The following is a 271626-nucleotide window of genomic DNA, read 5'->3' as shown; positions in this document are numbered from 1 at the left end:
TTTTTGGCTATATGTAAATGTAATGTATGCATTAGCAATATATGTATTAAACTGTGTGTGTTTTTTGCAATGGGATGACAAATTGATCTATATTGATGTAGTGAGTTGGTACTGTAACATCCTGGGCTGTGAAATTCCTTCTCATTGGCTAATCTGCTTCAAACAGGAGGCACAGTATCCAGCCTTCTTCCAACATAGCACACGCTCTTCTGTGGCACTACATGAGGGTACACAAGGTGAACACAGATGCTTGAGGCTAGTTGTCACATCCCATTAACAGAAGGATGTTTAGTCAACATACAATGTGAACGTGATTTCCCTAGCTTTTTTATGGTGGTTTGTGCATCTAATTCAAACCTACCTCAACTTACAACATTTTTGTGAATCATCCAAAAATATATTTCAGTTGTTTTTTTTTGTTCCTGTTCGTAATCACATGCCACATGAGAGAAGGCAACAAAATAATTCATCACATTTATCACAAATATGCACTTACATCACAAAAACAAATTAACAACCAATTTTTTTTTTTAGCATGGTAGCATAGCACTTTAATTCAGAGAATAAAAATTTTTGAGAATCCTTTTTAGAATTCTTTGGTAGCAGAAATGATGATTCCTATAAGCAATTTGTTTTCCGCAACAAAAATGGCAATACAATCACACTACCACCTTCTGTAGATGATGTTCTTATTATGCAATGCTGTTTTATCTTGGCTCAAGACATAAGAACACATATTCTCCAAAAACCTTTCGCTTTGACTCTTTCTTAGAATATTATCCCAAAAGTCTTGGCCATCATCCAAATGATTTTTAGTAAAAAGAGCTTTGTTGTTCTTCTTGGTAAGCAGTGGTTTCTTAGGTTGAGTAATGAAACTGAGAAAGCCTGAGAAACCTTTTTCAGAGATCGTTTGAAGCCCTTGGTGAAATTTGACAGGTTGGCCTCTTCTGGGAATAATCTTCTGCATTTAGTGGTCACACTGTGGTTTAGATGAGTCAAAGAACCTTAGAAAAATGCTTTGTAAATATTTCTGAACTGTACTTTATTTTTCTCAGCTGTTCTGGAATGTTGTTTGATTGTGGTATTGTGTTGAACCTTTGTGGCGATGACCTGTTACTGATGAAATGGTTCAATATGTGCTATTTTAACTCTACGTGACAGGTTACAGTCAATTCCCACTGTGTTAATCTCCCAAATCCAATTACAAACTCTAACCTGCCTGTTAAATCTTTTAATGGCTTGTTGGATTACAAAATGAGGAAACTGTATCAATAATGCAGGTTTCAGCTGCACTGGCTTACAGTGAATGTGAAACTGAAGCATATTTGAGCTTGTTAATACTGTCCCTGTTATACAAAGGACAGCATAAAGATCTCTGTGGCCACTTACAGGTGCCAAGTTAGTTTTATTTTTTATTCTTGGCTAAAGAAGAGCAGCAATTGCCATTTTAAAAGAACAAGAGTTTAGGTGCAGCTTTTAAAAAGACCTGAACTTTGGTAAACACCACAACACCACCGCAGAGCTAAAGCATCTGTCTGTGGTACAGCTGTACTCAACAAGTCCACTCCTGTTAGAGTATTTATTATTTCCACACATGTAAACAGGAAATTTGGAAAAAATCGTCTGCTTTCCCACTGAGGTGGATCTACAAAGGGCAGAATCCTAGCCCAGCAATGTTGTTATTGTCTGAGTTGTGAATGTACCAGCTGTGGCAATTGACCTACTTCCATAACTCTAGGATTATAAGACTGCAAGTTGAGAATATTAATTACAATAAGAGGCAGTTTGATCTTCAATACAAAGTGTGTTTTCGCTCAGGGCATAGTATCATGTGTAATTTTGAACTTTCATCCCATGGAAACTCTTACGGCCATAAACTATATATCTTTTTTCCTCTTTAACAGACGCGATTAAAGGACACTAGAAGCTTATGATGTTCGCTGGATCAGAAGGGCCTATGAAGGGGCTGTTTGAGAGACATTTAGGCATTTGGGGTTGTAAGGTATTTGCATAGATCCTACTTGTGAGAAGGTGTAATGTTGGGCCAAAGTCAAAGGAAATGGGGTTATAGTGAGGTCATTTCTCCTTTTGAGTCTCTTTCCTCTGAAATGTGGACCATAACTGACACAAACCTAAATGGTACTCATTTTTACAAATCTCGAACGCGGAATTGCGGAGGAAGTTCATTTAAGCTGACTTAACCAGTACAAACACAAGACATAAATGCATGACTTCAGTTATGTCCCTCTGTTCTTGATAGCTTCTACAACTATGGGAGGATTTAAACCTAAGAATGAGATTTTGTGATCACATATAAGCAGCTCTGTCCATTTTCACGTTAAACAAACAAACAACTTTTTACAATACACATCTTTTTATATTTTGCAATTTCTTTTTTTTTTACTAAGTGCAAGCGCGAGCATCTCAAGGCACAGTACAAGCATCAAACTGTTCTAGAACTACAAACAGAAACATTCACACAAAAGCATAATAAATGACCATATACTTATGAACATATTGTTACATAACCATAACAGTAATACAAGCATACAGAGCAAGAAGGAGGAGGAGGGAAAAAAACATATAAACATGCAAAACAATATTTCATAATTTCTTACTACAGTACATTCTACAACAGTCCTCTCAGTCTAATGCACACATAAATGTTCCTTTCTTCTGTAAATTAAACCTTTACAGTGGTCTGTCAAAAAGCCATGACACTTCACAGAAGGATCAAGCAGCAGTAAATAAGTGAAAAATATTAAGAAGACTTTTTGGAAGATATCAAAATTCAACATTTTAGTCAAAGTCAAAATGTCAACATTTTAGAACATAAACAACTTTATAGATCAACCAGACTTTGTCTATAACTATCATCTGCTCTTCTGACAGCTCAAAATTGTGTTTGGGTCACACTTCAACTAAGACTAAGATTTAAAGACTTCATCATTGATTAGAGCTTCTCATCCATTTCAACATTTCTTCAATTCAATCTAATCATTTACTTACTCACTCAGGCATAACGCAAATCCAACAAACAGACGAGAACATCGTATCTTCTTTCCAGTACATTGATCTGGAGCTAATTGGAATTCTTTGGCAGGAAATTCAATTTCAGATTAGCTGTCTGGTAGCTGGAAAGAAATTAAGCCCCTTCTATCAAAAATCACAGAGTTCGAAAAATCCATTATAGGACTTCCTGTTTCAGAGATTTTGAGTTAGCAGCACTTGAACTCGTGCCAGTAACACCATGCTGATAAATCTTACAGATAAACCACCTCTCTCATTTTCACCCAAACCCACACTGAATCCTACCTGAGAGCTGTACTTTTCATTAAGAATCTGTCTAGTGCTACCACAGAAATATTCAATATAAAAACACTCTGACTGATGAGTTTACAGAAAAGACAGCAACGGGAAACAAACAGGATATCATTGATCCCACTCTGGTTTAAGAGGATTCACTTGTTTTGTAGTAGTCTGTATTCACATAAATGCGAACTCTGCCGCTCTTGATGCACTTGCCCATGAACAGGCTCTGTGTATCAGATTCAGCAAGTGTTTCATCTTGTTGCAGAGCACTTCCTGACTTATTTGGACATCAGTTACTTGTCAGTGACCTGCCCTAAACAACAAGTGTCTTGTTTGGATTTGGCTTCAGTGATACGCAGTTAACCACATGCCTTGAAAATATTCACAGAACTCTTGTGAGACCTGCACTTGCTTGAGCCAGTATTCTGGCCTGTGCATTTTAACACCATACCAGGAGTGAAAAGAGCATTTTGATTTTGAAGAAATATATGCTGCTTCATACAGTCCCCAAAGAATTTTGACAGATGTTTGTGGTTAAAATATCACATAATTTTTATGAGACCAAATACTGTCAAATACATATTTTATGACCCTGTGGCATAAAAAATTAAGTTTGCATGCAGTAAACCTAGTATACTGGGTCCTCTTTACTGCTTTCTTAAACTTGAAAACTAATCATGTTTATTACTAAACAAAAAGATGGATTTAGAACAGCATGAGGGTGAGCATGCTTGCTTTTGAGTGAATTATGACTTTAACCAACTTTAATGTAAACTTTGGAAAGTATTATAAAAGTTACAAAAGTACAAATTGCAAAAGTTTTACAAAGTTTTTTTGGTCAAACTTTTCTTTCCCCCTAATAATTTAAGAACAACATCTTTCAGGCAGTGATGAATCTCTAAAGCTCACACTTGCGTTGCATTTAACACTCATGCAAGGATTATTTTTAGAGTTGAAAATGAGCTCTACGGGCTCTCTTGGAACGGTATGTCTAGCAGCATGAGATTCACAATTCTCAAAAACCAAAAAAGCTTCTACATGAGTCTAAGGCATCGAGTAAAGAGGAAGCAAACAGAGACTCTGCTGTCTGCTGTCTCAGCAAACAAACACACATGCCAGCTAAAACTATACAAACACACCCTCCACACCAAGACTCTGTTTGTCTGTTACCATCAAAGAAAATGCATTTATACAAGCTCACTCACCTTGCTTTTCAAACAACTGTCCATTGACAATGGGTGGACCCACTTTCCATATTCTTGCATACTACCATGGAGAGGAATGATGCAAACAAATGTTTTAAAATACCGAAAGTCTTTCTGAACCGCATTGCTTACAGCTTCCACCCAAACCATTTAGTACAGATGCATGAGGGAAAAAATCATCGTTTTTTCCTCACAATTTGTTTTTTATATAGATTTTTTCTAAAACAGATGCTTTTTTTTCCACCATACTTCATTTTTCTTTTTCTTTTTGAATATAATTGCAGCATTTTCCTTAAACAAGCAAAACCTTTGCATACTTATGAAGGCCATGGATGAACAGAGTGTACTGTCTCTTGGCACAGAAGTTGTAAAGGCTTTCTCTTCAAAGCAGATTAATTTTTTTTAAGGCATTAGGATCAGAGCTTTGAATGCAGGAATGCTTCAGAAGTTGGGATCTTATTTCATTGCTTTTAAACATTAAAAAAAATCTTTGCTTGTTGAGATTAATGAAACATTTTTTGACTTGACATTGGATTATTTATACTTAAGTGGCACATTGGACTTTTCCCATATCATTGATGATATATCTACGTTCTTTTGCAAATCTCTAGCAGTCACCTTAATGATCACATTTTCTACTAGCCAGAGCTTCAAAGTGACAGCAGAAAGTCTAAAATCCATAGCAGCTTTCATTGGCCAAGGACTGATCAAAAGGACATCTCGCCGACAGGCAAAAGTGACAAATCACAGTTTATTTCAGCATCACATTCAGAGGCGTGAAAATATAAAGTCGATGTCCCTATATGATGACAGACCAGTGTGCAGTTTAATCAAGAAAGTCATGCAAGATTCCTGCAAAAATGGTGCAACAAAGGTGCGGTGAACTTCACATACCTTTGAAAATCAAGTGCTTAGTTTAAGCTTTCATTGTCACAGTTGTAAACACAATGGCTTTCTTAAGGGGCTTTGTCATAACCACTACTTTGTTTCACGAGAATAAAAGAATCCTGTAGAATGATGATAGATCCTGTAGATCAGATGATGACTTTAAAGTGTTTCTCATTTTGTGTGCCTTATGCGTCGATGGTCTATGAGCATGTGTGAGCATGAGAATAGGCTGGCATAGACACTAATTGGGAGTATTATTGTAAAAATGTTCAGGATTTTTTTTTCTACTGTGCCATCGTAGGAAAAATGCCATAAAAGCTTCTCCATCTCACAGCTGAAGAAGTAATAACATGATACTTATTAGCAGATAAAGCGAAAAGGAACTTCCAGACCAAACACAAAGGTGTTGGTGTTTCTTGCTGGCACAGCTACAACCTCCAGCAGACATGACTTCTGTGAAAAGCTTTGATCACGGTTTTTCCAAATGTCCCTGCTGATGGAACAATGTCATGGCACTGTAACTTAATGTCTGAGACTCGTTTAGTTGTCTATGAATCAAGGCATTGTACTCAAGATTTCAACAAAAGACCCCAGCGTGGTTATGAGTTATATATTCATGGAACAATTTCATTTGGATAAATTTTATTTCAGTTAAGGGTCAAATCACACAAAATAGTAATAGCGTGCGTAATTCATCTGAAAAAAGGTTCCACATTGTTTAGCCTAAACTTTCAGATATCACACTGTGAATATTTGTCCCAAAAATGACACTTTTATGCTTTTATTTACTGTCAGCTTTGATGGATGTGGGTCAGGGGGTGACAGCACATAAAACAAATAATATCTCTTAAGTATTAGAAGTTATTTTTACATCCAAAAGTAGTTTTCATCAACTTTTCATCCATCTCATCATTTATGAACAACATAATCAACATGTCTGACAATACATTTCCTGAATTTACTTTTAATAACTTCTTTGGTAGGATGGATGCACTGAATGTGTGAAAATAACACCTGATATCTAAAGGTCTGTTCTTATCTTTTAAACCAGAAGCAACAGGAAAGATGGTAACCTAATGAATATAACAGACTTACAACAAATTTCAATGAGATACTAAGGCAAACTCTGATCAAGGACTATTTTTCTGGTCAGCTCAGTTTACATATAATCCAAAAAAAAGGTGCGTCTCAAATTTCCCTCAACCCAAATGAACATCTCACCTTCCAGATGCACGGACAATTCACAAACTTCAAAGACATGAGTGGGAGAATCTGTTGGCTTGTGGCGTAAAGACCGGGTCAAGAGCCCAAGCAAATATTTCTCTAAAGTTTTGCCTCCACTGTTTAAACTCCCGAATAGATGGATCACCGAATAAAGCAATTCATTTAGAATTATTGGAAGCCACCCACGTGCTGGCCACAAAGTTTTTCCCTCTGTCCTGCACTGAAGACGTCAGGCTTATTTACTGTACGTCCTGCCAGAAGTTTGAGTTGCAAAGCACTAGTTAACTGATGATACATCTCAGTTTACAGAGAAGCTGGTGTGTTAGATTCGAGCTCCTGCTGTATGTTTGCCATCAGTGCGGTGCTGATGTAGTTCCCCTCCAGGCTGAGGTTCTCGAGGGAATGTTTCCCTCCAGAGCGAAGAGCCTCCAGGAGATAATGTCCTCCAACTTCGCCGAAACCATTATTGTCCAAGTCTGCCTTCCTCAGGGTCTTATTTGATCTCAGTGCCTCAGCAAACAGCTTGATACCATTGTCCCCGAGGTTGCTTTCATCTAAGATGATGTGTGTCAGCGTAGTGTTCACTTTCAGGCTTTCAAACAAGACTGTCCAAGCCTCTGTGTCTGAACATGATGTCTGTGCCAGGCCCAGATACTGAAGGTGGGAATGATACCTCATAAAAGTGGCCAGCACCCTCAGGCCGTCACTGCCAATGCCGTTTCCACCTAGGTCTAACTCTTTGATCACGATGCTTACTGGAGAGAAGTGGATTGTTTCAGAGTTTCCACGCAGTGTTGCTGTTTTGTCTTGAAGTTCAGCCAATCCACTAAGCAGTGTCTGCACTCCAAGATCGCCAAGTTGGTTTCCAAACAATCTACCAAAGAAAGAAAAAAAACCTTCATTATTCACAATGATTTATAACAACCTTCAAGAGTTTCTTTATTTGAGCAGTTTTGAAAAGTCAGCTTATTTTTGGACATATTTAGAAGGTCTTGCATGAAACGTACAGTAGTTCTTTGATCTGCGGTTTGGCTTGCACAAGGTCTAGTAAAACATTGACTCCAGGGGGTCCGATTTGGTTCAGATTAAGGTTAATCACTGTGACTTCAGATGGGCTTCTCTTGAGCGCCGTTGCCAAACTCCTCAGCAGTTCATCAGTTAGACCTGTGTTTCTCAATATTAGTTGATCCACTTCATCAGAATTGCTCAGGACTTCTCTCATGGCATCCATCTGAAGTAAAGACAGCAGATTCTACTAATAATATATTTTTACAAAAATGATCAGTCTTTGTATTTCTGGAACCTGTAAATGTCAATAAATGCATCAGTTTCCCCATTTAAAAATATAATTTGCATGTATTTATTACTATGGTACTCTTAAATCCTTCTTACACTCAGAAAGCCACTGAAATTACACTCAAAGACCAGGACTAGCTGTTTTATTAAATATTGTGGTTTTCTGCTCATTCAATTTCCTATCTTGATTTCTAAAACTGAATTATTGGAATATTAACTTAATCCAGCATATTATCTCTGAATTTGCTGACTGTGAAAACTGTATATTGTAGAGAAACTGTAAGATACTGTAAAGATATAGGAATGTTTGAGTGAAGCCAGACTGATGTAGTGTGACCGTTTTCTCTCTGGGTGTGAAATCATGCAATGTCCTTTGCTTAACTGTGCAGAACAGAAGCAGAGCCCAGTAAGACAGTAGTTTTAGCATTTAATTTTTAGAGTTAAGATTACTTGTTTTTGTAAATCTTGCTCCTCAGATGTAGCATCCCCTGGACCTTCAGAAAAAAGTAGGGAGAATATCTTAACACATGACTTTTTACGTACACTGTACACACACACACACACACATACACACACAGGAGATATTGATGATAAATCAATGTCACATACTGTAAAGCTGGATCTTATCACTTATACCAACCTTGGTTATTAGTTTTAGGCTTCCTTGCTCCTGTAAAACTGCTGTCACTTTCCTCACTAAGTTCTACTTCTGATGCCGAGCTATTGGCACTGATTCCTGAAGTGATCCGCTCTTTGATTTTGTTCCTCTCAAACTCTGGAAGATGACACAAAATACATATCTGTTTCACTATTCATCATATGTCTAATCTTGATAACATCACAATTTGGGTTTGAGAAATGTGAAAAAAATGTAATATCTAATATTCCTAAGTCTATATATTGCTGCTAATACATCGACTGGTACCCTTAATAAAAAATGCTTTTTTGTTTGTTTTTTTACATTTAATTGTATTTCAACTGCTGCCAGACTTATTTAATATGAACAATCTTATCTCTTGGATTGTGTCCATCAAATTCCAAATATTATTTTTTATTTTATTTTTATAAATAAATTGCTTTTTATTTATAATGTACAAGTTTCAAATAAAAATAAAAAAATAAGCTAAATTACTTTTTACTATGTTCACTGTGTTTGTAAGAACCTATGTTTTACTATGTAGATATATAATAAAAAATTGTAGTCAATAATCTTACATTCTATATTGCCGTTAACTATAAATACAAATGTATTCATTATTGTGCTAACTTTTGCCATACAGCAAAGCACAGAGTCTTCTGATCGTAAATATATAAAAAAATTTAAGTTCTGATGCTGCAAAAGTAATCTTTCTTTGTGGTCCTTGTCCCAAGTCAAGAAGCCCATAGATACAGTAGAGTAATATGAGACCAATTCTCATTGCCTTAAAACTTCACACACTAACCTTAGTATATGTTTCAATTAGAAACTAATTTTTGCCATAACCTTTATGATAAAATGATTGACTCCCACTAAATCAGGCTAAAAGACTCAGGGGAAACCCTGTCTGTGAGCAATGAGCCGCAGTTCTTGACTCACTGTTTACTTTGAACCACCTCTGTTGGTCTAGGCCTGACTCCAGACCTGTGCTCATTTCAACACATTCTTCATAGAAGTCCCTCAGTCTTCCCCTGTTGCTGCTTTTTCCATTCGATTTCGAAGCATCCATCGTTTTCTCGCCGTCGCGCTTAGTCAAGGTTTTTCCTTCCTGCAATGAATCTTGAGAAATGCAACTGTCCTGATAGTGCTGTCTATAAAATAAAATACAACCTAGTGATTTACAACAGAGCTTTCTTGAGACGACTTCAAAGTTTTACATTGCGTTGGCAAGCGACTCCATCCAACGACCTTGTCTGCTCACAGGCACAATAAAGAGTGAGGAATCACATCGATGGAAAAGATTTGAACTCACCTGCCACTTTAATTTTATTTTTGGTCACTGAATTCTTTTTTTCCACCGCATGTTCTTTTGCTGATGTTTGCAGTTGTTCTCTGGTGTTGGAAGGTGGTTTGTTTTCCTTTTTATTCGCTTGCGATTCTTCGAAACCTTTGCCCTCTCCTTGCTGGCTGCGTGGTCGTTGAAGGCGTTTGTGACGTTTTCTTTCTTTTGCGCTGCCATTCGCGTCTTCACTGTCTGTTGATAAAGCACCTCCATCTTTAGAGAGCTTTCTGGAGTTCTGCACTGACCTTTCCATTCCAAGAGGGACGAACAAAGGGGAAGAAGGGCACGACTCCATAACACCTGCACAGAAGGCATGATTACGGTGAGGCATTGGGGAAATAATCGTTATTTCGAAGAATGTCAGCCGGAAAGTCTAACAGCAGTCGCATTAACACAAACCTTCATTAGGATTGATGGCTTGTTGCAGGGCTGGAGCTGGACTATTGATCGCTGGGGTGCCAATACCGTGCCTTGAATTCACACATCTGAAAAAAGACCAAATGTTTACAGTGGCGATCCATTTGATCTTGTGAAGAAACCTTTAAATCTTATCTGGATGTCATCATATCTCACTTGAAGCAGGGTTTTCCTCCGTTTAGACGGGTCAGCCTGAAGCAGCTGCTGCGGCCTTGCTGAAACCCAGGGGTGTATCTATACTCGCAGCAGGAACTGATCCTGGCTGCTATGATTCCATTCACAAAGATGGTAGCGCTGAAGGGGAAGCCCAGGTGCCTCTGGGATGTGAACTGAAATTGCTCTTTTGGGAAAAAGTATTGTATTATTTATTTAACATGTTTTATTGATTGAGTGATTGATTTGTTCAATATTTTATTTATTCATTTATTTATTCAGCATTTTATTTATTTTAACATTTGATTTATTTGAACTTTAAAATGTATTTAAGTACATTATTTATTTGACCTTCTCTGTCTTATTTTAAAACTGTTTTATTTATGTGTTGTTTTAGTAATAGTAATAGTAAAACAGATCTATTACTCAAATTTACACAAAAATTAAAATGCAGAATGCTTTAATATCTATTATTTAATATCTAATTTATTTTATTAGCTTTAAATTGAATAAAATTGATGGTATAATCATCTGCATTTCGTTTAAAATCTTAAATAACTGTAATTTTGTGCTTAATGCTATATTGTAGCATTATGTCTACTGTTTTTTATTTACAATTATACTGATAATATTTTGTATTTACACTCTACTCAGCACAATACAAATGCTGATTATATTGTACATAATGTTGAAATACACACTGCTTTCTTTATTTCTGTATTTATTTTATCTTTTTCCTTTTGTTATAACAGTTACTTGCTAATTTTGTGTGGCCAGACTTTAAGTTTGTTTAAAATGAGCATTATATACAAAGCTATTTAAAAGAGAATACTGGCAGAAGGTCGCAAGCAGTGTAGCAGGATAATGAGCTTTACCTCCAGGTTGAACAAATCCTTTAAACACACAGATGTTCTCTCCTCCACAGATCTGTTGAAGCACTTTCATCTCATCCTGAGTGCTGCCAGGAAGCCCCTGCCCCAGGTATGTCATTGTCACAGTCACATTTGACTTCTTGGACTCTTTCTGTGCTTTGAGGTAACTCTAGAAGACAGACGTCAAATATTCTTCACATGCAACTCTTTCAGGAACCGTTTAGGTGACGAAGAAGGCACATCTCTAACAAATACGGCAGTGAAGATGCTCTAAAACACTTCTGAAACGCTCACAGAGACTATCAGTCATAGAGACCAACTGAAACTTATAACTCAACACTCAACAGACTGGTTCAAAGCTTCGGCATAATCTGTCAACAGAGTCAGAGCCCGCTCGCCTGCTTGCTGCCGAAGTCAGGAGCTCTCTGTGAGTTGATAGAGGAGGTGGAGCCGCGGCGTCTGCTGGTGCTGAGATAAGGACATGAGTGACTGAGTCTGGCCCTTGCTGTCTGCAGGTTTGACATTGGTCCTGTGATAGCAGGAAGGTACAAGTCACTCAACCGTCCTCTGATCGCTGGCCGGCTTGACTTGTTGGCCTGCACAGATTAAAGCAAAGAATTTCAACATGAGAGGAATTCTTTAGTTCGCTTGTTACTTGTCAAAGAAATTCCACTGTCAGTGTGAATCCCAACATGCAAGTTCTGTATCTGTTACGTTACTTCATAGATTTCCACAGCGTTGTTTCCATCCAGCAGAATGAGGCTGCCTTTACGCGTGAAAACACTATCTAGAGAATTGTGCCATTTGGGAGTCAGCGGCCTCTCTCCTCTCCGACCCCGAGGACGAGTCTGCTGTCAGATACAAAAGCAGAGAGTTTTGAAAGATTAATTATGCCTAAGATTATTGTTTATAGTTGTAAGAATTAATGAAAATATCCTAAATGATTTTTTTCAGAAGCATGATTGTACATACATACATACACACACACACACACACACACACACACACACAATCATTTCTCAAAATATACACCTGGGTCTGCAGATGTGTTTCTGGGACACTTTCTGATAAGCAAATGAGCGTAATTTTTCATTCTGTGTATCCACACTTCATGGTTGGTAATAAAGTAAGCATTTCATAAGAAGAGCATAACAAATTAGCTCCAGCTCCTTGTGCTCCTAGCTCCAGTGAGATGCACGTAACGCAGGCTTAAAATAGCTCTGTTTCACTTTTCCGCATTTAAAACTTTTATGAAAGTTTCTACAAAAGCCTGTGGCACCAGCAAATCTAAAAAAGTGACATAACTGCTTCTTCTGGTGTATCAGAGGCACTTTGAATTGTTTTAATCAAACACAGAGAAAGGTTTTATTACTCAGATGTTGTTTTTGTGAGGCCAAGGAAAAATGTTTATTTGTTTATTTGCCATTTAGGATATCTTACACAATAGCTGAAATCGTTTCATCACTTACGTCTTTGAATCCTTTGACGGGCAGGTCTTGAAGGGCACTCTGACTGTGCCTGCGCATGGGCTTCGTGGAATCTTTCTGATATGTTTCCATCCTTGCTCTCTCTTAAACGCAAATAAGGGTAATTTCATGCATTTCATACGATAAGATGCATGAGTCTTGAGCGCTTTCAACAGGTGCTCAGTGGCAGATGGCAGGAAAACAGCCAAGGCACGGACACACGATTAAATAATGCATGAACACCTAGAATGCCCGATGAAAACCGTACGTGTGTTTTAGAGAGATAACAGTCATCTGCCTAGAAGGACACTTAAATCTAGTTTGTAACTGTTGATTCACTTATGGAACTGCATACTGCTGTTGATACATATTACTTAAGATTCTTGATCATTTGAAAAGCACTGTATGGAGTTTTGATAAAACAACATTAGATTTGAAGATTTGTATGGAAAGTAAGCAACAGTCATCCATCTCAAAATAAATGTATTGATAAAGCGTATTTATTTAGATCATAAAACACATATAATTTAAGACATCTATGATCAAGTAAGGCTAGTAAACTTACCAGGCTTTTCTTCACAGCTTCGTCTGGGTAAAGCAGCAGTCTTGTGGCTCTGTCGTCAAGGAGTCATCTGATACCTGGATGGCTTTGACGCCCAGCTCTTACACTCTACACTAGCGTCTCATGCATGTTTAATAGGCCGTCTTCAACAAGGGCCATATGCAGAACAGAGAGGAAGGTGTGCTGCATTTAGTTTAGCATGTGGTGGCGATAAAACAACCAAAAAAGTCACATAAACGGCATTTATTTCAGCCAAACGCATGGTGTAGAGGCATCTGTGACTGTTTTAATCAAATGCAAATGAAAATGTTATTGCTCAAATGTTTTTTGATGCTGAGGAAACTTGGAATTGAATTCTCAGTAACATTTTATTTAGCTGATTTTTTTATGAAATTCCCGAGGATACACAAATGAGGCAACTGTTGGCATATATTAATAGTATCAAACAATATTGTCAACTGATGTGACACTTTTTATCACAGAATAAAGCAGAAAACACATGTTATAGTTTCAACAATATAACTATATGAAATTGGCCCCGCATTACTGCTTGAGAGTACCCTCCGGCTTACAAAATAGTGCTCTGCAATGTTCACATACTACAATCAGAATGGATAGTGTGCTCAGTGGACTACTTTTAGATGCAAATAAAACATCAGATAATACAAAGAACATCTTGAATTTATCTCTTTGAATTTAAATCTAGATTTATTCAGACTGTCCCAAAAACTCTGAACACATATTAAAATAAAAAAAAATATTAAAATAAAAATGGATGTAGATAAATGGAGTAAAAAGTTACAATTTCTGCCTGATTAAATATTTTAGAGTTATTAATCGAAAATTCATTCAAAAATTCATTATAAAATAAGGTTTTATTCATTCACATTACTTTTCCAGTTCTAGAGGTCACACTTTAAAAAAGAATAGTATTCCTCATATACTCAGATTTTTCTGCACAACTGGGTCCTACTGGGAAAAATAAAAACAGTTGTTGAGATTGTAGAAGACATATCATGTTTTTTAGTTGTTTTGGCTCATTTTATTGCTTGTTTTGCATACTTTATGTCAATTTGAGGCCATTTTAGAGGTCTGCTAAGGCCCCCTATTGGGTCCAGAGTCCTTTGTTTGAGAAGCTGTAAAAAGCTGTTGTTTGTAAGTCCATATTAAAATCTATGATTTTGAAATGTGAATATGAGCAGATATGTGCCCAGCTTAAGGCATTGGCGAGATAGGAAAAAAAGACATGTGATATTACTCTGAGGATTTTTTTATTTATTTACTTCTCAGGGAGAAAAATCTAGGAAAAGCAAAAGGCTCTATTTTGATTTTAATAAAATGTCTTGTAAATGTAATAACGTCTCAGTCAGAAGTGATGTCTGTTATCTAACGTCAACATTTGAAAAAAGCTATTTTTGTTTGTTTGTAAGAAAACTCTTTTAAAGCTATTCGTCTGTTTTCTTTTCTATCAGTGCTGTGTTTCTGTACAGTCACCGCAGGCCCTCATGTAGTCGCTGTGGATGGAACTGAATGGATCTGCTCTATTAGCTTCGGAGAGCCTCTGGATCGGGCAGCTGCTGGCTCCCCGCTGCGCTCGTTATGTCCATAAACAGGCCAGAGTTTCTTGTTGAGCTTGGCAGATCTCGCCTCGCTCCCTGCCAGTCCCACTAAAGCAAGACGTCAGTCAGTGAAGGAGCTGGACGTTCTTGCCTTACAATGAGAAATTATGCATTTTGGTTTGCATTTTCTTTCAGAGCGTAGAGTGTCTAGATTTCCTTTTTCGCTTTGAGTGAAGAAACGTCTTGGAGCTGTCAGAGTGAGCGTCAGGAGGATTTGCCGCTATCAGAACATTCACATGTGGTAGTCATTTTGTTTGGAGCACCATCAGACAGACAGAAGAGTGTTGGCCGACGGTGATGGCGATGATCTGTGCTTCTCGTTTGTTTGGAAATATAGCAATAACAAATGTAACCACTAGAGTCTGCTAGAGAATCAACTCTCTGCGCTGAGGGCCATTACTGGCTTTTCTGCTAATTTTCCTGGCCTGAACGTGCTGTATCGCATTTTCATTTCTGCCTAGGGAATGAAATTAGATCTGTTTAATGGGAACATCTTCAAAACAGGAAGAGCTCAAAGGTTTAAATCATGTGCTGTCCAGTCTGTGGTTGTATCTGGGTTTTTTTGGCTGTTGTTTTTTTTTGTTTTTTTTAGATGCTGAACTAACACTAAAAACCTGTTCGTAAAGCGAAGCAGCTCTTGGAACTGACAGATTTTGACTAATATGTGTTTTTGTAAATTGCCAGTATGCATGTGATGGAGATCTCAGCAGAGAGCGCAGTGAGGAAAGCGAGGACCTGGCTGCCCTTCAGGCGCTCATGTCTCCTGCTGCTCACAACACATGGCACACAGCTTACCTTTCTCTCAGAGAAAAGAGGTGATGAGTTATTCACGTGTTCTGAGCTGAAATGCGTTCACGTTTTTCTTTTTTTTTAAAACTGAAGTGTCTGATGGGTCATGACATGGCTAGTGTTTCCAAAATTTTTTGGCCTCTCCAATTCCCTCTCGTTTCATCAGTTCAGTTTAAGTACCCCTTCACTGACACTAAACCGAAAATGTGTTTCTTTGAACTCCTATTCTACTGGATATCATTTGGTTATTGTGACTATGATTAATATGACCATCGTAACAAAAAAACAGATACAGTGGTTTCCACTTAAGCTAAAGTAGTCTAACAAATATCGAATCTGTTTGTGTGTGTGTGTGTGTGTGTGTGTGTGTGTGTGTGTGTGTGTGTGTGTGTGTGTGTGTGTGTGTGTGTGTGTGTGTGTGTGTGTTTTATATCTGCATTTACACTGATGTTGTTTTGGCTGGCTGAGAAAACAGTCCACCTTAGATGCTTTACTAACAATAAGCAACTTTGCAAGTTACAGTTAGTACAGTATTACTAGGCTGCCTGTTTAATATCTTCTAACACTTTATTTTGATGGGTCCAAAACATAAAATACTAAATATGAGTATATGTCAACTTATTCTACTGACCCTAAACCTACCCTAACAGCCTACTCTGAGACTTGTAGTTGCAAATTAATACGAATTAGTTGACATGTAGTTACAAAGTTGCATGTAGAATGTCTAAAGTTGTTGTGTTTTGTTTGGAAAGTGCTGCCTAATTTTTTATTTATTGCACTGTGCATGCAATAGTGCCTAAATATGCCTTTTTATTTATAAAACAGTTCTGTTTATACCCAAATTGCCTTCTACACCCTTATTCACTATTAATTTCTTTACTCCTCAAATACAATCCACTTGTGAATGACTGAATGAAAATGAGTTAGTGTCTTCTTTTTTTTGTGTTTTCCTTTGGAGAAATGAAAATGAATGATGCTGCCTCTTAGATTGTGAATAAATAAATAAATATGGTGACAAAAGCTGGATGTGCTACTTAGCAAACTTCTAGTTGACACTGTCCTAGCTAACTGGCAAGCTCCAGCTCCAGTAGCAGCTAAATATGTTCTATTGAAATCTGTCCTGAGGAATTGCTGTATAAACCTTAACAGTTAACTTCTATGGACACCATCTGCTACGTTATAGGCATTCTCCAGCACTTGAGTGCACTGTGAAAGGGTATAGAGGGCAGTTATGGAGGCAGCCTGCCAACAACGCTGTTAATGGACAATAGGTTGGGAAGGATTCAGATAAAGTCTGCAGTCTCACTCTTACACAGTGGAGCAATTGCTTTGTTACTGCAGGGTCCATGATCCAGTTTCATTGCCACCAGATTTAAAAAATGGAACATAACACTGATCTAATTGTTATATTGTTCTCAGTGACTGCTTTAAGTGTAAATGTCACCTTTCATGGATTTTGTAAAAGTGTAATGTTATTAAGTGTGTTTCCATCTTGATGATTTTACAGGGCAGTTACTGGTTAAACCCATTCGTTTGGAATATCAGAACAGGAGCATTGTATCTGTATGTCAAAGGGATACAATAAGTGTGAGATATCCACAGATGGACAGCAGCAAAAAGTCCAATTATGTGTTTTTTTATTTTAATGTAAATTATGCCTTTGATGTTACTTCACAACTAAAATGCATGTAACTGACAGTTTTCTTTAATACATAGATCTTTTTAAAGAATTGCATGACATATGGGCTGTTTATTAGTATTTATAAAGCGCATATTGTATATTACAAAGCATATTATTTATTATTATATTTTAGATCCCTTAACTCGCATAGCATAACTATTAGACCAGCTATCAATAATAAGCAACATATTTAAGTTTACTGTGGGAAATATTTAAGTTAATAGTGACTATGTGTTTCCTAATCTAAAGTGTCGCCAAACATTCTAACATTTTTAGAGATCTCAGGAGGCAGACCTACTTCCAGAAAATAATTTAGGTCATCAAGGTTTATTTTGGCTGACTAAAATATCCTGGTATTCAAGTTGTACTTTGGGGAGCCGGCCTGGGCTTTCAAGGACATGATCATAATCATAAGTAAAATGACAGACCAAAATGGACATTATGAGGTGAAGGTTTCTCTTTTCCCATAATATCATTTAAGATGGAGCAGGATAGGACTGCCGTCATGCACATTTGTCCCATGTGACTGGGCAAGCCTTTGCTGGTCGTCATATGTAAGAGAAGCTGTTCTGTTTTTGCTCAGTATAGATAGTTGCATAAATGAAAGTGGATTATATTGCGTTTACTACCTCATAAAAGATTATGTAACACATTTCTTTCTGTTTCACAAAAGGGTCTTTGTGATGAAAAAAGGTTCTTCAGATTAAAAAAAGGTAAGAAAAAGGTGAATTTAACTGAATGGTTCTTTTTGTGGAAGCCAAAATGATTCTTCTATGGCCAGGGCTGTCCAAACTCGGTCCTGGAGGGCCGGTGTCCTGCAGAGTTTAGCTCTTTTTTATTGCATTATAGTAGCAAAAACTGTCACTTTTTTTGTTCTGTTTTATTTTCATTTAGGCTGAAACTGACTTGAAACTACTGATTTTTATCTGTTCTTCAGTTGGCTTGATGATGGCCTTTTGATTATACTAATAAATTCAGGCACTCAACAACACTCACCAGTTGGTCTATTTGACAGATTGACTGTGAAAATAGCTGCTTGTTGACATTTCCAGCCTCAGGTCTTCTGGAAGGGCCAGCTGATGATTAACGTCTGGTTGACTTGATGGATGCTTGTATGAATCACTCTGTTATTATGACTCATGTGATCTCACAGACTAGCCCCCGTTTCTTGATACGGTCACTGCCTACTTCCAGTTATATTGGTTTGTTTATATCTGGTACTGTCACAACTGAATGTTTCAGCCTATGCTGGCAAGTCATTATGGTCTGCTTGCTTTATAGGGTGCGTTTATATAAATTGGGGGTATATTTTGAAAGCATCTGAATGTTTTTTTATGCATTTATGCAAAAAGATTTCATCTGCTTGCAACAAGAATGTGAAATTATTACCAGCGTCTCTATAACATACATTCAACAACAATAATAAAGAAAATGTGGGCCCTATTACTGCTGCCCAGGAGGTAAAAATCCTACTGCAGGGTCTTTTGGCATGTGTTAATGTTATCATCTGGCCTGAGCTGTGAGAGACTGAGACAGCTGCTGAGGTCTTCGGCATTGCCAGCAGCGCTTCGGTATTTTAGACGTCCTGCATGCTTCAGTATGGTGTGTCGTTGTCCCGCTAGGATAAACTTCATTAGTGAGAACATACAGTATCTCACGTAAAGATGCAGTGCTCTGGCATATGCTGCTGTGAGATGCTACATCACAGTCATTTTTAGTGTGCTGCTGTGCAGTTAATAAGGTGTTCCTGGTGGTCAGAGAAAAGCTCGAATCCTCACGTTTTGCCCGATGTGCTGATGTTTAAACCAAGTGTTATTGCATCATGTTACTTTTATATCCAAGAAGTTAGAAATTAACATTAAAGGGATAGTTCACCCAAAAATGAAAATTCGGTCATTTTATTACTCATCCTCATGTTGTTACAAAGACATTTATTTATCTTCAGAACATAAATTAAGATATTTTCTGACCCTGCATAGACATTCAAGTATTCAAAAAGTATTCCTGTAGCTTTATAATTTTATTATGAATGAACCACTGATGTCACATGGTTTATTTTAACAATGTTTTGTGCCTGGGCAGTACAAGGTAGTTACTTTGTTGTCCATGAAGGGTCAGAAAGCTTTCAGATTTCATTAAAAATATCTTAATTCGTGTTCAGAAGATGAGGTTTTGAACAGCATGAGGGTAAGTAATGACTATATATATACAGTATATATAAAACCTTGATTGATGTGTGAACAATAGTGTGGAACAACGTAAGTGCATTTAAGTGACATAAATATCTAATAAGTAGAATTATTATTAGTAGTAGCATTATTTACATTGTTGGGTGAACTAATACTCACATCGAAACAGTAATGGTTCCCTTGAGAATTTTTTGCTCAGCCAGCAAAAATATTTCCAATTGAACTTGTTGCCAGGCACTTGTTGCCACCTGTTGCTGAATCAAAAAACCCTACCATTAATGCACAGACTGGCAGCTTGTCTGGAACGTGTAAACACAGAAAAGAAAATTGATACAAACTGTGAAAAGCCCCCAGTGCTGTTAGACTGCATATTAAATTTGAGGACCGTAACTAATTGCTTTTTGACGATAAACAAATTTAATCCTTTAGAACCGAGGATGATGATTTCATAATTTGGCTTGACCTTTAGCAAATGAAGATTAGCAGGTGCTAATAGTCTGATCAGGGCTGAACCAAAATATGAAAGGCGACAACCTCTGCTGTCAAAAGAGGATTATATTAACTCTCTATTAACACTCCTATAAAAGAACAACATGAGCTCTCATTTTGCAGTAACAAGATGACATTTCTCCTGCTTCTTTGGAATTGCTCCTTCATGCGGTCTTCTTCATGAAAGAACACAAACCTTTTGTTCTTAAACCTGTTCTGAACCTTAACTCCTGCTGTGTTCAAAATTGAGGATAACTCATCCAGTCTGGTTTTAAATTGTCCTGACATTCTGTGTCTTATATAAGACCGTCTTTGCTTTTATTTATCTCTTAAGCCACCCCCTAGTGAGTGCTTCCAATGGATGCACATTTGTTTTTGAGATGTCTCCTAAACGTACATCAAATGCACACACTGTGTAAAAGAAAGCGGTACATTCAGTTACATCAAATCTTTCCAAACATATAAATGGTAAATAAGACACAGTCAGGAAATCGCATGTCACTCATTTGCCAGCCAATTTGACAATTTGTAGACATAGTTATTTTTGGAATAAAGGCATTATGTTGTTATTTGACTGCTTTGAATAATGGCATTACATTAGGTTTTCATAAACACATATATATATACTGTATTATATATTATTATATATATATTATTATTAGCAAAAAGAGATAACTGTCACATAATTTTAAACATCATGTTTTTTTATTATGCTATCATGTTTTTATTGTGTTTTATTGTGTTAGTTAGCTGTATTCTTCTGTAATTTTTTATTCTAATCAAAATAACTCAACTGCGGTTTGATTGAGATTGGAATGCACAATTAAAAAACTATATATGTTAATCCAAACAATATACCCCCACACACACAGCCACGTATATTTTATGATAGCCATTTGGAGCTTACACTCTGGTGACTCACTTGATCATGACGAAAATGACTTTGTGGGAAAAACATTCAAACTGTATACATTAAATATCCTGATGGATTCATTTCCATAGTAATAGATTTTTAGCGCAGTGATGGCTGCTGTGTTAGAACCTGTGAGATTTCAGCAATCAACAAGCAACATACAAATGATACAAAGAATATGCAAATATACAGCTGCCTCGTGTGTTGTAGTACTGTGTGGTTGGGGAATCTGGTTATGCAATTCAATAGGCCATGAATTATAAACACTACAGGCCATGTTCTCAGTCCTGGTTGTAAATCAGTTGATTTATATTAGCAATATCACAAATGAGCAACACTATCGCAAGGCTTTTCTTGTTCTGTGTTTGTCATCTGATACGTGGTTGCATTTTTTGTAACTCTCTGTTTGGACTAACAGAGACAATCTTTGTGATATACATCACAAAATATAACAGTTAGGATTGTCAGCATAGAACTGAAGGAACTGTGCAGGATCTGTCTGCAGTAAAAGTGCACATAAACATGTTGTGATGCTGTCAGAACAAAAAGTGACAAATCAACAAATGGCCCAAGGCACAACAAAACAGTGACAATAAATGTCAGCACTGTGCTGTGATTTTGCAAACACTTTATTCTTGGACACCGAACTATGCTAGAAAGCCATCATTTTGGAAGGATATATATGTGACATGTGAGTTGAAAGGAGAAATTATGTTAATTAACTCTTGATTTGCACCGTTGGATGATATATTAGTTGAGGTTGAACCGAGGTTTGAAACTCTTTAATTATTTACAGTAGAATGTTACAGGAAGACTTTAATAAATAAGTATAATAAGATATTAGAATAAAAGCTTTAATTAACCCTCAACATAATGAAACATATGACATAAGAAATGAAAACCAGTATTATCAGAGTGATATTAGCGATTCTAAACTTTATATCATGTATTGTGATCTGCGTTTAACTGATTTAACTATAAATAAATTGTATTGCTTTAGTAATTCATTTATCTCTGTATATTATATCTAAATAGAAATTGAAAGCGATTTTGTATGACAGATGTTTGAATGGTATTACAAAAAAAACTTGGTTGTGTAGTTAATTCCTCATCACATCCATGACATGTTCAATGTTATTCATTACCAGTAAAGATTTTTTTTCCCATTACATTCTAATAAGTGATTCTTTATATTCCCGGCACACTCTCCGGAATGTAGTGCATTCCATATGACATACATATGCTTGAGATTTTTATGGTTACAGACTGCTTAATCACACTGCAAATGGGATATGTATCTCTAGGATTTCTCCAGCTCATCCAAAGGCCAAAACATCATCTGTAGGGGCAAGAAAAGGACACCATCAATTCAAAACAACTATGTATATCAACATATCTGCACGTTGCCTCAATAGACAACAGACCACAGCCACATCCACTACCTCACAGTAGTCAGCGAACAGAAACACAGAATGCATGAGGATACTCAGTGGGCAAGGGTTTTCTTTTTTATTTTAATTACTTCTCTTAATGAAAGCTGTTCTTGGTTATGTAAAAGGGCAATTGAGATATTTCTCATGTGGTTGTCTCTCTGTCTAGTGCTGATTTAAATCTTTAAATGAAGAAAAAGATTCCTCTGACAGTGATCGAAAGTACGCTCACGACCATTATATTGTTGTTATGTTGTATTTGAATGATAAACTCATTTAGGAATCTTTATAATTAGCAAAGTGAAACAAAATGAAAACACTGTAACATGGGGTGTTTTTACCCGTCAGGGCAGAAAAGCACCCAAGGGAGTCTCTGTCCTCTCAGCTCTCACATGACCTGTGTCCCTTCATCCAGTCGCTCTCCACAAAAGCAGCTAATGGACACAATGTTAATTGGTCAGGATCACTAGATTTCTTCAGTCTTTCTATTCTGTTTTGTTGTTGGTAGCTGATACATTGCTATATCCTAGTATTAAGATAGCATTATGTCTTTCCAAACCAGAACATCACAAAAGAACATACTATATATGGTCGATATAACCTAACAATTTTGGTGTCCATTGATCTTCAAGAAGAAAAAGAAGAATAAAAGCACTGAGACATTTCTTAAAGCACTTTACCTTTTAAAAATATCTCATCTGCCACACAAGAAAGAAAGTAACATTTTTGGGATGTCATGAAGTTGGTTAAATGATCACGTAAGTTTCATTTTGGAGTGAACTGTCCCTTCTATCCATTTTGAAAGAGACAATAACGTTCAAAACCGTTCGAAAGACACCATTGCTGGTGATAAGCCAGCCACATAAAAAAAAAATTCTCATTTATTACACATTGTGCCAACAGCCACTGGCTCACATTCAAGCACTATCTGTGAGGTTCAAAAGTCTGAGGCTGTCTGGAATATATAAAATAATAATATTAAAAAATATATAAATACAGTCAACAACTGAAAAATCTATGTAAAAAATAATCAAATCAAATAAGCCAGTTTGTGATCATCTTGTTTCTGAGTATTGGAACATAGTTGCCCTAAATAAGTTCTTTTGTTGATTATATTTATAAAAGCAATGAGATAACGCACTTCTTGTTTTGTAATAACCTCTTTCTCCATTTTTTTATTTCTTTTTTTTGATCCAGCTGGTGGTTGGACCCCAAAATCTGCATCATGTGGAACGGTTTGATCCTTTCTATAATGAATGGAGAACAATGGCACCGATGTTGAAGCGTTGTGGAGATGTATCTTTCTGCTCATTGGGTGCTTGATCTTTACTGCAGGTGGATGTGATGACATCAACTAGAGTAAGACTATGATGTGAAAGTATTCTGTAAAAGTTAATGCCTAAATAAAAGCCCAGTTATTTTGATCTTTTTGCTGATCTGGGCCCATCAAGAGCACACCGTAAAGGGCAAAATAATTATTAACATTGAGATTTTGTAAATAAAGAAGGTCAGTGCACTAGGAGCTCTCTTCAGCCCGTAAATATCTCCATCGTGATGCAAATGTGACAAAAAGACAAATGTGCTGATTATTATACTCCATAACACAGGTGTGAAGGTGAAGTATTTTTACTCTTTGATATATCATGACCTATTTTAGGTCAGTCTCATAAATCTAATTACCTATTGCATTGTAATGTAGTTTGAACTCAAGCCGACCTTCAGAGAGTATTGTCATTGAACGCATATGATACGTTTTGTTTCACTCATATTCTGTCACTTTTCATTAAGGAAACAATGAAGCACTGCAAAATATGCGAACAGTCTAATCTGTTCAAGCATAATTGATTAGATTCTTAGATCTTTCTGGTTTGCATTTGCTACAATTGTGTTTGTGTGTGTGTGTGTGTACTGGCATTTGTGGTTTATGAGGACACAAATGTGTATACTAGTACCACGTAAACATGGTTTATGTGGACACTTCCTTTGTCCATGTAAAACGAAAGCATTAAACAGTGTTTTATGAAATTGTATGTATAAAATAAAGTACAGTATAAAAACCATTACGCCTATGGAGAGCCCCGTAAATCACACATGCAAGTATGTGGAGCAGCGAGGTGGCATCCCTCGGCAGCCCCCGCAGTGGTGTGTGTGTGTGTGTGTGTGTGTGTGTGTGAGCAGGAAGAGAATGCAGTGAGGACACTGTCCTGACATATGGAGACTGGTTCCAATTAGTAACCTGAAATCAAAAGCTGAGAGCACGTGACACCTTATATAGTTCTCTTAGCAGTTCCCCCATACACACACATGCATTACAGTCTCTGTAAAAACATACACAAACATTATTAAAATGTTTTAACAATACTTAATTCCCCAGCAACCACACAGGCACACCAGACCGATCAATTTTTTTCCAACTGTGCATTTGGCTTGATGAGTGAGTGATCAAATTATGTGATAATGACATCCTGCACGTCTCTTTAATAAATATCCTCTTCCTCCATCTCACAGCACAGCAGCTCTGGAGACAGATTCGTTTAGCAGATACAATACACTCCATTTGTATTAGAAATCATCATTTTACTGATATAATTCAGGCTGTATATGATGATTACTTTTTCCTTTTTTCGTTATAAGCTTTTGCCATTTGATCTTTTTAGCTAAGACCTGATGTCGCAGCAAAACATAGACGTAATGTCCCTTCCTTCTCTACAATCTGACTCGTCTTACTCTCATAGAAAATGATTAAACTTCCGCATGGCGTTCTGGTTCCTCTTCTGTTATGAGCCCAGCATGGATGTGTGGAGCAGCGAGGTGGCATCCCTCGGCAGCCCCCGCAGTGGTGTGTGTGTGTGTGTGTGTGTGGAGGAGATGGATGGGTTCATGTTTGCCCTTGGGGGAAGTGATGGAGCAGGCTGTACCAACATCGTAGAGAGGTACTTTACACATGCTGCATATAGACATGTGTCAGGTAACAGCTAATGACTGTTAGGCAACATACCATAACAAGACAGTGATATAAACTGTGTAGACAAAAAACAGTTTTATATATTTGTAAAACTACAATTGGTGAAATGTGTCTGAAATTTTATTCAGGTTTGATCCTGTGTTAAACACTTGGACTGAGATGGCTTCAATGCATCAGAAATATCACAAATACAGTGTTGTACCGGGTGAGCTATGAAGCAAGTTTACTTCATCAGCAAATCATACACATTGAGCTGGATATGTGCTGCAAACATCAAAATGTATTCATTTCCAAATCATGTAATATGGTAAAACTATTTTGAGGTCTTAGAACTGTGAAAGTATTCTGTTCATCGATAATCTGCTCTGTAAGCATTTTTGTGTGTTTGTGTGTGAAGAGTAATAAAAGCAAGTGCAAAAATGCAGTCTTCAGTGGTTCTTCGGAGGGGTTAAGATGTATGTATGTAGCACAGTTATTGTGTAAAGAACTGATTGCATTGTTCTTCAGTGGTTCTTTGGGGTGGTAAAGGTGCTATATAGCACTACTGCTGTATAAAGTAGTCATTAGGTTTTTTTTTACTGTGTTTGCACTTGGATGGGATTAAAAACATGACACACATTCCAAATATGGGTTGCCTACAACTCATTTTATTATATCTGACTTTATTATATCTCAAATTTGTAGGTTTTATGTGCCAATAATGTGCTTAAAGGGATAGTTCGCCCAAAAACTCAACCCTAGGGCATCCAATGGGTAGTTTACTTTTTTCTTAAGTAAAACACAAAGATTTTAACTCAAAGTTAAAACTGCAGTCTGTCAGTCATATAATGGAAAGAGGTTACAATTATCATCTACAAGACAGCTGAAGTAAGAGTTATTATGTTACCTCATATCATATTTAGAAATCACCTGTTTAAAAAAACCTGTTAAACCTGTTTATTTCTTCTTGTTGCATTATTTTGTATGTGTATAAAACAACAATTCAGCCTAAAATTATGATGCTGTACATATATATTCCCTGGCATGTAAGCACTCATTTTATATGCTGTTAAATAAATACATTTAAATGTTTTGAAAGTTTGATGTATTTTGTTTCTCAGTAAGCATTTAATACAGGAATTTGATGCTTTGAAGATGCAGTTAGGTAAGAACTGGTTATTTATCATTTATGTTATGTAAAAGCATAATTTAGAAGCGTACTTGCTCATCTATGGTAGTCATATATGGTACATCTAATGGTGCTGTGTAGCACATATTGACAAATGGGCTTTTATGCTTCTTATGTTTAATAATATGTGCTATATAGTTCCAAAAGAGATCCCCCTATAATAACAAGCCAAAGAACCACAGCAATAAACTGCTTTATGTCATCTTTTATGACTTTATAGCACCATCTGACAATACTCAGTGCTAAAAAGCACTAAACTTGGTTCCCCTATGATTACGAGCAAAAGAACCATTTTTAGTGCTATAAATCAAATTTTTGAGTGTTTGTTTTTGGAATTTAGTAAAAATGCATAATTTAAGTAAAATCCTCTTAAATTTCCACCTTGCAATATTGCCAAAGGTCCCCATATAAGCTCCCATTGAAGGTTTTTAGAAATGTACCTTTGCATCTATAAATAATTAAGTCTTTTTTATTGTTTGAAAAACCATATTATTCTGTCTTCTGTCATTTAGTGTGAGGGGAAATGGCAGGGAGAAGAGATAAGAATGGGATTGGGAAATGTCACCAACTGCGTTTGAACTTGCATCACCCTCATGGGAAGCAGTGCGCTAACATCTAGACCACAGCTCTCACGGTTACTTATTAAACAACTTTTCATCTTTTAAAGAAAAACAATTTAATGCCGCCATTCTCCACTTAATAAAAACAGGCCGGAGTATGTTAATGTTTTTATGTTAGTAGTGATCCGAAAGCCCCTGCTGAAAGCTCGCAGACACTCACACAAACATAGAAAAAGTGGTCAGAGCCATAAATATATTTCGAGGGGATGGGGCAAATATAAGTACTACACTTGAATGTATTAATGCCTATTTCTGTCTGTGAGAAGTGAGGGTTAAGAGAACTCTCACAGCCCTTTTCTGGATGTTTACTTATCAGTGCACTTGAGCAATGCTTACAGCCTTTTCAGGGGAAAGGAAAAAAAAAAACATTTACATAAAATAAATGTAAATCCTGTACAGACCCAAAATAAAGTAGATTCGTTGGATTAGATATGAATTACTACAGCAGCATTGTCTTCATCTTTATATATATATATATATATATATATATATATATATATATATATATATATATATATATATAATAATGAAAATACAATTCTACACCAGTAGTACATTTGCCAAATACTATGATGTTGTGCACAATATTGCATACTCACAGTAAACTGTTTTATTCAAAATGTCAATGAATGAAACCACAGCCATATTGTTATGACATTCAATAACCAAATATATTTTCCTTTCTTGTAATGCTTCGATAAGTAACTTTCATTAGAGTGCTAGTAGAGTGTTATTAGGCTGATATGGTTAGGGTTAGATTAAGCTGACATGTTCTTGAAAAACTACCTACAGTAAGCTGACATGTCTGTTGGGAGCTCATCATAATAAAGAGTTTGCAGATATTAATCAGACAGTCTACTTATACTCTAGTGAAAAATTAGCTGCCATGCAAGTGCACAGTTACTTATTGTCAACAGAATGTTCATAAGGGACCATCCAAATAAAGTGTTACCAAAAAAATTACTTTAGTAAATTGAAAATAATTAACTCGCATGTTGTTTCAACGGGATATGACTTCCTGTTTTTCAAAGAATGGAAATAGATATCTAACAAAATGTTAAAGTTGCTTTTTTACATACAAGCAAAGAATGGTCACTTTTACTAAGTGGTTTGGACATTGTGCAAAAGACATGATCCTTTTTACTTGAAATTCCTGTTAGCTGAAAGTTTCTCAAAAAAAAAAAAAAATACAATCAGTCAATCATAAAAAATTTAAAAAGTTAAAATATATAACTTTATAATAAAATATATAACTATAATAATTTCTAAATTGAAAGTGTTTTAGATGACTATTTTAGATGCATGGAACAAGCTTTTCTTTCAATTGAATAAAGAGTTGTACTGTCATTATAAAACTCTCCTTTCATTCTGTGAAGTGTACTGCCACTCAGATTTTTACTGCATGATAAATACAGTATGAGCAGCACTGCAGAGCAGTTTGTGTAATGTTTATCCAGAAATGAATAAATATTATTTCTGCTGTTTAAAACAAATAAAGAAAGAATAGTCTAATTATGTGCAAACAGTGGGAATCTCTTCATTTGTGCAGTACGTGCATTTAAAAAAAGTTCATGTACACACTACATTCAGATTCATAAATTGGAATGAATCAGTCTGACTGAAATAAAATTATGTAAACAGCCAATGTAGAGTAAACTAATATGTGGAAAGGATATTTTGTGTTTTACAAAAGTAAGTCTTACAGGTTTGTAAGAACATGATTCTGTAAATGTGTTTAAATTAGCACGCTTTTGAATGGCAAGTATGCATGACAGATCCGACGGTACTTTCCTGACCAGCTGAACGCTTTAACGCCCTGGAAGGAACGCCAGAGAGCAGCCAGGCAGAGCAGCGTGGCAGAGAGGTCAAACCTGACCGCCAGAAGTGGACCCCTGTCAAACCGATGAGGCACAAACGCTTTCAAGTGAGCATGTTCTCGCAGCAACCTGTTTTCTATTCTCCATCGCCTATTGACATTTTAGCGCACGCCTATTGACTTCTTTGACTTTCATCCTGAAGTACAGCACAGCAACAGCTGACACTTTATTGACAATCTTGCCTCCTGGCTGACAGAGAAAAAATGAGGTTACAAGTTCTTAGTGTTTTCTTCCATCTCCTGTCGTGTTTGCGGTTTGGAGGTTTCCCTGACTGTGTTTGGTGGGACACCGCTGGCAGTAGGAGGCTCAGATGGGATATCAACTCTTACATCAATTGAGGCTCATAACCCTGACTCAAACACCTGGAGGTGTGAACTATACTCTTACATATCCATCAAGTCTACTCTTCTCTTTCTTAGACAACGTTTCTTCTCTTTCCTCTCTTGACAGATACTTTGGGTGAATGAAGACTAAACACCCAGGCAGTAGAGCTGTCTTGCAAAAAACACACTGAATTTGTGCTTTATTTGCCAAACTCTTAGTGCTTTTTAAGGGAGATGTATCTGATAGATCTGTGACTTTAATAAAATGAGTTATAGTAGTTTTATGACTGGTGGAGCTAATATGTTACGTTAGAAGTGAGTAATGAAAATACGAAAGTATAAAATAATTTAACATCAACCATCCATTACATTATACGAGTCTCCCTGGGAAGGATTTATTTACAGCCTGGCATGGAAAGTGCATACTTATTGAAAGTGCCTTGTTATGGACACTTACTAATGGACAGTCCCCCTGGAGCAATCTGGAGTTACAAGCATTGGTCAATGGCACTGTAATGAAAGCAGATTCTGCTGCTTCTTCATTTCACCTCTTTCAGATTAGAAACCTCAGGCCTTTGGATTTTCCATCCCAGACATCCAAAGTCTTCCTTATGCAATAACTAGACACAACTCTTAACAAAGCACAAAGCTTTTAAACACGAGACTGTGAAAGATCTCCATATCGCAGTCATTTTTGTTCACAAATGTGTATTTTTCTCCCAAGCTTTATTTATCTGAATGTCATTCAAAAACACACAAGGTGGTTCATAGAGAATGGAACATATCTTTGATATTTTGGGGAATTTAAGTAAAACATGATTGCATCAGACAGTACAAACCTTTAGGAGACTTATTTTAAAAATTAGGATATGTCAAAGACAGATAATCACTTCCATCAATAACCAATATTCAGGAAGACATCTGGTTATCTTGTGAGAATAGAAAAGAATAGATTTCTAGGTCAATTAGAGCAACCTCACAAAAATCCACAATATCTGAATGAATGAATGGATATTTAAAGTCCATGAGCATTTCTCTTGCATCAGGTTTAATATCCTTTTTACTTTAACGATAAGGACATTGGCTTATTTTATTTGTATTACCTTAATAATTTAGCATTGACACAAAGGAATGCATTTCTTTCAATAAATTCTCAGTGAATGTCAAAATGTGATGTCAATCAGTGTAAATAGAATCCATTGAGTTTGCACTTAGTCTAAATAGCACCTATGCTAAGAAAACATGCTATTTTCACTTAGCGTGAAGAGCATCTAGTCGCTCACAATTTTTTTTGTGGGTTTGTTGGTAAAAGATTTACCACTATTGTCATACGTTTAATAATAGCAAAAGTTTTTTATGGTATGGTTTTATGGGAAAGAGAACGAGTTCCTTGCCTTTGTATATGACTGAAATTAAACCAGCCAATAAAATTAATTGCACCTAAAAATGAGTGACCTAATCAAGGTTTTTATTTTTACTGGTTAGCAGTTCGCTGTAAGAAAGAGCGTATCGTTAAATGCTGGACGTCGACGCGATGCGTTTATGGCGCACGGCTTCATTTTATTCGGATTGCACGCGCGCGGTCGTGTCCGTGTAGTCGAGGATTTCAGGTGGTCCAGGAGATGGCGATGTAAGCTTTGAAGGAGAGAGAAGAGGGGCTGCGAGGACGACTTAGTGGCTTTACCTAACAGATGCAGAGGTGACAGCGTCTCAAACATTTCCCCGCCGCTCCACAGCTCTTCTGACGCGCAGCAGTTGCCGCTTTCTTCTCTTCTGACAAGGGTCCTCTGGGCTCGCCGGATACACCGAGACGGAACACGTGAATTCAACGAGGACAACAGATCATGATTCTTTAATTAATCGCCAACATCACCTCGTCTCATGGATGCAAAGTTGAATCGCACGCGACACACAGAAACAGAGATGTTTGAGGCGCCCAGCGGCGCTCTTCTGTAAGAGGAGGGTTTAATCAGGGTCGTTATCCGCCCCTTTATTGCAAGTGTCCATGGAGGACGGATCTATCTGGAGGACATTACCGTCGGAAGTCCTTCACGGACACTTCGCAGTGGCTTCTGTTAAAAATGTGCGGCGTTTGGGTCGCCAGTAACACGGTTATTTACAATGATGGGACCGCGCAGCCAGTCTCAGGCAGGTGAGAACATCATGTCATGTCACGAACGACTAATTCGTGTTCGTCTTTACTACTTTTTACATTTAGCATTTTGTTTCGTGAAGATGGCTTTGCTTTTGGGCACGAGCGCTGGAGATTTGCTAGTGGAAATAATGCATTACCAGCAAACACATCTGATTTATGATTTAGAATTAGAAGTATATTTTTTTAAATTTCCAATTTATTTGATTTATTTAATGTAACAAATCCAAAAAACATTATAAAAAAAAGTGTAAAAATGTAGTTGTCACTTTGGGTATCAAGTCGAGCTCAAGAAATATTGAGTTAATAAATATTGAGTTTGCTTTTGCTGTTGTTAAATTATTATTATTGTTATTGATGGTTGTATTAATAATATAATTTTTTTTGCTAATTATAAAGTGTTGGTTTTATATTCAAGTATTTTTTATTTAATGCTGTTTGTCTTTTTTGTTAATGAGTGGTGTAATTTATTTAATGAGCTATGCATTTCTCATTATTACTCTTGTTCAAGGAGTGAGTAATTATCCAAACATTTTTATTCAATATGTTTCCTTTGAATATTTTGCTGGATACTCTGCATAGCTCCACCAAATGGTTGAATCTGGTGTCTAATTGCGAATGTTGGTTAAGAAAATGAATGATTATTGGTTTAACACTTAAGGAGCTATTTGCACCTGATCTGTCATGTATTTAGATTAATTAAATGTTCAGTTATTATAAAAAATTTTATATGTATAGCATTGTTATGAGTTTTTTTTTTTTTTTACATTTTATTTAAAAAGCCAATGAATTGAGATGTTGCTTTTGACTACTGTACATATTATTGGTTCCTTGTCGAACATTCATACTGTGTCTGCGAGTGCACACAGATGTATTTTTTTGTATCAATGCCATTTTCCCCCTGAGGTGTGCCCATTTTTTATATCCTGAACAGAGTTCTTTTTATTAGCGTCTGAGCACTGTATAACCCTTGAGCAAAGGCGCATTTTAGTCTGAGTTTCATGCACTGTATTTCATTGTACCCCTTGGCCAACCAAATCACCCTCCACCCACTCATCAGCGATTTGCACACTAATGCAGTCGCTCACTACTGTCATTACACACTCATGCATCCCTGAGAGCGCTAATAGAAACCATACAGGGAACATTCTAGACGATGTGACAAGAATGACATAAAAGGTGAACGTCAGTATGTGGATTTTAGTTTTTCGGGTGTAATTATGGCCAAGGGTACTGGTGAACTATCTGAAAGATGCCTTGTTATTGGATAACCGTTATATAGAGGCAGTTAAAGCTTTCTAGCTTAGAAGTTATTCATCTAGTTACAGGACAGATGAGTAAGCCTAGAGTAATGCATTCTTTCGGTAACCCCGCATTAGCCAATGGCATCGTGGATTCATTTTATATGCTTATATTTTTATATGCTTACATTATTGGTGTTTTTCATGACCATACTGTTTAGCAGCAATCCTTCCCCTCTCTCTCCATGTTATCAGAGCCAAGCATGACTCCGCCACGACGCTCATCCACTGCTGCTGACAGGTAAACCAAATCTCCCAAACATACAAAGTTGTAAATAAAAGATTATTGAAGTACATTTTACAGTTACTTGCAGTTTACGAAATTTTCTAGAATGAAACTAGTTTCCACAACCAACAGTGTAGATGTATAATTATGCAAATTGTGTCCAAACTACAAGTGTGTCCTACAAGTGCTTAGCTGCAGTCCTGACACAGTTTATGAATAATATATATTTTGTGTAAACATGCATAATGTATGTTATGTGATTGTATTTACTGTAAGATTTACGTCTGTTTCTTCAGGTTGCCTACGGAGACTGTTCAGAGGAATAACAGCAGTAATACTGGCGTTATTCTGGACATTTCCACCCTGAAAATGGCAGATGTGGACTCTGAGGTCCCTCCTCTACCTCCACGATACCGCTTTCGAGATCTGCTGCTCGGGGATCAGTCTTTTCAGAATGATGACAGGTAACGTCTTCATACGTCTTCATAAAACTATCTTATATGACCTCTAAAGTCTTAAAAATTAAGGGTGCTTATTGACAACTATGATACCGTGAGCACCCATGAAACCTTTCCATTCTGTAAAAGATTCTTTATATCTTTAGATTATTTTAAAAAGTGTTTTTAAGGAATTTTCTTAGAGCATACAATCTGCCTTTGTTGATGTAAGCCAAAGTGAATATATTAAGCTTCAAAGATCTGAACAACTATTTCAAATCATCGACTGTTATTATGTGAGAAATGCCTTTAATGAGAAGAAAAAGTGCACATTTAAATTATAAATGTAATTAATTTGTGACTTAAGTTAAACTAGAAAGGAATTAATAAAATAAATATTGTTTCAATCAATCTTTGCTTCCACATGCAGCACATTTTTGTCACTTGACAAAACATTTATTTCATTGTAGAAACGAGACCACGTTTCAGAATTTGTTTCATAATTAACATTTCAGAGCAAGCATGCAATCAGTGGATGGGAACTAATTGTTATATAATATCATATTTAAAGTGCAGCCTGTCAGTTGTGTATGTGCATGTGATGTGTTTGTTTTGTGTTTGATTTATGGAGATATATATCATATGTGTACACTGTATACGTAAGCATTGTCCTTGTGTAAGAACAAGATGAAATGTGAGCGTTGGGTTGTAGGGAGCTGTCCTTCGCTGTGGTGCTGAAGTTAAATAGAGGCTGAAATGCAGGACTGGAAATGTTTTTTCTTGCGTCTTGCTCAATGACTCAACGCTTTGTGTTGGATTCAAGGCCGTGACATACAGTACATTCAAGACCGCCTTAGTATAGGAGAGCCATTGTAGCATATTTAAATAGCTCTGAGCTGTTGTCTCCGATCATGCATAAAGAAAAAAAAACTGCGGTGAAATTCAGGGCAACCTTTCGAGAAAACTTTATCATCCTTGGGCTTTGAGTGTGATTTCTATTTCTGTGTAAGCTTACACGAGAAAAACAAGATTTCTGCATCATTAAGGTAACAATAACAAGCATCATGGCTGCTCTTGGTTTTCTTTGCGTATCCCTTATAGCCACAGTATTGGTTTTCCCACTGAAATATGCCCTGTGTTACCCCGCTGCGGTGTAATCTGTTTGTTTGGAATCCATCTGCTTTTGTTCTTCTGTTACTCTTCTTTTCTGTTGCATATTTCTGCTGGCCAAAGCAGGTAGTCACAAGATTTACTGGTTTGGTTTATTTGCCTTGCAACTATTGCGCACTATTATTTGAGCCCTCTCTGGCAGGTTGTAAGTGGTCCATATATCTCAGGGGAGTCTGCTAACCTTCAAACTTTTTCCTTTCTAAGTTTGTCTTTTTCAGGCCAGGCCAAGCCAGGCCAATTTAACGAGGACACTACATTATTTATCTTCACACTAAATCTCAACTGTGACTCAAGCTCCTTTAGACAGGAAGCACACGGAAAGCAATGTCCTGCTGTGTGTGTTTGCTGTAATGATGGGCTCATTCTTTCTCTGATGGCTTCTTTCCCTAACATGTCCCCTGTGAAGATATACCTGATTTTACCCTCGACAAATTGCCACGGTTGTAGAAGCAATAAAAAAGGTAAATGCATAGCTCAAGAGGATTGGTAAAACATTGTTTCAAAGAATAGCATATAGTTGAAATGTTTAAATGCATCATTGCTGAATAAAACAATTCAGTTGAGTAATTCAATTAAAGGTATATAATTATTAATTATGCCAATAGCCCTTTGTTTTATGAACTTACCTGGAATGTAGTCAGGTATTTGCAAATAATGACCGAAAATAGCCATTGTCATTCTGGAAACCTGTATCTTGTTTCGTGTCTCTGCGGTCTCTACAAGTACAATTCAGTTGAATAATTCATTACAGTGTTCTTGATTTGGTAAGTAGGTATAATGTAAATGTAAAAAAATTATAATTTTGGCAGAATGACAGTCAGTACATTATTCCCTGCTTAATTAAATTTCTCTCTGCCAGCTGTCATTTCGTTATTACGAGGTGCAAGGGACAGAAATGCAACTAGTAGGCAGGAATATGATAAAGTCACACTAAAATGTTCTACACTGCATTTCAGGTCTGTGCAAAAGAGCAATTTTGATCATTAGAGATTACTGCGTGTGTGCGCTTGAGTCAAAGGCTAATGCTTTGGTGTGGCGTGAAGTCGGGAATCTCCACATGCTGCTGTCATTTCAATTATGATTATGTGTGTGGGAATGTGTGCTTGTGTCTGTTACGAACACAGAGATTGAAGGCTGTTTGAGCGTGTACTGTATGTGTGTGCTTGTATGTCCTGTGATTATCTCTAAGGTTATCCAGAGGTCCTGTGCTTCAACTTTTCATTTCGTTATTCTCTCTTTTCAGTTGCATCACTTTTCCATTCATTTCAGCTTCTGTTCATCCCATTTTTTTACTGTTTATGTGTGTATATATGTGCTTATACACTGTGTGGGAGTTGAAGAGGACCGAGGACATTTTTCTCAGGCCAGAATGACAGTACAATGCATCAGCAGTGGTTTGTCAGCCTCATCAGACAGTCAGAGGTGACTTTGTTTCAGCCAATCACATCAATTTTGCCCTTTTTGTAGTTACGTCAGTGAAAGCTATTGCATCCTCATCACGGCATTATTCTGGGCTTAACAATCTCCACACAAAAATACAGATGTCTTTATGTCTGTAAATTGGTGATTTCAAAGTGTGTGACACATTAAAATTGTGAAGTAAAAAAGCAGAAATGGATTGAAACATACTCTAGTAACCTTCCAAAGATTTCAATATGGAGAGAACTTAATGGTGGTGTGTGGGTAAAAATGTATTTATACAAGTTTAAAATTAAACGTGTGTGTGTTTTCAAAAGCAATAACTGTTTGTCTATCAGTCAGACATTATGTCGGTATAAATATATTGCCGTATATAATCTATATTGATCTTTAGGAATGATGTAATCAGTCTGGAGGCTTTTAAATGACGTCAATCGGGCTGCGTGAGTGTGGAGGTGTTTTTCCAATGTGCTAATCTGGGTTTGTGCTGTCACGAGTATGAAAGGTGAAGGTGCTCTAGGGCTGTTCTTCAGCTGTTCCTCCTGTGATGCAGTCTAGACTAAAGGCCAAAGTAGCCTCTGCATCACGGTGAGTGGGCGAATGCAATTTATTGTCAGAATATCCGTCTTTTACAACAGCCACTGGCTGCGCCAAGCCGAAGTTTATCCTCGCGTGAATCATATGTTTAACTTTGCATTCCCAGAATTCTTCTCAGCGTGGCAAATTTACATTGATTTCCTGACAATAAAGTCACAGTCACTTAGGAAAGAGAGTTTGAGTTGTGGATCCGTTTGCAGTTTTATTTAAAAGGAGACAAGCCCCCCCCAAAAAACAGATACAATGATACACAATGAAGCCATTTTCATTTAGATGTTGTCGATTTCACAAACAATTACGAAGAAATGGCAACTGAGTCGTGCATTGATTTTAGACGTGCCATTTTGAAGAAGAAAAAATGATTTTATTGTATTTTGAACAACTGCATTTTGTCATTAAACGGATAAAGCCGTAATAATACTTGATGGGGAAAAAACTTTTGTTACAAATGCAATCATTTCTTTGGAGTGTTTTCTAAAGAATCCGTTCTGATATGTCGACATTAGCCTTCCCGAATAAAAGATTGTGGCAGAGCTGCCGATGCGACCTTTGGCTTGACAATTGCGGTGAATTAGACGACATTGTTGAAGCCCTGGCTGTCGAAAGTGATAAGCTGGTTTAATGAAGGTGGCAAAAGAGAGAGCCGGAGCGAGAGAACACGTGGGTATGTGCGTGTCACGCTGCTCAGCGAGTGTGAAGAGATGTCTCAGAGGTTAGCCGTGAGAGCCATTCAGCGGAGGGGGAGACATGCTGCTTAGTGGAGGTGGAGATTTCAATCCTCTCATTAGAGCCCGAGTAATTTCCCCAAGACCAGAAAATAAAACAGCTTGCATTTAATCTCATATTATGCTGCCGTCTCATATTACACAGTGCTGACAGGTGATTTTATGCTCGTTTTAATCTAGTTTCTCTTAAATCGGTTTGTCAGATTAGAGTTCAGACGTGCAAAAAGCAAATAAGCAGCATCGAAACGACAAAAAAGAAAAGAAAAACAGCAACAAATGACGCCATTTTGTCAAATTGTTTCACATGTCAAGTTGTGTAAATGTGACTGGATATAAATTTAATTTAGTTCACCTAAAAATGAAAGTTCAGTCATTCTGTCAAATCAATAAAAGTGTTTTCCCCCCTTTAGGAACATAAAATATGTTTTTTTTTTAGATATGTAAATACGTACCATTTGCTGCTGTCATTTCTTCACAATAAATAATGATAACGCATTTGTTTTCTGAAACAGATGAAAGTGTTGTACATATCACTTGCAGTTCATAAATGAAACATCTAAAAGGTTAATGTTCTATAGCATTTGATAATGTACCACCTACACTACAGCTAAGCAATGGATCTAACAAAAGCAAACGTGAGATGGAAATGCATTAGCTGAAGCATCCCGTGCTGATTGTGTTTGAGGTTTTTTGTCAAATTTTGTGCTTCAAGTACGGTGTTGTATCAGGTGAGCTACCGAACATTTACAATGTCATAAAAACCATACATACGTAACTGGTATTGCAAGTAATGTATTAGTACAACCCATGCACCACTGTAAAATTGTTTTAAGGTCATGATATATAGTGTTGTGCAAGTCTTAAGTCATATTGAAAGTCTTTTAATCATTTTAGTCATTTTTTTGTGTTTATGTAGCTAAACAATAGGCATATGTTTTCATGAGGCAATGTGGCAAACAACACAAACATTTTTCAACAGGCAAAAGAAGGAAGTCAATCGTACTTGTTTGGAATAATGAGGGTGGAAAAAAGATGACAGAGTTTTCATTTTTGGGTGAACTATCCCTTTAAGGGTAATATGCACATCACATTTTATGACCATGAATAAACAGTGTTATGGTCACAGAGTGTGTGTTGTGACCATGACAACTTATATTAGTGAGAACCACTGTGATACCCGTTATCTGAGTTTAAACAGGCTGTCTGCCTTGTTTACCATTTGAATTGCCTGCAAAGAGTGTGCTCCGTGTAACAGTGAGGCTAAATCCTTCTCTGATTGTGTTCACTTGAAATTGGTGGTCCTTTTTAAAAAAAGATGCAAAGGATGACAATACAATATCATCCCCCTGATTAATTATTCGGTCCCCCTTACTGAAAATGGCAGCCTATTAAGAGATTAGCCAATAAATCTCATAGGTATTTTTGGAATATTGAGATGATTGCATAGCAATTACATGGAGACAGTTCTCTGCTAAATAACATTCAGTAATAACACGGTTGTTTAATTTTCATTTTATGCTCAATTTTTGTTTTCTTTCATTCTCCTGGAGGGTTTGTTGAATAAAAAATAAATCTTAGAGTGAATTCTCTGGTTATGATATTAGACTCTTGTACTTGTTTTAAATGCCAAAAAAAACATGTTTCCATTTTCAAATGAATATTTATTTTAAAAAGTTACAAATAGTTATTATTTAATTTCGTTCATTTTTGTAATAATAATAATAATAATAATAATAATAATATATTAAAAATATTTTACATTTTAGTTTACATTTTATTTGCAACAATATTTTTTATTTTCTATCACACAGCTGTCTCTTTTAAATCTCAATTATTCATGCTTTTCCTTTTGTAGTGTCCCACTTAGATGCTCAGTTGTCTTGTGAAATGTGCCGTGAAATCTCACAATTACAGGCAGCAATGGTTCCTCTCATTTAGATGTCTTTTGGACTGTCTTTGTCTTTCCGTCTCTGCTTCCCTTTACTAAAGCACAAAAACATGGAACTTGTGTTGCGCGCAGAGCCACGTTCTGAATCATCCATCTGTAAAATCCATCGGCTTTATCTGCCTCATTCTCCCACCAGACTCTCAGACAAGAGCATCTTGCACATGCTGTATCAAGACTGGATAAGGATGTCATATTACGCCTGAAGGCATGAAGAATCCAGTACTTTGTGGAATATAATATCTGTAGAAGAGCATTAAAGGCAGTGCAGCATGCGTTGTTTCTCACACGCGTGTTCGCTGTTGTTTTGGCTGATGCCGTGCTGACTGAACCCAGTGGGGCTCTCGCACTGTTTCAGGCAGCTGCTGAAGAAATCTGGAGCTCTCAGCTCTGTGCTAATGTGTAGTGACGTGAAATCATCTCTACACTCAAGACTTCCATCTGCTGTTCTGAACGGGGAAATGGTTTAGTGATTAGTGGTCTGTACTGATAGATGCTGTGCTGGGAATTCTCTGACTGTGGTGTTCGTTTTTGAACATTTGTTTGCTTGATTTCAGATATTTTGTGCTTAACAGCAGAAAAAAAATAATCCACCAGTGTTTTACCACAGGCATAAGATAAGCCACCACACTTCATACCCAGTCATATGTTTTCTAATTAACCCTTCATCAAAGTACGGGTTTAATTAGTTGAGTCATTTCTTTACAATGTAAATGAGTAGTCATTACCTTAAGGGGCTCTTTGATAAACTTTAGCTTGTTCAGTCAAATTACAAACAATGCCTGGTTATGTACATCACATCTAATTCAAACTAATTTTATATATCCACTGTACTTTCAATTTTCACAATTCCAAATCATTTAAGTTTATGATTGAAAACGTACATAAATAAGTCTTAATTACACACCAATGTGCTTTATTAGTGCTTTCTTACACTAATCCCATACCTTATAATATTATCTAAAACAAATATGAATTGTTATTTATTATATTCTATTTTTATATTTCAATGGAAGAAAGCGGTCACCAAAACGTTTTGGTTGCTTCGCATTTGGCTTCAGCAGAAAAAAGAAAGTTTGTGGTTGAAGGTGATGGTGAAGGTGACAGCATTGAAATTTTTGGGTGAACTATCCTATTAATATCAATGCATCATCAGAGACACAAACAGTGCGATGTAGCTAGGATTAAGAAAAAATGTATGTATATATATATATATATATATATATATATATATATATATATATATATATATATATATATATATATATGTATGTGTGTGTGTGAGAGAGAGAGAGAGAGAGAGAGAGAGAGAGGTCGTTAGAGTTAAATCTGTACTGTGTTATTTTTGCTGTTGTTTGTTTTTTTGTACTTAAGTGCAATCAATTTTGGTTGAAAAAATGAGAATTGTGTAAGAGAACTGTGATCTCAATTCCTATGGAGAAAAAAAAATTGTACTTCACATTTTAGCACTCTTCCAAGCTTGGTAATTCTGTTATTTTGAAGTTATTATTTCAAAGCTCCATAAATCGCTTATATCTGCTGAATCTTAACCCATATGCCTCCGGGGGAGTTAACACGACAAATCAATTTATTTATTTTTTACATTACAACTCAAATCACTGACTTCTGGCAACAGCCATATGCGCCTGTGAGAGAGTTGAGTTGTCATGACACCGGCTTCTTGGCTGACCTCTGACTCCACAATATTCTCTTCTGAGCTCACATCATATGACGAGTCAGAAGTCAGCAAAGGAGGGCAAAAATCCACTTTCTCTGTCTCTCTCTCCTTTAATGGCTGAATTTTCGGGGGCATTGGATGCAAAATTCACAAGTTGTTTGAATATAAATGTTTTTCCCCTGAGATTCCTCTCAGAATGACACAGATAGCATGCTAGTGAGAGAGATTCAAGGCTAAAGTTTAATATGCTCGACACTCCATGAAAGAGAGAGGCGGGGTTAGCAGAGCTCATTAGCATTTAAAGCAACACGGACTAGAATGGCTTGCTGAAAACAGCTGATTTTGACCGGGCCAAGAAGGCATTTTTACACTGCCATTGAGAAATTGTAACCAAAGTATATTATAGACTTTTTATTAAGACCTTAAAAAATCATCAACTTGTGGAAAATGGGTATCTGGTGACCCCTTTAAGGTATTTTAGTATGTTATTGTGTGAAAATATTTCTTGTCTTATGGCACATAACCAGTTGAAAATACATAGTGAAATACATTTCTCACAAATTGTGTAGTTTATTTGGCTATAACTAACCCTGGACCAAAAAAGTAGCATGGGTATATTTGTATCAATAGCAAAAAATAGATTGTATTAGACAAAAAATCTATTTTTCTTTTATGCCAAAAATCATTAGGATACTATGTAATGTTCATATTCCATGAAGATATTTAGTAAATTTCTTACTGTAAATATATAATGAAGATTTTCTTAATATTTAGATTTTAATTTCAGTTGATTCATAAATCCTAATTAAAAAAAAAAATAGGAGAATTAGGAGAAAAACATTTGAAATTAATACTTTTTTATGTTTACAGTTTAGCTTCTTATTTTTGGTTTATGTTTATATTTTTCATGATATAGCACTAGTGTATATATAACACTGTAACTTGATTAGTTAATTTATTTTTAAAAAAGAAAGAAAGAAAAGTTGGTTGTTGACGTGACTGTTTAGCAGATTCAGATTTCACTGAGATTTCTCCTCACGCCTCCTGAGCTCATAAAAATCAATAATTCTCTGACAGTAACAATAAGACTGTCTCAGGGAGGCCCGGGAAAGAGGAGTACTTCTCTTCCTCTGACCACAGGGTGTCACTGTGATGTTTCACTGGTGGAATCCCCCTGTCTGCTGTTCTCATAATCTACTGTTACATAATCATCCTCAGCGCAGAGACTGAGAAGAGAACTGAGATTCCCACTCAGCCAGTGGGCCGTTCTCTCTATTCGTGAAGATTTAATGCTTACAGCGTCGTGTTGATGTTTGCTTTCTTGCGCATGTGCTGTTATCTTTTATATAAAAGGTGTTTGGTCCCTAGAGACACATTACACAGTAAGCAAGCATGAACGGTTTCTTAAGGGTGAATGCTAACTTTTGGCCAGCAGGCCTACACATATTGAGCAAAAAAGGACAATGTAATTGAAACGTGTCTCTCTTTGTCAGTTTACCAGTGTGATCAGTAAACCCCACAACAGCTATACAAATAAGCATGGCTTGACTTGAGGAGAGGTGTGATATTATATTTCTAGACACTTTTGCTTACAATTTTCACTTGGCAAACCATATGGGATAAAATCCCATCGACTTTACACCCTTGCAGTGTCCTAGCAACCACCCAGTCACTATAGCAACCACATAGCATCGCACTGACAACCACCCAGAATAGTGAGCAACTGCATAGCAACACCCAGGTGATCAGCAACTACACAGAGCACCCGAGCAGACACAATGTGTTAAAACAACCACACAGAACAATGTAGCAAAGGCATAACAACAGTCCGAAGACCAGACCAGCAACTTCACAAAACAAGCGATGCCTTAGCAGTAAGCAAGCAGCAAGGTGCTAACAACCCCCAGGACGCTTTAGCAACTGCATAGCAACCGTCCAAAATACTGCACCCTGGTGGCAAGTTGCATAATCATTTTCTTCAGAATTTTTTAAATATTTAGTCCAATCTGCCTATGATTTGCTGTACCATGTTGGCAGAAGCTGTTTGAACTAACTCTGCCCACCAATTGTCAACAGTACAAAAGACGTTTCTCAACCGCCCCTTGTACTGGTGTAAATGGTAAAGCTCTTGCCATAGTGTTTTTGACATGATCGTCCCAAGTTCGAATCCACATTTTGCTGAACCCTTTCTTTTCCATTTTTAAATCCTATCGCATCAGAAAGTCAATTAATTTCAATAAAAACGTAAATAATCAAAGTTGAAAATAAAGTATCAGATAGAGTAAGAGTAGAATTGGCAAGGCCCCAGTAAGACAGCATCCGTTTTATAATTTTTATTAAAATTATTATTTACACTCAATACCTTATTATTGTATACTGTTTTATGTATTACAATACTGAGGTGCAGATAATTGGCACTATTTATAATAAGTAGTATGTTATGAAAAGCAGAAGATCCTGCTATTTTAACATTGCATGTGCTTTAAATTGTATTATAACTATATCTGCACGTCATTAGCCAATATTATTCACGCAATTAATTTAATCTGAATCCTTTAACTTTCTATTAAGTTATATAGACCTATTTTTATTGGATTGAATTTGTTTAAAAAGCTATTTCTTTGTGTCCTCACTTTTTATTAAATATTTCCAAATGCTGATAATAATGCTGCAGATTTTTTTTATGCATATCACATACAGCCCATTATCTTCACCTTTCATCTCTCCATTGAAAGGCTGTATTATTCAGCATTATTAAAACGTGCGGGTCAGCTTGATGTCTTGGTTTTGATGTGGTAATGTGATTCGGTTCAGGCAGACTTGTGAGCGGGACTTGCGCAGTTGAGGCTGTAGGCTGGAGAATCTTCATACCCTATTGAGCGCTGAAGACTCCACGCGCCTCAGTCCTTCAGTCGTGAGAGAGCGCGATTATCCTCAACGCGCGTCCGGGAGCAGGTGTATTTACGGATGCGAGGTAAAGTGAAGCATGAGCCCGCGCTGACAGCCCCCCGTCCATCTCTGCTGGCGGCAACTTGTGAGCCGGAAGAATGGCAGGTGCCAAAAGAACCGAGTCGCCGTCCGAAATCGACCCGGACGCGAAGACCGAAGCCAGGAAATCCTTCGAGCACATTTGGCTCAATTCGGGGGTGCCGGTTCGGACGATGGGTTCTTTTGAGAGCGATGCTGGCCAAAGGTACCGCAGTCCCGTTTCAAGCAGCATGCGTGCGTGTGTGTGTGTGTGTGTGTGTGTGTGTAAACACTGTTTGATCACAAAACTGCAGCATCCTCCAGCACGCGCCACATTCACAGAGAATAACTCAAAACTGACGCGCTAATGGCGACGCTGGGTGAAACGATCATGAAATATTTCGTGTTTTAGTGGAGCTTGCATGTTTCGTTCAAGAGGTCTTGAGTGCATGAAATCAGTGTTGTGTAAAATCCACAATCACTGGCACTGCACACCAATACGATCTAATACAGGACTGTCAGGTCTGCCTGATAATGCTGTGGCACAAATATTACATAAACGCACCTAAAACGTTTATAATTTAGTACGACTGACAGGAGGGTGCTGCATGTCTTTTTTTTTCCGTAAGTCTTTTATCTTTACTCATGCACTCATTTAATAGGTCTTTATTACATAAAGAAATAAAACTCAGATAGTTGTGGATATTGATTTGACGCTGTAATAATGCAAACTGCCAGCATTCTTCTTTTTTGAGCAATTCAGAAAGCTTGACTTGTAGAAACCTCTACTAATTCGGTGTCGAATACTCATTTGACAATCAAATATGATGCTTTGTGCAAATCGCTTTGTTCCCTTTTAAACAAACTACTTTTAAAGTGCTGGTGAACTAGTAAACGGATGTATTTTCATTTTCACATTTGCTCTGTGTGGCCTTTGTATCATGCTCATGCGTGTATTTATTTGATCAGTACATCTCAGCGGTTCGTTTTGAATGCATGTTTTATGACAGATGAGTTTACCTGTATTAGTGAGTTAATAATACAACCCCGTGGTCATGCCATTCGGATGTGATTGTTGACTAAAGCCAAACAGGCACCTGTAAAGCGTACTATCACTTATTATGAGGTGGTGTAAACCAATATCAGTCTATATGCAAAATCACATGAAATATGATTATTTCATCGTGGTTTGGTTAGGCACACCCAGCTCTTATCTCACTCTAAAGCAGTTCTTTCAGTGCGAGTTGAAGCTCTATGGTCCTAATGCAGCTTCCTGCAGAGTTGGTTTCATATCTGTTCAATGATGTCCTCTAATGTAATCCACTCAAACTGACCATTCAGCCTATTGCCCTATTGTGTACTGCGATAATGGTGCACAAAGGCACTCGTGTTTGCAGTTGAGCTGAATATGGGAGATTCGCAAAGGGAGAGGTCCAGAGTTGTGCAAAAAGGCCAAAATAATTTTTTATAAGGAGCATAGAGCGAGAAATGGATTACGTTTATACTATGGATTTTGTTTTTACAGTTATTTTTCAATTTCAAAGTGCACTGTAATGGTATTTTTATGTTGTTGTTTTTTTATATGGTCCAAGTATGAAATATTTAAATATATGCATTTTCTAAATTTCATGTAAATCCTATCGGCAGAATTGTTTGGCTGAGATAACGTTTGTAAGTGTTTAGGAAATTTTCCTGCTGCAGTAAAGTTCTCTTTTAGACCTTAGTTCTTGTAGTATATTTGCAAAACTCTTTAAATCATGGAGATGGAGGCTTTTAATTTCAGACGTCTGTCATGATGTCTAACCCCATAAACCTGTGAACCCCTGAAGGTAAAAGGTTTTGGTGACCAGCAGTGTTTAATTAACATTTATTGGCTGTATAAATAAAATATGATGTTGATGTAACATCTTGTCCTCCTGGGCTTTAAAGAAGGAAATATGTCAATCCCTGTCTCTCTATTGATCTGCCTGGTGGATGCCTTAACAACAATTTATAATAGACAAGTCTATCTTGCCATTAGTTGCCAAGAGCAGGCTATAAATAGCGCTCAAGCTTACACAAGGATAAATAAGAATCTTAATGAATCTTTCATACCGTCATCATGTCCAGTAATTGCAGTAAGGAAGAAAGCAATTTTTAAAAAACAACAATGATAAATTATAATTGAAAAATGCAGTGTGCCATTTAAAATTTCAACATCATTTGTTGCTTTAAATTACACATCACACAAATTCATTTGGATATATATTTGCACTATGAAAAGATTTAGAACTTTTTATTTACATGTGACGTTATTGTCTTTGGCTTGAAAATTGGTTTATAATATTTTAATAATATTAATAAAAATATATTTATAGGACCGTTACGCCCCTTTTCACAATAAAAAATAGTCTCTGATGTCCCCAGAATGCGTTTGTAAAGTTTTAACTGTAAATATCCTACATTTTTATAGTTTGTTAAAACTGCCACTTTTAAGGGTATGAGCAAAAAACACTAAATGTGTGTCTTTCCCTTTAATGCATTGGTCTTAAACTCTGCACATTTTTGCTCCAACCCTAATCAAACGCACGCGATCCAGCTAATAAAGGTCTTTAGGATCACTGGAAACATCCAAGAAGGTGTGATTTGAAGCTGGTTAGAGCTAAACCGTGCAGAGCTGCGTTTGAGACCAATGCTTTAATGCAAATGATCTGGTGCTTCAGGGAAGAGCGCTTTAAGAGCTCAGTCTTCAGCAATACCAGTGCTAGCCTTTGCAATAAACACTCCACGCTATTAGCACACGTCTGTTATCTTTACAGAAAATGCGCTCGGTTTAAAAGTCAGTCATCTGATTGTACTGTGCATAAAAACATGCACTTTATGAATTACATGGACAGGAGCACGGCCTGATAAAAAATAACTCATGCCCCACTTGTGATTATGATCTCGACTAATTCCAGCGGTCGAGTTCACGTTGCGTTTATATGCAATTTTAACTCCCACCTTCCTATTTATGATCATTCCGTCAGCCTCTGAACGCAGCATTTGTGAAAACAGACAGACAATAGTAGCTTTAGCAACATTAGCCTTACAGAGTAAGGCAATTTGTAAAACTAAAACATGACACTTACTTATTCTGGAGGTGTAGCTACATCACGAACAGTTGGCACTGCTCCATCCTTCAGGAGCAACTTTTGCGCAAAACATGCTTTATACCGACTCTCATACACAAAGCGGTGCAAGGTAAAATGATTTGCACAAGCACGAATTTCGGGGGAGGAATGTGATTTAGTTAATGGACTTTGTCTTCAGATTTCAGGATTAAATAGAGAGAGCCATGTAGATTCGTACATCCAGCGACAGTACACTTTCAACGGTTGGGAAACCGTTTACTGTCTAAAATTCTCTTTTCGTTTTTTCAACCAACATTTATTTCACTCAAGTAAAAAAAAAAAAAACAAAAAGACAGTACAGTACATTTAAAAAAGTGCTGGAGTAATTTGTCTTTCCTTTATTTTAGACAGCTTAAAGTGAAACGTAAGAGCTTTTCACATAAGTTGTTGAACAAAAAATGACATTTTGAGGAACATAACCTGTCAACATTTTGAGGTTTCAGGGAGAAACCTCTCCCGTGTTTTTTTTGTGACTCTTGAGATGATTGTAGAGATGAGTGGCAAGGCAAGGCAAGGCAAGGCAAGTTTATTTATATAGCACATTTCATACACAATGGTAATTCAAAGTGCTTTACAAGAGAGGAAAATAAAATAATTACAAGATTTAAATAACAATAAAAGAAATTAAAATAAAATAAAAACACTGATTTAAGATAAATTGAATTTAAAGCAAAAAGAGATTGATTTAAAACAGTTTAAAATAAAAGAAGCAAACAGTTCGGACGCAGCACAGTGCTCATTCTGTAAATGCACAACTAAACAGATGAGTTTTGAGTCTGGATTTAAAAGTGATCTCTTCAGGAAGCTGGTTCCAGATGCGAGCAGCATAATAACTAAAAGCAGATTCTCCTTGTTTGGTGTGAACCTTTGGTATTTCTAACTGACTTGATCCTAGTGATCTGAGTGGTCTGTTAGGTGTATAAATAGTGATCATATCTGCAATGTATTTAGGTCCTAGTCCATTGAGTAATTTATAAACGAGTAAAAGTGCTTTAAAATCAATTCTAAATGTCACTGGAAGCCAGTGTAAGGACCTGAGGACTGGTGTGATGTGCTCTGATTTTCTGGTTTTCGAGTCAGGATCCTGGCAGCAGCGTTCTGGATGAGCTGCAGCTGTCTGATGGTCTTTTTGGGAAGGCCAGTGAGGAGACCATTACAATAGTCCACCCTGCTGGTGATGAAGGCATGGACTAGTTTCTCCAGGTCTTGCCTGGGCACAAAGCATCTGATTCTTGCAATATTTTTTAGGTGATAGTACACTGATTTAGTCACTGCTTTGACATGACAGCTGAAACTAAGGTCGGTCTCTAGAATCACACCAAGATTCTTGACTTGCCTTTTGGTTGTTTGACAGTGCTACATCCTTGATAACAATGGACGAAAGCTGTAAACCCTTACTGATGAGTAAATCTAGCGTGTGCCCATGGTGATGTGTAGGTCCATGCACATGCTGAATCAGCTCAAAAGTGTTTAAAACAGTTCCAAATACTTTTGTAGTTTTGATTTCTGCATTTTCTATGTGGATATTAAAATCCCCTGCAATCACAAAACAGTCAAACTCTGAACAAATCATTGATAACAATTCTGTAAACTCTTCAACAAAGGCTGGAGAGTATTTTGGAGGCCCGTAAATAATGATAAACAGGATGCGTGGAGCACCTTTCAACACAATCCCTAGATATTCAAATGACAAGTACTGACCAAATGACACTTGTCTGCACTGAAAGACATCTTTAAAGAGAGCAGTAACCCCACCCCCTCTCTTGTCAACTCTGCAAACATTCATATAAGTGAAGTTGGGAGGGGCTGTTTCATTGAGCACTGTTGCACTGCAGCTTTCTTCAAGCCATGTTTCATTTAGAAACATAAAATCCAGATTGTTTGTAATTATTAAATCATTGATCACAAATGATTTGTTTTTTAGTGATCGAACATTTAATAATGCTAGTACTTTTTGTTTCTATAGCAGTCTGAGTTTGTTGTCTAATAGGCCGCAGATTAGATTTGTCAGCTGTACGGCTTGAGAAGGCCTTAGACTTTCTATCCTGTGATAAGACGGAGATAGTGAGAGACACACTGGCTTCCCGCTTGTTTTCTAAACATCCCTGAAAGTTTTTGCTGTAGTCGCGGGGACCCGAAACACATCACTGAGAGCTGTTATCAGTTGTTTTTGCTTTACCAGCTGCAGATGGAGGAGGGATGGCCTGGCGTTGTCGCAGCGGCCGAAGAGCTCTCGCTGGAGGAGGGCGAGCTGGGCCCAGCGGCCTTGGAGGTGGTGGTGCCCGCCGTTTTGGAGTTGATAACTGGGGGCTCGCAGCAAAGGAGTGGGAGAGTCTGGTTTTAGCGTACACCAATTCCTCCATTTTTTGTGAGAAGCTGAGAAGTGGCGATGCTGGAGAGAGGGATAATGTCTCTGGTAAACAGAGCATTGGTGTTTCCGGTGGCAGAATTATGCTGTCCTGGCTTCCCTGGCTGATTACCAAAGAGTCGTCCTTCGGCTCTGAGTCCTGGAGCCGTTGTTGTGCGTCACATTGTGTCTGTGGTGGGCTCTGCAGGCAGGGCTCAACCGTGATAGTGTCCACAAACAGTGCTTGTTGTGGCTCTGTGGTGTTTTCAGTGTCCTTGTGGGATGTGTCGACCAGATGATGACTCTGAGGCTGATATGAAGTCCTGTCGTCATCCATACTTTGTCCAGGTGTGTGTGTGCCATTCATGTTGAGTGGACTGGCACACTTTGCTGATGGATGACGGAGTGAAAAATAGATGTTGTCCTTTAACACTCTCGCACCAAGTTTGTTTGGGTGAAGGCCATCCAGTTTAATCAGTTGTCTGTGTCCCCAGAACAGATTGAAGTTGTCGATGAAGTTGACTCCTTTTTGACTGCAGGTTTTTTGTAGCCAAGTATTCAGTCCAAGCAACCGTGAAAACATGTTTGTTACTCTTGCTGGGAGTGGTCCACTGATGAACGACTGAACTTCAACTCTTTGAAGTGTTTCGATAAGTTCACTGAAGTCCCTCTTCAGGAGTTCTGACTGCTCCTTACGAATGTCATTCTTCCCCACATGGATGATGATTCGTTTGGCAGTCTTGTGCTTCATTAGAACGTTCTGAAGTCCATTGTTTACATCAGAGACGGTCGCTTGAGGAAAGTAGCATGTAGTTGTCGTTCTGCTCCTGACGTTTCTGATAATGGAGTCTCCGACTATCAGAGTTCTGGGCTCGGCTGCTCTGTGATCTGAACGCCGCCGCTGAGTGGTGTTACCTTACCTGGTGCTGCAATGATGACAAAGCACTGTTTACAAATTATGACTTTAGGTTTAAATGTGGCCAATAAGAAAGAGGAGAAAGGTGTTAGAGATTTATGATTGATTTGTGAATTAATAGTGTTTTGTTATTGGGGGAGTGTGGCCAACAACCAATAACGTGTGGATGCGGTATGATCTGAATGCAGATAAATACACAGAAGTGAACTGCATATGAACGCAGCATGAAAGCTTGGAATAAGAATCATTTAGAAATTAGATTGTGTTTATGTATGAATCGAGATCGTGATTTTTATTTTTATTTTTTTCAATTAATCATGCACACACACTGCCAGCACACATTTATGTTCAAACAACATAAAAGTGAATTTTGCATAATAGGTCTCTTTTAAATGTTAAAAAGGGTGGTTTATAAAGATATCGGCCATGTTGTGACCAGCAGAGAAGATATTCAGTTAACCAAAAATAAATACATGTATTTACATTAAATGTCATGTATTTAATGGGTTTTTTTAGTAATGCAAATTTGCATTAAATTTTGCCTAATGCTGGTGTTCCTTCCACTGTGGTAGGTTAGTGTATTCTGTAGCACATGTGAAATAGTACATATGTAGTTTGTGAAAATACCATATAATTCAGCATGTAAAAATAAAAAGGTATATTGCATTCAGTGATGACATATAGTCATGACTCTTATGAATGTCCCTATAGTTCCAAGGACAGTAATGGTAATTATAATAATTTTAAAAAGTTTTAATAATAGTTCTAATTCTAAATAATGTTGGAATCACTTTTAGAGCTTTAGCTGACGTAGGAGGGGAAAAAAATTGACAGCCAATTAAAAAGCAATTTAAAGAGCTCAGTCATTTAAAGCGGCAGAATAAACAGAACGTTATTTTCCACTGGTGTGGACATTGGCAGTTATCATTATCTTTAGAGATACAGTTCTTAGTGTGAAAAAACCTTAATATGGTAAAAAAACTTTTTATGTATAAACATAAAAATACTCAGCTGCTTTAACTCAAAACCTTGTTTTGCAAAGAATTTTACTTGATAGTAACTATGAAAACAAATATTTTCACTTATAACTGAAAAAGGCACGTTTTTGACACACTTTGTAGTTGGCTTTATTCAGATCCTCAACACACATCATGGTCTTGAAATTTCTAATAAATTTCAAGTGTGTCATAAGCCCTGTTCAGAAGGTAGCTGTTTCTCATGTGGATGTAAGAAACTTTTAGTATTTTATGGGTCGCACACCAGCACATGCCGCATATTTTTTGTCTAATAGTAGTCTAATAGTAAATAGGATATTATTTTCTCATTATTAAATCAAATGTGAATTTATTCTTATTCCAAGCATTTACTGTTGATAATCGAGCCACATGGGCAGCACGCTCTCAGGCTCATAGGATCACTAAACTTGCTCCTTCACCATGATTAAATCACGAGTTTGTGTTTCACGATTCTTAACATCCCAAATATTTAAGAAAAAAACATCTGAATGACCTACATTGACATTGATTTCAAAGCTACTTTTAGACCACTTTGTGACTTGTTTTGATTATACCCGAAGGACATTTCTCTGAGCACTTAGTGAAGACCACAAAGAGTGAAACTGTTTGTGTGATCAGCTCTCCTTGAAGCTCTATTTGCAATGAAGGCACATTTTTGCGCTGTTGTATTTTTCATAAATTCTTAGCAAGCTGCAAACGAGAGATCATGTGTCAATCAAAATTCATTGGGTTTGTCCAAAAAAACAACACTAGAGCAGCCTGCTTCATTTTAGTTTGACAGTTTGACATATACCGTATCACATTTTCTCATATTGAATCTGCACACTGAGTCACCAATTTTTTGGGAAATAAGTGTAGTACCCAGTGTATTGTGAGCCGGAACATGAGGAGATCGACACAGTTGCATACAATGAAAATGTAAATGAATCATCTGCGATTGTGCTTTATTTTGTCAAAGGCTCTCTTTCTGAGCTTTGCCTGGATCAGCTTTGAAGAAGAGCTAGAGCTTCAGAGCAGCTCGCAGCGAGAGTGAAATGTTTCTGAGGGTGCTGGGAAATGCTGTGGTGCAGTGCAGGGTTTGTATTTGTACTGTATGTAGGTGTAACATTAGACAAGCGAAAAATCATCCAGTCCGACAGCAGGGACTCAACAGACTCAAATCAGAAATGGGCATCATGTTCCTTACTTATACACTCTATTTCATCAGCCTAGAAATTTTGTTTTGCGAGTAGGTAGATATACTAAACCGGTGGTTATATTTTAGGTATTTCTGTCATTTTGACAAAGCTGCTTTTTTTCAGATTATTTTTTATTAACAGAAAGTGGATATATCCATGTATTTAATAGTTTAAAATTGTGACAAAGTTGTTATTCCAGAAGTTTCATTAATTGTATGTTCTACAGTAAAAAGTAATACTTATAGAGGGGGCAAACAGAAATATGATTGATTTGGTACCTTGATTTAATTTTTTAACATTTTAATTTTAGATTCTATTAATATATTGTATTCTTATGTATTTTACATATAGTCTGGTTCTATCTCATGTACATTTTCTTATGTTTGCATAACCAATAAAACTTACAATACAGACACGGAAAATTTTAATAATTTACTCTAAAGCATAACTTTCTCAATTACTGAAGGTTTATTGTACTTGATAGAAAAAAAGTTAATTTATGTGAACTTTATAACTGATTATATTGAACCCAACTTAAATTAAATTAGAGCAGATTTAAACTTCTCAGCTTTGGGCTGTTGTAACTGTCCATTACATTTGCCAATCAAATATATATTTAGAAGTGATAGTTGACTTATTAGCTCAAAAATGTAGAGTTCATAAAATTAAGGTTGAACCACTGATGCTACTGATTATTATTTTTAGCAGTGTCTTTACTACCTTTCTGGGCCTTGAACATGGTTATTTTGTTGATGTCTATAGAGGGACAGAAAGCTTTTAAAGAAACGAAAATAACTTTATTCAATACATTTTCTCCTCCTCCTGCCACCTGCATTGTTGTTTATATTTAGAGGAGAGCAAGTATACTCTGACAGCAATGATAGCACGCCACCTCAGACGCGATAAAGAGGAGAAGAATTGTTGAATAAAGTCAAGTTGAGCCTGAGATGTCACTATTTTACTGAAGTCCCTGCTACACTTCTGGACCTAAGTGCATTTCAGTTGTGTTGAGTTGTGCTGTCTGTGGAGCGTCAGAAAACTAATTTGTGTTCTGGAAATGAATAAAGGTCTTACAGGTTTGAGGATGAGTAATTATTGACAGAATTTTCATTTTTGGTCGAACTATCCCTTCAAAGCCACAGCCCTGCAGAGTTTAGCTTCAAACCTAATGACATGTTCCAGCTAATCAAATCCTTCAAGCTTAGCCTATTTAAAAAACTACAGGGTTGGAACTAAACCTTACAGGTCCGTGGCCCTCCATGCTATTATAAAAAAAAGCTACAATGTTTTGTAGCATCATAACGTAGAAACATTACTATACAAATATATTGGTAAATATGTTTCATTTCTATTGCTTTCCAATTTTGTGACACACGGTTGTGGTTGTAGATACAGGCACACGATGAAGGAGTATATGTAGACATACTTTAATGAACATTAATCCAAAACAATGACCAATAGAAAGGGAACTGAAACAGGAGACAAACAAAACCTGAACAGTATGAATGTACTAGTATCTAAATGTCACGTTTATGTCTGTGATGTGATATTGTATGTTTCAGTTTCTATTCAAACATACTAAAAAGTATGTGTTTAGGTATGATTTGTAATCAGTTCTGCAGAAAGGTTCCAGCTGTAATATTAAGCCACGTTATACTGTAAAAAAAGGTTTTAGCCTGAATTTAAATTGCTCTGTTCAAACCGTTCCAAAGAGCTTGCCAGAATTTGGAAAACATGACAGAAATCATCCAGTATCTAATTTTACTTTTATCAAAGCATACATTTTGTGACACTTTGGAACAGTGTTAGATGTGCTATTTGGATAATGGTTGTGTGAAGCTTTATAAAGCTGCCCCAGATGATATTGTGGTAACTTTGAACACAAGTGTTTTTAGTGCTAAAAAAAGCTTGAAAATCTGCCACCTGGCCAGACTCACAGCAATCAGTATAATGGGAGTGCGTTTGTCGGGACGGGGGTGGGATTCATCCTCTCAGCTTTTGGAAGACTGCATTGCATTGTACTACTGTATGCGTGTCTCTGTCGCTTATTTTGTCCGGTCATTTGGTTACTATACGATTTTCTGGAGATGTAAGTGGGAGCAGATCCCTGTAGAATAAAAAAGCGGTCGTTTGAAGACTAAAGTTCTGACAGCTTCTTGGATGGAGCAACTGCGAAAGGTTTTTCAGCCAATTATTTGGTCTCAGGGATCCATACATCAGAGTCTGCTGCTTTAACTGTCTTTGCTCATTTGCCGCTTTGATGAATGTGAACTTAGAACAGATGTTTCACTCCATTTCCAACCCATTAAAGGGATAGTTTGGAGTAAAATTGTCTTGTCATTCACTTACCCTAATGTAGTTCTAGTCCTCTGTGACGTCTGTGGAACTCAAAAGGTCACTGATTGCATTTTTCTATGTTATAAAAGTGAATAAGCACTGGGATGGCCAAGCCCAAAATTACAGAATGTCATTAAATGCTTGGATTATAGCATGTCATGTCATGTAGACCACTTATGATACTTAATTGAATGTGTAAATGGATTGAATGTCTAAAAATCGTTTTTTCTTTTTTCTTTTTGAAGCTTCAGCTTCTGACCCTATTGACCGTTGTTTCGTGGAAAGGAGAAGGAGCCGCCAGTGCATTATAAAGAATTCTCTCTTCAGTAAAAAGGTCGAGAGATTCCACTCATGATTTTATAAACTGCATCTGTGATTGGATGCCTTTTTAAATAGTTATAAAGTCATTCTAAATGTATTGATCTGAGATAGCATTTAAGCTCCAGTCACCTGCACAGTCCATTAGACAGCTCTCTTGAATACTCTATTTTAATCGGTCGAGGCATTTATTTGCCACAGAACAGCCTCTCGTTTAATATTTTCTCTATTTTGAACCATTCTCTGTAAACTCTACTGATGGTTGTACGTGACAATACAAGTAGATGAGAAGTTTATGAAATACTCAAGAGCAGCCTGTCTGACACCAACAAGCATGCCACATTTAAAGTCACTTCAATCACCTTTCTTTCCCATTCTGATGCTTAGTTTGAACTTTAGCAGATCATCTGGACCATGTCTGCATGCTGCCATGTGAGATATTATTAGATTAGATATTTGTATTAACAAGTAGACCGTCAAAGGCAAAATAATTATATGCTAAAAAACTATAAGTTGTTTAACAGTAATTTCTCATATACGGTTTAAAAAAAAAACTAATGAATTGATTGGAACATTTTATGTAACTTTATAGTAAAAAAGTGCACTTAAAGTTTCTTGTCATTTACAGATTCTAAAGTAAATTGGTAGATCTACATTATAGCAGTAAATTAAATACTTTAATTTTATACTTTTTTTTGCAAGTTTAAGTAAAAATAAATAATACAAAATGATGCTACCATATTTATGGTAAAATTCCAGCAACTACAGCTGGTTTTTACTGTACATTTTATGTTGTATATAGTTGTTGCGTTATCTTTTATGTTCTTAACTTTTTGCATTTGTGCATTATACAGTAGAGCTAGAAAATTACACTGACAATATCAGCAGAGCACTTATTGTACATTACTGGAATAGAGCAAATACGTTTATATAGATTGATTGAGTAAAAGATACAGTGGTGAGGAAGTGTACAATGAGTAATTGAATAACTGCTGTCATGTCATTGCGCTTAACTATGTAGCTCGATGATAAAGATATTATTAAGTGTAGGATAAAAGGTTCTTGAATTTGTGATTAATAAGTACACAGTTAATGCAGAAGTTGTCGTCCCATGAGAAAACGTTCACTGCAGTCTTTTGAAATTTGGGGTTATTCAGGGTTATGGGCTCCTGCTTTTGGACTCTTAATATAAATTTCCACCAGCAAAATTGATCAGCTACACTGTATTGTTTGTGTCAGTGAGAATGAACCCTTCACAGCCCTGTGGATGTTGCTCTGAAATACTGCACTGCTGGCCACACCACATAAAGGGAATATTTAATGCAATGCATTCACAGAGAATATTTAGCCCATAAATTCTGCGAGAATATGCAGTTCGTATTCCTTGCACATTTCCTTTGCTTGGTATAAGATGCCGCTTACTGTTTTACGGTTGTGCACATTAATATTTGGTGCAATGTGATTGTACATCAGTACAAGCTGTTTTGTGATAACGCAGTCATCATCTAATCGTCATGCAGTCCACTTCATGCTCATACATTGTTTCAACTAAATGGCCACACAGAGCAACATGAAATCTCCGTTCTCCTGTGGTTTGCAGCCAGACTATGGATCCGGCTCAGAGCTCGAAGCTTTCAAATGTCATACACTAAACACATTGTAAAAATGCAGCATGTCACAGCAAAATCACAAAGCTGTGTGTCAAACATTCTGTGACAGTGCTCTTCACAAAGACTGTGGTTAACCCAGATTTTTCCTGCACTTTTTTGCATGTTTGTATTTTGCATGTCTTTTATTGAAAACTCTCTCCCCTTCTGTGTTGCCCATGTCTGCTCTGTCCAGGTACACAGAGGAGTACAGTATGGATTCAACTAATGCACAGTAAGTCGAAGCGTGGCGAGTGAAATCTGTCTTGTTAGGTGTCGTCGTCTCTGTTTAGACTGGACACACACTATTGATCTATTTAGTTCATTTACACAAACAAGACTGTGATAAAGGCTAATAAAAGCTTTCCTGTACATACAAGGAACGTACAAACAATATATCCTGTGTATAAAAAAACTACTGTCATTAATTTCACTATAATTTACATTTTTGACATGGACAAACTCAGTCAATATTAAAGATATAAAGGTTACTTTTTCACAAAATTTTTTCAACAATACTTTAGGTGGTTTTTTACAGACACATTGTTGATACGTAGATTTCTCTACGTTCCTTTTCAGTCGGTCACTCCGAGTCACGTCGGATGACCGACGAATTGGGATCTCGCTTCGAGAGACCAATCTACTTCGAGTGTATCTAAACGAGCCAATTGAAGATTGGCATGCGCTAATCGCATCCAGCTGCCGCTGATCACAGCGCGTGTATAAATAAGCAGCGGGTGCAGCGCATATTCAGCTTTTCGCTTCGGAGCCGAGCGTGACTGTTCCGCTCCAAAGACGATCTACGAGTGTTGGAGTACGGCGTTTCAGCGGAGGTCGTTTTCCTGCGTCGAGTGGATTGCCACAATCAGGCTGCACTACCCCCCTGTTTGTGTGCAAAACGGCTATCCCCTGTTGCCGCAGCACTAAAAGAGCATTCGCGGGTGCGTCTTTTTAAAGACGACGTTACGTCTGGCAAACTCGACGCGTCTTGGAAGACAGCGTGGGTCTTGCTTCAGACGACGTACACCCGTGTGTTTCTGGATGCGGTTGTTACCTGGTGTTAGGTGATGGTCACAATCGTTGCCTCGTGTGCCTGGGCTGAGCATGCTGAGGTGGCGGTTGTGGATGAATCATTTCCTCGCGGGGAGATGGTCATCTCGGAGTGATGGGCGGGCTCTGTCGCCTTGAAAAAAGGAGGCGGAGCTTGTGTTTGCTCGACTTGGTTCTCATTCTGGCTGCAGACAGGTGGGCTCCATTTCGTTGTGACACAAAGCTTAAACTCTGCAACCAGTGGAGCTGCAAAGGGGCAGTCTGGACCCTCACGTGGGGTATCAGCTGTACCCTCTTGGGCTCCCCCTGATGATCAGAAGTCAATCGCTGCATCGGAAGGTGAGCCAGACATTTCTGGAAGTGAAGATCCGGTTGCTCTGCGTCTACCAGGCGTTGAATGTACTGGATACAGATCTAGAAATGGTGGCTATGCTTGCCCAGGCCGCCGAGGTGATCGGGATCAAGTGGAAACCTCCACTGCTTCCCGGGCCCTCGAGGCTGGACGATTGGTATTTAAGGGTGGCTTGCGCTGGTTCTCAGGGCCCCACCCTGGTACCTTTCTTCCCGGAAGTGCATGAGGAGCTTACTGGGATGTGGAAAGCACCTTTCACTGCCAGAAACTGCCCCAGTGGCTCCTCCTCCTTCACCACCCTTGACAGCGGCACAGCCAGGAGTTACGGTGATCGCCCCCAGTGGAGCGGTCAGTTGGGATGCAGCTGTGTCCCAATGCCGCTTTCCGCTTAGTGCGGTGATCCTGTGCTCCCTCTCCGGGCCTGCAGGTACTCGTCGGCTCTGAACGGCAGTGCCTTGTGCGGCCTGTGGACAAGCTGCGTCTGCAGTACACGCTTTGGCGTTGTTGCAGGTTCATCAGGCCAAGGCACTGAAGGATCTGCACAGGGGTGGTCATGACCCGGAAGTTCTGAAAGAACTCTGTATCGTGATGGACCTCGCGCCACGCGGCGGCGAAGGTCACAACGCGGTCTCTGGGTTGTGCGATGGCCACTACGGTGGTCCAGAAACGCCATCTGTGGCTGTGTCTGGTCGACATGCGCGAGGTAGACAAGACACGTTCCTTGAATGCCCCCATGACCCAGACCGGCCACTTCGGCGACGCAGTGGAGAACTTTGCCCAGCAGTTCTCCGCTGCCCAGAAGCAGACTGAGGTAAGAAACATCCTGCCTCGGCGTGCAGCTGCTGCCTTCACCCAGCCGCCGACGGCCCACCTCAGCCAGCTTGTCGCCGAGGGTGCCCCCTGCTGCCGCCACCGCTCCCGTGCAGTCAACGCAGCAGCCCCCATCTAGGCAGCACCGTGGAGCTGGCAGCAGGGCAGCCACCCAGCCTGTCCAGGCTCCTGCCAAACCTGGAGGAAAGCGCAGGTGCAAGCAGATCCGGGGATGGAGGGAGCTGCTCTAACGGGCAGAGAATGTTGCCGCTACCTAAAACCTCGACAAGGGCGGTTTCCTCTGTCTCTGGGTCCCCAGGGAGAGCGAGGAGTTGAGCGGGCCAGTTCCGCGCCACTCGCGCTCTCCTTGGGCTAATATGCAGCAGTGGGAAGACTGGGAGGACGAACCAACGGCCTACCCGCCTCACTTCTGCGGGGATGCAGGTAAGAGTTGCGCACACACTCAGACCCCGCTTCGGACCGGCCACGAGACGCCCGAGCCGGGTCCCTGCACTCCCCCTCGCTGCCCCATCGCCTGCACGTCTGTGGTTCCGCTCGAGCCGCTAGTTCGGTCTCTGGATGCCTGGTTGAATCTTCCCAGGCTATCCCGGTGGCTCCTGCGAACCCTTCGACTTCGGCTATATGATTCAGTTCATCCGGCGTCCCCCCAAGTTCAGTGGGATCCGCTATATGTCAGTGAACAATGCGCGTGCCCCTGTCTTGTGGGCGGAGATTGCTGTCCTTCTAGTGAAGGCACGATAAAGCCGCTTCCTCCAGCCGATATGAGGTCGGGGCTTACAGCCCATACTTCATAGTGCCCAAGAAAGGCGGTGGGTTATGACCAATCTTGGATCTGTGAATCCTGAATCGAGCACTCCCGTTCAGGATGTTGACACAGAAACGCCTATTCAGTGCGTCCGTCCCCAGGATTGGTTGCAGCGATCGACCTGAAGGACACGTACTTTCATGTGTCGATTCTTCCGTGCCACAGGCCATTCCTGAGGTTCGCGTTCGAAGGTCGAGCATATCAGTACAAGTCCTACCCTTCGGGCTCTCCCTGTCGCCACGCGTCTTCATGCAAGTCGCGGAAGCAGCCCTTGCTCCACTGAGAGAGTAAGGCGTTCGCATTCTCAACCAACTGGATGACTGGCTCAGTCCCGGGCTCAGTTGTGCGAACACAGGGATCTGGTGCTACAGCACCTCAGCCAGTTGGGGTTCAGGTCAACCAGGAGAAGAGCAAACTCTGTCCAACGCAGAGGATCTCTTTTCTTGGGATGGAGCTGGATTCGATCGATCAGATGGCACACCTCACAGAGGAGCGTGCCAATTCGGTGTTGAACTGCTTGAATATGTTCAAGAGCAGGACGGCGGTCCCACTGAAATATTTTCAGAGGCTCCTGGGGCATATGGCAGCCGCGGCCACAGTGATGCCGCTGGGACTACTCCATATGAGACCGCTTCAACATTGGCTACACGATCGAGTCCCGAGGTGGGCGTGGCAAAGTGGCACTCACCGGGTTCAAATAACACCGGCCTGCCGCCAAACCTTCTCCCCGTGGTCAGACCTCTCGTTCCTTCGGGCCGGAGTGCCCCTGGAGCAGGTCTCCAGGTATGCTGTGGTTTCACGGATGCCTCCACCACCGGCTGAGGGGCCACGTAAAACGGGCATGCAGTGTCAGGGGTTTGGACGGGCCCTCAACTGCAATGGCACATCAACTGCCTAAAGTTGCTGGCAGTACATCTCGTCCTAGGCAGTCTCAAGAACTGCCTTCGAGGCCAGCATGTACTAGTCCGCACAGACAACATACTGACCGTTGCGTACATCAACCAACAAGGTGGTCTACGCTCCGTCGTATGTCGCAACTAGCCCACCACCTCCTCCTCCTTTGGAGTCGGAAGTTCTGAGGTCGCTTCTCGCCATTCACATTCCAGGAGTGTGCAACCAGGCAGCCGACGAGCTGTCGCGAGCTGCACTACCCGGAGAATGGAGACTCCATCCCCGGGCGGATCAGCTGATTTGGGAACGTTCCGAGCCACTCAGGTAGACCTGTTTGCCTCTCCAGAGACTTCCCATTGCCCACTGGCACACAGCTGGCTGCGGGGCCTTTGCAAGTATGTATTTCCCCAGTGAGCCTTCTTGTACAGACACTGTGCAAGGTCAGGGAGGACAAGGAGCAGGTCTTGCTAGTAGCACCCTACTGGTGAAGACTTGGTTCCCAGAACTTGTGCTCCTCGCGACAGCCCCTCCTTGGCCGATCCCTCTGAGGAAGGATCTTCTGACTCAGAGACGGGGCACCCCTTGGCACCCGCGTCCAGACCTCTGGAAACTACATGTCTGGTCCCTGGATGGGATGCGGAGGCTCTAGGTGACCTACCTCAAGGGGTAGTTGACACCATTTCTTCGGCTAGAGTGCCGTCCACGAGACAGGCCTATGCCTTGAAGTAGAGCCTGTTCGTCGAGTGGTGTTCTTCTCAGGGTGAAGACCCCCGGAATTGCCCTATCAGTCGTGCTTATCTTCTTGCAGCAAGGGTTGGAGCGAAGGCTGTCTCCCTCCACCCTTAAAATCTAGGTGGCTGCAATCGCTGCAAATCATGACCCCATAGATGGGAGGTCTGTGGGTAAGCATGGCCGGATTATCAGGTTCCTGAGGGAAGCCAGGAGGTTGAATCCTCCACGGCTCCCAACAGTACCCTCTTGGGACCTGTCTGTAGTGCTGACAGCACTGCAGTAGGTTCCGTTGGACCCTTGCCAGCAGTTGTGCTAAAGTTCTTTTATCTATGAAGACGTTGCTCCTGCTCGCATTGGCCTCCATCAAGAGGGTAGGGGACCTGCAGGCTTTTTCGGTCGACGATTCGTGCCTACAGTTTGGGCTCGCGGATTCCCAGGTAACACTGAGGCCACGGCCCGGCTACGTGCCCAAGGTTCCCACTACCCCCTTCAGAGACCAGGTGGTGAACCTTCAAGCGCTGCCCCTGGAGGAGGCAGACCCAGCCCTGACGTTGCTTGTCCCGTCCGAGCACTAAGATGCTACGTTGACCGGACACAAAGCTTCATGACCTCAGTCCAGCTCTCGTTGTCACAGAGGCCGGCAGAAGGGGAGTGCCGCCTCCAAGCAGAGGATGGCTCACTGGATAGTGGACGCCATTACCCTAGCCTACCAAGCACAGGGTATGCCCTGCCCCCCCCCTCAGGTTGCGGGCACACTCAGCAAGTGTTGCATCGTCCTGGGCAGTGGCCTGTGGCACCTCGCTGACAGATTTGTAGAGCTGCGGGCTGGGCGACCCCGAACACGATTGCTAGATTCTATAGCCTACGTGTGGAACCGGTATCCTCCTGTGTTCTCACCTCAAACGGGTAGAAGCACTGAGAGGCCCGGTTTCGGGTCGGCTTGATAACCGCTCCAGAGCGTCCATACAGTAGACCCTGTCGAGCTCCTCCATTCCCCTCGGCAGCCAGATGTTGCGGAGCGTCCGGCGCCAGGCCCTCTCGATGAATCCGTGAGAACCGGTGAGGGCTGGGAGCCATGTAAAGTACCCCAAGAGGACTTTATGTGTGTATTTCCACGGCATAGCCTTAGAGCCCCGTGTTTCCCCGGCAGACCTTCTGCCCGTCTAAGAGGGTTCAATCACCTCCAATTTTCCATATGCAAACTGAAATACTGTCCATATGCGTATTCGTTCCGAGACCTCCTACGGGAAGGCTGGACTTCCGCAACGTCCTGTTCACTAGAACGTGGGACGTTTCCCAGTGTTCCAGTCTTACGAATGGGTAGTGTTACAAAAGTAGCTGGCTTCTTGTGGTTGAGCCCCGGCCTACGCCGATAGACTGAGGGGGCTTGTGGGCTCCCACAGGACACTGGAAGAGGCAGCGTCCATGGCGTTTTGGTAGGATCCCAATTCGTCGGTCATCCGACGTGACTCGGAGTGACCGACTGAAAGGGAACGTCTCGGTTACGTATGTAACCCTCGTTCCCTGAAGAAGGGAACGGAGACGTCACGCCCCGCCGCCACGGTGCTGCACCTCTGCTGAAGGGGCCGGGTCACTACTGCTCGCTCCTCAGCGAAAAAACCTGAATATGCGCTGCACCCGCTGCTTATTTATACACGCGCTGTGATCAGCGGCAGCTGGATGCGATTAGCGCGCATGCCAATCTTCAATTGGCTCGTTTAGATACACTCGAAGTAGATTGGTCTCTCGGCGAGATCCCAATTCGTCGGTCATCCGACGTGGCGTCTCCGTTCCTTCTTCAGGGAACGAGGGTTACATACGTAACCGAGACGTTATTAACACTGTCAAAACGTTAAAAAAGCATGTCGTACACAATCTTCTAGCTGCTTTTTGTTATTGTTATCTTATTCATTTATGATTTTAAGCAAGTAAAAGGCCTTAGGGCCACATTTACTAAACAGGGGAAATTAGCGTGAGATCGCAATCATCCCATTAAAGTGCCGACGGGACTGGAAAGTTCTGCAGCTGATCTACTGACAATATGCAAATGAAAGAACACAGACGCAGCTGGCTCATTTCCATAATAACCATTGCAATCAGGAGCAGCTCAAAGTAGGATTGCAAAAAAATAGAGAAAATGATAATCAGGTGTGGAATCTACTAATAGCACAATATGGGTTAAGACGGAGTGGTTTTACAACTTGTTCCTGGGGACCCGCAGCTCTGCACATTGTGCATGTCTCCCTGATTTACACACCTGATCATCTGCTCATCAGGAAAGAGGTCCATGAAGAGGTCCATCCAAGGGAGACATGCAAAATGTGCAGAGCAGTCGTTCCCGAGGAACAGGATTGAAAAGTGCTGGGTTAAGACATGTTTTTTGGGGTATTAAATAATGGTGGAAATCCAAGTAAATTGTTTTACTACCTTTTGTAAATAATCTTGCATAATTCCTTTAAATACTATCCTCTTATTTTTCATTTTCAGCTTTAAAGGTCACGAAAAGCCAATGTTCTCTAAGGTCCCCTTTATAATGTTATCAAGATAATTTTACATCAAAAAACATGCTCCATTCATTTGAACAGTTGGAAAAGATTGCAGACAATAAGTAAATGCCAACTGCTATGATTGGCTGACACATCTGTATGTTTGACAGCCTATACCTTTCATGGTTGGACACATGGCACTGTGTCATTACGTCACTTCTGTAACCATAAAGAAGCTGTCTTGGCAAGAATAGGCTATCGTTTTATTCACCTTTAAGGATCCTGCAGGAGGTGCGTCGTTTAATTAAAGCCTATTCTCATAGCAGCTTGAATAATTAAATTTCGCAAAATAATTTTGCTGGCGGATTGTAATCCAGAATGGATTATATGAAACGCATGTAAATAAAATTACATTTTATTTTAGTTTTAAATGTGCTTCTGAATGTAGATAGCTTGGGATCACATAATATTGCTTTTTAAAGACAGTCAGTTCGAAAGCAGCATACTTGGCTTTTTGGGTTAAAGACTTTCTTAATATGAAATATAATCAGTACTAAGAACAGGATTCACTCAGTGCAGTGAATGACAGCCACCCATTCACCTCAAAACATTAGATTTGTCCGCGCTAACTTAGATATTAGATTCGTTGAACTGGTTTTCATTTAAACGCTATCAGAATTTCATCTTACTTTTTGGCCATATACAGTCAATTTTAGCAACTGGACTGAATTGCATCATTTTGTGTCCTTTTTTTTTCTTTACTTTTTGGGTATATGCTTCACATTCTACTGTATCATAGCATATGAGCCATTAATACCTGATGTATCAAATGTGATGAAATACCAAGGATTGCAGTAGTCAAGAGCACAGCAGAATCACACCCATGCCAGACTCTCTGGCAAAACAAATTTTGAGTTTGGCGGATGTTTTGCAAGCACATGCCTTGAGTGTGGTTAGCATGCAGGTTGTATACGTCGCATTATCTTTTTTTTTAAGCTTCCTGTCTCAAATGGCTTTCCGACTCAAGTGAGCAATATTTAAACGTGGTTGTTGTTTTTGATCACATTGCAAGTTTGTTGAATGTTATCATATTGAAATATCTGTTGCGAGTTTCTCAGTGACCCATAAAGTGGAGGATGTTGAAATGAATGCCTAGGTGCTCTTTTAAAGTGCATTTGTTACACAACACATCTCCAGCCTCTAAAAAGTCATGCCACTCTTCGAGCAGTGACTCATGACTTGCTCTTTGTCAGATCTTTGAGTCCAGTGCAGGATGAGTGTGATGGTATTTTTCTTTTTTTTTAGTAATAGAGTTTGACATTTAAGCTGCATCAATGTTAGAAATGCCTGTAACTTGGTATTATCTGCATTTTACATGTAACACTTTAAAGAAAATGTCATTTTATATAGGTAAATTGAGATAAAAATAAGTCATGAAAAAGCCCAAAAATTATTTTATGAAATATACTGAACATGTTTTTAGGATTTGTTTTTAACTTTATATCATTCTCTCATTACATTTCATTTCTTCAGAAGAAAACACACACACACACACAAACATATGTGTTATATCATCATACTACACAAATAGGAGTAATTATATTCAGACTACATTTTTTAAAAGATTAGATTAGTCATTTTAAAATATTCTGCAAGACGGAATTTCACAAACAGTGTTAGTGACTGGGATTGAGTGGAAGTGTGTCTTTACCCACTCTCTCAAAATGCACAAATGGCCTCGTTGAGTTTTAGACAGTTGATGGAATTGTTACTTGCAAAGTCATGCCAAATTTTAACCCATGAAGTACTCGTGCACTTTCTGAGAGATGGTCATCAGTAGGCTCTCATCTCTTCACTCTCGAGTATCAGATTGAGTATTTATCCCTGGCATTTTTATATGTAGCCTAAGTCATATTGTGCAGTGATTATTTGTATTATTCATTCAGTATTTTTTTTGTTCGCATTTAAAAGCGGTAGACATCAAATTTTTTAACATCTCATTTCTTCATCAATTTATTAAAAGTCAATCATTGCAGGTGCAATGCCATGAACCCTACACCCCCACAGCAAACAGAATAGTCGTGGTTCTTAAACGGTGATATGAACCGAACCGTGGCATTGGTATATAGTTACATCCAGGGTGTGATTTGAAAAAAAACAAACAACATTTTTATGAAATGTTTTTAACAGAAACTGTATTTAACATGATCACAGTTTAATAAAAAAATATTGTATGTTAGGCCTATTAATATTAATGATTGAATTGATGAAGTCCCCACATCACCCCAGGCAAATTGTACCTTGGTTACCCCCTTGGTTATATAAAATATTTCTTATGCCCATAGAGTCCTCGAGCTTGGACTCAAAGCGTGCAGCGTCGCTGAATACTGGCACTGCCACACATGACTACCGTCCCTATTGATGCACTACGGTTAAATATTAACAAGTATGAATGAGATTTGAGAGCAACAGGGACAACTGTCCGTTGTTTTGTTAGTTTTTCTTTTGTGAAGTTTTACCCAAAATGCTATCTTACACTCTCAGAAAAAAAAGGCACAAAGCTGTGATTGGGGTGTTGGAGTCACAGGGAGTCACTTTATATTAACTTGTGTTGTAAGTGCATGGAAGTGAACATAATTTAAAAAAAAGTGCTACCCTTATTTTTGTAGTTTTATTAGGGAATCAGTTGTTGACCTCTGGAATCACCCACGGTAAGTACTTTCTGTTTGCGATGGATTGTATAGCGTCAAATTCAGTACAAACATTGTATACATATGTTTTTTGTATACAGAGCACCAAAATCCAAATGATCAAGCCAGTAGTTCAAGTAGCATGGCAAATCTCTCAGTTACTAACAAACGAAATCTTTAGATTTTCTTACACAACTCCTGCTTTACAAAACGATGCCAATGTCCCCTTTCTAACTTCTAGTGTTATTTCCCTTGGAATGCTTTGTAAAGTAGGCTGCCATGAGCGCACAGGCTCTGAGTCTTCAATATTTATGCTCCTCACACTATAAATAGAGCCAGCACAGTATCTGTCAGTTGGAGAGCTAGCGTATGTGGGTGGATTGAAGGTATATTTTGGGCTTCTCAAATCAAAAGAATAAAGATTTTTACAGAGACTAAATTACTAATCAGTTGAGCTATTATTGACCAACCCTATTGTTCCATGTGGGCACGAAGTGTTACGGATTTCCTTGCAATTATATTGTCAGTCTTTTCTAATGTGAGAAAGAGTTTGACAGTCAGGCGGAGCAATTATTTCTGGCACAGTGAAGGCTTGCAGACAAGTTTTGTGTGCGTTTGTGTGTGTGTGTGTGTGTGTGAGAGAGAAAGAGAGTTTGTGTCGGTTGATTCGTTCTTGCATATATTTGAAATTCAGTCCTATTTCAAGAAGCTGGTATTGTTTGGTGTTTTTTCTTAATGCATTACACCGGTCGTTGTTTTATGACTGTAAACTTCTTTCTTTGACTTCAACAAAACAGCCTCAGCTCAGTAAACATCTACCTTATGTGTGTCACCACAGCCTGTTTTAACAGCATTGCCATGGAGACAGAGCAAGAGAAGCAGAAACAATGGCTGTTCTCTAGGATATCTCTCTCTCTCTCTCTCCCTCGTTCTCTGCTGGATACGGGCTCATAATTACTGCCTGCAATATACATCATGTCATGCCCTCGACAAATGTAAAGGGCTTTGGGAAGCTCTAGCCTACCATTAGTATGATGCTTGTGACATCACAAATAACAAACATACTCCGTTTAATGATTCCCATAGTGAACGTGTAGCATAGTGATTTTAGTTTTAAAGGGCAACTGAACGTGTAAAAATCATGCATTATTCAAGCTTTATGAGATAATATGCATTATCGCATAGAAAAGTGCATCAGTGCTGTAATTAGAAGCAAGGATGGTGATATGGAAAACAGCAAAAGTTTTACCAAAGGAATTTTTATATTAGATTTTGTCCCAAAATCAAAATGTGCATAACATAACATCGATTATTAAAGACGCTGTAAATCATTCAAGGTGCGTGTGTTTCTTTTTAAGACCGTGTATAAAATGTGTCTATGGCTGACAGATATGACTGAAATACCAGTAGGTGTCCTAGGAAATTGCATGGCTCTGTCAAAGCCGCGAGAGCTGTATTTTCGCTCTTTGCTGCGATTCATTTGCTGCGTCCGAAATCACATACTGTCAAATGTACAAATGACTTCTAAGCTATTACATATATTCTGTGCATGTCACATAGATTTCAAAATCTGTTTGGAAGCAGTTGTTATTTTTTTCACCTTTTTATAGGTATTCGGATTTACTATTTTGTTGTAGTGGTTTTTGCCTAGGCTACTACATACTATATATATATATATATATATATATATATATATATATATATATATATATATATATATATAAAAATATGATGGTTGACAGATTTAAAACATAATGACAGAAATTAACAAAATTGTTTTATATATATATATATATATATATATATATATATATATATATATATATATATATATATATATATATATATATATATAAATAAAACAATTTTGTTAATTTCTGTCATTATATATATACATATGGTCCAAATTTTTTGTGAAAAGATTTCCTGTATGCAAATATGAATTTATTTAGATTTTGAGGTCTTGAGAAAGTTCTTTGATATTCACCCAAAAGCATCTTATTAGTGATATGCATAAGCATTGATATGGTTAATCATTATTTTACAGCATTGTGTGGGTGGTGACACTGCAGATCTCATCAAGCTACAGTGTTGTGTTTTGGGCTAGATTCAGAGATGCCGTGTTTTGGATCATAAAGGATGTTGCCGGAATATAAAAATACTAAAGAGAAATTCAAACTAATAGACACTGAAATAGTACTTGGTGAAACATTCGTGCTATAGAGAGACTGATGTCTGCTGAGAGTTCATCTGAAGCGCCACCATTGCTAATGCTCCTTGTCAGATGTCCTAAAAGATTTGAAACGCTCTCGTTCATCTTAAAGATGGATCTGAAGATTAAAAGAAGTTCTTTAGACTCTGGACAGTTTTGTATGCTGCTGTTAATAGTTTTGCACCACGCATATGAAGTGTGGACATGCTTACTGAGCGTTCAGTAGTGCGCGGTGGAATTGCTTTGTGGATGTTGCGCCACACAATGCACAATATTTTTCATACACTTTCTACCAATTAGTTTTAAACCATTGTTTTAAGCATCACTTATTTCCTTTCCATAGGGTGCAGGTGGAATTTTATGTAAATGAAAACACATTCAAGGAGAGGTTGAAGCTCTTTTTCATCAAAAACCAAAGGTCAAGTAAGTAAAAACTTTTGACCCCTTGAGCCATTTACAGCCAACAAAACAGAACCTGCTATTACAAGCATAAACAATACTCAAGATTTTTATGGATTTCAATATCACTATACATGCACATGTGCAGTGCCTCCATATTCTTTCCCATTTATGTGGTTTATTACTGGCTAAATCATCATAACAGCAAAGGTGACTTTATTTTAACTGTTTGTGTGAATTTATGATGGTACTGTAAGTTTTCAGGATTTTAAGGCTGTTAAATAATTTATAACACATTTTCCAGATGGGTTTTCTATGGTGTGAAGCTCCACTTCATAATTTACTGTATTCCAGGTCTCAGAATACGCCTCTTCAACCTCTCCTTGAAGTTGTTAACATGCCTCCTTTATATAATCAGAGTCTCCCTAGATGATCCAACTAACCAGGTCACATGTGCACGGTGAGTAAAAATTGTATTATATATGAAAATATTATTAATCTTCATGTGACTACCATTCAAAAAATTGGGGTTAGTTTGATAATATAGTATACAGTGATATATATGATATAGTATAATATAGTATGAACATTTTTATTACAATTTTAAACAAATGTTTTCTAATTTAATATGTTTTATAATGTAATTTACTCCTGTAATGGCAAACCTGAAATTTCATCATCATTGCATCGAGTTTTCAGCATTAAACGAATCTTCCGAAAACCATCCAAGTAACATATTTCATTATTATCAATTTTGCTAACAATTGTGTTGCTTGATATTTTCTGTAGAAACCTTGGTGCATTTTGACAGGATAGAAAGTTTAAGAGAACTGTATTTTAACTGTTTTGCAACATCACAAATACATGTAGTGTCACTTTTAGTTATTTTAATGCAGTACTGAAGAATAAAAGTATTGAAGAATACCGAAGAATAAAAGTGTCTTGATCCAAACTTTTGAATGGTAATCTTTTCTCTCATGTAACACAAAAGATCTTGCTTTTGTGATGCTGCTTTTTTACAACAGTCCATTTCAGCTCCTCACTGATGTGATCCTGCAATAAAAAAAAAAATGCTTGTTCTGTGCAAAATCAGACAACTTCAAAGTATCATCAGTAATGAAACACTGCTTGTCCGGTCGTCTTAGCAGATCTGAACAAACTGCTGCACAATGATTTCGCTTCAAATCGTCTGTGACATGACAACAGCGGCGCACCAAAACAAAATCCATTATAGTACGTCTCAAAAGCACTGCTTAAATTACTTGAGACCGATTCTCAGGTACAGCCCAGACTCCTCAGTCTGAAGTGTCCATTAGAGACCAGCCACAAGAACCATTCAGGGACAGCGCGTCTTATTAACCGACAGAAAGAGAGAGCAGCGTGCACTTGTGTGAGGCATGCTGGGATAGGAGAGGGTGTCCTACAAGCGCTAATCAAACGAGAGAGGCCGTCCCATGCAGTCGTTTATGCCAGAGCCAGCAGGCAAGATCCCTCAGTGTTTGGATCCTGATGTATGTTATGTACTAACCGCCTGTTACGGTGATTATAGGAAACACTGCACGAACATTACAGATGCCCTTTGCAGCAAAGCCTGTGGCAACATCACAACAAACCTGACCGCAGATCCCACACAAATAAACTGGTGAGACTTAAATAAATCGAACTGATAAGGGTGTTTTGCGATCCTTTTCTCTAATTTTCTCATGTGTATGTTTTTCTTGTGAAGGGAGTTAATATTTTGGGTGAATAGGAGAGTTCCTGTATGGGCGATACAGGTAGGTAGAGATTTTTTTTCCTTTTGTGATTCCTGGAAAAAATCTTTCTACACTATTTATTTAAAAATGCATGTCATTTCTTTTGTGTTTTAGAATCGTATTTTAAAAAGACTTTTTTTTTTTTTTTTTGTGCTAACCATTATCTTAGATTAAATATACAATATCCGTTACAAGAATAAATATCTAGGAAGAGTAAATGGAAGTAGTAGTTTTTAAAGAAGTATGTGCAGATTGGCTGATTGTGAAAGTATTTAAATATCTTAAATTCTGGAATTAAGACCACTGCACAGTTGCAAGTACAATATGGCTTTTATACAACACTTTATACAAAACAAGTTACACTGTTTAAGATACATTGACTACAAAATCAGACACTTGTTTGGTTCCTTAAGAAAAGGTGTGCTTTGAACAAATCAGTTGAATTGATTTTTTAAAGATATTTTGAATGAATCAGTCAATCATTTGTTCAGTTCCTTTACAAATCATTATGCAGTAAACAAATCAATTGAGTGTTTCCCTCATGAAAATGATTTTTTATTACCATCAGTCGGTGTAATGGTGTAACCTGCAGAAGGAGTTAATGAGAAATACCCCCTACTGCATGGAGTGATATAAACAGTAGCACCAGTTATCCTCTCAGTGGTTCTGACTGTCACATGCAATTTTCTTCTGTCCTGTTTGCTGTGTGGACTCGACCAGAGAGCAGTAGAGGTGCACAGGACAGACCCTAGAAGGGTTTCAATTGCATAACCTTTTTTTTTAAGAGTGTACATCACTATTCACATGTCTTTATGATAACTAATTGTTTATCACTCTCAAACAGTACTCAAAATCTGAAAGGATTTAAAGTTATTTCCTGAAATCTCATTATATTATGCTATTGATACTCCACTAATCAAAATGATGATAATGTTTTCTGTACCACAGGTGACAGTGGCCTTAATTAGCTTCTTGCAAGCAATGCTTCTGGTGTATCTCAGCTACAAGGTAAGATCACTGCCATTGTTATTCTGCTCTTGTGAGCTTTCTAACCACCGATCTAAATTAAATCGGACTATTTCTGCTTCTCTTGGTTCGCTTAAGGGCCACTTTGCATCCTCGTTTCCCTATAATAGGAAGTGTTTTTCATTTTTGACAGAAAAAAACTAGTTTTCTTGTTTCTATTTCACTAGAATAAAGCTGAATTTTTCTACTGCTGGAAGCTTAAAGGAACAGTTCAACCAAAACTGAAAATTCTGTTATCATTTATTCATCCTCAAAGTAGTTCCAAACCTGAATGAATTTCTTTGTTCTGCCGAGCACAAAGGAAGAAAAAATTTTGTAACCAGGTTGTTTTGGGTCAAAGACATTCATACAGATTGAGGACTACTCGAGGATGAGAAAATTATGACAGAATTAAAACTATTCCTTCAAGCTTTGCCGTGGCCTAATAAAATAGTGCATCCCAACTTGCAGACTTGGACTATTCAGAAAGCTGTAGTGTACTTTTTTTCCCCTGATGTCAGTAGATGCACTTTTAATTGTCTCTGCTCATAATAGACGGGATACAAGAAAACCTCCCATTTGTCATAATTTAAAAATCTGTTCAAATCACCACATCACACAAAGCCTGTTTTCACCACAAACTAAACAGAAACTGAACCTTTAACTTTTTTCTGAATTTCGGAATTTTCGGACATATTTTGAGAATTCTGAGTTTATATCTCATAATTCTGTTTTCGTTTCAGCCACGAAAAAGGTCATTGTAACATTTATCTCACTTAACTTAACTTTCCTTCTCCGAATTGCAGGTTTATCAGTTAATCTGAAAACTGTAAGATTACAAATTGCAAATGCCTTTTTTCAATTTTGTTATTCTGTTGTGGATATGGGCTTCCGTTCAAAATAGTACAAACTACCAGCCATTTTCACACTGTAGCTTAAAGGCCGTAATTCCAATGTCGCTATTTAGAACAGATTTTTTTCATTATATAATTCAGTTAGGGTGTTTATATTTATTTATTTATTATTTGTGCAATAAATGTGTATTAAATGTGCTATTTTTATGCTTTTGCTAAATTTTTTTTTCTAGGGGAACATTTGGGAGCAGATTTTCCAAATCTCCTTTATCATTGAGATGATCAATACAGTGCCATTCATAATTACAGTAAGTTTTAAAGATATCTGGTGGACACAAAAGCACGTATGCAGCTGCTGCTGTGAAACAATCATTGTTGATACTAACTGTTGTTGTGATAGTATTGTTGTGACTGATGGTAATTATATGAGTAGCCATTGACATTTAAAAACCACCTGTGATAGGGAATGATTATTACCGAAAATTAACAATTAGCCACATAACAAATAACCATTTGACCTGCATTCAGTGGGAGCAAATTACAAGATGTTTAATTCCTTTCTGCTAATGCCATTACAGATGTAAAAGCTATGGAGTTGAACGCAACACAGTTATGCCTTTCTGTTATAAATGTTTCGAATGTTTTATACTAGATCGAAATATGTCTGATACGATCGTCCTTCATTCTATGAGCGTTTTCTTTTCTAGATCTTTTGGCCTCCACTGAGGAACATATTTGTTCCCGTGTTTCTTAATTGCTGGCTTGCCAAATCAGCGCTGGAGAACATGATTGTAAGTAGTTTTTGCAGCTGTGCAGTGCATTTCACACGCCTATGGAAAAAGATGCTGGGTGTCTTGGTAGAATAACGTGGGTGGTATTTGTTAATATCGCCTTGTTGGGAAGCTTTACTTCATTATGCACTTGACAAATGAAAATGCATCATCAATGAGCAAAACTTTGAGAGGGTGCCAGCGTTCCCTTCCCTGCCAGATGGTTGGGTCAAATGGCCAGAGAGAACCTAGCAGGGGGAATGTCCTTTTACAAATGCTTTAAGCAAAGATATTGGTGGAAGACAAAAACTAACCACAACAAAAAATGTCACAGGGAAGATATATTTCTCTGTTTTACCTCAAAGTTTTGTTAAAATATATTTTCCTTGTGAGTCGTGATCTCTTTTAGTTGACATACATGTGTACCTCATGTACAACTGAGCAGTACACTTTGTAGTGTATTCGCATTTTTCTTACTGTATTTTGCTCTGTTACGTTCTGCAGAATAGAAGCATTAGTTATTTGAGGAGCGCTAGACCTTCATTGTACAATGAATGAGCGATAATGAAGGTTATTAAGTTCTCTTTAAAGCAGGCACTTAAATGGGCAGTCTTTCTTTCAGAACAGGGCTTTTACAGTTATCTCACTTTGCCTGCAATATGTGCGTATATGTACTTGTCTTGCCTTATTCTCTGAGGAATGAGATCTCTTTCACCTGCTTCTGTTCCTTTCTAGAACGATCTCCATCGTGCCATTCAACGCACACACTCTGCCATGTTCAACCAGGTCCTCATTCTGATCTGTACACTGCTCTGTCTGGTCTTTACTGGGTAAAGCTCTTTGATCTCTTTCAACCCTGATGGGGCTTCAGTCTTTTACAGGCCTTTATCTAATGCAGCAAACCTGAAACAGTCCCACTCAGATACATTAACTGTCCTGATCAAATCATCCAAAAATATTTTACCTCTGCGGGGTCAAAACAAGATGCTACTGTTTTAATAGAAGTTCTGAAACAGCTCACTTTTTTTCAGCAGTCTGGGTTCTGGAAGTACTTCCCTGTTCATTTTCTCTGTAGGGACTGAAAAATAAATCCTTTGTAAGGAGCTGTAAGCCATAAACTGAACTACCCAGCTCTGACATGAATCTTATTTCAAACTTTGTTTCAAAGCAAAAAAGTCTTTTGAAAATTTGAGGAAAAAGACAAAGGGGTATAAAGGTATGCAAATGTAATACTTTTTCTTATACAGTGTAGGTCACGTAGCACATGAAAAGAAATCTGCATTATCACAAGAATAAATTACATTTATACATTTAAATAGAAAACTGTAATTTTAGATTGCTATAACAAATTCACAGTACATTACTTTTTTATGAATTTTACAAGTCTCTCTTGAACAGTAAATGCTTTCAGTACCTGGTATTTTTAGCTTTATTGCTGTATTTGAAAGCATGATTTTTTTAAATGAAATAATTGAAGCTTTAAACATAAAGGTAAATTATGTTCCTTTTCATCAAAGTGTCATAAGGTGCTTAATTTTCATTTATTATCCTCAGGAGGTCAAGCTTCAGTAATTATTAGCCTACTTGATTTATTTTGTATCAGCATATGTTTGCATGTGTCTGAATAAAGTTCTTATGGATTTCAACAACCACAGAATGTGATAAACTGTTTGAGTATTTATGTATTTACATTATAATTTAAATTGATGCTATAATGTAAACCACACAGTGGTTTTAAAGTACCCATTTTAGACATTTCATGACATGTAATATGTTGTGGAACAAAATGGGAAAGTCTTGAAATAATTCTAACCACAGACCTTATAATACTCAAAATCAAAAAACGCTATTTTAGAAACCCATTTGAAATTCCTGAGGGAGCCCATGGTGAAATGGCCTTCTGGGCAAGCCTACAAATTGCCATCATGACTGAATACCTCTAAGTCCTATTTGTGGAAAGAGCCTTATATATATATATATATATATATATATATATATATATATATATATATATATCTTTCTAATGAAACAGTAACAATGCTCTGATGCTAAATTTATTAGATATAGTCTCTGTTCTCCAAATTGTTTCCTCAAGTTCTTTTCTAATACTTCATAGGGCTTGTGGGATTCAGCACCTCGAGCGGGCAGGGAAAAATCTCACCCTTTTCGACGCTTTATATTTCTGCATCGTCACCTTCTCGACTGTTGGGTATGGAGACGTCACACCCAGAATCTGGCCCTCTCAGCTACTCGTGGTCATCATGATCTGTGTGGCTCTGGTGGTGCTGCCATTACAGGTGATACGACTACACACATCACAGTCATCGCAATCACCAGCCTTAGTGTTTTCATGTTTAAAATTAAAAACCTGCTGAAAATTGACCCACCTTTTAGGGCACCCAACATGTAAATTAATTTATTTCTCATTGGAACCGATTGGGAAAATTTACAATTGCGTAATTTCTTACTATTGGATTTTCTGTAATGAATAGGTGCCGTCAGAATAGGAGTCCAAACAGCTGATAAAAACAATCAATTAACATATTGTGAAATGCTGCATGTTTGTAATAAAGAAACCCATTAAGATCTTGAACCATTGCTTCATTGCATCCAAAACATCCTTTACCATAGTATTGTTTTCTCTAGTGAAAGTCATCTTACTTGAATCAGGAATAAAATATGCACAGATTACAAGTGCAAAAAGTCAGGAAAGAGTTTTTTACAAATTTAAAACATCTTAATAGATTTGTTTCTTTAAAAACATTCACCTTTACGCTTCACTAGATGTTAATTGCTGGACTGGTGTGGCATGGATTGATTTATTGATTGGTTTTATTGATATTTGGACTCTCTTATTGATATTCTGACTGCACTCATTCACGGCAGAGGATACATTGGAAGGGAAATCCAACCTCACTGAACGGTTTTTGCATTTTAATTTTTTTAGATGATTAAATCAGAAATTCGTGGAATAGTTAATAACATACTGCATTTACATAGTACTTATTTACTGTCTCTCATTTCGACACCAGTTTGAAGAGTTGGCTTATCTTTGGATGGAGAGGCAGAAGTCAGGTGGAAACTACAGCAGACATCGTGCTCAGACAGAAAAACATGTGGTTCTATGCGTCACTTCACTCAAAATAGACCTGCTCATGGATTTTCTCAACGAGTTCTATGCCCACCCGAGACTGCAGGTGCATGCATAATACCATATAAGATAGTGTTTATTTTTGCTCTGTGTATTACAATAATCTGTATTGTAATCTAGCTCAGTATGTGATGGTAGCATCATTAAATTTCAAATGTCTTGTAGGATTATTATGTGGTGATACTCTGTCCCTCTGAGATGGACATCCAGGTGCGGCGTATACTTCAGATCCCTCTGTGGTCTCAACGGGTCATCTACCTCCAAGGCTCTGCATTGAAGGACCAAGATCTGATGAGAGCCAAGTAAGTTTAACATTTTTGGGTTTTGTCTAAAAGGTCCCTTTATTATATGTAGATGCATTTTTGAGCATGATTCAAGTAGGAAAATTAAAGAACTAAGAAATGAAAAGACTACAGTTTTGGATAGAAATTTATAGACATGTCATGTCCATTGGCTTACCCACACAGATGTTTAAACCAAGAGGATTTAAATGCAAAATAAATGGTTGTATCTTTGAATATAAAGTTGCGCTATTATTGTTATTAATGAGAGAATGGATGTACTCTTTCACTTTAAAACAATAATTGGATTTCACTGTAACTTCCTCCAGCACACACACAGACAAAAGCGGTTTTCGTTTGGTTATGCCTTATCTCACTTAGGTCACTAAATGAACTTGCCAGAACTTGACATTAAATTCACCTTCAAAATGGACCTACAGATTTCCAATGTATCAGTCACATTTCAGTTTGAATTGAGAGAGCTTTTAGGCTGATACAGACATCAATCCAATGGATCAGCTAACTTATCTGTTACTGCATGTGATTTCATCAAGTCCTTTTTAAATACATTGGTTTGTCTCTAGATTACTGAGAACATTTGAGAATTGACCTCGGAATGAGATTAATATTGTCAGAGATTTTCATTTTCCACGTAGCCTCACAGTGAGAGCTCTTGTGCATTCAACAGTATATTAAGATTTACAATACATTCACCAAAAACATGCAGTGCGGTTCTTTATAACTAAACCGTTTTTTTATTTAGTAAGGTGACTACAATGTCTATGAAGTGTGGACATCGATAGTACAGCTTGCAAGAGCTGTACTTAAAGCAGCAAATGTGTTGGCCAATTTATGGCTCGCTATAAAGTGCACAGCAATGCTTCACTGTTAAGGTTTGGCTTAATGGCAGGCTAAGCAGTTTAGCTAATTAAATTAGCATAATCTCATTATTCTCTGTGAAAGACAACGTGTGTTTCTGTCTTTTTAGATTCTGAGAGTGAACGAGCTGTTAGTAAACTTCAGTCACAAGCCACTTTCTCACAGTGACAAGCACGTCGGTGTGGCATTTTTATAATTTAAACTTGCATGGGCTCACTGATGAACTGTTTCCAAATGGAAGCTTTGGACAGACTCCCAAAAAATAGAACTAAATTAGTCTGTGAGGATATTTGAAGAGTCAACCTGCAAGCTCCACTGCCAGAGCCAAACCTGACACCAGTCTCAAGCCCATCTGTTCCTTATTAAAGCAGCCCTGAAATTTAAGGATAATATATGTGCTTCTTCCTGCAATGTAACTGCACTTAAAATCCTACTATATTCCTTCATTATAAATGCAGCGCATGTGTCTCAATATGCCCACTTCATATTCTAGTGCATGAATTTCTCATAAAAGTCAGTTTTTCTAACCAGTGTAATCTGTGTACTGTAATGGGAAGGCTGACATTTAAATAACGTTTTTTCTATGTGGAAAAAGTCATTTTCTAATTATTAAAATGTTTTCATTGCTGTCGCATATTACTGGATGAATTATGCATGTTGTGAGCAATTTACTTTTGCAGACACTTTAGAATAGGGAACACATATTGGCTGTTAACTTTGACTTTTCCGTGAACAAACTCTTCATTTGCTCCTTTTAATAGTTAAGGTATTGTCAAATTAAGGTAGGGAGTACGATTACTGGATCTGAAATATTGTCTTGCAGAATAAGGCATTAATATGCAGTTTATAGGTAGGTGTTTATAAACAGCCAATATGCCAGTAACATGCTAATGCTAAAAAACAACTAGCTAATACTGAGAATTGGTCCTTAAAGATATAGCCTTTTTGCCAGTAGTTATTTCTCACTGAGAACTTATTTTCTCAGTAGTTATCTCTAAAGCACGTATTGAGTTTAAAACAGGCTCTACGGAGAGCATCAGTGACATGATGCTGATGTGTTATCTGCTGTAATACAAACCGTTGGAAATCCACGCGACCAGGCACTTGTCTGGATTAAATGCAGAAATGTGCACTGCAGCTCATATTTTTTAAGCACTTCTATTAAAGTGTCATGAATTGTGCCATTTCAGCACAGGTCACTTGTCAACAAGAAATTGTTCTTTGGCTGGTTAGTATGATCCAGTTTGTCCCTGCTGCCGGCTAGTAAAATAAAGTCATTATGTAATTTCCCTTCATCTCCAGAGAAATTCATCTCTCTTTGTATCTTCTCAGAAATGTTGCAGTTCACACATAAAACTGCCAAAAAAAACATATATTAGTACATTCACAGAAAGGATAGTATCTGTGTTGCTGGGTTTACCTGTGTCTTGTGTTTTTTTTGGGACATTTATTTTTTTGCGTTATCATACACCAATTTTTTTTGCACTAATAATTTGTACAAACTAAAGGAAGAGTCAAAATTATATACTGTGGTAACTGACAGGATGTCACAGATGCTGCTGACAGAGTTTAACAGGAACTTGGAACATATCCCGAAAACACTGAAACGGTGTGAAACCTAGCAGAATATTAATGGAAGCTTTTTCGATGAGAAGAAACATCTCCAAGGCTAGTATGAAAGTGACCCTCAGTGCTGCATGGCAGTAATTACCTATTAGCACATTAATGCATACACACTTATGCAGGCCTTCAGGAGGAATTCTCTTTACATCTGAGTGACAGCGCTGTGTAACGATGTTCTGTTTCCTGCAGGATGGACGATGCAGAGGCATGCTTCATCCTCAGCAGCAGAAATGAAGTGGACCGCACTGCAGCTGTAAATATAACCTCATAGTTTCTTGCCAAAAGTGTAAGTTATTGGGGCTGCAAGAACAACTCAGTAAATAACTGAGAGGGAAAAGAACCTTAAATCCTATCTCATTATCGATTAGTCTGTCTTTGAGCTGTGAACTGAACTTTTTATCAGGGAAGCCACATCAAATTCTAAAAAATAAGCCTTTTTATTTTTTATTAAACAACAGACATTTTTTAAATTTGGGCTGCAGCAGATGAATATACAGCACGTGACATCACTGCGCCTTCTGCAGCCATGGTACGGCAGCAATTTTTCTTGATTTTTTTGCCGGAATGGCAGTGGGAAAGCTCGTGGGAAATTTTAAACATTTATTGTAGTAGTTGCAGCTCTAAAGGTATTTTTTTAGCACCTGTAATTCATTTTACGAATACAGCGATTGATTTTATCACTAAAACTGATGTTGTCTGATCTTACAGGATCATCAAACCATTCTGCGAGCGTGGGCCGTGAAGGACTTTGCTCCAAACTGTCCTCTGTATGTTCAGATTCTCAAACCCGAGAACAAATTCCATGTCAAATTTGCAGGTTAGTTTTTTTCATCTGTTTTTCATAAATCATATCCAGAGTTTAACAGACATGAAGCAGCGTTGGTGCGTAGTCATAATTTTTGGTTCTTTGACCAAAATGTAAGTAATTTATATAGTGCTAATACAACAGCAAGTCAACAAAGAATCTAACCTTTAAAATTCATTTTAATATATAAACATCAAATAAAACATTAAAAGTGTGAAATGTGAAAACTGTCTTATTTAGGGCCAATCTGTTTGCAGCATTTAGCGTATTGTATGTACTATAGATGGTTGTAGTGTGTGTTTCCTGTAGGTGTATGACTCATAAATATAGATTTGTTTGGATTCTACACCCTCCGTCTCCCAAGTTATGGTTCCTAATTGAATAGTTTCATGCCGTTTCATAAGCAGCTGTTTTTTATGTCCAGTATGGCCTCCACCTCTCAGGTCACACTACATTTGCATTTACATGTGTTCATTTAGCAGATGACGTGCGTGAAGCATTCAGAGGAAATAATAATTTCCCTTGTGCAGTGATATAAATGCACGTCGTCTCTGTCGTTGTGCATAATGGCTAGTCTATCACAAGGTCTGTAAGCGTATGACGTTATTTTTCTGGTTCAAGATGGTCTGTCAAGTTTTTAAAAGCCATGTAGTGTATTCCAGTCTTTGAAAAGTGAAAGTGTCTGCCTGTAATGAAACCAATTTGATCTGAACGAATTACCAAATCAACTCTGGGTCTTAAAGCTGATTAGTGATCTGGAATGGTAATGTTGGATTTGTTCTGAGAATTAGGCAGTTGATTTATGTGGTGAAAATGAGGTGTTTTTAGTTTCGTAATATATTGAAGCTTCTCAAGAACGACTGGTGTCCTAGAAGTGTTTATAGAGTTCAGCAGGGAGTCCATCTGCGCCTGGTGCATTATAATTTGAGAGCCGTCGTGTTGAAAATTATTCCTTTTTAAGGGAACATCAATGTTTTATAGTTTCTCATTTACCGGTATGATCAAGGGTGACTTGTATAAAATGAATATGTTATCACACAAATGATGTGTTGGATGCTTTGTGTGTCAGATCATGTGGTGTGTGAGGAGGAATTCAAGTATGCCATGCTGGCCCTGAACTGTGTGTGTCCAGCCACTTCTACGCTGGTCACACTCCTGGTGCACACGTCCCGTGGACAGTGAGTACCGATGGCTTCCTTTTTCCTCTGACACTGATGTAAGAGAAACGTTGTCTCAAATTCTGTTTAGTTTATTGAAGGATTTAATGATGAATAATGGCACCCCCCGTAACCTTTCCCGTTCTGTGATTCCTAACAAATAATAGTGTCACAATTAATTACTCACAGCGGATTTGCGAGGCGAACCAATCAATGCCATTAAAGTTGTTTTTGTTGATCATTTCCTAGAGGGAGACCGACCATGCATTCATCTGAACTCACAATAGTACTGATCTCACAATAATAGTATATTGGCATTTGCCGAAACGAGGTTTGGAGCGTGATCTTTGTGCTTGCGTTTGACCTGTCTGCTTCAGGGAGGGACAGACGTCTCCAGAACAGTGGCAGAGGACGTATGGCCGTTGCTCTGGGAATGAAGTGTACCACATCCGTTTGATGGACAGCAAGTTCTTTGGCGAATATGACGGGAAGAGTTTTACTTATGCCTCCTTCCACGCACATAAAAAGTGAGTGATTGGGGAACATTTACTTTGAACTGCACGATTTAATAGTAGAGTGCATGTGATGTGATATATACACCCTCCTAAAAAAACCCTGCTGTCAGCTTGTTGGGATTTTGCACATTTTCTTTCTATCTTTCTGTCTTACTTTATACCACTTTTAATGATCATTTTGAATCACATTTCATATATTTCAAAATGTTTGGCCTTCGTAAGATTTTTTCAAATGTTTTTTTAAGTCTCTTCTGCTGGCCAATGCTACATTTATTTGATAATTTTTTTTTTTTACAAATTTTAATATTGTAAAATATTATTTATTTACTGTATTTAAAAGCTACATTTGGTAACACTTTCTTAAGGCATTATATTCAGTACACAATGCATTATAATAAACCTTATTATGTGTTATAACGTCTCTCAAATAATCATACAAATGATTATACCACATTATAATATTTACGTATTTGTTTAATACGTATCTATATCATGTCTACATCATGGAAGAGCTAGGATAAATTTAAAGTCTGTGTTCGTCTGAAAGAAGAAAGTCATATACACCTAGGATGTCTTCCGGTTGAGCAAAATATGAGGTAATTTTTTTGTGGGGGGTGAACTATTCCCTTAAGAATACCCTTATAATATAACATATTATAAATACAGGCTTCATAGAAAGTGTTACCTGTGCTCTGTTTAATGTTTTTGTGAATACTGTGATACTAGAATTCTTTAAATAGAAAATTCAAAAGAACAGCATTTAGTGGAAATAGAAATATTTTAGAAATATCAGCTTATTACATCCTTGCATAATAGAAGTATGAATGTCTTAAAAACCCTATACTTTTAAAAAGTACTGTTTATATCAGGTAATTCACGCTGTCTATTATGGTTTTATCTAATTTACATTGTCATGGTCATTTGCATTTTATGATCACGTCGACTTCATTTGCATCATAATGTTTTATTCACATGATATATCACCTTGTACTTTACAGAATGACAAAGTTGAATATGATGTGCTCGAGATCCTCAAAGCGGTGTGTCAGGGTGTAGATCCTGTTAGCTCCGCAGCTGCACTTCTCTCCCTTTAACACCAAACGAAACACCGCCAAATCATCTGTCTCTTAGGTATGGCGTCTGTCTAATCGGCACAAAGAGAGAAGACAATAAGAGCATACTTCTGAACCCCGGCCCTCGCCACATCATGTCTGCCACAGACACCTGCTACTACATCAACATCACTAAAGAGGAGAACTCCGCCTTCATCTTCAAACAGGAGGAGAAGCACAGCAAAGGGCTATCGGCCACCGGCGTGTACGACGCTCCGTCCCGTCTCCCGGTGCAGAGCATCATCGCAAGCATGGGTGAGGGAACAGACGGTAGTGTTTTAGCTATCAGAAGTCTTCAAACTTTTAATCACCAGAGTTTCTCGAAAGCATGTGTAATTTCTGTGCCACTGGCAACCCCAAGGAGAAATCAGAAAATAACGACTGATTCAAATATTAGTAGTAGCGTTGTTATTGTTACATAACTCAGCCTTAACAAATGAAACACGAGTTTTAGTTTGTTTACATCGGTGCAGCCGCAGGGTTGGTTTCCGTATGGATGCCATGTATGCCAGTTAGTGCTATGAGAGATGCATTCAGAAGCGAGGTGAATTTATCAAAATATAGAATACACTTTTAGTCATGCTCATGATAAAATATACTTTCTTTCATTGTTTTTCCTTTGTTGAAGTTGATCAGTCTACTTCATATGGTAAGTCTGAGCATGTGGTTTAGAGACACAGTTAAATCATACAGTAAGACATCACTAGTGGATGTCTGTGTAAATGTTAACATTTACAGACACCTCTCTTTCCCGTTCATTCCTGTTACTTTGAGGAACTCAAAAGCTCAAGGCTTTTTTGTCCTGCAAGCTTTTTACCTAGAAAATAACTTTTTTTTTTTTTCCTCAATTGGTCTTGTAATCTGCTTTTGCATGTGTAAAAACTAATCTTACTGTGATTATTTATATATAAGGAATTAGTTCATTGTGTTTTTTTCACTGATTTGTTTTCACAACTGCTCTTGACATTTTTCAAAGGAACGAATTTCTGCATAACAGCCGAATTTCCCTTCAGAACATTTTCTTCCCTTCAGCATTTTTAAATTAAACCTCACGGTGCTTAAAGATTTTGGTTGCAAAGCACTGATTTGAAATGTGCAAATCAGTCTTCATTCATGAAAAGCAATAAATCAGGGTTGAGGTCAACTTCAGCGCATTTAAGAAATATCGTGCTGTAATTAAATATTCATACCATCTACGTAGGCTAAGTTTCCTGGTAATTTACACAAGATTTTATTCATTGTGCTGATGGAAATGAACTGGAATTGACCTAAATTCTGAGTCATCAAAAATTGATGTTCATAACACAGTATTCCTTTGGCCGCTTCCATTGCACCGAAAATAGCACAAAAGCAATTGACATTTCAGATCAGACAACAGTTTTTAGATTGTTTCATCGGTGGGCACGTCAATTATTTCCTCACACCACACTTTCCCAAAGCTCGCCCAAAAAAGAAAACCTCGACTCTCACGGCTCATTTGTTTCGCTTGACAGGAACTGTGGCCATTGACCTGCAGAACCCAGATCCCCCGGCCGACAGCAGTAAACTGACCCTGCCCACAGAGAACGGAGCCGGGAGCCGCAGACCCAGCATTGCCCCTGTGCTTGAGATCGCCGATTCCTCTGCAATCCTGCCTTGTGATCTTCTCAGTGACCCCTCGGAAGATGAGACCAACCAATCAGATGAGGAAGGAGCACCAGCCTTAGAGTAAATACCACTTCAAAAGCACAAAATGATAGAGCACGATGGAGTTGTTTGTCTTTGACTTTTTGAAAGTGAGCCTTGAATCAAGTCTCAAGTGGTGTTAGCTGTGCAATTAATTAAGCTGTGCAGCCCATTTTTTGACTGAAAGACAATACTATGATAAATAAAATATTCAGGTACAGCACCAGTAAAACCCTATACACTATACACTTATATATAAGCTTGAGGTCACTAAAATTTCTGGTTCTGCTCACCAAAAGGAAAAAATATTTTTACAATTTAAAATGATGTTTTTAGTTTGAATGCATTTCCTTAGATGGCAAAGCTGAAATTTACTCCAGTTTTTAGTGTCACATGATCCTTCAGAAATCATTCTGATTTGCTGCATTAGAAACATTGATTATTATGAATGTTGAAAATTATTTGTGCTCAATATTGTGGAAATGGATATTTTTTTTCCGGTTTCTTTGTTGAAAAGAGAATTTGTCAAATTTTATTCTGTTTTATTATGTTACACATGTCTTCACTGATACTTCTGATCAGTTTAATGCGTCCTTGCTGAATAAAAAAGGATTTTTTTTTACCGCTATGATTTCTAGTTATTTATTAACTATACACGCTCTCTAGTGTGATTGTTGAATTACATTTTATAGCTTTCAGGAAGATCAGATGAACCTTAAACATATTAGTTGCTATCAGCCTTTTAGCGGTCACGCTGCAGAATAATTACAGTGTTTGCTTATGTCAGTCAGAGCTGGAGGAGACATGGACTCATTCTCTCTCTCTCTCTCTCTCTCTCTCTCTCTCTCTCACACACACACACACACACACACTATTGATAAAGACTAACTATCTTACAGAACAGCACTGAGTCGTTCTCGCCGCAGGACTTTCTCTGCTCTGCTGTACTGAGCTGCTGATTCTTCAGTGCTCTCACAGTGCCATCTACTGATCATTTACATGCGATGCTTTCAAAAATATAGCCTTTGTAGACTGATTTATGTCAGCCAAGGGGTCATGGGCTGTATATGCATTGAAAATAAGCATACATTGTAATTAATACTCACGCTTGTTGCATTTTATATCCTTTTTCAAGGTGTATTAAAGGCTATCCCCCAAACTCTCCTTACATTGGAAGCTCTCCAACTCTTTGTCACCTTTTGCAACAAAAGGCACCATTTTGTTGCTTACGACTTGACAAGGTGAGTTTATAACTTTTGATTTACCCTTAAATACAGAAAGCAATTGAGCTTAATCCATTGCAATGGCGTAGATTGACAAAAGAGAAATTAATGGTTTTTTCTGATTGATCTAATGCTAGTACATGTGACCCTGGACCACAAAAAAGGTGATATTATGTGGCTGGGGTATATTTGTAGCAATAGCCAAAAATAAATTTGAAAGATTTTATAAATCAAGTAATAGATTTTTCTTTTATGCCAATAAATTATTCATATAGTAAAGATCACGTTTCATGAATATATTTAGTAAATTACCATAAATATATTAAATTAGCATTTTTGATTAGTAATATGCATTACTAAGAACTTAATTTGGACAACTTTAATGATTTTTGACTTTGATTTTCTCAGTACTTTTTTGCACCCTCAGATTCCAGATAATCAGATGGTTTTATCTCATTTATTATTAAGCTTTCAAATTATGTTTATTATTCGACACTTATGACTTGTTTTGTGGTCCATGGTGACATATTTATAAAGAGAGATTTATCAGACTAAATTAAATTATTAAATATGTCATGCATTTCAACAGTAAATACATGAAAGTACAAATAAATTGATATCGGCATATTTCCGGGCACTTTTATTTTACTTAAATTTCATACACCATATTTATTTGAACTCACTTTTAATGACTTCATGATGTTTTTAATTTATTGACATTAATGTTTCTCACTGTATTTTTCTATTTTATAGCATATCAATTTGATAGATTTTTCATTTGGTGGCATATCATGTGATATTTGAAAAAAAAGAAAAAAAAAAAATACACATGAAAAAAATACATATTCCAATTTTATTGCATCAATCTATGATCCATATATGTGTGTGTGTGTGTGTGTGTGTGTGTGTCTGCACATGTTTGCATATAACGCCTTCATACACTTGGAGCTGATATTTTATCTGTATCAATTATTTCAGTCCATTTCACTTGTGTTTGATTGCAGGGTTGTCGGCACAATAGCTTTGAAGATGCCAAAGCATACGGTTTCAAAAACAAGTTGATTATCGTTTCTGCTGAGACAGCGGGAAATGGCCTGTACAACTTCATAGTGCCGCTGCGTGCCTATTACCGACCCCGGAAGGAGCTGAATCCCATTGTGCTGCTGCTGGATAATCCGTGAGCGAGCTGCCTCATCAGTTTTCCAGCTCATGTTACTGTTCATAGTGATGACTTTAGCCTTCGAAAGCATTGCTAAACCCGACTTTACCACTTAAAAATACTTCCAGGCATATCTGCATGAAAAACAAATATCTGTTCACACTCTACCGTACATTAGATGGAAATCCTTATCCATTATATTGCATAAACGTTTTCAAAAGTGTTGTTCATTATGCTCCACATATTCTTCCTTTGACTAATGCAAAATAGTCTACGCAGTTGTCGTCACATTCCTCAGAGTTTCCATGGCAACTCTGAGATGTGTCAAAATCCCTTTTGCAATTACCTGCTTATGCATTTTGCACAAGCTTTTACCCTGAGTTTTTTTTTTCTAAGGTTGTGTGGCAGTGCCAAACCTTTAAGAACTTTAAAACTGAAGCTGTGAGTGGATTAGCATTGTCAAACTGCTCTTCCCCTCCATTTCCAGGCCTGATAATCATTTTCTTGAAGCCATCTGCTGTTTCCCTATGGTGTACTACATGGCTGGTACTATTGACAAGTAGGACTTTAAACATTTCTCTGCACATACACGACCCAGAATGGGTTTTAGACCAGTCTGAACGGTCCATTTGTGCTGGTTTCTGTCACAGTTTGGATAACTTGCTGCAGTGTGGAATCATCTACGCTGATAATCTGGTGGTGGTGGATAAGGAGAGCACAATGAGTGCAGAGGAAGACTACATGGCAGACGCTAAAACCATAGTCAACGTGCAGACCATGTTCAGGTACGTTGCATCCTCTAACAGCAAACCGGTTGTGTTTGTCTTAAAGGAATAGTTCACCCAAAAATTCAAATTGTTTCATCATTTACTCACCCTTGAAATGTTCCAAATATGTATGCATTTCTTTGTTCTGCCGAATACAAAGGAAGATATTTTAAAGAAAGTTTGTAACCAGCCTTTTTTTTCCTACTATGGAAATCAATGGTGAGCCAAAACAGCCTGGTTACAAAACTTTCTTCAAAATATCTTCCTTTGTGTTCGGCAGAACAAAGAAATTCATACAGGCTTGGAACTACTTGAAGGTGAGTAAATGATGACAGAATTTTTTTGGGGGTGAACTGTTGCTTTAAAGCTGATGTCTTTCTCCACGTTAGCTGGGTACTAATTACTTTGTTGGCTGAGTTTTTCCTTTGTTCTCCTGTTGTTGTGTCCTTTACTAGGTTGTTTCCTAGTCTCAGCATAATCACCGAGCTAACCCATCCTTCTAATATGAGATTCATGCAGTTTCGTGCCAAGGACTGCTACTCCCTGGCTCTCTCCAAACTCGAAAAGGTGTCATATCTTAACAACCACACCATTTCATTTCACAATGGGGTCCAAAAGTCTGAGATGTTTTAAACATTTAGAATTTATCATTTCAATTATTGCCAATTATATAGATGATAACTGTGAAAAGTTGAACCTTATCACATGATTAGAAATAGTGCAGAAATAATAATGATCTAAATTATTTGTTGTTTATTTGTTTGCTTAATTTTTTTATTATTTCCAGGTTTAAATATAGATTTTGCATTCCAGACTTTTGGACTAAAATAATTTATAATTATTCTTTCATGCAAGTAAACAATTTAAGTACTCTAATCAGGCCTAACATTAGCATACTGCATTTCAGACATATTATGATATGAAAAAACTTCTCTCGAAAGCCACAAATTTAGGATGACACGATGCATTGGGAATCTTTCTGAGAGATATTTAAGTACGGTGTGTATGTATTTGTGATGATTGCATGCTTCAAACGGGCTTTAAATGGCTAAAAATACAGAAACTGGGATAATGCTGCATCAGAAATCGCCAGATGGTCTCAAAATCTCAAATCATCAGTGGTGGAAAGAGCCATCAATCTTTTGTTGTGATCTTTTTCCTTTTTCTCCAGATAGAGAGAGATAAGGGCTCTAATCTGGCATTCATGTTCCGCCTCCCATTCGCTGCAGGCAGAGTGTTCAGTATTAGCATGCTGGATACTCTTCTTTACCAGGTGGGTAACAGATCACATGCAACTTTTGCTAGTCCTCTACCAAGATAAGAAAAATGTTGTGCCACCTTGTGGCACTCTGATATCTATATATACACACACACACTGTAGTTTATTTGGGGGTTAGTAAATAATTAAATGCTTATATTAAGCAAGGAAAACTGTAATTGATCAAAAGTGTTTGTTTGTTTGTGTATATTTCTTGAGGACTGGAGTAATGGCTGCAGAACCTTCAGGTTTTGCCATGACAGGAATAAATAAAATTATTATATATCATATTTATTTATGAAAATAGAGAAAACTAATTTTAAATTGTAATAATATGTCACAAAAATGACTGTTTACAGTATTTCGATCTATTTAATACAGCCTAGACTAAGAAAGTTCTTAAAGAGGTAAAAACATTTTTTTAAGAATCCTGAAAAAATGTATCACAATTTGCATAACATTAAGCAGCACAGCTGTTTTAACACTGATAATAATAATAAATGTTTTAAGTAAAAGAGAATAAAAATCGTACCGACCCCAAATGTGTGAACAGTAGTGTATGTATGTATATGGCATATTTTGTTTTTAATATTAAGTCAGGGTTTTTTTAAAGGAGTTGTTATTTAAAATTGCAGTCTTTGTCAATCAAAAACATTGTTAAATTTAGCCAATGTTAAAGATTAAACTCAAGTTCAGCTAAATGTGTCTTTTCCCTTACATGTTGGAATAAATATGTGTGTAGTGCATTTTTTTTGTTTCTCCACACATTTGATGCTCAAAACTAAAGGCAGATTTTCACCTTTCTGTACAATAAATAGAACGTAGAGTGGCATTTGCAGTAGACCGATGCTGCTTTGCTCCCCTCAGGCTCTGAGCCTCTGTGGAGTCTTTATTGATTGTCTGAGGTCTGAAGATCATATGTGTGCTTTCTGGGGGCCGTTTCTGTGTTTATATAGTTTCTGTTTATCCTCTAGTCTTTTGTGAAGGACTATATGATTTTGATCGCAAGACTCCTGCTCGGTCTAGACACCACCCCGGGCTCTGGCTACCTCTGTGCTGTAAGTGTAATCACAAACAAAAACACCCCCACACACCCTCAGCAGCCAGCACGTCTGCCATCATTGCGTGCCATTCTTTAGCATACATTATGCAGTCCGTTGTTTCAGTTAATATGCATAAAGCTGGTTATTTGACCATGCACTCTAAAAAAATCGCTGGGTTAAAACAATCAATCAATCAATCAATCAATCATTTTTATTTATATAGCGCTTTTAACAACAGCATCAAAGCACTGAACAGTATAAAGCAGAAGAATACAATGACAGGGATGTATAATGACGAGATTGAACAATTTGTTATTAAATGCAGAGACGGTCTCTGTAATCAATTCGACGATAATCACTAGAAGTTAAGTGTCCCCAACAAAGCAAGCCAGAGGCGACAGCGGCAAGGAACCAAAACCCCATCCATACAGAATGGAGAAAAAAAAACCTTGGGAGAAAACAAACTCAGTTGGGGCCAGTTCTCCTCTGACCCAATTTGGGTTATTTTAACCTATCCAGTTAGGTTAAATATTTGACCAATATGCTGGGTTGTTTTAATTAACTAAAATACACATAAGACACATAATTACTTAATATACAATGTTAATAATCAAAACGTGAGCATTTATTAAAATAAGACAAACTGAATTATGCAGCATAGTTTTCAATTTTACATACATTCAACTCATTTAACAAGCATGTTAGACAGTGTATTAATCTGTTCTCTGTTTTCCCTTTTAACCGAAATAGTGCGGGTTCTTGTGCCGGTGTGTCACTGAAATCTGAAACCCAACTGGGTTATACAAAAACTAGTATAACACAACAGTGGAAAAATAACCCAACATAACAACTGAACAGGCATAACCAAGCAGTTGGGTTGAAAAGATAACCCAGCGGTTTTTAGAGTGTGTTCTCCCACAAATCTGTTGCTGCTGACAGCGGTGGTGAAATGAGGCTGATGGTGTAAAATGTCATGTTTTAAATGCAGAGTTATGTTTGATATATTGGGCAAATGCTTAATTTTCTTTATTCAAAATTCTTAATTTAACATATAAAAAAACCCTGTTGATTTCGGTTTAGTAAAACATGGCCAGATTGTTTCATCGTGAGCTTCACCCTTCACTTTTAAAACAGATGAAGGTAACAGAAGAGGACTTATGGATCCGGACGTACGGAAGACTATTCCAGAAGCTGTGCTCATCCAGCGCAGAAATTCCCATTGGGATATACCGCACTGAATCTCACATGTTCTCCTCCTCAGAGGTAAGATGAGATAAAGAGGAAGAGATCATCTCCAGATGCTTGCACAGCAGATACGATCTGTCACTGTCCCTTTACTTAATCTTGTGCGGTGTTCAAGGTTTACAGCTTTATTTTGGTGTATATCATGGCTTTGCTGGCTGCCTTATTAGCTGTGTTGTGATTCGAAGCTCGTGCAATCCTTGTGCTAATCATTTCTCATCTCATTCATATCTATTGCTCGTTCCAGTTTAAGGAGGTTTGCAAGCAGGTAAGAATACTTCATCCCATTTCTCAACCACACTGTCATGTTAATGGTATTGCGCTCTGTTTCAGCTGTTTGTTTTCTATCCAACATCTATTACTTTTACTCACTCATTACATGCTGCTGGTGATCTGTATAATTTGGTAATAAATACTATGTTAATTAATTATTTATTATTTATATTTTTAATTATTTTAAGTAATTGTGTTATGTAAGTTGGAGTAATTATTTCAACCTTTTTATTATTATTATATTAATTGTATTTTTTATTCTATGTATTTTTAAGTTTAAGTATCCATTTATACCCTGTGTGAAAAATATTAGTGTAACATTGAACAGTTATTTCCAGAAATAAATAATTAGCTTTTTATTGTAGCGGTCAGCTTAAAAAACTACTTTATTTTTAAACTATTGTTATTAAAGGTTTTAATAGTTATTATTATTTGGAAAATTCTTATTAGGAAAAGCTGTTTTATTTGAACTGACTACTTTTAAAAAGTTAGTTGTTGGTAAGATTGGATAAATTTGTAATTATTTTTACAGAGGCTGCATTACTAATATTGTGAGGTATTATTACAATTCTATTTTAATTTTTTTTTTTCATTACTCCAGCCTTCAGTTTCACATGATCCTTAAAAAGCATTCTAACATCCTTAAAAACCATTCTAATATGCTAATTTAGTGCCCATTATAATTTTTTTAATTATTATTTAAAATGTATGTATTCATATATTTTTGTTATAACTATTCAGGATTTTAAAAAGAGTTGGACTTATTTGAAATAGGAATCGGTTTTAACATAAACGTCTTTACTGACACCTAAGATCAATTTAATGAATCCTTGCTGAATAAAAGTATTAATATCTTTAAAAAAAAAAATCATATTTACCCCAAACTTTAGAATGACCTTAAATGTAGACAAGGCTAATGGCATCCTGTCAGGAGATGAGTTAGAGCCTGCTAAAAATATATGTGTAATTACTTAGTCCTACTCTCCAAAGTAAAGTTGTTCAGCTGCTAATAGACTGGTACAATAAAGGTAACACATAATGACTTCAACCGACTGACAATGAAAACATCGGCTAGCCACTTAAACACAGTTAACCTATTGACAAACTGTTTCCATGCCGAACAGTCTCAGGTGTCTGTGGAGGACTGTGAGGACCCGCGGGACCGCAGGGAATCCTGGAAAGAGAAAACCGCCCACAGAAACTCCACAGGGAGCGACCAATCAGAGCACCCACTCCTGCGAAAGAAGAGCATGCAGTGGGCGAGACGGCTGAGCAGAAAAAACACCAAACCGCCCAGTCGAGCTGAACGCATCAATCAGCAGCGCCTGAACCTGTACCGGCGCTCGGAGAGACAGGAGCTGTCAGAGCTGGTGAAGAACCGCATGAAGCACTTAGGGCTGCCCACGGTGGGATACGGTGAGTTTGACGAGGGGAAGTGACTATTTCTGTTTGTGCCTACGAAAATACTGAAGGTACATTGATGAGTATTTGATACAGTGCATTATTATGAATGTACTATGCTGGAGATCTGTTTTCACAGTGTTTCTCTGTGTAAAGAATATAATAGCATCCCCTTGTGTTCCCGCATCAATCATAATTCATCTGAAATGTCCTTTATTGGGTGTTACAGGAAAATGGCACTTTAAAGAGAAATAAAATATAGATGACATGTTGCCATATGAAACATTCCATAAGGGAATAATATTAATGATTTTTTGGTTATAGGAAAAAAATAGTTTTTCTAAGCTCTACAGTGAGCTCCAAAGATACTAACACTATGCAGCATCTTTACATCCAAATTATAAAACTGACATACTGCTTTGAGTAGAATCACATTTCTAATTATTATCTTAAATTGTTCAAGCTGCATGAACTCCACAAATTTGGGTCAAAGCTAATGAGCATGTTTGCATTTGATTTTCTGTTCAGCAATATCCCAAAATGTATTTCCAGAGATAAGCAAAGATTTCCCAATACTCTCAAACCGTACTTCACTGTATAGCGTAGATATTTGTAAGAAACATTTCCTGTGTTATATCAGGTGGGTTTGATAGTATCATAATGAATATGTTTTACTTTTAAAAGATAGATTGCCATTGACTTCTGTTTTGTGTGCCCTTCATTGTTGTTTATTCTATTCACTTTTACTCACTTCCTTTCCTCCATGTTGCAAAAAATCATTCTCTAATTTTTCACTAGTCAACCCTGAGAAATACTGTTGAAAACTAAAGATAATGTTAAAGGGGTCATACGATGTTGCTAAAAAGAACATTCTTTTGTCTCTTTGGTGTAATGAAATTACATTTGAAACGTGTCGTCGTTTTAAAAAAGCGAGGTTTGCTCTGATTGGCCATCTATCCAGTCCGTTGTGATTACGTGAATCCACACGAAACCACCAAACTGGCACACAACCATGTAGTACACATGCCAGACCATTTACCATTATGTGTACACATTTGGGGGTGTAATGAAAATAAACCCACTCTGTGATGTAGAAAAGTGGGGGCGTGTTTTAGGGGGGTGTGGACAAGTCATAACTTTTATTAAGAATATCTCTTTGGTTTCGAGACTTTAGTCTTCGCTACTTTAGGGATCTTATCTATGCACTAGAACAGCTTGTGACACTCCAAGGAAAAAGAAAAACCCGAAACAGCATCATATGACCCCTTTAAAACTACTTTCTGTACACAGGAATTTATGTACTTTATCTTTAAAGATGAGATGTAAACCATAGTGTTCTGTTGATGACACTTTAAATAACTACGACAAATATAAACCTTAGCAGTTTAAGGTATTTTGAGAATGTGTTTTTTGCATGGTGAACTTTTCTAGATCTTTCTCTTTAAAAAAGTACTGCTTTCTCTTCTGCTTGCTTGACCTTTTCTTTCTTATCTCTTTCTACTTTGGCCTTTTCCTCCGCACGCTGTAGAGGACGTAGCTAATTTAACCGCAAGTGATGTGATGAACCGAGTAAATCTAGGATATTTGCAAGGTAAATCCACCCAACATCACTCTTCCTGTAGAATAGGATTGTTCCAGTGGATCAAGTCACTGGAGTAATGAGCTGAAAGAAACCTGATGTTCTTGAGACGGATGTCATTAGGAAGCTCCACTGCTCAATTTGTCCAGTGGCATTCATTAGAATGGCATTAGCAGTCTGTGTGTAATAGGATGACCACCGAAAGCCGAATAAAAAGGCTTTGTGGTGTTTTAAAGGAACAGTTCACTCAAAAATGTAAAAAAAATGTACTCACCTTCAGGCCATCACTTGCTCACCAGTGTATTCTCTGCAGTGAATGGATGCCGTCAGACGACTGATTAAAACAACATACTAATACACGAGTAGTCAATTTCATCAAATAAAGTCTTATGGATTAAAAAGCTAAAATATGAGTCCTCTATTCATAATTTTGCTTTCTCCAGTGAAAAAGCCATCTTATCTGAATCAGGAGTGAAATATGCAAAAACTAAAATAGTTCTAAACAAATATGTCAGTGGATTTTGTTGTGAGAGGAGGGTGGATTTTTTCACTGTATATTATGAATTAATATATTAGCCAGAAGCACTGGTACAAAATAATGGATTTCTCCAAATCTGTTCTAATGAAGAAACAAAATCTCGGATGGCCTGAGTTTGAGTACATTTTCAGGAAAATTTCCTGAAAAGGCCTTTATTAATTTATTTTCTTTTACACTGAAAATTCTGTGCAAATCAGTTATTTTTTTACACACACACACACATATATATATATATATATATATATATATATATATATATATATATATATATATATACTTCTTAATTTTTTTTCCCTAGTTGACAGTTTTGTTTGCTGCCTGCAGTTTTCCTTTTGTAGCATTTTTTCCAGATGACATCATCATTACGCTAGGCTGTGTCCCAAGAGCCGTCCTCTTATCTTATTAAAAACAGACTGCAGGAAACTGCTGGCCGCTGACATAATAATGACGCTGGACAAAAAGAGTATGATTTAGAAACATGGTTGAACGGCCTCTGTGCTTATCTGTAAAGCCAACTGAAATCATAATATTCGAATTTGCATTTATGTATAATTCATTATTACACAGCTCACTGGAATACTTGATTCTGATTGGCCAATTGCAGCATTCTCCAGTCCTATAATGACCACTAAGCTATTTAACTTAATGTTGTCCCATTTGGGTCCCTTCAACTCAAATTAATTTCGCATCAATTTTTTTTTAAATAGCTGTGTAATAATGGTTATAATAAATAGTCAGCCAGTCATTATTGCTAAAAAAAAACTTTTAAATAAAATAAAAACCCATCTTGTTGATCACCCTGAGATGATTTCGCAGTGATTACTGTACTTTATTTCATACTTATATTGTACATAAATACAAAAAGTATATGTATAGTATTTTATAAATAATGAAATAAAACTATGGATAAAGACTACAAGTTTATTCTGCAGACTATGTGTGAGTGTAATATACAGTATATGCATTTATTCTATATATTTTTTACATAATTATTATTATTTTTGAATGCAGTATTTTTTTATATTATTCTTAATTCAATGTTTTTGACCTTACCAGCAGTATCACACCTAATATTTTGTATCATTATGTTTGCAAAAACATGCTCTTGATCAACAATGTCATTTGACAGCAGTGCTGATTGTTTCTGAAATAATGAAGTCTTATTTTATAGTTAAATTAGTGATGTAGTTGTCTTTTTCTCCTCTGGTACGAACTGAAGAGGGTACTTACATGACAGAGGGTACTGCAGGTACTCACTGGCATCTGAGCATTGATATAAGATATGATGAGTGAGGGCTTTTGATTCCAGGATGTTTGGACAGAGTGGAGTAGAAAGCATTCAGTCTTTGTCGGAAGGGTCCATCTAGAGCAGGTATTTAGGCGTACACTTGTAAGTCTGCTTGTGCTGATTTACAGCTTTTTTATTCTTTTTAATGGGGTGATACTGGGAGAAGTATTTGGGTTTCCTATTGGTGTAACCGGTTAAGTAGCATTTGGCTATTGACTCCTCCCAATCCCACACTACTAATGTTTTTTGCTTCACTCTGATTGGTTTGAGCCTTGGCTTGGTGGGCCTTGACAGATCCTCTAAGCATGCTTATATCTGTGTGTGTCGGTCTTACTGTTTGCTGACTTTGGGCTGTGTGTTGGCATGGCAACGAGCAACTTTCTTTGGGTCAGCTGTGGTTATGATACAGTGGACGGATGAATGGATGGATTGATTGAGAGCCTGAATGCGTGGGTGGATGCGGACCCTGTCTGCATGCGTCCGCGCATGGGGAGCGCTTGCGGTTGCATGGGCGTTCCGTAAATCCAGCCATGCCCTGTCAGTAACGGTTAGCCCTTCTCTCTCTTTTACCTGGCCTGGCGCTATAAGTGGCTCAAACAGGTGGGTTTGGAGAAGCAGAGGCACTTTGTCCCAGTCTTGAGTCCCTTATTCCCAGACCTGCAAAGGTTCACACTTCTCAGTCATTTACAAGCAGGTAAAATACAACAAAGCCTCAGAAACCCAGCCAACAAAATCCACACAGTGGGGTTACACAACAACTGCCTTCCATACTTTTTTGGACATTTTGATTTAATATATTTTCCTAGTTTTTTGGCTATTCTGACTCACTCAACAGCATAGTTTGATTTGTAGTAGGAACAGAGATAAATGTTACGGATAATTTCTCAGAATGAATGTTTTGGATTATTAAGAACTGATACGGGTTAAGTATGATAGTGATACCGTGTTTTTTGCTCTCTTGCAGATGAAATGAATGATAATCAGAACACGTTGTCGTATGTGCTGATAAACCCTCCTCCGGACACCATTCTAGAGCTCAATGACATTGTGTAAGTGGCAAATATTAACAGGGAAGTGAGCAGTTTTATTTATTTTATGTTATTGATGTCAAACTTATTTCCCAGTTACATGTGACAAACAAGTCTGTAGATATAGTGTGAAGAAAAGGAAACATGTATTATTTAGCCAATGCCAATATTGCCAAAATTGTGTTACAGTATATGCTACTTAATTCATGCTATTTATTCAGTGCAAATGGTGTTAGATGCTGTTTATACTTTCAAACAGTGGAAAATACTGTATAAACAATATAAAACCGTATGCAATTATAAAAATATTAGCCAAACATGTTGCCAATCTGTCCAATCAGTGTGAGGAATATATCAGATATAGGCCTAGGCAATATCTCTTCAGGAACTTTACTTCCGCTTCCACAGGGTTAGTTCACCCCAACATGAAAATTCTGTCATTCATTTTTCTCCCTCATGTCGTTCCAAAACCGTAAAATCTTTGTTCACCTTCGGAACACAAATTAAAGATGTTTTGATGAGATCAGATTCTCCATAGACAGCAACACAACTGAAATGTTCCCAGATCCAGAAACAGTAAATACAGTACATCAGCGGATCAATTATTTATTTAATTTTCTCAACCACCCTTCTCCCCTGAGTTACATATTCTGTGCATGAATGTAATAAGCATCGTTTACATTTAGGGGAAAGCGTGCGTTGTGATATACTGTATATGTCCACCTTGCAGGGCACTTTCAGTTTAATGAAACAAACCTATAGTCTAAAGCAATTCGAGAAAAATACTAAATGTGCAGAGTGAGTGGTCATGAGGACCAGGATTAAGAACCGCTGTCTAAAATGATTTGTGATGAGAGCAAGATGAATGCGACCGGAGATTCATCCGGCAGACTGAAGCTCAGATCGGTCGGGTCAATTTTGTCTGACTCAACCAGACAGTGATGGGTAGAGTGTAAAATGCTTTTGGCAGCAAGACAGCATTTGCACTAAAATAGTCAATCCATCATCAGCATTTTCCCCTTCATTTTACCTTCTGACTCAACCAACGGCATGCATTTAGAATGGGAAAACCCCATATTAACTAACTTTTAGCTATAATTTTTGCCTCAGACTCCTTGTTTGCTGCTTATTGATAGTTAGTAGGTATTAGTTAAGTTTATGGTCATGCAGAATAAGGCATTAAAAAGTGCTTAGTAAGTACAAAGAAACCACATAAGGGTTATGCTACAAAACACGGTTGTACAAATAATACCAACCGCAATATTTTGCAAATGCATTTTGGTGTGCGTACTGGCACTGAAACGTCACGCTTCATTTTCAAGTTTTCCGATTTATCTGATCCGACTTTTATTATGGATCAACATTTGATAAATGTGCTCAGTCCAGCTGGCTGGTTTTTAACCATTCAATCTGTTTTCCACCTTTCTGTAGCTACATCATCCGCTCCGATCCGCTGGCACACGTCCCTGACAATCTCCCAGGGGCTCCAGCCGGACCCAAGCTACGCCAAGACTATGGACCCGAGACCAGGGATGAGACCCATCTGTAAGAACTGGAAGTTCCCGTTAACACTTCCTTCCCTCCCTCCTGTGACAGGACACACAGACACGACCCACGTGCCAACACATTCACTACCCAAGCTGCCCAACGGCTAGAACTGTACTACTGAAACACTTTACAGATTTCTCTTTTTTTTACAATGCAGATATATAGAATCTTGTGGCACATTTCAGACTTCTCTAAATGTGGCTGGTCATTACATTTTTGTATTTTAAGACTTGGCTCGGTGCGAGTGTGGGGTGTTGAATCACTTTGGACCAAACAAGCTGTCCAAGCACTTTGGATTTATAGGGCAGTATATATCAGAAATACTAAAACAGTATTCAAAAGGGCAGCTAAAGACAGAAGGAAGAAACAACTGTTACGCCAGTAAGCTGACCCAAACACTGGATAGTGCCCTGTCACACATGCAAGGTGTTTCAGTATGATATTGAACAGAATTAGTTTACATCAGTGCTATATTTTGTACATATATAGCACAAATATAGTATATATAATTATATATTTGTACATATATATCATAAGTTAGCAACATATTCTTTACATGCTCAGTGACCTCTTAGTATTCACAGTATTTCGTTGTGATTTCGTCCTCAAAGCACAAAGGGTTTTAAGTTTGAACCTGCTAATCCCAAACTGAAGCTTGATTGAAGCTGAAGCTTGATACACGTGATTGAACACCGTAACGGTTTACTATAAATCGCTGCCAATTATCACTACAAATGTTATCACGAACCAGTTTACATGTGCAGAGAACAGAAGCTAGATCATTTTCCATACAATTTCAAATTTAAAGCAAAAAACTGAACATATTCTACAGCAAACACGTGGTCCGAAGTTTGACAGGAACTGTAGAAATGTGCTTCAGGTCCGTCACAAGTATTTCGTGGATCTTGATTGGATGTCATTGAAAAGATGCCAGATGGTAATATATAGTACATAAGATTAATATTGAAGTTACGCTTGGGATATACGTTGGGAAATATTAGATGTAATACATACTGTTGGTGACCATTGTTTTTCAGTGATATTTTGCCTCAAGGCTAATCAGTGTTATTTTGTTTGTTTTCTCTTTACAACAGCATTTAACATTTTGTATTTATACAAATAATTTTCATATTTGTATTATTTTGGTGTGCACAATGTATGTTAATGCTCATTTAAGACAAAAAGGTATAACTATCTTTTTCTCTCTCTCTATATATAGAGAGAGAGAGAGAGCACGAAAGAGTATACATTATTTGAATTAGTTAATTTATTGCACTAAGCTCTGCTGAGCAGCACACAGTAACCCTTTAAATTACATAAAGATAACATTGCGAATTTTACATTTAACAATACACAATTTTTTCCTTCCGTATTAAGACATTTCATGGTTCATTGTCATTTCTATCAGTGTATGGAGCTGACATTTAAAGCCATCATGGAAAGCTGCTTTTGTGTTTACCGTCTGTTTTAACAGATGCATTTATCAAAATGTGAACGTCCACTTTGTGCAAAGTAGCTAAGGCTGAATACCTCTCATATCATTCTTACCTGTTTGTCTCCACAAAGAAATGTGATAGATGACAGTAAAAGCAATGAAACGGGAATCCTTGTAGCTATTATGTTTAAAATATTTATTTTATAATTCTGTATTATTGCGTATTTAAGGCGTTTTCTGCCTTATTTTGCTTCTATTGATCTGGCATATCAGTTTATTTACTGCTTAGCTCCAAGACTGTCAGTAGTGATTGAATGTCAACCCTTGACATGTCGAGCAGAGTACTGTACAGTTCATCAGAATATATTTATGTTTTTTGCTTGCGTAAAGATGTTGTCACCTACATTTTGTTCATTGGTCACGGTTTTCTCATGCAGATTGCTTTGGGAATGTTTTTTAAATAATGTTTTAATAAATTTCCAGCCATAATTGGAAAGGATATGCATAATGTGCATGTTAAAAATAGCCTGCAGATTTCTCTATTTTGTACTAGTTCCCTGAGATTTAAATCTAAATGGCTGATCACAGCCGTTGTAATTTACAAAAAATCCTTTTGTGTTATTTTTCCAGTAGATTTAGAAAAACATGGACCATGCATGTCCTAATCTTGCCAAATGTGTCAGAGACCCATGTTTACACTTGCTGGCTCCTGTTTTGGATTGTGCTGAACAATACATGAACTTCTAAATTTTGTACAATTTCTTAAATGAAGTCTGTACTAAAATGTAAGAATGAATCAATAAATGCTGCATGCAGCCAGAGAAGTGTGACAATGTTTTCCTACCAATAGATACTTTGATACTGTTACAGATTCACACTGTTATAGATTCACACGTTTTATTTTGCACTTAACAATGTAGTAAAAAAAAACAACAACAAAAAAAACATTATAGCCATTATAAATCCATTATTAGATTTTTGCATATTTTACAGTGCGTTTTGCAGGTTTCATCTTACAGAGCAGAAGAACTGATTATTTTTAGATCTTTTTTTATATTTATATAGAGAATTGTTCAACAATTGTGCATTTAGATGCGTATTTCCAGTACCTAACGACTCTGTTTGAGCTTTTGTTTGTTTTTTTGAGTTTGTCTCCATCTGTCTCTGGTCCATCGCCCATGATTTTCTGTCACCTCGTGTAGCAGGTCTATAAAGGTGTACTCATTTCCCAGCAAGAGGCTGTCATCTTTTGGAGAACCGCCTGCAGGGGGTGCTCTCGAGTCGGAGCCTTCACACATCTGACCCTGCCGTCGGTCTCTCTGAGCTCTCTCTGCAGCTTTCCCTGCTCTCCTGGACTGCTTCTGCAATTCTAACTCAACCTGCTCTCTTTGGTGAAATCTGTTCACTTTTGTTTTCATGCTCAGCATTTTGTCAATATCATCTTGGTTGTTTATCTCCTCTCCAAAACCAGACTTTGACTTGCTGCCATCAAATGATGGATTAAAAATGCTGAACAATTCAGAGCAGACCTCACTTTCATCAATTGCAGAGTTCTTGGAGGGCAAATCAGAAAAGACGTTTGACTCAAGACCTGACATCCAAGTTTCCCCATTTGTAATAATTCTGCCATCCTCCCTTGGTGGTATATTAGTATTAGAGAAGCATTCTTTTGCACTGAAATGCAGGACTCTTTGATTGGATGACTCAAGACTTGCCCTGTAATTGTCCTCATCAATAGTGATTCTGACATCTTCCATTGGGGACGTGATTTCAGGCAGAAACTCCAGTGCAGTGAACTGCGGGGCAGTTGGGAAGATTGCAGGAGAAATGCTTGGTGGATATGGTCTGATATCATGCCTGCAAGCTGCTACAAATATTAGTTGTGGGAACACATTGAGGACTTGTTGATTTTGAGCCCATTGCTTCTTCCACTGGGCCGCAGTTGGAGGCCAGGTCAGTACCCGCCGGAAAGGTCTTGAAGGTCCGGATGTTTCTTTAATGGTATTCTGATCAACCCCAGAGGTCTGGTTTTCTGGACCAGCACCAATCGTGAGGTACGGCAGGTTTTCATCAGTCTCCTCTGTCTGGGATGTAACGTGTGTTATCTGGAGAACATCTTGACTGCTTTCTGCTCCTATGGCCAACTCATTCAGGTGATCCAACACATTGTTCTCTACACCATGCTGAACAGCCTCTTCATTTACACTTGTTGAGGCTCGGACACTCTCATCAGTATCTTCAATTTTTTCTTTAAGGTCCTTGTGTGATTCCAGTGTGTCAGAGGTGTTACTTACCTCAGAGGACCCCTCTATCTCTTCATCTGCAAAGTTTCTACCATCCTCCAACTTCTCAAAATTAACACACACATTATCCTTTGTTTTTTCTGAGGTTATCCATCCATTGTAATACTCATCATTGCTTACCCCAACTTCATCAGTGGCCACTTCTGCGGGTTTAGAAAACATCTCCATCTGGCACAAGACCGGCCCAGCAGATCTCACTCGTTTAATGGATTCTCTGGTGTCATATGTCCCTGATGAATAAATATGGTATATCTGTGATATCTTCTCATCTCCAACCACCATCTGATCTGTCCTCAATAACACCCCTGTTGTGGCAATTTGTGTTTTATTCGCAATGTTAGATTTGATTTGTGTGTGTTCTTCATTGCTGTTTGCAGCTGATTCGCTGTTTCGGATCATTTCAGATTTCTCTGAAACAGGTTTTACAGCCTGTAGATGTTTCCTCTCTCGTTTCCTGTGATACAATGCTGAAAGGACACAGACGACAAGTACCAGGGCACACAGTACCACTGGTTACATCATAAAAGGTTAGTCATCCACAAAGCAATCTACCAGACATGAAAGATACCCAACTGAGGGCTGATTTAATGCAATGAACAAGTTCCACCCACCAATAAAAATGATTGAAGTCGACTGTCCAATTGTAAGAGGTTTGGTTATTAATACAGTGGCAGGGTTCCCGGTGCCAGGACTTCCAGTGGTAAGACTCATAGTGGTAGGGCTCATGGATGTGAGGGTTTTACACTCTGGTACCTGCCATAAGGGTACACCTTTCAAATCAGGAGGGCTATTGCAGCACACCAGCATGTCATTCTCCAGAAGAGAGGCATTCTGCAGACCTGCAAGCATTTCTCTGTCATTTAACGTTTCACCCACAAATGAATATTTCAACAGCATTAGATAAGTACAAGATGATAATGAATGCATACCTCTCAGGTATTTGGCAAAGTCATTCACAGAGCATGAGCAATCCCAGGGATTTCCATCCAAGCAGATCTTTGTGCCGTTCAGTGGAAGAAACACATCCATACTCAAATGTGTTAGTTTGTTGTTAGACAGGTTCAACTGTCTCAGTTTACTAAAACCAAGAAAACTTCTTGGGGTAATAGTGTGAACCTGGTTCTGAGACAAGTCTAGGTTGAGCAGGTTTGACAGCCCAACAAGAGAACTATAATCCAGTCTAGTGATTTTATTATTTGAGAGTCTGAGTGCCTCAAGTGTAACATGATGGCTGAACCAGTTTGATGAGACCTGAGAGAGGCGATTATTGTCCAAATTGAGAGTTTTGAGATTTTTAAACATATCAAAAGTCTGCGGTCCTATTGCTGTGATACCTTGGTGTGCCATAGTCAGACTGTTCACAGAGGTCAGATTGGTACTGTTAAACATAGACAAGCTGATGTCTCCTAAACCACTCACAAAGATAATCATAGAGGTCAAATCTGCAGGATAATCTATAGAGAAAAGAAAAATTATAAATGCTGAAGGGAAATTTCATCTAAAAACATTATCAACACATCATTCAAAACCTTTATGACTTTCCTCTACAGAACACAAAGAGATGTTGGGCAGAATGTTAAAGCTACACTTTTCAATAGTTTTTAATCAAAGACTTGGGATATATTGAATGAGTTGTAGAGATCGTTGTGGGGTTTTTTTTTCATCCAAAATAGAGCAAGAGTATAATGCAAGTATACTTTTCAGAAAAATGTTTTTATATATTAAATATTTATTTGTAATATAAATTATGAATATAGATATGTACATTTTAAATATATACTGCATGTATGTACTCATATATACACACACACTACACACAAATATATTATGTAAATAAACTTTTAGATGCAATTAATTGACAGCACTAATTTTTTTTTGTCTTTTTAGTAGCTTGACATCCACTGGTCACCATTTACGGTTTATAAAATTCAGAAATAACATTCTTCAAAACCTCTTAGAATTTGGAAAGAAATGAAAGAAAACGGTGGATATTTTCTGTGATCCTAGTTAAAATGCAATTATCCCAACATGTGTATTCCTAAATCATTATGACACAATATAATCCCAATTTTTATTAGTTAACTGCATTTTTACAGTACACAGCTGGCATTTCTCTGACTGACTTCTCTTGCAGATAACATACACATACTTTTTCTGACATTCAGACCATCCTACCTTTTGGTATTTCTTTGCAAACATAGTCCGTTTCTGTGTATATACAGGACTGAAACCGTGCCTCACGTATATACTGGAACACCACAAAAATAAAAAGAGCTAGGCAGAAGAAAAAAAAGAAACATTCATCACATTTACTTAACTTTAAAGTCAACATCAAACCAGATTGCAATAATACTCACCGCGCATACTGACAAACATCAAATAACAATGTCCTCTTGAGTTCTTGTCTAATGACCATCCATCCACCGAATGCCTGACCTGTAGGGTCCCCTGCTGAGGATAAACCGCCAGTTGCCAGGATACAAATGTGTCTTCAGTGGACTGTCAAGGATACAGTGCATGTCGATGAGGCATGGCCTGTGGCGTTCCAGTTGACAGAAGTTGGGAGGTACATCGTGAGACCACAAGTAATTACACAGCAATCTCGCAATCTCCCAACAGCAGTAAAGCTATTAATACAAAAGTTTAGCAATTGCCAATATAAAGTCAATTTTGCACAATACATGGTACTAATATTCACTACTATGAGGTAAACTCATTTACTGTACAATGCAAAAGTTGCTATAAAATAAAGTCGAAGAAAGATGACAAGGTCAACAATGGGGGGAAAAAAAAATAATGAGAATGAATTTGACTTGAAATATTTATTAATTCTCAGAGTCTTATTTAAAATAAATAATATGGAAAAGGAAGCAAAATGAGCAAGAATGAATAGTAGTGTTTAAAACAAACAAACAAAAAGAAAACAGGTGATCAACAACAATACAATCTTTTAGTTAAGATATAAAAACACATATACAAAACTGCAATTTAAAATTAAACAATGCAGCGACGCATAGACAAGTCTAATGCCTATTATTTGGAAACAGTAGTTTAAGAGTCATTAAGGGGCTCTCAGTGTGCTCTTTTCGGTGTTAATAGTGTTTGAGAGATGTTTCTCGATGTATAACAGAGTACCTTCACCTTTCAACTACTAGCTTTAGGAGCAAAAATGGTTTAGTAAGTCCTTTGAAAATCTACCCCAGCTATACACCTTCATGAGCAAACAAATAAAGTGCATGTGCAACACTCAATTGATCTCGACACCAAACAAGAGGCTTTTATGAGTGTTCTCCAACGTCTAAACAAGGATGTCGGCAGTGTTGACACTTCTTTCACTGAGGAATGTTTTCAACCTTGGTAAATAATTAGACAGCGACGGCAAGGGCAGTAACCGATTATGAATATATTAAATACTGTCATTCAAATCGTTTACAGCGACACTCTTCATAACAGAGCATGCTGCTCTTTTGCATGAGAAAAAGCTCCAGTGCCAACATCAACATGGTTACATTGCATGATAATATTACTAAAACATGATCATAAGTGCACCATTAGTACAGACTGTCCAGAGGAGAGGCCGCTACAGAGAAAAACAGAAGAAAACTGCATTTGACACGTATCAAAGTCTGTTTGATTCCCTATTAAAAAGGACCACCAAGTTTCCAAAAACGGGCTACAGCCGAGCTGATTTTTTTAAAGCACTGAATAAACAGACATAGTACCACAATGCATGAAGGCCAAAAGTATGCGGACCCGGGATTGTCCCAGTGACAACAAAAGAGCAGCATGTTTTGGAGGCAAAAAAAAAGCTTTGTTGAGAGGCAAGTCAGCAATTTTTTTTATACATGAATTCGAGTTCTTGCAGTCCTTAGAGTCAGGAAACATGTTTTAAAGACATTAAGAGGAAAACGTGTATCCCTCACAAAAGAGGAAAATTAATCAAACAAAAACAATCACGAAGGGGGGAGTGCTTCGTTTAAACGAGCTAATCAGTGCCAAACTAATAAATACTTCAAGTAACAAAAAATTTATCATGTAAAAAGACCACAGGATTGTGGGTAAAGGACTACTTCAACCCAAAACACATTCAAATGAAGTGCATGTTGATTCATGCCTGTTTGTTTGTCCAGCGAGCCTCTTCCATCCAAACTCTGATGGAAGCAAATAAGTGAACACGGGCCTTGTTGCGAAAGTGCTAATCTTGAGGGCCGGATTTCACTTTCCGCTCTTTTTTGGCCCTGCGGGTCTTTTGGCTTGCCACAGGTGGTTATGGATAGTCAGCGCATCTACACTAACGGACACAGTCTTGGCCGGGATTACAGTGAACTGCTTGCGGTCCGAGCTGTACTTGTAGAGTTTGTCAATCATCTTCTTAGTGATGCTCTTGGGCCCTGTGCCGGTGAGCTTGTGGATCTCCTCTGTGTCGGGGAAGTAGGAGTAAAGGGCTCTGAACTGACAGCCACTGTCCCGGAAGAGAATCATCAAGTGGTTGGATTCGCACTTCTCCAGCTCCTACCAGTCAAAAAAGAAGGCTATTATTTAGGGGTTTTATATCATGTACTACATCATGACTAGCTGGTTACATCACAGCATGCCATCTGCATATCAAGAACCTGCAAAGTGATCACAAACCTCAAGAATGGAGTTCTTCTGCGGTTCATTTACTTTTCCCGCTAAGCAGCAATGAGAGATGGCATTGTGGATTATAGGCTTGTTGGACTTCGCACTTGGCTCTTTGAAAAGCTTGGGTCCTACAGTGACAACATCAACATAAAAACATCAGTACAAGACACAAGAAGCAACAATGTCCTATAAGGCCATGCATTTTTTTCCATCCTTATTTTATGATGACCACTGTAATTTTCTTTATGAATATGTTTTAAAATGTAATTTACTCTTGTGATTATTCCTTTGATATAGAAATCATTCAACAAAATTTCTGTTTACTGTGAAATGCTGTGTAATATGAAAAATGTGGTTGCATTTGATGTTTCAAATGCAACCACATGAAGCAGGAAATTGGACCAATGGGATTTCACCGTGGGTGGGGCTATCAAGTTTCACTCATGACTTTGTTGGGGCAACGACATTTTTTCCCCCTTGCATTCCTTGCTTGCAAATTTGCTGTTTCACCTGGTTAGGTAATGATATGCCTCTCAGAGCCCTACATCTCTCGCTGATGCGTATAACAGTTTTTCAGTCTCCATGATTAAAAGTCAAACTACCTCATCCATCACCAACAAATGACACAAACCTTTTTATTCTCCTCCTAAGCAATCCCTTGCCTTGCATGGTTCAAACAGTTTACCGCAGGGACTAACAGGATAAAGTTGATCAATGCTAATATAACCATCCCATTCTGTGTATTAACCAAATAATTTAAATAAAGCCAAGTATTTTTGCAATGATTTTTGAATGCATAGCTTGAAAGGGTAGTTCTAATTTCAAAATAATTTTACCTTACAACAAGGAAACGTCTGTATTTATTCTATGAACATAATATATTTGCCCTGTAAAATGCATTAGTCAGCAAGTTAGCTAATTACACAGCAAACAACTGAAACACTTCGGAGAGTTCAAGCATTAAAAAAAAACAAATTTACCCACTAATATATACCCCCCCAAAAAAAGTGATGTGAATTTATGTACTCAAGCACACAGACAAACATATTGCCTGATGCATGGCCAAGATCAATATGCTGTTGTTTATAACACAGGATGTTGTCCTGGTGTAGAGGAATCTAAAACAGTATAAATAATTTAGTACTCCAGACCAGCATGTGGTACACACATTTACTGAGCATACACAAATATAAACCACTTGCATCCTACAGAATGGAAAGTGAAAACTCACCAGTGTATTCTGCCATAGATGTTGATGTAATGGAAGACGCTGTGGAACCGTTGTCCCAGTCTCTCTCTGTAGTCCGACTGGAATTGCGACTGAGGCCTGGAAACGACTCTACTGATTCCCCTCTATTAATGGAAAGAACAACCAGCGACATTAAAGTGCTTTAGAGGTCACAGTCTGAATACAGTTGATTGATTCTGAAACGAATTAATGAAATACAAGCATGCATCTGCACACAGCCTGCAGGACATGGGAAGGACTTACCGATAAGATCCCGCCCCCCCTGAGTTGACACTGTCTGGTTCCGTGGTGGCCACAGAGGCTAGTGATAGACTAGAGCCAGACTGGGCACTGATGAGATTCTCATCTGGTGAGGGACATGGTTTCATTAAACATGTCTGTTAACGTAATAATGTAAAAACAGAAGCACAGTTTAATGCTTACTGGAAGAAGGACATTTGGAAAGTGTAACAACTGAAGGTTCTTCCTTTAGCACAGACTTCGGCCTTTGTTTTTTAGGCTTGGTCTTGGGTTTGGGCTGGGGCTGCTCTTGTTCCTCACACATCTCCTGCTGTTTTCTTCTAAGATATTCCTGCTTTATCAACTCTCTCCTGGCCTTCTCCTCCTCTTTTCTGAGTCTTTCCTCTTCAGCTTTCCTCCTGGAATTGGAAAAGAAAAGGAATCAGAAACACTAAAACTTCATGAAAAAGTAGAAAAAAATCATCCCCTTATTATATTTATATTCATGGAAGATGTCACTTCAAAAAGGTAGTCAATACCTGGCTTCATCTCTTTTCAGCTCACTTTCAGCATCTAGCTGTTGCTTTCGGAGCCGAGCGTCCTCTGCTTTCCTCTGTTGTTTTAGGAGAAACGCTGCTCGCTTTTTGGCCAATTCATCCTCTGCTTTTTGCTCATCCTGCAGAAGTAAAACAACTACATCAGTAGGACAATTCTTGTTTGTAGTTGGGCTTTCTAGGCCACAAAGTGAATAGGAAAGATTACATGTCATTAGTTTAATACTTTGGCAGGGTTTTTTTGTTTCACTTTACCTTGAAAAAGAAGCCCATTCCAGACTTCTTTTCCCCATCGCTCCCCTCAGTGGTGACATCCAGTACATTGGCATTTTCTTCATCTGGATTTGTAGCCAAATCAGACAAGTCTACCTCAATAAGATTGACTTTTCCTCTAGAAATATCCTCTGAAGAGACAATATCCATTGCTTTCTCATCAAATGTAGCCTCAGCATCCTGTAAGGTAGTGGTTTCTTCAAAAGTGACACCAAGGGCCACAGAACTTGGTTCCCTTGAGACCATCCTCAAGTTAGCTTCATCATTAAGGTGGAATGTAGTGCTTTTTGAGTTCCCTTTGTCTTTGAAGGAGTCTGATCTTGAGGAGTTCTGCACAAAGTCCTCAGACTCTGGTTTGGGGGTCCTGCCCCCTTGAATAGACTTAGCAGAGGGGCTGTCAATAGGTGTAGGAGTAGAGCTCTTTTGTCCTTTGCCATGCTCCTTAACTAGTAACAGCTCTGACGGTTTGGAGCGAGACCGTGCTGAACTTAGTTTGGGGGGCTTCCGTACCACAGGGCTGCCACTTGGTTCAACAAAATGTATCGAAGCTCTGACCCTGGGTTCAGATGCATTACTTTGGTCACTGCTAGATGGTGGAGCAGCACCTGTTGGAGACTGAAGATTTTGCTTCATGAGCATTTCCTGCTGGAGCGAGAGTTGCATCATCTGCTGCTGAATGTTTCCAATAGCCTCATTCAGCAATTCAATGGAGCGGTTGCATTCATTGAGATCTATCTCCTCATCCATATCTAAGGCACTAGAGGAAACAGTCCCCCCACCTGCCCATTCGAGAGACGCTTTCTCTGGCTCTTCTGCCTCTTTCGGCCCATCTCTCAGAGCACCAACACAGGTGTCGTCTTTCGACGATTTCTCTTTCTCTTTCTCTTGATGAAGTTTTTGGCCATCTTTCAAGTAGTACTCAGACTTTGTAGGCTGAGGGAGAGTATCACTCTTCCCTTTCTTTACTATGTGCAGGAAGGCTGCTTTCCCAAGCTTAAGCCTTTGTCTGGCTGTCAAGACCTCCATCTTCTTCTTTTGGGATTCAATTGCACGCCGTTTTTCTTCAAGTTGCATGTGGAGTTGAACAAGTTCAGATGCCAGCATGTTGGCACTATCCTTGTTCTGTGGTGTGGGACTCTGGTCTCTTTTCATCCTCCAGGAAGTCAGAGGAAGAGGGCAACTCTCCGAGCCATCTGGTGTGGTCCGCTGTGAGCTGCTTGTGCTGGAGCGGATATCTTGATTGCTACCAAACTTCTGCATCTTTCGTTCAGCAAAACTGGTCATGCGGATGCTGCCGCTAGCTACACTGCTGACCTGGGACTGCCCTGGGCTTGAGCACCTGCTGCCACCATCCTTATCCTCATGTTCCTTTACATTCATGTCTTCCCGCAACTTTGCAGACTCTTCGTCCTCCTCATAGAGCCGTTTCTTGTCTGGATGGAGCTCTTTGGTGAGCTCTGCGTCCTGTTCCTCAATGGTCTCCACAGTCTCTATATCAGATCCTGGCTGGATGTCCCATGCTTGTACAGGCCTCTTGTCCTCAGGCACAGAAGAATGAAGGTAAAACCCAGGTGACCGCTCAGCAGAAGATGGCTCAACACTACTTGTTGCTAATGGTCTGAAAGCTTGCATCTGCCCAGGGGCTGGAGGCACAAATTCACTGGATTTAGGCTCAAAAGTTGTCTCAAACTCTGAGCTAGTGTTGGGGGTAAAGGTCCGGTTAAGTGTGGAAGGAGGTCTCCGTCTGGAAGATGAAACAGAACCTTCTGCTCCTGCTACTCTCCGTGCTGCTCCTCGCTGCCTTCCCTCTCCCGACTCTTCTTCCTTATTTAGGCATATTGACTTCTCTTTGGCTGGCCTGAGAACTGCAGGCATCAGAGGTTCCAGGAAGAAACTGGCTGTTCGAGAATCTAAGGATGCTTCCTCTGGTCTTCCCCAAATGCCTGTTTTAGCACCAGGGGTTGCACTCTGTCGCTCTGCATCCTCAGAGTTTATCAGGGTGGTATCATTTTTGGATGAATCTGGCTTGATAATAGTTACTAGTTCATCCTCCTCATCCATGTTAACGTTGCCAAGAAGACTGTGGCCATTGACACGCCTAACGTTGCCCTGACCCGGATGGCTCTGGTGCTTGGGTGTTACTGTGGAGGCCAGGCTGTCCTCACTGATAGAGCAAGTCAGACTAACGCTGTCGCCTGAGGCCAAATCTGCATCACTGTCCGTAGCAGAGTGGAGAACATACCGATTCAGCTGAGACAGTGGCCTAATTATAATAATAGTAAAAGAATCATGACCAAACAAAAAATAGATTTCATGTTATATCTTAAAAGTTAGAATAAAGAACTAATTTATTAACTGTGTTGGTACCTCTGCCGTTTATCTGACCAAGCCACTGATCCTCTGGAGTGACCTTCTTGTGTAAAAGAATTGGAACGGTTTCGACAGACTGGTAAGAAAATCACAAACATAATTACCTGACTATTATATTCGAGTCACATCCTAACTCTACTGTAAAAAGGAACATGTTTACTTGATAGAGTAATATAAATTAATTTTAAATATATTTCACAACTGATGCATTCATTCAAGTTATCTTATTGCTTGTTTTTTCCCCTCTCAAAGAAAAAAAAAAAAAAAAAAAAAAAAAAAAAACTTACCTATATTGCCCATTATATTACTGACAGACTACAACAGTTTGACTTAAATCTCAAAATTGGATTTAATGAGAGAAAAAAAACACATCTACACATTAGATGCTGTCAAAAGTGAACTATAATCTTTAAAGTTACAGTGCAAAAATATTGTTAGGAGAATAAAACAATCTTTGTCTCCAAGCCAAATATTTTATCCTTAAACATTCTGGTTAGGGGTTTGTTCTATACCACAATCCCATTATTAGTATTCCATTCCATTGCAGATTTTAAACAAACTTTGCTGATATTTTGTAAACTTTTGTTAATTTTGATAATTTCACATACACATACAACAATAAAAAATACCCAAAAATGTTAAAAATATTCAATTTTTCTGAGACTCAACATTTCTGGGTATCCCTTCCCTGTGCATGAACAGTAATATTTTCATTTAAATGGCATTAGACGCTTAATTCCATACCAGTGCTTTCCTCTCCTGGCTGAGCCTTCTTCTGTCTTTGTCTCAGTGGCAGAAGTGGGTGAGAGGGGCTGAAGCTGGAACTCCCCTTATTACTGAAACAGCAAGCAGAGGGCATAGTTGGCAAACCACCAGCACAAAAAAATTAGGACGAATGATCTCCAGGTCCATCCAGCCAAAATCTAATCGGAACTGACACTATGCATTTTCCAAGTGGATGGACAAATATAGACAAGCAGCACTGCTCTGCTTAGGACCTTAAAAAGAATAACTTCATCAAAAACCAGTCTAAATACTATAGTTACAGAGCTGTATTAAAAGCACTAGCATAACATTAAAACAGTTTTTAATGTCTAAATAACTATTATTTAATGCCTTTGTCAAGTAAGATTCTAAATCCTAAAGCACAGTAAGGTTAAAAAAGTGAGGCAGGGCAGTGCAGTTCTGTCTCAGCATGCACAACATGACACAGGCACAACATGATAAAGCAAAGACATGATGAGGCAATATGATTCAGGTGTGAATCATAACACAAGCAAATTTCCAGTGCATTTGGGCATGGCTGAGCACCTGTGAACTGCAAAACTAAATTTTCAAGTATATGGAAGCCCACTTTTTTTGTTCATGTATTGCTGATATCATGACTGAGAATGTGCAGAACTACTAAAACCAGTGCAAAATGTAATCTGCATATGTAGCAGCAGTGCTTTAAACAAAAAGAAGCTACAGATCCAACAATAAACATAAAAAAAACATAACACAGACAGAAAAATAATGTCTGTAGGTGTCTAAAAAAAAATTGTAATAACTATCATGAACTCCTCTGCATTGAACGTTTTCTCATTATGTGGAAAAGTCACAATTTACCCAGTAGAAAATAGGTATGGCTGAGATTTATTACAAATTAGAGTGAATATTAATTATTTCAGTTTACTTAAACATCAATTTAAAGGAGACAGCCTAAAGCATCATTTCACATTGGCAAAGATCACTGATATTTACACCCAAAACAACACATGGAAGAGACAAAACCATGAAGCACTTACAGAGGCTCAGATTCTTCAGGGTGCAGGAAGTACCTGTTACAAACATCCGGGCTGTTCTGAACAGGAAGTGCTGGATCAGCCACACCAGGAGACACCAGGAAGCTCCGTTTGGTGGCGTTGGAGATGGGCACTGTAGGCCTGGCACTCTTGGGCTGAGTCATAGCTCTTGCTACAATACAAATATTATTCTTATTATTATTCCTATTAAACCAAATGAGAAGAACAACAGAATATATTTTTGCTGAATCTTCATGCAATCGTTGTTTTAAATTTTGTATTTTAAAATGAACAAATTAGCAAAATTAACAAATTTAAGCCCCTTCGATTAACAGTATGACAAATTTGTTTACAAAAATCTTCACCATCTTTAAATTCCTGAACATCTCTCGGCTGGACAAATTCAGGCTTGACGATCTCAAACCACCAGAAGAGCTCTGCTATAAATACCATGACATTGTGCTGCAGAAAAAAAAATTAACAGCAAGAGAATCAAGAACAGACCCATGCGGCAATGAAACATCCTGTTACAAGACACATTATACATGACTGAATAACATACCTTCAGCACAGGAGGTGCGTACAACATGTCCTCTAGAGTCAAATAAAAGCTTTTGTTAAGGTACTCATTGGCAAACTCTTTCAGCAGCTGGATATTATAAAGGCTGTCTGCTATTGAGGGCACCTCTTTCAAGCAGATATCTGCAGATAACAAAACACAAAGTTAGCAAATAATCTATCCTGAGGCATACAGCCTCTGACATTCATGAACGCTAAATGAAGGGCTGAATCCAAATGAGGTCAATATTTGCTTGAGCTGAAATACCAGAAAAAAAAAACATTTCAGAGAACATTTACTTAGCTCAAGGCAATGCTCAGTGAAGCTCCAACAGAACAAATCTACAATCAATCAAAAGTCTAAAATTAACTATAAAAACCTACTGTATTAAATATTATTTGCACATGTCTCCAAACATGATTATTGTGGAACTTTTTATAAAGTAAATATTTCTTACACTGTTAAAAATATGCAAATGTTTAAAGATTATCATTAAACATCACATTATTCGGAGATCCTGTACCAAAATGCATGTTTGCTCAGTTTGAGCTTCTAAATGTTCTAAAAGTATAGAACTAATATTCTCCTGCATCATACTATGTGAGCCATAATTGTCTGATGTATCAAATATAATACATAAAAAAAAACATTTCTTCAGATTTTTTAAATATATTTAGTCTGAAGGTTCAATAAAATTTTCCATTTGATTTTTATGATTTTAAGGTTTAACAGTATTAAAATGATGTAAAGCGACCAGCTTAAAGGGGAAGTGTGTTAAAATACTTTCTCCTAGCAAACAATTGTAAACAAACCATTTGTAAGATTTTCCAAAGAATGTAAGCACTGTGGCGCCTTTAAAATATGTCTTGTTTGTTTGAGCTGCCTGACATAGCAACAACCAATTGAAGCAATGATAGAATTCTTTTGGGGGGGGTGAAGGAAGCAGTAGGAGTGTTTGGGAAACCTTATTAGGTTTGATGCTTCAAGCGGTGAAGAGATTACACACATGGCTTTCTTCAGACTGGCTAACTAGTATAGTATCCCCAGTGTTAGTTCACTCTACCATCAAGCTTCATCAGGTCTGGGCAGTAGTAATGGACCACGGTCAGCAGTGCAGCACCGTCACACACATCCCTGATCAGATCCTCCAGCAGGGGGAAGTGGGGCAGCTGTCTACCTGAGGCATGATCCCGCCGATACCGTACCTGCAGGAGACATGAGAGAAAGCCAAACTGTCAAAACCATCTACAACAACAGGCTGTTTTTAATAAAGTGACCATAGGTATATGGCACTGGCATTGTGTAGGCAAGAGACGGTTTTGCAAGAACAATATATTTTATCATTGAGGCTTCGTATTTGTGAGAATATTTGCTAAATAAACTACAAAGAGATATAACATACACGCAAATTAGACTATAAGACAACTAAAAGGAATAGTTCACCCGAAAAACTAAAATGGCCTTATTTACTAATAATATTGTTATTATCATATTGTTCCAAGGATGGCAAAAAGAGACTTAGTTGTTAAAATCATCTATTCCACTGTAGCTCTAAAAAGCCCAGGCCCAGTTCTCATTCACTTCTGTTGTGAAGTCAAGAGCAGCCTGAATATTCTTCAGAACTACACCGTCGAAAAAGCTAAATTATGTTTGGAACTAAATCATGGGGATTTAAAAGGTATCATTTATGTTTGGGTGAACTGCTCCTTTCAGCAACAACGCAAAAGAACAGTGATTAGCCACAACACAAATAACTCAACAAAAGCTAAAGACATGAATCACAAGATCAGAGCGAGAAACAGTTATATGCTGTTGACACACAAAGGACTACAATTTTATATTCTTATGAATATATGCAACACTGTTGCAAAATGAACCTGCTAAAGCAAAAAAAGGAAAAAGGAAGATAAAGAACATACAATTCGCAAAAGTAGTGATTGACTGACACAGATTTATTGAATGGCCAATGTTGATATCTTAAAGCAGAGTATCTGACTGACAATATAAAGCTAAGGTATCTCTCATTTAAAGATAGTAAACAACAGATGCATAATAATTCCTATATGTCTGCGGCATGGTTAAAAATATGCTATACTTCTACTTTTTTTTTTTTTTTGAGCGAGAAAAAAAAAAATAAACATAAGTAGAGTGTAAGTCACATTTTATTAAATTTAGAAAGCAAATAAAGTGAAACATTGAAAACATTAAAAATATAGCTGGGCTCTATGCTATGTTATTACCCAGCAGACTGAATGACGCACAGGGTAGATGTATGAAAATTATTACAGCACTTCAGTTTGTATGACTAGACAATGCAATGGCAGCACACTAATGTAGACAGGGAATGGATGCACTGAGGCCCTGCCAAAATAAAAGTCCCATTTTCAACTTTATAAGCCAAAGGGCAAAAAGGTATCTGGCAATGTTCATAATTTTAAAATAAACGAAATATTGGCAAACATTGGCCTATATTATGTATATCTCTATATCAGCCAACCACTACACAAAAGCCCTTTATATTGATTATGGCAGTCATAATCAGAATCATGTGAATTTATTCAATCAACTGTGCGATCCTAACAGTCACCAAGTCTAGTTTAAGACAGGACAGAAGGAAGACAGAGGATCGCTGTGCCATTAGGGAAACTTAACAGGCTCCAGCATGCAACGGGCCGGTACAAACATAAGATCAGGCTGAAGGACAACATGTCAGAGAGACAAACAGAACAAGGTAGAGACTAATGAAGATGGAAACTGCAAGAAATTAGAAGATGAAAGCGGAAGATAGAGACTCTAACACAAGCAAACGCTCTCTCACTCACTCACTCACACACACACACACACACACACACACAGAGACAAGTACACACAGCGGCATGTGTTAGCTCATAACTGCATGTGCTCAAAGGGTGAAAGGCAGATCATTTTGTGCGATTACAGCGTGAGCCACTGGACAGAAGCGTCTCCCAGTGTGCACTGATAAGATATAAGCGTGGCCTGAGTGGTGATGGTGTACGTTGGGATTGACACATACTACTCGTGCAGTGGAGAGGAAGCACTCACAGCCAACTTACAGGTACTAGTTTCCAATACCATTTTGAGGGAGACTATCCCAGTAGCGAGGGAGGAGGTTAAAGGGAAAGAGACGGGAAGAGGAGCAGAGAGGATGTAAGGTCAGGGAAGAAGAGAGTAGACAGATGTGACCCTGCTATGAGGTTAGAGGAGAAACAAGGAGTGATGCCACTGAAGATATTAGATCATTTCCATAAGACTGTTATTACATTAGTACCATCTACTCAGATGTGAGTCTTGCCATTCAGTTCACACCTGCTTATGATCTTGTTTACACCTGGTATGAACAACTGTTGCATTTGACCCCATCAAGCTGTCGGTCAAATCAGTGTCTCGGTGAACACATAAAAATCAAAGACAAAGACTGCTAGAGGGTGAAAATATCAAATTGTGTTTTTGGGGGGGATAAATTGTGACTGTGATTTCAAATGTAATTGAGAAAAAAAATCTGATACGATTATATAATCAACATAGATATGAAAATAATAATTTATTATACTACAAAGTTTTATGTAAATGCCCAATTGTAACTTTAGGTAACACTTTATTTTATGGTTAAACCTATAGTGGCTTGTTAGCATGCATATTACCAGGATATTAGCTATGTATTAGTTCTAATTAAGTACATATTAATGCCTTCCTACACATATTAATACATCCCTATTCCTACCCAATACCTAAACTTAAGAAGCACCTTACTGACTATTAATAAGCAGCAAATAAAGAATTTATTGAGGGAAAGGTCAATGTTACCAATCTTTTCTTCCTCCAGAGAGGTACAACCCGATTTACAGGAGACAGATGTAAAAATGCCAGGTCTAAACAGAGTTTTCCATTGCATGTATGAAACTCTAGTCTGGTACCTTCTGATGACTTGGGGATTCCAGCAGATGCTGCTTTGATTTGTGTTCCCGCTCTGAGATCTCCCTCATTTTCAGGTTCACCTGCAACACAAAGAAGGGATTGTTATCACACACAAAGAATTCATAATGAACATCTGAAGTTTTCTTTTGAAAGTGCTGCCAGACGTTAGGCGTCTATGCTAGCATCATTAGACAGGCTCTGGCCAAGCACTGCAAGTCCCCTACAGGACTATGTGCAGTAAGCAAGTAAGCTTATTAGAAATGCAAGCAAGCTATTAGTACATCACATAACATACAATGTTTATTTAAACATAACCTTCACAAGTCCACTGTTTAGTAGACACAGACCTTGTTGATCCAGAAGACCATAGCATCCTCAAGGTCAAAGGGAAGCTCCTTGGAGGCACTGAATGTGGAGAAACGCTTCACGCAGGTCACAACCTTCTCAATGCTGATCATCTCCACAGTGTAGGCCATCATCAAAGCATCAATCATGGGGATGTGAGAACTCTGCAACACAACGGAAACAATTTATTTAGATGTCAAAAAAGTTGATGTAGATCAAGAATCGCTTTGGATGCAATTGCTTTTTGAGGATTTCCACCCCTAGTGCATTTATTTACCAAAATGTTCCACTCTAGAACTTTTTTCTAGCTGACTAAAGAGTTTATGGTCACGATTTTTCAGGGATGGGCAATATGGCCAAAACAAAATCTCCTCTATGTTTTTTTTTTCTTAACGGTTGATATTGATTAAAAAAAAAAACAACAACATTTATCGTGATAATTATTTATTTCAAGTTTAAAGACAGATCTTTGCTTAATTGTGAAAAATGTAAAAACCAGATAGTTAATTGTGGTTTTAAACTATGATCAATCCATGACAATTCTTAGTTCTGCATGTGCTGAGTGATATTGTTTCAAATTTCAAACAGGTTTGTGTTGCCTGATAATATCAATAATAACATTTGTGTCTCTTAGAAATACAAATTTGATAGTAACCGTTTGTTAAACTATTGATCTTCCGTAAGTACCGTACATTTAGTCTTAGTTTATTATAAATCACAGTTAAACCGCAAATATAGCACCTCAATACATTTAGTATAAACGCTATAGGAGAATCACAAATGTACTGTTCAGTTTTCCCCTCAGCCCTAATATTAACTTGTATAAAAACTATTTAAAAGAACACTATCTTTAATAAGGCACTGACGAACACGTTACTTTTTAGTGAAAAGAAACGCTAGTAAAAGAAATGTCCTTATACTCATATATTTCTAATGTTTCAAAGAGCTGCTTTTCCCTACTAAGAAAGGTAAAAATGTGCACACAACTCTATGGGAATAATCCTATTTGGCCCAAAGAAGGTCATACCGCTCTTAATAACAAAAGGACTGAGCTCAGTAAACCTGACAAAACAAAGCACAGTCAAGATGAAGTAAGTAACATAATATTTCACATTTGCCATGAAATGTAAAACCCTTTATGTAACTTTCCTCATGCTGGCTACAATCCTTAACATTACCTCATGATTTAAATCTATTACCAAGTACGCCAAGCATTTCAACAGTCTGAGTCCTGGTCTGAGACTATGAACTATGAAAGCCTGTCAAGTTACCATGGCAATTCTTACAGGAGTCAACCAGTGACTTGTTCATACGAGCTCAAAGTACACGTCAGCACAATTTCAGCAAACCGATCCCTGAATCAAGTCAATAGTGTCAGCAAACTTCCACTAAGTGTTTTTCTCAGATATGAATGCAAGACGCCTGAAATAAAACAGAAGACTGGAACGTGAAGAGCTTTGGACTAAGGCAGAAAAGCACACTACCAAACTTCTAGTGCAGCAGGTGTACAGTACACAGTATGCAACCTGCAAGAAACAACTATATTTGCCAATATGTGGATTACCCACCTTTTTCCTAAGGATTCTACTGCATTTTAAATTATGCAAGGTATTTCTGGTTTTGGGAAGTTAACAATCATTTATATCATAAAGCTGTGCTACAAACAATCCTTATACGTCCTTCAAGTTCTATTTTCAGACTTCAAAAGAATAATGTGACACTTGATATGTTAATGTGACCTGGTAACCTGATCATCTTATTTCAATCCACTGCATTCTTTTTCTCCTGCATACTTTCTATTTTTCTTCATTCTGTTGCAACTTTATGAAAAAAGACAAACATCTGCATCTGCAGTCCTCTCTCCTGTTGGAATGTGCTGGGAATCGCTCATTTTTCTCCTAGGTTTGTTCTAAGTGTATGCTGTAAAACTGAACTGTTACACGCGTAACATAATACTGCCATCTATTTCTACATTTATATGTAATTACATAACATTGCTGCAGACAGATTCAAGCTTTAGATATTACTGTTACTTTTGACTTAATATATCTCTCATAAAGAAAAGTATCTTATTTCAAAAAAAGAAAAACTGTATCTAAACTGTTAGAGTAAAATTAAGTAGTATCCCATTCAAAACTTTGCTTATGTGTGCAGTTACACAACAGAATTTAGTGGTCAACCAAATTCAGCGGTCGGTCAAAATGGCATTAAACATTCACGAGGCTGCCATGAAACCTCAAAATAGTATGTTTCCTAAACTCCAAAACTCCAAACACAGCAGTATCTACGCCAGGGGACAACTAAATAGGATGCCAATTTATTTACTCTTTCACAAAGCAAGCATAAATTAAACTATATTAAAAACAGCATTTCCTTTCAATGTGTAAACCCATTTTGACTTTCCGCCACTCCAAAAAAACAATGCATACATGTAGTACTAATGTCTTAGTATAGACTGGATCAAAGCAAACAAATGGCACTTCTACCTTTTAAAGTCATTAAGCTGTATCTACACACCTCACAAAGCCATTCTGTTCAGTCTAACAGGTTTGTGTAGCTCAGACTGTACTGAGCTTTGTACAGGGTGTGGGCTCGACCACAAAGATTTGCATTGGAAGTGATAACAGCGCGAGCGAGTGTACAGCGCTGATTCACCAGCATCGGAGATTGCTATTCAATAGAGAAAACACATCCTTAGCTGAAACAACACAGCTACAAATCAATGAAATCCACTCTGCTCGACTTTAGCTCGAGCACTGATCTTACTAATTGTTTGGACAGGTGATTGTAGTAGTTATACATGAGGGGAAAAGAGCAGCTTTCTCTTGTCAGTGGATGTCTGCAACAGGAAAAGCTCTACAAACCACAGATTGCATTTCACGCTTGTTTTTTTTCTTTGTCTGGATTTGGACTGTAATTAGTGCTTGCTAAGACAACCATCACTATTATTATTTCTTCCTCCAGATAAAACGCTGGTGCTCGTGCCATGCATGCGAATGATGCTTCAAATCATGTAGCTTGCTGAGGAGAGGGTTGCTATTACTGGTTTTTGTATCTAATAACGCCTTTAGAACAAGGGCTGTAAGCAACTTCCTCCAAACCTCCCAGAACACCCCAGCAGCCACTTAAAACACCCAAGAAAAAAAAAACAGTAATATGACTCGGTCATATCTTGGCAGCAGAATATGATTGAGTGTTGGACGGCTCTTTTGACCGGGGGCTAAGTACTGAGGTCCATACGGGACCCCTGCTGCATCTTGGCAGCAGAATATCAGGGGTATGGGGGTAGGGATCTTCTGACCTATGGTAGTGTAAAAAAAAAGAAAAATTATAACAACTTCAAACATCAAAAGGTTTGGGTCAGTGAGATTTTTAAAAATGTTTTTGAATAACATGTCTTAACCACAAATAGGCTGTCAATATTTGATCAAAAATACAGTAAAAACAGTAATAGTTTAAATTTTACATTTAAAAGTTTAAATTTAAAAAAACTTATTTTTTTAGGCTATTTATTATAACTTTTAATATTAATAATATTTATATATTAACTTTTAATTATTAATTATTAAGAAATAAAATTAAATGTTAAATCCAACCTTTAAATTTTTCCAGTAGGATAAAAATTGGAAGTGAGATAAAAAGCTTGCATTGTTGTGATGATTAACAGAAAACTAGTCAGAAAGGTATGCAAACAGATCGAAATGAAGGTAAAAAAAAAAAAATAATAATCAAAAATATTAATAGGCCAATAATAATGATGCTGATAATAATAATAATAATAATAATAATAATAATAAATTACAGAAAAAGACAATCAATAAATGGACACCACTAGCAAGACAGTGGGGTGCATAAGTATGTTTTCTTGTAAGCCTGTATTATGTACTTTATGTAACATTTATTCATGACAAATAATACAAAACAGCCTACAGTTTGGTAGCCTATGGTTACTATAACAACTGTGTGAAAATGTATAATGATTTCTAAATTCTAAATAAAATATTAAATGACTCCATCTCCAATAAGGCCGGGTTGCTATGGTCACGCAAGTCTGTTTACGCATTAAACTTGTGGCCATGAGAAAAATGGATGTTGTTCCCTCAACATAACATAGCAATTAACCCTCCTTCTAGCTGCTGTCACTGTGCAAAGTGATGCTCCACTACATATCCTGCTCTATGAATGTGCTTTCTGCCGTTCATGTTCAGAAGAAAAGCAAAGTTCACTCAAATAAAGCGCTGACAGAAATTGTTTTGTGGTGTTTCTTAGGATTCTTTGATTATTAGAAAGTTCATAAGAACAGATTGTTCCTACATCACCATATTATGGCCATATAACTGGCTGCACAAAAAAAAAAAAAAAAACATCCAATACTGATGCCATAGAGATTATTACCACAGTCATAATACTGTTTACAGCTGTTCGTGAAGCTTTGGGAGCTGAAACAGAATAATGGTAGGGGGCGTTACATTTCCACACGCTCCAAGTAGCCAGCCGGTCACAACGACTGGACAAGCTGACCACGGACTCTGCTTTTGCGTAAAGGTGGGCTTTAAACATTTTAAAGTGTTTCAGGGAGAGGGCGAAAAAGAGAATTGTAAATCATGTGAAATGTATCGTAGCCAAATCCAAAACTAAAATTTACTTAGTAAATGAGATTTTAAAATTGACATGTTCATGTTTTCTTGCTAAATAAAAGCATCTGTTTTCTTACTGATGCCAAACTTTTGCATGGTAACAATACATATACATACATATATGTATGTGTGTGTATTATATATATATATATATATATATATATATATATATATATATATATATATATATATATATATATATATATATATATATATATATATACACACACATACACACACACACATATACATATATACACACACACAACCAAAAATATAAAATGACACGTTTTATATGCAACACTAACGCACCATTTTAATTGGCTGGCAGGTCAGATCTGAGTCGGTGACAGGCGTGTCATCACCCTCCATGACATAGATGCCTTTGCGAGACAAGGCCTGGATGACTGACAGGTGGGACTGCAGAGAGGCCACCTGGTCTCCTTTGAGAATGAGGCCACACACGCGACAGTACAGCTCACAGGACAGCAGCAACCGGATCACAGGGGGCTTAATGTGCTCCTGCTCATACTGGTCTGTGTAGAAGGGGTCTCGCAGGTCCTCTGGGATGTGATCTGACGGGAGGAGAAAACAATAAATTAGGATAAGATTAAGTTAAGATCCTGATGAAACACGGAGGATGTTTTCAAATGTTATTGTTGCTACAACTGTGCTGTTTTCGGCATCAGATGCAATCTGCCAGCAATCCCTCGCTTTGTTGCCAACTAATGCACTATGTGCTAGACAATAGCGTGATGGTGTGAAAAGCCAGCCATAGGGCTCTACCCTCTTCACAAAATCTACAGTGCAGACGCAGATGAGCTGTGGCAGCTGGGGTCTGGATGCAACCAAAAAGCTCAAGCAGAGGGGAGTAAGGCCAGACACGTCCTAGTCTGGGCAGCCATTGCCCCGTTCATTCACACACACCGTTCATGCACTAGTATCCCCCAGGAGAAACATATCATTAATGTGAAGGCACCGGGAACAATCATCCAGCATGCATTTATGCACACACCTGCCCCCTCTGATGTACTAAGTGGACCTGTCTGCTTTGCTCCAAACCAGTACATCTGCCACAAGCAGACTGGTACTTATTAGTAAGTAAAGAGAATAAGTATTATACTATTACATTAGCACTACATAGCATGTACACAGGGATATCCATTTATAGCTGGAACATTATAATGAATAACTTTTTATATTTATACTACTTTAGATTCTATAAGAGATCAATATATCTTTTAAATTTAATCAGCCATTTCTAGTTAAAGTCTGTGTAAAGTCAATTTTAACAATTGTTTGTAAACACATTACACAAAAATTTTATTGGAGTGCGGTGACGCAATAGAGCCACCAAGCTCCGCCCCTCATGCTAGAGCCGTGATGACTTGAAGCACTGACTGCAAAGACTGATCGCTGTGTGACATCAATACAGTGAGAGCTATAGAGAGCAGACACTTAATATGCTTTGAATCGCTCTCAATGTACTTTTCTTTTTTTTTTTCAATGTACTCTGATGCTTCTGCACAGTGCTGTTTCAAGTCCAACACACACATAATAAGTAGAGCGCATGAGAATCAGCGGTTCGTCCGTTCAATCATGAGTTACTGTCATTACAGTTACTACATCCTACCTCTCTTTTTGTTTTGCATTTAACTTTGGCTGGGTGGTTAACACATTTTTCTGTGGCGTTAACTTTACAAGGACATTAAGTGTTTAATACTTTCAATTTTATAAATCTTACAAGGTAAAAAGCATAAGAGTTAAGAATCTCAATAACGCTATGCATTACTAAAATGATTAACATTGAGCAATTTCAGTATCTATCAAACTGTTCCTATTAGCTGAGGTCCCTTGAATATTAAGACACAACATTTGATTTCAAATTAAAAATAACCAAGATTAATAAATGCTTTAGAAGTATGTTACATTGCTAGTTAATATTACTGTAGTTAACAAGCAAATTAATGGAAATTACTGTAAAGTGTTACCAGAATTTCATCTTAGTGTGTATGTTAACTATATGAAACATGAATAATTCACAAATCTACACCAAAGGGCAAGATGAAGAAGACAGGGGCCCAGTTGCAATCATTTGTATTTATACTACAGAAAAAAATTAAAAAAAAATTAAAACGACATTCAAAGCAGTGATTAGCAGAACGCAAAGAAACCTTCCAAATCTGGGCCACTTCTGACAGTAAAGAGGCACATGGCCTTCATTGCCATTCAGGCCAATTACTGGGCCGAAACAACTCAGCTTTACTGAAGGGAATATCCTGAATAACAGATGAGCCAGAAAGGGGGGGAAAGGGACTGAATAATGATGGGATAACAAACTGTACTTGAACCTCAACCCAGAAACAAGCACAAATCTGATCCTGCAAGATTTTCTTTTTTAAACTGACCCTCCAAGAAATGCAATGAATTAAGTCCCATGTCATCATTATTACCAATTAGCGTTACCTGACACACCCTGCGTTGACCATTCAAAATCAAGAGAGAGACTTTTCTTAGCATTAAAACGGGGTCAGGAGTCTTACAGAGCACAGACAGGCAGACAGGGGTGCCTTTTTGTTAGAGGGGGTAAAGGCTACATGCTCGGTACATGCCTGAATACATGAGGGTAAGGATAGCTTTCCACGGTGCGCAGATCTTGTGTGCAGCTCTTCTGGGTACACGCATGAATCAATACTGAGTAAGTTTAAAGATGAAGGGCAAAATTAATCACACGAGAAAGCAAAAAAATGTTTCACTCATTAGAAGTTCGATGTGATCTGGCCACACACAGCACTGCTCATATGTAAAAGTCATTAGTGACTGATACTAGAGCAGAGGCTAAAAATATACCTTGAGCAACTATGGCTTCAGGTCACTGCTTTTTCCATATGCAGGTATTCACTCTGTTAGTCCTTACCGAGTACAGAATTAATAATTATGTCTCAATAGTAATGAGTTATCAACTGTGCATTACCACAAGTTAATCGCATCCCTTTGTTCATATTTGTTAATTATGCACACTTTAGATAAACAAAGAGTCCTATTTTCATGTCTAAGCAGCAAAGGCAAGTTGCACTTGTGTGGTGTCTTTATGTGCCACAGCTTAATGTACTGAAAGTCAAAAAGCTCTCTCCCCTTTCACTTCCATGTGCAGAAGAGCAGTCTGGATATTCTGCTGAACTTATAGACTATTTTTATTTTATTTAACAGACACATACTATTTCTTTGGATAGAACTAACAAAACAGACTCTAGGTGCCCTGTTTACATTGAATGCTTCATATCTGCTGACAGGGAGTCAGTGGCATTAGGAAAACCCTTCCTGTTCATCCACAACATTTCAATAGTGCAAGCTCTGCAGATGGGACAAATGCTTGTGATCCTGACTGTGAAATACCATAACAGTGAACTCAGGCTGCTGCCCTCCCAGCCCAAAACAACTACACTCCACCATATATCTGCTACTTATGACATATTTACATTATTCAATTACACGAAACAATAAAGAGTAGGGGTGATTAGGCCATAACCCTAAATAATTGCCCTCTGAATGGATAACAGAGTAAAACACCAGCAATATCATTTCTGTAGACCACAATGGTGTTTAAATATTTTATGTACCTTGGTGTTTTATTTTACATTTAATTACTATTTTGAATTTGTATTGTAATTATTGAATACTACTGTACTGTTAGAAAGACCTTGAAAACAAACTTTTAAATTCATTTTATTTTTTTATTCTTTACCTGTATTTAATTATTTATTTATTTATTTATTTTGCTGTGGCTTCAAGAATTGCTAAATATGAGCTGTATTTAAAATACTGGCATTGTAACAACCTTGTTTCCAGACAAAAACAGGTAAAGATGCCATGCTTTTGTCATGGTTGTTAAGATATGCATCATTGCACTCTTAAAGTACTATGTAAATACCCTGGTAAATGACTTTCAGCAGCATCTATCAAAGTTCCCTTGGTATTATCATCTGATACAAGTGCAGTTCAATGTCAACTTTAGGCAGAGTAAAAATGCCATGGTTTTGCTAAAATATACCCACATAGCACATTATCCTTTTAAGCACTGCACAAAGACCATAGTACATGTTCTAGCAGTATGGAAATACCATTTTGGACATGTAACACACCTAAGTAACTATGAATATGGTAATCATTCCCATAATCACTGCTCAGTACCACAGTACAGAGATGGTATCAGGTGGTAATACCACAGGGGAGCACCACACCACACATCTTCTGTCTGTCTAGCCAGCTGTCTTTGCTTACATATCACACCGAGTCGGTTAATAAATAAAGACTATATCTCATTCATAAACACAATCAAACTAACTCACCGATACCGAAGGCTTTGGCAAACAGCCATCGAAGATTAGCCGCTATTTTGGCTCGGGCTGAATCATACATTTCCAGCGGCACGATCTCCAGCGCCTCGCCCGCTGCCTCCATCTTTCTGCGGGCGCTGTCAGCACCCAGCTCCGCGTCCATCCTGCGACCACCGTCTGCAAAAACACATGCAAAAAAGCACTTTCAAACAACCTTAACGGCTCTCTTTTGAGGGCATGCGGCGTTTCACAAGCTGCACGTCAAGCATTGGTGTGTGTGTATGAGGCTTTGGAGCAATAACTCAGTTCTTTAGCGTCCAAGCTAGCTAGCACATGAGCAGCTATCATTCCAACACTACCCACTAAAATGTGCAATTATAATAACACGCCAGACTCAAATGGTACATTTGTTACAATCAGCTATTGAATAAAACAAACCTGGCCGCCTGGAGCCTGTCAAGATAAGCTAGCCTGTGATTAGTTTATATGCAAAGTAACTAGCTAGCACTCGCCCAGGTAGCTAACAAACACCAAAATAACGTATTAAATGTTCAAACACTCACATGGAGAGGTACATTTAACCATCTGTGAGAGCTGCTGTTCTGACCGTAAACTGGTTTGCATGTTTTGAGTGAAATACAGTTACAAGCAGCTAACAGCTAATGCTGCTTAATGAGATGAGGACTAGCAACCCCCAGCTAAACAACAGCCCCTTTGTCAGCAATTAATAAAAACAGCCACATTTACCGCCACGTACCTTCCAGATAATAAACTATCAACAATCCACTCTGGCAAATCTGTGGGAGAGCAATGAGAGAAAAGGGTAAAAGGCTCCGGCGAGAATCATGAGGCCACGTTTAGTCCGAACAGATACGAGAGTGTGTCGGTGGATGAATGACAAACCCTTGTGAGTGTGTTACAGCCTTCACTACTACCACACTTCAAAATAATAGCGACAAACACACACTGTAAATTACAGTTAAAATGGCAAATATTGGCGATATGCCGTTGTGAATGAGAATTATGCAGATAGATATTGTTATTAGGCCTGATGTTTGTGTTTTGATGAGAAACGCACGCACCTGTTACCTGTGTTTTTAAAAGACAACTGGAAATGCTTATGTAATTACGCGAATTTTTCCTAGTTTCCTTTTCCAAATCTTTTCTAGTTATATCACAATAATTATTTGCTATATCAAATTTATGGGCATTCCAGCCCTGTGAATAAAATCAGGTTACACAAAATATTCACTGATAATACAGTCTGGTGTTTACAGGGCTTTATTGTCCTAATTATTAGATGTGTGATAGACAGCTAATTTGTTCATTGCAATTTCCTAGTGAATTTATGAAGTATTGTAAAATATACAAATGTAGGTACTATAACAGGAAGACACAAGTGTGATATCAAGTTTCCAAATTGTATATGGGTCAAAGAATAAAAGGGGTTTTCTAGCATCAAAAAATAAAAAGTACACCGAGGCGCTCCCAGGCTCCCAGGCCAGCCGAGAGACATAGTCCCTCTAGCGTGTTTTCCCCGGGGCCTCCTCCTGGTGGGACGTGTCCGGGAGGCTTCCGGAACAGATGCCCGAGCCACCTCAGCTGGCTTCTCTCAGTGTGGAGGTTCAGTTAGTCTACTCCGAGCTCCCTGAGTGACTGAGCTTTTCAACCTATCTCTAAGGGAGTGCACAGCCACCTTATGGAAGAAACTAATTTCGTCCACTTGTATCAAAAGCAGAGACGAGATCCTCCAGCCCCCGGCTGCGCCTAGAAATCTTGTCCATAAAGATAATGAACAGAGCTGGTGACAGGGGCAGCCTACCGTAGTCCAACATTCACCAGGAACAAGTCTGACTTCACCAGGAACAAGCTCCTGCTTCGATCATACAGGGACCAAACAGCCTTTAGCAAAGGTCCCCCGGACCCCATACTCCCAGAGCACCCCCCACATGACACCACGAGGGACACCATTGAATGCCTTCTCCAAATCCACAAAACACATCTTGACAGGTTGGGCAAACTCCCATGAACTCTCCATTACCCTGCAGAGGATATAGAGCTGGTCCAGTGTTCCATGACCAGGAGGAAAGCCGCATTGTTCCTCCTGGATCCGAGGTTCGACTATCGGATGAATTCTCCTCTCCAGTAACCTGCCATAGACCAGAGAGGCTGAGGAGTGTGATCCCCTTGATAGTTGGAGGGGTCCCACTACCCCAGTCTGCCAGTCCAGAAGTATTGTCCCCATCCTCCACGTGATGCTGCAGAGGCATGTCACCCAACACAGCCCCACAACGCCCTGAGGTACTCAGGATGGATCTCATCCACTCCCAGTGCTTTGCCACCAAGGAGCTTCTTAACTACCTCAGTGACTTCAGCCAGGGTAATGGCCAAGTCCTCCTCTGGGTCCCCGGTCTCTGTTTCCTCAGTGGAAGACGTGTTGGCGGAATTGAGGAGATCCTCAAAGTATTCCTTCCACAGCCCAACAATGTTCCTAGTCGTAGTCAACAGATTCCCACCCCCACTGTATACAATGTTTGCACGGCACCTCCCGAGGCACCAGACAGTTTGCCAGAACCTCTTCGAGGCCATCCGATAGTCCTTCTCCACAATCACCCAGCCCACTGTCCGATTCTTCCACTGGTACCTATCAGCTGCCTCAGGAGTCCCACGAATCAACCAGGCTCGATAGGACTCCTTATTCTTCAGCTTGACAGCATCCCTTACTTCCGGTGTACACCACCAGGTTCGGGGGTTGCCACCTCAACAGGCACCAGAGACTTTTCGGCCACAGCTTTGAGCGGCCGCATTAACAATGGAGGCAGAGAACATAGCCCACTCGGACTGAATGTCTCCAACATCCCTCGGGATCTGGTCAAAGCTCTGCCAGAGATAGGAGTTGAAGACTTCTCTGACAGGGGGCTCTGCCAAGTGTTCCCAAGAGACCCTCACAGTACGTTTGTATCTGCCGAGTCTGTCTGAGTCCTACCTCCCCCGCCAACGAATCCAACTCACCACAAGGTGGTGATCAGTTGACAGCTTCGCCCATCTCTTCACCCAAGTCTTCAAGACATAAGGCCGGAGGTCAGATGAAACAACCACAAAGTCGATCATCAACCTCCGCCATAGGAAGTCCCCGTTCAGGACACTTTCCAGCACCCCAGCCCTTAGGCACAAATGACAGTAAGAAGGCACAGGGAGGCAACCCTCTCTCTCACCGGGGTGAACTCCAACACATGGCTAAACTGGGGGGCTATGAGCAAGCCCACACCATCACAAAACCTCTCACTGCGGGCAACAGTGGAGTAGTGGAGAGTCTGGCCCCTTTCGATTAGATGAGTTCCAGAGGCCAAGCTGCGAGTGGAGGTGAGCCCTACTATCTCTATCTCAACCTCCCGCACTAACTCAGACCCCTCTACTGCATTAAGGTGGAAGTCCCAGGAGAGGATACGATACAGATTAATTATATTTTTCTGGACATTAGACCATGTCATTCATTCATTCTAAGTTAAAAAAAGACTATTATTTATTTTTATTAAAATGTTATTCAGTTTAGTTTATATTCCAAAGTGTTGTCAGGCATATTTAGACAAGATTTAGGATAAGAGTCATTAAATAACTCCTAATTAAAATACTTAATTCTCATTTTTAACCTTTGCAAATCTTTAACTCCAAACTATTAGGTTTCACCCATTTTTCAGGAGTTTTAAATAAATTAAAGTTATTAAAATAAAATTAAAATAATTTAAATTATGATCACTTTTTATTTTTTATATTTCAATAAGTACAGTTCAGAATAAGTATGAATAAGTATAATTTTTACATAAATATCTGTTACGCTGACTGATGATAAAACATTATTTCATTTGATACAAACATCAAAATGAGCATCTGACCTTAGACTCATATAATTGTATTTATCATACACTATAATACACTTTTTGTTTTTCAAATATGGGCTTAGATACAGGTTTAGAGGTTTACAGTTTTCATGGAACTACTGTTGTTGTAAAGGCAGGATTAGTGTGCATGTGTTTTATTTATTTTTATTTTATTTATTTATTTATCTTTTTATTGGTTGTCTTGCACCAATTTGTTGTACTCATAATTACAGGACTCTCTGTCTCTCAACTACTGGGCAGTGTTTATTAGAAGTATCTGACAAATCCCTCTTCTTAATAACAGACATATTGCACTGTTGCAAAATAAAATCTATATTCTATAATAAATATGAATAGTATATAAATATAATATATAAAATAATATATTTTTACTATTATATATATTTTACTTTTTAGCATCACCATTTACTTCATCATGTGAGAAAGACACACCTCAACACTTATTCATCTTGAAAATACTTTTGTTGAGCAGTCATTCACCTCCTTGTACTGCCCTGCTCTGAGTCTTACAAGCACTACAAAACACTTACAATATGTGTTAATGTGAAGACATTATACTTTGGGTGAAGTTTTTAGCCCATGTACTGTAAGAACATGCAGCAGATGCAGAGGTACGGTCATTGTGGATTATGTAACTTTATGCTGGTCAGATTTAAATGATGCAGTCTAAGTCTTTGGATTAATAAGAAAAGGTATGTCTGCATATCTCTCAATCCTCAGATTTAACAGGGAGTTTACAAAATGGTAAATAAATGAAAATAGCATTACCATTCTGTAGTGTGCTTTACCATGCAGTGTGCAGGCCTGTAGAGCAGATGATTCAGATTCCAGCTTCTTCGGAATTTATGCTTAATGCTATCCTGATGTTTGTGTTAATGTTTTATACAGATACTGATGCTTGTACAAAATCCTGTCAGAAATTAATCTTACGTCAACCTCCGTCAACCTACAGATTTTTATTGTGGGCAAAATTAGTAAGCTGTCAAGGTGGGTAGTGCTAGCACTCATTTCATATTAATTTTGGAGGTTGTAAGTGTCTTTGGATGTGAACATATAAACTATAGTGTTTGACAAAAGTCAGTGAACATACGGAAAGTAATTGCACTAGGACACATTTTCTTTTGACATCCATGTCAGACATATTTGCAGCAAACGTATACATTTTACTTGAATGATGTATGCTTTAAACATTATGTTGTATAAATCACTATCTCTAAAAGTATCTACAATCTATTTCTATACTGCATTTGTTTAAATTTTTTTTTCCATGTGAATTTTCTGGTATTAGCTGCAACTCGAAAGGTGGTGAAACGTTAACTTGACCTGACCATGGTCTGGAATAAGCACCATGTTTCAACACTTAACGTGCAGGGTCGCATACAAGCAACAGTGGTTTGACGCTTCACTCCACGGAGTTCAGTGGGTTGATTTAGAGCTTAAATTGCTCTAATGCTATATTTTAGCAGAATCTAAATACTATACTATACTGCTCTACACTACTACATATTTTCAGTAATATTTAGCTTTTCTTGTTACATCACAATAAGCCTAGCCTATAGCTTTCAAGATCTGTGTGATTATCAGTTGTAACTGATAGTTTTTTGTGGGGGCCAGAACTGAATGTTTATGCTAGCTAACGTGGTACCTGAATTGAACATTTGAAGGCTGTTTTTGTCTCCCTCTTTAGTTAAGAGTTGAGTAGTCCTGCTTTTACTGCATCACACGGGTTTGTTCTTTCAGCAGCAGGGGGCGCTGTGATGGACACCAGTATCTCGGCAGATGGCGCTGCAGGCTAGTGCATTAAAATCATTACCAACCTTTGATATGCTCGTGTTTGTGTGTGTGTGTGTGTGTATATATATATATATAAGTGAGCTAAACAGAACGTTAAGAAAGTGTTAGAGCCAAATGAATTTTAATACCCATCGGTATCTTTTATTAATCAAAGAAACTTGTACAGACAGTAGAACTGACAGAAAATACTCTGCATGTAAACTACACATTTGCAGGTAACATTTACAGACAATATATATACTCAGTGCTGTTCAAATCTGATGAACTCGGAAGTACTGATGGCTTCAATGATATATATGACACCACCACGTCCCTTTATGGGGACCTTTTAACTTATTTTGTGATTGTGTAGAAATCTATTGGTAGTCAATAAATAGTGAGTCATAAATCATCTAATTATGTTATTCTGAATGTCATATCCTCTAATAATTTGTGTGTATACATTTCTTATACTGTATTTTGATCTACCCCAGTGATACTGAGAAAAAAAATATACGTTCTGCTTATGATAGAAAACATAACTACGTAGCATTAAAATATTTCAAATTTCCATGGCACACTTAAGATTTCTGAAACAAAATCCTGTTTACAAGACAAACGCATACAATATATCTATTTACATTAGCCATAGGCTCAAACAAAGTTACAAAACTGAAGTACAGTAAAGAGCAGTTCAATTTGAAACACCTCCATAAAACCCCATACACTTTTGGCCACATGACCAGTTCTACAAAATTGGAGGAAAAAGATACAGAGCACTTGATACCGCAACCTGTTTTATACAAGGCCGTATCAAGTATGTTCTGTTAGAAGCTCAGATCCTCACTTTTACATCCACACTCACAGCGGACGTTTAGAAAAATCTGCTTATGCAGGAACTTAATATACAAGAAAGGAAAAAAAGAGAAAGCAAATCACTTTGAACTATACAAATTTTCAATTATAACACCACTACTTATTCGTAGTATAAACCTTGTAGCATAAAAAAGATGAGAACCTAATCATAACAAATATAAGAAATAACACAGAACAAATTTAATCATTCATCTTCTAGTAACGGAAAAGCAGCTTGTTTCAAACAACATAAATCTACTTTAACACTGAAGTTTGTTGTATAAAAACATGCTCTCTAAAATGCCCGTACGAGAACTTTGCATTTTTACAAATTAATACAATATTTGATATAATTAATTGTATGAAAATTCCAAATAAAACTGAAATAAAAAACAGGCATATTTTAAGACCAATAAATACCCAGTGTGTACATTTGAGTACAGTGTATTGCGGTCATTAGTATTACATTAAAAAATACCTTCTTCTTCTTCATTATTTTTAAGATCAATTCCTGTGCCCAAATTTGAAAATAAATGGTTGTATAAATAACAAAATATCAATAAATAAAAAAAATATGGTTAGTACAAGAGGCATATAAAAGACCTTCAGTGAGCAGGCTTATGGTGCCTTCATTTTTAATTAGATTTTTTTATTTGAACTGCTCCGGTATGTGTCCGATTTGTGACTGCATGCTAGTGGGAGGACTGGAAATGCCCTCCGACCAGTCAGACATGTTTGAGTGAGGCGACGAGCTGGACCACTGGTCCGGTGAACCTGGAGACGGCGTGAGAAATGGGTGATCAGGCACTTGGAGTTGGTGGCTGGGGGTGTTGGCGTCCATTGGGGCTGTGTAACTGTGCTGGGAAGGTGGTGTCAGGAACTGTGTTCCCGCCATGCTGGGACCCAGAGAAGTCGGGTTCAACAGCTGGGTCTCCTGGGGGATGATGGTATGGATGGGCATGCTGTTCCCCGCACTCTGCTGGAGCTCCGGACCACCCAACTCCCCGCCGAGTAAGTTCTGGCTCACGCCGCCGGCTGGATTGGAGCTCTGGTGCTGCAGCTGGACGTTCGTCTGCTGCGGTCTCTGTTGCATGTTCTGCTGAATCTGCTGCATTAAATGCGGCTGCGTGCTGAGGTGTGTGTTCTGCAGGCTTTGATAGTTCATCATCTGAGAGAGTGTGGCGGGGCGGCTATTGTGCAGAGACGTCATCAGGCCTTGCTGGTGAAGGCTGGCCTGGCCTGAGGCGTTCCTCATGGCTCCGAATTGATTTTGCGGACCCATGCTATTGTGCATCCGCCCGAGCCATTCGCACTGGCCATTCATGATGTTTGAGCCGTTAGATCCGGCCACTGGAAGATGGGTGAGACGTGGGGGTAACGGATCAAACTGTATATGGGCCAGGTCTTGCTTGTTGCCCATTCCCAGATGGTTGACGCCCATGTGTGTGTCTGCGATGCCCTGTAAGTGATTTAGCGACATGGAGGGCGACTGCTGAAAGGGGGACGTCATCAGGGGGGGAGAGGCGACGTCAGATATGTACCCGTGGGGCGACTCCAAGGAATCGACCGGCGAGAGCACAGCTGAGCTGTCTAGTAAGTGTCCCTTTCCATCCTGTGCCTTCTTCTTCTTGACTTTCATATCTTTGCCATCCTTGCAACCGATGCCTTTTATGCTCGGCTTGCGGGGTTTTTTACTTTGCACGGAGGGCTTCATGCTACCCATGAAGGCGTTGGGGGAGCAGAGAGGCGGGGAGAGTGTGGTGCAGAGAGGGGCGCTGTGCATGGGAGGGCTGCGAACCAGGTTATATTCGTCGATGAGCCGCACGATGTCGTGATGCATTCTGTCCTGAGCAATATCCCTCGGGAGCCGATCCATGTGGTCCGTGATCTCTCGATTGGCGAAATGCTCAAGAAGAACTTTAGCGGTTTCGTAACTTCCTTCTCTTGCAGCCAGGAATAAGGGAGTCTCCTCCTGAACATGGGAAAATAATTGGTAAGCCAAAAGCGTATCATAGCATTCTTTGCGATACAAAGTGCTGCTTACCTTATTGTTTTGCATATCTTTATTTGCCCCGTTCTTAAGCAATACCATCGCTGCATCTACATTGTTGACAGCAGCTGCCCAGTGAAGTGCTGATTTACCTGTAGCACAAACAGAAACCACTTCAGCATGTGCTCAATTACATTTACAGAAACCAACAGGATTAATACATAGAAGTAATACATAGTAATAAATATAGTTGAGGAACTTTTTTTAATTCACAGTAAAATCACACCATATTACATTTGACCGGTAAAATGTTTGGACAAAGCTACTACTTTTTAATTATTACTATTTTACACATTTTAGAATAATAGTTAAGTCATAAAAATGTATAAAAAATATCTATCAAAATACAGATAACAATATGAATACATCACAACTTGCAATAGCCTTTAAAAGTTTAAGGTTGGCTAAATATTTTCCATTTTTAATGAAGGAATTTTTATGATCAAGTATTTTACAACTGCTTGTATTTGAACAAAATACAGTAAAAGACTAAAAAAATAACTCTAAACTTGAAAATAAAGCTGAATTTTCAGCAGCCATTCGGAGGAGCGTCACGTGATCCTTCAGAAATTCTACTGATATGCTAATTTTGTGTTTAAGAAACATTTATCATTATTGATAATGCCTAAAGTAGTTTAAATTAGATTAGAATTAAATTGTTAGATTTAATGCTGAATAAAAGTGTTAATAAATAAATCTGACTCGAACTGAATGGTAGTGTATATTTTACCAGAATCATCAATGGCATTAACATCAGCATGGCAGTTGATGAGTTCCTCCACCATTCCCTCGACCGCAAGTCTTGCTGCCAGTATCAGAGGTGTAGTGCCATCATGCATGCGGGCATCGAGGTCCGTGGCACGGTTACGAATCAAAATCTGCATACGGACAAACGTTTACGTTTTAGAAAGCTGAAATAATGATGCATAAGTTGATGGAAATACAGTGTTAAACATGCTTATTACTATTCCCTTATGAAATTGTGGCTCGCATACCTGGAAGACCCCTTGTGCATCTGCAGCCACGGCAGCGTGTAATGGAGTCCGTCCCATATTGTCCTGGATGTTGGCGTCTGCACTGGCCTCCAGGAGCCTTTTTGCAGCATCTGAGCGGGCATAACGGGCAGCCAGGTGTAGGGCCGTCTCACCCGTGCGGTCTGTCTGATTGTGAAGGTTGGCACCTTGATAAATGAAGTCATTGATGACGTTGGCTGAAGCATCCTCCTCTTCCTCGCTGTTTCCTGTTTCTAGCCCTCCTCCACTACAAGATGCGATCATGAGAGGAGTAAAGCCATCTAGAAAGAAAAAAAGGAAGTGAAGATGATGAGTTGACATTTATTTAGGTAGCAGAAGCTTTCACATTTGCAAAATTTTGCAAGAGAGTGTTAGTCCATGTGACCCAGGACCACAAAAACAGTCATAAGGGTCAGTTTTATTTGAACTGAGATTCATACATGAATAATCTTTGCTTTGTTAGGACAATATTTGGCAGAGATACAACTACAGTATTTGAAAATATGGATTTTGAAGGTGCAAAAAAACAATATCCAAAAAAGTTGTTCAAATGAAGTTAATAGCAAAGCATATTGCTAATGAAATATTAAGTATATTTAAGGTAAGAAAATTACAAAATACCTTCATGGAACATGATCTTTACTTACTATTCGAATCATTTTTGGCATAAAAGAAAGCAAAATCCATACAATGTATCGTTGGCTATTGCTACTTATGACTAGTTTTGTTGTCCGGGGTCACGTATTTCAGGTTTCCATTGTTATTTCTACTTTAGGCCAACCTAAAAAAATGTTTTCCTCAAAGTGATGGACCAAAGTTACGGAAAAGAAACAAACAAATCGAAGTTGGATTTGACGCACTCTCTTTCTGAATCACCCCAGATGGCTTCGATAACGGATTGTAATCAAGCGTGGAGGTTTGGTAAATCTCAGGGACGAGGGCCATGCTTTGAAATTTCAACCGCTGGTAAAACAGAGTATTATCACCTCTAAGAAGCTGCTTTCTTTGCTGACTTCGACATGGGCTTCTCGGCTTCAAAAGAATAGCTATTCCCAGATCAGGCCTGATTTGGTCGATTTAAAAACATCAATCCACACAAAGAGGAAAAAAAAGGAAAAACTGCTAGCAAAGACATAGCTAAACAATGTTGCCTTTGACAATCTTAAAGTGTTCTCAATGGTATATTGGTGCTTATAGACAGAGAGGATGAGCATATCATAATGAGTTTAATTAACAAAACACATGTAAGCAGAATGATATCACAGGATGGATCGGTAAGGCTGGTAAAAATGTGCTCAGTCCCCAGGGTTTACAGCTTTCAGTCAGAGCCTTTGAAGTGGATTCTTTTCCCCAAAGGGCCCTGAGCATTAACTCCTACTTAGAACTCAATTCAGTTCCTCATCCCAGCACTCGACAGCGTGCGCACACACAAACCGGTGTGCAAACCGGAGAAAACAGGTGTAACCCATAAGCAAAGAATTTACACTGGCTGAGTTCTCTTTAAAAATCACAACAAATATTTCATTATGTCTGTGTTATCTAGAAAAGTAAAACGACTTCCCAGCAATCATAAAATCAACCAAAATATAACATTTTTATCTACCTAAAGGCAGTCAATGAGGCCGCATTTTTGATGCGAGACAACTTGAAGCAAATATCATTTTGATTTATAAAATTGTTTTATATTTTTTCTATATGAATATTTGAAGTTAATTATAATCTAATAATATTATTATACATATAATTAAAACTTGCATAAATAACATTTTTATTGCAATTACATTTGAATATATAAAAAGATTTTATTAAAAGTCATCAATACGAAAAATGAAAAAAAATGTAAATATACAACAATGCCTAACCTGGTCCTCGGGCATTGACATCCATGCAATCGTTCTCTATCTCGCCCTGAGGGGGTGTGGGAGCGATGGATGGGATTCGTAGATCGGCTGCGTCCAAGTGCTGCTGCGTCCACTGCCGGTGATCTGGCTGATGATCTAAATCAAGCATCGCCTGCTCCTCCGACTAAAATAAGAGAATGAGACATTTAACAAATTAAAAACAAACGTTTGAATGAATGTCGTTAATTAATGCATTAATGTTTCTGTGTGAATATCTTGTTTTGCTCTTCTCACCCTGAAGCGTTTGGTGTCTGATGTTTCCTCTTCTCCCCATTCATTCTGGTTGTCATCCATTAATGAAATGTCTGAACAGTTCTTAAGTGGCCTGTTTTCAGAGAATAACCCATTAGACATGCTGAAATAACTACTCGTGTAACTTTTTCCAACATCAAAAACCGTCATTAGTTATCAAGCTCCACTTTCTTCCCAAAACCACTGAGTTAAATTAAATGAAACTCAACAGATGATCATTACTTAAAATGAAAAATTTTCCTTCCACAATAGTTGTCCCTTCAAACTTGACGCCTAAAGACAACGCGACTGACCTCAGACCGACGGAGTCTTCACCGACCGGTTCCCTCCTCTTCTTCTTGCTAGGCTCGCTGGTCTTGAAACCCTCTGGAAACCATAGCTGACCGTGTTCCCGGCGGCGTTTACGGGACGCGACCATTCCCACGGCGACAAAGGCCAGCAGTGCCAATCCTGCCAGAACCACGTAGACTGGGTAGAGCTCTATAGGCGACGGCCCGTCAATCTTACCTGCCACAGGAAGCACAGTTGACATGTCAAACCCACAGAAGAGACAAAAATGTGTTCCTCACGCAAACGATGAGGCACAAATAGCTCGCAATGGGCGGACAAACTACGACAAGGCACGCGTTCGTAGTAATCAGATTTGCTAACCGCTTCTCATCAAAAAGAAGGAGCTGGCAAATAAGAAAAGGAGGAGGACAGAAAAAAGAGAAAAGAAAGAACACCTCCTCTCCCCTTTCTCAGCCCAGGGTACCAGGAGACAACTTTACCAGTTCTTCTTTAAGGGAAAAAAAGGGAGGGATTAATGAACTTCAAATTACCGCGCACACTTTAAGCTGTAAAGACGAAGGATTTATTAGGATTTTCGAGATAACAAAGACTCCCAACTTCTAGCACACTCCCGATCAATTTTTCTCCTCTCTTTTTTCATGCTCTCTCCACTAACGATTTTGAAATGATAAACTCTGCTCACCTAAGCCCTTGGAGATGCATTAAGTCCTGCTACATTCAACAAGGTTAAGGTTGCAGCAGCCTCCATCATTTTAGATTCAAACCATGAATGGGCTGTATGCGTGTATGTGAGAGTGTCTTGTTGGGCCAAATGAGTTGACATGATTTGCATCAATTAACTATTTTTGGTGCCTGGAGCCAGCGGATCTGCCCTCAGACTGCCGCATTGATTGTTTAGTCTGTCTAATGCACAAAGAACATTTGCTTCATTGTTATAAGGAAGAAACGTACAAACTTCAAAGTGATCCCTGTAATCCGCGGTAGGAGGTGGTGGGGTTAAAGGTTGGGGAGGGGGGGTTTGTGCTGAATACATTGAGTAAGATGGGAGGCCTAGTCTTGATTAAGGGCATTATGGGAAGACGTGAGGCACACGACAATGCTCGTGCCAAACACTCACTTGTGACGGCCTCGATGACGTAAGGCATATTCAGATTGCCGCTGGAAGCCAGGGCTCCAAGGAACGCCGCCACGTCGTTTGCGTTCTGGAAGCACTCAGAGGTTTGTTGGTAGCATTGGCGGTTGTCAATCTCCAGATACACCACAGAGCTGATAGAAAACAAAAAAAAGGTGATTTTTAGGTTTTTTTATGAAACACATTCTTATTGAGGCCTTTACTGTCACATACGTACCCTTTGATCTGCATCTCGTCCAGTTCTCTGCGTTTTCGCCCTCCTTCCACCACTATGTTGTAAATGCTACTTTTTACGGAGCTCAAGACGTTGCTGGAAGCATCGTCCCAGCCATCTAGTGATCGTTTGATGTTGTGCTTTCTTAGCTCCTGCTCGTTGCCGTAATAAGGGTAGATCATTTCCTCTCCCTTGCTGTCGTGTCGGAAAACCACATTGGTGTGGAGGACTCGGCTGAGCTCCCGCAGAAATCCAAAGGAGTTGTTTCGGAGCTGGTCGGGTAAAATGTGGACCACCACAACTAGGAGTCCTGCAGCTAACTTCTCGGGTATGTTGCTGGCACAGTCCAGCCCGTCCCATTCACACTCTGCGTTATTGCAGCCCTGGTCACAGTGGCCATCTGCATAGTGGTCTTTGCAATACTGGTCATAGAGTGGACTGTGAGAGAGGAGATCATAGTTCAGAAATAGCATTTATTCTCAAAAACAGAGCTAAAAGCTTCTGATTCTGGTTTTACGAAATTTCTAAATAGTCTTAATAGCTGAACTACAAGACCATAAACCATGTTGGCCAAGCTACCATTTAACAAAAATAGATCAGAGTGATTTAATTTGTTGCATGTTTTTGTTTTTATTTAATCTAATTAAATTTTTTTTTTAAAATACATGGGGAATATTATATAATATTATATTATATATTACATTATATTATGTATGTGTATGTATGTGTAAATATATATATATATATATATATATATATGTGTGTGTATGTATATGTGTATATATTTTACTAAAATACTAACCTTTAATTTTCAGATAATTTTTACTGTATTTAAATTCACTTTATTTTAATCTTCACAATTCTCTAGCTGTCAGAATTACAGTATGAATTTTAAATTCTTAAAAATTTTGGGGAAAAAAATAAATATTTAAGATTCTAGAGAAAACTATGCATAAGTGTTTCGACTGAAATGTTGCATGACTTTAAGATTTTGATTTATTTTTATTTCCATGCCTCTTTCAGAGCTGTTGAAGAGAAATTGTCTGAGAGTGGAAAATATGGATTTCTAAAGAAAGCTTCCTGCTCATTTTAATTAGCTATGATTACAAATGTACAACATAGCACTCACTTGCACTGGCCCTCCAGTCTCTGGCAGTCAAATCCGTCATAGAGGCATCCAGCGTTGTGACACTGTTCATCACACTTCCCGTTATTAAAATAGCGCCAGCACTGCAGCGCGCCCGAACAGTTCTGCCACGGGTCATTGAAGTTCAGCGAGCAGTCCCCTCCATCCCAGTCGCAGGCGTAATTATTACATGCGCCGTCACAGATCTTGTTGCTTTTCTTGTTCTCACACTCTGCTATCTCGCAGCTCACGGTCACTTTGGGAGCGGGTGTGATATCTCGAGCAGGGCCACCTGGGAAGCTGAAGTCCAGGATGTGGCAGAAGAGGCCATTGAAGTCGGTGGGACAGATGCAGTGGTAGTATGGGGCCTCGGAGATGTACTCACACGTGCCTCCGTTGTAGCATGGATTGGTGGTGCAGTGACCCTCAGTGGGATACTGGCACTCAGGACCAGTGAAGGCAGGGGTGCACAGGCATTTGGGGCTCTTTTGACCAGAAACGCATGTACCCCCATTTTTACAATGGAGAGTACCACAGGCATGAGCGTCATACTCGCACGTTGAGCCTGTAAAACCCTAAATGAGACATACACAAGATCTGTATCAAAGCACATCTATATAGTACCATTCCAAAGTTATGTTAAAAGTTTTTAAGTGCTTTTAAAAGTTTAAAATACCTGTTTTGTATTTGAAAATTAGTGCTTGCCATATGATTTATTGCAACCAAAATAAATATATTTTATTAACTTATTTTTCTTAAATGATACATGGATGTGTGTATTTATATACACATAATAAATCATTGCCCAGCACTAATTTTAATGTGTTTATAAAATGGTGATGGCAAAGCAGAATTTTCAGCAGCCATTATTCAGTTTTCAGGGTCACATGACCCTTCAGAAATAACTGCAATATGCTGATATGCTGCTCAAAAGTTTGTTATTATTGTCAAAGCTGAAAACAACTTTTTGGATAGAAATAACTTTTTTTTTTTTTTTTTACAACTTAAGTTTATTTATTTATTTTTATCAATTGAGTGTGTCCTTGCTGAAAAAATGACTAATCTTTCATGTTAGTGCAAACATTTTTTAGAGAAAATTATATTTTTATATATAATTATTTTTTGAAACATAAAAAAGTTTAAAATGGAAAAACTAACGATAAAAATAGTTTTAAATGATAACTTAATCATTTATATTATATATAATTTATAATAAATTTTACCATACGTATGTTTGTATGATGTCTGTAGGATAAGCCCAGTTAGTTCATATCCTATGTGATTGGCATGAAATAATAAGACAGAAGTGGCAAGAACAGGATTGCTAAATGATGCAGATCAGGTTCAGAAAACCATGTCTAAATGTTTCAATATGACTAACCGGTGGACATTTGCAGATGAAGCCATGAGGAGTGTTACTAGCCACAGCGCAGGTGCCTCCATTACGACAAGGCTTCCCCTTACAGCCATCAAACACTTTGTCACAGCGCTGACCTGCAAGGGCCCACAAATATAGATATGTTATCAGAATGCAGAGTTACTCTCAAAAACAAAGCACACACTGGTCCAGTGGCCTGTGCTGTACCTGTGTATCCCGTGCGACACTCGCAGCGGTAGTTGTTCGTGAGCTGGATGCAGCTGTGTGTGCCACGGGGGTCACAAGGGTTCGATAAGCATTCATTGACATCGCCCTCACAGCGTTCCCCCACATATCCGGCCAGGCAAATGCAGTGGTACCCACCCACACGGTCCACACAGCGGCCCTGGTTAAAGCATTTGGGCTCCTGGGTGACGGGGTCGGTGAAGGGTGTGCAGTCGTCAATGTTGATCTCGCAGTGCACACCTGAGAGAGAAGCGGAGAGGAAAGGACTTAATTAATTAAGGCTGTCCTCTAAGGCAGCAATGACTGATTACTGACTGATTTAAAAATGAAAAAACATGACTTAAAACAGAGTGCAACAGTTTGGTTACTGTAGAATTAGAAAAAAAAATTGCTTATATTCTCCATATTTAAATACACATTTAAAAACTGACCTACTGAGGAAAGGATATATATATATATATATATATATATATATATATTTTTTTTTTTTTTTTTTTTTTTTTTTTTTTTTTTTGGGGTTGTCATTTAAGATGCTTCATTGGATTGTTATTAAGTTCTTATTAAAGTTCTTATTGCACATTCTTGCACCTTTGTCTTTTTTTTTTTTTTTTGTAGTTGTTTGCTTCAGTCATGGTTGATTCATTCTGTAGCTGGTATGTTTGGTTTGTGACTTTAACTGTTTAACTAAGACTTTTTTCCAATCCCTCCAGAACCAAGGCCACAGAAAAAGCACTCTACTGACTATAAAAAAGGATGTTAGCATGTTATAAAGCTAACAATGAGATACTCCAAACATAAAAATACAGAGCAGACATAAACATTTCAATTTTAATTAGATGCACTGTGGATAATTCATCATTAATTACATGATAAATGTGTCTATATAATTCTAATAAATATAACTCATTACTTTTTCAAATTACATTTTGCTGTTATTAGTAATAATAACTCCTATTGTTATTAGTATCATTATTTTAATATAACTAGAGTTAAAATAATTCACTATATTTTGACATTTCTCTTACGTAATACAACTGGGTAATATATAACACACTGAAAGTTTCTATCCATTTTATAAAATAAAAGTCCATCTATGAGCTGTAATTAAGCTTGACTACATCAATCAGAGAGAAACGTCTAAGCCTGCTGATAACAGTTAAGACCTAATTAATGAAGTGTGGAATGGGCAAAAAGAGCAAAACAGAGGAGGAAGTGATGGCTGACCTTGTGTTCCCCGAGGACAGGAGCATTTGTAGGTATTGATCAGGTCGATGCATGTGCCTCCGTTCTGGCAGGGCTGAGACAGACACTCATTGATCTCATCAGAGCAGTTCACTCCATGATAACCTGGCACGCACTTCAAGAAACAAGAGAAGGAGCGAGGCGAATTAATGCCAAACATGAAACAAGCCTGTTTCTGTTTACTTGGCGGTTTCTTCCTTCTTTGCCAAACAAGCAATTCTCTTACAAAGAAGGAAGATTTATCAGGCATTAACCTAAAGTGTCTTCTTCTACAGTCGCTTCTGTCCCCAACCACCGGGTTTTCTTGACTTACTTCGCAGGAGTAGCCGCCCAGGTAGTCAGTACAGGTTGCTCCGTTCTGGCAAGGATTGGGAATGCATTCATCCACCTGCTCCTCGCAGTAGCTGCCAGTGTATCCGGCCTGACAGTGACAGTAGTGTGTGTTTCCAGCATCCAGACACTGGCCAGAGTTACGACACAGCCGGGCCACCTCCACACCTAAAAGTGGAAGAAGCAAACATAACAGCAGGCTTGTGAAACGCCGGACAGCCCTGGAAGAAATGGCACGTGGCTCATTTTAGACGCATGCATGCAAACAGCGAAAAAAAAACTACCTTGCTGTTTGGCGGCCACCTCGCAAGAAACGCTTGGGACGTCGCAGTATAAACCAGTCCAGCCTGTCTGACACTGGCAGCTGTATTTAGTGCCGCTCTGTCTGCAGATGCCTCCATTCTTACAGGGAGACGGCTTACACCAGTTCACCAGCTCCTGCAAGACAACAATTCATCCATAATAAACATTTCATTTTGTTTTGCTGAATTAGGGATAGATCGCAATTCATTTATTTTTAAATAAATGCTTAAAACAAGTGAAAAACATAAATGCGTATATTAAAAATTATATATTATAAAATAAAAAAATCTAATAAAAATAGCTGTTAATTGTTTAACGAAGAATAACTTAATCTCAATTGCAAAAAATATTTCTGGAACTAGGGCTTCTAAAAAAGTGGCCAAGCTAAATTATGCTATTTATTCTATTGATATTAACAGTGTTTGATGTTTGTTTGTTTCTAAGCTAACAATGTCATACTTGTGATACAATGTGATGCATATTATCTCTGTATTTTTATATAAGTATAATATGGAAAACTTAATATGGAAATAAAGGAAATGTCTATATGATTAAAATTACATTTTAAGTACGATTAAGGTTCATTTTAATGTAAAGAAATTTAATTCTACATATATTTATATTGACATTTCTCTCACATGAAGAGTGCTCCTTTGTCTTAAAACCATGGAGCTACAAAAAAGAGAAAATACTACGAAAAGTAGAAGGTAACTGCTTGTATCTTTGACTTCTCACCTGGCAGTTATGGCCATGGTATCCCTGAGGGCAGGTGCACTTGTATGTGCCGTAGCTGTCCTGACAAGTGCCTCCATTCAGGCAGGGTCTGGAGTCACACTCGTTGATGTCATGCTGGCAGTAGTTTCCAGTGAACCCCGTCGGGCACAAGCAAGTGAAACTGTTGATGCCATCCACACATGTGCCGCCATTAAAACAAGAGCTGTTTGAAAAAAATAATAATGATTATCAGTCTTATTTACTACGTTATTTTAACATCATGTCATTTTTTAATTAATATATAAAGGTGTGTGATGACTCTATAGTTGCATCGTCCTTTATTTACCAGAGGGGGCACTAATGGACAACAGAGGAGGACAGACTGCTAATGCTTTTTTTTGGTACACTTTGGTTGACTGACAAGGATTAACTATAACAACGAGACTCTGAAAACTGAGCTGGGCTCAGTGTTTCCATCATAGCTGTGTTGAATAGGACAATAATGCTAACTTTTTTTGTCAGAATAAAAAAATAAAAAATTCTTAAAAATGCTACTTTTGTTTAATCATAAACACAGAAAAGCTGTAGTACATAATTGTTACTGATTCGATGTTTTGTGTTTGTCTTGTTGGCTCTTGATTGTAACAGCAGCCAAAACGATGACTATTTTTACACAGAACTGATGCAAATAAGAGTGCAGTTGTTACCTCTCAGTGCAGTCAGGTGTGTTGTTCTCGCAGTGAATCCCACTGAATCCAGATGGACAGGTACAGGTGTAACTGTTCACACAATCAGTGCAGTTCGCGCCATTTTTACATGGGTTACTGTCACATTCATTAATGTCTTCCTCGCATCTGCTCCCCCGGAAACCTGGTAGGCAGGTGCAAGTGAAGGCATTCACGGCGTCTTTGCAGAAGCCACCGTTACTGCAAGGGTCTACAGGAAAAGGACGGGGTTAGACATCAGGGCGAGATCAACTAAACTGAAACCAGGCTGAACTGGGACACTCACTGGGCTTGCAGTCGTCAATGTCTGTCTCACAGTTGCGGCCTGTGTAGCCAGATTTGCAACTGCATTTGTAGCTGCCGATAGAGTTTTGACAGATGGCGTCATTTCGACAAGGGTTTTTCACACATTCGTTGATATCCACTTCGCATGTTTGGCCTACAGTTGCGGGAGAGCACAAAGTATGAATGTAGTTATGCACGATATTGAGGCTAGGACAGAATTACTGCTCTTCTAGCTTTTTCTAGACAAGTAAAAATTATAGTCTCATTTTCAGAAAAAGTCAAAATTAAATGTTTTTGTTTTTGTTTTGAAACAAGCAAAATAAAAAGTAATGTCAAAATATATTGATTTATTGTAACTTTATATTAAAATAACTATACTAATAAAATGTATTTTGCTTTTATTTAATATAGTTATTTAAAGTTTAAAGATTATTTTGCTTACCCCATCGGCAGATTATTTTGCTTGTTCTAAGCAAAAACTCACTTTATTTTGACTTGTTTTTTTCTGATAATGATATAATTTTTATTTACTAATAACTAATAATTTTTACTTTTAAAATCCTTAAGGATTTTTGTCTAGAAAACCTTTCTTGATTTAAGAATTTCTAGAAATTTTAGCTGGAAACAAGACAAAAAAAAAAGAGTAGATTTATGAATTTTATACCTTGCCATCCTTCAGGACACACACAAGAGAAGCTCTCATAGTCTTCGGATTCCTTACAAACGCCTCCATTTTTACAGGGTTTAGAGCTACATGGAGCCAAAAGGGTTTCACAGTTCTCACCTGGAAGATACAATATATTAAACAACCCGAAGCATTAGAAAAAGTCTGCACTGTTTTGCCAGTTTAGTTAGCGTTTTGCATTTTAAGATGTTCTTAGGAGACCTTCTTCCTCTATTGGGCCTAAATTTAGAAGGTGACACTGTTTCGGTACAAATTCTGTAGCAGTTCCTCTTTTCTCTGTTTGGAGATTAGACTGTCAGTCCTAGCAAAGCAAAGCACTTTTGGCCTATCTGTTTCCACGACGGCCGGCCCCTGCAGGAAGCCAGCAGGTTTTCCTGCCATTGTCTGGCCATTTGCGTTTCTGTGAGAGAGGAAGCAGGGCAAACAGGAAACATGACAGGCTACTGTTCCCACCCTGGTACGACTAGATTTTTGTTATTCTTTGATATAAAGCTGTGTGGATTTTTCCAAAAAGATAGTCACTGGGAATTAATATGATTTCTGTTCCAGAGGCAGAGCATCATTATCTGTTTTGTCAAATAACACATTGAGAGGAAAAAATGTGTCGTCTGTTGAAAACATTTTCCTGTATTGTCAACAGAGATACTTGTAGAGCTCTTGAGGGGCCTGATGGAGGAGGGTCTGTTGTTCCTGACTTTGAAATTGTAATATAAATGACTCTAAACTAGCAAAATCTAACAAGAAAGTAACGGCATCGCTAAAGCTATTTAAAGACCCAATCAAAAAGGGAAGACATTTAGCTTCATTCTTCGAGCTGTTAATTTTTCAACTAATAAATAATGCTTTAAGGTCTTAATTTTTTTCCACAAAATTCTATTAGAATTTTCTACAGGTTAAAAAAAAACAAAATATATTGATAAATCATTTTTGCACTTCTGGGCATATCTGAGAATTTGTTTAAGAACATGCTTCTAGAATAAGAATCCTTCCAATAATTAGCAAATCATTGTTTATGTTTGTGTAAAAATGTCATGAATTAAACTATACTCGTACCGGTGTAAGGCAGCAAACAGTTGCATTTGTATCCAGCCACGTCATCAATACAGGTTCCTTGATTTAGGCAAGGGTTGGAGGCGCATTCATTAATATTTGTTTGGCAGTTGGGACCTATATTCAAATGTTAGAGAGACACAATATGTTTGAGCGGGGGTCAAAAGGGCATAGCGCATGCTGTAATTACAGTACATTTGCAGGCTGAATGATACGAACCGCTGAAGCCAGCACGGCAAGTGCAGACGTAGCCGCTGGTCATGTCCTTACAGGTGCCTCCATTCATACAGGGGTTGGACTCACACTCATTGTTATTGATGTCACAGTTGACACCACTCCAGCCAGAGTCACAAATGCAGTTATATCTGTAAGAAACGAGATCCGTTTTACATGGTTTTTGACTGGTTCTAGCAGCTCTAGACCAAAACGCCAGACGAATTAACCTGAATTGATCTGGTTTGCTGTTATAAGGTCTCTTGTGTGACCAAGACGATGTCTAATGTCTGATCAGCTACTGTTTTAGTTTACTAACTTAAAAGCCAAAAGGCCAGTCAGAAAAGGAGGTTTAGGCTAGTTTGTTTGTTCGTTTTCAGGGGGATTGAACCCAATATGCCATCTTGCTCATGATGCAAAAAACTCAGTACTTGTTATAATTATTAATGTTCTATGCAATGATTCTTTCATAAGAAAAGTTCAAAAGAACAAAATGTATTCATTACAAATGTAAAAAACAAATGTATCCTGCAAATAAAAGTATTATTTTCTGAACTAAAATCTTACTGTCCCCAAACTTTTCATGTGGTAGCGTATGTAAATAATACACACCCATTGACTTTGTCTTCACAGTGTCCATGTATGCAGGGGTTGCTAAGGCATTCGTTGAGCTGTGACTGGCAGGTCGTGTCGTGATACCCCTCTCTGCACAGACACGTAAAGCCATTGACTCCATCGACGCAGGTTCCACCATTGTGACAGGGGTTGTTGGCACACTCATCAATGTTGATGTTACACATTTTCCCTAAAAACGGAAGAAAAAAAAAAGGCAGAATTATGAAAATGGTTATACCGTGTCACATGCCGTATGGTAGTCAAAATAACGTCTGAATCAACTGCATTCATTTCGTTTCTTGTTTTTCTTGAAATCCTAGGCGTAAGGCCTAGCTTTCAGACTCCACTTCAGGCAGCACCACTATTCACTGAACGCAATGCCAGCATAAAGGCAGAGGTTTCATTTGTCACTTGTCTTTAAAGCACAAGCCAACTTCCCCCTTTTAAAAGATCGACTTTCACAAATCTTTTGCAAATCTTTTCTCTTTTCAACCTCCCAGATGTCCTGGAGATCTCTGGCTGAATGAGGGAGAGGGCTGGCTTGCGTGTCTGCTCGGCAGGCAGGGGATTGGACGAGACTGTAAGCCAACACCACGGCCCAGGCCGAATGTGTGCTCGCTGGCCAGCTGTCTCTCCCCACCCTGCTTTGTTGCCTGTCTCACCTGCTGAACTCTTTGTTGACTCCCCATCTCCCCAAAGACCTGGGCTCAGAGTACCACCTAGACTGCCTCGATAAAACCACAAACACACTGGCTTTTCCAAAATAAGATTTGTTGACATGCAGTAAGTGTTACACTGTGAGTGTGGTTAGTTTAGTCTAGGGGAAAAATGTTTGAGTTTAGATTGAAAATTGTTATGTTGGCAAATCGGAGCACAGTCTGAGACATTGTTTAGATCTCTTATGAAATACCAGATCATACGCGTAGGAGTACAAGAAATTGAGAAGAAGTAACTTTAGCGAACCTCTCCATTTGCTCTTTTCATTTGCTAGCCTGTGCAAGACTTCATGCTAGACAACTCATCCACTCTCCATAGACAGCCACCCTGACAATTTTGCTTATAGAGGCTAGAGAATTTCTCAGTGGCTAAACCAGTTATGCGCAATAGCACTGGTCATGTCAGTAACGGTATTTATTGCTTACATAACTCTGAAACAAATACTTACCCTTATCTTTTTATCTCATTGCAAAGTAAAACGTCTACTGTTTACTTTATAAACAATATCTATTTTGGTAGAAAACCCCACATACAAAGAACATGCAGAGATTTTATCAATGAATAATGATGTAAATTTCACATTTTTCATGTTTTTTTTAATAGTTTATAGATCCTTTTATGGACACTATTAACTGTATGGAAAAGATATTTGTCAAATTCTTGTTAAGATCTTGAAAACTGAAAAACATATGCATTTGGCATGACAAGAAGGTGAGGATATAATGACCAAATTTATTCCATTAAATTCCCATTTCGAATCAATGAGACTATTTTATATTTTAGCACAGTTGCCATATATCAATGTACAAGGCACACAATCTAAGAGCACTCACCTGTGTATCCCGGTTCACAGGCACACTCGTAACCATTTATCTTGTCAATGCATCTTCCAAAATCACAGGGATTGCTTTGACAGTCGTCTAGGTTAATCTCACAATTAGCACCTGACGACACAAAAACAGATCTTAGAATAGAGCTTTTGACAAGCAAGAGTTCACATTTTTGACCATTACAGTAAAAGTGGCACCTGTGGTTCCTTTAGGGCAGATGCATAAGTAGGCATTCTCACGGTCCTGGCAGGTGCCTCCATTTTGGCACGGCTGACTGAGACACTCATTAATGTTGATCTCACACAGACGGCCCGTAAAACCAGCACGGCACATGCAGGTGAAGGACGCCAGGCCGTCTTTACATGTGCCGTAGTGACACGGGTTGGATAGACACTCATCTACATCTGTTTCGCAATGCTGCCCGGTGTATCCTAAAAAGGAAAACAGATTCATTTATTATATTCATTATGACACATGTTTCCTTACATTTAGGCCCTGGAATTTCCGCGTATTTCCATGACTCAGAAATAAATTTATAGCCAAATAAATATTTTTAAGCTGTAAAAAAAGTATATTCACAACAGAAATATCAAATGCTATGTATTTTATAACTTTTATAACAAAAGCTGAATCGGCGTGTTCATACCTTCAGCGCACTGGCAGGTGTACATGTTGGGCCCATCGATACACTTGGCCCCATTTTTGCTGGGGGTGCTAGCGCACTCATCGATGTCAAACTGGCACTGACTGCCCGAGAATCCTGATAGGAAGGCGAGAGGAAAGAGGAGGGGGTTAATACAAAGATTCCTCTGGTTTGCAGTTGCTTCATTCCTCCACACTCATCTATACAACATGGCCAGCATTCATTAATACCCGGCTGCAAGCTTTACCCCTTTCTCTCAGGTTTTCAGGCTGCTTTTCAACCAACCATCACAGTGAGAGGAGGAGAAGGGTGTAAAATGGCGGTAAAAACCTTCCAAGGCCTCCTGACCAAGGGCACCAGACAAAGAGGAACTGTCTATTCAGTGGCACGCCAAGCCATGCCGGTTGCCTCCTTTGTCCCGTAAAAGTTTTCCATCACAATGTGCATTCTCTCATCCAGCCTTTGCCCCCCTCTCCGAGTCTGTCTCACCAAAAGAGCCCCACGCAACCCCTGACCTCATGCTATTCAGCAACCCCATCGCTCAGGAACCCCCAACATTTGTGCTTTCTCCCTCAGTTATTTTAATCCCTCGCTTAAGACGTCTGCTGTTCAAATATACAGTCTGAACACATTAAGGGCTACAAATCCATCAGCGTGGAGACTTATGGGACATTTATCAAAGTTAAAGTAACAATAAAAAAACTCAATTGTTGGTATGTGTTAATCTTCGTAGCCTACTTTCAGACATTCTGGTCTCTAGATATGACTTTAGTGTAAATCCACGGGATTTTGCCGTCCTTTTTATCGTCAGGTCTGATCACTTAGAAAAGTAATTAAATATCTTGTATTATTATAGTGATAATCCTGATAACAAATTCCTGACTTGGTTATGCCATTCCCTGAGACCCCCTGGCATTGGTAATCAAGGAGTGTCCCATGCATCTTCAAAACAGGAATTTATTCTGAGCCTCTAAAATGCCACATTTTAAAAAGCGCCCATTGTGGTTGCTATGGATTCAGTGTGTACAACTACTGAAAAGGATCCCTGCGCCGCATGCTGAAAAGAAGCTCTGATTTCCATCTGAAACAGTGAAGGGGCCTAGCTTCCACTTCTTCTGCTTACTATCTCCTAAAAGTCCTTTACACCACTCTTGGGGGTCCTTGTAGGCCCCTATCCCTGCACAACCTCATCATGCTGTTTTACCTCCGCTCTACACTCCTTCATTTATGCCTGAATGTGCCGTTTTCGTACAAGAAGAGCCTTTCAGAAACATACATTTTCAACAAAATTGGTTTCACGCCATTAGAACTGGACAGAGGGTCAAAGTAGGGGCAAAAAGTACTCTTAGAGTAGAAAATGTCTACTAATAGACATCTGAATATGTAGTCATTAAAAATGTTTAATCAAATAATGATTACAAATATATTTAGAATATCCAAGCTAAAAAATCTCAGGTTAATAACATTAGGTTATTAAACGATTTCAATAAATGTTATTCTATGTATTAACTAACACACCTAACAGCGATCAACACATTTATTACAGTCTTTATTAATCTATGTTAATCTTCACAGTGCATTACCTAATGTTAACAAGCACAACTTGTGATTTTAATAATGCATTAGTAAATGCTGAAATTAACGTTAACTAAGATTATTAAATGCTGTAGCAGTATTGTTCAATCTTAGTTCATGTTAATTAATGTAGTTAACTGATGTTAACTAATGAACCTCATTGTAAAGTATTACCTTATTTATTTAAAAAAAATTTAACCGAAGTATTTGTGCGCTAGAAAAAAAATATTTTGTTTTAAATAACACTAATCATACCGTAACCAGGTTTTTGACGTGCATAAATGATACAATATCCATCATCTTACTCAAGCAAAAACTATCTGAAATTTTAACTTTCCAGAAGCTTTCATATGGATTATTTGAAGCATTTTAGCTGGGGCTGTGTAAGCCTGCCTCAGGGCAGGGATTAGTGTTCTCCACTGTGTTCTGTCCTGGGAGGTGATTGACCCCTGCACGCTCACCTGTGGGGCACTCGCATTGGTAGTTGTTGATCTTGTCGATGCACTTCCCATTGTTGAGGCAGGGCATGCTGGCGCACTCATCAGTATTGATCTGACAGAAGACTCCCTCGTAACCTGCCAATTAACATAGGGGAGTAAGCTCCAGACTTAGCATGAAAATTCAGCATGTCTTCACAATGCTATTAGCGCTTCTTTTGTGTGTAATGAACAGAATATATTAGCTGCATCTAGTCGGGCATCAGTATCATTAGTGTAACTACCAAAAGAAGCCATTTATTGGACCACAGTTTGGTCATGTGAGGTAATGACATCACCAGTGTGGCGGTAATATATAGAGAGCATTTAAACCAAATGCTGAATATCTACCTGGCATACAGATGCAATGGAAGCCTCCGATTTGATCCAGACAAGTAGCGTCATTCTGGCAAGGGTTGGAAATGCATTCGTTTATGTCCAGTTCGCATCGAGCTCCCACATATCCCTGCAGACATTTACACTGGAAGGAGCCTTTTGTGTTTATACACCTTCCAGCATGTTCGCAAGGGTTTGCACCTAAAAGGGAACAAAAACACCCTTTAAACATTTACAATTAAAATATTGGAAAAGCTACATTTTTCAAACACAGATTGCTTGTTGCATGCATGTTACGTTATGTATGCAATACAGCCCTTCCTCACCCAGAGAACATTCGTCAACGTCTTGGTCACAGGCTGGGCCAACGTAACCCAGAGGACAGGTACATATGGCCTTGCCGTTGACTGGATTGGTGTCACAGTTGGAGCCTTTCTGACATGGGTTACTAATGCAAGCGTCGTCCAGGTGACACAGCAGACCTAAAACACAGAAATACACAATGACACTTAACTTAAATGCAGGAGTTTATAAGATTGAACCAGCTCTTTTTAAACAGTACAGCAGATTTTTTTAGACTATGAAATCTTATTTTAGCAGATAAAAAGAACACGCTAATTAATATGTGCCATCCCGACTTTCTGCTCCAGTAGAAAATGGGAGATTTTCCTCAGTGGATTTGCTCTAACAACAAAATGAGCGTTCAAAACATGATGCATATGAAAAAAAGAGAAAAAAAAAAGCACACCTGTGCGCCCATGAGGGCATTCACAGAGGAAGGAGGCCACCCGATCATGACATGTGGCTCCTGTGTGGCAGGCTGCATCTGCGCAGTCATCAATGTTTTCACTGCAGTCATCCCCTGTCCACCCGTTTACACAGACACAGTTGTATCCACCCTGTGTGTTCAAGCATGTACCACCATTCTGGCAGGAATTGGGCATCAAGTCGCACTCGTTGACATCTTCGGTACAGAACTGACCTGAGGAATTAACATATACATATATATATTCATTTCACCACATTTTTCAGACACAAAGAAGAAATGACAAAAAGTCTTATGATAAAACAAAATAATAATAATTTCTTTGTATCTGTAAGTGAATTGTGGGGGTTTGAGAAGATAGTTGGTACCTGTCCACTCTGGCTTGCACCGGCAGTTGTAGGTGTTCACTCCATCCACACAGGTTCCTCCGTTAAGGCAACGATGGTCTGGACAGTCATCAATGTTCTCTTCACAGTTTTGACCACTGAAGCCTGAAAACAAACAAGCACTTTCAGTAAAAAAAAATAAATGAATAAAAAGCCTAAAAGCTGAACTATATGCAATATTATTCAAAAGTTTTGGGTCATTTATTTATTTATTTTAAGAAATTAATTAAATTAAATTAATCAAAAGTAACAGTAAACAATTGTTACAAAAGATTTCTATTTTAAATAGATGCTGTTCCTTAGAACTTTCTATTCAACTCGAATTCAATATATGTCAAAGAATACTGAAATAATTGTGTCACAGTCCTCAAAAATATTAAGCAGCACAATTGTTGACAACATTAATAATAAAAAAGCACCAAAAGAGCACAATTACATGACGTTAAAATATCCTGAAATAGAAAACAGTTGTTTTTACTTGTAAGAATATTTCACAATATCATTTTTGCTGTATGTTTGACCAAATAAATATAGTCTTGCTTTTTAAAAAACATATTTGAAAATCTTCATGATTTTAAACTTTGAATGGCAGTGTACATGTCCATTTTTGGATTTTTGCTGTTCGCACTATTATCCAAAAAACAAACATATCCTGTATCTTTGAGTAGTGTGACATAAAAAAATCAGCGCTTAATAAATTACCCATAATATTAAATTTTCTAGACATGGATAAATATTTGAGCAACTGTTTGCTGACATAATTCATGTTTCTCCACAAAGAACTAAATATTTATATCAGATTGCACAGCACAGATCCTTTAACACAAACATGCAAATTCAATTGTTTCCCGGTATAAACAGAGCAATAAATTGTTGTGAAACATTTGAAAACAGTCGTTACTTTTGTTGCGGTCAATAGTCTTCCTTTTCTGAGAAGACTGGCAGTACCAGGATTCTGTTAGAGGCACCAACGGCAACGACTCAACTGACTCTAACCACAATTTCCTACAATTTAACACCAAAACGTGCAGTTATGGTATATTTCGTAACTGATCACATCATATACTTTGAATTCTTTCTTCGCAGTCAATGAATGCACACAATACAGGAGAAAGAAAAAAACTTTAGTCAAGTTTCCTCAATGATGAGGTTATGCTATCTGGGATGCTATGAGATCCGCTTGGATCGAAGGAGTAGTGATAGGAGGCAAACACACAGACGCGCACACACACACACACACACACACACACACACACACACACACACATACACATATTCTCACTCTCCCAACACTGCCTCTAACCCAGGGACACCAGCACAAGGATGTTGTCGTTCAGACATTTCCTCATGATAAGCGCAAATATTTTCCTGCCGGCCTGTACTCTGGCTAGCTCGGGTTTAAACGGGACTGTCAGAAGGGCATTCTGGGAGAGGTAGCCTATCCCATGTTCCAAAGTTGTGGGAAACACTGATACTACATTGTTATTGCAAACTCACTGAGCTCATCTGAAATCTCTACATTCAGTGTTGACCCGGATAGAGGGCCGATATCATTTGTCTTACTGCTGGAACCGATGTCGTCAACAGGACACTTGTGAGTCAAAATAAGCTGAGTGGATTTCCTCTGAGTGATCAAAGTTAAGAGGCTGCCATTGATCCGTCATTTAATGAACTCATTTGTTACATATCTAATGTCAGTTAAAGCCCTCATCGTGATTAAAAAGGTTCATAGGTCCCATAATCATGAGGGGTATTTAAGACAAGTCTTTGAATGTTAGCATGCTAAACAGCTCTTAAGCCAGGAAAGGGTATATGTTAGAACAAGTTAGCAAAGTACATAAGCACATAAGCTTTAGACCTAGGCAATATATCAAATATCCACATATTCATAGGCGGCTAAATTATGGCAACATTGTGAATATTGTGTTGATTTCAGTGTTTTTTACTGTACTTCCTTTCTCGATCCAAACTGTTTTAGATCCGGTAGGTTTTATTCATCTCCAAAAATCTGTTCATTCTGTCCATTTCAATCAATGAAACTATTAAACTGTGTATATATATATCTTTGTGAGTATATAATATATATATATATATATATATATATATATATATATATATATATATATACTCACATATTTAAAAAAATCATTTAGTGCACATTTTGACTTTACATCTTGACATAAATGATTTGATAACGTACTACTGAAAAAAATAATTACATGAAGCAATAATATAAGCAATTAATATTCGGTTAGAGAAATAATATTTTTATCAAATACAGGATTTTATACAAGTCAGACTTCAGTTCAGTGTAACAAAATGTTAACAGCTATGGTGTTTGTTGGTAATGGTAATTATTTTACTTTATAGCGGTGAGCAGTTAACTCTGACCTCATGCAAACAGAGTCCTTGTGCAGGTTAACAGGTCGAGGATGCCTACCTGGCAAACAGGAGCACTCATAGCTCGTCTCTCCCTTCTGTACGCAGGTGCCTCCGTAGTAGCATGGTGAAGGGTTACAGGGCTGATAGAGAGTCTCGCAATGTCTCCCGGTGTACTCTGCAGGACAGTTGCAGCGATACGTGCCCACCTCGTTCTCACACACTCCACCGTTCTTGCAAGGAGAGGGACTCTGGGCACACTCGTTGACGTCTTGTTTACAGGTTTGGCCTGAGAAGAAGGGTGTGCAGTGGCAGATGTAGTCGGAATCAAAGGGACTACACTTACCGCCATTGGCACATGGATTTGAGGCACAAGGATCAGCCTGATGGCAGTTCTTACCTAGTGAGAAAGAATGTTTACCATCAGGGGATGCCCACCGCTGTCTGGATTTAAAACGTTAGCTCATAATCCTCACATACATAGTTTCTAACTGAACTGCGGTCTTACCTGACCAGCCTGGTGGGCATTTACACTTGTAACTGTGGATGCTGGTGAGTTCACACGTGCCTCCGTTTCGGCAAGGGGAGCTAAGGCACACATTATTGGTGGGAGTGAGACACAGTCGGTCCGTGTAGCCCAGGCTGCAGTTGCACACAAAGTCAACCTTATTGGCAGAAGTAATCAAGCGACACACGCCGCCATTTCTGCACGGAGACTGAAAGCAAGGATTGCGGAACTGACACGCCGTGCCGGCAAACAAATCGGGACACCTGTAGAGTGGAAAACAAGCACAGGGAGAATTAGTACTGTATATACTGCACTCAATATATGATTTAAACTTCACAGTCGTAAAGCCACTTTTAATGGCATTAGCCTAACACTGGATGACAGTATAAATAATAATAATGTGACTGGACTGTCATGAAACAACTGCGTTATATTTACATTTTCAACTTACTTTCAACAAACATTAATTAGTAATGTTAGCATGTCAGATTTGTTGTGTGTGTGTCTTTTCTTTTTTTGTCGAAAAGCCTGGTATAGGAGTAAGCATTTTAAAGCCAAAAATGGGGAAAAAAAGGGTAATGAAATGGGAAAACAAGGTCTAAGGACACCTTTTTAAATTTTAACTTATTTTGCCTTGAGCACTGTTATCTTAGCTGTCACGTGCAAATTACTGTCTCAAACATGTCAAGTTAAACATGTCAATATTGAGCATAGAAAAACAAACACAGTGGAATGCAAAAACCTCAATTGCTTTATCGATTTACAAAATTACTTACTCTACAACTGAACCGTCATATGATTATGAACATGTAATCAGAGGTAGAAAGTAACTAATTACAAATACTTTCTTAAAATTATTCAACTTTGCTACATTTTATTTTTTGCCAATAGTACAAAGAAAGGAGAACAGAGTGAGCCATGGTTTGACAGGCACTTAGACTGCTGGGTCCAGGTCTGTGCAAAACCAATCAAAACTTTCTGTTCAGTTGCGGGGACGGGCCGTTCAAACTGTGCTTGCTTTGACTGCCAATCTCCAACATTGTAGTTTTGAATCAGCATAATGATTCAATATTTTTGTGAGAAAATGCACTGATTTTAACTCAGTATAAGTCAATAGAAACTTGACTGATAGAAGGATGTAGTTGTTTCATAGATGAAGCAAAAACAATGTAAGTTTCTAAAATATGCACATCGTTCAGTTGAATGGTAAACAGAGTGCAGTTAAACTAAATGTACGAAGATTAAATAACCTCAACACTAACAACAACACAGAAATAAGTGTGCATGTATTTGTATGCAACCACAATTTGTCAATCAGATGCATTTTAATCACTTTTTTTCTGTGTGCGTGCTTTGGATTTCTTAGTACTCTTTCCACCGCTGTATGTGATATAGGTAACATATCAGTTATATATACAGTTATATTAGTTTTTAGAATTGTTTTATATTATTTAGATAAACTATTATGTAATTTTAATATTAGCCATTTATCAGGCATAACATGAAAATATTTGTCCCCCTTATCTGTATTGACCAGAATTTTAATATCATGCATGCTAACATATAATTGGTTGTATGGTCACACTTTATTTTAAGGTCCAATTCACGCTATTAACAAACCAATAACTATGACGTTTGCTTCAATAAACTCATAATTTGCTGCATATTAATTGGTCCAAATGCCCATTACCAATTGTGCTTTTTTGAATCTTTAAGGTTTTCTCACAGGTAAATGTGCTTCACAGGTGTAATCCTATTTCAAAACGGATTTATGAAAGTCAGCCATCCATCCGCGGCTCATAGAAGAAAAAACGAGCACCTCAGTCTTTCTGAATGAATCTGAATTCATTCACTGCAAAGACAAGGCACTGTCTATACAAGGGTCTTTGAACCCAGGCCTAACATTATCAGGACTTCAAAGCTGTCTTCCTCCACCTCAATGCCGGCTATTCTTCTACAGTACAGGGTCTCTGCAGCATCAATCAGAACCTTGGGAATACAGAGACGGCACAGCGAAAACTTTGTAAAAGAGCCGTACAGACTTCATAACAGGTTTTTCCTGGGTTGGCTTGAAAGTAATCTTTTGCCGATTTTACTCAGCGACACAAAAGGGGCCCTCCCTCGACATGACTATGCTGAAATAACCTTTTGCAAAAAGCTAAAGCCATCCAGAGCCTCTGGAATACCGAAGCCATGTTTTTGGCCTCGGGGGGCAGCCAGAATATCTCAACACATTCCCAGTGCACTGTTCTCTGATCCAAACAGGGCCCCCCTCGGTGGGTTGGATGTTTTTACTGCGTCTCTCCCAGGATTAGGATGGCCAATGACTTCAACCAAGAAAAGAAAACACAGGGGACTGAGAACCAGGCACGACAAAACCATTAAGTGCACGGTGGGAACCGAACTGCTGCCCACAATGCTACCTTTCCTCCCATTGTCCTATGGTCACTCCGGCACATTTCTGGAGGTTCGTTTAGGTTTTTGTGAGTATTACACAAACAACACAAACATCTTCTGCATCCCCAGCACAACAACAATAAACCCTAAAGTTACATAAGTGTCATCAATCTTGACGTTGTAAAAGAGTTCCAAAGTAGAAGAAAAGGCTTCCGGTCTGTGGAACACCCTCACACTTGTGAACTCAGATCTATTGAATTCAAATTCTACTGACAGGGTCATAGTGTACATTTTTATTTTTTAATTCTCTTCACAGGAGTCCATTTATTAATTATTTTGCACCAGCAACTTTTTTAGATTTTGCCTTACCCTGAGTATTAAATAGCCTTTTTTTGTCGCTGCGCCTTTAAAGCGGCGTTGAAATGTAAGCAGCAACAAATATGTTAATGTGTGTTGTGATGTGATCTGAATTAAACTGATTATCGGGAAAAAAGGAAATAAACAAAATCATAAAAATGTAAACTTAAAAAGTAAATACTTTTAAAAGGAAAACAATAATCGAACATTATAAACAGAAATCTTTGAGTCTACTTGTTGACCTGCATGTCAGCATGACCATTAACTGTTTTCAAAATTGTAAAAAAAAAAAAATTATATAATATCTATTTTTCAAATTGTGTTTTTGGCTCATCCTGAATCACTACAGTACACCTGTAATAATTGCTTATATTCAGAATTTTAGACTGGTTCGGGCAGGTACCGCCGCGGATTAGCGCAGCACCTGCGTGATTCGTCATAGACATAAACAGAGAGAAGTTGATCCAGCTACAATACTCTTCCTGAACACTCACGCAGTTCTGTCAGAGAGCCAAAAGTGACAAATTGAACAGAATATTTTAAAGCAAAATAACGTATGAATAACGTAATCTATAACAAAGTAACTTTAGAAGCATTCATCATAATGTAATCCATTTACAAGTCTTTTCTAACTTGAAGAAACTTTAAGAAATGCAGCAGCAGCAGGAACAGTAGAACGAACTTGTATTGACATATCTCATAATATTGTTATTTTTTGACAGCTTGGTTGTAATAAAATGTTTTTGGACTAGAGAGGAAGTTACGTATTTGGTTTGGAGTTGATTTCATAATTTATCGTTCTCTTTTATCCAAAAGATGGTATCGCCCCTTCGATGAGAATTGAGATCCGATACAGAAACATTAGGCTGATTTAACCCAGACAACACATCACTGTGTGCAGTTATGAGGGCCTGTGTCGGCCTTCCAGAAAGGCCTCAGGGAGCAGGTGCGCATGCTAATGAGGGAGCGGCAGCTGCTGGTCACAGTGCACCCGACTCCCTACTCATAAACTCCCCTCACACTTTCCCAAAGAGAATAAGAGGGCCAAGGCAGCAGGCAGTTGAATGGTTTGCCCACCACAGAGCAGAGCAGACAGGCTCCATGAGAAGGCCCATTGTTCCTGCCGCCATTCAGAGCGGAGCTGACCACAGTCTGGGTGCCTCTAACCCCTCTGAGTGTGCATTCAGCTGTTAAACCTCCTCTTCTTTCCCCTCCCTTCCATCCCATCCCTCGGTCACCTCTCTATCCCTCTTGTTCTCATCATGGCCTCCCTTTTTAATCTTCCAGCCTCCTCTTCACTTCCTTCCTACTTGGCTAGGCTAGAGCTGTAGACACACTCCTCCACATTTGCCTTTGACTCCCGCCTTCTCCTCTCATCTTCAGCAGTTCCTGGTATATTTGGATGATGAGGTCATTTTTGAATCATACACCTCAGCACTTGGCTGAAAACAACTTACTTTCATGCTTTTAAAAGTTACAAAGCTTCTAGGGTTCTTTAATTGCTGGTTTCGATATCTATTTGCATACTACTTTTTAGATTATAATATTTTATATGTAATATAAAATATATACACACACCACAGTTCAAAAGTAGTGTCTGTAAATACATATAATATTACTAATTTTACATGCGGTAAATTATTTAGAAATATATGTAATCGGTATTAGTATTGGTACAATATGTTTGTTATCAGACAGTACTTAATAGATTCATGAGTATTGGATTACTGGACATTTAATTAATTTCCCTGTTTTTATGTTAAGTGTGCATTAGTTAGCAGCAACATTAATGTTAATCTAGTAAAACTAGCCTGTTTTTAGGCTGAGCCTAATCTTAAATAATATCCAGAAAATCTAGAAAATAAATTATAATGTGTTGCCTAAATTAACAGTGTTTTATTTTTCACTCATACACAAAAAAATAGGGTTAGGTTTTTCGGGTTTTAAATATCAGTTTTGAGCCATAGCCAGAAATATTTATTGGTATTGTTAATGCCCTAATATTTACAACAAAATACTAAAATATTCTGTTAAAAGATATTGGTACTTAAACACCATTTACAGTAACCCTCTGGTGGCACAAAATTAGCTCAAATGACTAAATATCATTACATTGATTGGGATGGATGATTTACAGTAACAAGCCGTAATTTTCCAGAAACGGGATGAAATAACTATGTACAGTAAACTCTCTACTAGATTTGTACATTTCCTAGAAAATTTGTGCCATTTACTGCTGTTGGCAAAAATCATTTTGGATTTGGATGATTTGGAAAAGCAATATCACATATTTTTCTATGTTGAATTCAATATTTAGAGTTAGTAGTTACTGTATTTGGGGTAGACATCGACTTAACTACAGTAATTTACAAGCCAAACACTTTCAGTCTGGCAAGACTAGCTCACTAAAAGACAACTTTTGTTGTTTTTCAGTTTAATTTCCCAAAATATGTCTAGTAGGATTCCATGATGGATCAACCTTTGACTCACAAGCTTTCTGAGACAAAAAAAAATGAACCTGGTTTATGGGATTTTTGCATCGCCTGAGGGGAGGAGTCCACGGCCCTGCTGGAATGTAACCGTTTACATTAAAAATTCACCCCATTCTGTGTCCCCATCCCTGACAGCACTCCTCAGTGGAGAGGCCTGGCAGCCGCACTTAACGGCACCCTGCGGAAAATCACACCACCTTTGAAAGTCTACTAGACCTGCCCGTCCTGGCAAACAGTCCCACTTCTTGAGGGGGTAAATACATAGGGCACTTAGTCAGCCTTGGCTTCTGCTAGTAAAGCACACATTAGGGAATTACGGTGAGTACACTGAGGAGCTCCGTAGGAAACCCTGCCAGTTTGCTCTTTAACTTGGCAAATGCTTGTCACATTAGCAATCAAGCTACTTAAAGTGGCATTAGACAACAAAAGGGTAGCCTACTAAGATAAAAATACATTAAAGAGGACAAAAGCAGCTTTTAATTTAAATTTTCTGTGTGTTGCTTGCTGTTCATTTTTAATTCATTTCATTTTTCCAATCCCTACAAATATATATAATATGATGAGTTAACCTTCTCATCTCTCATCTCTTGCACAAACAAGAAAGAAAAATGCATTGTTGATTTGCTTGTGTCCTATAAAACAATCAGAGCATTTCTTGACTCTTGACAAAAGCCAGATTTATAATTAGGGTTCCCCAAAACTAAATCTCCATTTACAAATCTCCATCCTTAACACAAACAGAAAAAGCCCATAAAAATAAATCACAGGTTCTGTAAACAGAACTAGTTTGCGCTTGATTCTGTGACCAGAGAATGACCCCGTACTGTTATTCTACCTTCACTATACTCTCAGAAATACCTTTGTCCTCTAAAAAGTGATGGGATTCATTCTGTGGCCACCAGTAGCCCATGACAACAGGACTTTACTAGCGCTGCAATGCTGGCCCAGGCCAGAGCAGATGTTTTGTTGACACCTGACCCTCAGCCAGATGAAACACAGGGGGTTTCCACCCACTGCGCTCCAATCTGCCATCTGCCATTGAAAGGTCACAAAGTGAAGGGGGTTGTCTCTCACAACAAAAAGTTAAAGTCTAACTTGGAAGCCCTTTCATGGTTGAATACAGTACTGAATACAGAATACTGTAAATAAAGACAATGAATGAATGTCCAAAACAGCACTGTGATGTCTGAACATCATACTACATGTGTAATTAAAGGATGTTTTATTACAAAAGTGTTATGTGTGTCATAATGTTAATTACCATAGATATTTTTTTTCTTATTTCTTTCTTACAAAAAGCAAATATCAGACTTGCAGTAAAGCAACTAGAAAAGAAGCTAGTGTTTTTGCTGAAGCACTTACATTTGCTTATTGTTCAGTATTTAAGCTGCTGTGTTGTTCTCTATATAAAGTTTTTTTTTTCCAAAAAGGACATAAATGTATTTCATATTACTGTAATAGATTCCATGTCTGTCTGAAGTTTACAAGTTTTGTTCTTTTGACTTTATTCACAGAAAATCTTAAAGCCCGCCCTAGCACATAGACATGATCCAGTTCACAAAACTGGCCTGAATGATTCTTTCATAAATCAGACTGATCCGGTTGCAAAGCTTCTCGAGTTAACAGCTCACTGGAGGGGAAGATTATCGGTAACAATTTAAATTTCAGTCTGTTTCTAACGCAAAGCTATCATATGACTATGAGAAGACAACAAGAGCTGTATGGACCCTTTTTATGATACATTAATGGGGTTTTTGTGGCCTAATAGAATAAATGCATTATTTAAAAATAATTTTATTTTAAACTATGTAAACTATATTTACTTTTGTATATTCAAACTATTATTTAATATTAAGTTTATTGTAATATTTAGTGGCTTTTTAATTTGTATTGTAAGTACCTTACCTACTGTGATTTTGCTTTGAACTAGACAAGCATTATGTCTTGAATGCCTTTAATATAGCTTAGTTAATAAGTTGCCCAGAACATTCCTAAAGCCAATTAGTTAGCATTAGTTGTTTGTGCGATGAGGCTACCTGTAAGACAGTTGTTAGGTTTTGTAAAGAAGGTCGTTGCACCACTGGCCTGTTTTGTTCCCTTGGGCAGTGCTACAATGACGCAAAATCTACTCTCTTTTAAACCCTAATTTCCTGTAGTGGGGAGTTTAACTCTGAGGAGTCTTTGAGTCTTGTCTGTTCTTTATGAAACAAGGGCCCCGGGCTCTTCGCACTCTCTCTGTAATCACCAGAGGAGACCTGATCCTCCAGGCCCACATCTGTTAGTGTTCATTACGCCTGTGTTTATTTGTCCCTAGTACTGAGGGACCCTATGGGAACGACAGATCCGTGGAGGGACAGGGAGTAGCCATTAACGGACCCAATACTTTTCTAATGAGTGTTGCTCCTGGTGGTTTTATGAGGCTAGGGAGAAGGTTAATGTTTCAGATGTCCTTTGCGGCACTAAGTAGTCGTTTTTGAGCATAATGATGCCGGACACTTAACAGGAAGAGGATTTCTTTATTAAAATGTCCTCAACCCCTCTGACAGTGTGACAATGTAAGAGGAAACTTTTTAACATCTGGCACTGCCAGGGCTGAATAGAAAACCCACAGGCATTAGCGGGTATTATGGTGTAAGTAGCAGTCATTGTACATGGTGAATTATTTACCTTGATACTGATCACTTGTAATGCTGTGTTCCACAGGCAGATGGTTCAGGTCAAAAGCATCAAACAAAAACAACACACTCCTGGTGTGTTTTTCTGGCTTTTCTTTTTTTGTACTTGGCCAGCTGTACATACAGAACACAATCTGGCAATAACAGAATGTACAATCAAAGTTTGTTGAATTCCTGATAGAAATAGGGCAGAATCAGATTTCAACTCGCCAACACAAGTCACTTTGGTCACCTTTGTGCCATAAAGCTGCCAAGAATTGGCCAAACAGCTTTAGCCCTCTGTGGTGATATGATAAGGGACAACAACTCTCTTCCTTTGGCACTGGTGTCTGTTTCCTGCATCAAAATACAGTAAGAAACTCATCTCTAGAAAGCAAACCGAGGAAACCATCTCACGCAATCAAGGGGTCATTCTGGATTACAGCTTGAGACATACCACACATGGACCATTACAACCATTTTGGCTCAAATTTAGAAACTCGGGACTATAAATATATATATATATATATATATATATATATATATATATATATATATATATATATATATATATATATATATATATATATATATATATCAATGCTTTCATTCGGCAAGTATGCATTAACTAAAAATTTGATCAGTGATTGTACATGCTTAGCTAAATTTCTGCAGTCCGTATTTTTCAAGTGCAGAGGTTCAACTCCAACCCACAGAAATTTGATTTAAGCTGCAATTATCCAACTACGCTCTAAGTATGAGATAAATTATTAGATGCATGCATGTTAGTGGTAAATTAAAACGAGGTTTATCCCACCAACATCAGTTTTTTAGCTCTGTATTCAAATCTTTATGACTCTATTGGGACCCAATCGGAAGGCACTGAGCTCTTTTTGCACATTACATCAACAGCCGGCCATCAAAGACATAGTCGGAAGGTCTGAAGTTCGCATGTGAACTTCTCCCCATCTCCCTCCAGTCTTGCATCTCTCATCTCCTTGTCGAACACTAATCCTTTTGATTCAAATCTGCCGTCCCTCATACATACAAGGAATTCAGATGTGGAAGCTGGTTTGTATTACTGTCAGTTGGTCTTCTGGCCTTGCCAAAGCGTCAAAGATAACGACTCACTCACTCCTTTACGTGTCTGTCAGAGTGCCAGATATGAGTGTTTGGTATTCCTGGCATGGAATGTCAAGTAGAACCAACACATCTTCCCAAAACAATATAGTTAGCTGAACGGCGCTTGATTTCAAATTATACCTGAACTTTATGTTTCTATATAGATTTTACCTTTCATGTCAAACATTACACAAATTACTACACTATATAAAATGTCTTGTCAATGAATATAATGTATTTTTATATTTAAATTAACTTGTTTTAATCAAGAAAAACACTGACTAAATGTAACCAATTCTTATACATTTTCACTTTTTATAATGTGTTTTTTTTCTTTACCTTTTATCTGCATGAACTTAACAATAACAATATTTGGTTTCTGATCTCTTTTGGAACAATTAACTAGTTAAATAGTATGTAATACATGTTTAAACATTATTAATACTATTATCAATTGTTAACAAAGAAAATGATGTGTACTTGTTATATTGTTTAGAAATGTTATTTAATATGACCTAAATTAAGTCCTTTTAAAGAAGAATATTTCAACTCTAATCAAAGTCAAAAGGGGTGCAAAGCCTGCTGACTTTCATTATGCACAAAAAAAAAACATTTTTCAGAATATCTAATTTTGCTCTCAGCAGAAGAAAAAAAAGGCCATATAGGTTCGGAACAACAGGTTTGGGGGAAGAACTGCCTCTTTAAGAAAACATTAACTGCGCATTTTCTCTTCTTACAGTGCGGCAAATAAAAGCTCAAAATATGTCACAAAGCATTTTAGGGCATTCACAATGGATCCATTTGATTAGAGGGACAGCGTGGCCAAAACTGACCTACGAACTCACTTTTTGCCAAAGTTTGTCAGACATGTTGCAGGACCACCAGTCTGCATTTGTTTGTCCACCAGTTGCATTTGAACAATAGATAAAAGGTACTAGACATAGTAACGTGCCATCCCGAGTGGGTGAGCGGCCTTCGTTTGTATCTCCATGTTTAATTAGAGGAGTCTGAGTATGATAGGGCACAATGGTGGCTTTGTGGCCCGACTGAGGCAGGGAGGCTGCCAGACAGAATTAAGATGTGGCCCACCGCCAGCGCGGCTCCATGTGCTCGCAGTCCACTGAGGGAGGCCAAAAACAAAGCCGCCACCATCCCGCCTCAAATGAGCCCCGCCAGTGTGCTCCTCCATAGCCACCCTGATAAATTCATTGATAGCCGGAGAAAGACAATGCAACCCTGGCCAAATGCTTGCAACCCAATCCTGCATTCACATCACTGCTGAAGTAAAAAACGTACAGAGGGGCCAAAGAGAGTTAACCCTATTAGAAAATCGACCCACACAATTGGAGCAAAGAAGCAGTCGACCGTCGTGTTCGAGCGCAGTAGAGAAATGAATGTTATGTGATGGTATGTGAGCTGAGGCAACCTGTTTGCTCTTGATTTTCCAATGGTGCAATGCTACCAATTATGAAAACATCCAGTCCAATTACACTCTACTGCCATCTGTCCTTCTAATGTAAATCACAGAGAGTGAATGGGCCTTCAAAATAGGACAAAACACCCGAGCAGGGGCAGGGCGCGCGAGGAGGGGGGGGGCCTGAGGCATTCTGGGAAGCCTCAAACAGATTAGTCACACAGAATTAATCTAGACTGGAGAACAATGGTCGCCGAGCTTCTGGCAAACCCCAGCTGTCGTTCCATAAAAGAAAAGCGAAATAAGATTTAGGGCTCCGGGTGTCTCCGAGACTTGGGCTGGAGAAGTGGCCCGTACTCACGACCAGCCCAAGGGGGGTGATGCCCTAGGCCCTCCTCATCAGAGGTTGTGTATGTCGCTCATTAGCTGAGGCCATGCTCTTCGAGGAGAGAAGCACACTTTGCTTTTGTTTAGAAGGCTGGGATTCGAACTGATCGCTTGTGATCTCGTACACCACAGTTTTTTAATGCATCTTTTGGAATCTGATCGCTATGAATTTCATATTAGTGATGTGTGCAGTTCTGAAGCAATGTATTAAATTCCTCCGGGGTACTGATGTGGCACAGAAACTGCAATTTTATGTAATTGAGTTCAGTTACTTACTTGCATTCTCCCCTGCCTTCTGCAGTAGGTTCACACGTACCACCATTTTGGCATTTTTCTGAGCATTCCAGGCCTGGAAACATAGTAACAGGGTTATATATTTCTATTGAGCATTGCACGAGTCGATCCATAGCCTATATACTGCCAAAGGTGATATCATCCTTCATTTTTAAATATGAATAATAGCATTTTTTACACATTCTTAAATTTTCAGTTTGGTTCCAAACTATGCAAAAGTTGGTAAGATACGGGACCAAATCCAGAAAGAAAGTGTGACTCCTAACACCTTAAAGTGATGTTTGTGGACAGAGGGACTTGACAGCACACTGCTGTGAGCATTCTTCATTCTGCAGCTGTTCTGGGGAATGTATCATGGCAAGCTGTTTTAACATTTATTCTTTAAAACCAATTAATACATGTTAATGTTACTTTTTTATTTTTATATTTATTCTCATACTTATTCTCATACTTAACTACTTTAACTACAGGTAAGTAATGAATAGTGCTCAGTGTGCTAGTATATCTTCTTAAAATGACTGTCTATTTAATTGGCCACTATAACTGCTTCTTATCTGATTCGTTAAATAGCTTTTTATGCGTCACACATAGTGCCTAATCAGGACTTTAAAATACTAGCAATAAATGGAATGTATTCATTCTAATAAATATATTTCATAAGTATACAATTTCAACGTATATCGTTATATATGAATAGATAGTTAATAAAACATGTAGCTTCCAGTTGGAATGCATGCGTCAGAATTGAATAGCTGTAAGTAAAAATTTAATTAATGGTATTAATGAAAAGTGACTAAAAGAAACTGAATAAGTATTTATATGCAATGGATAGGATGGCTAACTTGAGACACTGTTTTACAAAAGATTAAAATTACTTATTAATATTTAAAAATAAGCAGGCTACCAGTAACATAAAAATAGATGATAGTTGCAAGCAATACAAACGGCTTGCCATAATGTGCGTTGGGTAGCATCTAACTGCAAAAGTGTAGAAACTTCAGTCCAACTGCGCTAGACCAATAGGCTATTTGCCACTTTTGTATGAACTAGTATTGAAACCGCCATGCGGTGTAACTGATACAAAAACACATTCCCATGCGTTCAATCTGAATCATTACGAGCGACGCACGAAACGTAACTAACTTTAACGTACCGTGCATAAAAGTTGGATAGCCTATGTATATCGCGTTAGAGTAAAACTTCAGACAAGTTAGCTGTGTTAGTCCAACATAGTGTTTTCGATAGATACTTCGTGATACCGTTACAGATAACAAAGCTAAAGTCCACAGAACATCCTTTTTGTATGTGATATATATCAAACGACTTATCGTGTCTGCTCTTGATGCCGATTAAAACAAGTGAACTGAGTAGCCTACTGACATCCCTGCGCAACAAGTGCCTTCCTCTCGGTCAAGGTGTTTAATTTCACAATAAACGTCAGAAATAAACTTAGACCGCTAGAAACCACGTCGAGCGTAACGTTAAAGTAGAAAGCGCGAATAAAGAAAGCATCTCGTGAAACGTACCTTGAGTCAAAGTAAAGAGTGATATCAGAAGAATTAGATTCACGAGGAAAAGATGCATTCCTTCTTATGGATAGTTGTGGGATCCCACGCAGGCTTAACATATATCCAACATTGGTCTGTTCAAGAAAAGGAAACGAATCACGTAAGTATTAAAAAAAAATAGATCCAAAAAACAGCAGTTGTGTGTTGCGCTCGCGGGCTCCGGTGCTGCTCGTGCAGTCTCAGCCGAGTGAATGAGAGAGATCATGTATTCAAGGCTTCATTCTCCTGCTCTCATCCAGAGGCTCCTTCCGCCACACCACTTCACGAGCTGTAGCCCTGGCTATTCATTTACTTGACAAACTTTCTGAAATGGCAGTGGGAAAAACACGCCCTCCCTTTAAACTCGGTTGGGGATTTCGAAACATGTAAGCGGGAAAACCTCCGAACGAAATTAGTCGACGCTGTTTAAACTGCGGTAATGTTTCTATCATCGTGGAAAGAACGCAGGACATAACGAGTTTAATGTGGATATTGATTAAAGCATACACTGTAAAAAAGAAATAAATAAATGCTTCAACTAATTGATATTACAGAAATTTTACATTCAATCACTTTTGTAGGAGGCGCCACATTTGCAGAACTACTTTTGTAGTCCATTCAACTAAAATTAATTGTTGAAACGTTTAAAAAATTACAAAAAAAAAAAAAGTAATGTCCATTAAAATGTAACTATTCCCTCCATGTGATTATTATGTAACCTCGGCTTAGATTTATTAATTGGGCACCTTAGAAATCGCTGTGGAACTAGTTATTGCATTTTATAGTTTAACAAGATTAAAATGATAGTCACACATTGAAACACATATAACAGTCTGCATATTTTTCATACAGAATAAACCACTGCTCTGCGCAGTTTAGCTTCAAGCTGCTCCAAATCACACCTGCCTGGAGATTTCTAGTGATCCTGAAGACCTTGATTAGCTGGATGAGATGTGTTTGATTGGGGTTGGAGCAAAACTGAGCCTCCAGGAATTGAGTTTGAGACCAACAAACAAGGCTTGAAGAGTAAAAAAGACACCTACATCTCGAATGGTGTAAGGGCTATTAAATTAACAGAACATTTTCATTTTGGGTGAATGAAACCTCTCTATCTCTATTTGATAAACATTACTTACGTAATACAACTGAAAAATTCAATCTAAACATTGTTTAATGAACTAAAAAAAGACTAAACAAACAAAATGTCTGCAAACACTTACTACTGGCATTACGGTATATAAAACCCAGTCAAGCTACCTTTAACCTAAACTTTAAAAAAAGTTTAAAGTTTAAAGGGGACAATAACTCATTTTTCCAGTTAAAGTCAGTTCATTGATGATTCAGTGATGAGTTTAGCTCTCTTCCAATAATGTCTGTTGCAATCAGTCAGATGTCCCCAAACAAGCAAGTCAAAGGTGACAGTGGCAAGGAACCAAAACCCGGTGACAGAAATAGAGAAAAATCTTGGGAGAAACCGGGCTCAGCGTCCTCTGGCCGGGCAAAACTAGCATGGCGTGGTTTAATTTCAGGCTGCAACACAGGTCGGGTTGAGCAGAGGACTTATTATTTTCTGCTTGATTTATCGATAGTGCAAAAGTAAATGCAGAAAGTTCAAAAGTTATTTAATGTAATTTCTTTATGACTTTTCATATAAAACAGTAACAGCTCCCACAGAAACAAGCATAACCTAATTATTATCATGTTTATACAGTTTAAGGCTACAGATTCTTCTCAGTTTGATTTGCATAAGTGCCGCTGGTTGCTGATAAAGTGTGCTTAGGGGTTGAAATTTTTGTATTATTAAATTGTAGCATTAAATGCGGCATGCCATGGTTTGGGAGCTGACATTTTTAATTCTCAATCGGTACATTTTTATTCTTTCTGTTTTGAGTCAGACTGTTATATTCAGAAAGTTATCTGAATTTTCAATATTCTACACGCCTCCAGTTTAGCCCTGTTAGTTGGCCTGTAATGTTCAACCATCTTATTAGACTGTTGTTATTGATAATAGCCATAATTCTTCTGATTGAACTGCTTCAGTTTAAGTATTTAACATAAATGCAGTGTGCTGTGTTTTACGTGCCCTTATGACAAATGTTCATGGCTCAAATAATGTCCCTAAAAAATCTAAATAAAGTTTGTTTTTGATACTGACCAGTATTGTAAGCATTGGAAAAAACAGCAAAATTCAAAAGGGAAAAGATTTTAATTCCATTAAGAAGTGAGAACTCTCATCAGATCCTTATTGCATCTCCATGGACACACGAAATTAGGCTGCTGCTATCTGTTTTTTATGGAATAGTGCAATGCAAAGTCAGAACATGCAGTGATGAATCACAACACACAAAGGTTATTCACGTTCTCACTTTCTCTGAACACAACTGGAAAGTCCCTGTGCTCCGTAGCTGTGAACCACAGGAGGAATATGGCAGATCTTAGGAGTAACAGGCAGAAAACAGACATGCTTTGCAGTTAGGCTGCAATTATATGCGATAGAGTCATCTCCTGACATTGATGAAAGCAACACTATTCAGACCGTGAATGATCTAGGCTTGTCGTAAGCCTGCTTGAGACCGCAAACAGTATTAAACATATCCAAGTTAACTACATTTAATCTTGGCCAATGAGCACTCAGGTTACGACAAGTTAGCAGAAGATACTAGAAGCAGCAGTTCTGAAAGAAGAACACATACATTTACTCTGATTTTTGAAAACTGGATGACGTGTGAATCGATATCAGAGAATGAATGCATTGTTATAGAGTAGACTAACCACTCGTATTAAAACAAATTGAGGAAATTGTAACATTGATTGTTTACTCTCAAGCTGAGTCACTTGGATGATTTGATGTTTTGCCAAAAGCTCTGAACGAGGCATGATGCATGGTCGGGCATATTGTCAGGATAAATCTGCCAATCGGTTGCCTATAGCTGCAGCCGTTTTCATCATATTGCATCTGGCATAAAGTCTGTACTAACTTACATGAAAGTTCATAAGTAATTGATGTTGACAAATGGACGGTAAGTCTTTTTCTCTTGAGATCAGGTTGAACAGGCACATTCTTAAATATTTATCCCGAAACACTGAATATTCCGGAAATAATGGTCGTAAAAGTTGTTTTGAGATATGTTGAGACCAAAAATGTTTGGTGACCAATCTTTGGTGTTCTGCAGAACAACATAACAGTGAGTCAATTATGACCAAATATTTATTTTGGTATGAACTGTTGGCCTATTAATAGGACAGCAAAAGAGATCTTATTATGAGACGTAAGCGCCGAGGACGCAAAACTAGTGTGTTTGGAAAGCCTGGCATGAAAGAACAGATTCATACATTTTTGAACTAGGTTGTATTAAGAAAAAAAAAAATAATAGTTCTGCCTTCCTGGAGTGTAATGACACGTAAGAAGACTGATGTATTTGTAGAATTAGCAAGAAGAGGGTGTGACTTGCGTATTTTAGCTCCCGCAGGCAGAGTTTTGTGTTTCAAATCCTTGCAGTATGCTATAAATCTTTGTATGTGCGTGTTTGCATATTTGTGTCTGTATGTCAAAAAGGCTTCAGGTAAGGTGAGGGTGTGCGGGCAGTCTCTAAAGATGTAGTGTGACCTGGGGGCCAGGGAAAACTAAGAGGCTGTAGAGGAGGTGTTCACGATAAGGAGATAATTGGAGTTGTGTGTAGACATGCAGAAACACTTCCCACACTCAAAGCTGGCATCAGAAGCGTGAGAACTGACATCCTATCTGACACCTGCATGTGCTTGCAATGTTTGACCTTTGTTTGCGTTTCAATTTGTGTATCCTGTTTTGTCAAGTAAGCAGCTTGTCTTAATTCCATGTGTTTCTAATGACTTCTACACCAGACACCAGCTCACTTTTAAAGAATCCACATCACTTCAGAGAACTGAGACAAGCCTGATATGTAGGCCTGCTTGGTGAAATTAACTCAGGGGACAGTTAAACGGATAATTCGCCCAAAAGTTTTAATTCTGTCGTAATTTACTCAGCCTCAAGTTGGTCCAAACCTATAAAAGCGTGACACAAATGAAAACATTCGGTAACCAAACAGCTGATGGTAGCCATTGACGGTCACAGTATTTTTCCCATAGTGTGGAAAACAATGGCTATCGTCAATATTATTAAAAACATTTTATTTCGTGTTCAGCAGAAGAAAGAAATCATACAGCTTTAGAACAACTTGGAAGTCAGATCTCCAGGAAGTCATGAAAAGACCAATAACCCCAAATTCCTGAACCAAGTGTGTTCTGTGAGTCTATTAAGAAGCATTTATAGTGTTTTTCACAGCAGTTTTGTCATGCTGAAAAAAAGTGAGTAGAGGCTGTTGTTGTGGACTTCTGTGCATATCTGTGGGGGATCAAGTGAAACCCGCAAACCACAACATTCCAGGCGGCACTGTGTGCTACTGCAGTTTTCTATGACTAAAGACCCTCTAATTGGATATTTATAGAGGTTTTATGTGACAGGATAATCCATCAAGGCTTTTAGATGTGAAAGTGACACAAGCAAGCAGCTTAAACAGTACTAAATGGCCCAATTGAATGCATTCCAAATATTAGCACTCAATAGCAACAATAGCACTCAAAAATTTATTTTAGCAGTATACAGTACTTTGTGACTTAATATGATTATTTGTAAACATATATATATATATATATATATATATATATATATATATATATATATATATATATATATATATATCACATGTCTTAGTGAAGGTTTCATTCAATGGACATACATTCTTATTCACACTATGGTCTTTATTGATAAACATAATTATAGTATTGTAGTGGAAAGAAAACAATTGTGTTCATAAGAGACAGAGATTAGAGATAAAAATCATTGTTTCCTACAATTGTTTTGAGACTCATTAGCAACAGTGATATATTATTAATAAAAACATTTGGCAATCTGACAAGTGTTATACAATAAAAGTGACAGAAAAAGGTACAAAAAGGTAAAAAAAATTGTAATTTGACATTAAATATGGTCATAGAATATGTGTTTTATAAATATATAAACAGCCACAATGTTAATAATATAAGTTAACTTAATAGTAAGAATTGGTACCATACTAAAGTGCTACCCAGTATTTTCATTTTTGTATAGAAACAATTATCTTCAAAAATAATTGTATTGTTTGCTGACACGTTTGAAATGATTTAATGGAAGATATAAACAAACTAGACTTAAACATCTAAAATGCTTTGAACTTATTATGAACTTAAGCAATGAGAAGGTAAAAGCTATTAAAACGGTTTAAAGTCTGATAACGGACAGAGCACTGTGTGTATGTCCTCCATAAATAAAAACACTGGGACCAAAATATCACACCAGTTCCTGTTGCCTTTATATTTTCATGAATAAACTAATTATTTTTGATGCTTAACAGACATACTTGTACATGTGCATACTGTGGCTGCAGTGAGTAATTAGAGGCAAACCCCACAAACGGACCAGAAAGGATTTAGTGTTTGTTTTTTGTAGATTCGTGAAGCTCTAGCACGCCTGATTCGGTTCAGCAGCTTATTAGTAGTAGTGTGTGAGTCTAGTGAGGCACCTATAATTTGCCATAGAGGGGGTTCTGTACAAATAGATTGAGAAACTTTGGTTTAAACCAATAGATGGATATAGGACACCTGGCCATTAAAGGTGAAGGTCTCTCTTGCTGTGTTCACGCTCTGGCAAAGTGCCACTAGTCGCCAAACACTTTACAGACGGTCAGAGGCGTAAATAGCTTTAGGACGTGCAAAAGGCTTTATTACTGTGTTACATTTATTTAAACTCAATATGTTTTGCTGCAGCAACATCAAGATGCTGTTACAGAGGAAATTATGAATCACACGCTTTTGAAAAATCTGACGGCTGTGTCGATGTCTGCTGAATAGGAGAAAGGCCACAACAGTCATTCTTTTACGTTATTGTTTAGCATCAGCATGAAAATAAGGCAACACTTTAGAATACAGGATAGGATTAGGGATGTAGAATAAGGCATTAATACGTGTTTAATTACTACTAATAAATTGCTTATATTCTTTTAATATGCATGCTATAAGTAACTAATTAAGAAACCATAAAATAAAGTGTTACTAAAAATCCTACTGGTTTTTAGAAAGAATTACACTTTAAAAGATGCTGGGTTAAATATGAACAGAAGCAGCCTTCAGTGTCACATGATCCTTCAGAGATCATTCTAATATGCTAATTTGATTCTTAATAAATATTTTTTTTATTATTATCACTTTCGAAAACAATTGTGCTGCTTAATGTTTTTGAGGGATCTGTGATACATTATTTACCAGGATTTTTGATATATGGAAAGAACAACATTTATTTGAAATAGCCATCTTTTGTAGTATTGTCCTTACTGTCACATTTGTTAACATATCCTAGCTGAATTAAAAGACTAATTTCTTTAAAAAAAAAAATTACCAACAGCAGACTTTTGAACATTAGCATGCGACCTCAGTCACTTCGTATCAGGTTTATGCCTGATGCTTAATATCTGATGTCTCCTGTTTTACTGAATGAATCCTGCCATTGTAACTTCAAGGCTGTCTGTGGGATCTGCATACAAGGATTTGGTGTTGCTGGAGGACAGCCCACCAAAAATTACTACAATGTCCTATTGTGGTTCTATTGTAGTCTAATAGCTTCCTTAGTGAATCAGCGATTGATTTATGCATCCTGCTCCTCTGGATTCTTCTAACAATAGATGTCTGGCTTCTTACAGTTTGAAATACAAGAACATTTTAAGACATGGACTTGGATATGGAGCTACGGGCAAGATATGAGCGAAGCAGATGGTAAAATTCTCCAAAATTTCAAACCCAAAAACCTGTGACATGTTTACTGACTTGTTGTCTGTTTTAGAGAGGCCACAGCTGCTTCCCAGCATTGTACAGAGATACAGCGTGTGGACAGACACCCAGCACGCATTTAATGCACCATAGAGCTGTAACTGCAGGACAGTTCCCTCGCAGGCTTTGTTTTTGGCTACATAATCACAAACAGGAAGTTGCTTTGGGCCAGTCACACAGAGGTACTTCCCCCTTTTGTTTGTTGGAGGTTGTGTGAAAGTTTGTGGTACAGACCCCATGTCGCCCCATTTCTCTTAATTCTCAACATCCTTGATCATTTAAAGACCAAAATGTGGGATCAAGGCACCTCACATTTTGTTTGTAGAAATCTTTTCTGATGCTGAGTAAAAATGAGGACGATCAGTAATTGGGAAGACTGGTTTTAACTGTTTCTCGACTGTGAAGGCCGTACGTGACTCAGATAAGCTTTTTCCTTTGTTATAAAACCAACCTGATTGCATGTAGAACAAGCATAATCTGAGAAATCTATTCAGATGCTCTGTTTAAATGCTAAACAAAAATACAGTAGTTATTTATTTTTAACAAAAGATAAAGGAATAAATGCTACATTTTTATTTGTTTTTTAAATTCGCGGGAACCTGACGTTTGTGACAACTTTTACTTTCATATTGTGACGTGTTTCTGAGATAAACAGAATACTGAACGAGGAAAATAGAGGGCGTGGCTTGATCTCTGTACTTTGAATTGATTGGATGTAGTAAAGTAGCCGTTTCATTCAGAAAAGAAGAATGGCGGTTGGAGGGGCGTGGTTAACAATGTTACGTTCACGCCCACACCGTCAAACTGACGTCACCAGGGAAGACCCATTGTTTCAAAGGGGACGAGCATTGTCAAATTCGGATTGAAGATTACGAAAGGCAAAAAACTAATTTGTGTGGATTGACTTTAGGATTAATTGTGCACCACAAAAATAGCAATGTGAGCTAACAAAATAAATAAAGTGAATTTTGATTTTGACATGTTTATTGTTTGTAAGGTATGCCATATAAATGATATTATTTTAAGACAACACAAATATTACAAATGTTTGTATAAGTAAAATATAGTAATTGCGTTACAATTTATAAAAATTACATTTAATGATACGTAATATAATATGTATATAGACAGGAAAATATTTCTAAAATAATAAATTTATTGCATGTGAAAGCTATGAATCACCATAGAGAAAGTAGCATTCCCAGAATTCCCTGTGCGAAGCATCAAATTTGTTCAGGTTTTATTTGTACAATTTTCTTCCTAAACTTTTCTTTCTTTCATTACGCTTATGTTGTAGTTTTTCGACAGATTTGTTTCTTAATTCTTTTTCTTTCAAATATATGTTTCTTATATTATCACTTTACAAAGCATTAAGTGCTTTTAAAAGCATTAAGTGCTTTAAAAAGTGCTTTATGAAAGAACTTAATATAAAGCGTCCAAAAGCATCAGATATTTTGACTCTCATTCTGACGGCACCCATTCACTGCAGAGGATCCACTTTATTCTGTCTGTATGAGATGAAAATCCCAAAATGGCCCAAAGCTGAACTAAATGATCCAGAACAAGCCTGAAGGCAGCCCAGAACGTTTACACAGACATTTTCTCCTGTCAACATCTAAGTGGCTTTATATGTGTATCTCGGATTGGATGAGCTGCTGTCAATCATTCATACAAATGGCTACAGTGTTTTAGTCACATTTAGTTTTCTATGTTATTAGCCACGTTGTGATTTTGTGTCACTAACACACAAAGCTTATAAACTCAGAGTAACGTCTAAAGCTTATTTTTATCTCTTTTAACTGGACATCGTATGTGGTTTTAAATTCTGCATAATTTTAGAACTGAATTAAATGTTGACTCAGTCTGATGTGTCTGAAGGACCACTGATTAGAGAAAACACATTGGCTCCATGCAGTCTGGAACTCTGGGTAAATAACTACAGTTCATTCATGGGAATGAAGCTAAAATAAAGTTCCACCACTGGGACCGTGACACATGGCCCCATAACACAGATGACATTCAAACGGCCCTATCTTTAGCTCCTTTCCCCTATTGACTTCAGCTGAGTTTGATTTCACAGTCATTTATGCACTCTGACTTATTGCTCTCTTTATAAATACCAAATAACAGATGTCAACATATACAGTTGTCTATAAACTTTGCCAACCCAGTGTTATTATGTAAGACGTACTTCGCTGTTGACATCTGTGGTCATGGTTCTCCAGAGAGATTTGGGCAGGGAATATGTTAGTGTTAGTTTAATAAATTTAGCCACTATGCAAGCCTAGCTAAATGGGATCAGTAAGACCTGTTTTGTCCAAAACGTGTCATTAGTCCATGAAGAATCAATGACACAACTTCCGCTTCTTTCTTTCTCTAGAGACTGTTATCAGTCACTGTGACAGGATCAAAGATGCCCGTGTTTCACTAGACGATAAAACACGGTTCAAAAAAAGCACAGCGTACGCTAAATGTTGAATTTTCTTTGAAGTCTTCTCTGTTTACTTAAGTCCCTGTTATCTAATTGGTCTTATCGCACGTGAGCCACCTTTGTCAGATATTCCTATGGAGGTTCAGCGGTTTTCACAGGCTCCTCAAATGTCCGCGAAGATGCTGGACAAACAATGTCAGTTTTAGTTTTTGACACCATTCAGGCCTGTTCTTGTTCAGCCGGGGAGTGGTGTGAAGTCCTGTGAAGGAAATGTCGCAGAGATGGAAAACCACAAAGGAAAATCTTTAATAAAGAGAGTGGGAGGGAGTGTGACTGTGAGAAAGGTGGATGGAGACAAAAGGCTAATTTACGTTCACTAATCCTGCGTAATCATTCTGTTTTACAACATCTTCTATTCAGTGGCCATGTAAGGAAACACTGTTTGTGATTGTCTACCACATTCTCATTATAAACACAGTCACCCTTAGGAAAAATAGTTTATTAGGGTCCTTTACTCAACTCAAAAGATCTCTTTATGCCAAAAAAAGGTTTATGTAAAAACAAAGAAGCTTATCTGTACAAAAGAGTTCTCAAAATGTTACAGTAATTGGTATCTGTTGATATTAAATCTTGTGTATTATGATACATATATATATATATATATATATATATATATATGTGTGTGTGTGTGTGTGTGTGTGTGTGTGTGTGTGTGTGTGTGTGTGTGTGTGTGTATGTGTTACATACATTTTATGTTTTATAAAATTTTATTTTCCTGTGTTTGGAACCTCTGAAAGGTTCTATAAAAGCTATCTTACAGTTTCTTACAGCTTGGATTTTTATTATTGAAAAAATAGTAAATCAATGTAAAATCAATGTCAATATAAACAAAATGTAAATATTTTCTAAATTTACCATGAAGGAATATTGATTGAATATTAGATTCCTAGCTAAAATAAATAGATCGTGTGACTTGTATTCAAATGCTAATTATTTTAAAATTCAGTATGCTCTTTTGATCATGTCAAATTATGCTGAATAACCTGATCATCAAGTTTAGAAACAAATCTTTGGAGTTCACGATTGAGTGCTCACTCTATTAAAGCGAAAGAGATAAATAGATACAAATACTATAATATTCACGTTGTTCATTCACTTTTAGACAAATATTAAAGAAGGATTTAATAGAGAATTCCTAAAGTGTGACATATCAGTTCCTTTAAGGTAACATGATCTTAATGACGTGGGCATAATTTTAATGACGTGACTAATAGACAGAGAGAAACAACATCTGCATCAGCTCCCAGCAGGATCTGCACTAACCAGAACAAAACAAACAAACAAAGTGTTTCTGTTAGAACTGCTTTCTATTTGCTGACATAGCTGTGTTTGTGTGTGTTTGTGTGTTTGTGTGTGAACCGCTCTCAGATTTTTCCTCACCTGTCACCTGCCCACATACACCATCACAGCAAACGGCCGGCCCGTGAAACAAAGAAAGCAAGCTAGAGGCAGCGAGCAGTGTTTATCATCCAACTTGATATCTTTTTTCCCAGCTCAGTTCAACTAGTTCTGCAACTGAACCAGATTCCTCCAGAGCCTGGGAACTAAGAGCCATTAGTGGAAAATGACAACTAGCCAAACCTTTCTATTTACAGTAAACACCCAGAAGCCCGGAGATGTCTTTTCTGTGAATGCTTGTTGTGGTTCCAAAAGTCAAGTGTCAAACTATATGTAAAACACTGTTTGTAGTTAAAAACGGTCTCATCGGAACGGACCTTTTGAAATGCAAATTCATGCAGAAAAACATGTACCAGGGAACTTAGAGTGCCTTATGCTGCGGCTATTGTATGAAAAATTGCCAGTGGCATTTCTGAATATTAATTCTGAGACTTTTATTAAACACGGGACAGAAGTGGTATGCTAGGCATCTGCAAAGAATTCACACAATTATAGTTTGATTTTGTGCAGAAGCTAACAGTAAAAAACACAGCAGCATTGTTTACAGGATGGCATGCTGATGCTTGTATATTAATAGTGCCTGTATAATATTTAAATATCAATATTTGAAGGAACTACAATCTGTTTTTAATTTAAAATGTAATGATAATCACCGTAATAATTCGGTGGCAGTTAATGGCACGCCATTAAACTTAGCCCATGTTCATACATATGTATGTAAGTATGTATGTAGGTGCCAAAAAACAATCAGGGTGACAAACGGCACTAAATTAATGCAATAAGCATTCACTAAATTGACAAAACTGCAACACAATAAACCCTTGTGTGATTTACATTAGAGAGGTTTGTGTCTGTGGTGAAAGTATAAGAAAAAACATTGAAAATCTAAGAAAAAAACACATTTGTTTATCAAATAAAATAGCATGTAATGTGTCATGCAGGCAATATGATATATCTATCTATCTATCTATCTATATATATATATACACTTTTTTTGGTCATTCAATTCAATTAGACTGTATTTTAGTGTAAAATTGCATATAAAATTAACATAATGATCTTCATGTAGAGTTTAAAGGGCCGGGAAAGGATATTTTCCTCTGTAGAAGCTTGGGATAAAAGCACAGGCATGTATGTGTTTGCTGACAGATAAGGGTGGTTGTGCGTGGAGGGCCATGTGTTCATCCTCATTCAGAGGCCCTTGAGGAACAGCCTTGACAGGCTGAGAGAGATTGTTGTGGCCTTAGATGGACATCCAGTTGTTGAGTTTAACATATGAGAGACAGGTGAGCATGAGCTGGGGGCTTTAGTGTGTCACTTAAAGTCAAGCATCTTTCTATGGCTTGATAAAACGTGTAATGGAATCATGTTTATTTTTTACATTTTACATTTAGTTTTTATTTACTAATTAATTAATGAAATAAAGCTTCTATGCGTGACAGGCTACAATAAGAGCTCTGGTTATTGTAGTCTTGTCTGCACTAGGCTGATTTCCTGCTTGTTGTTCACCGGATGAATTGCCTCTGAATAAGCATATTGTTCTCTTCGATGATAAGCTGGAAGTATATCGAGTATAGTGCTCTGACATTTTTAATTTTAAATCTAAGACTGATGTTTTCCATCAATTGACTGTACCTGTCCAAAAGGAAATGACAAAGGAAGTCTGGGAAATACAACACGGTAACAGGAGAATTAATTCGGACAAAACTGCATGACAAAACCTAGACAGGAACTGAAGGGTCACATTTCTGGTAAAAGGCTTTGGTCTCTCTGTCCACGTGTTTTCTATGGTTAACATTATCTACTAATTTGAGGGCACAGTGTCTCCTAAAGGCATTTGTTGTGGTGGTATCCACCTCCTGCTCTGTTTATGCTTTGAAACCCAAGATGCATCGAGAATGTGTTCATTGTTACTGAATTTGTGCTGTTATGTTAAATTCTCTCAGAAGGATATTTGTCTGGTGTCAGTTCACTATCTAACTATCATAACAGGAATATGGACGCTTTAAAAATGTCCTCCGTAAGATGCTAGTCGGCATCTATTTCTATTTTAAAAGGAAGCCAGGGAAGGATATATTGAAGGCCTCATCCTTTTTTTAAAAATAGCTTTTAGTTTTATGTCACTTCCTGGAAAACCCATGATTTTCGACGTGTTATTACTAACCTGAAAAAAGTGTTTGTGTGTGTGCGCGTGTGTGTACATAGATAGATAGATAGATCCACATTTATATTTAAATTTAATATTAATAAAAAGATACACGTTATCAGTACATTTTCTTTAAACTAGCTAAAAGGTAATTATAACGTGATTTTCCTCAGTACTTCTTCGCTGCTCACTGCTATATTTACCAGAATATCATAATTAAATCATAATTCTAATTTTAGATGTCACAATTATTAAACAAATTAATTAAAAAATGAATGTTTTCATAATAATAAAACTTATTTATTCAGGATGATTTTTTTTTTTTGCTTTGGCAAGTGTTAATTTTGGGCCCTGGTTATATATTTACCCTTCTGTTTGCATAGTAAAATGCAGGAAGAGAAATGTGACAGAAGAGCATTAAGTGGAAGTCGGACAGTCATTGTATTCAACAGGATGTTGGTTTTCTTTGCCCAGGTGTCGACACCAGTCACTGAAATAGCGCAATTTACAAAGCAATTTTCACCTGTTGTCATCAGAGAGCCTGTGAGAGAATCACCACAGCGCCGCAGCGACCCTTGTTTTTCTCATGCCCCTTTTTCACTTCACAGCCTCAAATAAATGTTCATAAAATAACCATCTTGGGGGCAGAGGGTGGGAAAGAGAGCAGAAGGGGGAAAAGGAAGAGCGATGGATAGTGAGAGAGAGAGAGAGAGAGAGAGAGAGAGAGAGAGAGAGAGAGAGAGAGAGAGAGAGAAGAGTGAATGATGCGGGAATAGCGTAGAGCAATGTGTTGTCAAAGACAGGAAGACCGAGAAAGAGAGAAACATGTTGAGTTAGTGCGGGTGGGAGGGACAGAGCAGGGACCCAGAGCACAGGGAGGATGGAGGTTCCCATGCCCTGGGGGCCTCTTGAGAGCAGCGATGGCAGATGTGACGTCTGGGTCCCCATCCTGCAAGGACCAGTATGGAAAAGACATTATCCATCAACCACAGGTCCAACAAATCAGCGGTGAAATCTACACACATTCACAAACAAAAAAGTCCCGTTATCTTCTCAGAGCAAAACATAGCATAAAAACACCCATCTATGTTTAGCGCCCACAATTCTGGGAATTTAGTGGTGGAAAAAAATATGAAAAGGTGAAAAGTTCAGGTTGAGAGTGTCATATCAAGGGTTTTTGAGCCAAAAGATCGTAAGAGCAAACGTGTTTTGATACACTTATGCCCATTTGACTCCAAACCATTGAAAACATCTCATGCAGCAATCTAAAACAGATCTGGTCAGTATTTACTTTATTGACAATTATTTCAGCTCACCCTCATTTTGTTTCTACTTTATTGAATGGAGAAAAAAAATTGCATAATGTCCAAGCTACTCTTTTTATATAGTGAAAATAAGACTTGCAAATGCATACAAATACTATATAAATGCTATAAAAAAAGTAAATCTGTAAGATTTGTGCACTTATAATATTATAGTATAATAGCATTACAATTTAATATTCTTATAATAACTTTATGTTAGAAGGGCTTGCTTTTATGTCATGAAAACCATACCCTTATAATACATATTAGGCTTCAAATCTTATGTAGCCTAAAACATTTAAAGTAATCACCTCACAAAATGGTATGTGACATAATTAATTAAATAATTACTTAAATTTAAGCCTATTTTTTCATTACCAGTCCCACTTTCACTGTTTGGAAAAGATCAGTAATGAAGGGATACTGGACTGCTTTATTATTTTGTGCTCTGTTAACAAGATTTTTATATCAAGAAACATAAATCCTGAATGCTCTGATTGTAGACTCAGAAGTAAAAGCCCACTGCTATGATTGGCAAACAGATTATGTGTATGTTTGACAGCATGCATCCTTCACCGATGGACGCCGCTGTGATTTAAGTTAAAAAAGCATAAATACTCAGTACATATCAAGCGAAAATAGCGATAATAATTGAGCCATGTTTGCAAACAAATCTATGGTAAAATTAAGCGTACGAAGTTCTCACTGAAATGACCTGGCACTCTTTGCTAATGTTTGGATCAGAAAAAAGGTGATGCAAAGTTTTTCCACAACCTGGCGATGAGCAGCGTCATGACCCTTTTAACATTTTGCTTCTTTTGTGTTCAACCGAAAACAAATAACTCATATGGGATTGGAATGACATTAGACCGAGTGCATCATTTTTGAGTGCACTATTATTTAAGTTTTAAGGCGAGAGAGAGTGACAGATGGAAAGAGAGGGAGGAAAGTTTTCCAAGAAGCTGTCAGCATAATGCAGCTGTGTAGATTTTTTTAGATTTATCTTCTAGCGCACTGTATTGCAGAGTCCTTGGAATATGCTTCATTCCTACAAGGGTGGGTAAAAAAGATTCGAACTGGCTCTTTCTCTAAATAGATTATGGAGTGTGCAGTCACACATCTTTAGCCATCACACATCCTTTGAAGCCTGAGAGAAGCTGTCGTCAGTCATCAAACACTATCAGGCCGCATGTCTGCTGAGATGCCAGGCCAAGGCTTTAAGATGTATATCTGCTGCTTGACACAGTGGTTCAGTAATAAACCTCTAAGTGTGTCACTGAACTATAAGTTTGTAGAGGTCAGAAAAACTGCAAGCGAGACATTTCTCATGGTGTCATAGAAAGCAGACCCTGGAGTTGGGAGATAGCCTGGATATATTGGACTTCAGAGTTCATTTTGTTTAGAGTGAGTGAGAGTGAGCATTATTTTCAAATGTAATAAAGCATTTACTTCTTAGCACCACTCATTGACATTTCTTTTCCTGATCTGCCACGTTATGTACAACAACCGGCGTAATAAAACGTTGCCCAAGTCACATTCATCTGGAAAAAATGGAATGAGCTTTGAAACGTTGCCACATGCACATCTATCAAATAAGCCTGGGAGGGCTTTATTTATGTGTAAACACTAATATGTTAATGTTCTGGCATGCTTTTTGCTCTTTGTCAGGTGTGCATACTATTTCCAGTTACAACCAGTTGGCATCTTTAATTGATTTGCGGAGAAAAATTGGTGCTTTGAGAAAATTTCAAATCTTTAAACTCATATAAACTCATAAATGCTCGAAATCAACTGCAAACGAAAAGCACTGGTTATTGTTACAGCCCTCTGTGAATTATTAAATAAACTCCTAAGCTTCTGTTACAGTGTCACCTTTCAGCTTTCTTTTAACATGCGAGACATCAGACCTTCGAATGAATGACTTAAAGAGACACAATGTATAGTCGAACAAAAAAAAAGTCGATTTCACAATATGCTTTTGAAATAAATATGGTTTTAGCGAGTGTTCAGCAGGTAAGAACTATGGCCTGCAGTCTTCTGGGAGGGAATTCGTTTCCATTCTCTTCAAATCCCACTGGGAAAAACACGGCAACACCTCTGAAATAAGAGGAAGTCACTCTAGTTTTCATTCTTCCTCAGACAAAAAATTGGGGCACATACTTGCTGTAATTGATTTATCAAAGGGCAAGTTATACTCTGCAATCTGATGCTATTGTTTTTTGTCAAAGAAGAATCGTCGGGCAAAGCTCACAGCGACACCAGACCTCCATCCTTTAGTAAACCTGTGAGATCGAGTTTCCTTGACTTTTCTCCACCCCACTGATTTTTAGCCACAAGATTTTTTTTATGGATTGTGCGATTGGCTCAAAATGTGTTCTCATGACCAGAGATCTCAAATATCAAATCATGTACTTCATTAAAACAAATGCAAATGCTGATGGATAACTGAGGACAGACGGAGGCTAAGGTTGGTGGTTGCAGCACTGCACCCTACTGGAGTACAGCTTGTCCATTCACATGCAGCTCAGTGTGGTGTTAATATTCAGGGACGCATCTCCGTTACACGCCGGGAGAGGATTTCTACAGCCTCATTGATCTTCTCTTCACTACAATAACACTGAATAAAGCAACATACAGCAAGAGTAATATGGCAACTCTACCAGATTTTAAAGTTTTAAATTTAACTTTAAAAGTTTTAAATGCCAGTTTGAGATTACAGAGGAAAGAAATATCAACAATTTTTGGAAGTTTTTGAAACTCAAGTGCAACTTTCTATAGAAAACCAAAAAAGCAACAAAAACGTGCTGCATTCCAAAATCTCATTGCTATGTATTTTCTAAATTAATAATTTGGTACAATTTTTATTCATTGATTTATTGTGTGCATACTTGTTTTTGCATTGTACTTATGTTATATTAAAAAAAATACCTACATGTAATTACTGTTTACAATTAATTTCTATAATTACATTATTAATTAATTATTACATCCATACACATTCTTAAAGGTGCTTCAGATCTGCAGAACATTTCTGTTTTACAAAAGGTTCTTTGTTGGCAAAAGAAAGTTGATGGTTCTTTAAAGAAACTTTGACTTAAAAGTTTATTTTGGAACCAAAAATGTTTTTTCTATTGGAGAACCTTTTAAGCGTCTTTATTCTTAAGATTGCATGAATGTAATGTTAAGATAAGTACACAGTTCTTCCTACATGATGCTGGTAAAGTCATTGTAAAGATAACCTTCCATAAGGTGTTTTTCATTATATTAATGTTAAAAATTGTTGCGTAATATGTGTAGGAGCAGTTTTTTGACAAGAAACGGTCGTGTGTAATCAAATGTGACTATCAGCTTGTGATCGTTGAGGCACGACTCATCATAAACCCACTGCCATGATAAAACAATGAAGAATTTAGTAGGATTTCAACATCAGCAACCTGTTTTTGGTTGTTGCTGTCAAGCACTTGATAATAATCTTGAAAACTGCGTGATTTAACAAGTTTAAATCATAAAAGTTATGACTTTATAGATGTTTTTCCATGTATTCTGCTAGGACAGATATTGAAATTCTTATTTTTTCTCTTTACAATTATACCATGACTCTTCAGCCCATCATTCACATCTGCACTGAAAAAGGTTAAACTGTAGAACAACCATTCTTATCCAGAAAGCGTACTATTATTATCTTGTATCACATTCATATGCAGAGATTTATTTGAATTCTAAAATGACAACCAAGAACAATGAATCATTGAAAACCATCGAAATCAGCAAAAACGCTTTCCAGTAAGAGAAGCAAACAGGCTATTTCTTTGTAAGGCTATCTCGTTGAGCAAGAGGTGGGATATTAATCATCAGGAGTAACAAAGATGCAAACAGCAAACACTTGGATGTTTCGGTCTGGCTTGTTTTCAAGGTCTGAACATCTGAACCTCTTATAGATACACGCAGAACTGGAACCAAATACCGCACTTTCATTTAGACGTTTACTTCATTTACTTGGTCTGTTCTGGATCGCAATCAAGTACCCTGGAGCTAAAAAATAATTTAAACAGAGACATTTATTGTATCTGTACACGCTCCTTCCTCACTTCCTTCAGAGATAGAGAATGCAAGGCGTTTCTTCACCACGCCTCGTTACAAGAGGGATCAGAGCCTCGGGGTGTAACGTGCGCCTGGCGTCTGCTGCTGCAGCCTTCATCTCGGGTTAGACTACACAGAGTGCACCGCCACATGCAGACGGTGATTGCGGTTAACTCTTCACGGTTACACACACACACAAATAGCCCAAAGGAGCCTGATCTGCACCTGCTCTTCTCTTTACCCAAGGCAAACACTTACAGGAGGACAGGAGGTTGGAGAGTTCAGGAGATACGCATGAATAGAAAGAGTATCAAGGAGGAGGGGTGTTTTCCCTTCATTCAATACACCTGGTTAAATGCACAATGTAATGATATGACTGAACGACTAGTGATTGATTTTTTTTGTGATCTTTTTTTAGTCTGCAGCAGCTGTGGAATGTAAAAAAGATAGATTATTGAGAACAATGATTTGGCTACATAGACTTAATTGGATTCAGTCGAGGTACATTTTTCACATAGTTCCAAAAAACCTAACACATTTTTTATATCTAGTCAAATAAAAAGATTTGAGCAGGGACTCAACCTCAATCAGGAAATGTAAAAACGTTCATTTTTGTTTTTTATTTTTTTAATAAAAAATTGGCCAAGCAAAATAAAAAAGCTGAAAATATAATCTTTGTCAGTAGAGTCAGAGTAATACTAGTAATACTATTTTTTAAAAGCTAACAGATTGTGAAAAGACAGGGGGTTTGTTTAAATGGGAGTGAGTTTTTAATTTATTTCATTGCTATGGTGTCAAGTGACATCACACTGAAATTCGAAGGAAAGTCAGGGTTACACATCAAAATAAAAAATTGCAGAAAATGTGGAAAAATTGATCACATGCAATGATTAGGAAATAATTATGCTTCTGCAGTATAGCATTTATCAGACTGTGCTGTGAGAAGCAGTTCTTATTAGAATTTAAACTTTAGCTAGATTTAACAGCAGAACCTGCTAACTAGCACACTATTAGAAAAAAAAAAGAAAAAAAGATTGCCACATAGTTTGCGATTTCCGTTTCTAATGGCTGTGTTTGGTGTTATTGGAGAGTCAACGGTGCTTGAACACATCTCACTCAACAAGACTCAACTGTTTTAGACAGTTAAGGCCCTCTGATATCTATATACTCAGTTCTCTACTCTCTTCTGAAGGCATGGCTACAGTGACTTCAGCATATGCCTCAGAGGCAACTGTCACTTTAGCTTTAACTGTTCAGTAAACGTCAAACAGCATCTGTCACATCGGTTGCTCTCTAACACACAGGACTGATGTTTTAAGAGACTTTTCTGACAACATAATCTGACAATACCAGTTGATGATTACATGGCCAAAAGACTGGAATTCAAGACATAAGGTTAAATACTAGTTGTGACTTAACACTGTTTGGCTGGTTGAAGAGGAGTTTTGAAAAAAATCAATGTCATGCTGTTTTTATATTGGCTCTCAATGTGACGACATTAAATGGAGAATACACAGAACAAATATGATTGCTCAAAGGATATTTTATACTTCCTGAGGCCTGAATCCAGTCAGCTCTTTCTGATATTACACATGACTCAGAAGGAGTGAGGAAGACAAGAGCACAAGATACTTATTGACTAGTCTTAATTAAACGCATGGCTATGCATATGCTTGGGTTGAGTGGCTTCACATTAGACTGGTTACTAACTCCTCCACTCCATTTGTTTCTTCGAGAAAAGAGAACCTTTTCCAATGCTTGGTTCAGCAGCAATAATTCAGATTTTCTTCATTACATTCTTGTCAAAAGTTATTTTCCTTTGTCTGATCCAGCAGTAATCACTCTTTTTATATTTAACTTGCTCTTTATCTTTATATTTAAAGTTCAACGGGCCTTTCTCATACTGAGAAATGTCAAATGGTTTATTTGTATGTTCTACATTGTTGGATTAAAATGCTATGGAGAGAAAAACACTTTTTTCAGTAGCATCATTCATTTGTATTAATTCAATTTATTAATTTAGATACTTTTTACCTTGTACTGTGTTTGGGGTAATACCTGGTTTATATTCATTCAATCACTGTTTGTCATTTCGTATAAAAAAACAATACTGCGTTACTCTTAAAGGGGTCATATGATGTTGCATTACTGTTTCTCCTCTAGCTGTGCTCTGATTGGCCAGCTATCCAAGTTTTAGGAATCAGCTTTCAGTAAATGTGCTGTAAATACAACTTAACCACTGATTTCTAGTTGTGTCCTCTTTTGGAAACACGAACAACGTAGTTTCACTTTCACAGCGACACACCTGAACACGGCATCGGCAACAACACTACAGCGAGTGTATAATAGCTCTGCCTTCTAACATGTGGGCGGTGTTATAAAATCCCACTCTGTGACGTAGAGAAGTGGGGGCGTGTTTAAACAAGCCATTTTAGGAAGTCGGCTCGAGTCTTAACCTTTTTTAAAAAATATGGCACTTTAGTCTTTGCAACTTGTGATATTTTCTATGTACTGACAGCTTGTGACACCGCAAAGAGAAAGCAAAACTTAAAATCACGTGATATGACCTCTTTAAAACCCTTACCAAACACTTTTGCATTGCGCACTGATTTGACATCGACTGATTTGTTCATGCAAACTTCATATAATCTGCTTCACTGGGAAAAGACAATGACTAACTCGCTAATTGAGCACCTTCACTTTCAGAAGTCATTTAGACCCTTTCTTTAAGGGCTTAACCATTCTCGCCCTAAAACCAAACTCAACGCACTTGCCATTACAGCCAGACTTTTTAAAAGATCCCTACTGGTGAACAGTCATTAAACATATGTCTTATGTTTCATTTTAATCATCTTATACCCAGTTCAACACAAAAGCTCAATATTTTCCTCTAAAACATATCTGGTCTCAAAGAGCATTGAGCAGATGAAGTAAAACTGACAGTGAAGAAAGACAAAGAGCTCTGGAGCCATGGAGGGATGAGCTTAGGAAACAGAACAATGGCGAGAGAGTGAGAGGAGCCGCTGTCATGATGAAGGCAGGAGTAGTGAATGCTGCTCCTGCTGTAATGAGGAATTAGGGAGGGATTATGATTCTTTATTAAGATATTTCTTATCCTTGTTAGGCGGCCTCTAATGTCAGTGGATCGATTTCCCCTCACAGGCAGAGAAGAGAGAGAGAGCATTTGGGTAACTGTACAAAGAAGAAGTTTCATAATGTGCGTTTTTTTTTTTTACTTTTGATATCCGTTTGGGATTTGCTAAACATAGCCATTAGTAAATAACTTCATACAGTAAAAAAAAAAATACTATTTCAAAAACACAAAGTAGTTAACTAAAAAAAAAAGAAAAAAAGTATGCTTAAAAAAAGTTATTCATCATTTTTTCACCCTTGTGTTGTTATAAACCCATATATTTTTGTCCCATAGAAAGGAGATACTATAGTATGTACAAACTGCTGTTGTCCATATAAAGGAAGTCAAGCTCCAAACATGATTTTAAAAAGTTTGAAACAGTGGTCCATACAGTTCGTGTAACATATTCTGGAGTGGGGAGGGAATTTGTGCCTCTTTCCAAGGTTATTATTTACAATAACAGGGACATCCTGTATATCAATGTTAGTTTTTGAGTAAATGAACAATCCTATTTAGGATGATAACATTAAACCTAAAATTAAACATTTAAACAAAAAACTAATAAATACCTACATAATTCAATAGAGTCAGACACTGATCGAGTAAAAACACTAAAAGCCAAGTAAAGACTCAAAACGCTATTTTTTTTATATTACTTATATATTACCCTTACTTATATATTACTTATATATTACCCAAATATTCAGTTTACCGGATAAAATGGAGTTAGAACGAGGAATCTGTTAGTATAAATTATAAATCAGTTCACTAAGTCGGACCTGTCCAGTTTCATAATTACTGTACAAATCATTCATATACTGAAAAAAATATATGTTTTGTGGGCTGCAAATTTATTATTTGGAGATTTATCTATTGCTTTTAGATCTATCAGATTTATTTTTAATTATATATATAAAATTAAATGTGTATATATATATATATATATATATATATATATATATATATATATATATATATATATATATATGGTAACACTTTAGTAAAGGGACTAATTCTCTCTTATTAGCATGCCTATTAATAACATATTGGTTCATTAGTACTTATGACCTACGCATTCTGCATATTCTAGATCCTTAATCCTAACCAATACCTACATTTAACAACTACATTACTAACTAATAAGCAAAAAATGATGAATTATGAGTTAATTGTTTGTTAGTAGAGAAAAGTGGACCTTAAAATTATTATGACCTAGATCGATAGCTAATTTTGAGAGAGCATTTTAAGCCTTTTGTGCCTTTTGAAGTATTGTCTCAAGGTTTTGCATATTTTTAAAAGACAGACGCACTGATTGAGAAGGGTTTTTTTCAGTACAATTGCCAGATTTATGTCAATTTACATTGTGTGCTCAGCATGTGCGTGTGTGTGTGTGTGTGTGATGGTAAAATAGGGGGTTTTACAGACATCTCCATCAGACCAAATGGTGTGCTGGTATATATTTACTGATCTGTTGACTCTTATCTCAGACAAAATGAGACAAGCACACAGAGGAAGAGTGGTGCCCAGGAGCAGGACAAGCCATTCAGTCTCTTAAGTCAATATTTGCCTCACGCACCACAAGCAAATCCTAGAGGTGGTAACATCTCATCCAAGCGATTATCACTTATACTTGTGTTTACATGTCCTTCATCAGAGTCGTAATAATAATACTAGGGTTGACATTTGCAGACAAAACTCCATTTTGATCGATCAGGAAATCAGGCCTAAATCACTGAGGAACTAGATTTACCCTTCAGGAGCAGTTATGATTCACTGCAGATGGAGTCTGCTGGTAGTTTGCATGTGTTTGCATAAGGAGACGGGTGGACAGGATAGTGCGAATGATTAACTGTTAAGATAGTGCGAGCTGCCTGCCAGAACGCATTGTAATAACAGATACGCCGTATGGCAAGAGGCGAGGGAGGAGTCCCATGTGCACCCACTACTTCTCACCTCAGGCAGGCCCTGAGACCTGTTCTTACACGCTAGCTGTTTTAAGGCTGCAGGGGGCTTAGGGCAAGTTGGGACAGGCCTTCTTCGCTTATACTTCGTACTGCTCTTAATGTTAAAGCATGTCTCTCTGGTTCAAAGAGTTTGTATCTTCTCTGAGGTACTTATGTGTGAGGAGTTAACAGTTCACTGACACAAATGATATTTTGAACCTATATTTAGGGGACTTTGGTAGGTTTTTATTGAGCTGTTTAAGGAAAAGTAATGCAATTACAATTGACTTTTAAGTTAATTAAACTACACTTTCAAAATAATGGGATCAGGGATGTATGCTATTCAGCAATGATGCACCAAATCAGTATCAAAAGTGACGGTAGACTTTCACATCGTTACATTTCAAATAAACACTGTTCTAATGACCTTTCTGTTTGTGGTTATCATGGTTTTCACAAAAAAGCTGTTAACAGTTTACTGTTAACATGAATATTAAGATGAAATGTTTACTGAGCACCAAATCAGTATATTAGAAGGATTTCTGAAGGATTATATGTCACTGAAAACCAGAAAATTAATCTTCGTTGTCATTACAGGATTTTAAAACGTAAAGAAAACACACACACAACTGTTTTTTTGAACTTGTTATAATATTTTACAATATGAGACTGTACTGTATCTCAAATAAATGCAGCATTAATGAAAATAAAAGACTTATATTGAATGACTGCTTAATCTTAATCCACTACAGGCCATACTTACAGTTTCTGTATAAAATATAAATAATTGTAATATATGCAGCTAATATCTAATTAACACGAGATTAAATGGTACATTTTGAATGTGTAGTTGAATTTGCAGTGAACATGGATTAGGCTGGTGTCAGAAAAATAAGTGAATATGAGGATGGCGCCATCGTCTGGCGTGAAGTCACATGGCATCCCAATGACCAATGAGCCACTAACCTAAATGCCAGTGAACATGGCATGTACTATGTCTGTAAATACACAATACACAAAATAGCCAAGAATAATAATTATTTAAAAAATGTCCACAAAGCAAGTGGAAGTGAAGGCAGTCGTAATGGATTATGTATGCACAACGCTGCAATGCAATTATTATTGTTGTTATAGGACATTCACAAAATATCTTCATCGAACATGATCTTCACTCAATATCCTAATGATGTTTGGCATAAAAGAAAAATGTAAAAAAAAAAACTTGTAAAAATGCATTTTGCCTATTGCTACGAATATATATGTGGTCCAGGGTCACAAATGGACAGCTCTTTGTACTCATATCATATTAATGCTGTGTGTGTTTTAAGGTAAACAAACACCCAAAGCCACTAAATATGACTTTATGTTCTGCATTTCACATAGGCATAGGCCTAGGTGTTTTGTTTTGTTTGCTTTAATCTATAATATAAAGAGTTATGTTGAGCAGTTATGCTGAACTGAAATGTCTAAATGATAGTAAAATCATGATGTAAAGCTGCACAAGTCTTATTAGATTATCAGCAGAGGTGCAGGGGGAAATGCCTGACTGTGACCATTCTGCCAATATTTTTCCCATGTTGTTTGAAGCATTCATTCATTTATTCATCGTAAACATTAAAGCTGGATGATGGTCACTGTTTCCATTTATTTACAGTGAATCAGACCCACACATTTTTAAAAAACTATTTGACTTTATATAATGTTTAATTTATGCATCATACTCTTATGAATTGATACCGTGTCAATTTTGTGTGAATAACAATCTTAAATTGTGACTCCTTACACAAAACTATCACATGGCAGAGGAGGGCCAGGGTTCATACATACTATTTTTATGATACATTTATGGTTTGTGTCCTTTTGGAAGCTTGAAAGCCTCATAAAAGCCACTGGGAATAAAGAACCCACGAATCAAAGCAAAAGAGCCTGTAACCCAGTTTCCCAAGGAGACAGAGCTCAGTTAAAGAGACATAACGAAATTCACAGCATGACTAGTACTCTTTTTTCCTTTCCTGAACAACTTCATGCATTCAGAAAGAGCAATGTTATTCTGTCATCTGGTATATCTGAGATTTTATAACAGTGATATGTTTTCCCTCTCTTCCACCCTTTACACTTGCAAGTTAGCAGACATTTCTGGGTTTGTTTATGGCTTTTTATCTCAATTTTAAAAGAGTGGCGCAGCAAAAACATTTGTCAAAATGATATATAAAAAACATTTAATGAAACTGAATGATCTTTTGTTATCTTGATTTAAACACTTCAAATCCAGCTCGATATGATGCAGCATCCAAAGCCTTGATGACATGTTTAAACTTGAAAATGTAGGCTAGTGTAATAATCTTACGCAAACTGGACTGCTGTGCGCTATAGGCCAGTAATAACACAAATAAGCCTATCCTTTAAATTCTGTGAACTTGATCACAAAATACAAACAACATTTCTAATTTAAATCTGTAGAACTGCAGTTATAGCCTATTCAGTTCCCTCATTTTAATTAAAAGGTCCCCTTTGGCAGGCCTCAGTCAGCCCAGGCCCATATTCACAAGCATACTGGGATACAACACCCCTATTTCAATCTGAATGTCATTTATAGAAACTCACCCTAAAAACTACTGAGCATTAACAGATCTACTGTACTACTGTACAGCTGATGGATGATCTAGTCTCTGAGATGAGATGGAAAGCCATGAGTGCTTTTTTAGCAAATGATTCTATACCTGCAGTGTTTCTGTGACAATAAATAAAAGATGGCTCTGATGCTTCTTACACATATGAAATGCTTCAGTAAATTGTCCCTCATGTGGAATAATGGTAAAGGTGTGCTCAGTATCACTCTCTTCCTCTCTTCTCCTTTCTGAACAACTCTGTATCAGAGCTATATGTACTATGGGCTAATATTAAGAAGTCTTATAAGTCACAATGATAGGCTGATTTAAAAACGAAACATCAAATTTTATAATTACGCTCGTGAAACATTTTGCATTTTCAGGTTTTTGTGTGTTGTGCTGAAAGTGTTCCTGGTCAAAAACTTGTCTTGTTAAATTGCTTATATATGATGACCAGATTATCACAAGACTGAAGCCAACGATCACAGCTCTGAACAGGGACAGGAATTCACAAATGAGAATCATGTCACAAATTGAGAATCAGTGTGGTGACATTGTCACCATAATGTAAAGACAAATTGAAATAACAGCAGCTCTTGTCCAACGTCAACGCTGCTCATCCTTGCCAGCAAGAGACCATGTTTGATGGAGATACGCTTCAGTATTTTTCATTTATAAGATCATTTAAAAAGGAGTAGAGGGGAAGGCAAGTAAACGTGATTGCTTATATTACCTGGAACTGTTTACTAGGGGGCAGCCTAGGGAGATGGTCCACAGTTGTCTTCAAATGACCCCTGACTTCGGCTATGCTAATGCAAACACTTATTACATGAACATTTTAGTAATAAGTATAGAATTGCCACTTTGTTTCCTCAATAAATGGAGAGGATGTCAATGCTTTTTGTACGTGGTTGTTGCAATGTCACTGAGCAACTGCAATATGAGAGCCATTATATCTAAATATCCTTTCAAGCTCGGAGAATAGTGGAGAGCTGTTGCATATAACATTCTGGAAATTATCTATGCAGAACTTTGTTCAAGATATTGTTTAGTTTTTTGAAAGACAGGTTGGCGTCTTAATAGATCCTCTGTTGAGTGTTATTAGAGACTTGCCAATTAGCATGGGGCCTGTTAATCGGCCAAAGTGAGGTCCAGAAGGTAGAGTTAAAGAAAACATATTTCCCACTACCAGTGTGCCTGTTGAAACCGGAGAAACTATTAAGAATATGAGAACAAAACTGCCATCAAGTCATTTTAAAGTGAACCCATTATGTGTAAGCATCATGTTTTGGTGTATTGTCCACAATTTATAAGGAAGAAGTATAGGGAAAAGATGAGCTTTGGTTGCTTAAGTGCTGGGCACATAACTGTGGCACATGGTTGACTTGCAAGATGTGTAGTAAACACTGTCCCACTATGCTTCATGTAGGCAGATATATAGCCAACTAAGACAAGTTCTTGGGACATACTGAAACATGTAGTCATACAGGGGCTGGAAAGGATCGCTGTCTTCTGTCCATCTTACCAGTTAATGTTAAGGCCAGTAAATGAGATCAAATAATCTAGATGTATGCATTCCTGGATCCTTGGTAGTTCAGCAACTTTTTGTACTACAAGCCTTATGAGGTGGCTTAATCTTTCTGGTAGAAAAAAGTTTTTGTTACAAACTATGGGCCAGGAAAGAGGTGTACCTGCATACATATATTTAGATTTGGAAGTCTACTATTGATGTTGACATGTTTTATCAGCTTCCACAAATTCTCACACAGAAACAAATGCTTGTAAATTCTGACAACATGGTATCTAAAGAATATTTGTCCAAGTGGCTTTACCTGGCAAAGGTTAAAGTTTGCCATGTAATGGCTAACACTGAGTTACAAAAACGTTAGGAAACAATGCTCCTAGGATGTTGGAGCCTTGCAATATCATAGCCAGGATGGCCCTTATTTCATAAGAATGGCATTGGATTGGGTCATCAGGGTTCTTTTGAATGCAGGCAGCTTTGAGGCTGAAGACTTTTCTGCAGTGGTTAACAGGATTTCTGTGTGTAGACTGGAAGAGATGTTACTTAAACAATACAACCATGACTTCAATGAGTGAGCTGTAGAAGAGCAAGGACTGTCAAGAGAGGATGTTAAACTGGAGATTTAGAGATTGCTGGCAATTCTGTCAAGCTTGAAAACAATCATTATATCTTGAAGTTGCCATTTAAAAAGCAAAATGTGAGAGGAGATTCCAGAGAGCAGTTTAATCAGGAGTATGTTGCATTTGTCACAGAAATAATTAACAAATTAAATGTAGAGCAAGCAGCACAGCAGCTGAAAGTAGACAGTGGTAAGGTGTGATACATTCCTCACCATGGTGTATGTCATCCCAAAAAGAGGAACCTGTGGGTGGTTTTTGATTGTGCTGCGGCATTCAAATGAACATCATTAAATCAAGCTTGATCTGTATAAGGACAGCCTGCCTATTGAGAGAGCTCTAGGTTTGCTGTGGTGCGCAGAAACTGATTCATTCAAGTTAAAATTGAAATTCAGAAGAAGTCCTGCACAATATGTGGAATGTTATCAGTATTCGGTTCAGTATATGATCCTCTTGGGTTTCTGGCACCAGTAGTGCTACCCGCTAAAATCATGCTTCAGGAGCTATGCAGGAGGGACTGTGCCCATGCATGGCTGGACTTGGTTGTTGAAAGAGCTAAATGCACTCTCTAAATTCTAAATTGAGAGATGCCTTAAGTCCATGATTTGTGGGTCTTACATACATGCACAGCTTCATAATTTTTAGATGCAAGCGAACAAGGATATGTCACTTACCTTAGAATCCAGAGCAGCGACGATGACATCTATGTTTCCTTCCTCATGGGTAAGTTCCCGAGTAACACCTTTGAAGGCCATCACTGAAAAAGAAAAAGGCTCCAGCTACAACCATAAGGAATTTGGACAGATAGTACATCTGTGCTGAAGTATGTCACGAATGAAGACAAGCGATTTCATACTTTTGTTGCCAATAGAGTTTTATCATTAGGGAAGCCAGAAAGACTTCACAGAGGTGTTGGCACAAAGGCGAATCTAGCAAACAGTGCATCCAGAGGAACTAGAGCTGGAGATTTTATCAAGAACAACAGATGGATAGAAGGACCCAAGATTCTGTACAATATAAATATAATAGACACTGTGGTAGATACTCAAGGCTGACTGAAAGGCACGAATAGGTTGATGGCTTACTTTTCAGTTTGGTGGAGACTTGAGTATCAGTTGCCTGGTTGCTTAAGTTGAAGAGGATGTTGTTGAGAAGGATCTGCAAGAGGAGAGAGTCAGATACTGCTGATGCCAAAAAGCAGAGTGCCTTGGTGCAGGGGAATCAAATAGGAATTGGTAAAACAGTAGGACAAACCTTGTCGGCAGAAAATCTTATGGAAGCCGAGATGGCTATAATCAACTATTGCCAACAGCAAAGATTCCTTGAGGCGATCACCGCATTGTCTTTTGAAAAGAATACAGTGCCATCTATAAGTTGGATCCATGGATGTATAATGGACTACTGTTGAAGGGCGACTGACAAAACATCCGCTACTCCTCATGTGGCTACCCTCATACTAAAGGATTTACATCAACAGCTTGGCCATAGTGGGCGTAATCAAATGTTGTCTATATTAGGAAGCATTGGATTACGGGGGCCACCTAAAAATATAAGGTCTGTTATTGACAGACCTGTAGTAAAACTTTGCTTTTTACATTAGTTTTTGGGTTATGGGCTAACCTATTGTCAGGTGTTTCTGGAGGGAACGTATGCACAGTATTTTGACCACTATACACTAGGCTGTTTGTACAACACTATGCAAGTGAATGACTGGTAGATTTAATGACTGTTTGGATTCTTGCCCATATGGAAATGAAGGCCATGGTAAAAATAAATGTACAACAATGAGCACTTTAACAACCTGTGTGAACATTCCAGTTAATTTTAACTCAAGAGTGCGCGTCCATCTAAAAGCACTGTCTAGCATCCCTTAGAAGCTTAAAGTAGTAGCCTCTTACAATTACACTGTCACAGTATCAAGGTAAAGAACTGGGTTGCCCTAAGAGTATGATTAGGCCTAGTCTTTAAACCGTCATTTATGAATTTGGAATTGCAGGAAAATTTGATCTCAACTCCAAAAACTTTCAGTGTGACTGGAGGTCGGTTCTTCTTCTTCAGTGCACTTCAAGCTCTGTCTCTCACACCGAAATGTGACAAGGCTGCCTTGTTCCTCATCAAAAATACATGCACTTTGTCTTCGAACACATTTGCATAGTGAAGCCGCAAAAATACCTTTCTCTGTCCATTTGTGTTCTTGTGGGGCAGTCAAAATGAGCGGACCGCATAATCCCCGTCCCACAGAATTTGCTCAGCTGCCAGAGCAAATGACATCACTCAGTTTTACCAAGAAAGCACATCGTGTTTCAAGATTCTCTCGCTGTCTTTCCTCCTGAAGGATGTCCTGAAGCTCAGTGGGCATGAAATGATTTAATGAAATGTTTCAGTCATCAAGCACAGATCCTTACAACAGTTTGTTCTCCTTTTTCATCTCAAAGATGATGTCAGCATTTCATTAATGACAAATTAAAATTATGTCATTGAAAATTAGTAGCATGCCACGTTTTTCATGTTATCACAACAGACACTGTCCACACAAATATGTTTATGAGTATAATATCTTGTTTACAAATGTTTATTAATGAAATGCTGATTCCTTACACAGTATACGGAGACCTACATGGAGAAATTGTATTTTTTAGCAGCATCATTATTATTATTCATTATCCCAACTGCTTTTCTCTACATGTAACTTGAGTCACATTCTGACTGCGTTTCACTGAGCAGTTGGGCCCTGGGCATCCCTCTGGCTCATACAGTTAATTCAATCAGCTTGACATGTACTGAAGAATAAGCTCAGTTTTGACTACACTGAGACTGAGACACTCACATTCAAACATCCGTTACAGTGTCTGATCAATCCGGCAGTGATAGATGTCCCATTTGGATTATCAACAGATTTTGTCTTCCATACACTGATATCTGTTATGCAACAAACAAACTGAAATAATAATTTGTGTCTTTTACATACAATGCAAACTTACACACTCTGCGTAACCTGTATTAATGCAGCCAGTTTTGTCAACCTTTCACCCCAAATATTCCAGTGAATAGAAAGGCCGCTCCGATGGGAATTCTGAGAGCAGCTTTCGACAGAGGAAAAAGAAGAGAGGAAGAGGAGAAAAATAACCTTGCCTTACACTGCATCTTACTTATAAATTTATCATGACCGTTTCTGTACAATACACTGGAATCTCAGCCTCCTTTAATATTTGAAAGTTTAATAATTCATGTACTAAAATATGGTTTTCTCTACTTTTCCAACTATCTCCTCTTAGCAGCACTCAAAGTGGTCCAACAGGAGGAACGGGAAGAAAGAGTTGAAAGTGGGACTAAAAGTATGAGTGAATGTTTGCGAGTGTGTGAGTGCGCGTGTGTTTGACAGAGGAAGTAGCTGCACATCTTGCAGAAATAATCACCTTTTTAGGTCACTTTGAACTCATAAAAATTGACTAGATTTTTCACACTTAGCTTCTGAAAGACAGCTAGAATCGTAGTAATAACACCCAGAGCGTATGGTGTCACTTTTTTAGCTATTACAGTGTCTGTGAAAGCTAGATCTTAAAAGGGCATCTGAATAAAATTATACAGCAAAAACGTAAAAAGTAGTCCATTCATAAAATACTAACCTTAAACACTAAAACTAGCCTATACTTACATAATCCAGTTGCAGATGTTAGAAGTTCATATTAGTCACCTCTAAAATTGCTATTTAGCCTGCCACATAAAACAGGCGTTTAAAAAAAAAAAAAAAAAGAAAAGAAAAGAAATAGTCGAAATGTCAGTAGAGTCGAGGACTTGGCTTCCAGTATATGACTGAACGAGTGTGTGATCAGTGGGGAGAGGCTGACACGAAGTGAGACAGATGTGGGACGTACAGTACGTGACTCCAGCGGACGTTCTTCATCTCACAGCTCTCTCTCTCAGTGCTCATGAAGTTCAGCTCTTATCATCGCCCGTCTGTCCAGCGATCTCTTCGTCTGATCCACTTATTATAGGAATTAATTTCCGTCCGGAGATGTGACTTCGTGAAGTGATTTTGTGGGAAGTTTGTGGTTAGGTTCGCCGGATGCGTTGGACACGTGCCCTATGTTCTGTAGATACCATAATGTGAGTATACAAAACTTCCGAGGTAATGCGGTTTAAGCTGTGTTTATATCGTTGCGAAAATTTAGTAATTACTATATTAATCATTTTTGTTATTGTGGGTCGCTTGTGCGAACTTCGTCAGAGAGAACTGCATTGAGCAGAAACGTATTTACAAGACGCTAAAATGATAAATAAATTGAATTAATCGAATTAGAAGACTAAAAGGGTGCCGATCATTTATGATAGACCGGATTTAATCTGTTGAACCTCAGTATTGACTGTTTTGTCAAACGTCTGTTGTTGTTGTTGTCATATTATTATTAAAGTGCATAATGCGTTTAGTTTCGTCGGTAGGCCTATTAACTGATGATTTGGTTATATAAAGCTTTCCGAGTGATTTGTGCAAATGGGTGACTTATGTGGGCTTGAATGAGTCTCTGCCCTGAGGTGAGACCAAATACTGTCATCGCAAAATCTAAAAGTCTTATTTAGGGACCCTTTCTGATTCACCCGCGTCTAGATGTATCTTCATTAGCATTTCACGCAGACAGAGACGGGACTGTTTGTAACAGTAAACAACACTGACTATTGACACTAATTTGTGGCTAATTACGACAGAATAACCTGAGCTTTATGGACAGTTTATATGCTATCTTTCCTTAGACATCCTGTTCAAATTGTGCGAATGTGCTATTTTTGGAAAATCATTTAATGCATCATTGATCGGTTTATTATTCCACCGCTCTGGCATATGCTTGAATACAGTTCCATAATTACTGATTTCATGATCAAAGAGCATGAAATAGGCATCAGATGTACACATAATTCCAACAATAGCTATTATTATTTTGATTTAGCGTTAGTGACACTAGACCAATATACTGCTGATGTTTCACCACAGATTTAAAACAATGGGTTTCTTTTTAAATGTATTTTTATTTAAAGCTGAAACAATATGTTAATTAATGTTGGAAACAGCTCTGTAATATGTGACATTTTTTCAGTTTTTTTTTTTTGTTGTTGAATAGAAAGCACACAGTGTTTATTCGAAATAGACATCTGCACAATATAAATGTCTTTAATCTCACCTAAATAAAAGTATTAATTTCTTAAAATACACTTTGACAACTTTAGCAATTTCACCGATAACAAATCTCAATGTTTAAGCATATAACCATATTCTAGGGAACAGTTTGGACAGGACCCTTCTCTGTTCTAATATGAAAGTGTCTTTTGTCTTTATGGCTTTCTTAGTTTGTTGATGGAGAGCATTTCGAATGACAGCCGGCACAGTGGTCATCACAGGTGGAATTCTGGCTGCCGTCATCTTGCTCACTATTGTCACAGTTCTGTGTTACTGTAGGCTGCAGGTAAATCTGCTCTACTGCTATGCGATCTCATAAGTGACTCCCTGTACTTACTTACATATCGAGTGTGACTTCTCGCTTTGCTCAATAGTATTACTGCTGTAAAAGAGACGAGTCGGAGGAGGGGGAGGAGGAGGCTGACGCTGCCAAGGCGTCGTCAAATCCCCTGCGCCAGCCGAGTCCACCTGAGAGCCCGCTGAGTCTCCAGCATTTCCCTGAATACACGTCCTCCAATCAGCTGCTAATGACTGCGGAGCCTTTTGAGGCCAACGGACCGGTCAGTTACCCTCAATACGTCCCGCGGGCGCCCTACAGGCCGCCCCGCTCGTACACTTTCTGCCCGTCCTGCTCGGGGTATCTGCCGCTCTACATGAGCCCGCAGGAGGGGCTGCGTAACGGAGGCGGCAGGATCAGCTACAGGACTCTGCAGCAGGAGGAGTTAGACCTGCCAATGGAGACGCCCAGCTTCCACAAACTCAACCTCATCCGCTCGGTCACCATGCAGGAAGTGCTGACGCATCACAGCATCAGCACCGACGTGTAGCACCTCGCGTTCACCTGAAGTATTCTGTCATTCACTTTCATTATGCTGCTTTCTGTAGCCGACGCTTTATACATCATCTCCATTCATTCGTTCATTGATGTACTCAAAAAGATGGTCACGCACCAGTGTGATTTTAGTATTAGTATTTCATTTTTATATTTTCCATTTTTATTTTTATTTTTAATAGAAAAGAACTCTTTCTGTTCTCTTTCTATACTCATCCCTTCTTGTCCTACAGCTTTTACTACTCTGAACAATGACTGACAACTTGTATAACAGGCACTTCTGTTTATTTCCATCTTATGAGAAAATCGTTTGTTGTATTCCTCAATTGTAAGTTGGTTTGGATAAATGCGTCTGCCAAATTAATAAATGTATTATTTTTATTTCTTTTTACCTTTTCCTTTTTTAGATAAGTACATCAAGTTGACAAAATCTAAATGAGAATTGTTATTGTAATTTATTATTTATATAATATTATATGTTTTTTTAAAATTATTATTTATTTGTATTTCAAACCATGTTTTTTATAGTTTTGGTTTTAGCTTTATTTTAATTTTTTTTTTTACGTTAATTATAAAAACCTAATAATTCGCTGTATCTTTTAACCCTAAAATGCAATCCAATATTCAAAATACAAATGAAACACATGTCAAAAATCGATAATTCATATTCATATTCTATTTACGTACTTTTTTGACAGTGTGTAATAAAACATATTTGCTTTATTATTTATATATGTCATTATTACATATATATGTAACTAATAGGGCTTTTCAAGGGCGTGAGAACCGAAGAGTAACATTTTGATATTTCACAGTTTTTTTTTGTCTATCACAGATATTTACTGCTGTAGTGAAGTAGATGATGAAAACGTGTATTTGGTATGATGAAATGGTGTGGATGTATAGTATATTTAATTTGTGAAATGATAATGCCACCTGCAGTCATAGTTTTACATGTAGGATTGTGAAGTTTGTGTAATCTATTTAACTGACGGGTTTTATAATTCTCTGCATTCTCATCTTTCGGTGTGTAGTGCCACTCAGTCTGCGTTGATTTTGATCTGAAGTCACCAGAATAATGAGCTGTTATTGTCTTTTATCTTTTTTATTTGTTGATAAATGCAATATTTGTTAATATCGACTGTGTGAGGATTTTGTGACTGATTTCAAGCTCTTACGGTGTGATAAGTGGACATATTTAACAGCACGTGTTGTTTGCTGGCCAGCGGGTTCTTGTGCAGAAAAAAAATATAATTGGTCAATTAAAACACCAAACAAGAGAAATTGTGTCTTTGTGTGTTATGTATGATGGCAATTATGCATTTGATTCTTAACTACACTTTCTGACTCCCTAAAACTGATTACGATTTATAATCTAAATAAATGTAATTTGCACTGGGGATAAATAAATCAGTAATGCTTAAAAATCTTAATATGATATGTATAATGCATAATAAACGCATTCATAAATATGCTATAATAAAGCATTATAATTAACCGTAACTAAAGTTCAAAATCCTAATATATAAACATATTCATGTCAAAAAAATTACCAAAACATTTCAGAAGATGAAAACAAACTATAAAATTAAATATAAAACATCAACAAAATCGTATACCAATAATACTAAAATAACACTGATGTACACCTTATTCACCATATTATATTAAAACTTCAACCAAAAAATTATTTCATTCGAGTATAATATTTATTATTTATAATATTTTGAGAGGTACACAAACGTTTTTCTACAAGAAAATCAAACGACTTACATTTGATCGCCTTTTGTACTTGAGGTAAGGTAGTACAATACATTTGGTTAAGTGTGTCTTAGTGAAACAATACGTGAATCAGATACATTTTCAACCATAGCACGTTCAAGTGTCAGGACTCACTCAATGACAAGGATAAAATGACTCGGGTATGTCAAGCTCTTCTAAATCCACTGTCCATCAAAAATCAAATGAATGAAACAAAAATGGGATACATACAGAATGAGAGAACCCAATAAAACTACCGCTGTGACCAATAAATTAACATAAGCCTAGGTCCAGCAATAGTTAAACCGGATAAAGTAAACAGTAGAGCGTAAGAGCCAGCAGTGGCTTGAGGCTCAGCCTGTGTTTGGATGTACAGTACTAAATCAGCCATCTTCAGCCAGAGGTAACATTCAGTATCCACCTCCGCCACTGCCACATAATAAATGTCCAATAAAACCTGATGAATAATAAATACTTTTAAGACATGCAATATAATCCTCTGAGCAATAATCAAATAACTTAATATTTCCTTACTGTATCCCACAATCACAGGACATTGTCATGAAGTAGGTATCATTTTTGTAATGCTGACAGTAACGCAGTTTTACGGAGCTAGCTTAAGATATAAACAAAAACCGATTCGGATTTCCCTTGCTGCGATCCTCGAACGGGCACATTGCAGACAACATGAACAGATGAAAAGTTGAGCGGAGGAGACCAGCTAGGAAGCTCGAAGATTGCGGCAAGAATGGCAACAGGCCTTGCTGTAATACCAGTGACTGCACAGATTCACCTTCAGAGCCAGCGAGCAGTTGGTGGTGGGACGATCCTGGCAGTTTTCATCTGCGGAAGCATTAAAGGAGTTTAAATACGTGTTATTTATCGTTTCTATACACATTCGGCAACTGTTGTATGTCAAATTATAGTTACATTATATGGATAGCAAACCCAAAAATTCTGCCGTCATTTTGTTCCAAATATGTATAAAATTATAAATATAATAAATGCAATAACAAGGACTGAAAAAGACACATTGCTGACAACTGCCACGTCATGTGACTTAAAAATGCTTTAAACTATAAAACATTCAAATGTTTGGGATAAAAAAAAAATCTATTATCCTCTAAAGGTTGTATTTATTTATTATTACTAAATATACAGTAAAAAATATAATATTGTCAAATATTATTAGAATTTAAAAATAACATAATTTAAAATGTAATTTATTCCTTTGATGGAAAATCTGAATTTTCAGCAGTCGTTACTCCAGTCTTCAATGTCACATGATTTTTCTGAAATCATTCTAATATACAGATTTATTATCAATACTGGAAACAGTTGTTGTCTGATTTTTGTTTGGTTTTGGAGGTTGTTTTTTTTGGACATGTTATTGTATTTTTAGGATTGTCTCACGAAAGAAAAGTTAAAAAGAACAGCATTTGTTCAAAATAGTCATCTTTTGTTATATACCAGCCTTTACTGTCACTCTTTTAGCAATTTAACCATTGAATATATCCTTGCTCAACAACTATTGATTTCCTTTAGTACTGACCCCATGGGAGTGGGTAGCGTATATTGTTACAATACATTTATATTTTGAATAAATAATATTTTGTTTTACTTTTTATTAAAAGATCACATACATATACATACACACACACACACACATATATATATGTGTGTGTGTGTGTGTGTGTGTGTGTGTGTGTGTTGTGAAAATAATGACAGAATTTTCAGTTTAAGGCACACCTGGGGGTTCGGTGGGGCAGGGCTGAAGTGCACAGGTCTGCTTGTTAACAGGTTTGGTCAAAGGGTCACATCCACGAACAAGCTCTCTTCCTTCATAACACTTCACGTCTCTCATTCGCACGCCGACACCACAAGTCTTGGTGCACTGAGAAACATTTGAGCACAAGAAAGGAGAAAGAAAAGTCAGTTACACTTAGAATCCTTCACTGGAGACTGAAAGAAAGGCCCAAGAGAAAAACCTTATCTTAAAACCTAGGAAACTCACTTAGCTTACTGTAAACGCCTACATAGGCAGCGGTTTGACTTATGAACACTGGTTGTTTGTGGCATAAATATATGATTAAATGTTTCACCTCAGACCATGGCGTTGTGTACCACTTGAAACAAGGCCTCTCAAAGCAGGTGTCCTCATCGACTGGTTGCTTGCTGCCGTCACATTCCTCACCGTCGTTGATCTGGACCTTCCCACCTGTGATGCCGACACACAGCACGGTCCTTCTCTTCACACCGCGTCCACATGTTGTGTTGCACTAGAAGGCAGAAAAAATGATTACTGGGGGAAAAAATGGCAAATTATTCATTTTTCAAACATTTAAGTGCCATCTTCACCCTCTCCCAGTCTTGGGCCAGCCAGTGTGGAGGGCATTCATTGTCTCCGCAGGGATGAACGGCCAGAGGTTTGTTCTCGGGTGAGCACTGAGACTCAGGTACCACTCGGCCCTCCGGTGTTTTGCAATACACGTGCCGCACTGTTTTTCCATGCCCGCAGTTGCCAGAACACTGAGCAGAAATGGAAGAAGGACATTTGTAACATTTGAAAACTTCAATATCTTGTCTCAGATTTAACTACGACAGTCACTGTAAAAATAAAATACTTCACGTTCTAACCAGCTCCAACAATAGGATTTAAATCAAACTTGGCTTATAAAGGTGCATATACACCTGCAAAATACTCGCATATAGATGTGTACTATGGGATGTTCAAAATATATACATGAAACACGCGTGCACACTGATATAAAATCCATACCAATACATCTTATGACAGTTGAATATACATATAAACTTGCATACACCTATAGAAACTCCCTTATACATATAAACTCGATCCATGCATATACACTTATTACATACAATTCGCCAATTTAGAGAGTTGAAGACACAGGTGATCGCTCGATTTTATTAAAAGCAGTGTTTTTGTGAGCTTTTAACGCTCCGAAAGCGGCATCTAGTGGCAAAGGATACATTTGCATTTCCATTCAGACTAACGAGAAAACAGTGGACAGGCAAAATATAATGTTTTATTTTGAGGTCAACGCGATTCTTTTGAAAACTACATTTTTGAATATTTTTTTCCTAGTATTTTTATATATGGCGATATTTATCTGTTTATTTATTTAAGCTATTTATGTTTATGTTCCACCAACAGGGTCATGTCCAATGTATTTTCATTAAAATGACATTTAGAATAGCACTTCCTGTCACTTTGCTGTTTCATATTAGTATCACTTAAATGTCTCTTTTTTGCATTGTGCTTGATTAAAACGCAATGTTAAAGATTTTTAAACTGTCAGACGTAATGTGCGCCTTTCAAAACTTACCGGTCCCCACTCAGACGCTGTCCACTGGCGTTCACATGGAGGCCCGGTGCAGTTTTTGGTAGAGGCTGGGTGAGTTGCTTCATCACACGGATGGGTTTCCTCTGAGCATCTGACCTCTCGCGTGACCAGACCCCTTCGACCACATTTAGCAGGACACTGCACAACAAACAGAACAAGGTTCTCCTCACTATATTAGTTTGTTAACATTGACATGGTGCAAACATACCAGTTTTCAAATGAACAAATGCAGAAACACTCCACTTTTATACACTCCACACTCCCAGCCTTTTATAATATTGAGTGGTGGGCTGTCAGGGCCAGCAAAGCCTTCTCTGCTGGCCCAAACACGATCACTGACTTAGTTTTACTTTATTTTTCCATGAATGTGTATTAAATGATCTCCAATAGTCTATTCTCTTAATTTCACAGCTTTTCTCGTGGTTGCTCTGCTTCCAGTAGTGTATGTTTTTATAAGAGCTTTTATCCAATCATATTTCAGGAATCGTGTTGCCAGCGTCATAGAAATCTGCTCAAGGCCTTCAGAATTAACAGCGCAGGCTTCTGTAGCAATGAAAACATTGCGTTAACCAATCAGATTTCGAGTTGACAGCTTCAGGGCCATCTAACGTCTGCATTTACTCGTTCTTTGATTGGATGATCAGAAGGCTTACTAGTCAAAGCTAGCAAAGAGAGTCACTGTAAATCATATTTATTTTCAAAGTATTATTATTTTTTCTCAAGTTTAATACAGTATATGATGTGTACAGTGTGTTATTGTAGATTTTCAGTGTATTTAATTTTTTTGTTTTTTTTGTCAATTTTTAGGTTTTTTGCCTTATCAACCCTAGACTGGTCAGGTCGTGACTAAATTAAATGAAACGAGCTCTTAACCTACCTCTGACCACTCAGCTACCTCCCACTGAGGGCCACAAGTGGGGCTCTTACAGGCCCGGCGCTCTGGAGGGCGCTCTAGCTGTGCCTCTATACAGAGGTCACTGTACACGGAGCTGTCTAGGCCGGGAGCCAGCATCTTCCAGCAACGCACAAGACGAAACTGGAATCCTTCTCCACAAGTCCGAGAACACTCACTCCAGCTGCTCGCCTCCCATCTACACATAAAGTCCACAATAAGAGTTTTGTGTCAAGCACCACTTTTTACAGGACATCATAAAACAATTGGAATGACATGAGGGTGACTAAATGATGACAGAATTTTAACTTTCTTGTCTTTTCTACAATTCGAGCCCTCTACGGTGTAATTGTGGATACATATTAGAAATTCTTTCCACAACTTAATAATTTGCTCCCTTATTTTAGGTTAATCATGGCCACATTGTACTAAGTTGTTCTCTGGTGTGAGTATGTTTACTATTGAGCTAAATTAAAATGAGTTAATAAATAAGTACAATACAGCTGAGGTAAAATGAGGGAACAATTTAATAAAATGCGACCAAGGATTGATATGTTCTAGAAACAAAGTGTTAGTTCTCCCGAATAGGAAAACTCTGTCCTTTACTCACACTCATGTCATTGTAAACCCATAACTCTTTTGGTTAATCTTCAAAATGAAAATATTTGTAGTAAAACCATGAAAGACCAGGTTACCCAAACTTATAAAAGTATCCATAGAAGCATCCTAAAATGAATCCAAACATATAAACAATGTATATGCACATACATAAATTGCATGGTAAACAAAAAAGCTTGTGCGTGCACCATATGATAGAGCAAACATTGGTTCTCACGCATCACTCACATACACACACACACACACACACACACAACTGAGTTTCTGTGTTTATCATACATGATATGCTGTATGTTCTGTATGTGCATGTGAATCATTGATTAGATGTAAATAAAAGCATGAACTGGATCTGTTCATCAAATAAAGCAATCATATCTCTTCACTCCAATTAAACCCCCTCAGTCCATACGGATTTGTTTTGCAATGCCTTTATGATTTTTTCTAGGTTTTTGTTACCTTGAATTTCAATTTAATTCAAAATGTCTTTGAATGAATTTGTCTTCTAAAGATCAACCAAATTCTTATGGGTTTTGAATATAATATGAGAGTGAGTAAATGATGATTTCTGTGTCCGTTTTGCATGCCTCCATACTTTTCCTATACTTTGCATTTTTGTGACACCTGCAGCACACGCACCTTGGCTGGCATTCTCTGCCAATGCAGAAATCATGAACTGGCTCTGGTCGAGTCAAAGCATCACAATAAACATCATCCACTTCGATGCCATCATACCGCACACACATGGCAAGTGATTTCGACACACCTATTTGAGAAAAAAGCACTGTATACACGTATACCCAACATAAACATGCATGGGTATGAAGAATGTTTATGTGTGGATGTTTGCAGGCACAGAGACTCAGTTCCTCTGTTACCTATCGAGCAGGTCATACTGCAGGGCTCCTGTGAGGACAGCTTCCAGCGGTACATGTCAGCAGCGCTCAGTTTGTTCTTCTGAAGGAGCCTTTGGTTATTCCTGCAGTAAAGAAAACAGAGCATCTTAGACTAGACCACAGTTCAGCCACCTGCATTGTGTATTAGGCAGGCCGTTCACGTTTGTTGATGCTGAGACACAAACTGACACTCCAGTCATAAAACCACTAACATTTTTACCATTCCTGGTCACACTCATTACCTTAATGTTAAAGCTGGAAAACAGTGCATTCCCTCAACTAGACAGAAGCCAAATAAAATTTGTTCCTCGTGATAAATTCCTGGGATTTATCTGATGCGACAAGCGTAGTCTGTGCCCGAGTGATCTATGGGACTTTTTTTTCCACAAATAACAAAACATCTTGAATTATGTTTCTCAGACAGTCCGTCTTCCTTACATTCAGGCCTTCTCTTCTTCTCCCCACCTGGAATCTTTCTCTTCTCCTTCGGATACGAGTAAGGGCGTTTCATGAGATGTTCTTTATGATCTCTGGCAGAGGGGCTGGTAATGCAGTGTTTGGACGTGGCGGAGGGAACCCAGCATGAATTATAAATATGATGGAATGCAATCCCGCCAGTCTCTGCTTGGCCGTCTCCCCTCGGCGCTCTTTGAATGTCTCAGAGAACGTTAACAAAAAACCAAGCCAGAGCTTGAGTCTGCAGCACATTCCTTTCTCCCACGAGCAGGGCTGTCCCACCCGAGCCTGTCCAGCACGACTTTGGCATGCCAGGGTGGAGGTCTAAGACCTACTCCTAGCACTCGAGACTGCCAAAAGACCTAACTGATAAAACATGATAAAGCAGCTGGTTCACTGGCATGATCTTGAGCTTACTAGCTACAAGCAACCAGAGCTACTAATGAGCTGACTACTTGAAGATTTGAAATTGTGATTTAGCTGTTGTTAGCTTTGCATAATGCAGAGTTGGAATAGTAACTTTACGTTATGCCATCACTTAACAAACCAGCATGCTGGCTTTTCTAGCTTTGGTCTTGAATTGGAATTTTAATAGTTCATGCTGCACTATATAGAATTTTATCCAATCAGATGCCCTCTAGAATGAGAATGTCCCTCCCCATAAAACACCATTGATCAGAAAGCAGCATATCAGACATACTGTAATTAAAGCCTACTGTCTGGTTATTATTTTGCTATCATAAATACAAATACATAGTATATATTATAAAATAAACTATTCAAAAGTTTGGGGTCAGTAAGATTTTTTTAAAGAAATTTAACACTTTTTATTTAGAGCGGACACATAAAATTTAGCCGAATAAAGATGTTTATAATGTTACAAAGGATTTCTATTGTTCTTCTGAACCATGTACTGATAAAAGATAATGTAATACACACCTTAGTTTCTACAAAAATATTAGTGAGTTGTCAGCATTGACAATAATAATAAAAAATATTTATTCAGCACTGAATCAGCATATTAGAAAGATTTCTGAAGGATCGTGTGACACTGTAGACTGGATTACTGGCTGCTGAAAAGTCGGCTTTGCATCACAGAAATAAATTACATTTTATGATACATAAAAACAGAAAAGTTATTTTGAACTGTAAAAAAATGTTTAGCCAAAAAAATGTCTTGGCAAGCATTAGAGACTTTCTTACCAACCCCAAACATTGAACGGTAATGTACATGATCATGTTTACCTCGTGCGATTGCTGCGATTGCGCAAAATGGTTGTAACAGTTCTGTTTAGGAACAGGAAGTCCCCTGTGTCATTTCGACGTTGCCCGAAGGTGAACTCAAGCAGTGAGCCATTAAGACCGGCTTGTTCAAGACTGCTGTAGTCTAACTCCAGTGGGCCTTCAGATGACAAGCCATCTCTACGAGTAAGAAGCTGATTGGTTGAGATGTTTGCAAGAACACCGTCTGAGCCAATCCGCTCGCCCAGCAGCACTCTCCAGATGAGGTTTTCAGAGTTTACCATGTCCTCTGCAGGTCTGCTGATTGGTGCTACGCCAGGGGCTCCTACTCCACTGGGCCAGCTGCAGTTCCCCTCTTTTAACACAGAGAAGGTTTAACTCATTAAACAAAAAAGATAGATTTTTTTTTTTTCATTAAGGATTCGATTTTGTTTAGCTTGAAGGCTGTAGCTGTTAAGGTACGTCTGAAATAGATCCCAAAAACTTGGTTGGTACCAAACTAAAACAAAGTCTGGGTTTTAAGTGAATCACTGCTCATAGTAACTACTTTAAGAGGATTTAAGAGTTTATGGGCGATGCTGTATCATAGGTTATAATGCAACCTTCATCACGGCACCCAACCTCATTTATAATTATTAATGTCAGAGGAACAGCAAACACAAATAGTCATAATTCTCTGACTTCCATGGAAGGAAAATGTCAGGCCTCTCTGAATTTTTCATCATCTCTAGCTAATCTTTTCTGTGGCTGATGCATTATAAAGGACTCCATAGGGCCAGCAGAAAGAGGCCTTTTAACTCACTAATGATTGCTCAGTGAACCAAATACTCTCTGTCTTGTCTGTTCTCCACTTACTTCAGATACTGTGAATGCATATGGTGGAAAAATACTGGGTAATTTTAAGGTAAATTTTAAAAAGTTTTTTTAATTTTTTGCATATCAGAATCAGTAAATCTGCACATTAGAATGATTTCTGAAGGACACTGACAGAAACAGTCAAAGAATGGAGCAATGGCCGCTGTTAACAGTTAACAGTTAACAGGCAGAAATGTATAGACAAATACAGAGCACTTTAAGATATTCACCTGTATACTGGACTTGTGTGTTAGCATCCTGATTACAGTCAATGTTAGCCGTCTCATACACTTCATTAGTTTCCTGTCCAGGCTTTTGTCCTTCCACAGCTCGCGGGCCGGTGCTTGTCTTATCATGCACGCTCTCATTAAGGTGTAAAACACTCCCAATTTCCACAGACACCAGACTGGATCCTCCTTGAGGGCCCGTGTAAATGGGGGGCTGGGAGACAGCAGCCATAGAGTCCCTCATCACTGTGTACTCATAGGTGATATAAGGGTTTTGGCCATTTTGGTTCCAGACCTTTAAGGCAAGACAGAGACATATCCAGCAATTAAGAGGAAATTCTGAGAAATATGTTATGATAATATCTCATTTTACACTTGCAGGAAACAAACATTCTGGACTGCTCTTTCCCAGAGTTAATATTTATGCTGCACAAAATCATGACAATGCAAGGGCACTGGGGTCGAAAGACGTCCAGAATACAATATTTCCGTTTCTGAAATACTGCGTCATCTCGCATTTGTCCCATAAACCCAGAGTGAAGTGAAATAATTGAGTCATTCCTCCTGGGACAATGCATCAGAATATTACCATTTATGCAGAGTGAACCATTAGACCTTCGGCCTGCACTAAGTCAAAGCCATGGTTAGCCATCCAGTGAGATTACCCATGAGCCCTTGGCGGCGAAGAGAGGACCACGGCTACAGTACCAGAACATTGATGGGCTGATCGATGGGCCCTTTTGCCACGATGTACTCGATCCCCGTCTCATAAACATCAGTAGGCCGCCGGTATTTGAAAATGGTCCCTGCTGCATGGAAGTTCTGAGGGGTGTCCACTTTATATGCTCCGTTGAAGAAAAAGTTCCCTGCTTGGTCAGTCACAGCTGGAAAATAACAAGGGTGAGATATAATAATGGGAAGATTGGAGCATTTCTCTTTTGATCTCGTTCAGCAAAATGAACTAATCTTTGTTCAAGTCATTTCACTGAGCAGAGTTAAAATGTTATTTTCAAATTCGTAGAACACATCCACCTATGCAATCCTAATGATAACAATATTAGCAATAATTAGCAAAAAATAGCCATAAGTTTTTTCTAGTTCATGTTTATCAAATCTATTGTTATTTTAATCAACAAAAACTTTTTTGACAAAGTTTTACAAATCAACAACACTGATTACTTGGCAGTTATTGTGGGTTATTATACAGTTATTACACAGATTTGTCTCTCCTGTCATGGAAAACGTAACATTGCAGATGAATCACTATAAGCATTGTCATACACGAAAGCCATTCAAAGGTTTGCTCACCCAGGATATCCGCAGACTTCCTCCTCTCTATAATCTGGATGTCCCATGATCCTTCAGGGATTTGAGTTATGAAAGAATAACCTTCGAAGAAAGAATTCACTTAATATATGGATTTACTCAGAATCACTGAATATGAATGCCATTTAAGCGAACGCTGAACCGAAATTACCTAGAGTAGAAGCCCCGCGGCGAAAGTTCCCAGTAATGCGACTGCAGCTGCTGCCATCCCCTGACATACGCCACACTTATCCAGAGTGTTGGGGGAGAAGAGGACGCCATCACATCCAATGGGCTGTGGAGGTACGCATCAGCTTATAAGTTTGCCACATGCCTAAGAAAAGTAATCGATCTTACAGCAATATGAGCCACTTACTTCACATCTCCCGTTGACACACACGCCCCTGTAGTTGCTGTACTTGCAAGATGTTCCATCACGTGCAGGTACCATCAACTGCCTTTGACCATCAGAGGTGGTGCAGTGCAAGTCACATGGATTACTGGAGATATGAACGTAGTCATCTACAGGAATATAAACAGAGTTCATTGCTTTAACGTAAGTGATACCTTCACAGCGCAGCTTCGTAAAATTAAATGGTTAATACCAGGATAGAGAGGTTTCCAGTGGTAATTTTTTCCATTGTAAACCTGAGAGTTGAATGACCAGCACTGCTCTTCTCTGAAGCTCCTTCCTGTAGAAGGACATTCCTGCAGTTCACAGAAAGACAGTCAATTGAATGCAACTGAATCTCGCTTTACAGTCTATTTGGTTGCAACAGACATTAAAACTGGCTTTAAAAAAGCAAATTGTGCATGAATTAACGGTAAGCCTTAGGTGGAAGTGGAACGTGAGGCTCGCTGTCAAGTCAGGCATCTGGGATGCATTTCTGTTAGACAGTCCAAACGCACAGTGAATGTGTGTGAGGGAGGAAAGGAAAGACAGATATGTGATCTGACCTTTGCATTGCAGAGATGATACTTCTTTGCATTGCCTGTGCATGTCATGTTGTCTTTACCGGTTGTTGTTTTCTTTCTTTGAATGAAATTGTTTTAGTTTAGTAGAAGTTGGGACATTCATTACACTTACAAAGTTTTACACAGTGCTTAATAATAAAATACATTATTTAAGTTTAAGGATTACAAATGCTTCAAGGACAAAACTAAAAAAATTAGAAAAGTAGAACAAAAACATTGTTTGTCAATGTGGATGTCCGAAAAAATCATGCTGGATTAATAATAATTATGAAATTTCAACTAAAAGTTGACATTTCATAGGACATAGGTAAGATTTTTGTCATATATTGCTTAGTATCTCACAATTTTGATTTAGTATGTAATACATTTTATGTTTTATATCATAACTAAGACTTAATATGTAATAAAAAAATTACATTAGAAATGTAAACTGTCAATTTCAAATGTTATATAATCATGATTTGTATAGAATGACACAAAGAAAAAAAACACTTTAATTCACACTCTCATTATTCTGACTTTTATCACCTATTTGACTTTTTCCTCATAATTTTGACATAATATCATAAGCCTGACTAGCTCAAAAAATGTAAAAATATAAGCATAACTTTTCTCTTATGTGGTGGAACTGGGCTTTCATAAAAGCTCTTTTGCAGGTGGGGTGGTGATTTATCTTGCCGTTAAATCTTATTGGCAATATACAGTAAAATAGTGTTTCCATGAGAGCTTTATAAAATATATTATAAAATGTAATATGTGTTTTGAGTGACAGCCGCTGACCTTTGCTGTAGACAGTGTCTCTCCTGTGACATGACGCCTCCTCCACAGGTACGAGTGCAAGCGGTCCATTTGGTCCATTCTCCCCACCAGTACGTGATCACCTCAAGCCCGTCCTCTAGACTGTTAGAGGCAGCACCCTCTTCCTAAAAGAGTCCATTAAGAAAATTACCATTGGAGATCTACACTAAGAGCAGGCTATAACATTTCTTATCCTAATCTGTGAAATAAAGCATACGGAAAAATCGTATTTTCTTGTTTCTAACAAAAGTGTAGTTGAGACGTGGGTTTCGCTTTATTACAAAAAAAACACTTGTGAGAATATTACAAACCTGTCCTCTGCTTGAGAGATTGCCCAGAGACAGAGCCAGCGTTACAAGACCAAGCAGCACCAGACTGCTCTCCACATACTGGGCCCTTGACCAGATCCTCATCCTGCAGGGAATGAATATTTGGAGAAAAGAAACGGAATAATCTCTCGAAAGGTTTAATTATTTTTTTTTCTTTTACAGATCTGAGCACAAAGGAGCTTCAGTCCACGTCTGCTGTGTCTTCTAAGGATATCTTTGAATGGATGACAGTGAGTGTGGACTATTCCATGAAAGAACCTTTTTTAATTTTCGAAAGAAACTTTTAGGGAAACGGTTCTTAGAAGAACATTTAATAATCTAAATAACCTCGTTCTGCTATAAAGAACTTCTTTTCTGTACTGAAAATACACTTGGCTTAAAAAATATTAGCGACACGTGCCCTCTCAGTTTGCATGGGCTTGACATTTTTGTTGGCAGGAACACACGAAATACAGTAAAAGAAAGTATGATTCTCTAGCTTGCATTCAAGTGAGCAGTGATGCAACAACTAACACACACATAGCTGCGTTTAGATATAAAAGGAGACCAAATCACACAAAGTTCTCCAGTTCTCCTCCATCTTATGTCTCCTCATCAGACCTGCACCTCCAATTAGGTAGGCTTCTTAAAGTAAGCAAACTAATCGTCTCACTCTGTTTGCAGTCTGGCTTTTCCTGGCACTAAATATTGGTGACAGGTGTCTTAAACTACCCACTGGAGCACCTGGAGTTCATTATCCACCCCAGACACAGCTGGAGCAGCGCCAGCTCGCCAAACACTCGTCTCCCACAGACCACGCAGCGAGGCTGCGACGGCCGAGACAGACCTTCCTCTTCTGAGCTTCCCAGGCTACGAAAAAGAGTAAACACAGGCTAACCCCCTTCCCCCCTCCCCTGGGGCCTCCGCTCAAGGGAAGAGGGGTGTTTTTCTTTCCCTGGCAGCAGACAGACAGCAGGGCCGTTCCCCATTTTGGGGGGGCAAGCCCTGTCTATGAGCTGGAAGCAGACTCATCCTTCTCTGGAAGAGCTTCTGGTCGAAGGGACCGGACGCAAGGATTCCTCGCTTCTCTGCAGACTTCTCATGTCTCAAAAATCACTTTCTGGTGCTTTCCGTCAGACAGGTGAAGGGTACAAACCCACAGCAGAAGGACAGTTAAGACGAGGTTAAGCATGCAAGTGTTGAGACCAGCAACAAGTGTCATGACAGATCTATAAAGACGAATCAAAAGTAAAACATCCAGAGTATAACTGGTGCAAAACTTACTTTGAATTCATTTTTACTCCATTTGAAACTAAAATAGCATAATTTACGAAAGTTCATAATGAAGTAAGACGCCAGAAGCCTTAGTCGCTCTCTGGATTACACGCCTGTCTGCAATACTTGATTCTGATTGGTTAATCACAGCAATTAGCCTCAGATATCTCCTAATATCCACATCATATGGCAAAACCATATAAAATTCAACTAACTTTCGTGGCTGTGGTCTCACACCACAGACTCACTCTTCATGGATTCATACAAACGCATACGATTTCATCTTTTGTCTCAGTTTTCCAGTGTTTTCATAACTTTAATATTTCAAGCTTGTTTTTGGAGCTTGTTGCTAGGTAGATTGTTTGTCCATTGTAATAAAAAAAATTGTGGAAACTACATGACAACTTGTAAAATCATTCTGACAGTTGTGTATTATCATGGATCTATTTATTTGCTGAACAGCCAAGTACAGTCATGATCAAAAAGTAAAAAGTAGTTTAAATAGATCTGTGTGCCTTTTACTACTAAATGGCTCTATCTTTCTCATTTAGCTGCTTGGCTCCTGTCTACACTTAAGCCGCTCACTGATTTCTTGTAGTTCTCTTCCTCAGTTTATAATTCACGATGATTTATTTAAGTAGCTATTTTCATGATTAATACCAGATTAATTTACGTCTTGGCACACTGACAAAACCACACATTCACTTTCTAGAGTTTTTTCATTTGAACATTTCAAAACATGACTTAATAGAGCTGAATATATTATCTCACGGTGACTTCTCAATGAAAAATAGCATGACCTCACTGCAAAAGCCATGTATTTATTACAGAATTTATCATTAAATAGCGTACCAAGAACATTGTCTACTTTGGACTTGAAGTAAATCTCAGCTGTTCTTTGCAGCTGGACCCAAACGAAAAAAAAATACAGTACCACAGTACTATCACATGATTTTTTTATTAAATTTTTTCCCCCTGGATGACCATTACTGTCACTTTATTTCTCTTTCATCCAGTTCTTTGCATCAGCAGAGCAGTTAACACTGTTTGTTTGACTTTGTGGAACAAGTGTCTAGTCTGCTTGGCTTCCCATGCTCTTTCCCAAAACATTCAGCACGATTCAGCAAAATGGACACACACACACACACACACACACACACACACACACACACAGTCAGTCAGTCAGTCACACAGTAAATATTTGCCCTTACCTGCAGTCCAGGGGCAGTGCTAGAGCTGAGTGCTGCTTGGACAGTGTGGGTGGTGCTGGTGGTCCAGTGGTGCTTTCTAATGGTGTGTTCTGAGGATGTGCCTTGTAAAGAGGGTAAGGTGTGCTCCTGCATCCCTCCTCTCCCCCTTCCTCTCCTCCTCCCTCCCGCTTTCTTTCCTTCAGTCCCAGCAGGAAGAGAGTGGCAGCGCTTGGGAACGCCTACATGAAAACACTTTCCCGGCTGGTGCCAAGCTCATGGGCTGCCGCTGCTGTGGTGGAGCGGAGCCACAGTGCCACAGACTCAGCCAAGCTGCTGTCTGCTGGTCTCCGCTCGCAGACAGACAGGGAGGAAGTTGCCGTTTCCCACAGAGAAGCCCCCACCGTACCCCTCCTCATCACATCGGTCCATTCACCCTCCACACACACTTAGTCTATGCCAGATCATCTTCTCTTGTGTTTCCCGCTGTGCAGTAAGTCTGTCTAACCTTGCAAGTCCAACTGCTGTTGAGGGACCCATCAGTGCCACAGGCCACAGTGTGAGAGCACTTCATGGGACTCCTCATAACAATCCTAATGACAACGATGAAGATTAGCAGCAATGAAAAGAAAATGAAATTGTGACCAGTCAAACCAATAAGAAACTACAATAGTGCAATAAGAGAACTCAACAAATTAAAACGCACATCGGAAGGTGATGGGTATGTAAGCATGCATGTATGTGTATGTGTGTATATATAAACTATAAACTACTACTATTTTTTTGTTTAATTTATTGTACAAACACATACACGTTGTTTTAATTATGAATGTAATTAAATTGCATGTGGCTCCTTAAAGTGAAAATGTAAAAAATTAGCCTACACGTTATCTCCTCATAAAAAAAAAATAAAATCTTGTATCATGTGATTATTTTGCAAAACCAAACGGAAAAACTGATTAAGAAAGTAATGTTTTGCAGTACAATAAAAGACTGGGAGGAAGAGAGCGATGGATGGAGAAAAAGGCTGGAGCAGCACAGGCAGATAGCTGAGACCACCATGCCGGTATGTGACGTGTACATTTATAGACCACATGTTCCCTTCGTTGCCTGTCTGTCTGCTCTGTACATTAGAGTCGCTTCGCTACACTTAAAGCTCAATCAAACACTCCTCTCAACCACAGATTTGTATGGTGATAGACATACTTCAGGAGATTTGCACAGTCTGGAAGTCTGGAGGAATGGTCGCTTTTTAAAAGCCTAAAATTACAAGGCACAAAACATAGGAAAGGTTTGTGTGTGTGTGTGTGTGTGTGTGTGTGTGTCACAGAGAAGGAGGGAAATCCTCCAGTTCTTCTAAGGTGAATGGCTGTGTAGGGAAAATGCATATTGGTTGTTATAAACAGACAAGAAAATAGAGGTCCCTCAGTCTAAACTAGGGAATAAAAAACACTCATTGTGGGTGAGAGAGAAAAAAAAAAAGTTGGGAATGAATAGACAAAAATCATGTATTGCTCTCTAACTAGCTGTCTAATTCACCACACATGAATGCATTCACTACACTCATAGTCCAAACAAATGTTCTTCTCACACGACAGGCATGTTATTAGAGCCTAATTCTGCAATGTCTGTTTTGGAACAATGAATCAGCTCTGCTATGCAAACTGATTGTAAGCTAAGCAGATACAGGGAAATAAACAGACCTGCATTTTAAAGTCAAACGATCACTGCTTTGTAGCAGTTGGTTCATGCTATTAAGCAAAATATTTTGGCCATGCTCCTGGTCTGTTTTTGAATTATTCACCAATAGTTATTCCAAAGAAATAATAGTAATAACTATAACCTTTAATCAAAATTAAAGAAAGTTGCAAAAAATGCATTTTCTCTGAAACTGTTGTTGTCCATTAAGCCACACAGACTATTTGGTTAATGTTAATCAAAAGTCAAATACACATAGCTATTTAGGCATTGTTTTCGGTCTGGCTGCATTCTGGTATGGGATTTTAAACGCATTTTGCACAAACCCTCTTATAAACAAAATGTTTTGTTGTTGTAAAGTAATGTTTTCAAAGATAAAGGGCTAAATAACCTACCCCGGTTTCACAGACAAGGCTTAAGGCTAATTCTAGATTAAATGTAAATCTGAGCTGTTTCAACTGAAAGAAACTTGCACTGACTGATCTTAAAACATGACAGTGCCTTTGTTTTGTCTTAAGATGCACACCGGTATTGTTTTTTAGGCATGTTTATAAAAATGACTTAAATGTAATTAAACTATGACCTAAACCTGGTTTAGGCTAAGCCCTGTCTATAAAACCGGTCCCTAATGTCAGCCATGGCAATATAACATAGCATCATTATTATTAATAATATTGTGCTTTGTACTGAGCATTTTTTTGTTTGTTTATTTATCCCTTTATTAGTTTGTTCATTAATTCAAATGATCATTCTTATATTGTTCCCAAACAGTTGATTTTTTTTGTACCAAATAAAAGACATAAAACTCTGTTTGAATCAAGTGAATCAAAATAATTATGGAAGTCACTACCTTAAATATAATTTTTAGAAGACGAAACCTTTATTTTAAATGATGGGTAAATGATACGGTATAACAGGGTTAAACTGAAAGCACAGAGACAAATTTCTCATTTTCAGGGGGAAAAACATGCTATTTTATCTCTATATTTATGAGTCTTGGGACTATGTTTAAAATAGATAATGCTGCAGAAACTGTGAACGACTGGAAGAAACTGTTGAGACATTAGTAAAAGAAAAGCTTTCTTTATTGTTTTTCCCTCAGGCTCTCATTTCAGTGAGTTGATAAAGATAATATACAGATTTTTAAGTCAACGGTGAATCAACAGTGAAAATTCACTTATCAAGGGACTCAGATGAAAGCGCAGAAGATTTCAACGGCTGTAATAATATAGCATTCCAGCAAATGAATATCAAAAACAGCACTACAATTCAGGACCCTAAAAAATGGCTGCATACCAAAAAAAAAGTTAAGAAAACATGCATGTAATAAACTTCATGACTGTAAACTAATTTTGTCGCTGTGCCACAAAAGAATGCGGCCACGGTGAGAAATCAGTGATGCTGCACTTTCAGCAGTTGACCCCAAATGTGACTCCTCATTCCTTAGCCATTCTAGGACAGTGACTGCTCAAGAAAGTGGACTCGTCTCTAAGTATCTGAGGTTTGCGATCTCTCTGGTGCGTTGGAGAATCACGTTACAGTCACTTAGAGAATGTTGGGCGTGAAGAACTCTCAGCACACTGCACCCTTTGTGTTCCTCTCGCAGGTGCAACAGCTGAGAGAAGAACAGCTGTGACTGACCGGCCACAAAGTCCATAGCGAGACTCTCCCTCGTGCTCAAAATAACAAAATAAAGACTTTCCTAACTGTTGTGGACTGTGTGAAGTCTTATTTAGCAAGTCGTTAAAGCCACATCAAAAAAGCCACAGGATACAGAAATAAGACAATGGACGCGTCTTTGCGTTATGTAGGTTAAATCGTCTCATGGCAGTGCAGGAACACAAGCATTTACAGGTCATCTTGCTGTGATTTAATGCGCTCGATTTCAAAAACAATTGGAGAAACGTCACTAAGTCACATCTGTTTGCTTTTGCTTTGGATTGGACGTGTCGTTGACATCTGTTTTTATTTCTTTTCTGAATTAAACGGACGCTTATGCAGGTCATCTGATGCATGGAGAAGTTTCTGCAGACTAAATACAGACATTTAAGATGCATTAAAATAAGACATATTTCGACCACATGAAATGTGACCAGTACAAAGTGAGAATTCGTTCTTGGGTTCCCTTCACTCGTTTAATAGGCTCCCGGTCTATCAGTACATCTGGTACGGGTCTACGCAAGACTCACTGGTCTCTAACACAACATCCTAAGCCTGCACCTCACCTTAACCATTCGCATTTTTCTACCCTCAGAACCACATTCACGTCAAACACAGATTTGCAATGACGCATACAGGTGCTTTCGCGAGGCCAATGTCAATAACCCAAAAGAAACAGTTGTTTCTATAGCCACTGCAGAGGATCGATTCACCAATGAGAAACCCAATGTCTGAGACTCAACACATCACCGCCCAGACTGACCAGTATAAGAAAAATACATTTCAAAGAATTCTCTGTAAGCCCAAGGGCGCCCAAGGACTTCTGGAAACACTTTGACTCAGCATTGACTCCACAAATTGTGAAGTTCACTATAAATGGCTTCACTTTTGTCCCGCTGCTGTTGTTCTACAATCCCAAACATGTGTGACAGAAGCATGCCATGTGATTCCAGGCCTCTCCCAGTCCTCACGCAGGCAGCTGCTGTCCTGATGACAGTGCACACACGGACCCCTCTGAGCCATTTAAACTTTAAAGATCCTCCAGAGGAGTGTGTGAGTGTGTGAGAGTCGCCCCTTCATTCTCTCTTTTGGTCGCTTCTCCAGAAGTTCTGGTGGTTTGAAACAAGCAGACAGTCTCTTAAGTCCTTCCAAGTTTTCCAGAAATCCTGAGGCATTTTATTTGAGTCACAATGGGAGCGTTTATCGCCAAGATGTTGCTGCCCACCATCAGCAGTCTGGTGTTCCTGCCTGCAGCCAGTGTCGCCGCCAAGAGGGGTTTCCACATGGAGGCCATGGTCTATTTCTTCACAATGTTCTTCATAGCGGTAAGAGAAAAGAGGCTTTTATAAATGTTACTGACATGTGGAGAAATATATAGTATAGTACTACTATATATAGTACTACTCTCTTCTCTCCTATAGCTTGTGTATCTCTTATTAGCAATGATATACTTGTGTCTAAGGCAGAGTTCACACAGAAAATGGTCTTTTGTTTAAGAAACAGAATAAACAAAAAATTGTCTAGAGAAATGTTTTTAAAAGTGAAACTTAATTTAATCTGTCCTATGACTTTACTTAGGAAATATGTAAGTGATATTTTACATTTATGTCAATGCAATAAAGAAGCAGCAAGGCAGTGAAATGGTAAAAATGTGCAAATTTAAATTCAAAAAGAAAAAAAAAAGAGGTAAAAATACTATAAAACCTATATAGACATAACAGTTATGTTTTAATTTAAATTAATGCAAAAGTATTTTATATGTTATATTACATTTAACTTTAGATGTATGTGCTGCTCATGTACGAAACTCTTAAAAAGCTATGAGACATGGGACAGTGGGTGCAGGTTGGTACATGGTACAGGCGTCCATCTAGCTTTAAGTAAAAAAAAACTATTAAAAAGCAAACTGAAACACGAAACACATTCTGTGTGAGCTGAATGTTCATTACAAAACGAATAGTTTACAAAACTCAGGCTACTTAAGTTTGTTCAGTCTGACAGCATTAGTAAAGGCAACAAGGTCTTCTTCATAATTTTTTCCAGACAAGACCGCGGAAATTTTCATCTAATCTATCTTAGAACCTTTTAAGTTGACATTTATGTTCTAAGCCTGAACCTTCGTATCAAGGTGACTTAGCAGTCATGTGTTTTCTCCATTTGTGCTCAGATTTACCACGCATGTGATGGTCCGGGCTTGTCCATTCTCTGTTTCATGAAGTATGAGATCCTGGAGTACTTCAGCGTGTATGGCACAGCTATCTCCATGTGGGTCACGCTGCTAGGTGAGCGAATACCAACCGCATCTCTGTATCCTCACGGCGAGCAAATCTCAATCATGTTCTGTGAGAGTATGACACAGATATGCACTCCCACACAGGTCAAACAGCCAAGCAAAGTGATTTAAAATACAAGTGTTTATAACTTGCATTCCGCTGTGTCACGTCAAGAATATGTGTCTATTTGCTCGGATCCAGCTCTGGGAGATTTCGATGAACCCAAGAGGTCTTCGCTCACCATGTTTGGGGTGCTGACATCAGCTGTGAGAATCTACCAGGACCGCTTAGGCTACGGCATCTACTCGGGCCCCATTGGAACAGCTGTCTTCATGATAACAGTCAAATGGGTGAGTTTGAGAGACATCAGATGCTGTTCTTACAGTGCTTTTAAGAGCAGAGCTCCAAATAAACTTGATGAGGAACTGTATTTTGCTCGTATTGACAACATGGAAACTGAACATTTTATTATCTACCACAAATGCTTTCACAAGGTTTTACAATATTGTTTTTGCTTCGCTCCAGTTGCAAAAAATGAAGGAAAAAAAAGGCCTTTATCCAGACAAAAGTGTTTACACTCAACAAGTGGGGCCAGGGTGCTGCTTCGGCGCTCTTGCTTTGATGCTACGCTTCTACTTCGAGGTAATAAATATGAACGTGCAGCTCTTAAATGGGAACACATCACAGAGTTTGTCAGAAAAGCATGTTTGCGTAACTGCGGTAATGACTTGCTCATTTACTCCTGCAGGAGTGGGACTACGCTTATGTCCATAGTTTCTATCATGTGTCGCTTGCTGTGTCCTTCATTCTGCTGCTGCCCAAGAAGAACCGCTATGTGGGGACGGGACGCAATGCAGCCAAACTCAACTGCTACACCCTCTGTTGCTGTGTATGATGCATCTTTTTATCTGAGCGAAGCTGTTGAGGTGATCTTCACCCTGAAAGACACTTTAAGATGACAGTCTCATAGTGAGCATTTAAAGGCATTGTTCATCCAAAATAAAAACTGTCATTTTTCTCCATCATGTCATCCCAAACCTGTACAACTTTTGTTCTTCTGAGGAACAAAAAAGGTGCAGATTGATCTTTTTCGCGTGAATGAAGCAGGTGGGGGAATCAAGCTTGAGAAATTATATAAAAGTGACCCATACAACATATGCTATATTAAGTCTTTTGGAGAAAGACTATTCACTAAAAGGCAATCAATCATAAGAAAAACTGCAAAGTTAGATTTGCGAATATGCATTCTTAAGTCATATCTTTTCAGCGAATCACTTGATTCAGTTCACAAGGACGAATGATTCAGCCAGGAATTTAGCTTGGCTTGCAAAGATTAGTTTGGAGCAGTTATTAATAACATTAGTAGCAGTACTGTAAAACAAGATATACTTTTTCATACAACTTTGGAAGACTTTGAATATAGTTATATATATATATATATATATGTAGGCAATTGAATATAAACTGAATATTAAAATATAAATTGAATATGGTATGCACCTCTTTTGTGTTTAGTTTAGTATAAGCTTAAAAGCCTCAGTGCTCATTTACTGCAATTGCAATAAGCTACCAGTACTTTTTTCTTTACAGAAGAAAGAAAGTTATACAGATTTGGAACAACATGAGGGTGATTAAATGATGACAGAATTGTCATTTTTGGGTGAATTATACCTTTAACCTTCCAGAGATTGTCCATCATGTTAATCGCACTTCTTTTCTCTAATGGCAGACTTCACAGCCTCAGATCAAGGAAAAAGCACGGACTATCTGGACTACTCCTCAAAAACACTGGATGCGAAGCTGTGGTCCTGGCCTGCCATTACACAAATCCCGGCCACGCACCATGTAATGCAAGAAACTGTGTCTGTTAACAGCACTCTGAAAGTGAGAACAGTTATACGACCTCCCAGCAGGCCAAGTATGGCTTGGACAACTTATTTGCAGGGATTGCATGATGCCCGATTGATGTCAGAATCACTAAAAAGGTACTGAAACATGTGTTTAAAGATGCACGACAAGATAAGGATTGCGACAGTGAAGAATCTCCACTACAAGAAGAGTTCATCTGAAAAGAAAAGAGAAATAACCAAGACTGGATTTGACTCATCAAACCCAGCTGGAAAGTTTATGAGTCACAAAAAAACAGCAGACGCATTATCTATCCAAAATGAATAAACTGTCTTTCAAAGGTTCCTCAGTAGGGACCACTTGTCTATGTCCGTTTAAGAGACTGTAAAAGAGGCCATTTAATTCTTTATATTCGTCTGTTTGTGCCAGACAGGTCAGACATCATCTGGGTACAACTAAACTCTACACTAAACCTATAAAGAAGCAAACAAACGCTTTCAAATATACTGCAGCGGATTGAGGGAGGGCACATTTTTAAGCAAATTGGAGATTTTTAGCAGTCGTTTTTAATGTAAATATATATTTATTTATTACACTGTTTAATTTTATGTATCACATTTTTCATCTTTAAATAAAATAGTTTTTTTCCAGAATTTATTGCAGCATTTATTTTGAACACACTGTGTTTATGTACATTTAAGGAAAATTAACTGTTATATTACGATGTGTAGAAGAAAGAAAAATCTTGTGGCTTTCTTGAAACTTCATTGAATTTCAGACTTCAGTCCATTTAAGTCACTCCATCTGCATGCTCCTAACACTCTCCAAAAATTACAAACACACGCGGCATGTTTTAGACAAAACAGTCTCCCGGCAAACGTGAATGAAATTTTGGTCTGCAAAGACTTTGACTAGAGGCCAGGCCACCAGCTCCTGTGCCCAGAGAAAGGTGTTTTTGTCTGGGGGGGAAGCTGGCAACCCGTGACTCTCCTGGCTGTCTGTCTTAATCTGCCAAAAAGAGTAACCTTACACTTTTATTACACCAGTGTGAAGCACTTTTGGGCGTCTTTATGGCCACTGTCTGTTTAAAACCACTTTGTTAGTGGTCTCCCCACACACACACACAATGTCTGAGGAAACTCCACCAAGCCCCACCACCGTGAGGTTCATTCGAAAGCAAACGTACCTAGACTGCTGGCTGGCAGCATGAAATCCCGTCTGCCACAGCCCTCTTCCACTTCTCAGCCTCTTTTTTGTTTTTGAGGTAATGTATTAGAAACAAGACAATCAACTTCCTTCTACCTCAAACGTTAATGTCAAACTTGGTGCAACTATTAAAAACTAAAATCTTCCTCGACTTGCCAGTGTTTGGACACGAATGAAAAGCTGACGTTAATTATGTGGTAATTCCTGAATGAGCTTCATGCTAAAAATATGGATATATGCACTGATCAAAAATATTCTCTAAATAAAAAAATAATAAATTATAGCGTAACATCGAAACATATTAGATCTCTAAATCACATTGGCCATAATTATTGGCACCGTCCTAGCAGCTCTGAGTTTTCTGAAGAGTTTACCCGATAAGAGATCAGAGCCTATTTCCCGCATCTCTCCAGATCCTTCAGAATACCAGCTCCATGTTGGTGCTTCTCCTCTTTTGTTCACCTCTCTCAGTTTCTACAGGGTTCAGGTCAGAGGACTGGGACAGCCATGGCAAAAGCTTAATTTTCTACTCAGTGACCCATTTTTTTCTGGTTTTGAGGTTTTTATGGATTATTGTCCCAATGGAAGATCCAACCATGGCCCGCTATAAGACTTCTAGCAGAGGCAGTCAGCTTTAGATTTTTTATCTGTTGGTTTTTAAGAGAATCCATGATGCCATGTGTCTAAACAAGATGTCCTCTGGGAGAACAGACCAACAGCATTAGGGTCCAGTATTATTTAACCATTATTTATGGGCATGAGGCACTTTTTATCCCTGTTTGTACTAACCAGAAATCATGACTGTATTAGATGAATATAAAAATGCGCATGAAAAGCCTACAGCCATTTTAGTTTTTTTAGCATGTTCAACCAGAAACACGCCACATGATTTAGTAACAAAGCACATATGCAAGCATGCGAACACGTCCTACTCATCAAGACATCGCAATATGTGATCACCCAATACTGAAAGGTTCAAATGTTTCATTGTTTAGAGAAAGAATGAACCCTACATTAGTAAAGCATTTCATAAAAAAACATCATGAAAATGAGATGTATAGGCTACGCAGGAGACGAGGCCCTCTAGAGGCATGAGGCTCCTCTCACAGTGGCCTAAAGACGAATATGAGCTCATCTGTTTCATGCATACAAAAGATGACAAATAAACAAAGCTGTAACAATCCCAAACTTGTATTGTTGCATGTAAAACTTTTACTGTTCTAAAACATCCACCTGAACTTTTTAAGTCAACCCAAACATCTTAATTAACTGGTTTTAGATATGCTCGATAAGAGTTGAGAATTAGTATCTAGCTTAACCACCTAGGTTCAGTTTGACATGGAATACTAGCATACTGATTATTGCACAATTTATGCCAAACTTTTCGAAAAGCATATTAATTCAACTACTTGTTTAAAAAAAATTTGATTGTGAAACAATATGCATTATGCTTTGATATATATTTCAAAGAGTAATAAGCTATATTGCTGTCTCATAACCTCACTGCATTGTATGTGTAATAGAGCTTGTGTAGTACAGTCAACATCATCTAGTCTAATTTTGTGAAGAAGAAAAAAACCTCTTGGCAGCTCAAACAAATAATAAGTAAGCAGTTAAAGGAATGGTTCAATGGTTTAATCACCATCTGGCTATGATGGATTGTTTTCTTACAGACATGCAGCTTTTTGCTTCACAGTAGTTGTGGGAATCTTCTAATAGATTATTACAATAATTATTAATACTGATGAGATCATAGACAGTGACAGCAGAGACAGTGTGGATTTAGACTAATGCACAGGTCTATTTCGATATATATCAGGTGTTTTATCCTGTTACATGATGCCTTGAAATATCTATTGTTGTTGTTTTTTTAGCAGGGTAAACATAACACCATATCTGCATTTTTGATCTGAGGAATGGCAAACAAGAAGATCTACTCTACACTGCTCAAAACTCACGTTTGAATATATATAGTAGCAGCGTCTTTTAATGAGAAAACGTACTTAAAGGGCATGAGTTAGAAGAACTAAACTGCTCTTGCAGAGCTGGAATTGCTCCACTTTATAGTCTCTGTGCACAGCCGGCAAAAGCTGCTCTGCAGGTTTTAGGAATCAGTTTTCAGTAAATGTGTTAAGCACAGTCTAATATTTGTGTTGAACCAATCTGGAACAGTGTTGTAAATACAACTTGAATACACTGATTTCTAGTTTTGTTCTCTTTTGGAAGCACAAAGAAAGTAGTTTCACTTTCACAACAAACATGTCTCCTGAACACGGCGCCGGCAACAACACTACAGCCAGAATAACAGCTCCGCCTCTTTCTTTGTGTAAACATTTGAGTGGTGTTGTGAAAATAAACCCACACTGTGATGTAGAGAAGTGGGGGTCATGTTTAAACAAGCCATTTTGGTGGGGTGTGGACAATTCATAAAAATTCAAAAAGAATAACTCTTTGGTTTTAAAACTTTAGTCTTTGCACTAACAGCTCGTAACACTCCAAAGAAAAAGGAAAACTTGAAATCGTATCATATGATCCCTTAAATGTTTTGCATAATAATACCACAAGATTTTGTGGGTAACATATGTCCAAAAACACACTCGATCTGACATTTCCAGTTTGGTTTTGAGACTCAAAACTAGTACACTAAACTGAAATGTATAGGCTGAAATACACTACAAGACGTTTGCATATTAATTATTTATTTTGTACTTTTTCCACCCTGATTTACAGTAAAAAGCTGTCAGTATACAAAAACTCCATTAAACAGTTTTAAAAGCTGTGAGCTGGAAAAAAATGACACATATCTAGGACCTTTATACACTTTGTGCCACTGTCAAGACTGTAAGCATATCCATCATTTTCATCTGTGTTAAAATCAATATAAAGCATCTAAAATACTAAGCTCTAATGTGAGTATAATGTTACTTCATCGTCTACAAAGATAAGATGGAAATCAAGTGGAGATTATAAATCACCACACAGCTGAGAGAATGTCCTCTTCACAGTCTACATAACAGTAGACTGGACTAAATGGTCAGTTACAGAAATTAAAGTCTTTATTTCATGTATGTTTTCTTTTTGCACAAGGACAATAAATGTCAGAAAGTGACGTCTGATTGTTCCATTGTTGCAGTGCCCAAAAATCTCGGGCTGTCTCCTCTAGGGGCTGAAAACATGTGTTTCACTATTAGCAAGGGAGTGTAAACGTCTGTGATAAAAGTCTGGGATCAGCTGCCAGTGGTGTTTTTATACTGTTCTCTTTTCTCGCTCACTTTCTCAGCTGTTTCCCCAGCTGCTGAGGACCTCTGAGAAGCAACAGCTGCTATGAACAAAACAACTCTCACAGCACTATAGCAAGGAATTGACTCAATCAAATACAATGCCAAAACAACCCCTAACCTTCAAGGAAATCTAATACATAATTCGTATATTCATCTCATTCCAAATCTGTATTACAAAATGTTTTTATGTTCAGACTCTAACGCTGGGACTCCAGTGTTCTTCAAATAATCTTTTGAAGAAAGAATGGCATACAGGATCAGAGAGGGACTAAAAGATGACTACATTTTTATGTTTGAAATATTCTTTTAAATCGAAATCCCAAAGCATGAGGGGTATTATAGATTAATCCATCACCGGAGTCGCTGAGACTACTATCAATGGTTTCATACCAGTGAGCCTTCAACAATTGAGTCCGAAGCCCCCGAATTTCCTCCACGCATAGGGCCGTTCCTGAGCTCTAGGCTCTTCAGGTACGGTGTGTAGAAGGGCCAGACGGGGCCCGTCATAGTGCAGGGGCTGCCTCTGCTGCAGGGCTCTTTTCACAGCTTGATTCAACTGACATCATAAACAGAAGAGATTAATGTCACAAGTTAAAAGATTTAGCCTTTCTGAGAAAACACACACATTTAACTGGGAATGATATCATAAAAAATGAAAGAATTATAACTGGAGCAAATAATTTGTTCTTTATTCCACATTTTATAGGAGACCTTTTTTGGTTTTTCAGAAAAAAACTGTTTTGAATATAAATAAAATAAGTTTATATGGAATATATTTTTGCCCACTTTTTTAAACCAAATATGACCTTTAATAGTGAATAATTCTGCACATTGTGCAGAATGTACAGCCATTTTAAACTGTGCTAAGATTAAAATACAATTTATGTTTCTGTAGTGATGAATTAGCTCTTTTAAATAATTTCTTTAGGATGAAATAATAGCTTTCTAAGAAGGCTGGAAAAACTGTACTTTGCTATTTCAAACATTCATAATTTGCATTATCATTTTAACTAGCTAAACATTATTTTGGCAAATAAATCTAAAATATATAGTACCGGTTCCAACACTTTCAATGATAATATCTGCAGTGTGGGTGATAGCATTGGAAGCCAGTCTCATTAAAATCATCAGCAGTATTTTCTGTTTCTATTTGGCGTGCTATTTATACACAGAAATCAACTTGGGCATGCATATGATTCGCAAGTATATAATAAGCTGTTTTCGTGTGCATATATGATGTGCAAAATCTTGGTGTACATCATATGTAAACCAAAGTCAATTTCTGCATATAAATACTATGCCAAATAGAAACATATATATGTACTTTTCGTGAGATGGGGTTGTAATGTTGCTCTCTATCACTGTATTGGTTAGTATTTACAACACCAGCAGCAAACTACTGGCACGTGTCTACCTGTTGTTTTCTCTTGACTAGCTTGCATTGCACCTCTCTTTGAGTGACGCATGGCTTCATCATCTGCTCTGATCCATCTTCAGCCTGTAACTTCTGTGAGGATTTTTGTGTCTGACTCTCCTCTTTGACAAGGGCCATCCTGCCAATTCTAGCAGAAGAAAACTAAAAGCTGATTTCTAGCAATATACCTACATTCACACAATCTAGCATAAAATATTCAGAAGATAAGAGAACCCAGGCAGCTCTAAAATCAAACTAAACCACAGTAAGTTTATTCATCAGTACAAACCTTGATGCCTTGGAGATTGCTAGTTTGAAAGCCTGAATCTTTGCCCTCAGCTGGGTTTTGACTGACTGAGCAGTGGCACAGGACATAATATCTGTCAAGGAGCATCCTGGGAGCAGACTCAACAGCAAAGGGACCACCTAAAATGAGATTTAGGAATGATAAACCACATTTACATTTTTCCATCTAAAACGTCTAAATAAAGTTGCTCTTTCTCTTCTTAAAGCTATTATGTTTTGTCCAGTTAAATAGATTTTATTTCTTTGTTTAAAGCCTATTTATCTATTGTTAACCTTATTTCTTACCTATTATTTCTAAATATTCTCCAGATAATGTTTAATCATTTTCTGAATGCAAATAACTTTTTATTAATGTTTCTGTATAAATGGATCTGTACACAATATAACAATTTTTTTTCTTACATTGTAATTATCATATTCAGCAGTTTTAACACATTTTATCTATATTTGATTAAGAACTTTTACCGTAGTTTGGGAATGTGACAGACAGACTAACCTGATCATTGGTGGGCTCCAAGATAAGGACTCTGATGGCATCCATCTTGGCCTCCTCCATTTTGGCCACTTTCCTATAAGCTTTGGCTCGTTTCTCATAGTAATGAACTTCACCAGGGTTGTACCTTATAGCAACAGAAAACTTGTCTGCTGCTTCCTGGTAGTTCCTGCAAAAACAAAAGAATTTTTAAAATAATACAACGGGGCATAAGGTAAAGAAATATGCTTAGAATTTCATACTTAACCACATAGTTTAAACCTACTTGTCTTTATAGCTGTGCAGTCCCAGTGTACTGTGAATAACAGCAAGTCGTAGCCAGATATCTGTGTTTTCAGGGTCCATCTCTTCTGCTTGCTTATAGTCAGCCAGTGCAAAAGTCCACTCACACTGCTTAAAAAAACAATCTGGGGGAAAAAAGACAGATTTTCTCTTTTAATACAAATTCTGCTCAATTTTTTGAGTCATGTGAAACATCCAAGCCATTTAAGAATTTCTAATTCAATAAATTCCTCTCTGATTATATTTTGGAGAAATATCACCATCTTCACATCACTTTCAGCCCAACACCCATTAACCTCTTTATTTCTCGGTCCACACCTCCTCTGTTGATAAACAGCTCGCTTGCGTCTCTCTGTTTCTCTATGGCCTTGTTCAGCAGCATGATGGCTTCACCGTACAGACCCCGGGAGAAGCACTGAATGGCAAAATCATTGTATGTGAGTACGAGCTGGGTCTGAGCGTCTTCCTCTAAATCCTCTGAACTGTCCTGCATGCCTCCTCGAGGAGGATCTTCTTCGACCCCACAGAACTCAACAGCAAGAATCAGGTCCTCAATGGCAGCAGTGAAGTCTTTCAGGCGCCGATACAGAACCCCCCTACGAGCAGATAGGAAATATAGAGACTATATAGAGACTATATAGACAAAATAATATGGAAAGTTACCAACATTGTTCAAAATATCTTCTATTGCGTTCAGCAGATTAAATTAATAAAGGTTTGGAACAAGCTTATGTAAATTACTTTTTGTAATTGCCTGTAATGCACTTTGTGTTATTCAATCAAGATTAATATTATGAATGTACATTCTGATCCAGGCTGGTTTATGCTAATTTAGTGCTGGTATTAAATTTGTTTCTGAACACAGTATGTTTTGTGTACATATATTATGATAGTACCATCATGCAGCGCTTTGAAGAAGCTTATTTTACTTATATAGCTAAAAATATAGAATAGAATAAAATAAACTGTAATTACCCTTACCTTGGAAAATAGTCATATACATAATCAGTGTGTCTACATTTTTGACTGATAAAAGAAAAGCAAAGCAAGCGGTAAATACGCAGCTCTTCTGTCCCTCACCTAAAGAGGTAGTACCGTGCTTTATTGGGGTTATATTCCAGAGCGGTGTTTATTTTCCCCAGTGCATCTGAAAGCTTTCCCTTCAGTGCCTTATCAACAGCTGCCTGATGGGAATCCTCTGCTGTCTCCTCAAGCCTCTTCAGCAGCGCCTGTGCTTCTGGACAGCACGGTTTGAGCCTGAGTGCTGACCTCAAGTCATGATGGCACAACGTCATCTGAGGAGACACCCAGCCCTCTTACCCGTTGATTACAGTCACTCAGAGAGAAATGTTTTTCTGAAGGCTGCGAATGATGCTCTGACCTGGTTGAGCCGGTGGTAAAGCCGAGCTCTCAGGGTGAAGAGGTCTGCTGCCTGACCATCCGTCTCCAGCCAATTATTCACCAAACGAAGACAGTCAGAGTAACGGCCAAGAGCGGACAGACAAGCCAAACTATGAATACATATACAAAAATTATGATCTCATGGTATCCACAGTAGCCCAAAACTTTTTTTGGACAATATTATTTTTGACACTTATGTAACACTTAGAAATGCCTTTATTGCATTGCATGAGATACAAAATATCAAATCAAGTGTCAACAAAACTAAACGACTAACTGCACTTTTCTAATCAATAGCTTTTAACCCTTTTGAGGGTGTGGAGGGTCATCTTTACCCTGTTCAGACTTTTACTGCAACCTGACTTTTCTGCTTTTTGATCATCATTATCCATATACATTTTAATCGTTACCTTGATATGATAATATTTATGATAATGTTTCACGTGGCGCTAATTCAGGATAGTAGTATGTGCTTGGTTGTCCAAATATCTTTTTTGTTCAATTTGAACAGTATGTCTATAGGGTTTTCTGTTTGTTTGTTTGTTTGTTTGTTTGTTTGTTTGTTCGTTTTTTGATTTTCTTCAATAATGTAGTTCTTTAATTAAAAAAATATATTATTTAATCTTTTTTCATGAAAAATAAGTGATATGAAAAGGTGATACTGAGCTATATTTTGGCCTTTTTTTTGTATTATTAATGCTACTTTAAATATACACATATTTTCAAATGTGGCATGATTGTCCAAATCCATTTTGATTTACCTTTTATTCAGTAATAACTTAGGACTCATATAAATAATTTGTTGCATTTAGTTAAATCCTGCACAAACACACAATGGAAAAAAGCAACAGCGCTCAATAACGTGAAGAACAGTGTGTGATGATTGTTAGGGGAAGAGAGAGCATGTAGCGCCATCTAGTGGTATTTTATGCATGATGTTAACATTATGTTAGTTAAGGTAATAGTTCAGAGACATGTAGACTTCATATATCTTTGAAGGGCACTTAAATATCTAGAACTGACCTTCTCATGTGATATGGTCGGAAGGTTGGTTTGAGTTCTGCAGCTTTTGTGAAAGACTCCAGAGCCTCCAGAAACTTGCCTAAATCAAAACAACACTGGCCCTATGAAGTTAGAACATACACAGATGTATGGCCATTAATTAATAGCATCAGAGGACTATATGTGATACATTCATGCACGTTTTATTGCAGGGAAAATTGCGCTTTCGAACTACACAATATTGTGATATTTAAAGCTCATAATTTGATTTCTGTCATCTGTGAATGAATGACTCGGTGTACCTGCAGGTAGTAGATGAAGGCGAGCTTTTGAGGGTAGGCCACAGTTTGGGGATCCAGACTGCAGGCGTGTTTATATTCTAGCGCTGCAGACTGAAAGTCACACAGCTGAAGATATGCTTCAGCTCGCTGGACATAAAACTCAGTCTGCAGGGGAGAATATAAAATATCGTTAAGCCAAATGACTGTGGAGTATATATACAATCCATATTTTGGCCTGGCCTCTACCTGATATGGCAGGAGTAGAATGGCCTTTGAGAAACAGGACACAGCCTTGTCAAAGTGAGACTGCGACATGGCTCCAAGCCCTTCTTCATAACTAGACATGTGTGCACATGTGTGAATATGACTCTCAGGTAGACGGCTGTATTGTTTATACACATCTTGTTCACTTACTGTTTCTCGGCCTTCTCTTTCATTATTCGCTCACCATACATATCCGGTTTCTTTTTCTGGAAAATGAGAAATACTGATTTTTGTATGAATGAATAAATATACGTTATTAATTAATAAACGTTATTTAAATGCTTATTATTTCCTAGTTCTGATTGCTCGAATGACACGGGCATTCTTCCTTCTTAGAACACATTAATATGTTCAGCTGCATGAAGATGTACTACACTATTTCAAATGATCCATGTATGACTCTTTCTCTCTCGCACACAGCAAGAAATGTTGCACGCATGTAAAATACAAACCTCGGCACAGCCAACGGGATTCATGTTGACGACCGAGATGCATAAGTAAAAGTTTAAGCACTTGAAAGCAAATTTTAAACTTCCAGAGTCCTCGTGTTTGTTTTTCAGGACCAAAACAAATCAACAAATAGTGCAGAACTCGAAACTAGCACTTTTGGAAACATTTAGTAACTATGGCAACAGCTACGTGGCAAAAGAAGAGTAAGGGCTGCATGTGTGATTTTTAATTTAAAAAAAATATTATTTTTAGTGCAAAGTGACAATTTTATTAAATATGTATTTTAAAACAAACTGTTATATAAAACGTTCCAAAAAAGCCAATAAATATTTTATGCGTTTTCTCGTACGCAAACACAAACGAGTAATAACTGACTTTTATTTTGAAATCGCAGCGTTTTGTCAGCAAGTGTCAGCTGATAGCGCGACACCGGTGAAGGGATGCTGAAAAACAAAGCTTGTGATACTTCGCTGGCTGAACTTGTGTATGTTTTGTCAGTTGTAATGTATGGCATAACAACACAGCTTGTCGGTGGCGATTATCTATGAAGCGCTTGATTATTTAATCATCGTTTGCGAGAGGAGACGCTATGGACGTTTATGAGGAGACCAGACCACTTTTGGTCAACGATGAGCAGACAGACGAGGACAGATCAGAGCAGGAGTCCTATCTGGAGTAAGCGTGAATTTGTGGTCACTTTTATGCATGAATTAATGGTATATAAACGTTTCAAAGAACGTTGGCGCTGAAAATGTCAACGAAGAATAATTACATATTATCAGCGAAACGAGTTGAAAATGACTTTACATACAGTGTCCCTTTATTCACAGAAAACTTGTTTAACTAGAATGATCACCGTATCCTTAGCTAATTTGTCTGTAACGAACTTACTTTTGCTTGACAGTAAAGTTAAGAATGGAAAGCTGTATATCGCCACATTCGCAGCAGTTCTGGGACCCCTGAGTTTTGGATTCGTCCTGGGTTACAGCTCTCCTGCAATACCTGAACTCCGCAAAATACAAGACCCAGGCCTGCAGCTCAGCGCGGATGAAGCTTCCTGGTTTGGGGTACGTACAATAAATGCATTTTCAGTTCCCCAGAACTCACGCATTAGTGTCTGAGTAGGGGACGGGTTTATTTAAATGCCAAAATCCAAATGTAGTTGTCCCTGTATAAAACGTCTAGCGAAGATGCTCATGTCAAAGTTACAACGTTGTGGTTTTTTTCTTTATAGTCAGTGGTGACCATTGGGGCCGCTCTGGGGGGTCTCTTTGGAGGATGGATTGTCGAGAGGATTGGACGAAAATTGAGCCTTATGTTTTGTGCGTTACCCTTCATCTGTGGGTTTACCATCATTATTGCTGCTCAGAACCACTGGATGTTATACGGGGGCAGGGTCCTCACTGGTCTAGCCAGTGGAGTGACTTCTCTTGTTGTACCTGTGAGTATCATTCATTGTATAAATCCCATTAATCGAATTGAAATGATCTCAGCTAGCTTTAGAACCAAATTTTGGAAATTTGATTGTATAGAGCATTATCCGTAACATTTTTTTGTCTTTTTTTCCTTCAGCTTTATATCTCTGAAACGGCTCATGAGCGTGTCAGGGGAGCAATGGGCTCGTCCGTGCAACTTATGGTTGTGATAGGCATTATGGGAGCCTATATAACAGGTATTAACCCTCTTGTGACTGAATTGTGACATTCTAGTTATGACACACGAGCGCTTTTGAGAGTAAATAGACCCGTTCTGCTCTCGGTTGGTTATATGAGATTATCGTTAATGTTTAAGCGGAGGATCACATTTCAAACTTCTTCAATTGCAGGGAGATCTTACACTCATACTGTCTCTTTTCCAATGCATCTCTGCGCTCCAGTCATTTATTTGTTCTTTGAAATCAGCTCAGATTTGTGTGAATGCCTTCCTAATTTGTGCTGGCGATCCTTGTGAAAGACTTTCAGTATTGCATTATTGGATAGGTCAAGTTAGCTCAGGAATGCCCCTCTTAAAGCCACACAGAGCCGGCATTGTGCATGGCTCTGTCTAAGCTGTCTTTGCATGAAGAGTATGAAATCCTGACCCATTCTGTGTGATCAGTAGTAGTATACTGTATACCTTAAAAGTTATTCTAGCACCATGAGGGTAAATAAATGACAGAATTCCCTTTAGGGTAAACTAACTTTTAATAATGCTTTTTTAGGTTTGTTCTTGGACTGGCGATGGTTAGCAATCGCATCCTCTATCCCTCCCACATTAATGCTGGTGTTTATGTGCTTCATGCCGGAGACACCACGATTCCTGCTCTCCCAAGGGAAGAGGAGGGAGGCAGAAGAGGCCCTGCACTTCCTCAGGGGTCCTGATGCCCCGGCGGAGTGGGAGTGTGCTAGAATAGAAGAGGCCTACAAAAATGAAGTTAGACATCACATATTTCTCATTTCAAGGTTGAAGTAATGTGAAATTTCTAATATAACATTTTTAAACCAAATATTCAATAATGAAACAATAAACAATAATAGTTCTGTCATCATTTACTCAGCTTCATGTCATTACAGATACGCAATTATAATTGATATATAAATATTATAAATATGATTTTAATTATTTTTAAAACAAATGAAATTATTTATAATGATGATTTATGTGTGTGTGTGTGTGTGTGTGTGTGTGTGTGTGTATATATATATATATATATATATATATATATATATATATATATATATATATATATATATATATAGTATTCATAATATGAAGACTTCAATTACATTGCTCAGTTCATATGGATTTCTTTTATAATGTTTTTATTAACTTTTTGACATTTCAAAAAATATCTTTTTGTTTCGTAGAGGAGCGAAAGTCTTAGAACAGCATGAGAGTGAGTGAAAGATGGCAGAATTCAGATATCTCAAATTTTAGCCAACAGGAACTGATTAAATGATTAAACATGGGTTACCAACCAGAGTTTCACTTAAGTTTTCCTCACTTTTCATAAGCTGTTTTTTAATTTATAATATAAAAAATATTTAAAACAAGCTTGTGTACAACTGTATACAAGTCACTAAGGGTGACATTTGATTGATTATAGGAGCAAAGCTTTAGTCTGGCGGATCTAAGGGACCCTGGGGTCTTCAAGCCTTTAGGCATAGGCGTTATGATGATGCTTCTCCAGCAATTAACTGGTATTAATGCCATCATGTTTTACGCAGAGACGATCTTCGAGCAGGCCCATTTCAAAGTGAGTTTTGTTGACAAAGTTTATTCATTCGTCCAGCTTTATTTATGCTAATTGCACATTGTACTGTTCTTTATTTTCCACCACAGAACAGCGATCAGGCCACTATTATCGTTGCAGCCACACAGGTGGTCTTCACTGCTATTGCTGCTGCTATCATGGATAAGGCTGGGAGGAAAGTTCTCCTCATCTTGTCTGGTAGCAACATCATTAATAAATTGATGAATTTGCACAGTAACACTTAGCTTTTTTTGTATAATGCATTGTGAAAGGTTTTCTGTTATGCGTTATTTATGCCTTGTAATACACATTATAATGCATTGTACAATCATATAATTGTACATAATAAATATAACCACAGTTAATACATTGGAACACTTATTAATTCAATATCACACTACGCATTTTAAATTTGGTTATAATTATGACAAGATATCACATTCTGGATAATTTCAGCAAATTATACCCTTTAATAATCTTTTATAATGCATTGTGCCATTTGCACTACTGTTTTTGGAAAAGTATAAAAAAAAAAAAAAAAAGACTAAAAATGTCCTTAATTTTGTGTCCCCCTCACAAGGTGTCACCATGTGTGTTAGTGAAGCAGTGTTTGGAGTATATTTCCACTTGACTGTGAAGCATAATAACTCGTCTCTCACGAGTGTACTAGCAGACGCCCAGGGATCTCTGGCAGAGCAGCCTCCTATAGACCTGGCCTGGCTGGCTGTGGGAAGCATGGGCCTTTTCATTGCAGGTTAGACAAATGTATTTCACTGAAACTTAGTATTTAGCAACTGTATTAACTGTACTGGATTTCCTGATGAACTGTGCGTGGTCAAGATGCATTTAATTATATATCGGCCCATACCATACAGATTGTTTAAATGCAGCTTCGTATTAATAAACGGGGCAATAGGGGTTAATTTAAAATTCGCCAATTGTGAAGCGACTTCAGTTTCAGTAAAGCAGCTCTACAGAAGGCAATGGTATCATTATTCGACTCAGTTCAGTTAAGGGTTGCTTCTGTTCACTTCGATAACTGTTAATATTGCATTTTGTCCAACTCAATTTAGATCAAATAAAAAACTATAAAGATAAAACGTTCAGCTTATTGTAGCCTAGGACCACGTATATGGTAATAGTTTAATTATCTTATATGGTGGCTGCCATATTTATATATGCTTATTCGTGCAGAAGCTGCAACATATCTTTTATACGTTCCCCGTGTGCAATTTCTTGGCAGTAGCTAGCCGATACTTGCTCTGCAGCAATAGCAGCAGCACATTTCACAGATTTGTTCCACCAAGACCAATCGTTCTCATATTGATTAACACGCTAAAACCATTCCAAGAGTTGTCATTTAGATATTAAAGGGTCAGTAAATTGACTACAGGCTATCGTAAATATGTGTTAATCAGGTTTTGCTCTTGGTTGGGGTCCTACTCCTTGGCTGGTGATGTCTGAGATTTTTCCTACCCGAGTGAGAGGATTGGGCAGTGCTCTGTGTGTGCTTGCAAACTGGACCTGTGCCTTCTGTGTCACCAAGACCTTCCAGAACCTCATGGTGAGCTGACAGCCACGTGTTTTCCCAAGAAACCTTTAACAAAAAGGTCTAATGCAAGATCAATAATGTTTCCTTTTAGGATGCTATAACCAGCGCTGGGACGTTCTGGATGTTCTCTGGACTCTGTGCCCTCAGTGTCATCTTTACTGCTGTGTTCGTCCCCGAGACCAAAGGCAAAACTCTGGAGGAGATTCAAGCCCGTTTTAAAGGGACTTACCGGCGCTAGACAAGTTTCTTTCCTTAGTGACAATACCAACATTTTACACAAATGAACTAGTTGCACTGATAATCTTCAAAATAATGTAAACGTTCTCAGCTGAAATATGGATTTGATACTTTCTTAATGTGAATTAGCACAAATAGTGGCTGATGTGACACGGTTTCAAGCAGACTTTTTAATAGACTTGTTTTGTACTGTTACTGTTGCTGTTAAAAATAAGACACAATGTAAAGGAATTTGTACTTGTTTGTGGGTCATTGTGGGCCTTTAAAAAAAGGTCTGAATATAATGTGCATTAACACCTATTCCTTTGACACAAGCAGAGTTTATATAAGATTCTTTAGTTTGCAGTTTCTCAGCAATTTCCTCTACATTACAGTAGCTTGGGATACATTTTAATTAGAATCATAAAACCTCAATCAAATGAGCTGGTACTGTTTCAAGTGTAAAATAAGCTGTTAAATGCAATCAACTGCGATGTTGACTGCATACTTCTTTCTGACCTCGCCTCTTATAACGTACTACTTTTTTGTGTTCGACAAAGAAGCCGAACCAAATACGATATTAATACCAATTCATTTTAAATGCATTGTTACTAAAGAACTCGGTTTGCTTCTTTTTGAAAGTGAGCTAAATTAAACTGAAGTCAAAGTATTGTTATATCACGCATTGTTCTGTAATCATGACAGGAATGATGAATTATGTGCCAAATGAAGTGATATGCCAAACACAATTCATTATTAAGATTAATTTTGTACAACTGTATTTCTAATATGCTGATGAATCCAGATAAAATGCCAACATACGATTTAATGGTTTATCCATTTTGACAATAGGTGATAGAGCCAAAACAGTTTCTATTAGCATTTTGTTTTCTTTATTTTGTTTAATGGTTAATAAAAAAACAATATCGCAAAGGTTTGCAGAGATCCATTTTTGCATCATGCCATCGATACGCAAAAAATGCACATCCTGGTTCAACGTGTTCTTAATATTTTTTTAACCCTGGAACAACATTTTAATACAAAAATTTAGTCTTGACCATATCTCTACACCTAAACCTAATCTTACCCATGAGCATTGCCTAAAATCAGATTTAATGATAGATGAATGACACTGGTGTACAAGAACCAAACACTATAAAATGTTTCTTTAAATCTGACTGGCTAATCACAATGTTGTTCCAGGATCAACAAACATGTTGACCTAGAAACACACTGAACTCAGCAAAATCAGCTCCTGCTTAGAAGGTGTTGTACGTAGCATTGAACTGAGCATTGCAGTCCACATTCAAAATATTGAAAAGGGTTTTTTCACCCGGCCCCTTCACAGATCAAAACAAACACAGACATTCCGTTCCAGAATGCACATTTTCAAAGGAGAATAATTGACTGTAGCATTGTTTTTCAGATAAACAAGCATGTTTCTTAAATATCTGCAAACATGGTTTTTTATGCTTTATTAGAGTCAAATATATTTACAGCACCTTTAAAAATGAAATCAAAACAGCAGACAGGAAGGTCAAGCAACTATGGCTAAATTAGTTTATGTTCTTGGCCTGACCTAAGGAATATATTGAGACCAGTTTATTTACCATAAGCTAATTTAATCAAAAGTTACTAGCGTTTTTATAAAAAATTTTTTTACATTTCATTATAACTTCGTCTACAAGGTGGCACTGTTCCAAAACGCTGAGAATTCCATCATGTCATGGTGCAAGTTTTATAACAACACGCCAGTGCACTTCTTAGAATTCTTGAATTGATGACAAAATTCTAAATACCCAACTTCCAAAATGACTGACACGGGAAAAATTCATTAGAGTGTCACACCATATCTAATTATACAAGCCTTGCGATTTTTGTCCAAAGTGACACACAACAAATTGAACACTAGTGCATTGCAGAGATATTGCTCTAATCCCATTTTTAGCGTCCTCTTTGTCAAAGTCGTTCACATGTTAATTAAGGATGGTTTGATTCCATAACTTTGCCAACATCAAGTAGCTTCGTAAAAATTACGGTTGAACCACTGATGTCACAAGGACCGTTTTTACAATATCCTTACTGCATTTCTCTGCGCTGACAGTGGTAAATAATTATAAATAAAAGTAAAGGCGAGTGATTCATAATGGATTTTACATTTTTGGGTGAACTATCCCTTTAATGTTGAGACTGTCCTTTATCTGGGTCAAATTAAATAACTTTTCTGCAAGTGGTTCTATGGGCTATCCATAGCAGAAGAATAAGGGTCGCTGAGCTTTGGGCATCCTGAGTTCGAGTCCTAGCTCTTAGACCTTTCCCAACCCCATCCCCCTATTTCTCTCTCTCCCACTTCTCTTCTCTTTCCATCCTATCAAATTAAAAGCTAAAAAATAATAGTTGCATATTGCGCTATAAGCACTAGCGATGGCACAACAGTAAGTGACCAATCAGAGGTAGTCCTCTTATGATCTTTGTTGAAGTTACCTTAAGTGTAAACTAGAGTAGTAGTGATTTTTGTGGAGAACGGTGTCGTAACGTTTGTGTTGGGCCAGTTTAAGTCAAAGTCCAGGGTCATGTTATCCTCACAGCCTGTAGAGGAACATTTCACACAGAGCTGTTCAAAGAATGCTTTAAAAGGCATAATCTGGAAAGTGTCACATGTGCAATGCCTTTAACTGTCTGTTTTCGTCTGTAATTGAGCACCAGTGGAATGTCTGACAAATGTGTCCGTGATCAGATTCATTGTGGATTATACCTTGAGGAATATATTTCATCAATCTTTGTATTTTCAAGTCAGCTTCTCTTGTATAGGAAAATGTTACTGTTTTTACTGTATTGCTGGTCTGTGGTTAACTGACAGTACACATGCATTGTGTGTTAGGGGCCGGGCTCCTGTGCTCCACAAACATTCCCTTGCGGTTGGCAAATAAAAACCCAGCAGTTTCCCCATTTCTTCGCTGATATGCCATCAGTTTTGTGTTCCTCGCTTTTCCACACAGCATGAGAAGAACTTTCAGCATGACTCTGGCAGTAGTGCTTTTGCTTTGTACGTTTTTGGGGACGCACGCTTTCGACACACAGCTTGCCGTTGAACCTCAGCCCAACTTCGATGTGGAGAAAGTGAGTATGAGTTTTCGGACGTTTGGGTTGTGCTTTAATAGATTTTGGGGATGAATGTTTTTGATTTAACAGTAGAAGCTTTTCAAGGGAGGCTGTGTGTTTATATAGCATTTGTTCAAAAGTTAAAATTCAAAAACAAACAGTGAAGAGGCAGTGTCACATCACCATAGTTTACATAAAAAAAAATAATACAGACAAATACAACTTTTGGTTTTAACGGTTTGAATCATTTTTAGTTGTTAGTTCATGGCTAACGTATGTGGTTAGCATTAAAATAAATGTAGAATCTTTTTCAAACCACTGTATTGTTTCAGTAGCAGTATTCAGTGAAACATCTGGCACTTGGAACCCTTTGGGGCCTTGAGTAAACTGCTGCTAACTATCTTTACGACATTTACTATCAGTTCGCAGGTGAATGGTACCGGCTGGGACTTGCAGATGAGTCACAGTTTTTTGCGATGTTCAAAAGCCATCTGAAGCTTTCTAAAGGCCTTCTGGAACCAGACGCCAAAGGAAATGTGAATCTGACCATGTGGAGTATAAGGTGCAGAAATGAGAATCTGTCCATGTGAAGTATAAGGTGCAGAAAAAATACACTTAACCAAAATATTTCAGCTCTGTGCTAACAGTCTGTATATATTTGAAATGACAGACCGTATGGATGCTCCATCAGTGTTTATTCATATGAGAAGACAGATGTTCCTGGAGAATTTACTTACTTCAGCAAAAGTAAGGTCTCATTTCCTCTTTCTAACATATTTGTGACCGTTTCTTATCTAATGTTGTCTTTAGTCACACTGTGTAAAATGTGAGATTTAGCAAATGTCAAAAACTTTCAAATACATTAAAATCCATTGAAGTCTTTCATCATACCTACAAGAAATAAGACATTATTCTCAGTTATCATGTGCAGAATCTTAAGTAGAATGTAAACTGTATTCACTTAAACTGATAAGCTATTATTATTACCTTAAACTACCTGATCTCATATAGGATATTGCCTGTATATCTTATACTTTCTTTACTACTTATTTAAACTAATAACATGACCTTTTATCATTTTAAGGGCACAAGATAACAAAAGACATCACAATAGTGGAGACCAATTACACTGATTATAGTTTGGTCCTTAAATACAAGAACATGCACAAAGAATACACTCAACTAGCTCTTTACGGTAAGTCTGTGCTGATACATTATATCACTCGCGTTTGACTTATTAATGAAGCATACTTATTAATCAGAAACATTCTCCTAGGACGGTCACCCACACAAAGGCCGGACCTAATAGAAAAGTTCAGATCTTTTGCTTTATCTCTGGGCTTTTCCGACGAAGCCATTGTCATTCCAGCAGATGTTGGTGAGTTTTTATATGATATAAAGAACAAAAACCGTTTATGTCAGACTGCCAAGCTGCAAAAGAGCAGGAACTAACTGCACTAAGGCTAATGTTTAATGTTTATGTGACCTTAAATAGGGCCTCTGAGGTTTGCTGAATAAACAAAACCCCAGAGCGCATGACTCTTAAAGCAATAGCGTACCCAAAACGCAAACTTCTGATATTTGCTCACCCTCAGGCCATTGTAGATGAGTCTCTTTATTTGAAAACAGCTGATAAAACTTTTACAGTACTCCACACAGCTTAAGTGCATTAATTAACATCTTGCGAAGTGTAAACTATTCATTTAATATAGATCATTTGTTTAGTTATTTTACATTGTTATGTTGTACAACTGCATATAAATGCACCGATTTTTCATGCATTTCTTTATTTTCATGTTGTTTTTAGATCCCTGCCCTATCCTAGAACCAAGGTATGAATTTATCACTTCATATTAAATATGAGAGACTGGGGTTAGTTGTCGGTATTACAATAATTTAACCTTTCTACCATCATTACTAAGAATACAGGTTATTATAGGTGAAGCATGTTAGAGGGTAAGTAACCTGTGTAATTAAAGACAGACTTTATAGTGTATCTAACGTTACATCCTTTGGCCAGTAGGGCCAATCAGTATCAGTGAGTAAAATACCGAATCATTCAGTAAAGAAACCTTTCTAAACACGCTTGGAGACACCATAGATGATCCTGCTGTTGATTTGTTTGGAAGCTGGAACTCTTCTCGTTGGCTGGCTAAAAAAAAAAAAAATGAACATAAAAATACAGTAAAACTAATAGGCCTATCACACTCACAATCACAGAACACCGTGCTTTGAACCGACATAAAAAAAGAAATGTAAAAAATATGCTTTTAGACATAAAATCACTATTGAGATTACTGCCAACTAGCTCCAGTCTCTACATTGCTACAATACATGGGTCTGTGTGACATTGTTGTCGTAAAGACCAGAAAAAGCCTCATTTTATCCAATCTAAAGTATATACACCACTGTTCACTCACCTGCAGGAATACAGCAGAATTCAGAGAGGAGAAAGCTTCACAATCTCCTAATCAATCAGTCTTTGGCACTGAGAATCTGTCCAAAGTGTGATTGGACAGGATGTTTTTGTTCGGTAACTCACTTTAACTTTATAACTAACTGTATACTTTCACCATCTTTCAGCCAGCCATGGATTCAGACCTTGGGTTACATATATTCTTTTTTTTTACACATTTGGGGGACAGTGTCTGTTTTAACGCAAACAATCGTTGGAGAAATGCAGCACTATAACGTCGTCAATGTAACGCGGTTTGTACTACGTTCGTAACGCCAGCAGGTGGCGCAGTTGTAACGGGACGCAATCAGCCAGGGTCCCGCCTGAAACAGTGTATCACATGTATTACCGTGATTGCTTGATTGCAGAACAGCTGTGTCAAATCTTTGTGATCATTTTACAACTGTATTTTGAGTAAATGAGTAAGGAAAGGTTGTTTTGTTGTTGTTTTCAATTAAACAATACATTTTATGCCATTATTTCATATGTTGCACTGTAATTCAAAGGGTTATATTGTATCTAACGCTCAACAAGGCTGCATTTATTTGATTAAAAAAAAATTTTGATGAAAGTTTGATTTAAAAAAATTACAATTTTAAATTACATTTAAATTATATAAAATATATTATAATTTAAAATGACTTTTTCTAGTTTAATATATTTTAAAATGTCATTTTATCCTGTGATTTCAAACCTGAATTTTTAGCATTATTACTCACTTTAATCCCTGATCCTTTGTAAGTCATTGTAATATTCTAATTTGTTACTCAAAAACATTATTATTATTATTATTATTATTATTATTATTATTATTATTATTATTATTATTATTATTATTATTATTATTGAAAACAGCCAGCTATTTTTTAATTAATAGAAAGTTTAGAAGAACAGCATTTATCTGTAATAGAATAGTTTCTTTCAAAACATTATAAATGCCTTTACTGTTACTTTTGATATATGTTTCACTAAAATGCATAAAAGAATAAAGTAATCATGCATTTGAATCATAAATTTTGTTAGAATTTAAAGTGCAAATATATTTTAAAAAGCCAAATGGGCAAAAACGTGGTTTGAAGGAGGCTGGTAAAGGATATAAAAGGGCAATTATTCAGTATTTTGGAGTTGCACTGTGGTCTTTAAATCAAAGTCAGTTTCGTAATGAATTCTTGTTCTGTGTAAATCATGGTTAAAAATGTCCAATAGCAATGATTTATTTATTTATGATCAGAAACTTTATTAATTAAGTAACATGACACATTCTAATGAGCAAACAATAAAATCTGTATGAAACCTTTTGATGCTTGGAACCCTCATTTAGTTTTTGAGCCATATACGCCACCCAGCGCAATTAAACAAAACCTATTACGTCTGAGCCAAATCAGAAATAAAAAGAATAGTGTCATTTGCGGCATTAAATTTAGACATATCACTGCACATATCACTTTTTTTCATACATATTAGTACCTTAAGGGTGTGTGTTACTGCCCTAAGGTACAAAAATGTACCTGATAGGGCTAAAGAAGATACAAATACACACTTTTAAGGGTACTGCTCCAGGAACGCGCTGTTGTACCCCAAAAGGTAACATTTTAAACCCTTTTTACGTGTGAGGATCACAGCATTGCACATTGCAACCAAACCCACACGATTCTGCTGACGGCTATGTTGGTTAACATTGTGTCATATCATATTGTAAAATAAAGCCAGTTAATCAGTCCTTAAATGAGCAAATCAATCAATCAATTAACGTGTTTCCTGAAAAGCATTCCTCCGCTATCATCACTTGTCGGCAACGAATGATGGGTGGTTTAGTTTGGGCCATTGGTCTGTCACCATAAACCCCTCTTCGGGGTCCTCTGTCCTTTTCCATGTCCCTCCCCCACTCTTCACTTTCACCCAATTACCCCCCTCCCTCCCCTTCAGACTGCTCCCCAGCCCCTTTTACGGAGCGCCATTATGCTGCGGTGGGTGAAGGGAAGAGGGGGATAACAATGAAGATAAAGAAAGCATGCGGTTAGAGGCTTGTGAATGGCTCCATTCAGCAAAGCCAGCCAAACAGAAAAGCAGCTCTGCTCTCCCAAACCCAGAAGTTTCACTTATACAACTGGGTCTTTATCCTCCATAATTACTCGCTAACATATACACATGTACACACATGCGCAAGCATGCACAGTTACTGTAACACACACATGCAGCAAACCAGTAAACGGGTAATGTCGTAGTGCGAAGGACGTTCATTCATTTATCGTTCCACTTCACACCATTTATCATTTTAGCAAAAAAAAAACAGACCTCTTCTGGAACCTCTGTATCACTCTAAGATATATTTTAGACAATTTTGTAATCCTTTTCTATTCATCGTGTAATTCCAAACTTAACTGAACACAGGAAGTTCAGAAAATTGTCATTTTTAAGTGAACTGTACCTTTAAAACTGAACAATAAATCCTAGCTTGTTAAAATTTCATCAATGAACTAAATCTAAAATTTTATGATTTTCTTTTGACGAATACCCTATTTTTGACCCTAATTCTGTCAATTAAGTTTAAAACATAGCTGTCAGGTCACATTTTTGCATATTCTTTTAAGTGTGCACAACCTCAAAACAAACTCAAAACTACGTTTCCGGGCTAAAATGCATTTGTGCCAAAGCAGCATCTTTGAAATTCCACGATATATATGATTTTACACATACTACTTTTTCACCAAATCACGTATAAGGAGCGAATAGTTGACAAACGCAGCAAAGCGCTCATGCAGACATATTTCTGCACGGTTTAAAGTTACTTAAATGAAACATTTTTGTCTGGGGTGCCGTTCGTGAAATCCATCGCTTCAGTCGTGGCCTCTCCGCCTGTTACCTCACAGATGTGTAACCCCATCCGAGTGCGTCTGCGCTTATTAATCAAAACGAAACAGTCAGACGCGCACACACACACACACACACACACACACACACACACTCTGGGGCTGAGCTGTGTGTCAGTATTTGGAGAAAGGAGGCTCCATATGGGCAATCCCGCATCTCTTTTCTGTGCTGGCAGCCAGGCAGATGTCACATGGTCTAACAGGTCACCGTGCACAGACATAAGACGAATAGCTGTGCAGTACAGACTGCATGGGGCCCCTCAGCCGTCTGCCAGCAGAGTCCCCCAGTTCACCCCACTCCCCACCACACACACACACACACACACACACACACGCATATTACATGGTTGTTTTGTTATAATGTACCACTTCATAGTTTCAGTATTTACCAATATTAATACAATATTTTCTATTCTTGTTTTTTGTATACGGTGATGCAGGTTTTTTTGCTCTTATTTTATCTTGTATTGTTTGTGAGTGCATCATAAAATGGAAAACAAGGTATTGGAGCCAAATATAATAGGTTATATTTCAATATATAATGGATACTGCATACGTGGTCATGAAAAGGTATTTCAGCTATACTTTAAAATGTAGAAAGTCATTTATTAAGAAAACGTCAAACAAAGTGTCATTTAATTCTCAACTTCTTAATTTAGCACAAGCAAAACATTTTACATTTTACATTTCAAATGATGAATTATATTTGTGTTATTCATAAATGATTAAAACCTTATTGTTATTTATTTATGTATTTTTCTTTACGTATTTCTAATGCTTTTGAGAAGATAGACTTTGACAGGTTTTATTTCTTTTAAATTAATGAATATTTGCTAACAAGCATGCATATTAACTGGGTATTACACATGCACTTTTTATCATAATTTTCATACAAACTCTATAACAGATTTATCTATCTATAACAAAATCTATTTATTTATTTATAGATCCATGCATCGCTCTCTCTTTATACGTTCACTAGTTTTCCCCTAATGTTTAAGAAAAAGAAAACAGAAAAAAACGATCATCTCACTATCAGCACGTTATTCACTTTCAAGGAAAATTGTTTGACTTATAAATCTGCTAAGATCACCTAGAGGCTAAAGGTTATTGCAAAAAAATGTCTTTGAAAGGTGAAGTTAGCTTTGATAAAAGTCACGATAAGTTGCTTGAAGACACTGCTTGCTTAGATTATCTAACGCAATAGAATTTTCTTCTTTTATTTAAAGTTTGAAAATGCACACCGAGGCAAACACGCATGCAAGTGTGTACACATAAACACCCAGCTTTCTCAGGCCTGAAGGCCTGGATCAGGGTTACTTTACACACCTTTGAACATCCCTTTTCAGGGCATGGTGTGAAATGGATTTGAATGAGAAAGAGGGGGTCAGGGGAGGAGGTGTTGAGGCTAGGAGAGGGAAAGGACGAAGGGAACAGGGTGGGAAACCGACAGGAGGGAAGAAGAAAAGGAGGTAGACGGATTTTCCATTTGTAAAAAAAAAAACAGGGCCACCGGTTATTGAGTTGCATGAGAAGGATCTCCCTTTCTCTTTCTGTGCTCTCCAGCCTTCTCCCTTGCTTGTCCCCTCTCTCATTACCATAGCAGCTGCAGAGCTGTGCGTGTGTGTGTGTGTGTGTGTGTGAAGGGAGGGGGTCCGGGTCAGGCAGTGTGACTTAGGCAGGGGCTCCCGTCAATGGTGGGCCGTCTGGAGAATGAATAGAGGCGCACAGAGTTGAACTGGACGAACAAAAGAGAAGAGGAGAGAAGAATGGGCGAGTGAATTGGGCGGCTTGTCACTGCGAGCTAGAGCACACAAAATGGAGTGAAATAGTGAAAGAAAGTTAAAAGGAGCAGAGGGCATGCAAGGATTGGCCTGGCCACCTGTCTCTCTCACTATCTGTCTTTTGCCCCTTCTGTCAATGGAGAGACTAAAAGTTGGAAGCATGAGAGTGTGATTTGGGCAGAAAAATGCACTGTAAGCAGTCTGTATTTGAGTACACTTCTTTTTCATAAACAACTGTTACACAATATGTGATGTGCAACTTATCCACTGAATGCGAACAGCAAAATCAAAACTCCAAAAATAATTGTTGTACGACCCAGCTTGAATATAAACAATCACAAGTGGCTGCATTGTTAAATGAGTGTCCTCAGATAACGCCGGCAAGAGTTTGTGAACTGATACACCAAATGTAAACAAGCTGTTTTAACTGTTATGACAGAAACAAGTGGCGATTTTAACTTTTTTTACGCATGATCCCCTAACCAGCAGTTGCAGTGACAAAGATATGTCAGCTTTAACAATATTTTATATTTAGTAACTGTCCCCTGCTCTTTAAGTGGTTTGCATGATCAGGCTTGGCAATGTTGTTGCAATTAGCATTAGCTGCATCAACTTCATCAGTTGCTATCATACTTGAGCTTATTAGTCATCCATTGAGACACAGATACGTGCAAATGGGCAACTTATTTGTGTAAATTACATTTTCAGAGTTCAAGTTCAAGATAAAGCTGAAATGACTAGCTGATAGCCAAAAATAATATGCACGTCGATGGTTATCAGCAGTTTGCTTCCCAAAATTCTTCAAAATATCTTCTTGTGTGTTCAACAGAAGAAAGAAACTCTCACAGGTTTGGAACAGCCCCGAGGGCAAGTAAATTACTCATTTGTCATTCAAGACCTTGTGAAAGTCACGTACAACTTTAACATACATTTAAAATATTACTTATTACAGAATTCTTTTACTTTAAAAGAATAGATTTCTGCATGTTTTTTTTTATTTTAAAACAAAATGTGATTGAATTATTTTACCCTTAAATGTAATATCAAATCCCATTTCTAACATGTTAAGTGCGTAATGAATAATGTGCTTTAGTGTGTTAGTCAGCACATCAAAAAGTGCTTCTTTGATACATGGCAAAAGATTATTCCAACTAATGTTTAGAATTTACTTTAAAAGAAAAACGTAATTGGCATTATGTTAATCGGTTCACTTTATAAAACGTTTAGTGTATTGAAAATAGCCACTTAAGTGTGCTCAATACATGGATTTTAATTTAATTGATATTAAATTACCTAAGTAAAGTATGTTATGTGAAAAATATGCTCATATGATTTGAGGTACAGTCTAAGTGCACATTTAATCCAATTAAGCAGACTTTGTGATGCTGGTATTCAAAGTTAACGTGTATTTGTTTACTAAGGAGCTAACGGCTAAATGCATGCTACAGCTAGCATCTGCTCAAGGCTGTGTATACACATGTGGAACATGTTTCTCTGTAAATTGCTTAACACTGTAACACTTACACATCCGTAAAGACACTTGTTTAGTCTAACTACATCCCTATATGTGTTTTCACAGTCTGTCACGAACAACCACTTGTGTTTCTTGGAAATATCGAGCAACCCTATAGCTCTACAACTACCTGAGTCACAGGAAGAGGCAAAGACTGACTCACTGAGTCACACACAAGTCTATGCATTACACCAAAGTTTCTTAAAACCACAGAATTTAATATCTAAAACGCCTTTGTACAAAAAGTACAAAATACAGCAAGAAATAGATTTAAGATATAACCACTTACATCATTCGAAACATAAACAAACAGCTAAACAGATATAAAAACACAAAATAACAATTCACAAAAGACAAAAAACATTGCGAGAGGCCTTTTTTCAAACTTCTCTTTGATGAAAATATTTCAAAAGTTGGTCCAAAATAAAAATAAAAAAAAATCACAGTCATTTGACTTTTTTTTTTTCTCAATCAAAGAAGTTACTTTTACTTTCATGTCATAAATGTTATGGCATTATCAAGTAAAGACTTGTGCATTGTGCAACTCCTTGTCACACTGGTTTTACCATGTAGCATCCCCCTTAAAAAGAGGAGGATGGGACTTCAGAAAGGAAGTGCTCCAAGAGTTTTCTGGACACTTTACTTGTATGTTCTCCCATTGTGTCAAAAGGATGTCCAGTAACACTGTCACATTTTTACCGTATTTGTTAAAAGTCTAGAATATGTTCGACATTACTTATGGAGGGACATTCAAGCAGAGTGTGTTACATAATTACACATACAGTAATTCAGTTCACAGGCATATAAAAGCCTTTGCAAAGAATGAGTGAAAACCACCCTGGAGCTTCCATACAATAAGAATTGTTTTCCATTTAGAAAAATAGTATCTTTAAAAGTTGGCATGACACCAACAACTCATAAAACAGCCATCAGTGCAATATTTAAAACATTCTCAAGTATAAGTGATGCATATTTCTATACTGGCTTTGAAGCATTTCAAAAGTCACGACGTATTTAAACCCCATCTTGCCTGAGTCGGCAAGGGGTTTAAGAGGACAAGGCCAATGTGCTTTAGGATCCAGTGCAGTCTACGCACCGATCTGTGGATTTGCTCAACCTCTGAATTACAAAACCATGTGGCTTGAAATGTGTGGATCGCCTAAATGAAAAAAAAAAAGGTTTAAAAAAAAGCTTTAGTGTCAGAAACTCAGGAACTCCATGACGAAGTACTGATTACGACAGACAAACCCTACTTGGCAGTGTCTGTGCCAGAAAGTGTTCGCGTGGATATTTTTCATTTAAGAGGTGAGAGATCTCGACTGGTTAATTACGTGATGACCAACATTGCAATGTCACCATTATAATGCATTACAGTTGAGGTATCAGACATCGGTCCCCGTTTTAGACAATATGCAGAGAGAATGTGTACTTAATGTAATTCTGTACAGGAATATGTATGTCAGTCCAGTCAGTGTGCAAATTATTTATTGAGGGGGGGGGTCGACATTTCGAAGATATGTCTGTCAGCAATGTTCGGATTTTGTATGCGGGTTGGCTAAACGTCAGATATATGTAAATGTGTTTAGAACAAAATATGTGAAATATCTGTGACGTGAATATCTGTTAAAAAATAGCTAGGCTAAATGTCGTGTAAATGCACTCACTGTTAGATACCGTAGCAGTGAATGTGTTATTAAATCGTTGCTATGGTTACTCAAATGTAGGCCTATTTTGAGAATTTTTCGCGATTCTTAAAACTTTGATTGAAATAAAGGTAAAAGGAATGGTTGCAGGACCACCGCAGTTTTGTTCTTCTGGGGTGTTAAAGCCTCAATTTAGGAGTCAGACCCCCCATAATTCGCACCCTGAGACTAGTCATTCTGTAGGACCACCACGTGTCATCTTTTTGTTAAACTTTGACATGACCGTTCAATTTGTCGTATTCTCAAATAATTCCATAAATAACACAGCAATCATTTTCATCACGCATCCGAAGTTGGCAAACCCCATCCATGACATTGTACCAACCCGACAACATCAAAAATAGCCTTTTGGATTTGAATTCTGTGCCCATCGACATCAAATCAATTTCCTAAACCCATTACATCACAAACAAGCTGTCTTTTACTTTGGCACAAAGGGGTCAAATATGCGATAGGCCTAAAGGTACAGCGTCAGATTTCCTTTGATTGCCTCAGAGCGCGCTTGATGAGTACTTCGCCCGCGTGACGAGGTAAAGCACGATGTCTTGATGTCCACCAAACGCTGCTATGTGCAGGGCGCTCCATCCGTCTCTGTTGGCCAGGCGGATGTCTGCACCGAACTTCACCAGCAGCTTTACTAACTCCAGGTTGCCATCGATCACGGACTGGTGCAGCGCCGTCTGTCCCTCGGGTCCGAAAGAGTTCACGTTAAATTCACAGTTTGTCATGTTTTGCAAGAGAGAATGGAGCTCCTTGGTATTGCCCTTCCTGAGCGCTTCCTGAAACACTCTTTGACGCGCAGAGCAAGTCATGTCCGCCTGACTCATGATTTCAACAGGTAGACGACCGCAGCCCTTCGCTTGCGCTTCTGCTAGAGGACAGACAACGAGCCAGTGAACATCAAAAGACCGAGCTCCAGGGTGTTCGCGGTTTCCCCCACTTTATGCGTTCCGCGGTAGACGCTCGATATGTTATTAGTCAAACATATCATACGGTCCTTAATAACTTCAGTATTCCATGCTCCGGTACTCTGTTCCTAAAGGGAGAACACACGAATTGTTATTTAAATAATGCAAAGATATCAAAAATAATGTCGCAAGCACAACAATAAAAGCGTGTTTGTGGGCTTCACCTAGGTGGTTCCCACGAGCGGCTGTAGATCGCCTCCTGCTCCGCGCGCTGTGCTCTGACCGTGCGCTCCGTTCAAGCCGAGCGACTAGAGTCCGCCTGTTCAGACTCATTTGAATAACAATGACCCGTCACGAAGTCCGTCTTTTTTGGGGCGGAGACTGCGTTCGTTTCACAGGCTGTTTTTTTTTTTTTTTTTTTTTTTTTTTTTAGCAGACTGCAGCGTTACTTATTTACACAAAGGCGAAACGGAAAAATAAGTAAATAATAAGAGTGCTAAAAGTCCTTGGAGCTCGTGATTAATTTGTTTTCAAGTGGCGCTGTGCTGCTACTAACGCCACGATGTAGGCTAATGTGTTTCGCACGATAATTGAATCAATTAGTACGATCAATTGTTTATTGTCAACCCTGACGTCATAGTCAACTGCGCATCGCTCGAAACATTTTTTCTAATCCATTAAAATACAAAACGCAGCATTAAATTGTACGTTGGAATCATAATATTGCAGTTTTCATCCACTTTGAGACTAGCAAATAAAATTGAAAAGACTCTCTCTTTCACACACTGTCTATCTATCTATCTATCTATCTATCTATCTATCTATCTATCTATCTATCTATCTATCTATCATCCATCCATCCATCCATCCATCCATCCATCCATCCTTCCATCCATCCATCCATCCATCCATCCATCCATCCATCCATCTATCTATCTATCTATCTATCTATCTATCTATCTATCTATCTATCTATCTATCTATCTATCTATCTATCTATCTATCTATCTATCTATCTATCTATCTCTCTTCTTGTGGTCAAATCCCACCCAGCGTCACAGAAGTTCACACTCCCTAAGCATTTGTCTATCAGCAATCCATTTGTTAAAGATACTTTAACAAATGGGGGAACAACTTGCCCTGCACTTCTCCTGGCAGCGGGTTCTCGTTCTCAGTGGTAAAACAGTGTCCTCAGGCACCATGGGAACTAGGCTACTGCATGCTGTTTTTGTATCACCCATGCAGCCACAATTTGGCTCAGACCGAAGGCCAAACTAGGCCATTTTCTAACTCCTAGAGGCATGACAAACGATCGCTTCATTAGCGATATGTCAAAAGGAAAAAAAGAAGAAGTTTCAATTGAGCATGTAAAATGATTGAAAGGTTATAAGCAGTTAATAGTTTTTATTTTCAGACTTATTAAAAGTATATCATTATTAGTTGGAAGAGGAAAAACGATCTTACGTGCACACTAAAGATTATACAATTGTTTACACACTTGTCTGAACAAATCTCGCATGCTCTGCGATGAAAAACATGGGTTGAACTTGTCTTTATGTTCAGCACACGAAAACACAATTTCAAGCGTCTCTTAACTCTCGAACCTGACTTAACTTGTCTGCAGTTTGTGCGGTTTTGTTGAATGTGTCTTGTACTGTTCTTTGCCAGTTCAATAGACTCTCATTCAAATGCCTTAAAAATCTTTGGCAGTGTAACAGGATCTCAATGGCTGAACTGCAGTGACGTTTCAATAGGGAGGGTGGGTCATTCAGGATCCAATTTTAAACCACGTGCTCTAGGACCGTGGGAAAGAGTTGAGCCTTTCTTCCCAGCATAGGCGTATACACAGATAGAAAGTCAGAGAAAGAGAGAGAGGTAGATATTTCAAAACAGTTGCCTGTGGAAAGTTGGCATGTTGTACGGGTTTTAAAAACTGAACAGGGTGATAAATTCGTTTGATTATATGTAACGTTGTCTGTTAGCAAACAAATGCGCGCAAACGTAAGAAGAGGTTAACGGGAATATTAACTGAATTTAATTTCTTTTTATTTTTGCTAAATTAGCATGCATGATATGTGTGCTTTTAAATGTGAATTCTTGTTAAACAGGTCCTTGTTATTCGGGGTCATTTGTAGTGCCCTTGAGTATAGGGCACTTAACCCCGTGTTGCTCCAGGGCACTGCCCTTGCAATTAGTGAGCTATAAGTTATTTGCTGACCTATTTATTTAGCATGGGAAAATTAGTGATGGGTGATTCTCTTTCCCACTTAGAGTGCAATATATATAGGTCATATACGCTACAGTATGATTAAGAACAAAATATAGTAACATTTATAATATTGCAAAATATCGTTTTATATTATTAAAATATTTCAATTGCAATTTATTCATGCAGCCTTTTCTTCAGTCTTCACATCATGCTCATGCACGCAAATCATTGTAATATGCTGATTTGCTGCTCAAGAAACATACTTTTTCAGGATTCTTCAATGAATACAACACTGAAAAGAGCAGCATTTATTTGAACTCATTAGAATTTTTGGGACCATATCACATTTAATCACATTATTAATTGCTTGCCATTTTTATTTCATTAAAAAGCTATGTTTTGAAAAGTAAAGTACAAGAACAGATCACAAAAAGTGATTCAAGAAAAAAAAAAAAAAAAATATATATATACATATATTTCTTTTTTTTTAATGAATATATATATATATATATATATATATATATATATATATATATATATATATATATATATATATATAAAATAAAACAATAAAACAAATAAATCCAAAGCCAAATATTTTACTAAAACATTTGACTACATTCACCGATCAGAATGGGATATTCCAGGGAGCACAAATTTGTTATAAACATATGGAATCTGTGGACACGCTGTAATCCATAAGGGCTTCATGACATTTGCGAGCTTAAGCATTTGTTGAAGTGGAAGCAGGGCCTGTAAATCTGTTGGTTTGTAGCGTCAGACAGTAGGAATGTCCTGTTTGTCTTGGTGTGTATTTGTTCACTGTACCTCGTGTTATGCTTGCGAGGCTGGCATTTGTGCGGTTGTGTGTGCGTGCGTGTGTGTGTAAGTCTGTACTGGTCTGTGTGTTTGATGTGTACCTTTGTGTGGGAACCAAGCTGCTTCCTGTCCTTGAACCACAACAGCTGTAGGGCAGGAGCACCGCTTGCTCAACCTCATAAGTTCAGACATGAGAGAGAAAGAAATGATGCCTAGTTGAGGGACAGATCGCATATTTTGCAACCTTTATACGTATGCAATCAACGTTTCACGTTTTAAAGGACAAACAATAATTCAAACAGCATTTTGTTTCACATATGTTCCCGCTCTCCTTATTGAGTTCGGTTGTTGCACATCGTCCCGTCAGAAAATCAGCGTTGATGCAGTAAAGTGAATTGAATAGAAGAGCGCCAGCAGGCTTTGTGAGTTGTGTCTGAGGGAATATTTGTCCTCGCTAAAATCTCACCTCTTCGGCACGGCCCACCCTCCTCCAAGTGAGGGCTTTCCTGTTCCCGTCCCACTCTCAGGCTCTGTGTTTGTGACGGATATCCCCAGGAAAAGGCAACACTGATCATGATGTCAGACACTGCACTGCAGTAACCCTAGTGAGTGGAGTATAATACCCAGTCATGTGTAGTGCTGGGGGAGATATGAAGAAGAAGAATAGGCTATTCTTTGGAGGAAAGCTTTCGCCTAGAAAATTTACTCTACCATAGAGTATTCAATAGATAGAGTTCAGGTGAATCGACACATCTGTATAATATTCTTTTGCAACAGTAAGGTATTTTTAACAAGCCTAGCAGGCTAATATCTCTTTCCAAAGACCCGAGACGCTATCGAGAGGTTACAGAGGAAACTGTCTCCCTCTAGTGACTGAATACTCAAAGACACTTTATGTCATGTATGTTGCTTATGTTACAGTTTTTCTCAATTGCTTTGGCACATTTTTCAAAACAGTCTTAACTTTCTCTAAACTGTTAGTGCAAATGTCAAAACTGTTTGCTGGAACTTCAGAACTCTATTGCATGTCTGCAAAATGTAGTTAGTCACACAAAACTTTTCATTCATGCTTCAAAACCTAGTTATCTTGTCAGTCATTTGGCCAAGGCCACCAAAATATAAAGTATTTTTGTCATTGTGTGAGCCACGCTGGTCAAAATGTTTAGCTGTTTTTTCACCATGGCACTCAACCATGGAAATTAAGGTTTTAGTAAAACAAACAAAAAACAAAACAAAACTGATATTTGTTGAGAACAGTCAATAGTACATAGAAAAAAAAAAAGTATATGAACATTTGTATTTATACAGTACATTTATTTTTGTAATGCACTACATGTAATCGGAAATCTTGCTCGTCCAATTACTGTACATTTCAGATGTCTTACGTTACCACAAATGCAAAATAACACCCATGAGAAGAAGAAAAAAAAATTATTCTTGGTGGACATCCTGTCGCTCTTGTTGGTCAGGCCAAAGATTTTCATCAACATCACATCTGATGTTTTCCATTGCAATGAAAAAAAAAATCTCCTTGAATCCCGTACCCATCCCCTGCAATGATCAGCTGTGATGTCCTCACATGCAGCATTCATGGTATTCAACAGAGACATCTGATCTTGTGGTCTGTGATCATATACTTTCCACCTCCATGCTGAAAAAAACTCTTCTATTGGATTTAGGAATGGAGAGTACGGTGGAAGTCCTCCATTTTCCAAAAAAAAAAAAAAAAAAATGGTAGTGATTGTGCTGTAGGCAATCTACATATATATGCTCCCAAACTTGATGGGTTACATGGTTGAATTCATTGGTTGATTGGTTGATTCAAATTGTGTTGCAATTAGAGGTCATTAGCCAAATATCAGACATTACAAACAATGTCAATGACAGATATTTATAGAATATACATGTATGTATACTAACTTTTCATAACTGAATGGATCGTTTTGAGTGTGATGGCTTACACAATGAAAAAGGATTGAAAAGTTATGAAGAGTTTGACAGTTAAAGTGAGAATCGTCTGATCAGTTTTGATCAACAAGCCATATGCAATTAATTTTTGTGCAAAAATGCAGACAATTGTACTTACTGTTTGCGCACATGTGCCAAAGCATTTGCAATTTGCTCAAATCAATAAGAAATTCTAATCTGATGTGAACAAGAAGCTAATTGTTTAGAGATCTGAACTTATTGTTTTGAAAAATTAAAATTTCATTCGAGAATTGAGCCAAAGCAATTGAGAAAAACTGTAATGTATCATGTCATTAAATAATAATGTAGGCATTTAATCAACTTTATATATGTGTATCTGTAAACTCTAACTTACCAACCAACTAATATCTGCAAACAATTTCTGACTTTTGTGTGATTCCAAACAGCAATCATTGATCTTCATTTTGTTAGATGTATTGCATGAAAAAGTTTATTTATACTGTCTTTATTAAAATACATTTTATTTGATGCAATGGCATTTCGAATACAAGTATCCATGCGCCTCATTAAATATAAAAACAATAATAAGCAATTGTAAAATATAAAAGCTAAGGTTTTGCCAAGGTTCAGAAATGTTTAACACGAACAGATCCTCATAGATTTTCTATTTTGTATAATATATTTTTTATTAATTTTTTTAACAAAATGTTTGTTTTGAGCGTTCAAATTCAGATGACATTCAAGATTCCTTTTTCTTTATTGAACATTCAGACGGCATTCAAAAATAATGTTTCATAATTTTAATGAACGGAATGTTTTTACCATTCAGGCAACATTCCAAAACAATTTGTTATAAGTTTACTGAACAAAAGAATGTTATTCTTTATGAATGTTAAATTCAGATAAGATTGAAAAAATAATGTTTTGTAAATATATTGGAATATGTAGAACATCTTTGTTAGCAGGGTAGGCTCTAAACGTTATTTTTTATTTTACTTATGTCAGTGTCAATTTTTATTATATTAGATTTTTCCTAAAAGGAAAATGAGTTTCCCCATTCCTCCTGAGCTCAAAAATGCAAATCAGAATCTGCTGTTGATATATTATTCACACTGTTTTGTGTTTGGGTAGATGGACTGACATTTTGATGAATTGAAATAGGTAAAGTCTGAATAGCCCGAATATGCAGTGAAGCATGTGTATAGCAAACATGCTTTGCTTTTACCTAAAACCAAACCGAGAGGTCAAACAGAGAGCACCGGCATCAAGGACAAGTCAACCATCTTTACTTTCACTTACCTGCAACGCAGTCACTCAGCCAACAACATGCATTTCAAAATGACCAATGATAAAATGCAGGACTAAATCCGAAGGACCAGACCAGGCAGGTTCTAGAGCAGGGATCCTCAAATCTGGCCATTAGGATCATTAGAAAATCACAGGTAGGTGAGTTTTATCAGGGTTGGAGTCAAACTCTGCAGTGCGTTGGCCCTCCAGGGCGAGATTTGAGGAACCTTGGTCTAGGGTTAATCATTGATTGTGATCTGATGAAGGTGATACAGCAAAGGGTCAGCGAATCACTCTACCGTTAAAAACGGGTCGTGTTTTAAAACCGTTAAACGTTCCGGGACGACATATGCAGATCTGGGGAAATTATAAGCAAGTCAGCTAAACCTATGCTGCCCAAACATGCTGTCTAGGTAGGCATGACACTAGGTATTGAGACACTTCCCCGCTGAGACTCCGAGTGGCGTGTCAACTGCAGTAACCACAGGGCGCCACCTGCATTGTGAGACAGCCTATATAACACACACACACACACACATACACACAGACTGCGTGCTGGGAATTAAAACTCGTCTTTATCGCCTCTTTACAGACCAAGCATCGGTCATTTAAAGACAAACACAAATGTAGTTTGTTAAAGCACGACCTGCTGGTAGTCTTGACTGTCATGTCGGGTAAGTTAGCATGCTCGCTAGCTGTCACTCCACTGGTGATCTTAAGACATGTCGCGTCCTTAACGTATCCGTCCAGTGGCTTTCTTTAAGAACATATTCCGTTGTCGTCGTCTTGAGTTGAGACAGCATGTCTGAGTGCGAAGCTCCTGTGCTCGTGTTTGGTAAATAGGAGACAGCAGCAGCACATGCTAACGCGCAGCTAGCCGTCTAAACTTGACCCCGAACCTCTTAGCGAGCTATGCTTCAACTAGTCAAATGTTACGACGGCTAACGGGATGGACACACTGTCAACCCTCGCCTAAGTGACACCGAGCGACGAAATATTCGGAGTAAACGCAGCAGCATGGACTAAAGGACCGTTTCGCTCGGATATTTGAAGTTTCAAGTGCGTTGTTCATCACGCGAGTTGGCTAGCAGCGCTCGCTAGCTCAGCAACCCCAAACAAGCAAGTAAGTATTTCTATTTACCGCTGTGTTTTTATTGCGCGGATGTTTTTTCTGGCTTTAAACTTTAAAGCACTCGATATTGTGTACACGTAAGGCCGTATATTGATGTTGTGTATCAGATTAAATGCGTGCTGCCATGTATAATTCATATTTTCATCGTTACTCAACGTTAACTGTACAGCCTTTTTTTGCAACACTTGTAATGTCTATTCTGATTGTTGATAAATTAACTGAGAACAAAAGTCTGTAACCTGACAGAAGTGGCTTTTCCACTCATTTTTAGTTCTGTTCGTCAATACACACACGTATGTGTATATGAGTGTGTGTGTGTGTGTGTGTATATATATGTATATGTGCATATATAGGTACGCGTTTCGTCAGGTATGGTGAAAATAAACCTAACCCTAACCTCTTAATTTGTTTAGTTTAGGAGAAATATTCATCCCAGTAGAACTGTAATTCTCTTTTTTGAAGGCCATTAACTTTTCTTTTTTGTTTTTCTTTCATTCACTTTAGAATTACTGAGTTTTGAACATTTTGTGATCAGTGAAATGACAAAAGTGATTTACTACTAATTCCATAGCTAACATTTAATGTCTTATAGGCTATTAAATTATGTTTTCACATCGTTACAGAATTTTTGTCCCGTTCAACGTTAGACGCATGAAAATATCGTTCATTAAAAATAACATTTTGTCTCTGGCTAATATGAACTAACAGTGAAATGGTATGAACAGACTGTGCGAACATGATGATCATGTCACACTGTGGGATCTCAGTTGTTATTAATGTCAGACCGTACGGCAGTCAAGACCTGTTTTTTAAAAAAAAAGGTGCATGCAAAATAAATCTTCTGTTTTTCACCAACCCACACATTAAGTAATCGTGAGCTGCGTTGCACGCAGGGATGAAATGATGGTTATCAGAAAGTATATGAACGGCAGCAAAACCAGCGTATTTAAGAAGAATATTCTTAAAGAAGAATAAGGGGCACCACACACTCCCATAAAAGCAGCGGTGCAACTGGTGATTATTGTCGCAGAGGCAACGTATCCGATGAATTTCACGAGCGGAGGACGAAAGAATCTGCAGCATAAGTGCTGATCATGGCTTGTCTTGAAATATGAAGAAAGTTTGTTGTCTGTTTTAGGAGATGTCACACTGCACGGCTGCGCACAAAACCTTATCTGTTTGCAAACCAGGCTTTTGTTAGTGTACATTTTGTTAGCATTTACTGGTATATTGTTGAATCAATCAAATGTTTCTTTTAATATTTTTAATGGTACTCTGAGCTGGCATGAACTAACATAACTTTTTATATATTTTTTTTACATTTTAACTTTAACAGTGATTAATTCTGTAACAAATGCATTGCTGATAGTTAACATGTTAATTCCGTAACAAATGTTAACTACTAGCTCCATTTTGTACAGCGTTACTGTATGGTGATGTTTATCTTGATTTTCGTCACATTATTTTTTTCATCATTTATCTCTTTGCAAACAGTGTTGTTTTTGATAAACCATTACATTAAAGTCTGGTGAAACACAGCCATATTTTTTGGAAACCGATCATTTTTAGACCATTATATTTGGTTTATTGTCGTAAGTTCACATTTTTTGATACATTTGATTAATTGATACATTTAACTAATCAATATTATGATCATCATCATTAAACAAAACATTGGTTAATCATACGTTTATGCTATTTGTTTTGTATTGCACGTTTTTTTAAATATTAAGTGTAAAATGCAATTAAATATACACTAAGTAATTTATATATCATATCACCATTTTAATATCATATCATAAATAATATTGTCAATTTTGAGTTGAATTGAGTTTAGTTTACTATTATTATTATTATTATTATTATTATTATATATTATTACTCTTGAATCTGAAAATACTGTTGACAGCTAAGAAAATTCACTATGTTTTTAGGAATAAAACCAGGCATATAAAGTACAAAAAAAACAAGAATGTAGATGGAAATAAAACTGCAAGGTTTGATGGATGTAAGTGCAAAGGTCTACAGATGTAAATGGACAGTGGAATAAGATGAACACTTAAATGCTTGCTTGAGTGTTTTTACAATAGATTTTCGCAGTTTTAAGATTCAAAGTCTGGGTCAGGACTGTAACAAAAACGTATGATGGCAAAAAAGTTGCCAAGATAGTTTTAAGGTGCACTTCATTGTTCAAAGTGACATGCTAATAAAAATATTCAGACTTATGCTTATTTAAAAAATATATATGTTAATGAAAACCATCCCCTGTGACACAGAAGTGCTTGTAGTTAAACAAACGGCCATATACTGTATGCGCTCAAATCTGTCTGTGCATCTTGGCCACGGAATACTTTACATACTGCAACATGGTCATGTTTGGAATAAAGCATGTGTTGTGGTTAGACACCAGTGCTTGAAGGTGATGTTTCATAAAAAAAAAAAATCTAATCTCCTCCGCAGTAAGTTGTGTGCGCTCACTTTTGTCTGTTGCTGCAGATCATCACTCCGTTAAACGTCCTTGTTCTCTTCTGTTCTCTAAATCTTCTGTGTAGTAATCTAGAGTAGATTAGGATATTAATGTAGCTCGTTTCATCATGAGTTTTGTGAATGTGCCGTCTCTCAGGTTGTTTTGATGTTCCAGTGTTGTCAAGTTGTGCGGTTTGTACGTGAGATGTCTCTGTATTGATTCAATTCAGAAGCCTGATAAGATACACGAGAACACACTCTGAAAGTCCTGGAGTCCTGAACTCAGACGTTCACAAAGAGCATTATTTGAAACCAAGCTCCCAAGATGACTCTTTCTGAACTTTTGCAACGGTGACAGGTATTGGGTGATCAGAAACTAGGGTTGGTTGCAGAATCAAAATGACTAAAATTTGAATAATAACTAAATGAATACAGGCGTTGCATAGGCGCTGTTATTTTGAAGGATGGTTATTTAGGGATTATTGAAGGCTGGTAATGAAAGGTTTGCTGCCAGCCATCCATGTGTGAAGGATTTATTGCAGTACCTGCATCCCATAGAGGATTCCTAAATATAGAGGGGGCTGAATGCAACGCTTGCAACAGTGCAAACAATAGTCTGTTATTAATAAATAAACACAATCAAGGTTTGTGTTTAGAGCAATCCCATATTCACACTGGTCAGTGTCCTTCTGTGATGTTGGCCAAACTCTGCTGTCTGAGTCTGTTCAGTCAGTCAAGGCCTGATTGGAAAACTATATGCTTTAACTGTAAAAGCACAACTGGCAGTGTAGTTGAAGTCAAAACCTTTTTTTTTTTTTTTTTTTTTTTTTTTTTTGAAGGAAATTTCATAATCTTCTTATGGCCTTTGTGTCCAGTTTTATTTGTTGCCATAGCAAACAGCAGCAGTGATGACGGCCACAGAACTTTTTTTTGCACTTCCTCAAAAGCCAGTTCCTCTCATGCTGTGCTTTATGCGGTGTCTGGTCATGGCAATGGCTATCTAAAATCATCTGCCTGAGTTGGTAAACATTTTTTATTTTTTTTTATTTTTATTTTTTTCAAAGGTTTTGATTCTCGGCACATTCAACTGTAAGAACCAATCGTATCTAAGCATTTGACTTTTTACCTGTTTTTATATTTAGTTTGGCTTTATGGCAGTGGCTGTAGTGTTGCAGTATTGATCCACAAAATGGCGGTAACTAGGGATATGCCGTTATCAAATTTTCATGTTGCTATTTTCACTTGCTAATGGTTTTATCAGGGCTGTTCAAACTTGTTCCTGGAGGGCCGGTGTCCTGCAGAGTTTAGCTCCAACCCTGATCAAACTCACCTGAAGCAGCTAATCAAGCTCTTACTAGGCATATTAGAAACTTCCATGCAGGTGTGTTAAGGAGCTAAGCTCTGCCGGACATCGGCCCTCCAGGACTGAGTTTGGACAGCTCTGATTTTTATCAAGGCATATAGTATTATCCCAATAAAGATATTTAGTTGCAAGAAAGTGTTGGGATAACAGTGCAGCGTTTTCAGTTTTTTTCTTTTTCTTTTTTTTTAAGTTTTTTTTTTATAACAATAATATATGAGCATTTAAATATACAATAAACCAATGCACAAAAAATGTATACTCTCTATATATTTTACAGTAAGATATCGTCGACATGTTGTGCGGATTCCCGGTTTCTGTCCGTTCGCAACGTTTCCGTGCACTTTCCACTGTAGAAAAGGTTATTCCAGACCAGAACTGACTTCTTTCATATTTATCAACCAGTATTCAGAAAACAATATATCATCATAAAAGCAGTCATTTTTTCTTAAAGGTGCTGTACGTTTTTGACTCTTCTAAAGCCGATGAATAACATATTTGTAGTTAGTTAGCAAACATGATATGCTTGCATGGCTGTCTCTCTGAAAATAATGCTATAGCCCTTAATTCTTTTGCGATACCCATTTCAACTGCTAGCTGTCAATCTTACATACTGCAAACAGATAAGAAAAAGAACTTATGTACAATGTTTGTTTGTTTATTTATTTATTTTTAGATCTACACGTGTTTTGTGTTAGAGACAGCAGCCTAAAAAACATTGCCTGTCATTAATGTTAATCGAAGAAAAGATATTCATTCCTTGATTTTCACTGAATATAATAATGACTTAATTGATTTAGTGTTAATATTGAATGCATTCAGTTCATTAATTGGCTGTAAAATAAAGTTTATTTTCGATTAATAAAGACGATGGCCAGCAGCCAGTAAATTTGCAGCATTTAAATGTAAATGACAGATGAGAGTTATAACGCGCATATTAATAACAAATCCTTTTAAGTATGATATTTCCAGCAGATTGAATCATTGAATGCCTTCTTGAATCAGTTGTCACATTTGAAAGCATCATGTTTTGGTTTTTTTTTTTGGTTGTTGTTGTTTATGCCGTTTCTTCAAACTGCAGTCAATGGAGATTTAAAACTGTTGACTTTGCAGTACACACAGCCAATGTTTGGAAAGATGCATGGAAGTTACATCACGTAGCTGTCTACCTAAACTATTTGTGTCTATATCCTAGACCCCAGTAATCACTGCATGTGGCTATACTTTCACTGTAGAGTTCTGGACTGTTTGTCCATTTTTCTGTGGCTGATGATTGACAGTATGGAGGATTGTGCTTCTAATGAAGAAATGCATGTAATATCAGACAGTGGCAGAGGTTTATGAGCAAGCTAGGGTGCGTGACTTGACCAATGTCAAATGACTTCCATTCACTTCAAACACTGAAGCCCTGAAGTGAAATAAAAAGCATGATGCCGGGC

At 37.9% G+C, this 271626-nt stretch overlaps 13 protein-coding genes across 36 annotated transcripts in view; 6 read left to right on the top strand and 7 right to left on the bottom strand.

The window, feature by feature from the left end:
* Positions 1-5949: 5949 nt before the first annotated feature.
* Positions 5950-12162, bottom strand: LOC122345916 (NLR family CARD domain-containing protein 3). The gene is made up of 10 exons (XM_043240450.1): positions 12066-12162; positions 11350-11942; positions 10478-10661; positions 10304-10389; positions 9875-10204; positions 9502-9713; positions 8566-8700; positions 8376-8419; positions 7637-7860; positions 5950-7503 (listed from the first exon to the last, which is right to left on the bottom strand). The coding sequence occupies exons 6-10, from the start codon at positions 9629-9631 to the stop codon at positions 6933-6935; spliced, it is 1104 nt and encodes a 367-aa protein (XP_043096385.1). The 5' UTR covers positions 9632-9713; positions 9875-10204; positions 10304-10389; positions 10478-10661; positions 11350-11942; positions 12066-12162; the 3' UTR covers positions 5950-6932.
* An 18878-nt stretch (positions 12163-31040) lies between these two features.
* Positions 31041-101598, top strand: kcnt1b (potassium sodium-activated channel subfamily T member 1b). Of its 15 annotated transcripts, none has more exons than XR_006251077.1 (36): positions 31041-31589; positions 33086-33131; positions 33413-33580; positions 69357-69436; positions 69767-69872; positions 70962-71054; positions 71139-71187; positions 72115-72174; positions 73259-73333; positions 73733-73816; positions 74531-74625; positions 75912-76092; positions 76828-76992; positions 77112-77248; positions 79919-79982; positions 80438-80546; positions 81604-81712; positions 82069-82218; positions 83338-83573; positions 83947-83967; positions 84812-85025; positions 86119-86224; positions 87211-87383; positions 87853-87924; positions 88016-88150; positions 88588-88699; positions 89304-89405; positions 90365-90448; positions 91568-91696; positions 91923-91943; positions 93073-93364; positions 94878-94940; positions 96686-96715; positions 97343-97448; positions 97719-97803; positions 99214-99231. XR_006251077.1 is itself a non-coding variant. In XM_043240665.1 (36 exons), exons 1-36 carry the CDS (start codon positions 31559-31561, stop codon positions 99329-99331), a joined length of 3807 nt encoding a protein of 1268 aa, XP_043096600.1. In that variant the 5' UTR covers positions 31043-31558; the 3' UTR covers positions 99332-101598. The 15 variants fall into 15 exon arrangements, 12 of the variants coding, with proteins under 12 accessions (XP_043096600.1, XP_043096603.1, XP_043096610.1 ...); XM_043240665.1 differs by having other exon boundaries at positions 31043-31589; positions 97343-97354; positions 99214-101598; XR_006251078.1 differs by lacking the exon at positions 96686-96715.
* Positions 101599-101665: 67 nt separating this feature from the next.
* Positions 101666-105666, bottom strand: LOC122346028. 3 transcript variants are annotated; one of them, XM_043240663.1, is made up of 5 exons: positions 105426-105666; positions 105244-105342; positions 103998-104522; positions 103680-103907; positions 101666-103577 (listed from the first exon to the last, which is right to left on the bottom strand). In XM_043240663.1, the coding sequence occupies exons 1-5, from the start codon at positions 105442-105444 to the stop codon at positions 101875-101877; spliced, it is 2574 nt and encodes an 857-aa protein (XP_043096598.1). In that variant the 5' UTR covers positions 105445-105666; the 3' UTR covers positions 101666-101874. The 3 variants fall into 3 exon arrangements, with proteins under 3 accessions (XP_043096598.1, XP_043096599.1, XP_043096597.1); XM_043240664.1 differs by having other exon boundaries at positions 103998-104064; positions 105426-105661; XM_043240662.1 differs by having other exon boundaries at positions 105244-105657.
* Positions 105667-106456: 790 nt separating this feature from the next.
* Positions 106457-128862, bottom strand: camsap1b (calmodulin regulated spectrin-associated protein 1b). 5 transcript variants are annotated; one of them, XM_043240661.1, is made up of 19 exons: positions 128712-128862; positions 127967-128131; positions 123930-124192; positions 118983-119144; positions 118635-118715; positions 117774-117806; positions 115763-115904; positions 114703-114842; positions 114506-114602; positions 114144-114312; positions 113101-113192; positions 112354-112432; positions 109969-112249; positions 109699-109835; positions 109364-109578; positions 109184-109286; positions 108923-109044; positions 107701-107819; positions 106457-107580 (listed from the first exon to the last, which is right to left on the bottom strand). In XM_043240661.1, exons 2-19 carry the CDS (start codon positions 128115-128117, stop codon positions 107284-107286), a joined length of 4683 nt encoding a protein of 1560 aa, XP_043096596.1. In that variant the 5' UTR covers positions 128118-128131; positions 128712-128862; the 3' UTR covers positions 106457-107283. The 5 variants fall into 5 exon arrangements, with proteins under 5 accessions (XP_043096596.1, XP_043096595.1, XP_043096592.1 ...); XM_043240660.1 differs by lacking the exon at positions 128712-128862 and adding an exon at positions 128518-128648 and having other exon boundaries at positions 109969-112201; XM_043240657.1 differs by lacking the exon at positions 128712-128862 and adding an exon at positions 128518-128647.
* Positions 128863-133762: 4900 nt separating this feature from the next.
* Positions 133763-171821, bottom strand: notch1b (notch receptor 1b). Its single transcript, XM_043238787.1, has 34 exons — positions 171485-171821; positions 169941-170013; positions 158842-159104; positions 158395-158733; positions 155937-156059; positions 155551-155784; positions 155129-155284; positions 154818-155003; positions 154452-154565; positions 152419-152532; positions 151970-152203; positions 151776-151886; positions 150223-150415; positions 149617-149762; positions 149401-149514; positions 148327-148446; positions 147664-147816; positions 147360-147588; positions 146674-146875; positions 145920-146073; positions 145619-145803; positions 145288-145420; positions 144046-144303; positions 143842-143954; positions 142464-143035; positions 141338-141772; positions 141106-141254; positions 139991-140204; positions 139680-139770; positions 139407-139569; positions 137527-137825; positions 137262-137409; positions 136526-136623; positions 133763-136453 (listed from the first exon to the last, which is right to left on the bottom strand). The coding sequence occupies exons 1-34, from the start codon at positions 171540-171542 to the stop codon at positions 135131-135133; spliced, it is 7497 nt and encodes a 2498-aa protein (XP_043094722.1). The 5' UTR covers positions 171543-171821; the 3' UTR covers positions 133763-135130.
* Positions 171822-203508: 31687 nt separating this feature from the next.
* On the top strand, positions 203509-206895 carry LOC122345820 (protein FAM163B). The gene is made up of 3 exons (XM_043240302.1): positions 203509-203737; positions 204971-205086; positions 205175-206895. Exons 2-3 carry the CDS (start codon positions 204994-204996, stop codon positions 205625-205627), a joined length of 546 nt encoding a protein of 181 aa, XP_043096237.1. The 5' UTR covers positions 203509-203737; positions 204971-204993; the 3' UTR covers positions 205628-206895.
* A 440-nt stretch (positions 206896-207335) lies between these two features.
* adamtsl2 (ADAMTS-like 2) lies at positions 207336-222072 on the bottom strand. Its single transcript, XM_043240188.1, is given in 21 exon segments — positions 207336-208236; positions 209143-209287; positions 209496-209672; positions 209752-209922; positions 210744-210899; positions 211639-211852; positions 212908-213034; positions 213147-213247; positions 214866-215217; positions 215948-216239; positions 216653-216828; positions 217253-217333; positions 217422-217484; positions 217487-217544; positions 217626-217771; positions 217855-217957; positions 218207-218282; positions 219005-219147; positions 219334-219475; positions 221886-222003; positions 222006-222072. Coding segments are annotated over 21 exon segments (3030 nt in total). The 3' UTR covers positions 207336-208114.
* Positions 222073-226339: 4267 nt separating this feature from the next.
* Positions 226340-228369, top strand: mymk (myomaker, myoblast fusion factor). Its single transcript, XM_043240646.1, has 5 exons — positions 226340-226474; positions 227317-227431; positions 227624-227772; positions 227948-228064; positions 228171-228369. The coding sequence occupies exons 1-5, from the start codon at positions 226340-226342 to the stop codon at positions 228315-228317; spliced, it is 663 nt and encodes a 220-aa protein (XP_043096581.1). The 3' UTR covers positions 228318-228369.
* A 4775-nt stretch (positions 228370-233144) lies between these two features.
* On the bottom strand, positions 233145-239797 carry LOC122344990 (tetratricopeptide repeat protein 16). Its single transcript, XM_043238682.1, has 13 exons — positions 239653-239797; positions 239351-239406; positions 239183-239273; positions 238958-239101; positions 238677-238777; positions 237634-237763; positions 237333-237547; positions 236571-236848; positions 236236-236377; positions 235974-236139; positions 235461-235597; positions 235172-235319; positions 233145-234313 (listed from the first exon to the last, which is right to left on the bottom strand). The coding sequence occupies exons 1-13, from the start codon at positions 239674-239676 to the stop codon at positions 234158-234160; spliced, it is 1788 nt and encodes a 595-aa protein (XP_043094617.1). The 5' UTR covers positions 239677-239797; the 3' UTR covers positions 233145-234157.
* A 263-nt stretch (positions 239798-240060) lies between these two features.
* Positions 240061-244871, top strand: slc2a8 (solute carrier family 2 member 8). 3 transcript variants are annotated; one of them, XM_043240851.1, is made up of 10 exons: positions 240061-240325; positions 240555-240717; positions 240885-241091; positions 241223-241322; positions 241851-242062; positions 242736-242885; positions 242972-243080; positions 243463-243636; positions 244301-244446; positions 244526-244871. In XM_043240851.1, the coding sequence occupies exons 1-10, from the start codon at positions 240240-240242 to the stop codon at positions 244670-244672; spliced, it is 1494 nt and encodes a 497-aa protein (XP_043096786.1). In that variant the 5' UTR covers positions 240061-240239; the 3' UTR covers positions 244673-244871. The 3 variants fall into 3 exon arrangements, with proteins under 3 accessions (XP_043096786.1, XP_043096788.1, XP_043096787.1); XM_043240853.1 differs by lacking the exon at positions 241851-242062 and having other exon boundaries at positions 242857-242885; XM_043240852.1 differs by lacking the exon at positions 242736-242885.
* A 2409-nt stretch (positions 244872-247280) lies between these two features.
* lcn15 (lipocalin 15) lies at positions 247281-250686 on the top strand. Of its 2 annotated transcripts, none has more exons than XM_043238134.1 (7): positions 247281-247770; positions 248175-248314; positions 248423-248499; positions 248837-248947; positions 249029-249130; positions 249560-249584; positions 250336-250686. In XM_043238134.1, exons 1-7 carry the CDS (start codon positions 247651-247653, stop codon positions 250478-250480), a joined length of 720 nt encoding a protein of 239 aa, XP_043094069.1. In that variant the 5' UTR covers positions 247281-247650; the 3' UTR covers positions 250481-250686. The 2 variants fall into 2 exon arrangements, with proteins under 2 accessions (XP_043094069.1, XP_043094070.1); XM_043238135.1 differs by having other exon boundaries at positions 247284-247770; positions 250179-250477.
* Positions 250687-256546: 5860 nt separating this feature from the next.
* On the bottom strand, positions 256547-259329 carry nrarpb (NOTCH regulated ankyrin repeat protein b). Its single transcript, XM_043240791.1, has 2 exons — positions 259210-259329; positions 256547-259113 (listed from the first exon to the last, which is right to left on the bottom strand). The coding sequence occupies exon 2, from the start codon at positions 258902-258904 to the stop codon at positions 258569-258571; it is 336 nt and encodes a 111-aa protein (XP_043096726.1). The 5' UTR covers positions 258905-259113; positions 259210-259329; the 3' UTR covers positions 256547-258568.
* Positions 259330-265402: 6073 nt separating this feature from the next.
* The window catches only part of jak2b (Janus kinase 2b), a 25131-nt gene continuing 18907 nt past the window's right edge, over positions 265403-271626 (top strand). Inside the window, exon 1 of the mRNA XM_043239717.1 lies at positions 265403-266352. The gene's annotated coding sequence lies outside the window, so the exon portion shown is untranslated. The remainder of the gene's footprint in view (positions 266353-271626) is intronic.

Source organism: Puntigrus tetrazona, chromosome 5 (genome assembly GCF_018831695.1).
Source record: "Puntigrus tetrazona isolate hp1 chromosome 5, ASM1883169v1, whole genome shotgun sequence".
NCBI lineage: Eukaryota > Metazoa > Chordata > Actinopteri > Cypriniformes > Cyprinidae > Puntigrus > Puntigrus tetrazona.
Note: the sequence above shows the minus strand (reverse complement) of the source record. Positions and strands in the feature narration are given on the sequence as shown.

Bases quoted from the DNA above. Each gene is read 5' to 3' on its own strand.
- LOC122345916 (XM_043240450.1), bottom strand. From the start codon at position 9,631: ATGGATGCTTCGAAATCGAATGGAAAAAGCAGCAACAGGGGAAGACTG. The intron at 8,420-8,565 runs GTTGGTATAAGT...TTTTTTCTGAAG, and splicing joins GCCTAAAACTAATAACCAAG to GTCCAGGGGATGCTACATCT. The intron at 7,861-8,375 runs GTAATCTTAACT...TCTTTACTTCAG, and splicing joins AGCAAGATTTACAAAAACAA to ATGGATGCCATGAGAGAAGT.
- kcnt1b (XM_043240665.1), top strand. From the start codon at position 31,559: ATGATGGGACCGCGCAGCCAGTCTCAGGCAG. The intron at 69,873-70,961 runs GTGAGTAAAAAT...CGGTGATTATAG, and splicing joins AACCAGGTCACATGTGCACG to GAAACACTGCACGAACATTA. The intron at 88,151-88,587 runs GTACGTTGCATC...GTCCTTTACTAG, and splicing joins AACGTGCAGACCATGTTCAG to GTTGTTTCCTAGTCTCAGCA.
- LOC122346028 (XM_043240662.1), bottom strand. From the start codon at position 105,400: ATGTTGACTTTAAAGTTAAGTAAATGTGATGAATGTTTCTTTTTTTTC. The intron at 103,908-103,997 runs GTATGCATTCAT...AAATGCTTGCAG, and splicing joins CTTTGCCAAATACCTGAGAG to GTCTGCAGAATGCCTCTCTT. The intron at 103,578-103,679 runs GTGGGTGGAACT...TGATGTAACCAG, and splicing joins GACTTCAATCATTTTTATTG to TGGTACTGTGTGCCCTGGTA.
- camsap1b (XM_043240657.1), bottom strand. From the start codon at position 128,578: ATGCAAACCAGTTTACGGTCAGAACAGCAGCTCTCACAGATGGTTAAA. The intron at 119,145-123,929 runs GTGCGTTAGTGT...GTTGTGTTGCAG, and splicing joins CCTGCCAGCCAATTAAAATG to AGTTCTCACATCCCCATGAT. The intron at 114,603-114,702 runs GTATGTTATTCA...TTTTTTCTGCAG, and splicing joins ACGCACCTCCTGTGCTGAAG to CACAATGTCATGGTATTTAT.
- notch1b (XM_043238787.1), bottom strand. From the start codon at position 171,542: ATGCATCTTTTCCTCGTGAATCTAATTCTTCTGATATCACTCTTTACT. The intron at 158,734-158,841 runs GTAAGACCGCAG...CTTTCTCACTAG, and splicing joins ATGCCCACCAGGCTGGTCAG to GTAAGAACTGCCATCAGGCT. The intron at 151,887-151,969 runs GTGCCACTTTTA...TTGTGTCGTCAG, and splicing joins CTGCCCTAAAGGAACCACAG to GTGCTAATTGTGAGATTAAC.
- LOC122345820 (XM_043240302.1), top strand. From the start codon at position 204,994: ATGACAGCCGGCACAGTGGTCATCACAGGTGGAATTCTGGCTGCCGTC. The intron at 205,087-205,174 runs GTAAATCTGCTC...TTTGCTCAATAG, and splicing joins TGTGTTACTGTAGGCTGCAG to TATTACTGCTGTAAAAGAGA.
- mymk (XM_043240646.1), top strand. From the start codon at position 226,340: ATGGGAGCGTTTATCGCCAAGATGTTGCTGCCCACCATCAGCAGTCTG. The intron at 227,773-227,947 runs GTGAGTTTGAGA...GCTTCGCTCCAG, and splicing joins TCATGATAACAGTCAAATGG to TTGCAAAAAATGAAGGAAAA. The intron at 228,065-228,170 runs GTAATAAATATG...TTACTCCTGCAG, and splicing joins TGCTACGCTTCTACTTCGAG to GAGTGGGACTACGCTTATGT.
- LOC122344990 (XM_043238682.1), bottom strand. From the start codon at position 239,676: ATGAATCCCGTTGGCTGTGCCGAG. The intron at 236,140-236,235 runs GTAGGTTTAAAC...TTGTTTTTGCAG, and splicing joins CTGCACAGCTATAAAGACAA to GAACTACCAGGAAGCAGCAG. The intron at 234,314-235,171 runs GTAGACACGTGC...TTATGATGTCAG, and splicing joins TAGTCAAGAGAAAACAACAG to TTGAATCAAGCTGTGAAAAG.
- slc2a8 (XM_043240851.1), top strand. From the start codon at position 240,240: ATGGACGTTTATGAGGAGACCAGACCACTTTTGGTCAACGATGAGCAG. The intron at 240,718-240,884 runs GTACGTACAATA...TTTTCTTTATAG, and splicing joins ATGAAGCTTCCTGGTTTGGG to TCAGTGGTGACCATTGGGGC. The intron at 241,323-241,850 runs GTATTAACCCTC...ATGCTTTTTTAG, and splicing joins TATGGGAGCCTATATAACAG to GTTTGTTCTTGGACTGGCGA.
- lcn15 (XM_043238134.1), top strand. From the start codon at position 247,651: ATGAGAAGAACTTTCAGCATGACTCTGGCAGTAGTGCTTTTGCTTTGT. The intron at 248,315-248,422 runs GTGCAGAAATGA...TTGAAATGACAG, and splicing joins CTGACCATGTGGAGTATAAG to ACCGTATGGATGCTCCATCA. The intron at 248,948-249,028 runs GTAAGTCTGTGC...ACATTCTCCTAG, and splicing joins CACTCAACTAGCTCTTTACG to GACGGTCACCCACACAAAGG.
- nrarpb (XM_043240791.1), bottom strand. From the start codon at position 258,904: ATGAGTCAGGCGGACATGACTTGCTCTGCGCGTCAAAGAGTGTTTCAG.